Source organism: Lissotriton vulgaris, chromosome 11 (assembly GCF_964263255.1).
Source record: "Lissotriton vulgaris chromosome 11, aLisVul1.2, whole genome shotgun sequence".
NCBI classification, from domain to species: Eukaryota; Metazoa; Chordata; class Amphibia; order Caudata; family Salamandridae; genus Lissotriton; species Lissotriton vulgaris.
Genome location: NC_141699.1, coordinates 538,043,773 through 538,332,130, shown reverse-complemented (window position 1 = coordinate 538,332,130; position 288,358 = coordinate 538,043,773). Strand labels below are relative to the sequence as shown.

The window sequence follows — 288,358 nt, the reverse complement described above, 5'->3', positions numbered from 1 at the left end:
CGGTGTTTTCGGCCGGGGCGACCGGAGGCGGTGGCGCCGGCCATTCGGGTTCTTCTGGCTGGTGGTTGGCACGGGCGGCCATGGAACGGGTGGTGACGCACGCCCAGTCTGGGACGCCCAACATCCCCAGGTGCTCCTTTCGCTCCACGGCGGCCCATGGAGAGCTTTCCAGGTCATTGCCCAGGAGGCAGTCTACGGGGGCATCGTCTCGGACCGTCACTTTCAACATGCCGGAGACCCCCCCCCATTCGAAGGGGACGCAGGCCATCCGACACAGGCTCTCCGAGTTATCGGCTGATCGTACAGGGCAGAGAATGTTCGGTAGATACTGTTCTGGGGCCACCAGGTGACAGCGGACGGCTGTTACACTGGCCCCGGTGTCACGAAGGGCTTCGGCCTGGTGTCCATTGATGCTCACCCATTGGCTGTACTTCTGGGTGTTAGCGGGTAGGGGGACCCGCGGGACCATGTCTTTCCCCCCTAAGCAGGCTAGAGTCATGGCGGCTGGCTCCCACTCTTGATGCTCTTGTTCGTACTCTTCCTGTTCCTCGGAGATCTGTTCTTCCCCTAGGGCTGCAGTGGCCACTTGGCGGGGTCTTGGGCTCTGGTACTGCGGGCAGTTTGGGTCGTTCGCATAGTGGCCGACTCGTTGACATCGGTGACACGTGACATTGGCTCTGTACCCCGGTCGCGCTGGGGTGCTGCCCCGGTTGGCCGGGGGGGTGGTGTTGGTAGCGGGGGCGACCGGGGCGTTGTCTCTTGCTCGCCCTTGGCCCCCTCCTCCTCCTCTGGGTCGGTGCTGACCATTGTTGTTCCGGTTCTGTTCGTAGGACCCATTCCGGCCCACTCTGGTGATCTCCCACCGGTCAGCTTCGGCTGCGAGCTGCCGGGGATCCGTTAACTTGCTGTCGAGGAGGTGTTGGCGGAGTTCAATGAAGCAATTGTTCGACAGATGCTCCCATACCATCAGGTTAAATAGTTGCTCGTAGGTCGTGACGTTGCTTCCTCGGATCCAGCCCTCGAAGGCTCGGCTAAAGTATGTTACATAGTCCACCCAAGTTGTACCCGGGATGCGGGTGCAGTCTCGGAACCTCTGACGGTACATCTCGGGTGTGAGACCATAGCGGGTGAGGAGGGCCGCTTTCATATGGTCGTAGGAGGTCATCTGGTGGTCCGGGAGCTGTAGTAGGGTGTCGCGGCCCTCATTGAGGAATCTTCCCCAGAGACCGGCTCCCCAGTCGCTTCTATCGATCCGGTGTGCAGTCATAGCGATTTCATAGGCTTTAAACCATTGCTGGATGTCGTCCTCTCTGAAGTATTCTCGGACAACATCCTTGGGGATGTGTACCTTTTTGTCTGTGGCCCCTGGGGTGGGGGGTCGCTCGGGCACCCCTGCTTCTTTATTCTGCTTGCGTAGGTTGATCTCGGCTAGGTTTCGTTCGTGTTCGTACGCTAGTTTCTTTTCCTCGAGCTCCCTTTGTCTCTGTTTCTCCTCTCTTTCTTCTCGGAGACGCAGGTGCTCTAAGTTGATTTTTTGTTCGGCCAACTTAAGTTCAACGTCCATTTTAAGTCGGGCCATTTCTAGTTCGTGTAGTCGGGTCCTTTCTCTTTCCTGGATCTCGCCTTGCGAGAGACCCGTTCTTTGCCCTTCCGGGGCCGTGGTCGTTTTTTCTACGGTGCTTTGATCAGGGGTTCCGGCAGCCCCGGTTTCTGCCCAAGATTCTAGGGCATGCTTAAAATCGTCCTTGGTACTCAGTCCGGTGGTAGCGATACCCAGTTCGATGCAGAATTGTTTAAGTTCACGATGGTTGTACTCCTCCAATTTTTCCATTTGGAATTTCTCGGTTGATCCGCTCTCTTTCGTGGTCATTGTGACTTCGTCGTGGGGTGAGCTACTCTCTGTACGTTTATGCGGTGATTCGGATCGCGCCGCTGGCCACCAATGTTAGACGGACCGGGAGGGTCGGCCGAGGTTACGGGGAGAGGTCTCCAGGGAGAGCCGTCCCCAACGACTGTACAGATAAGTAACTTCCCCCCCACAGACGGACACCACACAAGGTTGAAGGTTAACGAGACTTTATATGCAATTCTTAGGTTACGATGATGGATACAAGGAGGTCTGGACTCAGGGGTCCCCTCGGTTCTAGTCTCTGGTTTAGGAAAGGGGTAGCGGGACAGTCTTAGTTACCAATGAGTACAAAATAGCTCTCAATCCTCGAGCTCGGCGTTCTAGATGATCGGGCCGTGGAGGAGCCAAGCAGGTCCCGAGATGGATGAAGGAAGGACGACGGTCCGCGGCGGAGCCTGCAGGTCCCGGTGGAAGATGACGGTTACAACGGTCCGCGGCCACGCCAGCAGATCCCGACGACGATGAAGGATGAAGGTTACGACGACTGTGGCAGCGCCAACAGGCAGGACGATGGTGCACAGGACAGAGCTTATGGCAGCGCCAGTAGTCCGTCCAGGATGAGTTCCTCTTTACGTCTCTCGACTCCAAGATACAACTGCCTTCCTGCTCTGGAGCTGCCCCAGTTATAGGGCTGGCGTGCTTTGATGTCCGGACCCTCGCACTTGGAGGTCGGGAGGTCCGGGATGGGGGAGTCCAGACACCCAGCAGGGGGGTGGAGCCAGCGCCCGGGGAGGCGATGGGCGAGCGGCACTTGGTGGGGGAGAGCCATCGGCACCTCTTTCTCCCATTGACTTGCCAAGTAGCCCGCTCACCTCCTGGGTGGAGGGTGGTGCCGGAATGTCTGAGGCCGGGCCAGGCCCAGGGTTGAGGTCGATCGGGGGCCAGGCGGCCTCGTGGTGGAGTGTCCAAGATGGCGCCCCAGGCTGGGCGCGTGGGCCGGCAGTGGATCGGACCCACGAGGTCGGCAGGCTCGAGGGCAGGGGTCCCTGAGGGGACGGAGGACGTGCAATGGTGGTGTGTGGTACTTGCGGGACTGGGCTCAGGCCTGGTTGGGCCGGGGGAGAGCGGCCCTTCATGTGGCCTGTCCAACAACGCATAAAAACACATTCAGCGGTGCAAGGAACAAGGCACATGATGCATCTACAACACATTCAGAGGTGCAGCAAAGAACACTTCGCATAAATCACATTAGCACATCAATCATAAATGCGCCAGAATCACATTAGCCAGAACTTACATCAAAGTCCAGGGTGCGCCACTGCGCCAAAACCTAAACGTGGCAGCTGCCCACAAAGTGCTGGGCAACTGGGCATCGTGGGAGCCTCGCAGGCTCTGAGGAATAAATATGCAAAGGGAGAGCCTCTCAGGGCTCTCAAAACAAAGGTCTGGCACTTGAGCCTCTCTGGGCTCGTAAGACAGGAAATGCCCCCTGAGCCTCTCGGGCTCTCCATGAACTGCAGCCAACGTTGGAGCCTCTCAGGGCTCGAGGACAAGGCGGGGGCAAGCGGAGTCCCCCCTCTGGGGACTCGACATGGCCAAACTGGGCAACGAGCCTCTCATGGGCTTTGAAGCAATGTGGGGCCCAGGGGAGCCTCTCAGGGCTCGAGGAGTTAAGATACGGGTGGAGCCTCTCAGGCTCGAAGTACACATGCCCAATGAGCCTCGTGGGCTCTAAATAAATAGTGCCGGGGTGACGGGCCACTGGGAACAGGTATGGCCACATCGTTGGAGCGGCCCGCTATCATGTGGGGCCGCTCGAAGAACAACCAGGGACAGTCCCGAGGCCCCCCTCCTTACCGGGCTCCGGGCGTCCCTTCTCTCTGTGTCCCCTCTCCGGGGACAGCGCAGGACTCCGCCTCCGGGGCTCCCCTCACTTCTGGGAGCCCCGTCACGCAACATCCGGCATCTTCACCCGGTCCCCCATCTCGGGACCGGGACTTGGCAGGTGGAGCCCTCAAGGCTCCGGGCTCCTCTTCTCCGGCCGGGCGCCACGGCCAATCAGAGGACGGCAGCGGGCGGGACTTCCTTTAGCAAACCGGAAGTCCCGCCTACAGTCAGGCGCGACGCCGCCTGACTTCCTGTTTTGCCCGCGGCTGCGGCGGTGAACACGGGGCAATGCCGGGTGGGCACCGGCTTTAATTAAATTGTACAGCGAGGTGGGCACTCGCTAGAGGTCCATTAAAGGGCAAATAAGCGGGGTGGCACCCGCTCCGAAAATCGGCAAAATGAGCCGTGGGCAGCCATAAGCAGGGTGGCACCTGCAAAGCAAAATAAAGCGCCTTCAGCGCTAAGGGCTAGATAGAGCGCTCCCAAGCGCTAGAGTAAAGAAAAAGCGCTTCCAGGCACTTTGTGAAGGAATCCAGGGCCCCCAGGCGCTAGGAAGGCACAGAGAGCAACAAAAAGTCCTTCAGGGGTCCAAGGGCTGCAGTAGTCCAGGGGCTGGGCAGGGCCCAGGGGGGGCAAGCCTTCCCCTGGGCCCAAGCAGCAGCATGCCCCTGGCAGGATTCAAGTGTCAGAACAAGAACATCTTCATGGGGTCACAGCCCCTCTTTTATACACCTTTTTCTTTTGTCTGTAGGTGCAGGGTGGGGGCAGAACCAGTCGCAGCTGGTCTGTGAGCACTGTTGATGGCTCAACCACCCCTTTTCATTCATCAGGCAGGCTAGGGTCATCAGTCGCACCACAGGGGGCAGAGCCAGCATTGTATGGGGAAAACCCAGCCCCATTCAGGACACAGGCGCAGCCCCTCCCTCACATCAGCATGCTAATCTCTCCATTCACCACTGGGGCAGACCCACACAGACTTCCTGGAGCCTGGCATCCCAGCCAGCTCCAGCCAATCACACGCCAGCACCTTCACAGTACATACACAGTCATGTCTAGAAGTAGCACTTCCGCACAAGACACAACCATGTCACATACATCGTTGCGAAGCATTCACTCTCACGAGTTTGCACATACCAAGCTTGACCATGCACGCCTCACGCATCAGGAACTACCAGGGACACAGACATTCCCCATGCATTCCTATGGGAGAGCAGGCCAATCTCACACACGCACTCAGTGAGAGGACGCACTTTACACTGCGCCACAGTGTCAAAGTGCACAAAGACCAGAAGTCACTAGGCAAAAAGTTCAGGGGTGAACCTGCCAGAAGGGCCAAGTCCAACACTACTCTGCACTCTGCACTCACTACTCTGCACTCACTACTCTGCACACTGCACTCACTACTCTGCACACTGCACTCACTACTCTGCACACTGCACTCACTGCTCTGCACTCTCTGCTCTGCACACTGCACTCACTACTCTGCACTGCACTCACTACTCTGCACTGCACTCACTACTCTGCACTGCACTCACTACTCTGCACTGCACACTACTCTGCGCACTGCACTCACTACTCTGCACTGCACTCACCACTCTGCACTCACTGCTCTGCACTCACCACTCTGCACTCACTGCTCTGCACTCACTGCTCTGCACTCACTGCTCTGCACTCACTGCTCTGCACACTGCACTGCACTCACTACTCTGCACTGCACTCACTACTCTGCACTCACTACTCTGCACTGCACTCACTACTCTGCACTCACTACTCTGCACTCACTACTCTGCACTCACTACTCTGCACTCTGCACTCACTACTCTGCACTCTGCACTCACTACTCTGCACTCTGCACTCACTACTCTGCACTCACTACTCTGCACTGCACTCACTACTCTGCACTGCACTCACTACTCTGCACTGCACTCACTACTCTGCACACTGCACTCACTGCTCTGCACTGCACTCTCTGCTCTGCACTGCACTCACTACTCTGCACTGCACTCACTACTCTGCACTGCACTCACTACTCTGCACACTGCACTCACTACTCTGCACACTGCACTCACTACTCTGCACACTGCACTCACTACTCTGCACTCTGCACTCACTGCTCTGCACTCACTGCTCTGCACTCACTGCTCTGCACTCACTGCTCTGCACTCACTGCTCTGCACACTGCACTCACCACTGCACTGCACTCACTACTCTGCACTGCACTCACTACTCTGCACTCACTACTCTGCACTGCACTCACTACTCTGCACTCACTACTCTGCACTCACTACTCTGCACTCTGCACTCACTACTCTGCACTCTGCACTCACTACTCTGCACTCTGCACTCACTACTCTGCACTCTGCACTCACTACTCTGCACTCTGCACTCACTACTCTGCACTCACTACTCTGCACTGCACTCACTACTCTGCACTGCACTCACTACTCTGCACACTGCACTCACTACTCTGCACACTGCACTCACTACTCTGCACTGCACTCACTACTCTGCACTGCACTCACTACTCTGCACTCACTGCTCTGCACTCACTGCACTGCACACTGCACTCACTGCTCTGCACTCACTGCACTGCACTCTGCACTCACTGCTCTGCACTGCACTCTGCACTCACTACTCTGCACTCTGCACTCACTACTCTGCACTCACTACTCTGCACACTGCACTCACTACTCTGCACTGCACTCACTACTCTGCACTGCACTCACTACTCTGCACACTGCACTCACTACTCTGCACACTGCACTCACTACTCTGCACACTGCACTCACTACTCTGCACACTGCACTCACTACTCTGCACTGCACTCACTACTCTGCACTGCACTCACTACTCTGCACTGCACTCACTACTCTGCACTGCACTACTCTGCACTCACTGCACTGCACTCTGCGCTCACTACTCTGCACTCACTGCACTGCACTCTGCGCTCACTGCTCTGCACTCACTACTCTGCACTCACTACTCTGCACTCACTACTCTGCACTCTGCACTCACTACTCTGCACTCTGCACTCACTACTCTGCACTCTGCACTCACTACTCTGCACTCTGCACTCACTACTCTGCACTGCACTCACTACTCTGCACTGCACTCACTACTCTGCACACTGCACTCACTACTCTGCACACTGCACTCACTACTCTGCACACTGCACTCACTACTCTGCACAATGCACTCACTACTCTGCACTCACTACTCTGCGCTCTGCACTCACTACTCTGCGCTCTGCACTCACTACTCTGCACTCTGCACTCACTACTCTGCACTCACTACTCTGCACTCACTACTCTGCACTCACTACTCTGCACTCTGCACTCACTACTCTGCACTCACTACTCTGCACTCACTACTCTGCACACTGCACTCACTACTCTGCACTGCACTCACTACTCTGCACTGCACTCACTACTCTGCACACTGCACTCACTACTCTGCACACTGCACTCACTACTCTGCACACTGCACTCACTACTCTGCACACTGCACTCACTACTCTGCACACTGCACTCACTACTCAGCACACTGCACTCACTACTCTGCACTGCACTCACTACTCTGCACTGCACTCACTACTCTGCACTGCACTCACTACTCTGCACTGCACTCACTACTCTGCACTGCACTCACTACTCTGCACTCTGCACTCACTACTCTGCACTCTGCACTCACTACTCTGCACTCTGCACTCACTACTCTGCACTGCACTCACTACTCTGCACACTGCACTCACGACTCTGCACACTGCACTCACTGCTCTGCACTCTGCACTCACTACTCTGCACTGCACTCACTACTCTGCAATGCACTCACTACTCTGCACTGCACTCACTGCTCTGCACTCTGCACTCACTACTCTGCACTGCACTCACTACTCTGCACTGCACTCACTACTCTGCACTGCACTCACTACTCTGCACTGCACTCACTACTCTGCACTGCACTCACTACTCTGCACTGCACTCACTACTCTGCACTCACTACTCTGCACTCACTACTCTGCACTCACTACTCTGCACTCACTACTCTGCACTCACTACTCTGCACTCACTACTCTGCACTCTGCACTCACTACTCTGCACTCTGCACTCACTACTCTGCACTCTGCACTCACTACTCTGCACTGCACTCACTACTCTGCACTGCACTCACTACTCTGCACTCACTACTCTGCACTCACTACTCTGCACTCACTACTCTGCACTCACTACTCTGCACTCACTACTCTGCACTCACTACTCTGCACTCTGCACTCACTACTCTGCACTCTGCACTCACTACTCTGCACTCTGCACTCACTACTCTGCACTCTGCACTCACTACTCTGCACTCTGCACTCACTACTCTGCACTCTGCACTCACTACTCTGCACTGCACTCACTACTCTGCACTGCACTCACTACTCTGCACTGCACTCACTACTCTGCACTGCACTCACTACTCTGCACACTGCACTCACTACTCTGCACTGCACTCACTACTCTGCACACTGCACTCACTACTCTGCACACTGCACTCACTACTCTGCACACTGCACTCACTACTCTGCACACTGCACTCACTACTCTGCACTGCACTCACTACTCTGCACTGCACTCACTACTCTGCACTGCACTCACTACTCTGCACTCACTACTCTGCACTCACTGCACTGCACTCACTGCACTGCACTCACTGCACTCTGCGCTCACTGCTCTGCACTCACTGCACTGCACTCTGCACTCACTACTCTGCACTCTGCACTCACTACTCTGCACTCTGCACTCACTACTCTGCACTCTGCACTCACTACTCTGCACTGCACTCACTACTCTGCACTCACTACTCTGCACACTGCACTCACTACTCTGCACAATGCACTCACTACTCTGCACTGCACTCACTACTCTGCACTGCACTCACTACTCTGCACTGCACTCACTACTCTGCACACTGCACTCACTACTCTGCACTCACTACTCTGCACTCACTACTCTGCACTCACTACTCTGCACTCACTACTCTGCACTCACTACTCTGCACTCACTACTCTGCACTCTGCACTCACTACTCTGCACTCTGCACTCACTACTCTGCACACTGCACTCACTACTCTGCACACTGCACTCACTGCTCTGCACTCACTGCACTGCACTCACTACTCTGCACTCACTGCACTCTGCACTCACTACTCTGCACTCACTACTCTGCACACTGCACTCACTACTCTGCACTCTGCACTCACTACTCTGCACTCTGCACTCACTACTCTGCACTGCACTCACTACTCTGCACTGCACTCACTACTCTGCACTGCACTCACTACTCTGCACACTGCACTCACTACTCTGCACACTGCACTCACTACTCTGCACACTGCACTCACTACTCTGCACACTGCACTCACTACTCTGCACTGCACTCACTACTCTGCACTCACTGCACTCACTACTCTGCACTCACTGCACTGCACTCTGCACTCTGCGCTCACTGCTCTGCACTGCACTCTGCACTCACTACTCTGCACTCTGCACTCACTACTCGGCACACTGCACTCACTACTCTGCACACTGCACTCACTACTCTGCACACTGCACTCACTACTCTGCACACTGCACTCACTACTCTGCACTCACTACTCTGCACTCTGCACTCACTACTCTGCACTGCACTCACCACTGCACTGCACTCACTACTCTGCACTCTGCACTCACTACTCTGCACTGCACTCACCACTGCACTGCACTCACTACTCTGCACACTGCACTCACCACTGCACTGCACTCACTACTCTGCACTGCACTCACTACTCTGCACTGCACTCACTACTCTGCACTGCACTCACTACTCTGCACACTGCACTCACTACTCTGCACTGCACTCACTACTCTGCACTGCACTCACTACTCTGCACTGCACTCACTACTCTGCACTCACTACTCTGCACTGCACTCACTACTCTGCACTGCACTCACTACTCTGCACTGCACTCACTACTCTGCACTCACTGCACTGCACTCTGCACTCACTGCACTGCACTCTGCACTCACTGCACTGCACTCTGCACTCTGCACTCACTACTCTGCACTCTGCACTCACTACTCTGCACTCTGCACTCACTACTCTGCACACTGCACTCACTACTCTGCACTGCACTCACTACTCTGCACTGCACTCACTACTCTGCACACTGCACTCACTACTCTGCACACTGCACTCACTACTCTGCACTGCACTCACTACTCTGCACTGCACTCACTACTCTGCACTGCACTACTCTGCACTCACTGCACTGCACTCTGCGCTCACTACTCTGCACTCACTGCACTGCACTCTGCGCTCACTGCTCTGCACTCACTGCACTGCACTCTGCACTCACTACTCTGCACTCACTACTCTGCACTCTGCACTCACTACTCTGCACTCTGCACTCACTACTCTGCACTCTGCACTCACTACTCTGCACTGCACTCACTACTCTGCACTGCACTCACTACTCTGCACACTGCACTCACTACTCTGCACTCTGCACTCACTACTCTGCACTCACTACTCTGCACTCACTACTCTGCACTCACTACTCTGCACTCACTACTCTGCACTCACTACTCTGCACTCACTACTCTGCACTCACTACTCTGCACTCTGCACTCACTACTCTGCACTCACTACTCTGCACTCTGCACTCACTACTCTGCACTGCACTCACTACTCTGCACTCTGCACTCACTACTCTGCACTGCACTCACTACTCTGCACACTGCACTCACTACTCTGCACTGCACTCACTACTCTGCACTCTGCACTCACTACTCTGCACTCTGCACTCACTACTCTGCACTCTGCACTCACTACTCTGCACACTGCACTCACTGCTCTGCACTCTCTGCTCTGCACACTGCACTCACTACTCTGCACTGCACTCACTACTCTGCACTGCACTCACTACTCTGCACTGCACTCACTACTCTGCACTGCACACTACTCTGCGCACTGCACTCACTACTCTGCACTGCACTCACTACTCTGCACTCTGCACTCACTGCTCTGCACTCACTGCTCTGCACTCACTGCTCTGCACTCACTGCTCTGCACACTGCACTCACCACTGCACTGCACTCACTACTCTGCACTGCACTCACTACTCTGCACTCACTACTCTGCACTGCACTCACTACTCTGCACTCACTACTCTGCAATCACTACTCTGCACTCTGCACTCACTACTCTGCACTCTGCACTCACTACTCTGCACTCTGCACTCACTACTCTGCACTCACTACTCTGCACTGCACTCACTACTCTGCACTGCACTCACTACTCTGCACTGCACTCACTACTCTGCACACTGCACTCACTGCTCTGCACTGCACTCTCTGCTCTGCACACTGCACTCACTACTCTGCACTGCACTCACTACTCTGCACTGCACTCACTACTCTGCACTGCACTCACTACTCTGCACTGCACTCACTACTCTGCACTGCACTCACTACTCTGCACACTGCACTCACTACTCTGCACACTGCACTCACTACTCTGCACTCTGCACTCACTGCTCTGCACTCACTGCTCTGCACTCACTGCTCTGCACTCACTGCTCTGCACACTGCACTCACCACTGCACTGCACTCACTACTCTGCACTGCACTCACTACTCTGCACTCACTACTCTGCACTGCACTCACTACTCTGCACTCACTACTCTGCACTCACTACTCTGCACTCTGCACTCACTACTCTGCACTCTGCACTCACTACTCTGCACTCTGCACTCACTACTCTGCACTCTGCACTCACTACTCTGCACTCACTACTCTGCACTGCACTCACTACTCTGCACTGCACTCACTACTCTGCACTGCACTCACTACTCTGCACACTGCACTCACTACTCTGCACACTGCACTCACTACTCTGCACTGCACTCACTACTCTGCACTCACTACTCTGCACTCACTGCACTGCACTCTGCACTCACTGCTCTGCACTCACTGCACTGCACTCTGCACTCACTGCTCTGCACTGCACTCTGCACTCACTACTCTGCACTCTGCACTCACTACTCTGCACTCACTACTCTGCACACTGCACTCACTACTCTGCACTGCACTCACTACTCTGCACACTGCACTCACTACTCTGCACTGCACTCACTACTCTGCACTGCACTCACTACTCTGCACACTGCACTCACTACTCTGCACACTGCACTCACTACTCTGCACACTGCACTCACTACTCTGCACACTGCACTCACTACTCTGCACTGCACTCACTACTCTGCACTGCACTCACTACTCTGCACTGCACTCACTACTCTGCACTGCACTACTCTGCACTCACTGCACTGCACTCTGCGCTCACTACTCTGCACTCACTGCACTGCACTCTGCGCTCACTGCTCTGCACTCACTGCACTGCACTCTGCACTCACTACTCTGCACTCACTACTCTGCACTCTGCACTCACTACTCTGCACTCTGCACTCACTACTCTGCACTCTGCACTCACTACTCTGCACTCTGCACTCACTACTCTGCACTCTGCACTCACTACTCTGCACTCTGCACTCACTACTCTGCACTCTGCACTCACTACTCTGCACTCTGCACTCACTACTCTGCACTGCACTCACTACTCTGCACACTGCACTCACTACTCTGCACACTGCACTCACTACTCTGCACACTGCACTCACTACTCTGCACTCACTACTCTGCACAATGCACTCACTACTCTGCACTCACTACTCTGCACTCTGCACTCACTACTCAGCACTCACTACTCTGCACTCTGCACTCACTACTCTGCACTGCACTCACTACTCTGCACTGCACTCACTACTCTGCACTCTGCACTCACTACTCTGCACTCTGCACTCACTACTCTGCACTCTGCACTCACTACTCTGCACTCTGCACTCACTACTCTGCACTCTGCACTCACTACTCTGCACTCTGCACTCACTACTCTGCACTGCACTCACTACTCTGCACACTGCACTCACTACTCTGCACACTGCACTCACTACTCTGCACACTGCACTCACTACTCTGCACTCACTACTCTGCACAATGCACTCACTACTCTGCACTCACTACTCTGCACTCTGCACTCACTACTCAGCACTCACTACTCTGCACTCTGCACTCACTACTCTGCACTGCACTCACTACTCTGCACTGCACTCACTACTCTGCACACTGCACTCACTACTCTGCACACTGCACTCACTACTCTGCACTCTGCACTCACTACTCTGCACTGCACTCACTACTCTGCACTGCACTCACTACTCTGCACTATGCACTCACTACTCTGCACTGCACTCACTACTCTGCACTGCACTCACTACTCTGCACACTGCACTCACTACTCTGCACACTGCACTCACTGCTCTGCACTCTGCACTCACTACTCTGCACTGCACTCACTACTCTGCACTGCACTCACTACTCTGCACTGCACTCACTACTCTGCACTCACTACTCTGCACTCTGCACTCACTACTCTGCACTCTGCACTCACTACTCTGCACTCTGCACTCACTACTCTGCACTCACTACTCTGCACTCTGCACTCACTACTCTGCACTCTGCACTCACTACTCTGCACTCTGCACTCACTACTCTGCACTCTGCACTCACTACTCTGCACTCTGCACTCACTACTCTGCACTCACTACTCTGCACTGCACTCACTACTCTGCACTGCACTCACTACTCTGCACACTGCACTCACTGCTCTGCACTGCACTCTCTGCTCTGCACACTGCACTCACTACTCTGCACTGCACTCACTACTCTGCACTGCACTCACTACTCTGCACTGCACTCACTACTCTGCACTGCACTCACTACTCTGCACTGCACTCACTACTCTGCACTGCACTCACTACTCTGCACACTGCACTCACTACTCTGCACACTGCACTCACTACTCTGCACTCTGCACTCACTGCTCTGCACTCACTGCTCTGCACTCACTGCTCTGCACTCACTGCTCTGCACTCACTGCTCTGCACACTGCACTCACCACTGCACTCACCACTGCACTGCACTCACTACTCTGCACTCACTACTCTGCACTGCACTCACTACTCTGCACTCACTACTCTGCACTGCACTCACTACTCTGCACTGCACTCACTACTCTGCACACTGCACTCACTGCTCTGCACTGCACTCTCTGCTCTGCACACTGCACTCACTACTCTGCACTGCACTCACTACTCTGCACTGCACTCACTACTCTGCACTGCACTCACTACTCTGCACTGCACTCACTACTCTGCACTGCACTCACTACTCTGCACTGCACTCACTACTCTGCACACTGCACTCACTACTCTGCACACTGCACTCACTACTCTGCACTCTGCACTCACTGCTCTGCACTCACTGCTCTGCACTCACTGCTCTGCACTCACTGCTCTGCACTCACTGCTCTGCACACTGCACTCACCACTGCACTCACCACTGCACTGCACTCACTACTCTGCACTGCACTCACTACTCTGCACTCACTACTCTGCACTGCACTCACTACTCTGCACTCACTACTCTGCACTCACTACTCTGCACTCTGCACTCACTACTCTGCACTCTGCACTCACTACTCTGCACTCTGCACTCACTACTCTGCACTCTGCACTCACTACTCTGCACTCACTACTCTGCACTGCACTCACTACTCTGCACTGCACTCACTACTCTGCACTGCACTCACTACTCTGCACACTGCACTCACTACTCTGCACACTGCACTCACTACTCTGCACTGCACTCACTACTCTGCACTCACTACTCTGCACTCACTGCACTGCACTCTGCACTCACTGCTCTGCACTCACTGCACTGCACTCTGCACTCACTGCTCTGCACTGCACTCTGCACTCACTACTCTGCACTCTGCACTCACTACTCTGCACTCACTACTCTGCACACTGCACTCACTACTCTGCACTGCACTCACTACTCTGCACACTGCACTCACTACTCTGCACTGCACTCACTACTCTGCACTGCACTCACTACTCTGCACACTGCACTCACTACTCTGCACACTGCACTCACTACTCTGCACACTGCACTCACTACTCTGCACACTGCACTCACTACTCTGCACACTGCACTCACTACTCTGCACACTGCACTCACTACTCTGCACTGCACTCACTACTCTGCACTGCACTCACTACTCTGCACTGCACTACTCTGCACTCACTGCACTGCACTCTGCGCTCACTACTCTGCACTCACTGCACTGCACTCTGCGCTCACTGCTCTGCACTCACTGCACTGCACTCTGCACTCACTACTCTGCACTCACTACTCTGCACTCTGCACTCACTACTCTGCACTCTGCACTCACTACTCTGCACTCTGCACTCACTACTCTGCACTCTGCACTCACTACTCTGCACTCTGCACTCACTACTCTGCACTCTGCACTCACTACTCTGCACTCTGCACTCACTACTCTGCACTGCACTCACTACTCTGCACACTGCACTCACTACTCTGCACACTGCACTCACTACTCTGCACACTGCACTCACTACTCTGCACTCACTACTCTGCACAATGCACTCACTACTCTGCACTCACTACTCTGCACTCACTACTCTGCACTCACTACTCTGCACTCACTACTCTGCGCTCTGCACTCACTACTCTGCACTCTGCACTCACTACTCAGCACTCACTACTCTGCACTCTGCACTCACTACTCTGCACTGCACTCACTACTCTGCACTGCACTCACTACTCTGCACTGCACTCACTACTCTGCACACTGCACTCACTACTCTGCACTGCACTCACTACTCTGCACTCTGCACTCACTACTCTGCACTCTGCACTCACTACTCTGCACTCTGCACTCACTACTCTGCACTCTGCACTCACTACTCTGCACTGCACTCACTACTCTGCACTGCACTCACTACTCTGCACACTGCACTCACTACTCTGCACACTGCACTCACTACTCTGCACTCTGCACTCACTACTCTGCACTGCACTCACTACTCTGCACTGCACTCACTACTCTGCACTATGCACTCACTACTCTGCACTGCACTCACTACTCTGCACTGCACTCACTACTCTGCACACTGCACTCACTACTCTGCACACTGCACTCACTGCTCTGCACTCTGCACTCACTACTCTGCACTGCACTCACTACTCTGCACTGCACTCACTACTCTGCACTCACTACTCTGCACTCACTACTCTGCACTCACTACTCTGCACTCTGCACTCACTACTCTGCACTCTGCACTCACTACTCTGCACTCTGCACTCACTACTCTGCACTCACTACTCTGCACTCTGCACTCACTACTCTGCACTCTGCACTCACTACTCTGCACTCTGCACTCACTACTCTGCACTCTGCACTCACTACTCTGCACTCTGCACTCTGCACTCACTACTCTGCACTGCACTCACTACTCTGCACTCACTACTCTGCACTGCACTCACTACTCTGCACACTGCACTCACTACTCTGCACTGCACTCACTACTCTGCACACTGCACTCACTACTCTGCACACTGCACTCACTACTCTGCACTGCACTCACTACTCTGCACTGCACTCACTACTCTGCACTGCACTCACTACTCTGCACTCACTGCACTGCACTCACTGCACTGCACTCACTGCACTGCACTCACTGCACTCTGCGCTCACTGCTCTGCACTCACTGCACTGCACTCTGCACTCACTACTCTGCACTCTGCACTCACTACTCTGCACTCTGCACTCACTACTCTGCACTCTGCACTCACTACTCTGCACACTGCACTCACTACTCTGCACACTGCACTCACTACTCTGCACACTGCACTCACTACTCTGCACAATGCACTCACTACTCTGCACTGCACTCACTACTCTGCACTCTGCACTCACTACTCTGCACTCACTACTCTGCACTCACTACTCTGCACTCACTACTCTGCACTCACTACTCTGCACTCACTACTCTGCACTCTGCACTCACTACTCTGCACTCTGCACTCACTACTCTGCACTCTGCACTCACTACTCTGCACACTGCACTCACTACTCTGCACACTGCACTCACTGCTCTGCACTCACTGCACTGCACTCACTACTCTGCACTCACTACTCTGCACTGCACTCACTACTCTGCACACTGCACTCACTACTCTGCACTGCACTCACTACTCTGCACACTGCACTCACTACTCTGCACACTGCACTCACTACTCTGCACTGCACTCACTACTCTGCACTGCACTCACTACTCTGCACTGCACTCACTACTCTGCACTCACTGCACTGCACTCACTGCACTGCACTCACTGCACTGCACTCACTGCACTCTGCGCTCACTGCTCTGCACTCACTGCACTGCACTCTGCACTCACTACTCTGCACTCTGCACTCACTACTCTGCACTCTGCACTCACTACTCTGCACTCTGCACTCACTACTCTGCACACTGCACTCACTACTCTGCACACTGCACTCACTACTCTGCACACTGCACTCACTACTCTGCACAATGCACTCACTACTCTGCACTGCACTCACTACTCTGCACTCTGCACTCACTACTCTGCACTCACTACTCTGCACTCACTACTCTGCACTCACTACTCTGCACTCACTACTCTGCACTCACTACTCTGCACTCTGCACTCACTACTCTGCACTCTGCACTCACTACTCTGCACTCTGCACTCACTACTCTGCACACTGCACTCACTACTCTGCACACTGCACTCACTGCTCTGCACTCACTGCACTGCACTCACTACTCTGCACTCACTGCACTCTGCACTCACTACTCTGCACTCACTACTCTGCACACTGCACTCACTACTCTGCACTCACTACTCTGCACTCTGCACTCACTACTCTGCACTGCACTCACTACTCTGCACTGCACTCACTACTCTGCACTGCACTCACTACTCTGCACACTGCACTCACTACTCTGCACACTGCACTCACTACTCTGCACACTGCACTCACTACTCTGCACACTGCACTCACTACTCTGCACTGCACTCACTACTCTGCACACTGCACTCACTACTCTGCACTCACTGCACTGCACTCTGCACTCTGCACTCACTACTCGGCACACTGCACTCACTACTCTGCACACTGCACTCACTACTCTGCACTCACTACTCTGCACTCACTACTCTGCACTCACTACTCTGCACTCACTACTCTGCACTCACTACTCTGCACTCACTACTCTGCACTCACTACTCTGCACTCTGCACTCACTACTCTGCACTCTGCACTCACTACTCTGCACTGCACTCACCACTGCACTGCACTCACTACTCTGCACACTGCACTCACTGCTCTGCACTGCACTCACCACTGCACTGTACTCACTACTCTGCACTGCACTCACTACTCTGCTCTTCACTCACTACTCTGCACTCACTACTCTGCACTCACTACTCTGCACTCACTACTCTGCACTCACTACTCTGCACTCACTACTCTGCACTCACTACTCTGCACTCTGCACTCACTACTCTGCACTCTGCACTGCACTCACTACTCTGCACTGCACTCACTACTCTGCACACTGCACTCACTACTCTGCACACTGCACTCACTACTCTGCACAATGCACTCACTACTCTGCACTCACTACTCTGCACTCACTACTCTGCACTCACTACTCTGCACTCACTACTCTGCACTCTGCACTCACTACTCTGCACTCTGCACTCACTGCTCTGCACTCTCTGCTCTGCACACTGCACTCACTACTCTGCACTGCACTCACTACTCTGCACACTGCACTCACTACTCTGCACTGCACTCACTACTCTGCACTGCACTCACTACTCTGCACTGCACTCACTACTCTGCACACTGCACTCACTACTCTGCACTGCACTCACTACTCTGCACTGCACTCACTACTCTGCACTCTGCACTCACTGCTCTGCACTCACTGCTCTGCACTCACTGCTCTGCACTCACTGCTCTGCACACTGCACTCACCACTGCACTGCACTCACTACTCTGCACTGCACTCACTACTCTGCACTCACCACTCTGCACTCACTACTCTGCACTCTGCACTCACTACTCTGCACTCTGCACTCACTACTCTGCACTCACTACTCTGCACTGCACTCACTACTCTGCACTGCACTCACTACTCTGCACACTGCACTCACTACTCTGCACTGCACTCACTACTCTGCACACTGCACTCACTACTCTGCACAATGCACTCACTACTCTGCACTCACTACTCTGCACTCACTACTCTGCACTCACTACTCTGCACTCACTACTCTGCACTCACTACTCTGCACTCACTACTCTGCACTCACTACTCTGCACTCTGCACTCACTACTCTGCACTCACTACTCTGCACTCTGCACTCACTACTCTGCACTGCACTCACTACTCTGCACTCTGCACTCACTACTCTGCACTGCACTCACTACTCTGCACACTGCACTCACTACTCTGCACTGCACTCACTACTCTGCACTCTGCACTCACTACTCTGCACTCACTACTCTGCACTCACTACTCTGCACTCACTACTCTGCACTCTGCACTCACTACTCTGCACTCACTACTCTGCACTGCACTCACTACTCTGCACTGCACTCACTACTCTGCACTGCACTCACTACTCTGCACTCTGCACTCACTGCTCTGCACTCACTGCTCTGCACTCACTGGTCTGCACTCACTGCTCTGCACACTGCACTCACCACTGCACTGCACTCACTACTCTGCACTCACTACTCTGCACACTGCACTCACTACTCTGCACACTGCACTCACTACTCTGCACAATGCACTCACTACTCTGCACTCACTACTCTGCACTCACTACTCTGCACTCACTACTCTGCACTCACTACTCTGCACTCACTACTCTGCACTCTGCACTCACTACTCTGCACTCTGCACTCACTGCTCTGCACTCTCTGCTCTGCACACTGCACTCACTACTCTGCACTGCACTCACTACTCTGCACACTGCACTCACTACTCTGCACTGCACTCACTACTCTGCACTGCACTCACTACTCTGCACTGCACTCACTACTCTGCACACTGCACTCACTACTCTGCACTGCACTCACTACTCTGCACTCTGCACTCACTGCTCTGCACTCACTGCTCTGCACTCACTGCTCTGCACTCACTGCTCTGCACACTGCACTCACCACTGCACTGCACTCACTACTCTGCACTGCACTCACTACTCTGCACTCACCACTCTGCACTCACTACTCTGCACTCTGCACTCACTACTCTGCACTCACTACTCTGCACTGCACTCACTACTCTGCACACTGCACTCACTACTCTGCACTGCACTCACTACTCTGCACACTGCACTCACTACTCTGCACACTGCACTCACTACTCTGCACACTGCACTCACTACTCTGCACAATGCACTCACTACTCTGCACTCACTACTCTGCACTCACTACTCTGCACTCACTACTCTGCACTCTGCACTCACTACTCTGCACTCACTACTCTGCACTCTGCACTCACTACTCTGCACTCTGCACTCACTACTCTGCACTGCACTCACTACTCTGCACACTGCACTCACTACTCTGCACTGCACTCACTACTCTGCACTCTGCACTCACTACTCTGCACTCTGCACTCACTACTCTGCACTCTGCACTCACTACTCTGCACACTGCACTCACTGCTCTGCACACTGCACTCACTACTCTGCACTGCACTCACTACTCTGCACTGCACTCACTACTCTGCACTGCACTCACTACTCTGCACTGCACACTACTCTGCGCACTGCACTCACTACTCTGCACTGCACTCACTACTCTGCACTGCACTCACTACTCTGCACTCTGCACTCACTGCTCTGCACTCACTGCTCTGCACTCACTGCTCTGCACTCACTGCTCTGCACACTGCACTCACCACTGCACTGCACTCACTACTCTGCACTGCACTCACTACTCTGCACTCACTACTCTGCACTGCACTCACTACTCTGCACTCACTACTCTGCACTCACTACTCTGCACTCACTACTCTGCACTCTGCACTCACTACTCTGCACTCTGCACTCACTACTCTGCACTCTGCACTCACTACTCTGCACTGCACTCACTACTCTGCACTGCACTCACTACTCTGCACTGCACTCACTACTCTGCACACTGCACTCACTGCTCTGCACTGCACTCTCTGCTCTGCACACTGCACTCACTACTCTGCACTGCACTCACTACTCTGCACTGCACTCACTACTCTGCACTGCACTCACTACTCTGCACTGCACTCACTACTCTGCACTGCACTCACTACTCTGCACTGCACTCACTACTCTGCACACTGCACTCACTACTCTGCACTCTGCACTCACTGCTCTGCACTCACTGCTCTGCACTCACTGCTCTGCACTCACTGCTCTGCACTCACTGCTCTGCACTCACTGCTCTGCACACTGCACTCACCACTGCACTGCACTCACTACTCTGCACTGCACTCACTACTCTGCACTCACTACTCTGCACTGCACTCACTACTCTGCACTCACTACTCTGCACTCACTACTCTGCACTCTGCACTCACTACTCTGCACTCTGCACTCACTACTCTGCACTCTGCACTCACTACTCTGCACTGCACTCACTACTCTGCACTGCACTCACTACTCTGCACTGCACTCACTACTCTCTGCACTGCACTCTCTGCTCTGCACACTGCACTCACTACTCTGCACTGCACTCACTACTCTGCACTGCACTCACTACTCTGCACTGCACTCACTACTCTGCACTCTGCACTCACTACTCTGCACTCTGCACTCACTACTCTGCACTCTGCACTCACTACTCTGCACTCTGCACTCACTACTCTGCACTCTGCACTCACTACTCTGCACTCTGCACTCACTACTCTGCACTCTGCACTCACTACTCTGCACTCTGCACTCACTACTCTGCACTCTGCACTCACTACTCTGCACTCTGCACTCACTACTCTGCACTCTGCACTCACTACTCTGCACTCTGCACTCACTACTCTGCACACTGCACTCACGACTCTGCACACTGCACTCACGACTCTGCACACTGCACTCACGACTCTGCACACTGCACTCACTGCTCTGCACTGCACTCACTACTCTGCACTGCACTCACTACTCTGCACTCTGCACTCACTACTCTGCACTGCACTCACTACTCTGCACTGCACTCACTACTCTGCACTGCACTCACTACTCTGCACTGCACTCACTACTCTGCACTGCACTCACTGCTCTGCACTGCACTCACTGCTCTGTACACTGCACTCACTACTCTGCACTGCACTCACTACTCTGCTCTGCACTCACTACTCTGCACTCACTACTCTGCACTCACTACTCTGCACTCACTACTCTGCACTCACTACTCTGCACTCACTACTCTGCACTCACTACTCTGCACTCACTACTCTGCACTCTGCACTCACTACTCTGCACTCTGCACTCACTACTCTGCACTCTGCACTCACTACTCTGCACTCTGCACTCACTACTCTGCACTCTGCACTCACTACTCTGCACTCTGCACTCACTACTCTGCACTCTGCACTCACTACTCTGCACTGCACTCACTACTCTGCACACTGCACTCACTACTCTGCACTGCACTCACTACTCTGCACACTGCACTCACTACTCTGTGCACTGCACTCACTACTCTGCACTGCACTCACTACTCTGCACTGCACTCACTACTCTGCACTGCACTCACTACTCTGCACTCACTACTCTGCACTCACTGCACTGCACTCACTGCACTGCACTCACTGCACTCTGCGCTCACTGCTCTGCACTCACTGCACTGCACTCTGCACTCACTACTCTGCACTCTGCACTCACTACTCTGCACTCTGCACTCACTACTCTGCACTCTGCACTCACTACTCTGCACTGCACTCACTACTCTGCACACTGCACTCACTACTCTGCACACTGCACTCACTACTCTGCACAATGCACTCACTACTCTGCACTGCACTCACTACTCTGCACTGCACTCACTACTCTGCACACTGCACTCACTACTCTGCACTCACTACTCTGCACTCACTATTCTGCACTCACTACTCTGCACTCACTACTCTGCACTCACTACTCTGCACTCACTACTCTGCACTCACTACTCTGCACTCACTACTCTGCACTCACTACTCTGCACTCACTACTCTGCACTCTGCACTCACTACTCTGCACACTGCACTCACTACTCTGCACACTGCACTCACTACTCTGCACACTGCACTCACTGCTCTGCACTCACTGCACTGCACTCACTACTCTGCACTCACTGCACTCTGCACTCACTACTCTGCACTCTGCACTCACTACTCTGCACTGCACTCACTACTCTGCACTGCACTCACTACTCTGCACTGCACTCACTACTCTGCACACTGCACTCACTACTCTGCACACTGCACTCACTACTCTGCACACTGCACTCACTACTCTGCACACTGCACTCACTACTCTGCACTGCACTCACTACTCTGCACACTGCACTCACTACTCTGCACTCACTGCACTGCACTCTGCACTCTGCGCTCACTGCTCTGCACTGCACTCTGCACTCACTACTCTGCACTCTGCACTCACTACTCGGCACACTGCACTCACTACTCTGCACACTGCACTCACTACTCTGCACACTGCACTCACTACTCTGCACTCACTACTCTGCACTCACTACTCTGCACTCACTACTCTGCACTCTGCACTCACTACTCTGCACTCTGCACTCACTACTCTGCACTGCACTCACCACTGCACTGCACTCACTACTCTGCACACTGCACTCACTGCTCTGCACTGCACTCACCACTGCACTGTACTCACTACTCTGCACTGCACTCACTACTCTGCTCTGCACTCACTACTCTGCACTCACTACTCTGCACTCACTACTCTGCACTCACTACTCTGCACTCACTACTCTGCACTCACTACTCTGCACTCACTACTCTGCACTCACTACTCTGCACTCTGCACTCACTACTCTGCACTGCACTCACTACTCTGCACTGCACTCACTACTCTGCACTGCACTCACTACTCTGCACTGCACTCACTACTCTGCACTGCACTCACTACTCTGCACTGCACTCACTACTCTGCACTGCACTCACTACTCTGCACTGCACTCACTACTCTGCACTGCACTTACTACTCTGCACTGCACTCACTACTCTGCACTCTGCACTCACTGCTCTGCACTCACTGCTCTGCACTCACTGGTCTGCACTCACTGCTCTGCACACTGCACTCACCACTGCACTGCACTCACTACTCTGCACTCACTACTCTGCACTCTGCACTCACTACTCTGCACTCTGCACTCACTACTCTGCACTCTGCACTCACTACTCTGCACTCACTACTCTGCACTGCACTCACTACTCTGCACTGCACTCACTACTCTGCACTGCACTCACTACTCTGCACACTGCACTCACTACTCTGCACACTGCACTCACTACTCTGCACTGCACTCACTACTCTGCACTCACTACTCTGCACTCACTGCACTGCACTCTGCACTCACTGCTCTGCACTCACTGCACTGCACTCTGCACTCACTGCTCTGCACTGCACTCTGCACTCACTACTCTGCACTCTGCACTCACTACTCTGCACTCACTACTCTGCACACTGCACTCACTACTCTGCACTGCACTCACTACTCTGCACACTGCACTCACTACTCTGCACTGCACTCACTACTCTGCACTGCACTCACTACTCTGCACACTGCACTCACTACTCTGCACACTGCACTCACTACTCTGCACACTGCACTCACTACTCTGCACACTGCACTCACTACTCTGCACTGCACTCACTACTCTGCACTGCACTCACTACTCTGCACTGCACTCACTACTCTGCACTGCACTACTCTGCACTCACTGCACTGCACTCTGCGCTCACTACTCTGCACTCACTGCACTGCACTCTGCGCTCACTGCTCTGCACTCACTGCACTGCACTCTGCACTCACTACTCTGCACTCACTACTCTGCACTCTGCACTCACTACTCTGCACTCTGCACTCACTACTCTGCACTCTGCACTCACTACTCTGCACTCTGCACTCACTACTCTGCACTCTGCACTCACTACTCTGCACTCTGCACTCACTACTCTGCACTCTGCACTCACTACTCTGCACTGCACTCACTACTCTGCACACTGCACTCACTACTCTGCACACTGCACTCACTACTCTGCACACTGCACTCACTACTCTGCACTCACTACTCTGCACAATGCACTCACTACTCTGCACTCACTACTCTGCACTCTGCACTCACTACTCAGCACTCACTACTCTGCACTCTGCACTCACTACTCTGCACTGCACTCACTACTCTGCACTGCACTCACTACTCTGCACTGCACTCACTACTCTGCACACTGCACTCACTACTCTGCACTGCACTCACTACTCTGCACTCTGCACTCACTACTCTGCACTCTGCACTCACTACTCTGCACTCTGCACTCACTACTCTGCACTCTGCACTCACTACTCTGCACTCTGCACTCACTACTCTGCACTGCACTCACTACTCTGCACTGCACTCACTACTCTGCACACTGCACTCACTACTCTGCACACTGCACTCACTACTCTGCACTCTGCACTCACTACTCTGCACTGCACTCACTACTCTGCACTGCACTCACTACTCTGCACTATGCACTCACTACTCTGCACTGCACTCACTACTCTGCACTGCACTCACTACTCTGCACACTGCACTCACTACTCTGCACACTGCACTCACTGCTCTGCACTCTGCACTCACTACTCTGCACTGCACTCACTACTCTGCACTGCACTCACTACTCTGCACTGCACTCACTACTCTGCACTCACTACTCTGCACTCTGCACTCACTACTCTGCACTCTGCACTCACTACTCTGCACTCTGCACTCACTACTCTGCACTCACTACTCTGCACTCTGCACTCACTACTCTGCACTCTGCACTCACTACTCTGCACTCTGCACTCACTACTCTGCACTCTGCACTCACTACTCTGCACTCTGCACTCACTACTCTGCACTCACTACTCTGCACTGCACTCACTACTCTGCACTGCACTCACTACTCTGCACACTGCACTCACTGCTCTGCACTGCACTCTCTGCTCTGCACACTGCACTCACTACTCTGCACTGCACTCACTACTCTGCACTGCACTCACTACTCTGCACTGCACTCACTACTCTGCACTGCACTCACTACTCTGCACTGCACTCACTACTCTGCACTGCACTCACTACTCTGCACACTGCACTCACTACTCTGCACACTGCACTCACTACTCTGCACTCTGCACTCACTGCTCTGCACTCACTGCTCTGCACTCACTGCTCTGCACTCACTGCTCTGCACTCACTGCTCTGCACACTGCACTCACCACTGCACTCACCACTGCACTGCACTCACTACTCTGCACTGCACTCACTACTCTGCACTCACTACTCTGCACTGCACTCACTACTCTGCACTCACTACTCTGCACTCACTACTCTGCACTCTGCACTCACTACTCTGCACTCTGCACTCACTACTCTGCACTCTGCACTCACTACTCTGCACTCTGCACTCACTACTCTGCACTCACTACTCTGCACTGCACTCACTACTCTGCACTGCACTCACTACTCTGCACTGCACTCACTACTCTGCACACTGCACTCACTACTCTGCACACTGCACTCACTACTCTGCACTGCACTCACTACTCTGCACTCACTACTCTGCACTCACTGCACTGCACTCTGCACTCACTGCTCTGCACTCACTGCACTGCACTCTGCACTCACTGCTCTGCACTGCACTCTGCACTCACTACTCTGCACTCTGCACTCACTACTCTGCACTCACTACTCTGCACACTGCACTCACTACTCTGCACTGCACTCACTACTCTGCACACTGCACTCACTACTCTGCACTGCACTCACTACTCTGCACTGCACTCACTACTCTGCACACTGCACTCACTACTCTGCACACTGCACTCACTACTCTGCACACTGCACTCACTACTCTGCACACTGCACTCACTACTCTGCACACTGCACTCACTACTCTGCACACTGCACTCACTACTCTGCACTGCACTCACTACTCTGCACTGCACTCACTACTCTGCACTGCACTACTCTGCACTCACTGCACTGCACTCTGCGCTCACTACTCTGCACTCACTGCACTGCACTCTGCGCTCACTGCTCTGCACTCACTGCACTGCACTCTGCACTCACTACTCTGCACTCACTACTCTGCACTCTGCACTCACTACTCTGCACTCTGCACTCACTACTCTGCACTCTGCACTCACTACTCTGCACTCTGCACTCACTACTCTGCACTCTGCACTCACTACTCTGCACTCTGCACTCACTACTCTGCACTCTGCACTCACTACTCTGCACTGCACTCACTACTCTGCACACTGCACTCACTACTCTGCACACTGCACTCACTACTCTGCACACTGCACTCACTACTCTGCACTCACTACTCTGCACAATGCACTCACTACTCTGCACTCACTACTCTGCACTCACTACTCTGCGCTCTGCACTCACTACTCTGCACTCTGCACTCACTACTCAGCACTCACTACTCTGCACTCTGCACTCACTACTCTGCACTGCACTCACTACTCTGCACTGCACTCACTACTCTGCACTGCACTCACTACTCTGCACACTGCACTCACTACTCTGCACTGCACTCACTACTCTGCACTCTGCACTCACTACTCTGCACTCTGCACTCACTACTCTGCACTCTGCACTCACTACTCTGCACTCTGCACTCACTACTCTGCACTCTGCACTCACTACTCTGCACTGCACTCACTACTCTGCACTGCACTCACTACTCTGCACACTGCACTCACTACTCTGCACACTGCACTCACTACTCTGCACTCTGCACTCACTACTCTGCACTGCACTCACTACTCTGCACTGCACTCACTACTCTGCACTATGCACTCACTACTCTGCACTGCACTCACTACTCTGCACTGCACTCACTACTCTGCACACTGCACTCACTGCTCTGCACACTGCACTCACTGCTCTGCACTCTGCACTCACTACTCTGCACTGCACTCACTACTCTGCACTGCACTCACTACTCTGCACTGCACTCACTACTCTGCACTCACTACTCTGCACTCTGCACTCACTACTCTGCACTCTGCACTCACTACTCTGCACTCTGCACTCACTACTCTGCACTCACTACTCTGCACTCTGCACTCACTACTCTGCACTCTGCACTCACTACTCTGCACTCTGCACTCACTACTCTGCACTCTGCACTCACTACTCTGCACTCTGCACTCTGCACTCACTACTCTGCACTGCACTCACTACTCTGCACTCACTACTCTGCACTGCACTCACTACTCTGCACACTGCACTCACTACTCTGCACTGCACTCACTACTCTGCACACTGCACTCACTACTCTGCACACTGCACTCACTACTCTGCACTGCACTCACTACTCTGCACTGCACTCACTACTCTGCACTGCACTCACTACTCTGCACTCACTGCACTGCACTCACTGCACTGCACTCACTGCACTGCACTCACTGCACTCTGCGCTCACTGCTCTGCACTCACTGCACTGCACTCTGCACTCACTACTCTGCACTCTGCACTCACTACTCTGCACTCTGCACTCACTACTCTGCACTCTGCACTCACTACTCTGCACACTGCACTCACTACTCTGCACACTGCACTCACTACTCTGCACACTGCACTCACTACTCTGCACAATGCACTCACTACTCTGCACTGCACTCACTACTCTGCACTCTGCACTCACTACTCTGCACTCACTACTCTGCACTCACTACTCTGCACTCACTACTCTGCACTCACTACTCTGCACTCACTACTCTGCACTCTGCACTCACTACTCTGCACTCTGCACTCACTACTCTGCACTCTGCACTCACTACTCTGCACACTGCACTCACTACTCTGCACACTGCACTCACTGCTCTGCACTCACTGCACTGCACTCACTACTCTGCACTCACTGCACTCTGCACTCACTACTCTGCACTCACTACTCTGCACACTGCACTCACTACTCTGCACTCACTACTCTGCACTCTGCACTCACTACTCTGCACTGCACTCACTACTCTGCACTGCACTCACTACTCTGCACTGCACTCACTACTCTGCACACTGCACTCACTACTCTGCACACTGCACTCACTACTCTGCACACTGCACTCACTACTCTGCACACTGCACTCACTACTCTGCACTGCACTCACTACTCTGCACACTGCACTCACTACTCTGCACTCACTGCACTGCACTCTGCACTCTGCACTCACTACTCGGCACACTGCACTCACTACTCTGCACACTGCACTCACTACTCTGCACTCACTACTCTGCACTCACTACTCTGCACTCACTACTCTGCACTCACTACTCTGCACTCACTACTCTGCACTCTGCACTCACTACTCTGCACTCTGCACTCACTACTCTGCACTGCACTCACCACTGCACTGCACTCACTACTCTGCACACTGCACTCACTGCTCTGCACTGCACTCACCACTGCACTGTACTCACTACTCTGCACTGCACTCACTACTCTGCTCTTCACTCACTACTCTGCACTCACTACTCTGCACTCACTACTCTGCACTCACTACTCTGCACTCACTACTCTGCACTCACTACTCTGCACTCACTACTCTGCACTCACTACTCTGCACTCTGCACTCACTACTCTGCACTCTGCACTGCACTCACTACTCTGCACTGCACTCACTACTCTGCACACTGCACTCACTACTCTGCACACTGCACTCACTACTCTGCACAATGCACTCACTACTCTGCACTCACTACTCTGCACTCACTACTCTGCACTCACTACTCTGCACTCACTACTCTGCACTCACTACTCTGCACTCTGCACTCACTACTCTGCACTCTGCACTCACTGCTCTGCACTCTGCACTCACTGCTCTGCACTCTCTGCTCTGCACACTGCACTCACTACTCTGCACTGCACTCACTACTCTGCACACTGCACTCACTACTCTGCACTGCACTCACTACTCTGCACTGCACTCACTACTCTGCACTGCACTCACTACTCTGCACACTGCACTCACTACTCTGCACTGCACTCACTACTCTGCACTGCACTCACTACTCTGCACTCTGCACTCACTGCTCTGCACTCACTGCTCTGCACTCACTGCTCTGCACTCACTGCTCTGCACACTGCACTCACCACTGCACTGCACTCACTACTCTGCACTGCACTCACTACTCTGCACTCACCACTCTGCACTCACTACTCTGCACTCTGCACTCACTACTCTGCACTGCACTCACTACTCTGCACTGCACTCACTACTCTGCACACTGCACTCACTACTCTGCACTGCACTCACTACTCTGCACACTGCACTCACTACTCTGCACACTGCACTCACTACTCTGCACACTGCACTCACTACTCTGCACACTGCACTCACTACTCTGCACAATGCACTCACTACTCTGCACTCACTACTCTGCACTCACTACTCTGCACTCACTACTCTGCACTCACTACTCTGCACTCACTACTCTGCACTCACTACTCTGCACTCTGCACTCACTACTCTGCACTCACTACTCTGCACTCTGCACTCACTACTCTGCACTGCACTCACTACTCTGCACTCTGCACTCACTACTCTGCACTGCACTCACTACTCTGCACACTGCACTCACTACTCTGCACTGCACTCACTACTCTGCACTCTGCACTCACTACTCTGCACTCACTACTCTGCACTCACTACTCTGCACTCACTACTCTGCACTCTGCACTCACTACTCTGCACTCACTACTCTGCACTGCACTCACTACTCTGCACTGCACTCACTACTCTGCACTCTGCACTCACTGCTCTGCACTCACTGCTCTGCACTCACTGGTCTGCACTCACTGCTCTGCACACTGCACTCACCACTGCACTGCACTCACTACTCTGCACTCACTACTCTGCACACTGCACTCACTACTCTGCACACTGCACTCACTACTCTGCACAATGCACTCACTACTCTGCACTCACTACTCTGCACTCACTACTCTGCACTCACTACTCTGCACTCACTACTCTGCACTCACTACTCTGCACTCACTACTCTGCACTCTGCACTCACTACTCTGCACTCTGCACTCACTGCTCTGCACTCTCTGCTCTGCACACTGCACTCACTACTCTGCACTGCACTCACTACTCTGCACACTGCACTCACTACTCTGCACTGCACTCACTACTCTGCACTGCACTCACTACTCTGCACTGCACTCACTACTCTGCACACTGCACTCACTACTCTGCACTGCACTCACTACTCTGCACTCTGCACTCACTGCTCTGCACTCACTGCTCTGCACTCACTGCTCTGCACTCACTGCTCTGCACACTGCACTCACCACTGCACTGCACTCACTACTCTGCACTGCACTCACTACTCTGCACTCACCACTCTGCACTCACTACTCTGCACTCTGCACTCACTACTCTGCACTCACTACTCTGCACTGCACTCACTACTCTGCACTGCACTCACTACTCTGCACACTGCACTCACTACTCTGCACTGCACTCACTACTCTGCACACTGCACTCACTACTCTGCACACTGCACTCACTACTCTGCACACTGCACTCACTACTCTGCACAATGCACTCACTACTCTGCACTCACTACTCTGCACTCACTACTCTGCACTCACTACTCTGCACTCTGCACTCACTACTCTGCACTCACTACTCTGCACTCTGCACTCACTACTCTGCACTCTGCACTCACTACTCTGCACTGCACTCACTACTCTGCACACTGCACTCACTACTCTGCACTGCACTCACTACTCTGCACTCTGCACTCACTACTCTGCACTCTGCACTCACTACTCTGCACTCTGCACTCACTACTCTGCACACTGCACTCACTGCTCTGCACTCTCTGCTCTGCACACTGCACTCACTACTCTGCACTGCACTCACTACTCTGCACTGCACTCACTACTCTGCACTGCACTCACTACTCTGCACTGCACTCACTACTCTGCGCACTGCACTCACTACTCTGCACTGCACTCACTACTCTGCACTCTGCACTCACTGCTCTGCACTCACTGCTCTGCACTCACTGCTCTGCACTCACTGCTCTGCACACTGCACTCACCACTGCACTGCACTCACTACTCTGCACTGCACTCACTACTCTGCACTCACTACTCTGCACTGCACTCACTACTCTGCACTCACTACTCTGCACTCACTACTCTGCACTCACTACTCTGCACTCTGCACTCACTACTCTGCACTCTGCACTCACTACTCTGCACTCTGCACTCACTACTCTGCACTGCACTCACTACTCTGCACTGCACTCACTACTCTGCACTCACTACTCTGCACACTGCACTCACTGCTCTGCACTGCACTCTCTGCTCTGCACACTGCACTCACTACTCTGCACTGCACTCACTACTCTGCACTGCACTCACTACTCTGCACTGCACTCACTACTCTGCACTGCACTCACTACTCTGCACTGCACTCACTACTCTGCACTGCACTCACTACTCTGCACACTGCACTCACTACTCTGCACTCTGCACTCACTGCTCTGCACTCACTGCTCTGCACTCACTGCTCTGCACTCACTGCTCTGCACTCACTGCTCTGCACACTGCACTCACCACTGCACTGCACTCACTACTCTGCACTGCACTCACTACTCTGCACTCACTACTCTGCACTGCACTCACTACTCTGCACTCACTACTCTGCACTCACTACTCTGCACTCTGCACTCACTACTCTGCACTCTGCACTCACTACTCTGCACTCTGCACTCACTACTCTGCACTGCACTCACTACTCTGCACTGCACTCACTACTCTGCACTGCACTCACTACTCTGCACACTGCACTCACTGCTCTGCACTGCACTCTCTGCTCTGCACACTGCACTCACTACTCTGCACTGCACTCACTACTCTGCACTGCACTCACTACTCTGCACTGCACTCACTACTCTGCACTCTGCACTCACTACTCTGCACTCTGCACTCACTACTCTGCACTCTGCACTCACTACTCTGCACTCTGCACTCACTACTCTGCACTCTGCACTCACTACTCTGCACTCTGCACTCACTACTCTGCACTCTGCACTCACTACTCTGCACTCTGCACTCACTACTCTGCACACTGCACTCACGACTCTGCACACTGCACTCACGACTCTGCACACTGCACTCACGACTCTGCACACTGCACTCACGACTCTGCACACTGCACTCACTGCTCTGCACTGCACTCACTACTCTGCACTGCACTCACTACTCTGCACTCTGCACTCACTACTCTGCACTGCACTCACTACTCTGCACTGCACTCACTACTCTGCACTGCACTCACTACTCTGCACTGCACTCACTACTCTGCACTGCACTCACTACTCTGCACTGCACTCACTGCTCTGCACACTGCACTCACTGCTCTGCACTGCACTCACTACTCTGCACTGCACTCACTACTCTGCTCTGCACTCACTACTCTGCACTCACTACTCTGCACTCACTACTCTGCACTCACTACTCTGCACTCACTACTCTGCACTCACTACTCTGCACTCACTACTCTGCACTCTGCACTCACTACTCTGCACTCTGCACTCACTACTCTGCACTCTGCACTCACTACTCTGCACTCTGCACTCACTACTCTGCACTCTGCACTCACTACTCTGCACTCTGCACTCACTACTCTGCACTCTGCACTCACTACTCTGCACTGCACTCACTACTCTGCACACTGCACTCACTACTCTGCACTGCACTCACTACTCTGCACACTGCACTCACTACTCTGTGCACTGCACTCACTACTCTGCACTGCACTCACTACTCTGCACTGCACTCACTACTCTGCACTGCACTCACTACTCTGCACTCACTACTCTGCACTCACTGCACTGCACTCACTGCACTGCACTCACTGCACTCTGCGCTCACTGCTCTGCACTCACTGCACTGCACTCTGCACTCACTACTCTGCACTCTGCACTCACTACTCTGCACTCTGCACTCACTACTCTGCACTCTGCACTCACTACTCTGCACTGCACTCACTACTCTGCACACTGCACTCACTACTCTGCACACTGCACTCACTACTCTGCACAATGCACTCACTACTCTGCACTGCACTCACTACTCTGCACTGCACTCACTACTCTGCACACTGCACTCACTACTCTGCACTCACTACTCTGCACTCACTATTCTGCACTCACTACTCTGCACTCACTACTCTGCACTCACTACTCTGCACTCACTACTCTGCACTCACTACTCTGCACTCACTACTCTGCACTCACTACTCTGCACTCACTACTCTGCACTCTGCACTCACTACTCTGCACACTGCACTCACTACTCTGCACACTGCACTCACTACTCTGCACACTGCACTCACTGCTCTGCACTCACTGCACTGCACTCACTACTCTGCACTCACTGCACTCTGCACTCACTACTCTGCACTCTGCACTCACTACTCTGCACTGCACTCACTACTCTGCACTGCACTCACTACTCTGCACTGCACTCACTACTCTGCACACTGCACTCACTACTCTGCACACTGCACTCACTACTCTGCACACTGCACTCACTACTCTGCACACTGCACTCACTACTCTGCACTGCACTCACTACTCTGCACACTGCACTCACTACTCTGCACTCACTGCACTGCACTCTGCACTCTGCGCTCACTGCTCTGCACTGCACTCTGCACTCACTACTCTGCACTCTGCACTCACTACTCGGCACACTGCACTCACTACTCTGCACACTGCACTCACTACTCTGCACACTGCACTCACTACTCTGCACTCACTACTCTGCACTCACTACTCTGCACTCACTACTCTGCACTCACTACTCTGCACTCACTACTCTGCACTCTGCACTCACTACTCTGCACTCTGCACTCACTACTCTGCACTGCACTCACCACTGCACTGCACTCACTACTCTGCACACTGCACTCACTGCTCTGCACTGCACTCACCACTGCACTGTACTCACTACTCTGCACTGCACTCACTACTCTGCTCTGCACTCACTACTCTGCACTCACTACTCTGCACTCACTACTCTGCACTCACTACTCTGCACTCACTACTCTGCACTCACTACTCTGCACTCACTACTCTGCACTCTGCACTCACTACTCTGCACTGCACTCACTACTCTGCACTGCACTCACTACTCTGCACTGCACTCACTACTCTGCACTGCACTCACTACTCTGCACTGCACTCACTACTCTGCACTGCACTCACTACTCTGCACTGCACTCACTACTCTGCACTGCACTCACTACTCTGCACTGCACTCACTACTCTGCACTCTGCACTCACTGCTCTGCACTCACTGCTCTGCACTCACTGGTCTGCACTCACTGCTCTGCACACTGCACTCACCACTGCACTGCACTCACTACTCTGCACTCACTACTCTGCACACTGCACTCACTACTCTGCACACTGCACTCACTACTCTGCACTCACTACTCTGCACTCACTACTCTGCACTCACTACTCTGCACTCACTACTCTGCACTCACTACTCTGCACTCACTACTCTGCACTCTGCACTCACTACTCTGCACTCTGCACTCACTGCTCTGCACTCTCTGCTCTGCACACTGCACTCACTACTCTGCACTGCACTCACTACTCTGCACACTGCACTCACTACTCTGCACTGCACTCACTACTCTGCACTGCACTCACTACTCTGCACTGCACTCACTACTCTGCACTCTGCACTCACTGCTCTGCACTCACTGCTCTGCACTCACTGCTCTGCACACTGCACTCACCACTGCACTGCACTCACTACTCTGCACTGCACTCACTACTCTGCACTCGCCACTCTGCACTCACTACTCTGCACTCTGCACTCACTACTCTGCACTCTGCACTCACTACTCTGCACTCTGCACTCACTACTCTGCACTCACTACTCTGCACTGCACTCACTACTCTGCACTGCACTCACTACTCTGCACACTGCACTCACTACTCTGCACTGCACTCACTACTCTGCACACTGCACTCACTACTCTGCACTGCACTCACTACTCTTCACTGCACTCACTACTCTGCACTGCACTCACTACTCTGCACTGCACTCACTACTCTGCACTGCACTCACTACTCTGCACTGCACTCACTACTCTGCACTGCACTCACTACTCTGCACTCACTACTCTGCACTCACTGCACTGCACTCTGCACTCACTGCTCTGCACTCACTGCACTGCACTCTGCGCTCACTGCTCTGCACTGCACTCTGCACTCACTACTCTGCACTCTGCACTCACTACTCTGCACTCACTACTCTGCACTCACTACTCTGCACTCTGCACTCACTACTCTGCACTGCACTCACTACTCTGCACTGCACTCACTACTCTGCACTGCACTCACTACTCTGCACTCACTACTCTGCACTGCACTCACTACTCTGCACACTGCACTCACTACTCTGCACACTGCACTCACTACTCTGCACACTGCACTCATGTTGGACAGGCCACATGAAGGGCCGCTCCCCCCCTCGGCCCGACCAGGCCCGAGCCCGGACACACAAGGGCCACACACCGCCACTGCTTGTCTTCCGTCCCCTCCGGGACCCCGGCCCCTGAACATATTGACCTCGTGGGCCCGACCCACTACTGGCCCGCGCGCCAAGCCTGGGCGCCATCTTGGACACTCCACCACGAGGCCGCCTGGCCCCCGGCCGACCTCAACCCTGGGCCCAGCCAGGCCTCAGACATCCCGGCACCACCATCCACCCAGGAGGTGAGCGGACTACTTGGCAAGTCAATGGGAGAAAGAGGCGTCGATGGCTCTCCCCCGCCAAGTGCCGCTCGCCCATCGCCTCCCCGGGCGCTGGCTCCACCCCCCTGCTGGGTGTCTGGACTCCCTCATCCCGGACCTCCCGACCTCCAAGTGCGAGGGTCCGGACATCAAAGGGGACCAGCCCTATAACTGGGGCAGCTCCAGAGCAGGAAGGCAGTTGTATCCTGGAGTCGAGAGACGCAGAGAAGAACTCATCCTTGACGGACTACTGGCGCTGCCGTAGCTCTGCCTTGCGCATCATCGTCCTGCCTGCTGGCGCTGCCGCAACCTTCGTAACCTTCGTAAACCTTCATCGTCGTCGGGACCTGCTGGCGTGGCCGCGGACCGTTTGTAACTACCATCTTCATCGGGACCTGCTGGCTCCGCCGCGGACCGTCGCTTCCTTCGTCCATCTCGGGACCTGCTGGCTCCGCCGCGGCCCGATCATCTAGAACGCCGAGCTCGAGGATTGAGAGCTATACCCATCTTTTGGTAACAAGACTGTCCCGCTACCCTTCTCCCAAACCAGAGACCAGAATCGAGGGGACCCCTGAGTCCAGACCTCCTTGTACCATTCATCGTACTTAAAGAATTGCCTATAAAGTATCGTTGAACTTTACCCTTGTGTGGTGTCCGTCTGTGGGGGGGAAGTTACTTGTCTGTACGATCGTCGGAGACGGCTCTCCCCGGAGACCTCTCCCCTTATCCTCGGCCGACCCTCCCGGTCCGTCTAACATTGGTGGCCAGCGGCGCGATCCGAATCACCGCATTATCGTACAGAGAGTAGCTCACCCCACGACGAAATCACGATGTCAAACAAAGAAAGCGGATCCACCGAGAAATTTCAGATGGAGAAATTGGACGAGTACAGCCATCGTGAATTAAAACAATTCTGCATCGAACTAGGTATCGCTACCACCGGTCTAAGTACCAAGGACGATTTCAAGCATGCCCTAGAGTCTTGGGCAGAAACCGGGGCTGCCGGAACCCCCGATCAAAACATCGCAGCAATAGAAAAAAACACCACAGCCCCTGAGGAGCGAAGAACGGGTCTCTCGCAAGACGAGATCCAGGAACGAGAAAAAACCCGACTACACGAGCTGGAAATGGCCCGGCTCAAAATGGATGTTGAACTTAAGTTGGCCGAACAAAAAATAAACTTAGAGCACCTGCGTCTCCGAGAAGAAAGAGAGGAAAAACAGAGACAAAGGGAGCTCGAGGAGAAGAAATTGGCATATGAACACGAGCGAAAATTAGCTGAGATCGACCTACGCAAGCAGAATAAAGAAGTAGGGGTGCCCGAGCAACCTCACACCCCAGGGGCAACAGAGAAAAAGGTACACATCCCCAAGGATGTCGTTCGAGAATACTTCCGAGAGGACGACATCCAGCAATGGTTTAAGGCCTACGAAATCGCTATGTAATTGTAATTGTAATTGTAAAATAGTTTTTATAGAGCGCATGCTATCGCTCCACGGAGCATCTTGGCGCTATGACCGCCCACCGGATCGATAGAAGCGACTGGGGAGCCGGTCTATGGGGGAGATTCTTCAATGAGGGCCGTGACGCCCTGCTACAGCTCCCGGACCACCAGATGACCTCCTATGACCATATGAAAGCTGCACTCCTCACCCGCTATGGCCTCACACCCGAGATGTACCGTCAGAGGTTCCGAGACTGCACCCGCATCCCGGGTACAACTTGGGTGGACTATGTAAACTATTTTAGCCGAGCCTTCGAGGGCTGGATCAAAGGAAGCAAGGTCACAACTTACGAACAACTCTTCAATCTCATGGTATGGGAGCATCTATCGAACAATTGCTTCATTGAGCTCCGCCAGCACCTCCTCGACAGCAAATTGACCGATCCCCGGCAGCTCGCAGCCGAAGCTGACCGGTGGGAAATCACCAGAGTGGGCCGAAATGGGTCCTATGAACAGAACCGGAACAACAACGGTCAGCACCGTCCCCGAGGAGGAGGAGGAGGCCAAGGACGCGGAAGAGACAACGCTCCGGTCGCCCCCGCTACCAGCACCACCCCCCCGGCCAACCGGGGCAGCACCCCGGCGCGACCGGGATATCGAGCCAATGTTACGTGCCATCGATGCCAACGAGTCGGCCACTATGCAAACGACCCAAACTGCCCCCAGTATCAGAGCCCAAGACCCCGCCAAGTAGCCGCTGCTGCTCTGGGGGAGGAACAGATCTCAGAGGAACAAGAAGAATATGAGCAAGAGCATCAAAAATGGGAGCCAGCCGCCATGGCTCTGGCATGCTTAGGGGGGAAAGACATGGTCCCGCGGGTCCCCCTACCCGCTAACACCCAGAAGTACAGCCAATGGGTGAGCATCAATGGACGCCGGGCCGAAGCCCTCCGTGACACCGGGGCCAGTGTAACAGCCGTCCGCTGTCACCTGGTGACCCCAGAACAGTTCCTACCAAACATTCTCTGCCCTGTCCGTTCAGCCGATAACTCGGAGAGTCTGTGTCGGATGGCCTGCGTCCCTTTCGAATGGGGAGGGGTCTCCGGCATGTTGAAAGTAACGGTCCGAGACGATGCCCCCGTAGACTGCCTCCTGGGGAATGACCTTGAAAGCTCTCCGTGGGCAGCCGTAGAACGACGAGAACACCTGGGGATGTTAGGCATCCCGGACTGGGCATGCGTCACCACCCGGTCCATGGCCGCCCGTGCCAAACCCCGACCCGAGGAACCCGAATGGCCGGCGCCTCCGCCTCCGGTCGCCCCAGCCGAAACCACCGACCGTGACGTCCCCCCAGAACCAGCTCAACCTCCAGACCTCGCTAACCTCGACCAGTGGCCTCAAGAGGGGGGGCCCACGCAAGAACAGTTTCGCCAAGAACAGAAGACCTGTCCCTCCCTCGAGGGACTCCGCCAACAAGCCCTCGCCCAAAGCGCAGGGGATACCTCCGGAACTCATTGGATCTACTGGGACAATGATTTGCTATACAGTGAACAAAGAATCGCGGAGTTGGGGGCCAGCCGAGTGCTAGTGGTACCCCTCCGTTTCAGAGAATTTCTGCTAAACCTGGCCCACGATGTCCCCCTGGCTGGACACCTGGGTCAAGATAAAACTTACAGCCGCCTGGTGACCCACTTCTTCTGGCCCAAAATGAGGGACGATGTACACCAGCATTGCCGATCTTGCCCCACGTGCCAAGCCAGTGGAAAGAGCGGCCGCAAACTAAAAGCCCCCCTGCAACCTTTTCCCGTGGTCACCACCCCGTTCGAGAGGGTCGGGATAGACATTGTGGGGCCCCTGGACCCGCGTACAAAACAAGGCCATCGGTTCATCCTGGTGCTAGTGGACCACGCCACCCGCTACCCCGAGGCTGTTCCCCTGCGGACTGTGACAGCCCCGGTAGTCGGCCGGGCTCTGATGGGAATCTTCTCCCGTGTGGGCTTCCCCCGAGAAGTCGTCAGCGACAGAGGCACGAACTTTATTTCCAAATATATGAAGTCCCTCTGGCAACAGTGTGGGGTTACCTACCGATTCACGACCCCCTATCACCCTCAAGGAAACGGACTCGTTGAGCGGTTCAACCGCACGCTCAAAGGGATGATTGGGGGGTTGGAAGAGCCCCTCCGTCGCCAGTGGGATGTGCTGCTGCCGTGCCTCCTCTTCGCACATCGGGAGGTCCCCCAGAAGTCCCTCGGCTTCAGCCCGTTTGAACTGCTGTATGGGCATCCAGTACGGGGGCCGCTCAGCCTAGTCAAGGAAGGCTGGGAGATGCCCCCTCTAAAGAACCCCCCAGATGTCTTCCGGTACCTCCTAACCCTCCGCAACCAGACCCGGCGGTTCAGAGAGCTGGCAAAAGCCAACCTAGAGGCCAGCCAAGAGGACATGAAAAAGTGGTATGACCGGAATGCCTCCTCCATCGAATTTGAACCTGGGCAACAGGTATGGGTGATGTCCCCCACCGAACCCTGCGCCCTGCAAGACAAGTGGACGGGGCCCTTCAAAGTAGTCGAGCGCAAGGGCCCTGCTACCTATCTCATCGACATGGAATCTGCCCGGAACCCCCTCCGGGTCCTCCACGCTAATAGACTGAAACCCCACTTTGTGCGTTCAGAACTCAGCCTCCTGATGGCCACAGACAATGGGGCCGAAGAAGACTCCGAGCCCCTCCCTGACCTCCTACGGACTCGGGAGAAAGACGGCTCCGTGGATGGGGTCCGACTCTCGGAGGCCCTCACCCGGGAACAACGCCAGGAGTGTCGAGACCTTCTGTTGCAGTTCGCCAGCCTGTTTTCCCTCACCCCAGGTGTCACTTCCTGGTGTGTGCACGACGTGGACACGGGGGACAACCCCCCTATCCGCCACCGGGCCTACCGCGTGCCAGATCGGGTACGGGCCTGCATCCAGGAAGAAGTAACCAAAATGCTCACGCTCGGGGTCATCGAGCCCTCAGACAGCCCCTGGGCCAGCCCTGTAGTACTGGTCCCCAAAGCAGCCGCTCCCGGCACCACACCAGAACTCCGGTTCTGCGTCGACTACCGGGGCTTGAATGCGGTCACCCGAACAGACGCACATCCTATCCCCCGGGCAGACGAACTAATCGACCGCATGGGGGCTGCCCGCTACCTCAGTATTTTCGACCTGACGGCGGGCTACTGGCAGATCGGTCTCACACCACGGGCCCAAGAACGTTCTGCCTTCTCCACCCCTGATGGCCATTACCATTTCAAGGTCATGCCCTTTGGCATGAAGAATGCTCCAGCAACATTTCAGCGGCTCGTCAACCAGGTCCTGGCAGGGCTCGAAGGATTCAGCGCCGCCTACCTAGACGACATCGCTGTATACAGCCACCATTGGCCCGAGCACCTCCACCACCTCCGAGCGGTGCTACAGGCCCTCCAGCGGGCTGGCCTCACGATTAAGGCCAGCAAATGCCAAATTGGTCAGGGGTCCGTAACCTACCTCGGACACCAGGTGGGAAGCGGCCTGGTGGCCCCTCTGCAGCTCAAGATTGCCGCCATCCAGTCCTGGCAGCCCCCCATCACCCAGACCGAGGTACGCGCCTTCCTGGGCCTCACGGGCTATTACCGAAGGTTCGTGAAAGACTATGGTACCATAGTGGGGCCCCTCACAGAACTCACGTTGTTGGACAGGCCACATGAAGGGCCGCTCTCCCCCGGCCCAACCAGGCCTGAGCCCAGTCCCGCAAGTACCACACACCACCATTGCACGTCCTCCGTCCCCTCAGGGACCCCTGCCCTCGAGCCTGCCGACCTCGTGGGTCCGATCCACTGCCGGCCCACGCGCCCAGCCTGGGGCGCCATCTTGGACACTCCACCACGAGGCCGCCTGGCCCCCGATCGACCTCAACCCTGGGCCTGGCCCGGCCTCAGACATTCCGGCACCACCCTCCACCCAGGAGGTGAGCGGGCTACTTGGCAAGTCAATGGGAGAAAGAGGTGCCGATGGCTCTCCCCCACCAAGTGCCGCTCGCCCATCGCCTCCCCGGGCGCTGGCTCCACCCCCCTGCTGGGTGTCTGGACTCCCCCATCCCGGACCTCCCGACCTCCAAGTGCGAGGGTCCGGACATCAAAGCGCGCCAGCCCTATAACTGGGGCAGCTCCAGAGCAGGAAGGCAGTTGTATCTTGGAGTCGAGAGACGTAAAGAGGAACTCATCCTGGACGGACTACTGGCGCTGCCATAGCTCTGTCCTGTGCACCATCGTCCTGCCTGTTGGCGCTGCCACAGCCGTCGTAACCTTCATCCTTCATCGTCGTCGGGATCTGCTGGCGTGGCCGCGGACCGTTGTAACCGTCATCTTCCACCGGGACCTGCAGGCTCCGCCGCGGACCGTCGTCCTTCCTTCATCCATCTCGGGACCTGCTTGGCTCCTCCACGGCCCGATCATCTAGAACGCCGAGCTCGAGGATTGAGAGCTATTTTGTACTCATTGGTAACTAAGACTGTCCCGCTACCCCTTTCCTAAACCAGAGACTAGAACCGAGGGGACCCCTGAGTCCAGACCTCCTTGTATCCATCAGCGTAACCTAAGAATTGCATATAAAGTCTCGTTAACCTTCAACCTTGTGTGGTGTCCGTCTGTGGGGGGGAAGTTACTTATCTGTACAGTCGTTGGAGACGGCTCTCCCTGGAGACCTCTCCCCGTAACCTCGGCCGACCCTCCCGGTCCGTCTAACATTGGTGGCCAGCGACGCGATCCGAATCACCGCATAAACGTACAGAGAGTAGCTCACCCCACGACGAAGTCACAATGACCACGAAAGAGAGCGGATCAACCGAGAAATTCCAAATGGAAAAATTGGAGGAGTACAACCATCGTGAACTTAAACAATTCTGCATCGAACTGGGTATCGCTACCACCGGACTGAGTACCAAGGACGATTTTAAGCATGCCCTAGAATCTTGGGCAGAAACCGGGGCTGCCGGAACCCCTGATCAAAGCACCGTAGAAAAAACGACCACGGCCCCGGAAGGGCAAAGAACGGGTCTCTCGCAAGGCGAGATCCAGGAAAGAGAAAGGACCCGACTACACGAACTAGAAATGGCCCGACTTAAAATGGACGTTGAACTTAAGTTGGCCGAACAAAAAATCAACTTAGAGCACCTGCGTCTCCGAGAAGAAAGAGAGGAGAAACAGAGACAAAGGGAGCTCGAGGAAAAAAAACTAGCGTACGAACACGAACGAAACCTAGCCGAGCTCAACCTACCGACCTCGCTAACCTCGACCAGTGGCCTCAAGAAGGGGGGCCCACGCAAGAACAATTTCGCAAAGAACAGAAGACCTGTCCCTCCCTCGAGGGACTCCGCCAGCAAGCGCTCGCCCAAAGCGCAGGGGATACCCCCGGAACTCATTGGGTCTACTGGGACAATGATCTGCTGTACAGCGAGCAAAGAATCGCCGAGCTGGGGAGCAACCGAGTACTAGTGGTACCCCTCCGTTTCAGAGACTTCCTGTTAAACCTGGCCCACGATGTCCCCCTGGCAGGACATCTGGGACAAGATAAAACCTACAGTCGCCTAGTGACCCACTTCTTCTGGCCCAAAATGAGAAACGATGTGCACCAGCATTGCCGATCTTGCCCCACGTGCCAAGCCAGTGGGAAGAGCGGCCGCAAACTAAAGGCTCCCCTGCAACCTTTTCCCGTGGTCACTACCCCGTTTGAGAGAGTCGGAATAGACATTGTGGGGCCCTTGGACCCACGCACAAAACAAGGCCATCGATTCATCCTGGTGCTAGTGGACCACGCCACCCGCTACCCTGAGGCTGTTCCTCTGCGAACTGTGACAGCCCCGGTGGTCGGCCGGGCCCTGATGGGGATCTTCTCCCGTGTGGGCTTCCCCCGAGAAGTCGTCAGCGACAGAGGCACGAACTTTATTTCCAAATACATGAAGTCCCTCTGGCAACAGTGCGGGGTCACCTACAGATTCACAACCCCCTATCACCCTCAAGGGAACGGACTCGTTGAGCGGTTCAACCGCACGCTAAAGGGAATGATCGGGGGGTTGGAAGAGCCCCTCCGTCGCCAGTGGGATGTGCTGCTGCCGTGCCTCCTCTTCGCGTATCGAGAAGTCCCCCAGAAATCCCTGGGCTTCAGCCCATTTGAACTGCTATATGGACACCCAGTGCGAGGGCCGCTCAGTCTCGTCAAAGAAGGCTGGGAGATGCCTCCGCTAAAGAACCCTCCAGATGTCTTCCGGTACCTCCTCACCCTCCGCAACCAGACCCGGCGGTTCAGAGAACTAGCGAAGGCCAACCTAGAGGCCAGTCAAGAGGACATGAAAAAATGGTATGACCAGAACGCCTCATCCATTGAATTCGAACCTGGCCAACAGGTATGGGTGATGTCCCCCACTGAGCCATGCGCCCTGCAAGACAAATGGACGGGGCCCTTCAAAGTAATAGAGCGCAAGGGTCCTGCCACTTATCTCATCGACATGGAATCCTCCCGGAACCCTCTCCGGGTCCTCCACGCTAACAGACTAAAGCCCCACTTTGTGCGAACAGAGCTCAGCCTCCTGATGGCCACAGACACTGGGGTTGAAGAAGACTCCGAGCCTCTCCCTGACCTCCTACGGACTCAAGAGCAAGACGGCTCCGTGGATGGGGTCCGGCTCTCAGAGGCCCTCACCAGAGAACAACGCCAGGAGTGTCAAGCCCTCCTATCACAGTTCGCCAGCCTGTTCTCCCTCACCCCGGGTGTCACTTCCTGGTGTGTGCACGATGTGGATACCGGGGACAGCCCCCCTATCCGCCACCGGGCCTACCGCGTGCCAGACCGGGTACGGGCCTGCATCCAGGAAGAAATAGCCAAGATGCTCACGATCGGGGTCATCGAGCCCTCAGACAGTCCCTGGGCCAGCCCTGTCGTACTGGTCCCCAAAGCAGCTGCCCCCGGCACCACACCAGAACTCCGGTTCTGCGTCGACTACCGGGGCTTGAATGCGGTCACCAGAACAGACGCGCACCCCATCCCCCGGGCAGATGAACTAGTCGACCGAATGGGAGCTGCCCGCTACCTCAGCATCTTCGACCTGACAGCAGGCTATTGGCAGATCGGCCTCACACCCCGGGCGCAAGAACGTTCTGCCTTCTCAACCCCGATGGCCATTACCATTTCACGGTCATGCCCTTCGGCATGAAGAATGCCCCAGCAACATTCCAACGGCTCGTCAATCAGGTCCTAGCGGGGCTCGAAGGATTCAGCGCCGCCTACCTAGACGACATCGCTGTATACAGCCACCATTGGACCGAGCACCTCCACCACCTCCGAGCAGTGCTGCAAGCCCTTCAGCGAGCTGGCCTCACGATCAAGGCCAGCAAGTGTCAAATTGGGCAAGGGTCTGTAACCTACCTCGGACACCAGGTGGGAAGCGGCCTAGTGGCCCCGCTACAGCTGAAAATTGCCGCCATCCAGGCCTGGCAGCCCCCCATCACCCAAACCGAGGTACGAGCCTTCCTGGGCCTCACGGGCTACTACCGAAGGTTCGTAAAAGACTATGGTACCATAGTGGGGCCCCTCACAGAACTCACGTCAAAGAACCAACCCAAGAAAGTCACCTGGACCCCAGAGTGTCAAACTGCATTTGAACAATTAAAGGCCGCCATGTGTTCCGCCCCTGTGCTCCAGGCCCCAGACTACAGCCGGGAGTTCGTCGTCCAGACGGACGCCTCCGACCAGGGCATTGGGGCAGTCCTGTCTCAAGTGAACACCGAAGGCCTTGATCAACCGGTGGCCTTCATCAGCCGGAGACTCCTACCACGGGAGCAACGCTGGAGCACCATAGAGAGGGAAGCCTTCGCTGTGGTATGGGCCCTCAAGAAACTCCGGCCCTACCTTTTCGGCACCCACTTTCGGGTGCAGACCGACCACCGACCCCTGCAATGGCTGATGCATATGCGGGGGGAGAACCCAAAGTTGCTACGCTGGTCCATCTCCTTGCAAGGTATGGACTTCACAGTCGAACACCGGCCTGGGCCAGATCACGCCAACGCGGATGGCCTGTCCCGGTTTTTCCGCCTCGACGAGGAGAGTCCCCAAGAGGATGGGTAACTCTCCCCGCCTTCAGCTGGGGGGGACGCATGTTGGACAGGCCACATGAAGGGCCGCTCTCCCCCGGCCCAACCAGGCCTGAGCCCAGTCCCGCAAGTACCACACACCACCATTGCACGTCCTCCGTCCCCTCAGGGACCCCTGCCCTCGAGCCTGCCGACCTCGTGGGTCCGATCCACTGCCGGCCCACGCGCCCAGCCTGGGGCGCCATCTTGGACACTCCACCACGAGGCCGCCTGGCCCCCGATCGACCTCAACCCTGGGCCTGGCCCGGCCTCAGACATTCCGGCACCACCCTCCACCCAGGAGGTGAGCGGGCTACTTGGCAAGTCAATGGGAGAAAGAGGTGCCGATGGCTCTCCCCCACCAAGTGCCGCTCGCCCATCGCCTCCCCGGGCGCTGGCTCCACCCCCCTGCTGGGTGTCTGGACTCCCCCATCCCGGACCTCCCGACCTCCAAGTGCGAGGGTCCGGACATCAAAGCGCGCCAGCCCTATAACTGGGGCAGCTCCAGAGCAGGAAGGCAGTTGTATCTTGGAGTCGAGAGACGTAAAGAGGAACTCATCCTGGACGGACTACTGGCGCTGCCATAGCTCTGTCCTGTGCACCATCGTCCTGCCTGTTGGCGCTGCCACAGCCGTCGTAACCTTCATCCTTCATCGTCGTCGGGATCTGCTGGCGTGGCCGCGGACCGTTGTAACCGTCATCTTCCACCGGGACCTGCAGGCTCCGCCGCGGACCGTCGTCCTTCCTTCATCCATCTCGGGACCTGCTTGGCTCCTCCACGGCCCGATCATCTAGAACGCCGAGCTCGAGGATTGAGAGCTATTTTGTACTCATTGGTAACTAAGACTGTCCCGCTACCCCTTTCCTAAACCAGAGACTAGAACCGAGGGGACCCCTGAGTCCAGACCTCCTTGTATCCATCAGCGTAACCTAAGAATTGCATATAAAGTCTCGTTAACCTTCAACCTTGTGTGGTGTCCGTCTGTGGGGGGGAAGTTACTTATCTGTACAGTCGTTGGAGACGGCTCTCCCTGGAGACCTCTCCCCGTAACCTCGGCCGACCCTCCCGGTCCGTCTAACACACGTCCAAAAATCAACCCAAGAAAGTCAACTGGACCCCGGATTGTCAAACAGCCTTCGAACAATTGAAGGCCGCCATGTGCTCCGCCCCTGTGCTCCAGGCCCCCGACTACAGCCGGGAGTTCGTCGTCCAGACGGATGCCTCCGACCACGGCATTGGGGCAGTCCTGTCTCAAGTGAACACCGAAGGCCTTGATCAGCCAGTGGCCTTCATCAGCAGGCGACTCCTACCCCGAGAACAACGCTGGAGCACCATAGAGAGGGAGGCCTTCGCTGTGGTATGGGCCCTCAAAAAGCTCCGGCCCTACCTCTTTGGCACACACTTCCGGGTGCAGACCGACCATCGACCCCTGCAGTGGCGGATGCAGATGCGGGGGGAAAACCCGAAACTACTACGTTGGTCCATCTCCCTACAAGGGATGGACTTCACTGTTGAGCACCGGCCTGGGCCAGATCACGCCAACGCGGATGGCCTGTCCCGGTTTTTCCGCCTCGACGAGGAGAGTCCCCAAGAGGATGGGTGACTCTCCCCGCCTTCAGCTGGGGGGGACGCATGTTGGACAGGCCACATGAAGGGCCGCTCCCCCCCTCGGCCCGACCAGGCCCGAGCCCGGACACACAAGGGCCACACACCGCCACTGCTCGTCTTCCGTCCCCTCCGGGACCCCGGCCCCTGAACATATTGACCTCGTGGGCCCGACCCACTACTGGCCCGCGCGCCAAGCCTGGGCGCCATCTTGGACACTCCACCACGAGGCCGCCTGGCCCCCGGCCGACCTCAACCCTGGGCCCAGCCAGGCCTCAGACATCCCGGCACCACCATCCACCCAGGAGGTGAGTGGACTACTTGGCAAGTCAATGGGAGAAAGAGGCGTCGATGGCTCTCCCCCGCCAAGTGCCGCTCGCCCATCGCCTCCCCGGGCGCTGGCTCCACCCCCCTGCTGGGTGTCTGGACTCCCTCATCCGGGACCTCCCGACCTCCAAGTGCGAGGGTCCGGACATCAAAGGGGACCAGCCCTATAACTGGGGCAGCTCCAGAGCAGGAAGGCAGTTGTATCCTGGAGTCGAGAGACGCAGAGAAGAACTCATCCTTGACGGACTACTGGCGCTGCCGTAGCTCTGCCTTGCGCATCATCGTCCTGCCTGCTGGCGCTGCCGCAACCTTCGTAACCTTCGTAAACCTTCATCGTCGTCAGGACCTGCTGGCGTGGCCGCGGACCGTTTGTAACTACCATCTTCATCGGGACCTGCTGGCTCCGCCGCGGACCGTCGCTTCCTTCGTCCATCTCGGGACCTGCTGGCTCCGCCGCGGCCCGATCATCTAGAACGCCGAGCTCGAGGATTGAGAGCTATACCCATCTTTTGGTAACAAGACTGTCCCGCTACCCTTCTCCCAAACCAGAGACCAGAATTGAGGGGACCCCTGAGTCCAGACCTCCTTGTACCATTCATCGTACTTAAAGAATTGCCTATAAAGTATCGTTGAACTTTACCCTTGTGTGGTGTCCGTCTGTGGGGGGGAAGTTACTTGTCTGTACGATCGTCGGAGACGGCTCTCCCCGGAGACCTCTCCCCTTATCCTCGGCCGACCCTCCCGGTCCGTCTAACAACTCACTACTCTGCACACTGCACTCACTACTCTGCACTGCACTCACTACTCTGCACACTGCACTCACTACTCTGCACAATGCACTCACTACTCTGCACAATGCACTCACTACTCTGCACTCACTACTCTGCACTCACTACTCTGCACTCACTACTCTGCACTATGCACTCACTACTCTGCACTATGCACTCACTACTCTGCACTCTGCACTCACTACTCTGCACACTGCACTCACTGCTCTGCACTCACTACTCTGCACTGCACTCACTGCACTCACTGCACTGCACTCACTACTCTGCACTCACTGCACTGCACTCACTGCACTGCACTCACTGCACTGCACTCACTGCACTGCACTCACTGCACTCTGCACTCACTACTCTGCACTCACTACTCTGCACACTGCACTCACTACTCTGCACTCACTGCTCTGCACTCACTGCTCTGCACTCACTGCTCTGCACTCACTGCTCTGCACTCACTGCTCTGCACACTGCACTCACTACTCTGCACTGCACTCACTACTCTGCACTGCACTCACTACTCTGCACTCACCACTCTGCACTGCACTCACTACTCTGCACTGCACTCACTACTCTGCACTGCACTCACCACTCTGCACTCACTACTCTGCACTGCACTCACTACTCTGCACTGCACTCACTACTCTGCACACTGCACTCACTACTCTGCACACTGCACTCACTACTCTGCACACTGCACTCACTACTCTGCACACTGCACTCACTACTCTGCACACTGCACTCACTACTCTGCACTGCACTCACTACTCTGCACTCTGCACTCACTACTCTGCACTCTGCACTCACTACTCTGCACTCTGCACTCACTACTCTGCACTCTGCACTCACTACTCTGCACTCACTGCTCTGCACTCACTGCTCTGCACTCACTGCTCTGCACTCACTGCACTCACTGCTCTGCACACTGCACTCACTACTCTGCACTGCACTCACTACTCTGCACTGCACTCACTACTCTGCACTCTGCACTCACTACTCTGCACTGCACTCACCACTCTGCACTGCACTGCACTCACCACTCTGCACTGCACTGCACTCACTACTCTGCACTGCACTCACCACTCTGCACTGCACTCACTACTCTGCACTGCACTCACTACTCTGCACTGCACTCACTACTCTGCACTCACTACTCTGCACTGCACTCACTACTCTGCACACTGCACTCACTACTCTGCACACTGCACTCACTACTCTGCACACTGCACTCACTACTCTGCACACTGCACTCACTACTCTGCACACTGCACTCACTACTCTGCACACTGCACTGCACTCACTACTCTGCACTCACTACTCTGCACTCACTACTCTGCACTCACTACTCTGCACTCACTACTCTGCACTCACTACTCTGCACTCACTACTCTGCACTCACTACTCTGCACTCACTACTCTGCACTCACTACTCTGCACTGCACTCACTACTCTGCACTGCACTCACTACACTGCACTGACTACACTGCACTGCACTGCACTCACTACTCTGCACTGCACTGCACTCACTACTCTGCACTGCACTCACTACTCTGCACTGCACTCACTACTCTGCACTGCACTGCACTCACTACTCTGCACTCACTACTCTGCACTGCACTCACTACTCTGCACTGCACTCACTACTCTGCACTGCACTCACTACTCTGCACTGCACTCACTACTCTGCACTCACTACTCTGCACACTGCACTCACTACTCTGCACTGCACTCACTGCTCTGCACTCACTGCTCTGCACTCACTGCTCTGCACTCACTGCTCTGCACTCACTGCTCTGCACTCACTGCTCTGCACTCACTGCTCTGCACTCACTGCTCTGCACTCACACTCCGCCAAGAAGCGACGTGGCCGCCCCCCCACGTGGGATGCAGAGGCCATGGCAGCCTCCTCTAGCGTTGGTAGGACTATCAAGGCACCCCACGGGACAGGTATTTCACAGCCCAAGACGGGAGGTCGGCAGCTCTTTGCACACACACCTGGGAAATGGAGTTTCCTCGGTCAATAGGCAGAGATACAGAACTCCACGGGGTGAAACATGTTAAATAAGTCTGAAAGTGCTCGCTCATACACACAAGAAACAGGAGTTAAGTACCACATAATCTCCGAGGAATCGGTGCAAGAACTTACTGGATGCCGTTCAAAACCCTCTAAATGATGTCGGCGTCCATTCCCCCCTCCCTCCCTCCCTCCCCATTTTCAATAAAGCCACAGATAGGGTCAAGAAAAAACACCCTCTGAGATGGAGACGTACACAAACACCAGCCGGATAACAAATTCAATTTTATAATGCTATAGTAAAGTTCCCGCCGGCACGGCTAATTCAGTGGCGGAGCTCCGAGAACTTAACACTGGGGAAATCCATTTTTGCGAAAATAATGGCACGTTAGAAACTGCCCCACAACAATAGGAAGATAAACACGGATGAACAAAAATGCAACCTAATAATCAAGCGTATACTCATGCGCCCTCCATCCCTCCTCCCTAAATATACATCCCTTTAAGCGCGTGGAAAAATAACGTCGGGCACATAAACAGTAACATCCTGGACATAACTGCCGGTATGCTCTTCTCACGGCGCTGTTCTGCTCTGCTCAGCCCACGATGGTCTCAGGTGCGAGCTTTGAGCAGGGGCTCGTGGGTGAAGTCTTGCGCTTTGGAATGCGAAGGATTTCTCTCCCTTCGGATATTCTGCTCCTCCCTGGTGTTGCCTCTGTCTCTGCCTCCACTCAGGAGGAGGGGGGGGGGGGCGTCTCGGCGCCTCGCAGGGGGGAACTCTCTGTGTGCCGGGAAGAAGCAGAAAACCAAAGCACAACGTTGGTGAGGACTGCGTCCTGACTCTCACTGCTCCTGGGTGCGTGGGGCGCAGATGGGCAGCGGTGGACGTCCCCTTCGATTTGCGGTGGGCAGCAGAAAACGAGAGGCGCGATGTGTACTCTTGGGCACACAGAGACTGCCAGGTGGAGGCGGCTGCGACTTCTTGGGGCGGCTGTTGTTGTGAAATGGCCTAAAGAAAAGCGCCGCCATTTTCAGATTGGGGGCGTGTTTTTTGCGCCCTGAGTGACAGACGACGTCACAGGGCTAAAGAATGCAAAAAATCACGCCCCCGAATCCGAAAAAGATGGAGCTTCTTTGGAGGGATGGCTTTCTCCTCCAATGGCTGGCCTCTATTTAGGAAGCCAGCCAATGGTGGAGAGACAGGGCAGGGAGGCAGGTTCTGAAGCCCCACTAGATGACATTAATTCTCCGGACCGGAAGCTGCTTCGCAGCTTAACGGTCCCTCGACCTAAAAAAGTGATTGCCAGGGATAGTTGACTAGTTTCTTGTTAATCTTCAGGACCACTAAATATTAAGGAAACCTGCACCCTGGAGAGCCAAGATGCCCAGGACCGCCTAACCGCCACTGGAGGTTGAAGTGCCTGCTGGGCAAACAAACACCAGCACACAAGAGGCCATCAAGTCCATCCGGCCTGTGACTGAAGTCAGAGTGGACTCTGATTCCCCAAAAAGAAAGAACTACCTACCTGCAAGGAACTTCTGAGACCGCTGTAACCGGTAGACCAGTTGACCAGTGGCGACTGGACTTGAACTGGTCTACCCTGGTGCATCGTGGGAGATCCAGCCCTGCAGCCAGAGGTGACCCCTGATGCTCATGAGCACCAGGGTGGCCCCAAGAATGCTCACTGCATCTCTTCCAACATCGTGAACCCCCAGGTTCATGGCCACTTCTAGGGTGAACTATGGTAAAGGACAAAAAATACAGAGAGTACCCTGAGACTGCTGGACCTGACAGGTAACTATCTCCCTGGATCCCAGTTGTCTGTTTGTGGCTCCCAACTTATTGGGATCTATCCAAGTGAAGACTAGTGGCTGTTCTAGCCAGTTGGCTCAGGTACCGCTAAGCCTATTCCATAAATGTATTGCATTCCTTTTGAAGAGAACTAAAGTGGTTTGCTTACCTTTGAAAAATCCTATTTCCGGTTTCCATTGGTAGATTTTTGTCGTTTTGGTTTCTATTTTAAGATATAAACACAACCCATTTTCATAAATTGCTGTTGGATTTTTATTGTAATGTTTCTTACTTATTGATTTTTTTGGTACTTCTAAATACTGTTCCGATAGAGAACATATTAGACCATCTAAAATGGGAAGATTCATTCCCCCTGGCCATGCACCAAGTCTAATATTTTAAAAATTGCTGAGGAGTGTATAAGTACCTATTCTTGATTATCAAAGGAAACAAACATTGGCAAAGCCGATAGTGTGAAATTGTGCATTTGTAATTTATTTTGCAAAGGTATGTAATATGCAAAACATTGGCAAACATATTTAAAACATATAAACATAAATTAATGACCCAATACCCCAGGTACACAAAACTTGACACTGAAGTGCACCCCTCTTCAGGCGCTTGTGAAAGTGACCTAAAAAGTATTGCTAGTCACTGTGCATGGGATGACCATCGTCCCAATGGTCATTGGAACCAAAGGTAGGGTGTTAAAATATCGATTACAAAAATATAGCTAACATAAATATAGTTGTAAAAATATCGTTTACAAAAATATCGACTCCCTATACTTAAACAGGTAAGTACATAAATATCGACTCCAAAATATCGTTGTAATTAATATAGATGTAAAAAATATTGACTGTTTAAAATAATTAAAATTACATTAAGTAATAAATAAATATAAGTACTATTAACAAAATACATTACATTACTTTTATTTTTTAACTATTTAAAACAAATTTACTACACTTTTTAATTATAAACTTAATAAATGTGGACATATACATATATTTAACAGATTACTTTATATAACAAAAATAATACACATACATATAATTAAAATATACAATATATTACTAATTAAAACATTTGATAGCGTAGGAGTAAAAATTACTATTCCCACTCCAGAGGGTGCAACAGTAGGGAAAGCGTTGGATAGCATAGGGGTGAAAATTACTATTCCCACTCCAGGGGGTGCAACAGTAGGGAAAGCGTTGGATAGCGTAGGGGTAAAAATTACTATTCCCACTCCAGGGGGTGCAACAGTAGGGAAAGCGTTGGATAGCGTAGGGGTAAAAATTACTATTCCCACTCCAGGGGGTGCAACAGTAGGGAAAGCGTTGGATAGCGTAGGGGTAAAAATTACTATTCCCACTCCAGGGGGTGCAACAGTAGGGAAAGCGTTGGATAGCGTAGGGGTAAAAATTACTATTCCCACTCCAGAGGGTGCAACAGTAGGGAAAGCGTTGGATAGCGTAGGGGTAAAAATTACTATTCCCACTCCAGGGGGTGCAACAGTAGGGAAAGCGTTGGATAGCGTAGGGGTAAAAATTACTATTCCCACTCCAGGGGGTGCAACAGTAGGGAAAGCGTTGGATAGCGTAGGGGTAAAAGTTACTATTCCCACTCCAGGGGGTGCAACAGTAGGGAAAGCGTTGGATAGCGTAGGGGTAAAAATTACTATTCCCACTCCAGGGGGTGCAACAGTAGGGAAAGCGTTGGATAGCGTAGAAGTAAAAATTACTATTCCCACTCCAGAGGGTGCAATAGTAGGGAAGGCGTTGGATAGCGTAGGGGTAAAAAATTACTATTCCCACTCCAGGGGGTGCAACAGTAGGGAAAGCGTTGGATAGCATAGGGGTAAAAACTTACTATTCCCACTCCAGGGGGTGCAACAGTAGGGAAAGCGTTGGATAGCGTAGAAGTAAAAATTACTATTCCCACTCCAGAGGGTGCAACAGTAGGGAAAGCGTTGGATAGCGTAGGGGTAAAAATTACTATTCCCACTCCAGGGGGTGCAACAGTAGGGAAAGCGTTGGATAGCGTAGAAGTAAAAATTACTATTCCCACTCCAGAGGGTGCAACAGTAGGGAAAGCGTTGGATAGCGTAGGGGTAAAAATTACCATTCCCACTCCAGGGGGTGCAACAGTAGGGAAAGCGTTGGATAGCGTAGGGGTAAAAATTACTAAATGTATTTAATCATGTATAAAACAACAATTATTATTATGTTTTTTTTAATCATTAATTAAATAATTAATCAATTAAATTGTAATTAATTTACTACTTTCACTCCAGGGGGTGCAACAGTAGGGAAAGCGTTGGATAGCGTAGGGGTAAAAACTTACTATTCCCACTCCAGGGGGTGCAACAGTAGGGAAAGCGTTGGATAGCGTAGAAGTAAAAATTACTATTCCCACTCCAGAGGGTGCAACAGTAGGGAAAGCGTTGGATAGCGTAGGGGTAAAAATTACTATTCCCACTCCAGGGGGTGCAACAGTAGGGAAAGCGTTGGATAGCGTAGAAGTAAAAATTACTATTCCCACTCCAGAGGGTGCAACAGTAGGGAAAGCGTTGGATAGCGTAGGGGTAAAAATTACTATTCCCACTCCAGGGGGTGCAACAGTAGGGAAAGCGTTGGATAGCGTAGGGGTAAAAGTTACTATTCCCACTCCAGGGGGTGCAACAGTAGGGAAAGCGTTGGATAGCGTAGGGGTAAAAATTACTATTCCCACTCCAGGGGGTGCAACAGTAGGGAAAGCGTTGGATAGCGTAGAAGTAAAAATTACTATTCCCACTCCAGAGGGTGCAACAGTAGGGAAAGCGTTGGATAGCGTAGGGGTAAAAATTACTATTCCCACTCCAGGGGGTGCAACAGTAGGGAAAGCGTTGGATAGCGTAGGGGTAAAAATTACTAAATGTATTTAATCATGTATAAAACAACAATTATTATTATGTTTTTTTTAATCATTAATTAAATAATTAATCAATTAAATTGTAATTAATTTACTACTTTCACTAAAAAATTCCTGTACACACATCTAAAATTAATAAAAAAAATTACATAATTAATTACATAATTATTAATCAATTAACTAATTGAAATTAAATAACTATTATTTATTACACTATTTATATTCATTTAAAACATTAATCTATTATTTCATTATATTTAAATTACTTCCCACCCTACTCCCCTATAAACCCACAACCCGCTACGGAACTATTAATACTAAATTCAACATAAAATACATTATTAACTAATAAAATACTACTAAAAATACTACTTTATCTACCAATACTCATTAAAAACACTACATTACTTATAATTATTTAAAAAACGATATTATTGTAAACTATGTTTTTGTAAACGATATTTATTACAACTATATTAATGTTAACGATATTACTTACCTGTCTGTCGATATTCTGGTCAGACTATATTTTTGTCATCGATATTTCTTCCTGTAGATATTTTTGCAGCGATATTTAGGTAAGTCGATATTTTTGCGACGATATTCCCGTTCTGTACCCGGAACCAAATATGAATGATGCACAAAATAAAATGGATAAAAAAACGCTGACCAAATGTCACAAAATAATATAAATATGTATTTTTTTAAAACTCCATAGACACTATTGACATAAACTCCGTAACGAGTGCTCACGGACGGATGCTATGAAGGAGGAGGTCACATCATGCTGCCAGTCATAGGTGCATCAGCAGTGTGCTGCTGGGTGGCCCGTCATACTCTCACTAAATCAGTATGGGAACCTCTCCTACCCGTGTGGGGAGGGGGGTAGCTGAGGGTAGATATGATGGTCCAGCAACTGACATGACATCAGTTGCAGGTTTGCAAAATACACAAAATTGATGGACGGAATGCAGAACAAATCAAAACATTCACTCCCAGTCAAGAGATCCGAGTTAAATCCATCATTCTTTTGCCCACCATGCCACCCCAGTTTGGCTTGGTAGTTTGGGCTGGACAGTTCCCATGGGGCACAGGGTCAAGACTGATTTGCAAATGGCTAGGTTCAAACTGGAATGGCATGGTGAGCAAAAAAAAAATGTATGGTTTTAGGCCCAGATCTCTGTACTGGTGTGAATGTATGACCTTGTTCTGTATTCTGTCCATCAAATGTTGTTTTTGCATCAGTTGCAGGTTTGGCACCCAGGAAATGGCTTCCTAGTTTACCTCCGAGCACTGAGGGGCCTGAAGACAGCACCTTTCTCCGTACAGGCAGGGAACTGTACCAAAAGGGCGGTATTACTGGAAAGCTAAGAGACTCTGCTTCCCAGCAACACCACACCTGGCATGCAAAGGCACCTGGGTATCCTGGCGCTGGCGTTTACGGCAGGGTTTAATTTAATATGTGGTGGGGGGGGGGGGGGGGAGAGTAGAAAAGATGAGAAATAACCTTGACTGGACCAATTTAAAAAAATGGAAATGAAGAAAAAAACACCTTTCTTTAAAACATTTGAAGAATGCATTGCATTCTTGGAGTTTTGGGAAGAGAGGTTGGTGTCATTTTGCTGAATGCCCTTAATGGCCTTGCTAGTGATTGCTTTTTATTAATGGGGAGTTTCATACCACATATGACCTCTGCATTATGTATGTAAAATGAGGTAGGAAAACTATTTAATAGAACTCGGCTTACTCCTGAAAGTTGGGAAGATGGTGATTCTATCATAGTAAACCCTTCATTGATGCCAATTTCAGAAGAACAAAATAAATGATGTTTCTTGCGCAGTACCAGGGGAATCTTAAAAGGACACACATTTGCAATGAATAAGGTTTATGCTTAAACTACCCCAATCATCCAAAAAGGGCCTTGCACCGGTCAGGGGTGGGGCGAAGACTTAGCAGCCAAGTAGTTACGCATAAAGCTATAGTGAGCTCTAGGCTAGATCTAAAATGAGGGTTCATTGAACCTGAAGCCAAATCTACGATGTTACATTTGGAAATACAGAATATATGCAAATATATCAGACACCTTCCAAAGATTCTGAAACCAGAACATGACAGTTGTTAAGAATAATGTTTTTCTGTACTCGAGGATACTTTCTGTACAATTGCCCTGAATTTGCAAATTGAACATATACCATGCAAATGAGCTCGGAAAGATCCTAAGGCGCTTGCTCTACTCCAGCAAAGATCCTTCAAATTCCAGACCACCATGATAGCTTATCAATCCCAGAGGCAATTGGCAGAATATTGGGAGGACTTTAATTATAAGTTAATATGTCACACACAATCAATGTTGACCTTTAGGGGTCTAAAGTGCATAGGATACAAGTCTTTGCTGAACTTGAGGACTAAGATATCAAAGGGACCAGGAATGAGTGTGCTTCTACCCAAATCCTTCTGACTTCACGCTATGATAACTCAAGGGGCCCCTCAGAGGTTTCCCAATATTTTACATAGCCCTCGACCTAGAGACAGCACATTGGCATTGACAGATGCTCAGGTTGTCGATACGTGACCTCTAAAGAGGCCAATTTTTTAGACTCATGAGTACAGGAAGAGCATCTACCTACAAGGTCGTAATATGAAAACATGTCACGCAGACTGCAATGGCAGTCTGTATAGAATATGTATGTGGGTCGATCAGAGTGGCACAAGATATGCTCAATCAATCAATCAGGGGTTTATATAGCATGCTACTCACCCATGCGGGTCTCAAGGCGCAGGGGGAGCGGCTCCGGATCAGTCGAAAATCCACGTCTTGAGGTCCTTCCTGAACGAGTGTAGGGCCGGGGGAGCGTCTGATGTTTCTGTTTCTGTTTCTGCGGATGCGGGGGACTTCTGCCAGGGCGAGGTCGGCGGAGGGGAGGTTCCTCTTGGGTACGTGGAAGGATAATCTCTCGTTGAGGTATTTGGGTCCGATGTTGTGGAGGGATTTGTAGGCGTGAGTGAGGAGTTAGAAGGTGGACCTCATCTTGAGGGGGAGCCAGTGGAGGGCTCGTCGGTGTCTGGTCATGTGCTTGTGATGTGGTGTCCCGTGAGTGATGGGATGAGCTGTGTGTCGTTGGCGTGGGATACAATGCGGAGTCCATGCTGTATGACGATGGCGACGAGGGGGGCCAAGTAGATATTGAAGAGCGTGGGGCTGAGTGATGAGCCCTGGGGCACTTTGCAGTTGATTTCCATGGGTTTAAAGAGGAAGGGAGGGAGTCGGATCCTCTGTTTTTTTCCAGAGAGGAAGGAAGGGATCCAGTCGAGGGAGGCTCCTTTTATCCCAGCTTCATGAAGTCTGGCTGGAGCGTGCGATGGGAGACTGTGTTGAAGGATGCGGAGAGGTCTAGAATAATGAGGGCCGCAGTGTGTCCCAGGTCGAGTAGCATGCGCATGTCGTCAGTGGCGGTGAGGAGGGCGGTCTCGGTGCTGTGGTTGCTGCGGAATCCAGACTGGGAGGCGTCTAGGATGGAGTTCTCGTCGATGTAGGTGGTCAGGTGGGCATTTACAAGTCTCTCTGTGACCTTGGCTGCAAAGGGGAGGAGAGAGATGGGCCGGTAGTTTTTCAGGTCCGCAAGGTCGGCCGTAGGATTCTTGAGGAGGGGTTTCTCCTCCACCCGATTCCAGTCATCTGGGCAGATGCCGGATCTGAGGGAGGTGTTGATGGTCCATCCTAGTTCGGGTGCAATGGCAGCGGCCCTGTGGAATATGTGCAGGGGGAAGGGGTCAGTTGGGGCTCCTGAGTGGGTTTTCTTCATGGTCGCGGTGATGAGTTTTTTGGGAGCGGGATCCCAGGTAGTGAATGGTCGGCTTATTGGCGGTGGTGGGTGCGGTGGTGGGTAGGGGGGTGGTGTCTGGCGCTGGTTCGATGAAGTTGTCATAGAGGACCTTGATCTTCAGGTGGAAGTAGGAGCCGAGTGTGTCGCAGAGTTCCTGGGAGGGTGTGACGTCCGTAGCATCGCTGGTGGGTTTTGCGAACTGCTGGATGACGCTGAATAGTTCCGTGGTGTTGGACGCATTGATCTGGACTTTGCCACTTATGAAGGCCAGTTTGGTGTCTCTTATGCGCTGGTAGTATTCCTTCAGGGCACTCGTGTGGTTGTTCCATGCCTCTGAGGTTTTCTGGTTTCGCCAGGTCTTCTCTAGGTGTCTGCAGGAGCGTCTGGCTTCTTGAAGTTCAGTGGTGAACCAGGCGGCCTTCCGAGGGCGTGGTCTGGCAGGGTGGCGCGAGCTTGTCGGCACAGCAGGAGATCAAGCGGTGAAATTCTGTGGCTGCGGAGTTGGTGCCGGTCGTGGCGCTGGGGTGGGTCTTGAAGGAGGATAGAGTTGAGGACCTCCTCCATGACCTTGCTCCAGTTTCGCTGTCCCGTGCGTAGGGGAAGGCTTGGGTGCGGTGGTGGTGTTGAAGGTGAAGTAGACGCAGTGGTGGTCCGTCCAGAGTGGCTGGGTGGTGTGGCTGATGCGGATGTTTGTTCCTCCCACTAAGATGGGGTCGATGGTGTGTCCACCTGTGTGTGGGCTTGTTGACCAGCTGCTTCAACCAGAGTTTGTCGAGGAGAGAGGTGGATTCTGGGTCGTTGCAGTTGTTGAGGTGGAAGTTCAGGTTCCCGAGTAGGATGTAGTCTGTGGAAGTGATGGCGTGGGGTGTGGTGAGCTCGGCGATGGTGTTGGCTGGCTGGGTGCGAGGTTCTGGCGGTCTGTAGATGAGGGTGCCACGTAGCGTCGTCCTGGGGCAGGTCTGGAAGTGGAGGTGTTCTGTGTTGGAGTGGGGGTCAGTCGTGCTGGATGTGGAGAGTCGGAGGGGGGCCTTGTGTTCAATGACGAGAACTCCTCCCGGTCGGTGTGGGCGGTCCTTTCTCTGCATCTTGTATCCGTCGGGGATGGCGGTGGCAATGTTGGGGCGGAGGTGGCCTGGTCTAGGTTTTCATGAAGAAGGCGACATCGGGCGAGAGGGTGTCAATCAGGTCCCAGATCTCTTCGGCGTGTCGATGCAGGGAGGTACTTTGAGGAGGATGCTGCAGCACTTAGGGACGCTCTTTAGTACCCTGTTCTTTGTACGGGAGCACCATTTACTAGGAACTTATTGGGATGCTAAAGGCCTTTGCCAATTGTAGAACAATTAGACAACACCTTGTTTTAGGGAAGACGCACTGGCATGGAGATCTGGTTATTAGGCCTCAGTGCACTGTAAGAGTCGAAGATCAGCGTTTAGTAGCTAAAGAGGGAGCAAAATGGGGGCGGGGAGGTAACTGCAACAAAAGCTTAGTTCCCTACAGCGGGAGTACTATTGGAGATGTAACTTTGGTTCTTGGTTGTTATTGATGGGTCTGGTGGGTTAGTTAGGTAGGATTCTTTGCAATGGAGTTGTCAGCGTATTTGTGAGCACAGAAGTTAGGTAGTCGGAGTTGGGACCATGGGCAACTCGTTCAACATCCTGGGAGGCCTGGGGAGAAGGGAGACGGGGAGGGGATAGTTCAAGTTCAAGTTCGGGCATTTATATAGCGCACTACTCACCCAGAGGGTCTCAAGGCGCTTGGGAAGGGGTTCATTATTTGTCGAATAGCCAGGTTTTAAGTTCTTTTCTGAAGGAGATGTGGTTTTGAGTAAGGCGGAGGTGAGTGAGGAGTGAGTTCCAGATCTTGGCAGCCAGGAAGGAGAAGGATCTGCCACCCATGGTGGATTTTCGGATGCACAGGACTACGGCGAGGGCTTGATTGGACGATCTTAGTTGGCGGGTGGGTTTGTAGAAGGACAGTCAAGTATTGAGGCATTCGGGTCCTAGATTGTAGAGGGCTTGTGTGCGTGGGTGAGAAGACGGAATGTAATTCTTTTGTTGACGGGAAGCCAGTGGAGGTCTTTTAGGTGTCCGGTGATGTGATCTTGGCGAGGGATGTCCAATATGAGTCTCGCTGATGCGTTTTGGATGCGTTGGAGTTTTTTCTGTAATTTTGCTTTGAGGTTCATATGGGGGGGGGGTAGGCAGCCAGACGAGTTGGTGGGTGGGATTAGTGGTGATTTTCTGAACTGAGCTGGTATTCTGAGATGGTCTAGTAATTGCGTCGGTGGGTGAGTAGACCATTATTTGCGAGCAAAGAGTAGTGGTGTGGACCAGTGGACTACGGAGTACAGCGGGTTCAGCACCGGATTGGGAGAGGGGCAAGGTGAGTTGAAGGAGGGAGTAGAGTTTGTGGTATGACATGTATGTGTTTCGTTTTGTGTGGTATCCTGTCCGGGAAAGTGGCTTGGTAGGTCTGAGATAAAACGTTTTTTAGTGTATGGAATATGGATTCATAGGTGCGTAGGTTGGCATCATTGGCTTGTTTCATTATAGGTTTTTTTCCGGAGATGGTTGTGGTAGCATTACCTTTCAACTTGGGTGAGTTAGAGATTGTTAGTTTGCGTCCAAACAGGATGTTGGGGGTTTTAGTTATGAGAAGGTATTTTGTTTGGATAATGTTCTATTTTGCAGGACGGGTAGTGTACACAATGAGATCCATTCTCTTTAGGCTTTTTGAGGCATTGTAGTAGATATCAGAGATGAGCAATTCACTTGTGTTTAAGATATTTTACAGCTGTTGTAGATAAGGGGGGGGTGATGGAGGAGTTTGGACAATGAGGATTCAAGAAAGAGGGTAGCGCCAGGTTGGAGGGTGCTGTGGAAGCCTGCATCTTATAACCTTTACGGTGGGAGCGCTTAGCTTGACTTGGAGTACAGATAAGAAGATTTCATAGCTTCTCTTTGCAGGCTCTAAGATTTATTGTGATTAGTGTTACTTTGACTGCAATTGACTTGTTGTGAAGGCTGCTCTTGGAAAAGGGGCTCTCTGCTAATGTAGTGTTTAGCGTACAGGCGTGCAGCTCCTAGCAGTATGTCTGAGTTGGGTTGTAATGGGGCCAGCCTGGTATTGTATGACCACCATGGTATCTTATTATTATTATTGTAATATGGATTGTGTGAGTAGAACCTAGGATCAGATGGTCCCCTTTCTGTTGTTATGGTATGAAGGGGGAGCCAAGGCAGTCAAGGAGGGACTTCATCCTCTTTCTATGTTGATTGGGTGGTTAATGGGAGAAGCACCCATCACTTGTAATTTCAAAAACGTCTTCTCCTAAGATCTGAGACCAATGCTGGAATCAGTCTAAACAGTAAAACATAATTTCTATAGAAAAGAAAGCCATCTCCCTGACCTACCGTAAAATTATCAACAATCAACAAGATCCCACAAAATGCCTCCGCGAAAAATGGCAGGGGGAGGTGGGAGACTTAGATGAGACTGATTGGGAGGAGGCGCTAGCGTACCCTCAGGAAGTAGCAATGTCCTCCAAATTGAGGTTAGTACAATTAAAAATACTTCATTGTATCTATTACACTAGAGTAACTGTGCATAAGATAGGGAAGACTGACAGTAGACTCTGTTTGAGACAATGCGGGAGTAAAGGTACCTTCTATCACACACTGTGGGTATGCTCTGCAATAGTATCCTACTTGGAGACCATTATGGATGTAATTACACAAGTTGAAGGAGTGATGATCACCCCAGAGCCAAAAAGATGTATGCTCAATATATGGGAACCGACAGATCTCAACCATGCAGATCAAGACTGGGCGACATTAGGTATGATGTTTGCAAAACGTAACATAGCTAAGCAAAGGGGGGCTCAATCCGCACTGACGTATTGAGAAGGGCGTGGAGACATGGATGGGGCTATGGTGGCTGAGAGGGCAGCGTATATTCATCAAGGGTGCCCCAAGAAATGGGAACGAACATGGGGCAAGTAAAACGATTACAGGGGAAACATTTGTACTCCTCCCAAACGGGTCATCTGAGGACTCAAGTTGATTCTAACGGGTGTGGAACCGTATCAATCCATCTATTATAAAGCAAAATATAGCAATTGTATAAATATAACAGATGAGGAAAATGTACTGGGAAGCATAACTGGCATAACCATGTTTGTTCCGCAACCGTAAAAATGTAAGTTTATTTGTAATTAATAAAAAGAATTAAAAAAACAACATAATTTCTGCTCCTCTTCTGTCCTCTGTCCCCTTCTGTCCCCTGCCAATTGCCAGGACCCTTCAAAGGAGAGCAGCGGTAAAGGGCAGTAGTAGTTCTCTTCCATGGGTATCCTCATCAAAGTCCAGGATGAAGATGATCCTAATAGCACCGGACTGGCTTCGCCAATGGTGGTATCCAGATCTGTTTCAGCTGTCAATTCGCCCGCATCGGAGGCTTCCATGCAGGCCGGACCTTCTTACCAAGATGAGGGGAAGAACTTTCATCCCAGCCTTCCCTCGCTCAGCTTGACAGCATGGCTCCTGAAGTCCTGCTGTATGGACATCCAAACCTTCCCTCGGACTGCATGGACATTCTACAGGAGTCAAAGAGGCCTTTCACAAGAACCTCATACTCTATGAAGTGGAAGAGATTTTACTTGTGGTGTGTACAGAACGGTTGGAGTCCAGTTAACGGGCAGCAGGAGGTCATCTTGCCATACTTGCTCTATTTGACCAAGTCTGGATTGAAATATTCCTCCATAAAGGTACATTTGGCAGCCATTACAGCTTATCGTAAATCTCCTAACTAACCTTCCTTTTTCCAACTACAGGTGGTTAAGGACTTCCTACAGGGGTTAAAGAAAGTTTACCCTCCTGTTAGACCTCCTTCTCCTCCTTGGGAGTTGAACCTGGTATTGTCCAAGTTGATGGGCCCTCCTTTTGAGCCCATTCATAAGGCCACATTCCGACACCGTTCGTGGAAGGTGGTTTTTCTGGTAGCAATCACTTCTGCAAGCAGAGTAAGTGAAATTCAGGCGTTATCTTCCAAAGAGCCCTATAAAGTCTTCCACCATAATAGGGTGGTTATGCGAACCCACCCTTCCTTCCTACCAAAGGTTGTGTCGGAGTTCCATGTAAATCAGACGATTTCTTTGCCCTCTTTCTTTCCAAATCCTACGACACCAGCGGAAAGGTCTCTGCATTTGCTGGATCTAAAGAGGGTTCTCAAGTTTTACTATGAGAAAGCCTGACCAACTGTTTGTGAACTATGGTTCTGTTAGAACAGGTTTTGCTGCTTCAAAACGAATCATTTCAAGATGGATAGTCTCTTATATAAAGTGGTCTTACCAGCTGAAAAATAAACCTTTGTTCGCTTCCCATAAGGCTCACTCAACTAGGGGCAAAGCGGCGACAGTAGCTTTCCTACACAATGTACCGATAGCCGAGATTTGCAAAGCGGTAACTTGAAAAGCGGTTCACACATTTACCAGGCATTACTGCCTAGATTCAGACTCCAGATCAGACACCCAACTGGGCCAGGCTTCCTTGAGGAATCTGTTCCAGTGTTGATTTTTTCGGAGTCTGTGTTCGCCTAATGGCGGTTTCGTTTGTCTGAATAGTTCTCTGTTTACTTACCCGCAGGATGAGGGGATGGACTTACTATTCTATTCATGTGCTTATGACTATTGATGAGGATCCCCTGGAAGAGAAGGATTAGTTACTTACCTGTAATCCTAGTTCTCTTCCAGGGGTATCCTCATCAAAGTCATAAGCAACCCACCCACCTCCCCAGGCAAGTGAGCATGAGACATACATCTGTTTTTTCCTGCAGGATTACATTTTCTGCTGTATAATAAAGCAGTTTTCAAAGGCTTTCTTTCTCCCTGCTTTATTGGAATGTATTTATGTGCAAAGACTTCTCTTGCAGCATTGTTCAGCATGTCAAGGGAAGGCTGCATTGTATGTTTTTATATATGTATATATACACATATATGCAGAGCTACATATATGATTTTCACATATATGATATGTGTTTCCGGGGTCCCGCACATGGGCGGGAAGATTCATGTGCTTATGACTATTGATGAGGATCCCCTGGAAGAGAATTGTGGTCATCAGTGACAGAATCAAAATGTTTGGTCATCGCAGAAACATCCCAGTGAAAACATACATTTTTTAGTTTCTATCAGTTTACACTGTCCATTGACTCAAGTGGCTCCTTGTACTAAGGAGAGAAAAGTAATAAGGACCTGTAAGGGTATGGCAAATCATGAAGTCATATAGACCTCTATGAGAATGGAAGCCAAAGTCCATCTTGATAAAACCCAACAATCACCTCCAGAATCAGTCAAATAGTTGATTATGCTCCTAAGATTGTGCTCTAGAACGCCCTGTTTTTTTTTGGCTTGCTGGCCATTCAGCAGCCTTCAATACCAATCACAAAACATTAATTCAAGCACACATGGCCATCATAAGCAGTGTCATGAGTTGGTTCTGTTCCTAATTATCTGATAAGATCTCCTCTCCCTGTCAAAAGAGAAGTACCCCAAGGATCTACATTCACCCCAATTTCCTTCAACTAGTACTTGGAAGGAAATCCATCCTTAGCAGTTGTGATGAATCTAGACATCTGATGAAAACCTGGCTTAAAATCAATCGAGAAGACATATGCCTCCATATGTTGCTTGGTACAAAAGCCCTCAGATTTTTCAAAATCTCTGGTCTAAGCCCTATTCACGTAAAATAAATGCCAGGACAGCAAGGTTCCAACTTAAATTGCTTTGTTAAGAGACACTTATCTTTAAACATTCTTCTCCATAACGTAGAACCATGTCCTCTCAAACATTGAAAAGGAAAAAGCTATGTGATGAGTGGTCTCCCCGAGGCTACTCACATCTGCTCCACCTCAAGACTGTATTCCATGCAGCCGCCAGATTGATTTCAAGCCCAAAGAAGAGCATATTCTACCAATCTAGATAAAGCTACTCTACCTTCCTTTCCCTTTCTGGATTTTATTCAGCACCTATCAACTCACAAACCCTTCTATACACTCAAGCTGATATATGCTGTTGGCAAACTGCATACATGGGCGAGTATAAGCAAAACACAGCTTAACGCTCAAGACTTGAGATCCCCAATGCACCTAAAAACAGGTACTTTCCATCTATGCTCAGAGCTCCTACCCTCATGCAATGCCATTCTAACTCCTTTCTTTACTCAAACCCTAATAAACACTCCAGGTATATCTAGCCAGCAATTACAAATTCTACTAGTGTAGGTGTTCCTTAATCTTAACAGTTGCCTTACACCTGTACATGTCTACAAATGCCATATGATTGACTCGTACTCTCTTGCATCCCACTTCTATTTTGATTGTTCACAGCTAAATAATCCTTGCACCTGCCTCTACCCATGGCTGTTTATTGTTGTGTTAGCTACTGTTTGTGTAATTTTCAAACTATACCTTTGTAACCTACTCAACTTTTAATTTCTTGTTACTAAGTACATTTCATTACACTTCGGGATTATGCTCATGTTCTGTAAATGCCCCCAATTAGAAAAAACAACAACTGCAACAAAGAAGTATAAACACAAGATAAATATTTTTATTAAAAAAGGCAAAATAATAGCCGTTGTTTACAATATTTAGCATTTATGTTACTTTTAATGCACACAATTCACAATCAGCTATCACATGCACAATCAGACTTTCTACAAAAAGGAAGCAATAAAAAGAATTCAGACCACACCCTTCACGGCCTAACATTCCCACATCCCAGTCTCCAGAACCAGACAAACTAAGTCTTCTCATCGCTCACTCGCTTCGGTCTTTTGGTTCTCGATATCGCCACTGGATATACTCAAAGATATCTTCTTCGCTGTCCACAGGAAGCGGTTCGCCAGCAATTCCTGCAACAACAATTACCTAATATTTACACCAAGGTAAAGCCTCATTTACGACAACATTTTAGAACAGGCATGTGAAACAATTGTGTTCAAAGTGGTCCAAAGTCAATCAATTTCTGATGCAAGAACAGTACAGGAGCAAGCATGGAACACTTTTGGGTAACCATGATTTTTATAAGATAATATTTGTGACAGAAACAAACATTCCTGCAGTGCGTTTCTTGGAAATATGATGAACAATAGAGGGTTCATTTAGCATTACCTCTCACGTTACCTCTATTTAGTTGTGATGGAATGAAAAGGACTCTCAGCCCATTTCTGTACAGGAAAGTCTAGGGAGAAGGAAAGGTAATGAGGTAAAGGCACTCTCCATATCCACATTAAAAGTTGAAGGATAAATATTGATTGCCATCAGAGAAGACAGCACCCAAATAGATTAAAAATACTAGGGGCCCTGATATTTCAGAGGGGTTTTACCCATTGTTTGCATATGGGTAAATTAATTTAACATTAGGACCTTTACGTATAGCAGTAAATCCTATGCATGAAAGTCTGCAGAATTAGAATGAATATGTTGGTATGGTTTCTCTACGATCACACGGTTGGTTTACAAAGCAACAAAGGAGTACAACCTACACAGTGTCCAAAAGTAAATAATGCAACATTATTTTTGAATGTATCTAAATCAGAAACACATGTGCCACAGAGACCCATGGAAAACACACATTACCCTTTACCACTGACAAGCTAGGGCACCAATTAGATTGAAGGGAAATTTAATATTTTTTGAGGAGGTGGAGGGGCCTTATGTGCAAAGAGTCTTCACCCACTTCCTAAACCTTTTAATATAATTTTAATAAAGCTGCAATTGGTGAAAAATGAACTCTTAGAGAGATGTACGTTTGCAATCTACTAGGCGAGTAAGGTAATTCACAATCCGCTTAATGTCATACACAGGTTTTTCTTTCTATGGCATAAGAATAGGTTTCCAGGTTTGGGGATTACACTTTCTAATGGAAGGCATACATTCTTTTTAAATGATTGTAAGTTTTTTTAAAGTTGCAATTGACTGAATTTCACTATCTCAGGTACCACACCATCAGTTGCATCTCCTCTGGGTTTGGGTGAAATACCCACCCTCTCTAATTTGTGTGTGTCCTTGTGTATTGATATCATGACACACGTCCCATGATACTTGCATGCAGTGAAAGAACAACGTTTGACAAGGTAACCTTGGAGCTATCAGAATCAATGTCATGTTAGATTCCCTGAACATCTTTAGGACTAGTAGAATCAGTGGTACAGGGGGTAAAGTATAAGCAAAGGTCCTGTACCAGCTTATCGACAGGACATTTCTTAGTGAGTGAGGATGGTAGAGTCTGGTTGCCAATGACTGATCAGTTTGCAACAGAGTGACATCAAACGCAAAAGGTCCCATTGAAAGTCATTCATCTAGCGACAATGAAATGAGACTCCCCTCCCTTTGGACTTCTGCTGTACTCAACAGACCCTAAAGTCTTCTTCGGAGTTGAAGTCCTTGACGACCTCAGCACCCATAGCAGAATTGATCCAATACTTTCATTGAGGTTATTGGGTAGACACAATTTATAGACTTGGCTCTGGTTCAACTGTGAAACCTTACTGTTGCCAGAGGGATAAAACTTAAACGGATATTCTCCATACTCTTCCCCCAAAAGTCATTCTCATCCAACCTGGTCCCAGTCTCTTCCAAAGACTTGTGCCCAAGTTGGTCACTGTTACCCTATTCCAGTTTTAGGATATATTGTATTCCAGGTTTTCCATCACGTCAAAGTAATTTTCAAATGTTCCGCTGTAAAGGAGACGTTGAAGATGCATTTGAGATGGACAGTTAAACAAAAAAAAAAAAACACAACTGAGATGGAGTTTGTGTTCTGGTGCATTATGGTTTCAGGAGAGATGTCACAAGTCACTTTGAAAACCGAAACAACTTCATCAAAGAGAAATTGATTGGAATGCTCCAAGCCCACCACTAGATCGCATGAGTGTGCAAAGCATGTGATTTACAGCTAGCCATGCTACAAACACATTTTTGGATCTTGCCTTGACACTGGATGCACAATCTTTTTTTACTTTTTTAAAAATAATAGTAGGCTTAGAGAACATCCATTGCTTACCAATGGCTGGCTTCTGTTGCAGGGAATCTGCTCATGCACAGAACTATGTGCAGGAAACTAGGACCTCGGTGTATTGTGGTGTAACAAAAAACCCACCTCAGGGCCCAGAACCCAGATCCGACTAGCATTAGCGTCTCATTCGTTCTTCATGCAACAGCAAAGCTACCAATGATTAGACAACCTAGAACATGCAAATTAGTAAACTCTCAGGAATAGTGGGAATAAAGAACACTCTTTCGTTCTAGCCCTCATACCAGTTCACAATGTGAGTAATCAGAGACACGGATTAGTTTAAAATGTTTATTTTAACTAACGTGCTCTAAGATGCAGTACTTTTGCCAATACTGACAAACAGATGCATAAGAATAATATGATCAGCACTGTTACAATTCCATAAAACACCAAAGGGGAAATCATATTATAAATGACAGTGGAAAACAATTATAGTGTTGTTACCAACCTCCCCTTGTTAGGAGCTAGTTATAATTAATAATAGCAGAAGACCTCTAGGCTTTGACAGGGATCCCATATCTCTAAGATCAGTTGGAATGAAGCACATCCCACGACAAGAACAGCTCCTCGAATTTGGAAAGATTGTCTCCAAGTGCCTTCTCATGCATGCAATGCAATATTAAAAGCACCCGAGTTTGGGTTTGAGCAGCTGCGCTTTCTGTAATGCCTATGTGTGTTGGACTGATCAACATGAATTAACAGCATAGATTGTTATTCTATCTTGGACGCCATGTGCAGACTGAGGGTACAGAGCGTGCCTAGGATTGTAAAAAACAGACAGTTCTCATGTGAAAGAGCACAAGGTTATTTACAAGAGCCATATAGTGTTGTGTGCAAAAGCAGCAAACGAATATGCTACTTACCAGTATGCATCTGTTCTTGGCATGTAGGGCTGCTGACATTCATATCTGTGCATAGATCGCCGCCTAGTGTTGGGTCCGGATGATTGCACATTGTTGTCCTGGAAGAGTCTTCGAAGTATCAAGACCACTGCCCCTTCCGGCCTGGTCACCCCCACGCTCCTCCTGCCTGTGCCTGCTCCCGCAGCCACAGCCACCCGAGGGCCTCCGAGCCCACACCAGCCTCCCGCCGCCCCAGCCTCCCGAGGGCTGCCGAGCCCACACCAGCCTCCCGCCGCCCCAGCCTCCCGAGGGCCGCCGAGCCCACACCAGCCTCCCGCCGCCCCAGCCTCCCGAGGGCCGCCAAGCCCACACAAGCCTCCCGCCGCCCCAGCCACCCGAGGGCCGCCGAGCCCGCTCCAGCTTTCCCGCGGCCCCAGCCCGCGGCCCGCCCCCCCGCCAGCCGATTGGCTTTCGCTCCCGCCTCCCCGCAGACCCTCCCGACTGGCTCCCTTCTTATGACGTCCCCAGAGTGACCGCGCAGCGGTTGCGGGCAACGGGAGCACCGATTGAGCGCAGAAGGTGCGCCAAAGGTAAGCCCGTCTACGCCCGTCCGCGCCTGGACCGCGCCAGGACCCCTGGCCCCCGCAGACCCCAGCCCACCCGCCGGACGTACGACGCCGCCACCCTCAACGCACTCAACGCCGGCCAAATCCCAGGATGCTACCGAGCAACCCCGAGACGCACCCACGGACCCTTCTGCTGCAACGCCTGCAAGTTCACCTGCATCCGGACCAGCACTACTCCAGCACCAACCAAGACCAAGACGAGCAACAGCAGCAGCCACCTGAAATGCATCCTGCTCAACACCCGCTCCGTCCACAGACAAGCCATCGAGCTCTGGAACCTGCTCGACACAACCCCACCAGACGTCGCCTTCCTCACGGAAACCTGGATGAACGCCTCCTCAGCGCCCGACATCGCCATCGCCATCCCAGACGGCTACAAGATCATCCGAAGGGACCGCATCAACCAGACCGGAGGAGGCATCGCCATCATCCACAGGAACACCATCCGCATCACGACCAACACCGACGACACCCACCGAGCACCTGCACTTCCAGGTCCACATTAACCCCAAGACCACCCTCAGAGGCACCCTCATCTACAGACCCCCGGGACCACGCACACAATTCAGCGAAGACATCGCCGACTTCATCAGCCCGCACGCCCTCCTCTCCGCTGACTACATCCTCCTCGGGGACCTCAACTTCCACCTGGAGAACAACAACGACTGCAACACCACCACCCTGCTGGACAACCTCGCAAACCTGGGACTCAAGCAGCTGGTCACCACCCCCACCCACTACGCCGGACACACACTCGACCCAGTCTTCTCATCCAGCAAGGACATCGCCTTCAGCCACGCCACCGGACTCCACTGGACGGACCACAGCTGCGTCCACTTCAGCTTCAGAAGGACCACGATCCACCACCACCAGCAACAGGTTGCACGCAGAAGCTGGAACAAGATCACAGCCGACCAGCTCGCGACCTCCCTGAGCATGAACCCTCCCACCAGCGCAACAAACCCAAGCCAGGCGGCCACCAACCTCGCGAAGTGGATCAGCAACTGCGCAGACGACCTCGCCCCTCTGAAGACCCCGCCTAGCAGACTCAGTAGCAAGAAAGCCCCATGGTTCACCGACGAACTCAAGAGCTCCAAGAAGAACTGCAGAGCCCTCGAGAGAACATGGAGCAGAGACCCAACACTGGACAACATGACTGCCCTCAAGCTCGCCACCCGAAAACACCACCAACTCATCCACACCACCAAGAAAACCGTATTCAAGGAACGACTGGACAACAACGCACACAACAGCAAGGAACTCTTCAACATCGTTAAAGAGCTCTCCAACCCCAACGCCGGAAACAACGACATCACCCCTTCGCAAGACCTCTGCAACTCCCTCGCCTCCTACTTCCACAACAAGATCGCGGACATACACAACAGCTTCAGCACTCAACCGACGCACGCCTCAACCGAACCACCGCCCCCCACCACCACCACCCTCCGCGCCTGGACCCCGATCAGCACCGAAGACACCGTCCGCACGATGAATTCCATCCACTCCGGATCTCCTACCGACCCCTGCCCTCACCACGTCTTCAACAAGGCTGACGCTGTCATCGCACCCCACCTGCGGAACATCATCAACACCTCCTTCGACACCGCTACCTTCCCGGAGAGCTGGAAGCACGCCGAACTCAGCGCTCTACTAAAGAAGCCATCAGCCGACCCCACCGACCTCAAGAACTACCGCCCCATCTCGCTGCTCCCGTTTCCTGCAAAAGTAATCGAGAAGACCGTCAACAAGCAGCTGGCCGCCTTCCTCGAGACAAACGGATCCCTCGACCTCTCGCCGTCTGGCTTCCGGGCCAACCACAGCACCGAGACCGCCCTGATCGCAGCCACCGATGACATCCGAGCACTGCTTGACAACGGAGAAACAGCAGCCCTCATCCTCTTAGACCTCTCCGCGGCCTTCGACACTGTCTGCCACCGTACACTAGTGCAGCGACTCAACAACGTCGGAATCCAGGAGAAGGCACTGGAGTGGATCATCTCCTTCCTCGCCGGAAGTACACAGAGAGTCCGCCTCCCCCCGTTCAGATCTGAAGCCACCGAAGTCATCTGCGGCGTTCCTCAAGGCTCCTCGCTCAGTCCAACCCTCTTCAACGTCTACATGAGCCCCCTCGCAGACATCGCAAGCCAGCACAACCTCAACATCATCTCCTACGCCGACGACATCCAGCTGATTCTCTCCCTCACCAACGACCCCGCCACCGCCAGAGCCAACCTTCACGAAGGGATGAAAGAGGTAGCCGAATGGATGAAGAACAGCCGCCTGAAACTGAACTCGGACAAGACGGAAGTCCTCATCCTGGGATCCTCATCCTCCGCCTGGGACGACTCCTGGTGGCCCCCCGCCCTAGGCAGCGCACCCAAACCAACAGACCACGCACGCAACCTGGGCTTCATCCTGGACTCCTCCCTCTCCATGACCAGACAAATCAACGCCGTCTCCTCGTCGTGCTTCAACATCCTGCGAATGCTACGTAAGATCTTCCGGTGGATCCCCACCGAGACCAGGAAGACGGTCAACCAGGCCCTCGTCACCAGCCGTCTGGACTACGGCAACTCCCTCTACGCCGGAACCACCGCCAAACTCCAGAAGAGACTCCAGCGGATCCAGAACGCCTCAGCAAGACTCATCCTGGACATCCCCCGTCGCAGCCACATCTCCGGACACCTGAGAGACCTGCACTGGCTCCCGGTCAACAAGAGAATCACCTTCCGACTCCTCACCCACGCACACAAAGCCCTACACAATCAAGGCCCAGGATACCTCAACAGCCGCCTCAACTTCTACGCTCCCAAACGCCAGCTTCGATCGACCAGCCACGCCCTCGCCGCCGTCCCCCGCATCCGAAGAGCCACCACAGGGGGTCGGTCCTTCTCCCACCTCGCCGCCAAGACATGGAACTCCCTCCCGACCCACCTCCGCCTGACCCAGGACCACCTCGCCTTCAGGAAGCAACTCAAGACCTGACTGTTCGAGCAGTAGCGGACCCCCCTTCCCCAGCGCCTTGAGACCCTCTGGGTGAGTAGTGCGCTATATAAATGCTTTGATTGATTGATTGATTGATTGATTAGGTGGCTCCTCCCCTGGACTACAGTGCGCATGGGCATCCTCTTCATCCTCAGATTGTTTTTCGCCATTGTGGCAGAGATGGAGTGTAATACAGTGAGTGATGTCCATGCTAGACAATAATTCTGAATGCTACAGCTGCTACAGGCGCCGGGGAGGAGGGTGGGCGATATGAATGTCAGCAGCCCTACATGCCAAGAACAGATGCATACTGGTAAGTAGCATATTCGGTTCGAGGCATGTGGGCTGCTGAATTCATATCTGTGCATAGATTACATAGCAGTCCCTCTTGTTAGCGGCGGCTGCACGTGCCAGCTGCAGCAGTCTGAAAAAGAGTTTTGAGAACAGCCTGTCCTACAGCTGCCTGCTGTTTAGAATGCACATCTACGCAGTAGTGTTTCGTAAATGTATGTGTGGTGGACCAAGTGGCTGCCTTACATATCTCTTCTAAAGGAATATTCCCCAGGAAAGCCATGGACGCTCCTAACTTACGTGTGGAGTGTGCTCGTGGTGGAATGGTTAGTGTGTGTTTAGCCTTAGCATAGCAAATCTGTATACATTTAACGATCCACCGGGCTATCCCTGCTTTGGAAATGGGGTTGCCTTTGTGTTGTGGAGAAAAGGCAACGAAAAGCTGTTTTGTTTTTCTGAAATCCTTTGTTCTGTCTATATAGTACATGAGAGCCCTTTTGACATCTAACGTGTGTAGGGATCTCTCAGTGACATTTTCCGGATTGGGAAAGAAAACTGGCAGTTCTATGGTCTGGTTCAAGTGAAACTGCGAAATCACTTTAGGCATGAAGGTAGGGTTGGTGCGTAATACCACCCTATTTGCGTGGACCTGGATGAATGGCTCTTGTATGGTTAGTGCCTGGAGTTCACTAACTCTCCTCAGTGAGGTAATGGCCACTAGGAAAGCAACTTTCCAAGTCAGAAATTGAATCTCACAAGAGTGTAGGGGTTCAAAAGGTGGTCCCATTAATCTGGTGAGGACCACATTCAGGTTCCAGACTGGTGACGGTGGGTGTCTGGGAGGGATCACTCTAAGTCCCTCCAGAAAAGCTTTAATGGCAGGCACTCTGAATAAGGAGAGGTGCTGCCTGTTCTGAAGATAGGCTGCTATGGCGGATAATTGTATGCGAATGGAACTGTACGCTAGATTACATCTGTACAAATGCAACAAATAACAGATGATGTTTTGAATAGATGCATCCAGTGGGTTAATGTCATTGTTGGTACAATATATGACAAACCTTTTCCATTTAGCCGCATAGCATGCTCTGGTTGTGGGCCGTCTTGCCTCCTTGATGATATTCATACATTCCGGCGGCAAGTTGAGGTAGCCAAATTCTAGGACTTCAGGAGCCAGATCGCCAGGTTGAGCTGTTGCGGATCTGGATGCTGAATGTCTCCATGGCTCTGCGTCAAAAGCCTGGGTGTGAGGCGTAGCCGTTGATGCGGTACCACGGATAGTTCCAGAAAGGTGGTGTACCATGGTTGGTGTGCCCACATTGGAGCAACCAGGATGAGGGTCATCGAGTGTTGCCGTAGTTTGCGTGCCACCAGCGGTATCAAAGGTGCTGGGGGAAAAACGTACACAAATTTGCCTGACCAGTTCATCCATATCGCATTGCCCTGCGACTGTGGGTGTGGGAACCTGCTTGCGAAGCTTTGGCCTTTTGCGTTTTCCCTTGTGGCGAACAGGTCTATCTGTGGATGACCCCACTGCTGGAAGTACGGTTGGAGCACTGATGGATGTATCTCCCACTCGTGCATCTGGTGGCTGTGTCTGCTGAGCAGATCCGCCATCTGGTTGTCCTTGCCCGGGAGGTGTTCCGCCATGAGGAAGATGTTCCTTTGAATGGCCCACTTCCACATGCTCTGAGCCAGATGAGACAACTGTGGAGAGTGTGTTCCTCCCTGCTTTTGTATGTAGTACATGGCAGTCAGTCATGTTGTCCGTCCGGATCAACACGACTTTGTTGCACAAGTGTACTTTGAAAGCCTTCATTGCCATGAAGATTGCCATCAATTCCAGAAGGTTGATGTGCATCCTCTTTTGCTGTGCTGTCCATAGTCCCTGTACTGTGTAGTGGAGTACATGAGCTCCCCATCCCTGGAGAGACGCGTCCGCCGTCAGTACAATTTGTGGAACAGGCTCTTGGAACGGTCGGCCCTTGCAAAGGTTTAGTTGGTTCCACCAATGCACAGAGTTGAATGCCCGACCGCTCACCAACACTAGGTCCTTTATAACTGTCCTTGAGCCTGATTGCATTGACGTGCTAAGCACTCCTGAAGCGGACGCATATGTAGTCTCACGTGCGGGACTATGAAAATGCAGGAGGCCATCATGCCTATCAACTGCATGAACACTTTCGCTGGAAGCGAGCGTTGAGGTCTGAATTTCTGTATCAGCAATTGCATGCTGTTTATTCTCACTGAATTTGGCTGTGCTTTGGCTGCCAGAGTGTCTATCGTCGCACCCAGGTACTGTCGCACGTGGGCGGGCTGAAGGTGTGACTTCGGGTAATTCAGTGAGAATCCCAGACTGTGAAGAAGATGAATGGTGTGGGACATGTGGCTGGCACACTGCTGGGCCGACTTTGCTTGAATAAGCCAGTCGTCCAGATAAGGGTAGACATGTATGTGCTGTCTCCTGAGGTGTGCTGCTACTGTTGCCAGGCACTTTGTGAACACCCTGGGTGCCGTCATTACTCCGAAAGGGAGGACTTTGAACTGATAATGTTGATGTTGAATAGTGAACCTGAGTTACTGTCTGTGTGATGGGTGTATGGGTATATGGAAATACGCATCCTTTAGATTCAGTGTTGAGACTGAGTAACGGCAGAACCTGTTGCAAGGTGAGCATATGAAAATGCTCTGACTGAATGTAACTGTTTAGAGGCCCGAGGTCCAGTATAGGTCTGAGCGACCCGTCCTTTTTGGGTATTAGAAAGTAGAGAGAGTACACCCCTGACCCTTGTTCTTCTACAGGCACAAGCTTTATGGCCCCTTTTTGCAGCATGCTGACGACCTCCTGCTGCAATAAGTGTAAGTGCTCTGCGGACATAGGACGGTGTCTTGGTGGGATGTTGGGTGGAGTGGACGTTAATTCCAGACAATACCCGTACTGTACAATGTCTCCCACCCACCTGTCTGTGGTGATGGATTTCCAGACCGGCAGGAACTGTTGTGGTCTCCCCCCAGACAGGTGTTATGTGGTCGGGGGCAGTGACAGGGCGTCACTGTTTGATATTGGCAGAGGATCTGGAACTGTTGTTTCCTCTGCCTCTGCCCTTGATGTTGTTTCCCCGATATCCACCACGGTTGTTCTTATTGTAGGTGGATTGTGTACCTCCCTTATTGTATTGTGTTTGTTGCGTTGACTGGCCTCTTGAGGGGCCTCTAGTACTGGAGCGACGAAAGGAGCCACCCCGAAACTGCTGTGACTGCAGAGCCCCCATAGACTTTGCAGTCTCTGTGTCCTTTTTAACCCTTTCGATGCTCATGACGAGCTCAGCTCGTCATGATGCACAGTTGAGCTGTGCTGATGACGAGCTGAGCTCGTCATGAATAGAGCCTAAGTGCAATTTCCAGCACAGGGGGGGAAAACACCTAGCAGCCAAGGTGTTAAGTTTCTCAAGGATGGTGTCATCCTCAGGTCCGAATAAGAAGTCTGGGTTAACCGGCTGATTGAGGATAGAAGTTTGAATTTCAGGTTTGAATCCTGAAATCCTCAACCAGGCGTGTCGTCTTAGCATAACACTAGTGTTGATGGCACTGGCTGCAGTGTCAGCTGCGTCCAGAGCACACTTGATGGAAGCATTGGTTAGGAGTTTCCCCTCCTGTATGAGTATCTCTGCCCCCTCCTTGTACTGATCAGGTAGGTGTTGTAATAGTGTCTCAAGGGTATCATAATGTGCCCTGTCATATCTGGCCAAGAGAGCCTGAGTGTTAGCAATGCGCCAGATGTTAGCCGCCTGCGCAGCTACTCTTTTCCCTGAAGTTTCCATAACCTTCGACTCTTTGTCCGGAGGGGGAGCATCACCTGTAGTCTGGGAGTTCGCTCTCTTACGTGCATTAGAAACAACCAATGAATCCAATGGCAACTGTCCCTTTATATAAGGAGGGTCCACGGGGGCCGGACGATATTTCTTCTCAATCGTTGGGGTTAACACCCTGGCCCTAGTGGTATCTTTAAAAATGTCAGCAGCATGCTTGAGGACTCCTTTGAGCATAGGTAGGGTTTTGACTGCCCTTTCTGAAGTTGAAAAAGTGTCGACCAGAAAGTCTTCGTCCACAGGGTCAGCATGCAGCTCGACGTCATGATTACTGGCTGCCCTCTCAATAAGGGCGTTAAAAGCAGTTGTGTCCTCCGTAGGAGACGTTTTCACACTGTACACATGAGTGTCCGGGCCAGTTTGCGGATCCCTTGAGTCAGCAGGGTCCGTCCATTGTTGGTCTTTGATCATCAGGATCAGTGTCCACATGATAGAGGTCATCCTCATTGTAATTATCCCCTGTCTCAACATCTGAGTATGTTGGGGAAACATTTTGAGGTTCCTGTTCATAGTGATGGAGGAGTTCCACAAGAGCTGGAGAAGTTGTAGAAAGTCTCTTTTTCTTCAAGGGAATCTTATATGATTCCATGGGAGTCTCTGGCATTAACTTTCGTTTGTATATGGACAGTCTCCCAGTGTCTGAGTCGATGAATTGTCTCGGCTCCTGGTCTTCAGGCGCTTCCGTAGCCTCCAGTTCCGTCGACACGTGTGTAGCGGCGCCAATAGATTTTTTCGGCTCGAACGTCTTCGGACGCACCGAGGGTGGTAACCCAAACTTGATAGGCGTCGACGCGGTCTGAACTTGTCCGACCAGCTTTGGCATCGGGGCCTTCTTCGGTCCGACCGATGTGCCCTTCTCCTTGATGCGTTGGAGCGACTCAGACACTTCTTTGGCTATGAACGGACTGGGTTTTGTCGACGCGATAGGGTCCTTGGAGCCAGTCTTCGACTTGTCCGTAGGCCTCGACCGAGGATCGATCCAGTCTTTCTGTGCGGGCCGTTTGTGGGAATCGACACCCTTCGGCGTCGGCTTTGATGGCTCGACGGCCTTGACCTTGGTCTTCGGCGCCCCAACCATTGGCTCCACGACCTTCTTGAGTTTTCCGGCATCGACTGCCATTATAGTTTTCTTCGGCTCCGAGGGGTTTGAGGCCTTGGAGCAGACGAGAGGCACAAGCACTTTCGGTTTCGGTTTCTGCAAAGACGCTGTCGGTTTGGATTTCTTTGTATCGACCGATGGCGGTTTCAAAACCGCAGGCTCTTTAGAAATGTTCAAAGCCGGGCCTTTATGCGGGGCTGTAGAACGAGATTGTGGATCTTGGGTAAGGCCTAGTGGCGATCCCTCGACCTGAGCCTTACTGAGTGCGTCATCTTCGGCCTCTGTGCGGCCGGGTTGGCCTAGCTCTTTGCCTGAGCTATCTTCTTCGGCCCCAAGGGCCTCCACGTCGTCTCCTACCTTATCGACGATGTTCTCATCTTCGTCTTGTACCTCGTCGTCGTCATACTCGGAGTCATGGCCCGAAGCCGGATCGGAGCAGTGTTCCTGATCCTCCAGATCAACGACCTCCTCGTCTTCGGTCCCGAAGATGTTCACGGGAACAGGCGCTGACTTTTTTGACTCCAGTCGAGTCGCGCGTCGAATCTGGAGGGTTTTCTTCGACCTGAACCGGGCACAGGCCATACAGTTGTCTTCGTTATGGTCTGGGGACAGGCAGTGGCGTAACGAAACTTGAGGGGGCCCCCCTGCAAATCACATGGAAGGCCCCCCCCCCGCGGCGCGGCCCACCATGCCTCCCCCCGGTGGCGCGGCCCACCATGTACCACTTTGCCCCACCACGCAGAAATCTAGCATGTAAGGCACACAAGCCCCTTACCCTGGGTCCTACTCCTTTGTACTGTGGCTCAGTAAAATGGGCCTAGTACATCTCCTCCAGCACTTGAGGCTTATCTGCTGCTTACGACCTGCAATTCCTTGTGACTTACAGGCAAGTGACATGACCGATAAAATAAAAATAGGCCACGGGTGCAAAAGGGTTTTCCCAGCATGGCGGAAATCTGACTAGACAAACAAGTCAGACTAGCCATCAAAAACTCGAGAGGTCCCGCCCCTCCCCCTCCTTAAAATTATGAAAAAGAATACTTTACATTTCGCTGACTTTTGTACTTCGCATTAATGTGCATGCATTAATTTGACTGACTGATGGACTGACACACGTGCTTAATTTGAGCTGGTGGTTTCCGGTGCTCGGCGCCGGATTGCCAGCTCCAGGGCTTATGACAGTCTGGCTAATTTAGATTTGAGCACAACAGCCCTTTATTAGTTGAATTTACATTTTAATGACTTCTAATACTGGCCTCCCAAACAATTCTTATAGCGTGGGGGGCCTGGAATGGTATGAACTGAGAACTGTCACACTTGCAAGAGTGTGATGTTTAGTAGTTGTGTTTGTAGTGGTGACATATGGCAGCTGGCAGGGGCAATGTTTGGTGCAAGCTGCAGTGGCCACCAGAGGACAGCCCCGGCACTTAATTTTTTACAAATTAAGCACTGGGTACAAGAACGGAAATTAGGAATGGAGTGAAGAAACTTGCCGCCTGCACCGCAGGAGGCTTTCTGTAACAAAACAACAAAAGACTTCTAAGCGGTTCTGAACTCCACCACCACCGGACATCATGGTATGGTATGGCTCAAGCAGCCACACAACAGGAAACTCCAGTTAGCCCACGAAGGAGGATGGCAGGAGGGCCGGCTTTCAAGTACAAATTAACTCGCTCGGAGTACCCAGAAAGGCAGAAACTTTACTTCAGACTTATGCATGCCGGTCGGGGACGGTGTGCCTAAAAGCTTTATTACATACTCGCCTCCCCTCTCACTCACAGCATTCTGGGAGAGGTAGTCCCACAGGAGGCAGGGTGCACTTCATATAGGCGCTAACAAGTACGAATCCCAACATAGAGTTAAGGAATAACCATTAACTAAGAACCATGCGTTTTTAAGGAGTGAGTGATAGTTGATGACAACCTAGAGATATCACTTGCGCAAGGTAAATAGCGGTGAATAATAAACCAGCAGAGAACCTGGACGGAACACTGAGCCCCCATCAAGGGCAAATCCCCAGGAATCGCTTTAAAAGACAGCACATTTTCCAGCACTTTAGAAAAGGCATATTTTTTAAAGCAAAAACAACGCGTGATTCAAGCTGGCCACGTGAAGCCTGCCATTGAAATTCCAGTCACATAAATCCCACAATCAAAGCAATAATGCGGCGCATGTATTCATTAGGGGGAACGCTGAGCCTCGCGCTCTTTCCCGCGCTCCCAGCCATCGCTTCACAATCATGTTTTAAAATTATTGACTCTTACCACTTGAGGCGGGGAGGCAGGCGGGCGTCATCTCAAAAGTGAGAAATTAAGTATTCGAAGGAATACATGTTTATTGAAAACATTTAACCGGAAATCAATCGACTGCTATTTTTCGCAGTGCTGTTTTATTGTAAAAGCAGCCAGAACTTAGGGCAGGGAAAGAGGCGCTTTGTTTAGTATTTTTCTCAGCCTTATCGAAAGTTATAAGAGTCATAGCTGCCAAGGTTTCAGATTGCTGTGAGTGACATTTTCATAATTTATTTCAGTGTAATTATAAGTGACATTTTAACGACTATGAGTAACACTTTCTCGCGAGTAAAATCAAGCCACGAAGACGAGGGAAGCATATAAATACCTGAAATTGCATCCATTTGAGCAACAAGAAACTCTAAGAAGAACTTAAAACCGCAGAAAAGCACCAGAAATGGAAGGGCACTGCCTGGAGACAGCCTGCGGTTATAAGTTGAGTGAGTGGCAGTTAAGATACTACCAGAAACGGTGATGAGGGTTAGCAGCAACTGCAACATATTATAATTACCGGTGGGTATTGGCCTACGGTGACAAGAATTGCTGGAGTGAAGTGATCAGATCAGGTACTCTTGTGAGTGGCGGTGAAAACGTTTGAGGATCATCACAATAAGCTTGATTATAATAGCAACGGAAGCAACTGGTTATGGGGGGAGGGATCTAATACTCGGGGTGCGTAGAGGTGAATTGATTAACGGTAACCACGACTATAGCTAGCTTGCCTATGATTCTAAACGTGACCTCAAGGAGGGCAATCAGGACAAAGCAATTAGCCAGTCACTTCCCTTCTGGAACTCGCTCCCGCTATCTCCGACAGGCCAGTTTGCAAATGTTAGTACTTCCCTACTAACTATTATTTTGCGGCCCGGGCCCTCCCCATCATACTCCCCAGAAGTTTTTTTCTAAACCTCCACAGGTTGCTACTAGAATTGATATGGAGACCGGGCCACTGTCACCCTGGGCTTGAATTCCGACAAATGACGGTGGCCCGCTACTGCTGGTGTAGAGGTTTCTACATCCCAAGTGCCCGCTCCTTCCGTACTACCCCTCGATCCCTGGTTGGGACTTGTTACAACACCGAGGCACTGTGACCCGGATCGACGTTGCAATCACACAGGCAGGCGGGTGATCTTTATAATGAAGAAAAGCAGCTTATTTAATTCCAAGAGCTGGAAGGTTTGCTGGACTGAACATTGCTCAATTCTTAACATATTGTAACTATCGCCCAGTGCGTGGCCCACGAGACATGGGGCACCGGTGAGGCTGCGCCACCTACGTCACAGGCTTTGGACATATTTTTGACATCTAACACCACACATCCTGCAGCATGCTATTATATTTTTGTACTCTGCCCTCTATACCTCGAGCAATATAATTATAAATTATAAAGGCCGGAGGCCCTGCAGTGCAGGAGACGGGACGCCGGACCAGGTGTGCGCCGGACGGACTTACTTCAGTCTTCAAGTTCAGACAGTCCTGTCTGAGCGTGGGCGGACCTGGCTTTGTCTTCTCTGTTCTCTCTCTTCTTCTTGACAATGGCTTGGCTATGCGCGCGCCCCCTGATGCCACACGTGACGTCACGCTCACGCCACTCGCCACACCTTGCATTTGCGCGCATGTGCTGCTGCAGTGCTGTGCCAAATGTAATCAGACCATTGGTCACTCACCAGCCAGCCCTGCCCCCGGCCACGTCGCCCGCCCCCCACGCGCATACGCGGCGGAAATTGACTTAGAAAGTGAAAGTCAAGCAAGTGGAGGAGTAAACAAGTGTGTGCGCGCCGCGCCCGCCGCCATTTCATCGATGATCAGAAGCAGATTGATCGACTGAAAAAAAAAGATAAACTGAGTGTGTATTGTGCGTTGTATACAATTTATAATCACTCGGTCAGATTAAGATTCATCAGTGCCACCAGCCTCACTCAGTCTCACACGGGACCGGGTCACACACAGCAAGCAGCATGCCCCGCCGGGGCCCCCCCCCCACCATGTCGGAGTCGGTCTTATCTCTCGGGGCCCCCGCCCAGGCCGCACCATTTAGAAGACTCTACTAGGCCCGCACCATTACCATTTATTTTTGGAATCAACTGAGACTTACGTGACGACTCCCAGGGGGCCCCGGCTGGGGCGCCGCAGTGTGCACCATTTCAAACTCGCAGGGGCCGGGCCTGCCATTTTGTCACAGCCTGGTGTGCAGTCTCTACTGTGCGGCAGATCTTCTAACGTGAGGGGCCCGGCCGGGGCCCCCCGGAGCGCGGGGCCCCCCCGCACTGCGGGGGCTTGTGTTACGCCAGTGGGGACAGGCACTTGTTGCACACCGGGTGGACATCGATGTGCGGGTATTTTGCATTGCAAAGGGGGCACCGTTTGAATGGACTTCTTTCCATTTCCGATCTAAGATCGGGTAGAGTGTGGAAAGAAAAAACCTGTTGAGTCCTCGATGTCCACTAAGCAAAGGCACCAATACCGAACGAAACGATACCGACGCTATCGAAAGCCTTTTGGCTTTATAGAAAGTTTTCCTAACTTGAGCTAAGATAGTAACATCCGAACCCAATGGCGGAAAAAAACAATCTGAGGATGGAGAGGATGCCCATGCGCACTGTAGTCTAGGGGAGGAGCCACCTATCTCGTGATACTTCGAAGACTCTTCCAGGACAACAATGTGCAATCATCCGGACCCAACACTAGGCGGCGATCTATGCACAGATATGAATTCAGCAGCCCACATGCCTCGAACATGGTGTTTAAGCATATACCTCACTTATGCTAACATAGCAATGTCTGCAGTGATCCCTTATCCTCACTACACTTCATTGTCATTCATTCGCTTGCTTCATTTTCATCAGCTGCCGTTGGCTTACTTCCCCCTTTGTGTTTGTCTGTCGCTCCCCCTTGAGCATGGATTAGCTGTGTCCTCCTATTGCTCATTTTTGTAGGTGCTACTTTTTTTGTGTTTAACTACTCGCCCAAAGTGCATCTTTATCAGCTAGCTCCCTCGTGCACTTCTCCACCTCCACTGTAGGTCTCCTTTCCCCCATCCACTTTTCATTGTCCATGTTGCTTGCCCATACGTCCCCCTCCTTATTCTGCTCGTCAGTGTTACCCACCTTCCCTTTTGCAAGTGTTGCTTGCCCCCACCTGCTTCCTTTCAATTTTTGCCCATGTTCCTTGTCCCCACACACACTCTCTCCCTCCTTTAACTGTTGCCTGTGTTACCACCCTACCATCCCCCTTCTTCCTTCCGTTATTGTCTATGTAGCTTGCCCCTCCCAACCGTCCGCTCTCCCTCTATTATTCATGTTGCACTCTCCCCTCCTGCCAGAACAAACACAAAAAGCGCTATGATGTGAACATATCTGGCTGGGTCATATCCCATACTACCCCCAACCAACACCAGAACCTCCGCCAGTGTTTTTTTCTGCCCCACACTCTCTGCTGCCAGCAATTCTTAAAAAGCTATGATGTGACAAGAATTGCCAGTGTTATGGTGCTTTCTTTTTACTTTCCCCTGTGCTGTACAGCAGCCATGCTGCTCTACAACATGGCTAAAACATTCACAAGCCAGTACCATGTGTAGGTGAGACCTATTTGCTTTGCCAAAGCGTGTTTAAAACATGTGTAAAGAAGAGAAGTGGCTACACCATTTGTTCCTAAGTTTATGCCTAGAGAAATATTTCCAAGCAGATTGGTTTTCCATTAGTGAGTCTTGCAGAGGGACAAAGTACTTACAGGCCACCAGTTACTGCAAATCAAATAGATAATTGAGTGGAAGAGGAACAGAAGTTCCAAACACCCTGTTGAGAAAGCAGGTCCTACCTTTAAGAGTAAAATGTCACTTTGTCAAGGTCAGAAAATACTCTATTCTTTTGGACCAACATATCAATTTCACAACAAAATCCCTTGGCTACACAGATTCTTTATTTTCAATCTAAACATCTGATATGGAGATAAAATGGCTGCTGACAGTCTACTTCTAAAAGGAGCACAAATTAATATATTGGATCAAGTAATCGCGACAAATAGCCAAATGAGTGAAGTGTTAAGGATATGAAATGTTATGGTATCACACTAGCTCAGTTAAAGTGGCCAAAGAGCATACAAACAGGTAATTTAACCAGACTGCTGCCAAGTATAATGTAGACCAGAAAACGATAGGACAGTAATCAAAGAAGAAAGATTAGTAAATGAAAAAAATCAACAAAAAAACAAAAAAGTTGCAGGGCATTCATTAATGGGTTGATGCTGTAGACAATTCAGAGGACTATATGGAGTCTCAAGTGGGAAGCTCAACTACCTGTACTCACCAGTGACTCCTACTGGGCGGATGGTGTACTCGTTCAGGGTAAACCCCTTCTCCAGGGCATGAGTTCTCATGTTCTTATTAAAAATATCGCTGCCAGTGAAGTAAAGAACTCCGCAGTAGTACTGATCCTTAGGAATTAACCTATGGGATTTAAAAAGCATTAACACTGTATCAAATAATATTAAAGTGCATTAACACCTTTCAGACATCGAATAACATTGGAGGGGGGATCAACAAATTGCAGAAAGGACTCTTAACCATCCCCAGCCAAACTCCAACCATGCTACTGCCTGCCCTTGTCCTCACCCTGAGAATGAATCATTACAATAAACAGGACTCTTATTCCTTTTCATGTAGAGTGCACTTGTAGTACTGGAGTCTCCACTTCCACTTACAATCCCCGCTATCATTGTGATTTATTTTTAAAAGCTAATATCAATACTAGATATCAGAATAATGTACAACTAAATCAGAGTACAAAGTTTTGTTTTTGACAACATAGTAGAAACGGCACTGGATCCAGTCCCTGATGCATAAGGGATTCTCTTTTGCCCAGAACAACAGTGTTAAAATAGCCAGTAACTCAATGTAGTACTAATGCAGTAATTATTATACACCAAGTTGTTCATAAGAGTAAGAAGTCCAAACCTCAGCAACTAACATGGCTGTAGCAAGGGGGATAGTAGTTTAAGCCTGTTTACAGTCTCTGCCTTGACTGTCTCACCAAGCAAGACCTAAGTAAGGAAAGAAAAATACTCCCTTCACATAGATGCCCGGACAGAATGTTACCTCCAGGAAGACCTCTTGTGGAAGAGCTTCCATCTGTGGTGACATACAATCCTATTGAAAATGAACATAAACGTGTCCTACAACAGGCCCTACAGCTTAATCTCAATTTGTATTCACTTGCTGTGCTAGGAAATAAGGTAGCACCCAGAAGTGAAGATGGGGAGCAGGATTTATGAAGGAGAATAAGAATGTGAGTTGCCTCCACTACATTCATATCCCTAGAATCTCAATCAAGCATTCCATGCCTGTATGCATGAAAATCAGAAGTGTTTCTGAGTTGACGAAGTTGGGCTTGTTCATTAGAGTGGACAATACACAAAGAAGTGTTATTTTTTAGTTTTCGCCTGCACAGTGCTTGCGCTGTGCTTGTGTAATCTATTGTATCTTAATATAAATCTTAAAAAGGGGTTACAGCCCACCCTTGCTTTTCATTGGTTCCTATGCATGCCACTTACTTTCTTCAGTTTCTATTGGCAGTAGCGTACTATTTCCTGTTGTTCCTTTGTGTGTTTCTCCTATCAGTCTTTTGCTGCACAGCTCTTGCACTCGTGTGACGCCTTCGCCCAGGATGTGCTTTGTTTCTGGGCACAGAGCAGAGGTTTTCGACCCAGGAGTCCAGAAAAATGTCTGGTGGTGGCAAGATGCCTAAAGCCAGTTTGAGACCACACCAGGGTTGGTACATTTTAAGGGGGCACCTCTGAGGTCACCTCGGAGGACATGGTTTAATGAATCCCACACTGGCATCAGTGTGGGTTTATTACGAACAGTTGCCTGGTATCAAACACTCCTGGGTTCAGTGAAGACATCTTGGTGCTGGGTAACTCGAGTTGTTGAGTTTCCAGAACATGTAGTCTCTATGGCTTCCCTGGCACTTACAATATCAAGGAACAGACTTAAATATTGTAGGGGCATTTCCGCTCATGCATTTATGCCCACACCGGAGATATAGTGTACCCTGCCTTAGGGGTTGTAAGGTCTGCTAGAGGGGTGACCTACCTATACCTTAGGCAATGTTGGTTGAAATGGCACACAAGCAGTGTGTCATGTCAACTTTGTTGTTTTTGACTGCAACAGGGCATGCAGCCTGCAGTGGCATGGCTTTGGTGAAGGGTCCCTGGGGGACCCTCTTCGGGTTCCCATGCCCTAGGTACCAAGGGTAACACTTGTAAGGGACTTATAGGGGAGTGAATTTGCCATTTGTGGAACAGTTTTAGGGAAGAAGCACTGGCACAGGAACCGGGTTTGCAGGGACCCTGCGCACTACAATCCAACCCACATAATTTCCCGCAAAAATTGTGGGGGGGGGGGGGGCGGGCGGGGGGAACCATGTCAAAAGAGGCACTTTCTCACAGGTCAGTTGTCATCTATGGCACCCAAGGCAGAGATGAGGACAAGTTGCAAAGGGCGCCAAGAAGGACCCGGAGCCTGGTGCCCAAAGCAAGCAGTAGGACTATATTGCATCAGTTGTTGGAGGCAAGGTACAGCCATAAGTGCATGTTGAGCTTCATGCAGCCACATCTAAGTCAGAAAGGTGGTTTTTACCACACCGTCTAAGTATCCTATCCTGGGGTACTTGTACTCATAGGTGCAGTAATTATTGCACCCAGCTGCCATCCCCCAACAGCTTTTGGCAGGTCAAAACTGCCAAAATATATTGGGAGGGGGAAAGCACCCGGGGGACTGGTGAGTGCATGCAGAGAGAAAATTCTGATGCACCGAAGGGAACTACCCTTAAATACAATTAAAATCCTTATGGATGGGGCCAAAGAACAACTGAACATCTAGTAACAGGACAAGCTTGTATCTTACTCAAGCACAGGCAATACCTCCGATAACCGTTCAGTCCCCGGACAGCTGGAAATTCTCATGCTGATTGAAACCAAGTTAAACAAGGCCCTTTGCATGGGAGTACCGGGGGCAGGGCTTAGGGCTAAAAGCGAAGCTTGGAGATCACTGCGTTTCAAAGCCTTGTATACAAATATGTTATAAACATAGACAAATTCGAGAAGGTGCTAATGAATTTATAACCGACTCATATAAGGGTGTACAATCACCCGGGCCAAGTACATCCAGGTAAAGTGGTGCACAGCAATTTGGAATGAATGCTAGGGAAGCTGCATACTGACAACATGCAGAACATTTCCAGATTTAAAGGGTGTATTAAATGAAAACAACAGGCTTAGTGTTCTACCTTTCAGAAAAAAGTTCAATACACCAAAGGGAACTACCCTTAAATAGTATTTAAAATCCTTACGATGGGGCCAAAGATCCATCGTACACCTAGTAACAGGTCAAACCTGTACCGTACATCAATATTGAGAGATGTGGTGTAAGGACGGGCAAAACGTCTGATAACCGTCCCGTTTCCCTGGGCAGCTGGAAAACATCGTGCTGATTGAAGCAAAGTTAAACAAGGACTTTTGTGTGGGAGTACCAGGACGAGGCATAGGGCTGAAGAAATGCGTTACTTACCTGTAACAGCAGTTATCCAGTATTGGTGTCTTTCATAGATTCACATGCCTGAATCATTCCCCGTCGTCGAGACGGGAGCCTCCGGTAAATAAAAAAGTAATGTCCATAGACATACATAGAGAGAAAAGGGTCCAAGGGTCTCCCCTTAGTAGCCTTTCCTTGTCCTTATGTAAAAAGGACCAAACTGACATAGTCAGCCAATCAGCTCCGACCTCCCTCTAGAACCTTCCTGGGAGGAGCCTCAGTCCCTCAGATTTTCGTACGCACCCAGCTAGGTTTGGCGTAGTATAGTTCCGAGAGGGAAGTGAGTCCTTCCAGGGGAGGCGGGAGGGTTGCATGTGAATCTATGAAAGACACCAATACTGGATAACTGCTGTTACAGGTAAGTAACGCATTTCTTATCCAGTATTAGGGGTGTCTTTCATAGATTCACATGCCTGAATCAGAGTAGCTAGCAATCACAGTAGCACATTTGTAAAACAGAGTTGCTCTGCCGTCATAGTAGATAATGCATATAATATCATACAATAAAGAGACAGCTTAGATATAATATCATCAGAGCAATAATGTGCATACCTGGAAGGCGGGATGTAGGAAGGCTCACCTTACTGAAAGAGATGGCGAAGCACCGCCTGGCCCACTGCCGCATCTTTCTGGAGTTCGATATCCAGGCAGTAGTGTCTGGAGAAAGTATGCGGTGACTTCCAGGTCGCCGCCCTGCAGATGTCCAGGATTGGCACTCCTGCAAACAGCGCCGCTGACGTGGACATCGCCCTGGTGGAATGAGCGGTAACATGATCATTCAGAGGCCGGCCGGCCTGTTCGTGGCAGAAGGAAATCGCCGAGGAGATCCATCTGGATATGCTTTGCTTCGTGAGTGGTAGGCCCATTCTTGGCCTGCTGTATGCCACGAACAGCTGTGAGGATTTCCTTAGATCCTTAGTCTTCTCCAGGTAGAACTTCAGGCACCTCATAAGGTCCAAAGAATGCAGTGACCTTTCCGCTGCTGTGGAAGGGTTGGCGAAGAAAGACCTAAGGACCAAAGGTTCGTTGAGATGGAAGTCCGACGGTACCTTTGGAATGAACTTAGGGTTTGGTCGCAGTATCACCCTATCATGTCTGAATTGTAGATAAGGTTCTTGAATGGACAAGGCCTGCAGCCCGCTGACCCTTCTGGCCGAAGTTAGAGCGAGCAAGAGTGCAGTTTTCCATGAAAGGTGTTGAAGCGATGCCCTGTGAATGGGTTCAAACGGGTGTCGCATGAGCTGGTTGAGTACCAGGTTAAGCTGCCAGGTGGGGGGTACCTTCCGAGGCCTCGGGAAGGATCTGTACAGTCCTTTGAGGAATTGTTTAACTAGCCGACTAGACCACAGGGATGGTCCTGTGATCGTTCTGGTGAACCTCGAGATTGCTGCCAGGTGGACTTTGATGGACGCATGCGCCAGTCCCGACTGGGCCAAATGCAGGAGGTATGGTAGCATTTGTTCTGGTGTGATGGTGAGTGGCTGTAAGCCCTGTTCCGAGCACCATATGCAGAACCTCTTCCATTTGAGACAGTAGGTCTTGTTCGTACTGTCCGCTCTTGCTTTGGCTAGCACATCCCTGCAGTCTTGTGGGATATTCAGGCCCCCGAATTCTCTGTGCTCAGGAGCCAGGCTGATAATTTGAGCGATTGGAGGTTCGGGTGTTGCACTTGTCCGTTGGACATCGTCAGTAGGGCTGGGTGTTGGTGCAGTCGGATCGGTGATTTGATGGATAGTCGAAGCAGATCCGAGAACCAGTGTTGCCTCGGCCAGGACGGGGCGATCAAGATCAGGGTGCATGGTTCCGCTTTCATTTTCCTCAGGAGCCGTGGAATCATCGGGAATGGAGGAAAGGCGTATGCAAAGACGCTGTACCATCCGATGGAGAACGCATTTCCTAGTGATCCTGGTTGGGGATGCCAACTTGCGTAGCACGGGCATTTTGCGTTCCTCCTGGTGGCAAAGAGGTCGATGTTTGGGACTCCCCAAAGAGAGAAGATGTGAGTGAGGGCGCTGTCCGATAGTTCCCACTCGTGGGAGAGGGATTTTTGCCTGCTCAGGGCGTCCGCGATGGTATTGTCCCTTCCCGGCACGTATTCCGCTTTGAGTTGGATGTCGTGTAGGACCAGCCAGTTCCAGATCGTCTGTGATTCGCGTGAGAGCGAGAGTGAACGCGTTCCCCCTTGTTTGTTCAAGTAGTGCATCGTCGTGGTGTTGTCCGTCCTGACGAGCACTGGGGATTTCTGGATGCGGGGTAGGAAGGCTTGTAGAGCCAGAAACACTGCTCTCAGCTCCAAGAGGTTGATATGGAGCAATTGCTCTTGAGAGTCCCATTTGCCGCTGATCTGTAGGTCCTGGAGCACCGCGCCCCAACCCTCTAGGGAGGCGTCTGTCGTTATCACCAGCGGTGATGCTGGGAGGAGAAACGGTAAGCCCACCATCAGGTTGTGACGACTTGCCCACCATTGTAGAGCTTTTGAAATCTTCGGTGTGATCCGAAGGATGTCTTCGAATGAGCCAGTGCTTTGTGTCCATTGGCTCGCGAGTGCCTCCTGTAAGGGCCGCATTCTGAGCCTGCAGTGTGGTATGAGGAGTATGCAGGAAGACATCATCCCGAGGAGGGAGGAGTAAGTCCGAACTTTCAGGTGCTTTCTCTTTGCCACAGCCGTGGCCAGAGATAAGATCCTGTCTGCTCTTTCTTTTGAGGGGAAGGCCTTCGTGCAGCTTGTGTCTAACATTGCCCCTAGGAAGGTAATTTTTGTTGCGGGCACCATGCATGATTTCTTGATATTGAGCGTCAATCCCAGATTTTGAAAGAGATTGGTGCAGGCGTTGGAGGACGTGACCGCGTCCCCAGGTGAGGGTGCTTTCACCAGCCAGTCGTCTAGGTAGGGGAAGACTTGGTGGCCCAGTTGGCGCAGGAATGCCGCCACAGGCGCAAGGCATTTCGTGAATATGCGCGGCGCGGACTTGAGGCCGAACGGCAGTACTTTGAACTGATAGTGACGGCCCGCCACCTCGAATCTTAGGAACTTTCGGTGAGTTTTGAGGATAGGGATGTGGTAGTATGCATCCTGGAGATCCAGTGACACCATAAAATCTCCTTTCTCTAGAATGCCCAGGATTTCCTGAATTGTCACCATCCTGAATGATTGGCTTCGTAGGAAGGTGTTGAGCCCCCGGAGATCCAGGATGGGTCTCCACTTGTTTTCTTTTTGTTGAACAAGAAAGAAGTGGGAGTAAAATCCTTTCCCCTTCGAGGATGCCGGAACCCTTTCGATTGCTCCTTTTTGTAGCATTGTCGAAAGTTCCTTTAGAAGCAGGCGTGGATGTTTGTGTGTCCGTCTGCGTGGAGGGGTATTGGGAGGGATGGAGGTGAACTCGAGAGAGTGGCCAAATCGAATAATTTGAAGAACCCACCGGTCCGTGGTGATGTTCTGCCAATTGTGAAGGAAATGGGTCAGCTTTCCTCCAATCTGAAAGGACGGAGATGGTGTTCGGACTGGCTGGAGGAGGTGGTCACTGGCGGCCGCCAGCGCCCCTCTTGGTGTTTTTACCTCTGTAGGACGATCTTCCGAATGAAGACTGTCTGCCCTGTTGTTGCTTGTTTTGGTACTGGCCTTTTTGATTGTACGAGAATGAGGACGAGGACCTGTTTTGATATGAGCCTCGATAGGAGGATTGACCCCTGGGCTTGTTGCCACGAAAGGACTGGTTTCTGAACTGTAGAGATCCCAGGGCCCTTGCCGTGTCTGTGTCCTTTTTAATGGCCTGTAGGGCCTCGTCGACCTGTACTCCAAACAGGTGCTGGCCGTCGAAGGGCATGTCTAGAACCTTTGCCTGAACTTCTTGGCGGAATGAAGTGGCTTTGAGCCATCCCTGTCGTCTCAGCACAGCCGCTCCCGCAAGTTGACGGAAGCCTGTCATGGCTGCGTCGATAGCACAGTCTATGAGCTCCGCTGCAGAAGATTGACCCTCCACGAGGAGCGCTTTCACCTCACCCTGGACGTCATCAGGTAGTTCCTTTAGGTAAGGGGCAATGTCCTCCCATAATTGTCGATTGTAGCGTCCTAGCAAGGCAATGGAGTTGGCCACCTTGATGGACATGGCCGATGTGGAAGTGAAGCGCTTGCCTATTGTGTCCAGTTTCCTGCCCTCTTTATCCGGGGGAGCTGACAGTGGTGATGAAGGGTTGCGGGAGTTCTTCTGGGCCGCCTGCGTCACTACCGAGTCCGGTTTGGGGTGACCATTTAGGCAAGCCGCTGCAGTGAGTGGTGCCCTGTATTTTTTATCAAGGCGTGGGACCACCGCTGGCACAGAAGCAGGAGTGAGCATTAGCTTCTTTCCCTGTTCCCACAAAAAGTCTATGATTGGAACAGCTTTTGCAGATTTTTGAGGCTGTTCCTTGAAGTCATGGAGGAAACAGTCCGTTTCCGTGGATTCCACCACCATGTGGAATCTCTTCGCCGCTCTCTCCACCAGCTTGTGGAAACCCGCAATGTCCACCGGTGGGGAGTCCGCTTGGCGTGGTTGTGGTGAAGCTGGGGATGATGTAATATATTCGTCCTCATCAGCCTGGTCCGAGTGGTCTGAGTGAACCTCCTGGACCTCTCCTTCCTCCAGTTCTTCCTCTTCCTCTTCTTCGTCCGAAGAGACCACCACTTGAGGATGAACTTCCTGGTGGGGTTGATGGCGAGGATGAGGGCGTTCCGGTGCGGACACCTGAACATGCACTGGAGGTGTCTGATCTTCTTTGTCCCCTGGTGCGGGACTTTCAGGTGCTTGACCTCCTTTGCTAGGTTCCGGAAAGCGCCGCTTGTAGTCTTGCACAAGAAGTTTCAAGTCATCCACCAGTGTCGCCGGCAGGCATATCATGGGGGTGACTTCGGTGTGGACAGTGGCTTGGACCGAGTGCTCCTGATACGTGAATTCGTCCTGTTCCTCATCAGTGCTTTGGCATTTTATGTGGAGGTCTGTGAGAGAAGTAGCGGGATTCAGATGGTCATCCTCCTCGGATTCCTCGCTTTGGAAAATTTCTTGAGGTGGTTGTTTTTCCACCTTGCTAGGAGACGTCGTTTCCGGGGTAATTATTGACTTTTCCTGTTTGGTATACTGAATGGTAGAGCTCGTAGTCGTCGAGGGGTCCGTCGACGGTGGTAGCATCATGTACGGCGTCTCCACCAGCTTTGATTTCTTCCATGTTTCGTTCGTCGTCGAATCGCTCGTCGACGGTGTCGTCGTCGAGCCCGTCGTCGACGGTGTCTTCGTCGACGGTGTCTTCGTCGACGGTGTCTTCGTCGACGGTGTCCTCGTCGACGGTGTCTTCGTCGACGGTGTCCTCGTCGACGGTGTCTTCGTCGACGGTGTCTTCGTCGACGGGCTCGTCGCCGACGAGCCGGGCGTCGACGAGGTCTTCGTCGACGGAGGGGTTGACGAAGGGATCTTGGTCGTCGACGACTGCGCAGCCGTCGTCGTCATCGACGGTGCCTTCGTAGACGATTGTCTCGTCGACGAGTCTCTCGTCGACACTCTCGTCAACGACGGTTTGGACGACGATGTGCTCGTCGCTGTTGATGGCGTCGTCGACGGTGTAGTCTTCGTCGACATTGTCAGGGGAATAATTGAAGAAACAGGCCTACCTGTAGATGAAGAGGAAGTAGTCATCGTCGTCGAAGCTGAGGGCGACGATGCCGATGTGGTAGACACCGTGGTTTTTACTGAGGTAGTCCTCTGGCTTTGTCTGGAGGACGGAGCAGGCATTTTGAAGGTTTTATCTTCCTTCGCCGACACTGAGGATGACGCCGATCTCGCCTCAGAAGACTTTTTGTGAGTCTTCGCAGGAGGAGTGTCTGAGTGGCCCGGGGAAGCGTCCCTTGGCCTCTTGCTCGAGACAGCAGAAGTTCTGGAAACGCTGCTCACAGAGGACTCTGGATTGTCCCTGTTCTTAAGCCTGTCCAGCCAGATCAGAAGGCGACCTTCTCTGTCTCTCACGGTCTTTTTAGGAAAAGACCGACAGATTGCGCATTTTTCCGAATTATGATCCGGGTAAAGGCAATACAGGCACAGGTCGTGTTTGTCATCCACATGAATCCTTTTCTTACTGCAGGAAGAGCAGGCCCTGAACAGGGCTTTCTTCCCCAAGTCAGACATGAAAAAGGCAGTATAAACACACACTTACTTCAGGGGTAGTGTGTTGAGGAAGTCCTTGAAGAGTTTTTAGTTTCAGAGAAACTTCCCAGAGAGTTTGATGATTTTTAGTAATAATCCTGAGGAGAGCTCAGGCTGGAGACTCCCTAGCACAACGTGCGGTAGAAAATCTGAGGGACTGAGGCTCCTCCCAGGAAGGTTCTAGAGGGAGGTCGGAGCTGATTGGCTGACTATGTCAGTTTGGTCCTTTTTACATAAGGACAAGGAAAGGCTACTAAGGGGAGACCCTTGGACCCTTTTCTCTCTATGTATGTCTATGGACATTACTTTTTTATTTACCGGAGGCTCCCGTCTCGACGACGGGGAATGATTCAGGCATGTGAATCTATGAAAGACACCCCTAATACTGGATAAAGCGAGGCTAGGAGACCGATGTGTTCCAAGCCTTGTGGACCAAATTAAAGTTACAGTGCAGAGTGAAACAGAAACAAGAAAAATTAAAAACACCTAATTGGAAGGTAAAAAAAAAAGTTTGATCAACCAATTAAGCCTTCAAATAGGAATGTCAGCACTTGAAAAACAAGCACAGTGCAAGAGCTGTGCAGGCAAAAGACTGATAAGAGAAACACACAGAGGAACAGGAAATAGTATGCTACAGCCAATAGAAACTGAGGAAAAGTAAGTGGCAAGCATAAGAACCAATGAAAAGCAAGGGTGAGATGTAAGCCCCTTTTAAGATTTATATTAAGATACAATAGATTACACAAGCACAGCGCAAGCACTGTGGAGGCGAAAACTATAGGAAAATGCTACTTACCAGTATTCATCTGTTCTTGGCATGTAGAGCTGCAGATTTCTACACTTTGCATTAGATCGCCACCTGGTGTTGGGCTCGGATGATTGCATGTTGTTGTCGTCTTGGAAGAAGTCTTTGTAGTCACGAGATAGGTGACTCCACCCTTGGACGGTAGTGCGCATGGGGATCGGCTCAATCCTTAGTCTGTTTTTCGCCATGATGGGAAATGATGGAGTTAGTAGAAAGAAAGAAGGGATGTCCATGCGTGTATATCTAATTAAGATAAAACTGGAACAGATACAGGTCCCGAGAGGCAGGAGGGCGTATAGAAATCTGCAGCTCTACATGCCAAGAACAGATGCATACTGGTAAGTAGCATTTTCCGTTCAAGGCATATGAGCTGCAGATTCTACACTTTGCATCGATTGTGCAGCAGTGTCTCCCCTAGCGGTGGTCACCTGTATCCGTTGCAGTAGTTTGAAAGAGAGTTTTGAGGACAGCTTGGCCTACTGTAGCTTGCTGCTTGGCTTGCACATCAACACAACAGTGTATAGTGAAGGTGTGTGTTGTAGACCATGTTGCTGCCTTGCAGATGTCTTCTAGGGGAATGTTCCCTAAGAAAGCCATGGAGGCTCCTAGTTTGCGTGTGGAGTGCACTCTAGGAGGAACTGTTAATGTGTGTTTTGCTTTGTGATAGGATATTTGTGTACATTTAACAATCCACCTTGCAATTCCTAATTTAGAAATGGGGTTGCCTTTATGTGGTGGAGAGAATAATTGCTTTGTTTTGCGAAAGGATTTGGTCCTATCGATGTAATAGAGAAGAGCTCTTTTGACATTTAGTGTGTGTAGAGCTCTCTCTGCTACAGAATCATGGTTTTGAAAAAATACTGGTAACTATAGATTGGTTTAGATGAAAAGGAGTAACTACTTTAGGAAGGAATTTAGGATTAGTTCTTAGAACCACTTTGCTACGGTGTAATTGTAAGAATGGTTCTTGTATATTGAATGCTTGAATCGCACTAATTCTTCTAAGAGAGGTAATAGCAATGAGGAAAGCTGTTTTCCATGTGGGAAATTGCAGTTCACATTTGTGTAAAGGGTCAAAAGGAGGTCCCATGAGCCTGGTAAGAACAATGTTTAGGTTCCACACCGGAGAGGGTGGTAACCTAATCCTTCCATAAAAGCTTTTATTGCTGGTACTCTAAACAACAACATATGTTGTCTGTTTTGTAGGTATGCCGCAATGGCTGCAAGATGTAAGCGTAGAGATGAACATGCCAGATTACATCTTTGTAAATGGAGAAGGTAACAGATAATATTTTGGATGGAAGCATCTAAAGGATCAATTTGATTATTATTGCAGTAAATGGCAAATCTTTTCCATTTAGCAGTATAGCAAGCTCTAGTAGTAGGTCTTCTGGCTTCTTTAATGATATCCATGCAGTCTGGTGGCAGGTTAAGGTAACCAAACTCTAAGCTAGATCCCTAAATTCAGTTGACTTGGATCTGGAGGCTTGAGGTCTCCATGGTTCTGCTTTTGCATGGATGGTGTCAGAGACAGTTTTTGGTGTGGAACTAGAGAAAGTTCTAGCAGTGTGGTGAACCACGGCAGGCATGCCCATGTGGGAGCTACCAGGATCAGTTTGAGAGACTGTTCTCTGAGCTTGCGTACCACTAGTGGTATTAGTGGAATTGGCGGAAAAGCGTACGCAAAGCTGCCTGACCAGTTCATCCATTTCGCATTGCCTTTGGACAAAGGGTGTTGAAACCTGGTGGCGAAGGATGGCCATTTTGCGTTTTCGTGTGTGGCAAACAGGTCCAAGTCCCACTTGTGAAAGAATGGTTGAAGAACTTGCAGATGTAGTTCCCATTCGTGAATCTGTTGTGTCTGTCAACTTACAGATCTGCTATCTGATTGTGAACTCCTGGAAGGTGTTCTGCAAGTAGATATATCTTTTGTAGAATGGCCCATCTCCAAATGTTTTGTGCAAGCTGGGACAGCTGCAGGGAATGTGTGCCTCCTTGTTTTTGTATTTAGCACATGGCTGTCATGTTGTCCGTCCGGATTAAGACAGCTTTGTTCCTTATGTGCACTTGGAAGAACTTTAGTGCTAGGAAAATTGCCAACAACTCTAGTGATTGATGTGTAGCACCTTTTGTTGAGCGGTGATCTTCCCCGAGTTGTGTGGTGGAGCAGACGTGCTCCCCATCCTGTCAGGGATGCGTCCGTTGTCAGTACTATCTGTGGAACTGGCTCGAGGAATGGCCGCCCTTTGGACAAGTTTTTGGTGTTCCACCACTGCAGAGAGCAATGTGTGCTTCTGTCCACCAACACCAGGTATGTTAGTTGTCCTTGTTCCTGATTCTACTGATGTGCTAGACATTCCTGCAATGGGCGCATTTGCAGTCTTGCATATGGTACAATAAAGATGCAAGATGCCATCATACCTATTAATTGCATGAACACTCTGGCTGGGAGAGAGTTTTGGTTTTGAAACCTTGTAACTAAGGCTTGAATGCTCTGTATCCTGGCTGGACTGGGATAAGCTAGAGCTGTATTGGGTTTATGGTAGCCCCTAGGTATTGATGTACATGAGAGGGCTGGAGATGTGACTTGGTGTAGTTGATTGTAAACCCCAAGTTGTGCAGTGTCTGAATTGTTTGAAATGTGTGTTGGACACACTGATTGAATGATTTGGCTTTTATGAGCCAATCGTCTAAGTATGGGAAGACGTGGATATGTTGTCTTCTGAGATGTGCTGCTGCTACTGCTAGGTTCTTTGTAAACACTCGTGGTGCAGTTGTGACCCCGAATGGAAGGACTTTAAACTGATAGTGTTGTCCTTCTAGTACAAATCTGAGATACTTCCTGTGAGAAGGATGTATGGGAATGTGGAAGTAGGCGTCCTTGAGGTCTAGTGTGGTTAGGAAATCACCTTGTTGCAACAATGGGAGCACTTGTTGTAAAGTGATCATGTGAAAATGATCTCAGTGTATATACAGATTGAGAGGCCGTAGGTCTAGAATTGGTGTTAGTGTTCCGTCCTTTTTGGGTATTAGGAAATAGAGTGAGTAAACCCCTGTTCCTTGATGTTTTAACAGAACTAGCTCTATTGCATCTTTTTGCAGCAATGAGAGAACCTATTGTTGGAGCAGCGTTAGATGTTCTGTGGACATTGGACGCTGTCTGGGTGGTATATCTGGAAGGGTAGCTATAAGCTCTAGGCAGTAACCATACTGGATAATTTGTCTTCCCCACTTGTCTGTTGTGATGGAATTCCAGACAGGTAGGAACTGTGTTAATCTACTCCCTACAGGAGTGGAATGCTTTTGGGGGAGCAGAATGAAGTCACTGTTTTGTGTTGGGAGAGGTTCGATTATTGTTATTTTCTCGACCTCTTCCCTTGTTGTTGTTGCCTCTGTAGCCTCCTATAAAATATCCTTTATTAGAGGATGTTTGTGTATTTCGGTTAAAGGAGGCTGAATTGTCTGCTCCAGTTTGTTTGGAACCTCCTCTGTAAAAGGAGCGACAAACGGAGCCTCTTGCTTGGGTGGACTGCAGAGCTTACATAGACTTGGCTGTGTCAGTGTCTTTTTTTCATTTTATCAAGTGCTGTGTCTACCTCTGGACCAAACAATTGTTGTTGGTTGAATGGATGATTTAAGATAGTAGTATGCACCTCTTTCTTAAATCCTGAAATGCGTAGCCACGCGTGATGTCTAAGGAGGACGCTGGTGCTGATTGCTCTGGATGCAGTGTCTGCTACATCTGATGCACATTTAATGGAGGCATTTGATATAAGCTTACCCTCTTGTATGAGGTCACCTACTTGTGCCTTATATTGGTCAGGTAGATGTTGTAAGAGCTTCTCTAGCTGATCATAGTGAGCCCTGTCGTACCGAACGAGGAGGGCTTGTTGTTAGCGATTCACCATGTATTGCTAGCTTGGGCGTCTATTCTTTTCCCTGAAGCATCTATGATCTTTGATTCTTTATCATGTTTGGGAATTTGCTCTGTTCCTAGCGTTTGGACCTACTAGGGAGTCTAAGGGTAGCTGTCCTTTAGGCAGGATCCCCAGGAGCTGCTCTGTACTTTTTCTCTATCCTTGGGTTTATAATTCTAGCTCTTACAGGATCTTTAAAAACTTCTGGTGCGTGCTTAATGACTGCTTTAATCATTGGCAGTATTTGCACAGATTTTTGGGATTGTTCCAAAGTGTCTAGTAAAAAATCTTCCTCTGCCTCACCTGAATGCATGGTGACATTGTGATAGATGGCAGCCTTATTAATGGAGTGTCCAAACCCAATATTGTCTTCTGGAGGAGAAGGTTTAGTTGGATATATATGTGGGTCAGGAATATCTGGTACATCCTGTGGGTTTGGATACACCCAGTCTGGTGAACCTGTTGGGTAGGGAAAAGGGTCATCTGGGTCTCTCCCTCCCCCCATGCTATACTCATCATCATCAACATCCTGAGGAGGTGTATGTTGTGGAGAATGAGGAGGAGAATTTTGAGGTGAAATGCTTAAAGGAAGAGCAGGAGAAGGAGATACAGGAGAGTAGGGTGCATAAGAGCTGTGGCAGAGTCCTTCTTCACAGGCACTGGAGGTGTAGGTGCTCCATCTGACTTCCTCTTCCAGTGTGGTGTCGTGGAAACATGTCCTGTTTCTGGATCAATGTAGATTATTTTTTTGTAAAGGATCTGGTTGGAAAAGCTCCTTTTCTTGAGGCACAGCCTTCGGCGACGATCTTTTCGGTTCCGAACCGGTTTGTTGCTTGTCTTTAGCCTTAGGAGCCGATGTTGAGTCCTTTGGCGTAGATTTCGGCACCGGAGATATTGTCTTTGGAGCCGAAGCCTGTTTCGTGGACTTGGAAGAATCGGAAGCAGGCTGGGTTTGTTTCGGCCTCGAGGGTATCAGCTTCGGAGTGGAAGCGGTTTTCGGGGCATCGGAAACAGGCTTCGTTGTTTTCGGAGCCAGTTTGTCTCTTGAAGGCAACGGTTTCAGAGTGTCTTTCGGAACCGGGACTTCTTTTCGTTTGGGTGCCGAGGAAGCAGGTGGTATCGGCACATGTGGTTTGCTTGGTATGGAGCTACCGGAAAGCTTTATTATTTTCTTCGGAGCCGGGCTTGATGGCGGGGCTTACGAAGTGTTTTTTCGGTCTCGACTGGGCCCCACAGGCGGAGTGTTGACCTTAGCCTTCGATTTTGGTGTTTGGGCTGGGGTAGGGGCAGTCGTACTCACGCGTTGACCCGAAGGTATGGAGTCATCGGAGTCATCTGCCTCGGATACGATCTGGAGATCATTGGAATCTTTCTCTGGGACACATGGACCTTTGTCAAAGATATCCACTGGTTTCGGCGCTGATCTCTGCATGTCGTGTTGACGGGGGCCACCGATCCAGAATGGTCTTTTTCGATCGACAGGATGCACAGGATGTGCAGCTGGATTTGTCGTGTTCTGGCGCTAAGCACAGGTTACAGACCTCGTGATGGTCACGGTTTGGAAATTTTGCTCCACACTTGGGGCATCTTTTGAATGGCGTCCTTTCCATGAGGTGTAGGCCTCACGGCGTGGATAGGCCCAACAGCCCGCGTCCACGACCGGAATCGAGTTAATGAAGTCGAGTCAATGTTTATTGGTATCGAAAGTTGTTTGGTGAAGTTTGAAGAAAATGTTGACGTGTCGAAGTACTTGACACGGAACCTTCATTGATTTTATCCTAGTCGACAGAAACCTTTTGACACTCCTATTAGGTTTTCAAACAGCCCCTAGTACTTACAGTGATCACAACCCAGTTTGTGTCTTGTTAGGAGGGAACCTCATGAAAAAAACTAAAAAGGATAACACAATAAGAGATAACGCGCTGTAACCCATTAACGGCAGGCGACGCATAAAATGGAACAAGGTGATACGGACCGAATTCCATTAAAAATTTAAAAAGGATTGTGAAAAGGACTTTTTAACCTGTCTTAGCTCTAACCCTGAGAGCGAAGGAGTCCTCACAGCCTTTGAGAACATTGCCCGAAATGTAGGAAAGATGTTGGAGGTACGGGGGGTAAAACCATCTCTGTTGGACCCAAGTGGTTCTGCAACAATTGTTTCAAAGTAGCAAGAGATCTGAAAGAGGCCCTCAAAATACTTCCCCTTGATATAGCCTTCATCAGCTCACTCCGACTAACTTATAAAAAGGCACTGACAAAAAGGAAGACCGAGCTGAAGAATGCGTTATGGGAGGAACTCTTACATCCCTTGACCCTATCTAACAGCTCTAGATTCTGGTGCACAATCAATCAATCACCTCTAGTATCGTCCGGGGCTACTGAAGTGGCGTCAAACATCACGGAGGATGAATGGGTGAACCATTTTGCTACCATCTTCAAGGATAAAAATGTACAGCCAGCACTCTCACACAAGAGGTTAGGGCAGGACGCGATGGTATTCTCAGTAGGCAAATTAATGGAGGGAATAAGTAACCTTTCCAGCAAAAAGGCCCCAGGCCCAGACGGCATCCCTCCTGACCTTTATAAATCAGACCCAACATTTTGAGCCCCAATCCTCACAGCCGTGGGAAACCCCGCAGCAGAAAAGGCTTGTCCAGCTTCATTGGGTCTCTCAACAATAGTCCCCGTATTTAAAAAGGGAGACCGAAATTGCACACTAAATTATAGGCCTATCTCCCTGATAGACTCCATCGTAAAAGTCCTAGGGGGCGTTATCCTGAAGAGGCTGTCCACTTGGGCAGAGGAGAATCAGATCATCTCCGATATACAATATGGGTTCCGTGAAGGTCATTCTACCATGGCCCAATGCCTCAATCTCTACCTAATCCTGGGTAAATATACCATTTCACGACCAGGAACCGTCTACATGGCCTTCATGGACCATTCCTCAGCTTTTGACTGTGTCAACCGGGGAAAGTTGTGGAAGTTGTGGCAGTCCATGGAGGCCATGGGGGTAGAGCAACATCTGGTGAATTTCCTAATGGACCTACATAGTGACACAAAGGCTAACGTCAGATATAATAGGGACCTCAAGGTCACACGAAGTTTTAGTACCAGACGGAGGGTCAGGCAAGGGTGTATCCTGGTCCCCTTTCTTTTTAACTTATATATTAATGACCTAGAAGATCATTTGGTTAAGACGGGGGCGGACTACCCGTACGTGGGACGTCGAGGCCTGCCAGTCCTACTGTATGCCAACAACGCTGTCCTCCTAGCCCGTACCCCCAAAGGGCTACAAACACTAGTGGACACCTTTTATGGATTTATGTTAACACAAGATTTACATCTAAACAACACTAAATCCTACGTGCTGCAGGTGGGGAAGGCAGCCAGAAAACAGCAACCATTCAGGGTAAATGGAATTAGGGTGCCTACATACACTTCCTTTTCTTACTTGAGGGTACTTTTAGAACAACAGTTGAACTGGGTAGCACTTATGAACAGGAAAAGGGGAGAAGTAGCCAGGGCCAACGCTGCGCTCTTTGATTTTGCAGCCAGAATGGGCAACAGACCGGTGGCGGCCATGCTAAAGGTCTATCGCTCTAAGAGTCTCGCGATAGCTACCTATGGGAGCGAACTCTGGGGATACAGCAATCACGAGTGTTTACAAGTTGTTGAAAACAAATTTTTAAAACAACTCTTCTGTGTCCCACAGGGAACCCCGAACACATCAGTGCACAAAGAAACTGGCCTACCTTTCATCAGTGATACTCTGTTATTGCATCCCCTTATGTTCTGGTTGCAATGTTGGCTCAACAAACACCCTGGGCTAACACACAGCTTGCTAAAAGAAACCCCTTAGCCTAGAACACGTGTCTAAAATACCTTGGCTGAGATATCTTAGAGATAGTTTCTGCAAAGAGGGGCGGCCAGATTTATTTTTAAACCCGGCAGGAATATCGAGAAAAGATCTTACATTCATAAAACAGTCATTTATTACTCGCAAGAAATTGGACAGAGAGGAAAGGGATTTGTTGAAGCCTAATGAGTGCCTCCATTTAATGTTAATAACTTCACCCACCGAGGAGCAATATTTACTCTGGCCATTACCAGCATATGAGCGTTTTCTCTTAATCAGGTTTAGGTTTAACCTGATTGATCTTTTATTGGCAGTCCCTAGAGGGTGTCACAAGGGGACGGCGTTAGCACCCTGTGGCTGCGAAAACCTATTTTAAAGAGAATGAATTTTGTACAAGCTCGCCCTGCGTTATTTTATTTACAAATGCTGTACCCAGAAAGTATACCTCATGTGGCTGTTTTTTTAAAATGCACTATGAAGTATAGGAAATGTTTGGATATGTAAGACCGCTAAGAGTAAAACCTTGTGTCTTCTGTTCCCCTTTGACTGTGCAATAGTTTAACATCTCATGTTACGAACAGCCGGACTTTTTAAACTGTATTTTGCTTTGTATACTTTTATTGGATAGCTTGGAATGCTATTTTTAATGTTATATGAACTTTTATGGCTTTGTACTAAAAAAAAAAAAAGAATAAAGTCCTTTTGAATTTGAATTTACTTGAAAAGTAGATTTCGAACCGGAGCGGAAAAGTTTCATCCGAACCCAGTGGCAGAAAAAAAAAATCTAAGGATGGAGCCGATGACCATGCGCACTATCGTCCAAGGGAGGAGTCACCTATCTCGTGACTACAAAGACTTCTTCCAAGACGACAACAACATGCAATCATCCGAGCCCAACATCAGGTGGCGATCTAATGCAAAGTCTAGAATCTGCAGCTCATATGCCTTGAACATAACACTTCTTTATATATATTTTTTAAAACCAAGAACTTTGATCAAAGGAAATTACTGTTTTTATTATCAATTTTACAGGTAGGTCAATATTTCAAAGTTGTGCGCCTTTATGCACAATGCAATCCTATGGAAGGAAAAATCATACAAGCATAACAAGGTAGGTACAGTCAGTTCAGGGGGACACAGGATTAAAAAAAACTATCAGCAGTTCTTCAGGATCTGCCCAATTTCTGCTGGGAGCAGGGTGCTGGTGAGGTTGGTAGCTAGTGCAACCTAGAAGGGGGCCACCTAAAATTAGGCTGCAAACTCCAAACTGGGGCTTAGGTCACAAGCACCTTTGGAATAAGGGGGCACTGCCGGTTTTTCTGTACCTAGGCCCGGCGGCTCAGGTACAGAGGGGTTAAGTCAGCTGGGCTAGGTTCACCATGGTGCTTCACACGGTTAGGGACAAACCAATAGAAGGGGCAGAATCAGGAAAGCTGGGCCAAACCCGAAGTTGGTCTCAGTGATGCTGATGTCCCTCGATGGCTGCTTGGTCGTGGTGCAGTGAGAATCCGGACTGGACTTTCACAATTGGTGTTGGTTGCAGGGCGTCCGGCACTCCGGATAATGGTGCTGCATGGTTCCGGTTGGTCCTTGTGTCTTCAAAGAGCACAAGTACTTCTTCCTGGTCATCTGGGGTGTCAGTCAGGCCGGGGTGCTGCAAGAAGGTGGACTGGACTCTGCTTGTCGGTGCCAGTGGACTGCAGGGGAGTAGTTCCTCTACTCCAAGGTAGACTGTAGGCGATTTGCCAAGTGCTGACAGGTTACCCATGGCTGTGGTAGACCTCCAGCTTGCAGGACGAGTCACTGTTGCGAGGTGCGAGCAGGCAGGGTTTCGCGCAAAAAAGGCCATAGCTTTTCTGCTGTACCTCTCTTGATATATCAAATCTGAGTTCTTGGGTTCAGGGTTGCCACATAAATACTAAATTTAGGGACATTAAGGGGAGTGACAGGTAGTAGCGAATGGGATACTTACCTTTAAGGTGTCCACACCCTTTTATATGACTACTTCCTGTAGGAAGAGGGCATAATTCTGATCTTGTAAAGTGAATGCTGACCAAAGAACATGGAGGAATCTGAAAAGTAGGGTCCACATCAGCTAGTCCTAATCTTGCTAATTTTCCCATGGGTCTTGAAGCCAATGAAAGTTGGAGCAGAACAAGGGGGTGAGCATCATCACAATCTGGTGAGGCCTGGGTCACAGAACAAAGGTGTCAGGGCCTTTGAAGCTTCCCGCCCTGGGGGGTACCTCCTGCGTGGAGGCAGTGTAAACACCTCTGCATACAGAAGGTTTTTTTTCTGGCCTCAGAGCATATTCTCTCACTGCAGGAGGTCAGAAACCTGTCTACAGTGGCTTTCTGGTCGAGACTAGTCACTCTACAGACCAGTAGTTGATAGGTTTTCAGGGGGCACCTGTAAGGTGCCCTCTGGGTGCATTTCTCAATAAATCAAACACTGGCATAAGTGTGGGTTTACTAAGACAAGATGTTTGGTAGCAAACATCTAACGTTCTGCGAAGCTGTTGTATAACTAGGAACATGCATTGATGAATGTCATGCCCATGTACTCTATATGACTTCTCTGTGCACTTGTGCTATAAGGGTGAGCTTAGATATCACAAGGACACCTCCATTCACGCATATATGCCCACACATGGGTAAAGTGCACCCTCCCTTAGGGCTGTGAGACCTGCTGTGGAGGTGACTGACCTATAAATACCACATGCAGTGTTTTGCAGGCATGGGATGCATGTATGCGTGCTACGTAGACTCTTTGTTTTTCTCTGAACCAAGACACGCACGCTGCAATGGCAGTTTGCGTGAGCTTGGCGAGCGGTCCCTTAGGGTGGCACAATTTGCGGTGCAGCCCGTAGGGGCTCTATTTAGTTCAAAGGACCTAGGTACCAGAGGTACTACTTACTAGGGACTTACAGGGAACATAAAGGGGGCCAATTGTGGAACAACGGTACAGTTTAGGGAACGAACACTGGTACTGGGGACCTCGCTAACAGGAACCAAGTGCACTCTAAAACAAAGTTGCATCAATTACCAGGCAAAAGGAGTGTTTGGGAGCTACTTCAGGATGAAAAGTTCACTTAAGGATGTAGTGGAATAAGAAACTTAAGAGTTTTCAGTTAAAGGTCAACTCATGCTTAACACCTTCCAACCTGATCTGAAGTTCACACACCAATTCAGTAATGAACAAATAGATTGCTTGGATGTTAGAGTTAAAACCAGACCCTCCAGGATTTCGCGGTTTGCCAGCGAAATCGGCACTTTTGTAAAAATACCGCGATTTTTACAAATGTGCCCGTGAAATAGGCACTTTTGAAGCTGGGATACAAACCAAACCCTGATGCCCTTTACCAGAGACACTCTCCCCCATGGCCACATCATTGCCTGTACCAGACGAGACGAGTAACTCTTGCTCCTGTAGTCTGAGACCACAGCCATGCGTCTCTGTATCTTCAGCCCAATTAGAGGAGTGCAATAGAGAGACTCCTTCCGACACAGCTGTTCCGGTTATGCCCCCACGAAAATCCATGCCCCCAGATGAAGGCTCTTTCCTGGTAATTGACACCAGCTCTTTCAGTGGCCGAGTATCCTCTGTTGCTGGGACTAACAAATCTGCAATTGAGGGCTGTGGCTGGGCTGTTAACATCCGCTGCCCCCACTGGTGTTCTCCCTGATTAAGTACCTTCTTCGATGCTGCAGCTTGAGAACGAAATTCTTGTGGGCATTTGCCTCTGTTTTCCTCACTCCTGTGCTGCTGCAATCCATTTTCGGGCATCCTTCTCCGGCTGCACGCTGTGGAGGCGCCACAACTTCTGTTAGTTCTAGGGCGCCATGCTCCACCCTGAGAGACTCCGTGCCAAAATGCAGCCGAGAGCGCTGACTGCCCAACGTGCATTCCGTGAGACGATTGTGACTAAGATGAGCAGGACATGAACCTTCATCTCCTGTGTGCTCTGTAGGGTAACTTGCGGTTTTAGACAGGTGCGAGGTGTCCACCTGGAGTAGCATCGCATTCCTAGCTGCCTTTCTGACTACCTCTCGTATGTCATGGCTGGAGAACAGCTAGAGCTAGGAGGGAGCGAAATGCAAAGCGTGTTACTCGATCACCATCCTGCTTCCAAGCAGTAGATTCTCAAAGGAATGTAATTTTATAAACTGCTTGTTTTCTTACATTGCCATTGTGACTTCGTAGAAGTAGACAGTATGGTGTGCTGTGCTATCCAGGTATGGCATCCTGGTTACTGGATGGTACGGTAGGTTGTACTGTTCCATTATACCGTATTATTGTGTCATAATGCTGATATGTTTTTTACATTTACATGAGAATACAAAAGTGAAACATGAAAAGAATTGGCATGCAGAGAATGCTGGTACAATATTGTGTACTTGCACTTGGATGGTTACAGATTTATGTATGCACGTCAGAATGTATGTGACATTTGTGCATACTTTGGAATATATGTACACCGATGCTGCTTACTATATTGGTGTATGTGCATTCTACGTAATGTGTAACATAGGTGGTGCTCAATGTATTAGAGTGTCCGTGCACACTTTGAAATGTGTGTGCACAGCAGGTAATCACTGTACTGGCATCTAAGCATACTTAAGAATGTGTGCACTGTGGGTGTTGAATGTACTTGGATATATATGTATACTTCGAAATGTGTGTGCACAGATGGTGCTTACCATACTGGAATATATGCATAGCTTCATGTTGTTAATTAACTCAAAAAACAAAGATATCTGTGTTAGTTGTAGGAAAAATGGCCAAATAAAATGCCGCAAAATTGCCGCTAAATTTACATGTTTGTGCCGCTAAATTTGCACTTTTGTGCCGCTAAATTTGCTAATCCATGCCGCTATATCCAGGGGGGGTCTGTAAAACCCTAGAATTATATACCACACTGTATCGTAAGCCAACAGAATGCAACACCCTGCTTCATTACACCAGTTCACATCCCAGAGCCATACGGGATGGCCTCCCCTATGGCCAGTTCTTGAGGGTCCACTGCAATTGTAAATTCAAGGAGGATTTCTTTGGAGAATCGGAAGTACTCTCCAAAAAACTCAAAGGCTATCCCGGACGCCTCATAAAACGCTCCCTCAAGTGTGCTTTGCAATCCCATAGGGAGTACCAAGCATGCTGCAACATCAGTTGTTATATACAATCAAGTATCCAGGTTCTCTCTACATACGTAGGATAGCCCTAGTTTGACATAAGAAATTTCGGGATTACAGGAATAGACCTGAGCATGGGCCTCCTTTGTTGTTATAGCACATACACCACTCCCATCTAATAGGAAGATTGGATAGCATAGGCATAGAAGGACTGTGATAGAGAACAAATGAGCACTTGTTATATTATATATTCTACATACAGACTGAGAGACCGCCTACTGCTAGAAAGCCGAACAGTGTTGTGGAGCTAATTCCTAAGATGCTAGCTAACAGCAAACAGTAGGAAGCCAGTCCCTGCTCAGTTATCTGTTCCTACCCAACACAGGTAATTTGCACCAGTCTCTGCTAGGCCAGTTACTTACAAATCACATATACTAGCAGTGTAAGAGAAAGTCTCTGCTACACCAGTGGTTCACTATCTCATAGTCTGCGGCTTGACCTCTCCCCGGCTCCAAGACTAAAAAGGCATTACTCAATTCTTTTAGTGATTATTGTAACAAGAAAGGCTTAGAAATCAACGGAAAAAAACTAAATGCATGGCCCTAAATCCAGTTAAACCAGATAAAGGTTGTCTAACTTTAAATGGCCTAAAATTGGAAATGGTTCAAAAATGTTCTTACTTGGGGGTTACGCTCGATTCCAATTTTACATGGAGCTCTCAAATTGAAAAAAACAAGCTAACATATATACAGAATGCAAAACCTATCCTTAAGCTCAAGCACTAGTAAAGCTGTATCACCTGTAGTGGAGCTATTCAAATTTAAAGTTAAACCAGCAGCCCTTTATGGTGCTGAGATCTGGGGTCCTATGTCAAAGGATGTATTTAACATTATGGATAATAAATGTATGAGAAGTTTGGTAAGGGTCCCAAGAGGTACTCCATTGGTACAGCTTCAGTTGGACTTAAATGTCAAAAGAACTGATCACTATACTATTGTCCGGCCACTAATGTTTTGAGTGAGACTATGGCAGACACCCGAACTGCTTGACTATAGGAATGGGCTAAAAGAAACTGTGTTTGGACATATCGAATACCAATCTATGGCTAAAACATGTTAGATTATGGTTTACTAAAATAGGATTAATGCAATTTTGGGAAAACTCGGAAGGGTTACTGCCAAATTCAAAACAGATTGTGAAAAGGGCTTTTTGTGGTTTTATCCATAACCAAATAACTAACGGGAATAATGGGGGGACCCTAGTAAATACATTTTTAAGTTTCAAGGACGAGTCTCTTTTTGAGACCTTCTTTGACGAAATTGAGCCCCCACTTGCAAAAACCCTTTATATGAAACTAAGATACGGTAACCTCATGACCAAATCGACCCTGGCACGCTGGGCAAGAAAAAGGGCTGATGGGGTAACAACGACAAATGGAATCTGCACTATGTGCGAGGTCAATTCCAAGGAGGATGATCTCCATATCCTTTCCTTCTGCACAGCCTATGTGTTGGCCAGAAGGAAATGGATTAAACCCATATATAACCTTTTGGGACTAAGGTCATGCGACATGGCATTAAGAATATTTAAGACAGACACAACTCAAACTATAGTATTTAGCATCAGCAGATTCTGCTCTCTATTTACTTTGTGCGTGGAAAAAAGGTCCTAAAGCTGTAATGACAGAGGGTTAATTGGTGCATTTTAAGATGAGCTTTACGATTAATGATAAATAGGTTAATGTGATGATGTTTCATTTAAACATGTTTTTAACTGTATCAATTTTATTAGATTATAACAGTGACAGTTGTGCGTAGAAAAAAGGGCCTAAATCGGTAATGATAAAGGGTTAATTGGTGCATTTTAAGATGAGCTTTACAATTAATTATAAATAGGTTAATGTGATGATGTTTCATTTAAACATGTTTTTAACTGTATCAATTTTATCAGATTATAACAGTGATAGTTGTTTTTTATGCAATGATAATTGTGACTCTATTGTGCTTTTTATATGAAATTGTTTTGTGATTCTTTTATGGCAACTCAAGCCGAAATAAAGAAATGAATGAAATGAAATGAAAGATACATAAACGTTTGTATCCTTGGAATTTTTATTAGCAAAGAAGTATATAGCCAATGAATGGCTGGTGGACGATGGACCGCTGCTGCAAGAATGGTTGAGGAATATTTAGGAATGGCCGCTGGCTGTGTAAAGACGAGTGAAGGTAGTGTGTACAGATGAACAGATGAGAAACCATTGTCGGATGAGGGCTGAACTTTTAGGATACTTGTTAACCCCCTACACAGGTGGAATCATTCCTCGAGGAAGAGATGGAATCTCAGAACTCCACTAGAGGGCTTAACGCGTTGACAGAAACTCAAGACGATACCCAGTAAAGGATGAAAAAGCTTACCCCCAAGCACGTTTGAGTGACTACTGGGGCCTAGATTTGCTCTTATTACTCAGGAATGGTAGAGAACTCTTGGTTGTCGTCATGCACTTTCAACCTGAGAAATGCATTTGATCGTTGTATCCCTACAGACACTGCACATGTTTTTAAAATTCAATGTAATGCACATTCTACTCCGCCATGTTTTATTTTTCTGTTGAGGCATGTTATACGCTTCCCTATCATTAGAATTGCTACTGGAAAGCATAGAAATAAATTTAAAAATAAAAAATAAAAAAAAAGATTTAAAAAACAGGACATAACAATGAGGATCTATAGGGCCTGCACATACATCACAAGCACAGACCGCACAACAGACCTTCACTAATCACAACAGACCTTCACTAAACAGACTGCACAGGCACACCTCCTCTTACGCTGAAGTCAAAAAGAAAGAAATTCCTTTACCTGATGTCCAACCTGCGATATGGATTCTTCACTCCATTTTCTGCTTCTAGCTGGCACACTCCCTAGCATGGAAGAGACAGAGTTACGTTTTTATATCAATAACATGAAAGCATGGCACAGGGTCTGGGGTTTGTGAGGAAGACCCAAAAGGGGCAGGCAGATCTTGGTCATCGATTCTTAGCACTGGACATTTGCAAGCACTATTAGCTCAGGGGCATGAGATCCAAGGACCACAAGGTGCAGAAGAAAAGGTTACTTGCTTTTAACAGTATTTCTGCTATTTCTTAGTCCATTAAAGATACACATGATTTGCATCCCACTGCCAGCAAGGGGTTAAGAGCCTGAGCAGGTTAACCACTTTTGGAAGGGGGCATGGCAAAATACCCCTTCTGAACATATCCTGAGGGAACATTGTTCTTGCTCACATCTCACCCACGTTCCCCTCTTGGAATACAGGATAGCTCTATATGTATGTCAAGAGCTAGGCCACTAACTTGGTCAGTGTGACTGCTCCCCCCGCGCAGCTCCACCACTAAGTGCTGCCCTCAGAGCCCCCTGAGCTCACCATTTACTGTGTGTTTGAGGCCCTCCTCCACCTGCAGACTTCTGCCTGTACCTCATCCCTGGTGGTCCAGTGGGAGAGCACTCTGCTCTTCTGCTGTTCCACCTCTCTTAGCTTTTTTCTCTGTCTTAATTTATCTTTTCCCTCTTTGCTGTCTCTGCTCTTTTCTCCCTTTTTTTCTATCTCGCCCTTTCTCCCTGCTGCCCCCGCAGCCCTTATCCCTCTGGTGTGTCCTTACTGCATCTCAGCTGACCGCCCTCCCCCTCCCCCTAATTAATAGAGGCTGCTGTGCGGCAACTTTAAAGGCAAGCACATCTACGCCCATCCGACACCCGAGTGCGACCAGCTCCAGGGACCCTGGTCCTTCGAACCGTCTCCGCTACGACTCCAGCACCCTCCACGCTCTCAATACTGGATGCACAATAACTACCAGCTTTCGATGCCAAGCAACACCCAAGGCCCAATTTCCTGTAAACACTACTGCTACACCTTCACCCACCTCTGGACCCCAGCAGCAGCCCCCAGACTACTGAACATCACTGCTCACAAAGCTCCTCAACGTGCACTTCCTACACAAGCAAGCCATAGGAATCTAAGACCTCCTTAACACCCACGCGCCAACATCACCTTCCTCACAGAAACCTGGACCACTGCCAACTCCGCACCAGACATCGCCACTGCCATTACCGATGGATACAAGATCCTGTGGAAATACCTCCCCACCCGCCCAGGAGGAGCATTCACCATCGTTCACAAACGCACCCTTATGGAAATTCCCTACTTCCAGATCCAGACCAACCCTAAAACGACTCTCCATGGAACCCTCATCTACAGACTGCCTGCCCCGCGAACCTTTCACCTACACCATCGCCGACCTCATCGTAACCCACAACATCACTGACCTCATCGTAACCTACACCATCGCCGACCTCCTCGTAACCCACGCACTCGCCTCTACTGACTACATCCTACTTGGAGACCTAAACTTCGACGTGGACAACCTGGAAGACTTCGAAAAGACATGGAGGAACAACAGAACCCCAGAAACATGCACCACCTACAGAGCAGCCACCACAGCACACAACCAACTCATCAAATCCACAAAGAAGAAATTCCTCCAAGAAAGAATCGTCACCAACACCCACAGTACCAAAGAACTCTTCATCATCAAGGAATTTGCCAAACCCTGCAGCGAAACAACAGACGTCCCACCTTCCCAAAGACCTCGGTAACAGACTCAGCACCTTTTTTGCACCTCAAGATTAAGATGATCTACCACAACTTCGACAATCAAGACCTCTGCACCGCTCCAGCTCCTACCCCCAGTGACACCACCCAACAGACCCTGCTCACTTGGACCCCGGTCTCGACAGAAGACACCCTAAAGAGAATGAAGAGAATCCACTCCAGAGCACCCTCAGACCCCTGCCCGCCCCACATCTTCCACAGAGCTGCCACACCCATGGCACCTGAACTACGCCGGACAATCAACTGCTCCCTCGAAACTGCCACATTTCCAGATGACTGGAAACACACTGAAGTCAACCCCCTCCTGAAGTGACCCTCCACAGACCCGACGGACCTCAAGTATTTCAGGCCCATCTCCCTGCTTCCATTGGCAGCCAAGGTCATCGAAAAGGCCGTCAACACCCAGCTAGCAAACATCACCGAAGCCAAAAACATCTTATACATCTCCCAATCCAGATTTCACAGCAACCACAGCCTGAGACCGCCCTACTTGCCCCCACACACTTCCGCTTCCTCCTAGACCAAGGCCAAATGGCAGCGCTCATCCTCCTGGACCTTTCAGCTGCCTTTGACACGGTCTCCCACCGCACACTAGCCACCAGACTCCACGACGTTGTCATCCACGGAAAGGCTCTTCACTGGATATGATCATTTCTCACAGGCAGAACCCAGAGAGTCAGGCTACCGCTCTACCTCTCGGAAACAACAGAGACCAGATATGGAGTGCCCCAGGGATCCTCCCTCAGCCCCACCCTCCTTAAAATTCACATGGCCCCCTTCACAACCATTGTCAAAAGCCACGGGCTCAACATAGTCTCCTATGCCGATGCCTCCCAACTCATCCTCTCCCAAGTTCACAAGGCATAACTGCCAAGAAGGGATGAAAGCCCTTGCCCCCTGGATGAAGAATAGCTGCTTGAAACTCAACAAAACAGGACTACAAAGCCCTCATCCATGGCTCCACCGCCTCCGCTTGGGACAGTACCTGGTGGCCCCCTGCCCTTGGAAGGACTTCCGCTCTCGGAACCCCCTCACCCTGACAGACCACGCACAAAACCTTGGCATCATACTTGACTCATCACTCACTATGAACCACCAGATAAACAAAGTATCCTCAGTCTGCTTAAACACCCTCTGTATACATCAAAAAACATTCAGATGGATCCCATCAGAATCCAGAAAACGTTCATGCACACCATCATCAGTAGCAGATTGGACTACGTCAATGCCCTCTACACCGGAGACAACAAGAAACTACTTTGCAAACTTCAGACTGTCCAGAACACCGCAGCCATACTGATCCTAGACGTCCCCCAACACCTCCGCAACCTCCACTGGCTCCCCATCGAAAGAAGAATCTTCACCCTCCTCACTCACGCATACAAGGCCCTCCACAACATCGGACCTGCATTCCTAAACAATCGCCTCTCCTTCCATGCACGCAAGAGACACCTTTGATCAGCTGACCTCTCTCTAGCTCAATCCCATGCATCTACAAGACCAGAACAGGAGGAAAGCCCTTCTCATACCTTGCAGCCAAGGCCTGGAACGACCTACCCTTCCACCTCTGGTAAGTCCCTACTTTGCTCCACTTCAGGAAGGATCACAAGACCCGGCTCTTCAGATGACCACAGCACTCAACTGAGCCACACCCCCTCCCCCTAGCACCTTGAGACCCTCACAGGCAAGTAGCTGCGCTTCACCAACCCTGATTGATTGAAGACTTTAAACTTCAAAGGAACATTTTTGCTGTCTTTGATGTTTGATTTTAGAAATGTTAAAACTAACTATTTCTTTTAGGATTCCTATGGACACATTCTCCCCCATTCATTTCTGATGTCCACCCATATCGCAACATCATTGTGTATGCCAAAATTCCTAACAAATGTTATTAAATCATATCGACTAAACAGTTTAACTGTGGAGGATAACACCAAAAGTTGAGATCAGAATACAAGACATACCTTTTACAGATTTCAAGAAATAAGGTAAAGAACAGCCTCTAAAAACTTTACCCAAGTTTTTGTTTTTGTTCTAGACCTCCTACATCTTTAAGAGGTTGTATGACAGAGGCATGGCTAAACCAATCGTGCCTCTACTGGGCTGACTGAACGAATGCGTGTGAACAACATATTCCTTTACTACACATGCCTTTACTACGCTATTTTGTGGTAAAGGTATGACTGGTAAGGGGATGTGTGGTAAAGCTCACACCCAAGACCACCCACCCTTAGCGTTAAACACTACCCTGAACCTCCTTTGAGCCTTAAAACCTACCCTGAGCCCACGCCCCGAAAAACTTCCCTGACCCCCTTGAACCCTAAAAACTACCCGACTCCCCCATAGCCATCAACACTACCCAGAGCCTAAAAAATACCCTGACTCCCTGAGCTTTAAAAGCAACCGGACACCCCCAACCCTGAGCCCTAAACCTATCCGCCCTCCGCCAATACCTGTGTCAGAACTTAAGAATTTGGGTGTCTGGCTGGATTCCAAACTCACTTTTTCGTGCCACACCAAAAAGACGGCATCTACGTGCTTTGGCATTTTACGCGGCTTGAGGCCCATCCTCAAATTTTTTGACGCCTCCACCCGCCAGTTGGTGGTTCAAGCGAGCGTACTATCCAGACTTGACTATGCCAGTGCATTACTTTTAGGTGCTAATCAGGCAGAAGTCCTGCGATTCCAACGGGTCCAGAATGCGGCAGCTAGAGCCCTCGTGGGCCTCCCGCGTTTCTGCTCAGCCCGTAACACAATTTCCAAACTTCATTGGCTGCCAATCATCAGACGTATCGAATTTAAGGCGCTATGTTTTGCCTTCAAAATTTTGAAATCTGATACCCCTGCCATCCTTCAGCATCTTTTGACTCCCTACACTCCTTCGCGTAGCCTGCGTTCTGCTGGCCAAAATCTGGCACTGGTTCCCCGATTCCATAAATGCAGATTGGGTGGTCGATCGTTCATGGTGATGGCCTCCAAACTATGGAATGCACTTCCTGCCCACATCCGTTCCTTAGATAATCTTTTTGCATTTAGGAAAGCTGTGAAAACGTATCTTTTCACCCTGCCTTATTAGCTTCCTTTTGTGTTCTGCTTTGTTTGTTATGTTCTTTCCAGATATAGCGCCGGGACGCCCCTTTGCTGGGGCAGCTGTGCGCTCAAAAAGTCAATATAACATAACATAACATAACATATCCCAACCTTTAACAAGCATTTGCAATGCAATAGGTCTCGCATTGGGAAAGTTTGAGCTATTGGTATTGTAAATGTCAATTTTTTTATTTATGTGTTGGTTTTGAAAATAGCGAAATTAATAGCTTTGTCATTTACAATGCCAATAGTTTTAACTTTCGCAAATGTGACACCTATAGCATTTGTAATGCAATATCTGTTGTATTTACGTGAATTAGATGTATTGATATTAGAAATAACACTTGCCTTTTATTTTTTTTAAATAATACTTAAAAGTTATTGTAATTTATAATGGCAATAGCTTAAACTTTTGTAAATAACTTTTGTGAAGATTATGTTCAGTATATTTTATTGTGACGAAAATACAAGAACAGAAATGAAATATTAACATCTTTTTGTGACATTTGTAATAAAGCTTGAAACATTGAGAGAACATATTTGAACCAGTTGTTGTTGAATGGTTGTACAGATTGATGCTGTGGTGGCACGGAGTAATGTTGTGGTGGCGACGAGTGATGCTGTGGCGTTCAGTGATGCTGCAGTAGAGCATAGTGATGTTGTGGTGCCCCTGAGTGATGTTGTGGTGCCCCGGAGTGATGCTGTGGTGCCCCTGAGTGATGCTGTGGTGGTGCTGAGTGATGCTGTGGTAGAGCGATAGATAACTAGAGTGAGGGTGATAGATAGCTAGAGAGAGGGCGATAGATAGAGAGAGAGAGGGCGATAGAGAGAGAGAGAGAGGGCGATAGAGAGAGAGAGAGAGGGCGATAGAGAGAGAGAGAGAGGGCGATAGAGAGAGAGAGAGAGGGCGATAGAGAGAGAGAGAGAGGGCGATAGAGAGAGAGAGAGAGAGGGCGATAGAGAGAGAGAGAGGGCGATAGATAGATAGATACACAGAGTGAGGGCGATAGTTAGATAGAGTGAGGGCGATAGTTAGATAGAGTGAGGGCAATAGATAGAGTGAGTGCGGGCGATAGAGTGAGGTCGATAGATAGAGTGAGGTCGATAGATAGAGTGAGGTCGATAGATAGAGTGAGGTCGATAGATAGAGTGAGGTCGATAGATAGAGTGAGGGCGACAGATAGATAGATAGATAGATAGATAGATAGATAGATAGATAGAGTGAGGGCGATAGATAGATAGATAGATAGATAGATAGATAGATAGATAGGATTGAGTGAAGGAGATAGAGTGAGTGAGGGAGATAGATAGAGTGAGAGCGTGCACTGACAACTGGTGGTATGTGTCTGGTGAAAGTGTGTATTGACGGCTCGTGGTGTGTGTACCTTTTGAAAGTGTGCACTGATGGCTGGTGGTTTTTGCCTGGTGAAAGCATGCACTGACATTTGGTGGTGTGTTTGTGGCTGGTAAAATTGTGCACTCACGGCTGGTGGTGTGTGTATGCCTAGTGAAAGCGTGCAGCGACGGCTGGTGTTGTGTGCGTGCCTGGTGAAAGTGTGTACTATGTCTGTTGGTGTGTGCCTGGTGGAAGCGTGCACTGACGGCTGGTGGTGTCTGTGTCCGGTGAAAGCGTGCACTGATGGCTGGTGGTGTTTGTGTGTGGTGAAAGCGTGTACTGATGAGTGATGGTGTCTGTGCGTGGTGAAAGTGTGCACTGACGGTTTGGTTTTCAGTGTAGTTGTGTGTGTGTTTGTTATGTGTGTGTTTGTATGTGTGGTTGTGTGTGTGGTTATATGTGGTTGTGAGTGTGTGTGTGGTTGTGTTTGTGTGTTGTATGTGGGGTTGTGTGCATGGTTGTGTTTGTGTGGTTGTGTGTGTGTGGTGTTGTGTGTGTATGGTGTTGTGTGTGTGGTTGCACTGTAAGGCATTCTCAAGTGTGGCATGGCAGTGCTAGAGTTCACACCTTTTAGTGAGAGGCTTTGGGGTAGAGGTGTGCCAGAAAAAAACTCATAAACGTCAGATTGCAGCATAATATGTACTAAAATAGATCAGCCTAACAAAAGTGTGTAAAAGACAATACATAAAAAAATAGTTGTCTAACAATTAGGCGGGTCGGATGGTGGTGTGTCTGCCTGCTAGAAGCGTGCACTGATGGCTGGTGGTGTGTATGCCTGGTGAAAGTGTGCACTGACAGCTGGAGGAGTGTGCCTGTTAAAACGTGTACCGGCAGCTAGCGGTGTGCGTCTGCCTGGTGAAAGCGTGCACGGACGGCTGGTGGTGTGTGTCTGATGGAAGCGTGCACAGACATCTAGAAGTGTGTGTGCATGATGGAAGCATGCACTGACTGGTGATGATGGCTGGTGGTGTGTGTGTCTAGAGGAACTATGCACTAATGGCTAGTGGTGTGCGTGCCTGGTGGAAACGTGCACTGATGGCTGGTGGTGTGTGTGTGCCTATTGGAATCGTGCACTGATGGCTGGTGGTGTGTATGCCTGGTGGAAGCATGCACTGACGGTTGGTGGTGTGTGCCTGGTGAAAGTGTGCACTGATGGCTGGTGGTGTGTGTGAATGTTGGAAGTGTGCACTTATGGCTGTTGGTGGGTGTGAATGTTGGAAGTGTGCACTGATGGCTGTTGGTGGGTATGCCTGCGGTGAAAGCGTGCACTAACAGTGCACACTTTCACCAGGCACACACCACCAACCAACGGCCGGTGGTGTGTGCCTGGTGAAAGTGTGCACTGACTGGCGGTATGTGTACCTGGTGGAAGCGTGCACTGATGGCTGGTGGTGTGTGTTTGGTGAAAGTGTGCACTGATGGCTGGTGGTGTGTGTGTGCCTATTGGAATCGTGCACTGATGGCTGGTGGTGTGTATGCCTGGTGGAAGCATGCACTGACGGTTGGTGGTGTGTGCCTGGTGAAAGTGTGCACTGATGGCTGGTGATGTGTGTGAATGTTGGAAGTGTGCACTGATGGCTGTTGGTGGGCGTGAATGTTGGAAGTGTGCACTGATGGCTGTTGGTGGGTATGCCTGCGGTGAAGGTGTGCACTAACAGTGTACACTTTCACCAGGCACACACCACCAACCAACGGCCGGTGGTGTGTGCCTGGTGAAAGTGTGCACTGACTGGCTGGTGGTATGTGTACCTGGTGCAAGCGTGCACTGATGGCTGGTGGTGTGTGTTTGGTGAAAGTGTGCACTGATGGCTGGTAATGTGTGTGCCAAAGAGAAAGTTTGAAAGTGTGCAACGAAAAAAATAAAAGTGATTAATGATAGGGAAACTCTGGATGAGAATGCTATATTTCATCGAGGATCTATTAAAGAAGGCAGGATTGGGGTGAAGGAACCATGCCCCGAAAATATACTGCACATTCTGCTTCACGTTGTGCAAAAAGACCAAAACATTACATTTTCCGTAAAGAATAAAAAAAAAAAAAATCTACGCCCACTTTTACTTTTTATAACACAAAGAGTTTCTTTCCATTCGTTTGTAATGTGTGATGTTTGTACGAAACGTCTGGTTTAAATACATGTCTCACCATGCGCAAGAGTGTGAGCTGGGTGCAAAAAGAAACCGAATACAAATAAAACAAGTCCAGTTCACGAGTCCAGTCATTAATTATCGGAAGACTAACAATTCTAAAAAAAGATCCCATTCTAAATCTTGTTAGTAAAACCCAATCTTAGCCCCCAGGAACAGCTGTCAGATATGCCTGAATAAAAAATGTGGTTAATGATTGATCATTAACTAACAGTCTGAATGTTTCTTGACATCTGGTTATTTCCTGTTATCATTAAACAGGTCGCTGGTGCCCAGAATAAGGATGAAAAGCTGAGTTGGCCCTGCAGCAGTTCCATACTGCGTGGGTGCTCAGTCCAGCCCTTACCATCTCTCTGGGCATCGTTTACCGCTGGCTGACACTAGCAGCTGGTGACCCCCTCTTTAGGCGGAAAGCCCGGGAAGGCTCCACAGGGTCACCCCGCTTCTGTTCCCAGGGTGCATTGCGGATGGCCATTGTTGCTCTTCCCCTCTCTGTGTTTTTAACAATGGGGTGCCCGCTCTGCTCGCGCACGCGGCGGCGCCCATTGTTCTGGAAGAGTCCATTGTTTCTGCCAGGGAAGAGGGACAGCCGGGCCAATTCAAGGGCACGATAGCGCTTTGGGATAATGTGCCTGTTGCAACGATCTATGAACAAAATCTCGGACACACATTTAAGGTAGATGAGGACGTCCGTGCACCTGCAGCAGAAATCTATCTAGCTGCCGTCTGCAAACCACAGGGTCAAGTGTTGGTAAAATAGCTCAGTGGATTGATGTTCCCGCTGCAAAAATCTAGGTGCAGCCGAGGTCACATATACTCTCAAATCTCATTAATATAGTTTGATAAATTACAGTTCCTGGCTCTTAACCTGCCGATAGTGGTTTTTAATCCCAGTAATATAGTTAAGTGGGGCCATGCACCTGCTGCTGTTCGTTCAAAGTTCCACTGCCTTGGTGTTGACTTGGCTCACTATCTTTCAAAGGTGGATAAAGTGAGAGCCATTGACTCTGGTTACATCACCGGCTATTTTCAGTGATAAGCAAAAGGGATGTGGTAATAAGTGCTACAGTAAAAAAAAAAAAAGTGTTTGTGTTTTTTAAACTACTGGATGGCAAATTTAGCCCAGCGCCATTGTTTGGCCCAGTTGAGACACGCTTCTAAATTTGGTGATACGGAAGTTGAGTCGTGTGCTTTAAATAATCTTAATGTACACGTTCCGCGTGGTAGCAGGATGGACGGAAACGCCAACCTGGATGTTATGATTGACAGCCGCCAGCATACTGTGGCGCGAGCACTGCCCTTGCAGGCAGCATCACTCCCTCTTACCGCCCCCCTCCACCCCACATTCTGGACGAGAATTGGTGCCACAAGCAGCGGTGTAACACACGATGATGCCCCCTCCACCCCCTCAGAATATGACGGGGCTCCCTGAGCCTCTCACACCTGCTCCCAGGTCTGGATGGGTGGCGTGGTGGGGGGTGAGGGGGTGTCTGGGGTGCTGGGCCCATGTAAGAGTGCTCCCGGGGAGACACAAGGCAAGGCCTCCTTGTGATCTGGTTGGCCTCCTCGTGATCGTGATCTGGTTGGCCTCCTCGTGATCGTGATCTGGTTGGCCTCCTCGTGATCTGGTTGCCGGAGCTCGTCCACCCACCAGCCTTGCTGGGCGAAGATGGAAGTGCACAGTGAGGATGACACAGCATTATTTCACCGGCCCTAATATACGTCATTGGCGGTAACGTCTTTTATCCCGGTAGTACGAGAGCACATTTGTGGGGGTGTGACCAGAGTGTATGTGCATATTTGTTGTGTTTAGGGATCGTCTATGTTGTTTTTGGCCTCTGCCCAGACCTGTGACAGACAGGCGCAGGTGCATTGCTCTTAAAGTAGCAGGTCCATTGCTCATTTAATGTCCTAAATTAGCAGGTTCATTGCTCACTTTATGTGAATTCCGCCCAGACTTAAATAGCACGTCACTCACTTTGTGGTACGGTCCCGGTCTTAAATCACCATGCTCAGTGCTCGCTTTGTGATGTGCCCCTGGAGTCAGAGGGGCTGGGTGGAGGAGGTGCACAATACATGAGACCGGGGAAGGCGGGAAGCTGCAGACTCAGCGGGATCCCGATCTGCTGGAGATTGTTTTTTCTGTATTTTTAAGGGAGTGGTGAGAGCAGGACCATGTTTGGACTGGAAGAGGCAAGGTGGAACTACCACACGAGCCAGAATCAGCCGAGCGGCCGGCACCCTGCAGCCGATGAGGAGTGGGAGGGCGGGGGCTGCCTGCGCATGCGCGCCACTCTCCAGTTTCGTTTCGTTTGGCGCTCGTAGAAGAGAAGTGCCGCATGAAGTCCCGGGTCCCAGGAGGGGGCCCGGGTGAAGACCAGCAGGGAGACTGCGAGGCCCCCATGCCTATGGGGAGAGCTCTGCTTCTTCGTAGAGTGGGAGAGGAGCTCGAGTGCTCTGCGGGGCTCCCTTGGCAGATGGTGCGAGCCCTACTCCGGTGAGGTAAGAGGGGAGGGGGCGGGGGGCTGTGTGCCTGCATGTGTGTGCCTGCGTGTGCGTGTGTGTGTGTGTGTGTGCTTGCTGCGCGCGTGTGCCTGTGCGTGCAGGGGATGGGGCCTGCCTGTGTGCGCACTTTGTTTGCATGCAAGCCCCGCGGTCTGCACACGCGCGCTCGCTCCCACGGTGAAATCCGACACTGGGAAAGCGCGTGGCACTCGGCTGTCCACTTTCCCAAATACGGATAGCATTAGTTGTCTTGCTGACAGCATTCATGCTTTCGCATGAATGCTACGTCAGCTCGACCTAAAAACTACCCCCAAAATAGCCTGAGCCCTAAAAAATACCCAGACCCCCCAGCCCTAAAAATACCTTCCCCCAGAGCCCTAAAAGGAACCCCAAACCTCCAATTCTGAGCCATGAAAACTATGCGAACCCTTATTCACTCTCAAAACCAATCCCCAGCCCCACATACCAGTCTGTGTCCTGTCCCGATCCTTCCTCTTCGTGAGGCAGCACATCTCCACATCTTGACTGTGCACTGCATAAACCATACATATGCGAGGTTAAGGCATATGCATAGTTACAGCAAGCGTGGTTCCGTTTGCGGGGAAACACACTTGTTGCTCAGCCTGTGACGTAAAGGCTGTTTCCCTCATTAAGAGGTTGGTCTTCAGGTAAAAATATGTGGTTAGGTTTGGGTCAACATGCTTGCTATATTACTCAGATCCCACGGACACTTTATTTGTTAATAAGAACAATCACATGGAAAATCAACATTTTTCAAGGTGCATTCCACTTCCAGATTCCACTATATAACTCTGCCAATGGAAATAAGCTTTCCTTGTTGCCGGCAGACTTACCATGAACTTAGTGTCTCCTTTAGACAGAGTGTCTGTGATGAAGCCACACTTCTCCAGCTGGTCAACAACTCCGTGTAGAAGTTGTGGCTGCAAAACATCAGGCCCATTAAATTAAAAAGTACAGACAGCACAATATATAACAAAAACATACATGGCTATTTTTACTTTGTGCAGTTGTAGAGGAATCATGTAATAGCATGTAGTACACTAGAAGGGCCATCACCAAAAAATCCAAGGCAAATTATGGCTGAAGACAATGAGGCTGCTTAAACTACATCAAGGAAGGGTGTAAATTCTGGCTCCTGATGGTTCAAGATACTGCTGGGAAGGCAAACTGTGCTCGGCTCAAAGAGGAATACATCTATACAAAGTGGTTTATTTATCTGAGAAACAAGCACTGTTAATGGGTCCTTTCCTAATCTACAATGGCAGATGCTTTAGAAGGTGGTTGAAAAAGACCATCAGAAATATCAACACACTTCCAGACCATCCTCGACGTCTCTTAACCAGTCCCTTCTACCAGAGAGCAGTGCTTGTGACAGGAAATGTTACACTCTTATTTACACTTCAAAGCCCTAAGCTCTCACAGGGAAAATAGGGGCCGTAAAAGAACAACCCTCTGTTTTTCTTTGAGTTAAGTTCCTCTCAGCCCTTTCATAAGGAAGCTACTAATTGATGGCAGCGATATGTTGATTGTTGGGGGTTCAGCGTGGCAATACTTCAAAGGACAAGTTTACTGATACACCCCTTGTAAATCCCAGCTAGCTTGCCATAACTGCGATTCTCTTTCCTCTTAATCTGAAGGTATACGGGGAAAGACCTAATGATCGATGTGGGCCTTGCAGTCCAACAAAAATAGCCATTATTTTTGGAAAATGTTATGAAGCTATGCCTGACCTACATTGGCTTGTTGGTGAACTAAAACATCCACACAATAGTGCTTGGTAAATGTGTCTAGCTAAGTCCATGTAGCAGCCTTACAAATGTCACCTTTGGGAACATTCCCTATAAAGGCCATAGTAGCTCCTTTTTTATGAGTAGAGTGTGCTCGTGGGTAACTGTCAAAGTTCTTTTGGCCTTTATGTAGCAAGTCTGAATACATTTGACTATCCATTGGGGTATGCCGGATTTTGATATAGGGTTGCCTTTATGAAGTGGAGAAAAGCCTACAAAGAGTTACTTTGTGTTTCTGAAACTGTTAGTGCTATCTAAATAGAACATGTGCACACCTTTTACGTCTAGACTATTAAGAGCTCTTTACGCTACTGAAACAGGGTTAGGAAAAAAAGGGAACTCAGTTGATTGATTGATTGATATGAAATTGAGAGACTACTTCAGGTACGAAGTTAGGATTAGTTCGAAGAACTAGTTTGTCTCTATGTATTTGGAAGAATAGTTCTTCTAAGGTTAAAGCCTTGAGCTCACTGACAATTCCAAGTGAAGTAATGGCAACTATGACTTCCACTTTCCATGAAAGAAAATGAAGGGGGCATGAATGAAGAGGTTGAAAAGGTAGACCAAGGAGTCTGGTTAAAACAATGTTAAGGTTTCAAAAGGGTGCTGGAGGAACGTGAGGAATGACTCTTTTCAGACCTTCCAAAATAGCTTTAATGAATAGGCTTTTAAACAGGGAGAGATTCTGTCTGTTTGGTACATAGGCAGCCATTGTGGCCAGATGTAATCTAATGGAAGTATAGGGAAAATTAGGCATTTGTAAATTAAGTAAGTAGCAAATAATGTCCTACACAGTGGCTTTCATTGGATCAATTTGTTTAGTTTGGCAGTAGTAAACAAAACGTTTCCACTTTGCATGAAAACATGCTCTAGTTGTGGGTTTACATGCTTGTTTGAAGAATGTTCTGCACTTTATGGTGCCGAGATATGGGGGTATGACAATCTGGCGGCCCTAACCCTCGCTGAGAGTAAATTTCTCCGCAATCTTACCCATCTACACAAAAGTACACCAATGAAACCCCTACGATATGATCTAGGTAGAAAAGTTGTAGTAGACATGGCTAGATTGCGCCCCATACTATATTGGCGCCGGTTGTGGGTAACACCTGATCTGGCCCACTACGCCCAGGGTTTTCTGGATGTAATTAAGAATGACCACTTCCACAAGATCGTATGGCTAAAAAACCTCTCTAAAAACCTAATGGAAATAGGAATGAAAGGGTTGTGGGAGAACCCCGATATAGTCCCATTCCCAACGAAGGTTGCTTTAAAAAAAAAATATTGGGAAATGATTGAATATCGTAACTGGAACATTGCCGACCCTTCCTCTATGGAGGGTCGTTTTTTAGCTTGTAAAGTTTCCCCCAAGTTAGAGACATACTGGGATGGGATTACAAACCCTGTGGATAGAAAGCTTTATTTCCAATTACGAGCAGGATCACTCCCAATAAGATCATTAACTGGAAGGTGGACCCCTGGCAGCTCGTTTCTCTGTCCGGCCTGTATGATGGACAAAGAGACCATTGCCCATTTTCTCTTCGTGTGCACAGCTTCTAGCACCCCGAGACGGGTGTGGCTAAAAGCTGTCTGTAGACTGCTTGGCACGAGAGATAGTGCAGTGGCCCTAAGATTACTCTGCACAAGCACTTTGCCTGTTATTTAATATGCAGTGGCAAAATATCTTGGATGGGCTTGGGTTATCAGGAAAAAATGTCTGCCATGATTGAGTTGATTCCTCGTTGTCTTTTAGCGACCCTTTTTTAAAACGATTTGTTTTTATTCATCATGTATTTGATGTAGCTTATATACTATTTTAAATGAAAAGATTCTTGAGTAGGTTTTAAACTACTATAGTGTTAGATCTGTTTTAAGTGATTCTTTTAAGTGCATGTCTTAATTAGTATTTGCTAACTGAAGTGGTTTTGTATTACCAAATGTAAATACTGATAATCATGCTTTATGAGCTTTTTACCTGGAATAAAGCTACTTTGAATTGAATTGAATGTTCATATATTCTTCAGGTAAATTAAGATAACTTTATGACCTCAAGAGCCAAAATACTAAATTGAGAGATTTGTGATCTGGGTGTCTGATTTGTCCATGATTCGGAGTAAGAAGGTCTAGTCTGTTGGGGAGCATCTCTTAAAGAACCACTTGGAGATCCAGCAGTGTTGCGATCCAGGGATGACACGCCCAAGTGGGAGCTATTGAAATCATAGTGAGATGTGTGCCTGAGTCTATGAACCAGACAGGAAATGAGAGGGAGAGGTGGAAAAGAGTAGGCAAATATTACTGACCAGCTCATCCATAGTGCATTGCCCTTGGAGAGTGGGTGTGGGTACTTGGAGGCGAAGTTTGGGCATTTTGCGTTTTCAGCTATAGCAAAAAGGTCTATTTGAGGAAAAGCCCCACTTCTGAAAGTAGAGAAAGAAGATTTGTGGGTGGAGTGCCCACTCATGAGTCGGTTGCTGCATCCTGCTGAGGAAGTCTGCAAAATTGTCTGCTTCTGGCAGATATTCCGCTAAGAGACGAATGTGGTGGTGAAGAGCCATTTTCGATATGGTCTGAGACAGCAATGACACCCCCGCCACCCCCTCCACCGTGACTCCCCCAATCTACCACTCCCTCCCCTTCCCCCATTTTTTGAAAATAATACATGACTGTCATATTGTCTGTCCGGACTAGCACAACCTTGTGAGACAGTTGGAATATCCCTTGAAGCTCCAGGTTGGTGATATGTAGGGATTGGGGTTTGGCATCCCTAGATGAGCACCCCATCCAGTCTCCGATGTGTCTGTTGTCAGAGTGAGGTGGGGAATAGGGTCCAGAAAATCTGCCCTTATTTGTTGTTGGTGTTTCACCATTGCAGAGAACAGTGAGCATGATGGTTTATCAATACTAGATCCTCGAGGTGACCCTGTGATTGAGACCACTGGCGAGCTAGACATTGCTGCAGAGGGCGCAAGTGAAAACTCGCGCTGGGCACTATGGCAATACAAGAGGCCTCCATCATCCCTAGTAGACACGTCTCTGTCTGAACTGGGAGTTTTGTTTGACTGGAACTGAGAGAGAGCAATCTGAAAGTTCTGAACTAGAGCAGGATTGGGATAAGCTTGTCCTAATTGTGTATTAAGGATGGCCCCTAGGTAAGGTTGAATTTGTAGAAGTTGTAAATTAGACTTGGGAACGTTTATTGCGAATCCTAATCTATGAAGCAGATTCATGTCAACTGAGGAAACTGATGACACTGAAGGTGGGTACTGGCTTTGATGAGCCAATCATCCATGTATGGCAATATATGAATGTTTTGTCTGCGCAGATGTGCTGTAACTACTGTCAAACATTTTATGGGAAACCCCAGGTGCTGTAGTCACCCGAATGGTGGAGTTTTGAATTGTAAATGTATTCTTGGCATGAAAAATTTGAGGTATTCACGGTGTGCGGGATGTATTGGTATATGATAGTAGGCATCCTTTAGATCTAGTATAGCCATAAAATCTACCTGTTTGAGGAGTTGAATGTAGAGTAACCATATGGAAATGTTCTGAGAGGATGTACTGGTTAAAGGGCTCCATCATCTGAGATCTAAGATCGGTCTTAGTCACTCGTCTGTTTTTTGGGAATGAGAAATACAGAGAGCATACTCCTAGTCCCTGCTGTTGAAGTGGGAGAGGCTCTATAGCTCCTTTGAGAAGAACAGCTTTGACATCCTGTTTGAAAAGTGTTAGATGATCTTGTGACAACCTGTTGAAGCTAGGAGGAATACCGGGTGGTGTGGAAATGAGAACCAGACAATAACCATGCTGGATAATGTCCAGTATCTATTGGTCTGCAGTGATGGATTCGCAAACCGGGTGGAAAAATTGTTGTATGCCCCTGACTGGTGTGGAGTTGTCAGGGGAAGGTTTAGGTAGTCACTGCTCAGCAGTGTGTGTTGCTCCATGTGTGGAGGCACCCCTTCCCTTGTTGTTTCTGCCTTTAAAGGAACCTCTAAAGGAGACCTGCCTTATTTTTACTGGGAAGTGGATGCGTCTGAAGTGGTGGACTTGTACGCACCCCGTAGCCTGAGCGACAAAAAGACCCTATGGAAGCTGTGGTCCGTAATGCTCCCATGGCTTTTGCTGCATCAGTGTCCTTTTACATTTTATCTAGTGTAATGTCTACTAGTGGCCCAAAAAGGTGCTGTTTGTCGAAAGGCATATATTGAGTACTGCCTTCTGGCACCTCTGGTTTAAAACCAGATCACCTAAGCCATGCATGTAGTCTAAGAAGCACGCTGATATTGACACCCCTAGTAGCTGTATCCGCAGCATCTAGTGCACATCGGAAGGAGTTGTTGGGGATGGCCTGACCTTCAGTGATAATTTTTTCTCCTTTTTCAGTGTTCTTCAAGGAGGTACTGTAGCAGTTCCTCAATTTCATCCCAATGGGCCCTGTCATAACAGGCCAGTAGGGCTTGAGAAATGGCAATACAGAAATAGCTACATGTGCTGCAACTCTTTTCCTGCTGCATCTATCCACATACTTTTTTCCCCCAGGTGGTGGAAGGTCTCCAGTAGCCTGACTATAAGCTCGCTCCTTTACGAGCTGAGGAACCACAAAGGTCTGCCTTGTATTTTTGTTTACCCTTGGGGTGATAACTCTGGCATGGTCTGGCTCTTTAAAAATGTTGTATGCTCACTTCATCATGCCAGGAAGTATGGGTAAATATTCTGTATCCTATGTGTGGAAGATAGGGTGTCAAACAAAATATCCTGTTCCAAGGAATCTTTGTAAAGCTTAACACAGTAAAATCCAGCTGGCAATGATTTGTTGGTGAGAAGTGCAGACAAGCAGATCCTAGGAGGAGCCAATGGCCCCCGTGAGCCCACTTCCATTCCATGCACCACCAAGAACCCCTTTTAAAGAAGGAAGCATCCTACCACTGCCAACATTATGTATGGCTAGTCAGCTGTTCTTGAGCGTGGGTGTTGAATGAGTGACAACAAGACACTTGGGTCCTGCATCCCCACAAGGAAGTTTTTAGAGGATTCATAGTTTGGGCAACTGCTCAGTTTAGTGATTTAGTTCAGGTGTTAGTGGTACCACATTGCCAGTTTGTAACTGATCCTTTTCTGAATTGTATCTTTTCTAGTTAGGATCTGCTGGGATGAAAACTCTTTGTATGGGATTGGAGAAACTGTGCTGCCTCACCATTGTTTGTTTCTGGAGAGCTCTCCGTTATATTGCCCCACCCCACCCTCCAATGACATGAAAATCATGCAAACAAACTAGAAGTTTTCCTGTGTTTAATGACAAAGTTGAGCTCTGATGTAAAGAGACACTCAAAAGTGCACCACCTCTTGAAGAATGTGGTGACATAGTGTGGGGGCATTGCAATTATAGTGAGAATCACACTGCATTTTACCACCACCACTGTGGGGAAGCTACTTACCTGCTCTCTCCAATAAAAGGCCCTTTAAGTCCTCACAATTTGGGTCCTTTGATACCATCATATCTGGAACATATATGAACGGATGCCTAGCGAATGTGTATGCTTAGGATAGTTAAGAGATGAGCTTCAATAACCTAAAATGTGTGAGCTAACAAAACTGGAATTTGTTTTTTGCTGGACTGGTGATACCTATCCAGGATGCAACTCAGAGCTCTGTGTGCAAATGTTGTGAACCCAAACAGCTCTGAACAGCAAGGCACTGTATACAGAGCATACAGACCTTTTGATTTCAGTGTGCATCACACAGAGCTCTCCATGCCAGGGTACCGACAGCTTGAAATGAGTGTGAGAGAGATGCAGACTATGCCAAGGCTCGGGTGTAAAGGCGCTGAGAGCTCATAGAAGGGTACGACTAGCCTTTCTTTTTTCATCGCACGAGTCCTTAATACTAGGCTAGATGACACTGACCAATACCAAAGGGGATGATGGACGGAGCGCTTGAGCAAATCGAACTCTCACCCCCAGTCAACTGATCTGGGTTTAACCCATCATCATTCTTTAGCTCATTCCACCACCCCAGTTCAGACATGGCCATATGCAAATCAGTCTGACCCTGTGCCTCATGGGAACAGTCCAGCCGAACTGCCAAGCCATGTCTTCCTTAGATGATACAAACTCCTTAAGAAATATTAGCAAGGACCAGGAACTCTTAATGAGACATTGTGATGTACGAAAGTACAAAACCAGGGAGTACAGAGGTAGAGGGAGTGATCAATGAGAGGGAGCTTGATACAGGCAGCTTTTTATGACAGAAAGTGAAGTTCAGATAACACTCAATAAAACTGTGTGAGGTAAACAGATTGTTAGACAGTAGCTTTCAATGAGGGAAGGAGTCAGAAACAGAACTTTCAACAGACTACTGCAAGGAAGAAGGCTCACCTGTTTAATGGTTTCAGAAGTGAAGTCCGGATGGGTAAGAAGAACGTCTATATCCCCACTCGACTCTGCACCTGGTTCAGGAGGGAGTAAAAGAGCAGGCAGCTCTTAGTTATAAATAACAATAGAGATAAAAGGGGTCCAAGAGAATTGTAAAGGTCAAAAGGGTAATAGGGAATGAAGCAAATGCCAGATGACTAATGGTGAAGGCACGGGAGTACAAAATAAAAGCATGAAGCAATCGGTTCACAGGGAAGATATAATGGGCAGAGAGCTCAGACACACTGGGTGCTCAAAGAGTTGGAATAAGTCCGAGATACCACTGCGTAACTATAAGCCTAATATACCCCAAATCCTGGCTTGATGGTTATAATACAGGACACATTCTAGGCATTTATGGTTTGTTTGTTCGCACATTCTAAGCATTTGTTGGATGGAGTAGCTCGCATATTGATGGACATTCTTGCTAGGTCTTGTCATCTGCCGCATGATGGTATGAACTTTTGATTACGAGCTTGAAGGACAGCTTCTGGAAGAGTGGTAGTATTGTTGGCATGCGGCTGGCCCTAAAAAAGTATTAATAATTCTTGGCATCTTTGATGATACCGACTCTTGGCGAAATTCTGGCCCTTGCATAATAATATTTATTGGCATACTGTGGGCATTCTTGGTGTGATACTGCTCCCCAGTATAATGATGCCTTCAACCCAAACCCTGGAACGACCTCTCCCACCCCTGCGATCTGCACCTAGTTCAGAAAGAGACCGAAGACCTGGCTGTGCAAAAAATAGCTCGGGAGCAGTGAGCAAAGATATCTCCCCCCCCCCCCCCCCCACCCCACGGAGACCCTAACGGGTGATAAAAGATAGAAATCCCGATTGACTGATTGGCTGAATGATGGCACATGCACTATGGTATAGATGAAGATATATTATCGGCATCTATGGAATGGTGGTGCCAGCTCCTGGTGTAATAATGTACCTGGACTAATAGTTGTAATTCTTTGCTTATTGTGGGCATACCTGGCATGGTGGTAGGCCCCTGGCATACTGGTGTAAGTTATAGCATGCAATGGGCCCTCCTGTAATAATGGTAATAATTCTTGGCTTATTAGTTGCATTCTTAACGTGATATTACCCACTCTCAGTGTAATGCTGGCCTATGAATAATGCTGGTTATTCTTGTCATATTTAAGCATTCTTGGTTTGATGTTGCCCACCTGTGTAATAATACTGGCCCGAGCAGAATGGTGGGAATTTGTAGTATACCGTGGCATGTTGATGTCGGTCTGGTATAATGGTGGAATTCCTGTCATAAGACGGCCATCTCTTCCAAGAGATGGTTATACAAAGGCATGCAAGGCAGAATATATCCATACATGTCAGTGGTTAACATGCAACCATAATGATAAAAGTATTTGTTGGATCACCAAACATGTTTATTTACTAAACTGGAAAGCTGATATTTTAGGACAAAAATGTGGTTTTGTTTCATCATAAAAAGCTTTTATTATGGTGCTGATCACATGCAGAGGACAGAATACAGAGAACAACTACAGCCCATGTTTCGCAAAACAAGGATGCAATTTTAAAAACCAAAGCAGGATAGACACATTTTGACTAAGAAATAGATGTATACAGGTGTCTGCGGCTGCACATATATTACAGGTACAAATCAATCTGTCGACATATGCTACGCTCTGACTTCGTTGCTATGTATCAGGTTACAGAGGTTGTAGAGGCTCAGGCTTCAAACAGAAGCGTTCCTCTCACGGTACTTAGATATGCAACACTTAGGACAACAAACCTATAATGTTAGGTAATTGATCTTTCCATCTAAACACTTAGACAGAGGGTAATGGCCAATGCGATAGTATCTAAAAATAGACCAGAGAGGGGCACCAATGACATTGGTGTACCCAACTCAACCACATTGCTTGGTCTACACACAATCTTCAGAGATTTAGATAGCTTACTAATTTCCCTGGTATGGGCTGGCAAACAACTGGGTTTGTCTAAATAAAATATACTAAAAATAGTAAGGAAGAGAGTGGCATCGACCTACCCAGCTTGGAACAATAAAATATAGCAGCACAGCTGCAGCATGCTGTGAAATGGTGTGTGGAAGAAAATTGGAAAAAAGGTTACTGCATGAAATGTATGGGGAAGAACGTCTGGTGCTACTGATGGGATGGGGATGAATATACCTATACAATATCCTCAAACGGTAAGCCAGACATCTATGTGGGTTATACCCAAAAAGGAGTCCTGGGTCACCTCCCTTCGCCAAGTGCATGAGCATCTGGTGGCTACAACCAATTCAGTCTTCAAGCTACGTTTTGCTGATAGCCAGTTGGAGGGCGGGAGGATGCCAGACCCGTAGGGATTTGTATTCAGGTAAGGAATTCCTTTCCCTCACTGAGGGTGAGGAGGCATTTGTGGTGTGACCGAAGCAGTGCCTTCCATATGAAAAGCTGGATAGAACTGCGAGTGAAGTGTGAAAGGGAGTACCCAATACCCCAACTATCTCGGCAGTGCTGAAAATAAGCCAGGTTCACAAGCTAGAGTCTTATCTATAAGGTGCTGAAAAAAGGCAGAAGGAAATGGTGCTAAGATCACAACAAGTGTGGGAAGACAACAGAGGTGCCACTACCTGATGTAGACTGGGGAGAGCATGTGCACAAGTCCAGGAGCTATCTAGTACTATGATTTTCATATTAATTGACTTCAATTTCCCACACTGCACACATTTGAGCCCCTTTAAAATAAGAATATATCCAGAGAGATCCTCTAAATGTCAGAGGTGTGAAGAGATTGAAGCCATTTTTATACATTTAACATGGACTTGTGGGGCACTAACAGACTACTAAATACAGGTAATAACTAGACGAAGTTAAAAAAAACATATACTAACGAACATCGAGATAACAACCAGGCATTGCCTACTGGGCATCATCCCTCTGCCATAGGGCGTAAATGGCTGAGAGAAGGATACACTATAGTGGGCTTTGTGGGAGGAAATGAGGATGAGGGAGGTTAGGACAGACACAAACGTCAATGAAGTTCTAGCCATATGAGTATACATGATTAATACCTTATGAGCATTACATATTAATGGATTACAATAACATTACTTGAAAGTATAAAATGCATTTTCAGTCAAAATATACAAAAGCATAAAATAGCAAACTGTACAAGTATCATGTAGATGCTGATAAAAACAAAAAGAAAAGCACAACGTGCTGGTTAGCCTAAGGAAATCAAGATGAGAAGGGTAAAAAAACGAAATGATAAAGACTCATTACTGGGATATGTCAACTTAAATTATGTAAAAACAACAAGTGATGGACTGAATGTGGATCAATGTCACACACTCCCCCAGTCAAAAGATCTGGGCCCAAATCCATCGTTTTTTTGCACTCCACACCACCCTGGGTTAGACAATGGCGATATGCAAATCAGCTCTGACCCTGTTGCCCCATGGGAACAGTCCAGTCCGAACTACAAAAGCCATGTCCTTCCCAGAACGGAATCAAGCATCCGAGGACCGGACCGGTTTCGAGGTAACACCTCTCATCAGCCCGGCTAGCTTGACTCCAAGTGGTGTGGAGTGCCTGGGACCCACGTCTGGGCATCCCCAGCGCACTTAGGGCGGCAATTGCAAAAACAACAAGTGATGGACTGAATGTGGATCAATGTCACACACTCCCCCAGTCAAAAGATCTGGGCCCAAATCCATCGTTTTTTTGCACTCCACACCACCCTGGGTTAGACAATGGCGATATGCAAATCAGCTCTGACCCTGTTGCCCCATGGGAACAGTCCAGTCCGAACTACAAAAGCCATGTCCTTCCCAGAACGGAATCAAGCATCCGAGGACCGGACCGGTTTCGAGGTAACACCTCTCATCAGCCCGGCTAGCTTGACTCCAAGTGGTGTGGAGTGCCTGGGACCCACGTCTGGGCATCCCCAGCGCACTTAGGGCGGCAATTGCAAAAACAACAAGTGATGGACTGAATGTGGATCAATGTCACACACTCCCCCAGTCAAAAGATCTGGGCCCAAATCCATCGTTTTTTTGCACTCCACACCACCCTGGGTTAGACAATGGCGATATGCAAATCAGCTCTGACCCTGTTGCCCCATGGGAACAGTCCAGTCCGAACTACAAAAGCCATGTCCTTCCCAGAACGGAATCAAGCATCCGAGGACCGGACCGGTTTCGAGGTAACACTGGGTTGAATGTGTGACATTGATCCACATTCGGTCCATCACCTGTTGTTTTTGCAATTCCGCTATAAGTGTACTGGGGATGCCCAGACGTGGGTCCCAGGCACTCCACACCACTGGAGTCAAGCTAGCCGGGCTGATGAGAGGTGTTACCTCGAAACCGGTCCGGTCCTCGGATGCTTGATTCCGTTCTGGGAAGGACATGGCTTTTGTAGTTTGGACTGGACTGTTCCCATGGGGCACAGGGTCAGAGCTGATTTGCATATCGCCATTGTCTAACCCAGGGTGGTGTGGAGTGCAAAAAAACGATGGATTAGGACCCAGATCTTTTGACTGGGTTGAATGTGTGACATTGATCCACATTCGGTCCATCACCTGTTGTTTTTGCAATTCCGCTATAAGTGTACTGGGGATGCCCAGACGTGGGTCCCAGGCACTCCACACCACTGGAGTCAAGCTAGCCGGGCTGATGAGAGGTGTTACCTCGAAACCGGTCCGGTCCTCGGATGCTTGATTCCGTTCTGGGAAGGACATGGCTTTTGTAGTTTGGACTGGACTGTTCCCATGGGGCACAGGGTCAGAGCTGATTTGCATATCGCCATTGTCTAACCCAGGGTGGTGTGGAGTGCAAAAAAACGATGGATTAGGACCCAGATCTTTTGACTGGGTTGAATGTGTGACATTGATCCACATTCGGTCCATCACCTGTTGTTTTTGCAATTCCGCTATAAGTGTACTGGGGATGCCCAGACGTGGGTCCCAGGCACTCCACACCACTGGAGTCAAGCTAGCCGGGCTGATGAGAGGTGTTACCTCGAAACCGGTCCGGTCCTCGGATGCTTGATTCCGTTCTGGGAAGGACATGGCTTTTGTAGTTTGGACTGGACTGTTCCCATGGGGCACAGGGTCAGAGCTGATTTGCATATCGCCATTGTCTAACCCAGGGTGGTGTGGAGTGCAAAAAAACGATGGATTAGGACCCAGATCTTTTGACTGGGTTGAATGTGTGACATTGATCCACATTCGGTCCATCACCTGTTGTTTTTGCAATTCCGCTATAAGTGTACTGGGGATGCCCAGACGTGGGTCCCAGGCACTCCACACCACTGGAGTCAAGCTAGCCGGGCTGATGAGAGGTGTTACCTCGAAACCGGTCCGGTCCTCGGATGCTTGATTCCGTTCTGGGAAGGACATGGCTTTTGTAGTTTGGACTGGACTGTTCCCATGGGGCACAGGGTCAGAGCTGATTTGCATATCGCCATTGTCTAACCCAGGGTGGTGTGGAGTGCAAAAAAACGATGGATTAGGACCCAGATCTTTTGACTGGGTTGAATGTGTGACATTGATCCACATTCGGTCCATCACCTGTTGTTTTTGCAATTCCGCTATAAGTGTACTGGGGATGCCCAGACGTGGGTCCCAGGCACTCCACACCACTGGAGTCAAGCTAGCCGGGCTGATGAGAGGTGTTACCTCGAAACCGGTCCGGTCCTCGGATGCTTGATTCCGTTCTGGGAAGGACATGGCTTTTGTAGTTTGGACTGGACTGTTCCCATGGGGCACAGGGTCAGAGCTGATTTGCATATCGCCATTGTCTAACCCAGGGTGGTGTGGAGTGCAAAAAAACGATGGATTAGGACCCAGATCTTTTGACTGGGTTGAATGTGTGACATTGATCCACATTCGGTCCATCACCTGTTGTTTTTGCAATTCCGCTATAAGTGTACTGGGGATGCCCAGACGTGGGTCCCAGGCACTCCACACCACTGGAGTCAAGCTAGCCGGGCTGATGAGAGGTGTTACCTCGAAACCGGTCCGGTCCTCGGATGCTTGATTCCGTTCTGGGAAGGACATGGCTTTTGTAGTTTGGACTGGACTGTTCCCATGGGGCACAGGGTCAGAGCTGATTTGCATATCGCCATTGTCTAACCCAGGGTGGTGTGGAGTGCAAAAAAACGATGGATTAGGACCCAGATCTTTTGACTGGGTTGAATGTGTGACATTGATCCACATTCGGTCCATCACCTGTTGTTTTTGCAATTCCGCTATAAGTGTACTGGGGATGCCCAGACGTGGGTCCCAGGCACTCCACACCACTGGAGTCAAGCTAGCCGGGCTGATGAGAGGTGTTACCTCGAAACCGGTCCGGTCCTCGGATGCTTGATTCCGTTCTGGGAAGGACATGGCTTTTGTAGTTTGGACTGGACTGTTCCCATGGGGCACAGGGTCAGAGCTGATTTGCATATCGCCATTGTCTAACCCAGGGTGGTGTGGAGTGCAAAAAAACGATGGATTAGGACCCAGATCTTTTGACTGGGTTGAATGTGTGACATTGATCCACATTCGGTCCATCACCTGTTGTTTTTGCAATTCCGCTATAAGTGTACTGGGGATGCCCAGACGTGGGTCCCAGGCACTCCACACCACTGGAGTCAAGCTAGCCGGGCTGATGAGAGGTGTTACCTCGAAACCGGTCCGGTCCTCGGATGCTTGATTCCGTTCTGGGAAGGACATGGCTTTTGTAGTTTGGACTGGACTGTTCCCATGGGGCACAGGGTCAGAGCTGATTTGCATATCGCCATTGTCTAACCCAGGGTGGTGTGGAGTGCAAAAAAACGATGGATTAGGACCCAGATCTTTTGACTGGGTTGAATGTGTGACATTGATCCACATTCGGTCCATCACCTGTTGTTTTTGCAATTCCGCTATAAGTGTACTGGGGATGCCCAGACGTGGGTCCCAGGCACTCCACACCACTGGAGTCAAGCTAGCCGGGCTGATGAGAGGTGTTACCTCGAAACCGGTCCGGTCCTCGGATGCTTGATTCCGTTCTGGGAAGGACATGGCTTTTGTAGTTTGGACTGGACTGTTCCCATGGGGCACAGGGTCAGAGCTGATTTGCATATCGCCATTGTCTAACCCAGGGTGGTGTGGAGTGCAAAAAAACGATGGATTAGGACCCAGATCTTTTGACTGGGTTGAATGTGTGACATTGATCCACATTCGGTCCATCACCTGTTGTTTTTGCAATTCCGCTATAAGTGTACTGGGGATGCCCAGACGTGGGTCCCAGGCACTCCACACCACTGGAGTCAAGCTAGCCGGGCTGATGAGAGGTGTTACCTCGAAACCGGTCCGGTCCTCGGATGCTTGATTCCGTTCTGGGAAGGACATGGCTTTTGTAGTTTGGACTGGACTGTTCCCATGGGGCACAGGGTCAGAGCTGATTTGCATATCGCCATTGTCTAACCCAGGGTGGCGTGGAGTGCAAAAAAACGATGGATTAGGACCCAGATCTTTTGACTGGGTTGAATGTGTGACATTGATCCACATTCGGTCCATCACCTGTTGTTTTTGCAATTCAACTTAAATTATGTGGCACTTGTCTGCCTCTTTACTGTACAGTAAGAAGTTGATAATTTAAGAGTACAGGATCTCTCTCCACGCTTGTATTACCATTGCTCTTGAGATGCCATAGTGCAGTTATTAAATATTTTTAAAAGGATGATCAGCTAACAGGTTATGCGATGAGTAATCCGGAGGGGGCTCTCAAGTCTAATTTTAAAAAGTGATAAATCAGAAACCGCTTAGGCAAATTTAACATGAGCAGATATTCGTCAAGGATGGGTTGCTAGGGACTGCAATAATCAGCCACTCCCCGTTATGCTCAGATAACTACTTTGTTTTTTCTGGTATTTTAATGATGTGAAGTTTTGCACACTTGCACTTTTACAGTGGGCCTCATAGCCCATCTGGCACTGCATTCATACCGGCTTTAGTCATGCTCATACGCAACAATTACCTATATTATTCTACTTACGTGAACTTTAGCCGCCTATATGGCAATCTTGTACTTTATACACTAGGGAAAAGACCACCCCCTGATTAGCCACTTTTATCCAATGTGTTTTTGTATTTGGCATCTCGACTAAAATACCTAAGAAGGAAAGTTAAAGCAAAGGGCTTGCGGCGCGATGCTCAGTAGCCGTATTAGCTGTATGATAAACCTCCTTTTTTAATTCATTTTTGTATGTATTTTTAAACCCTATGTACTGTGGGATTTTGTTTATGGTTTTAATTGACTAATAAACTAATATTATTATTATTATTCTTATGTGATGAAAAAGATAAAACAAAGGCTCATACAGAAAACTTACCACTCAAGCTACATATATTGTAAAGGCTAGGGACAACCGAACTCTCTCTCTACAGATCTCTTAGCGATTTAGTAAAAAAACAGCAACATTATCCTCAGGGTATATAGCGCTAATATTTAATCCCTTTCACAACAGAGCTATGTTCTAGGTTAGAGAAATATTACACACATCTAAGGACCAAGTTATTCCCCCATTTATAAAAATGACACAGGTTCATGCATATGGCAGGGGTAGTTTTAAGGGCAGGGCGGGTCAGTTTTAGGGTTCAGAGTGCACAGGGGGTCGAGTCGAGTGAGCAGGGATTGCGGCACCAGCTGGATCCGGAGCCCTTGGAGTCGGTTTCTTCTGGAAAGGTCGTCTGCCCACGGGGGATTGGAGTCTTTTTCAAAGGCAGCAGTCCTCCTAGTGTTTCAGAGGTCGCTGGCTGTAAGACAAGCCACAGGTTTGCAGAAGCTGAAGACAGGCCGGTAGGGCTGGGGCTAAGGCAGTCATCTGCTCCAGTCTTCTTTGCGGGGATGTCCTCTTTCCTCTTAGGTCATAGCAGATCTAGTTTCTAGGTCTGGGGGAGCCACCTAAATACTAGATTTAGGGGCATTTTAGAGAAGTAGGAAGTAAGGTTAATGGGCACCTTACCTGGGAAACTACACCTTCTATTATGCCACCCTCCTGTGAGAGGGGGCATAGACCCAGTCCTGATTGGAGGGGTCCCCTATCTTCAAAATGGCGTGGACTGAAAGATGTGCTTCACCTCACCTCCCCCACCATAGCGGTGGAGTTGGCAGAGGTGGGCACACCTATTCTCCTGAGTTTTCCCGCTGTTATTCCTGCCCAAAGTGAAGGTGTAAACCAAGGGCCGGAGGTCACGTTACAAAGGTGTCATACCTCTGCTCAGTATGTGCATTGTTTTTGGTCCCAGAGGACAGAGACTCTCTACTAAGGGGTCCAGAAACATGCCTGGTTGTGGCTGGATGTCTACAGCCAGTCAAAGACCATGCCAGGGTTGGTTGGTTTTCAGGGTGCACCTCTGAGGTGCTCTATCGGTACAAGGTACAGAAATTCACACATTGTCATCAGTGCGGACTAATGGAGAGGAGTAGTTTGGTACCAAACACTCCTGTGTTCAGTGAAGCCATCATGATGCTGTGCAACTTGAGTTGTCGAGTTTCCAGCCCATGTACTCTCTATGGCTTCACTGGCACTTACAATATTAAGGAATGTACCTCAATATTGTAGGTGCATATCTGCTCATGCAGATATGCACTCACCTGTGATATAGTGCACCCTGCCTTAGTGCAGTGTACCTGCTAGAGGGGTGATTTACCTATACTTCCAGGCAGTGCAGGCTGGCATGGCACCCAGGCAGGGTGCCATGTCAACTTTGTAGTTTTCTCGCACACAAAGGCATTCAAGCTGCAAGGGCAGTGGCATAGTCTTAGTGAGGGAGTCCCAGGAGAATATCTTCAGCTTCCAGGCCCTAGGTACCAGGGTACCACTCAGTAGAGACTTACAGGGGGTAGAAGTACCAATTGGGATATGTTTTTAGGAAAGGAGCACTGGCACAGGGGACCTGGAAGGCAGGGGCTTTGTGCACTACAATTGAAACCACATCAATGCCAGGCAAAATGTGGGAGAATAACCATGCAAAAAGAGGCACTTTCTCACTCTACAAAAGGGATTTAACATTTAAGGCTTACTGTTGGGCTGTCATTCCTTAATTAAACAAGAAAGCAGAAGGTGCACATCTCATTTAGAATATTTGGTTCTTAGCTGCAACAGTTTCCACATTGACCTAAATAGGTTAGAGCTTAACAAGAAATACTGTGCAAGTGCTTTATCACAGATCATCTGGTATAATCCATATCTTTCATTGTGCGGCCTTCACCTTTGATTTTCAAAATATTTGATACCCGAAAGAAGACTTAGCAGAAAACAATCAGTGCCCTTTTCTGCTCTCAATGGTTGCTTACACATAGTAGCCGTCTAATCTCAATTAAAGATCACTGATGCTTTCTGATAGCAGGTGCAGTATGCTTGCTCCAAATTTGGTCTCTACAAAGCTGTTAAAAATAAAATATCTTTCAAGTGTCATGTTTATAATGATTCTTTCTCCACTACAGTCTCTACTCTTTAGTGTGAGAGACGGGAATGGTGCAGCAGTGAAATTGTTAACAGTCCTAGAAAAGTTGTCTCCAAACTGTATAATGCCATCCCCTACCCCGTGTAAGGGAAATTTATCAGCCCCTGTGAAGATAGGATTTTAGGGTTGGAACCTGGAGAGATTGAGAGAGACTACGTGTTAAAAGAAAATGCTGGAGGGGGGAAATGAGCATCTTTTAATATTTTCTGTGATCAAGACAGAAATAAATGAGATCAAATGTTTGGGTTGTCCAAATACAGCATTGAGTGCAAACCCCTGTTAGTGTCCCAGAAAAAGGATTACAATCTAGGAGCAAACCAAGAACAACATGTACTTTTGCCCACGTAATTTTCCTCAAATTTATCCTGGCACAAAGGTTTTGGGTAAACAATGCACATGTGCTATTTGTGACCATGAAATGGGCAGTTTCAATATGTGACTAGGAGAAATTTCAGTGCAATCTGTATTTAGATAGTGTGCACCATTAGTGCCCTATATAAAATAGTAATTGCTCTCGTTTTGTGATAAGGACCTCTGCATTGAAGCATCCATTAAGAGGCAAAAAGGAGAACCTCCAAAAAGGCTGCAGTGCTAAATATGGAAGAACACCCAGTAAAAGCCATTGAAGTTAAACAGTACGTTACATTTTCAGGGAAGAAAGAAAACAGCTGGGAGGCACCATTTGCTTAGACAAGTGCACTGCATCTTTCCTTACCTCTTCTGAAGCTGCCGCACACAGTCGCTACGTACTCAGGATCCAATTTTCTCACTTGTTCCAACACAATCTCCTGCAACCGAAAATTAGACATTATTATAACTGCTTCTGAGGAAAATGTTCTCCCTGGTAAATGCCAGAGATCAACAAACAAGCTCAATGCCTACTCAGCACTAGGGTGTGTGTCCACTCACAAGCGAACTGCCCCACTTTGACATCCCCTTCTATAGTGGAGCTATTCACTCCAGCAGAGCTAGAGTTCCATGCACCACATAGTACAACTCACCTGCATCTGTAACATCTCAGTCCTTGGAATCCGCTTCTCAAAGTCTTCAAAATATCTGCAGAGAAGGAAAATAATCACATGATCGAAACAGTCAGGAGGATGGAAGGATGTCAAAAGACCAGAAGAGCTGCTAGTCCTGTGCCCACACACAATCGCCCAGTCAGATATCCCTGCTCTCCTATTTGAGGGCTTCAGAGTTTTTCATTGAGGCCCATGCTTTTCCTCATTAAATCTCTGAACTCATGACTGCCAATGCACCCATGAGACAGGAAAAAAAAGAGTATACAACTCTTACATCGAGAAAAGGAGATGCGTGACTAAGCGGGAGGCGAGGGAAGGACAAACTACAGAAGTGAATATGATTAACTTACTTACGCCAACATCCTAATCTCATAAGTCAATTGGATGATTCTGTGCAACTCAACTCAACCAAAGGGTAAGACATCAAAATTGTACAATACGATAAGTACACTCAGTATCCTACTTTTTACCCCTTTTTACTCCATCTTTATCAAGACAAAAAATCTTTAGCTCTGCCATATTGTTTTGTCTTGATAAAGATGGAGTGAACAGTATTATCCATCGAAACGCCTCGACGCACTTCTGTACAACTCAAAGAATCCAGTACTTTAATATTAGCACAGATCTAGTAGTGTGTTATATAAGGGGTAAAAAGTAGGATACTGAGTGTACTTATTGTATTGTACAATTTTGATGTCTTACTGTAACGGGGTGTACAGTCGGGGCCAGCAGGATACCGGTGCTAGTCTACCCATCGACCCGGGAACGAACCAGGGGAGGTCCGACTTAACTTTTGTTCCCTCCCCTCCCCTCTCTCTGTCTCAATCACAGGACCCAGCGACAACATGGACTGAGTCGAACGCTATGGACTGGCCCTTTAACTACGAGGACAACACCGAGTGGGAGGAGTCAGCATTCCAGCCCTGCCCCTCAAAAGGAGAACCCGACGCATCTCAGGTGTGCTTGTTCACCTGGAGGACGGAAGGCGAAAGAGGAAGGAGGACGAGGATTCGGGAGGAGGAAGGATTAGAACAGAGGAAGATCGACGAACAGAAGGAGATAGCGAGAGACGACTCGGAAGACCTTAATAGTCGAGGAGCAGGAGAAGAGGTGGAGAGTCCGACGACTGGAGAGGAAAAGCGAGCAGAGTCGGCGCCTGCCCCGGACGGAGGAAAGCCAGGAGGCCACCGTTTCCACGAGCCGCCCAGCCACTCACCCAGGGGAGGTGCGTGGCTTCTCCAGGTACGTGACCGTTTCAGGGGCTGGGTAGGAGGTCAGCGTACGTTAGGTACAACCCCGATGGACGTATAGTTTAACGGGAGTCTTCAATCACCCTTCACTGCCGTTCACTCGTTAAACTGAGCACTGGGAGTCCCCTCACTTCGCCTACCCTGCACCGTGTGTGAAGTTGTACAGCCCCCTGACACTTACTTTTTCTCTTTCCTTTCCTCTGGCTGGGTGATCGCTGGAGAGCCACTCCGACAGTCGGGACGGACTCGGAGGAGGAAGAGTCACCTGTCCGAAGACCGGAAGGAACACGGAAGAAGGAAAAGACCGTCCACAGACGTCGGAGTCGAAGCCGGTCACCGAGGAAATATCCTGCCCGTAAAAGCTGTACTGATCAACTGTTTGCCGCAATAAAACCTAAGTTACCAAGAGCACGCCTATTACCTATCTCTCCTGCGCCGCAACCTGCTCCTATTGTAACACTTACCCTTTTTTTCTGTCCTCTCAAGTGATTATGCGGGCCATAATCTTTGGTATACATGATTAATTTGTGATTGAACTGTATGCTTTTCTGTATTTATTTTAATGTATTGTTTATCAATTTTTATTATTACATTGTGTTTTTAACCTGATAAGCAAAAAATATTTTTTAACTGTAATTTGAATAAAACGGAGGTTTTTTCTAATTTAGTTGTCATTCCATGATTGACAGATTCATGTGCCATTAAGGGTGTTGCTTGTTCAAGGGGACCTATTTTGTTTAGGCTTTGAAACCTCATTTCCCTTGCCAGTATTAAGGGGTACCTCATTTTTTGATATAGTCTTCTACAAGTTTGCCACAACATGCCTCAGGCATTCATGCACAACTTCAAAACCCTTTCCACAAAGGTGGCATTATAAACACACCCTCTAACATTCAAGCTCAATAAAGTAATATTTTGACCAATGACCATGAGGTGGCATGTGCAAGCAAATTATGCAACTATTTCTCACTCTGGGCATACCAGTACCTACAAGTTAGTTGCAAAACAATCAGAGCATGCCTTCTTCAGCAAGTGTGCATGAAATCAAAACTCTTCGAACAGAGCACCAACTCACACTCCACTAGTAAAGATCTAGGAATCGAGTAGTCTAGTTGTCACTGCCCCAACAAAATCCCAAAGCACATCTGGGTTGAAGAGGCACTATACAAATTCTAGTATAATACAATACTACAACGCAACAATGCCCCTTACTTGGCCCAGGTACCATATCGACCTCCGAGTATAGGATACCAGAATTAAGCAGACAATGAGTTAGGGTTAGTCAATTGTCAAGAATCTTTTGTATGTATGCATGCATAAAGAACAGTGTTATAAGCTTGGAGCTAGTCCATGCAATCTCAAGAGGGAGGCTACAGGACTGCAAACTGATAGTAAGGTATTGCAACTTGTCTTCCTCTTGCAGAAAAGCAAGGATCTGCAATCACTCCACTATTAGAAACTGGATAAAGCATTGTACGTCAGGATGGTGCGAGCCCCCGCTGCATTTCCATACTGTGAAAAGCCTTCAAGAGAACTTTAAGAAATTAGGGTTCTGTTGGAGTAATCCCTAAACTGTTTTGCCTGGCTTTTGATGCAACTTTGACTGGATAGTGCTGTATCCTTGCTGTTCAGGTTCCCAGTACCAGTGTTCTTTCCCTTATACGGATCCACCATTGGCCATACTAGCCCTAAGGCAGGGTGAACTATACCACAGGTTTAGGCATATCTGCATCAGCAGATAGGCCCCTACAGTATCGAAGTCCATGCTTAGATAATGTAAGTGCCAGAGAAGCCATAGAGAGTGCGTGGGCTACAAGCCTGACAACTCTAGTTCCCCACCACCACGATCATTTTTCTGATACTAGGAGTGTTTGGTACAAAATTAGTCCGCTCAATACCATCACAATGATGCTAGTGTGGTATTTATTGTACATGAACTCAAATGGTACTTCAGATGTGCCCTCAGAAAAACTATGAATCCTGGTGTGGTCACAGACTTTAGGCAGCCTGCCACCACCAGAAATGTTTCTGGACCTATGGGTCGAGAGCCTCTGCTCTCTGGGACCAGAGATAAAGCACATTCTGGGAAAAAGAGTCACACCTCCCCCCTCAGGATGGGCACAGTGCTCGATAGGGAAGCTTCAAAGGCCTGCAACATTTGTAATGCGGCACCCAGCCTCTTCTGCTCGCAGCAGATGGCAGCCCCTGGTTTACACACCCTCTTTGGGTGTGAAAACCTTCTGGAAAAATGAAGGAGGTGTGCCTACCTCTGCCAACTCCACCTACAAGGTGGGGGAGGCGAAGGTGAAGAGCATCTTTCAGTCCGCGCCTTCTTGAAGATGGGGAGAACCCTTCATTTAGGACTAGGAATATGCGCCCTCCCACAGGAGGGTAGCATAACTGAGGATGTAGTAACTCCAGATAAAATGCCTATTGGCCCTACCGGACACTCCCTTAAAACGTCCCTAAATTTAGTATTTAGGTTGGTCCCCCAGACTGGGAAACTAGTTTCTGCCGACCTAAGAAGGAGGACGAAGAAGACGCTGTGCAGCAAAGCCTGAATACATCTACTGACTTAGACCCAGCTCTATCAGCCTGCCTCCAGCTTCAAATACCCTGCAAAAGAAGACGACACCGGTCATGTAGCCAGTGACTTTCAGAACCTGACAAGGTTCTGGTCTTTGATAAAGACCAGAACTCCTGAGGACAACGGATTTGTCCCCACCGATCCAGAACAGGTTCCTCAGCGATCATGACCTCATGTCGAGTGTTGGTTGACCCCTTCTGGACCTCATGACGATGCCTGCAGACTAAAGCCAGAGGCTGCGACTGGCTCCGGTGAGAAAAACCCAATGTCCAAGGACACCCCTGCACCAGAAGCCCCTGGGCCTTGGTGAGCTGAACCGACGGTGTCCTTACAACTTACACCATCTCAACGTACCTCTGCGGATGCTGGTTTCCTCCGTGCAGCCCCCGGTCCAACGCCTGCAGTATGTTTGTCCAGCTGAGTTTCTCCATTCAGAAGCATTGGGAGCCCAACACTGTATTTGCACCCTGCACCAGGCCAACCCTGTGCTGCTGATGATATATGTTTGGTGTTACCTTTTGGCCCACCCCCTGTGCTTGCTCTAACACCCAAAGCTTGGCCACTGCAACCGTTCTACTTTACTTACCTGCGAAGCAGGGTGGCTTTAAGCACCCCCAGTCTCCACTGAAACGCATCAGGCCTATCTTCAAATTTGACCTCTGCCCCCGGCCACCCCTATGCCACTGGTGGTACAGACTTTGAGCTTACCTGCACCTTAACCCCTGAAGACTGGAACTGTAAGATAGGTACTTACCAGTGAAACCACATTGCTGTTTTCCTCCACAGGTTAACACTGAACTGTTTGAAAATTGCATTAAGTGTCGACTTTTGAAAGACTAAAGTATTTTTCCTAAAAAACGTACTTACCTTTTAGGGAAGATTTTGGTCTTAAAACAAGACTCAAACAAAGCTTATTTTTATAAAAGTGGAGTGGATCTCCTTTTTGAGTTGTCTCTCAGTTATTGGTCAATGTGTGCACAATAAATGTCTAACACTCCTGTTGTACCCCTAAGGCTGCTCACCCACACTACCACTAATAGAGCACTTTGGTTTACATTGAGTCCCGTACAACTCTGCGGCAATCTCTGGGCTCTGTGCACAGCATAGCCACCTAGTGCTAAACCATATACAGAGCCAGCTTCCTACAAGAACACCAAAGTGCTCTCTGAAGAGTAGAACCACACTAGACACAAAGGCACATTATATTCTCCCACAGCCAGCTGGCGTAGGGACTGCAAATTTTACCAGAGACAATGTTTTGTTTGTGTGGTCGTGGTGAGATGTGCATGTTGTGGGGAGAGTACTTTAATTCCTGCCCTGACACTCAAAGACCATTGGATGCTTGATGCTTTAACCCCTTCGATGCTCATGACGAGCTCAGCTCGTCATGAGGCACAGTTGAGCTGTGCTGATGACGAGCTGAGCTCGTCATGAACAATGATAAATCTGAGAATCCAGCGCTGGAGAAAAATATCCCTAGCAGCCAAGGTGTTAAAAACCCTGTGGAGCAAGGGGTCTTCTCCCACAAGCCTCAGGGGCTTACTAAGGGATCAGGTGCCATTGACAAATACATGTTTAAATTCAAATGTATTAGATATGCTTAGTTAATAAAAAACATTGTATATAAACAGAGCACAATCAACAGGTGTCTTACAATTACGATTAATAAGGTATCTTGGTAGCTCATCGAGAATTATTATATTAATACAGTGCTATCAATAATTTTACACACATGGGAGGTAAAGTTCATTTGAAAAGACTTCTTAGAAACTGGTCAACAGAAATATTAAGTACTGGTGCTGGCAGAAAAGTACACGATGGACAAACAAACTTTGGCAAGCCTAAAAGGTCTGGCTTACAAAGTACATCTTCCTTTATTGGTGAGTTTGTGTGTATGGTACAGTGAATTGGCAAATGCAAGAGTGAGTCAATGGGTGGAAGGAGGAGTACAAGGATGAGCTGCCTAGTGTACTGAGGACTGACTCCACAGCTATAAGTCAAGCCTGATTGGATCCACAGTATTCCTGCTGTCCTCCTCCTCCTATCAGTGTCCAGACAGGAGGGCACCGGGTACACTGCCACTGTTATAGCCCAAGTGTTCTGAGCATCCAATTCCTTTGCAGCCTCCCTCCTCCCCATGAAAGTGGCAAACCTGGCCTTGGCTTGGACATGTAAACAGACATCATTATTATTATTTTTAGTATGAGAGCTCTTTGGTAAATACCAGTTTCTGAATGGCTCATCCTGTCCTGGGATTTCCTTCAGTTTTCTGTGCCCTATAAAAGGCAGGATTACAACTACCAGAATCAAATAAAAATATGCAAGTCAGTGGAACTGTTCACACTTGTTATGGGATAGCAAAGAAAACGGATGTAGTGCTTATTGGCATTTGCTCAGGTTCAAACACTGTACCTAGCATATGTTTTAGTTTCCCCATAGCTTGAAATGCAGAAGGCTCACTGTTCTAGACTTTTGGAGAGATTTGAACTTGTATAGTGAGCAGATTAATCCACTGACCTACCACATGACGTTTTATTGTGTAGGGTTCTGGGCAAAGAAAGACTGCTGCCAACGAACAGTTTAAAGAGTATACAGACATAGATATTCTACCTGGGACACTGACAGACCACTGTTTTAAGGTTAACCTTGCTTTCCATGTACTTGGAGAGGGGTTGCTTCACGCAGGGAGCTATTAAGGGAACGCACCTTACAGGAGAACACAGCCCTGGAAGAGTCAAACACCTTGGGTCATGGTAATATCTAGAACTGGGTCAGTAAGAGCTCAACCCTAGGAGTACAACATCACTTCTCATGGAGTTACACAAAAACCTAAAAATAGTGTGGCTACAGCCCTGGGATAAGAGGAAGACTGAGCTCCTAACGTCCTCCCTCCTCTCAACAAACAGCAAGTGGATCATCCATTAAGTGAGTTAAATAAACTGAAGCAGGGAATATGGTTTGCGTGGTTATGAGGAAGAAATTAAGGAGGAACCTGATCTACCAGTCTTTGCACTAATCTTAAACTGTATTGGAATATTATGAACAACTCGTAATCATGACCAAATCTGAATGTAGAAATATTCACAGTAACTTTTTCCAGCGGCTCCCAGACAACAATGCCTCAGATACATCAGTCTGGCTTCCGCTGCTGAACTTTACCTTCCCAGACATTTTTCTTTAAAAATGATTTCAAATTTGAAGGTAAAGAGAGACTGGGCCTTACCCGAACCGCCGTCCACCATAACTGTGCCCCTGGTCTCTCGCAACTAGATGTTAGTGAGTTTGATTTAGAATTTTTTTTTTTTGCTCATATCTCTGGCTCTATTGATTGGATTTTGGTGTCAAAATAATTTGTTTAAAATGTACTCTATTTTTCTGAATTGAGGTGGGATTTTTTTCTCGAGTTGGTTTTTCACTTTATTACTGTTTAAGTACTGCATACATATTTACACATTGCCTTTTAAGTTGAGCTTGACTGCTTTTGTGCCAATCTACAAGGTGGTTAAGCACAGGTTAATTTAGTGACTTTTTGTGGTTTACCCGGACAAGGATTATGTCTGTTGGTTGAGAAGAGCTTACAACTCCTTAAACCAACAGCCCGAGTTCTCAAACTAAAACACTCAGAAAATAATGAAACCTAATACTGGAAAACGATTTGCAACAATGCACATTTGCATGAACAAAAATAGGCCATTAAATTATACTATGGTATTTACAAACAAAGCGCACACATATAAACACAATTTGCTGAGGAAGATGTAAAGAAGATTGGTGATGAGAATATGAACATCAAATACCAGTCCAAGTTGCTAATTCAATACCTACTGATATTCAGGTTAACACAAATGGAAGGCGTACAAGTATTTCTTTTAAAAACTATTTGGCTTAGTCGCCATAACAGGAAAAACCCAATACTGGGGGGTGTATTGTTAGTAAAAAATAAAAAAAATCATCAGACCTGGTTTCTGAGGTATTGCAGAGCTTTAGTGAGGTTCAAGGGTGTGTTCCCTCAGATGATACTAGGATTGATATTCAGGGCATTGCCTTTATCTAACAACCTATCACATTGGTGGATTCCTGACTGCAGATCTGCAAAATGCCAGACAATAAGAACAGGAAAAACAGCAGAATTTAACTAGCAGGCAGCTTAGAACACATCTATGCTGTATTCAACAACGTCTCAAACAGATAGAGGGAGACATACTTTAGACCAATCCGCTGGTGATGGTTCAGCTTGTGCTCGTTCTGTTTCAAATCTGGAAAAAAATAGGACACAAAAATTAGCAGCATAATAGGTTATGTGATGTCCTAATATCAGCATTTATAGGGCCTGATCGTTTGGGGATAATGGACAATACTTCTAATTATGCAGGAAATGCTACATTTTTGGGCTAATTAACCAATAAGTTTATTCATCCATGATGACTGTAATGTTGAAAACTTCCAACAGTGGATTGAACATTTAATCTAGAATTTGAAGCCTTTTTCTTGTCCACCAAGCTGAATGAGACCACAGCCCAAGGCCCTCTTACTTCCCAACAAATATGATAATCCTCCCAATGATAGACAATGCCAATGTTTGAGAAAAGGCCCTGCACATCAGAAATGTGTCAGTTTCTGGAGGGCATAATATATATTTGGGATTTTCCGAAAAATACTATGTGAAATTAAATGAAAAATTATATTTATATAGCGCGTAACTACCCGGAGGCCTCGCAGCGCTTTAACTGATTACCAAGGCGAGGTACTGGGTAGGTTAACACGCTTTTCCAAACAAGTGAGTTTTTAAAGCTTTCCTGAATGCCATCCGGTTGTTGCTCTCTCTGAGATCCAGAGGAAGGGAATTCCAAATTCTCGCAGCAGTGTGCGAAAATGAGTGGCCGCCCCATCGGGCTTTGTTGATTTTGGTTGTGGTGGCTAAATGCAGTGCACTGGAGCGAAGGGCTCTGGAGGGAAGGTAGGGAACAATTAGGGGGAACATGATGGCAGGGCCTGTTCGATGAAGGGATTTATGCACAATGCACATGGCCTTGAATTGTACCCTTGCAGCCACAGGGAGCCAGTGTAGTTCTTTTAAGGCCTTCTTGGCCGACTGCCAACGAGGAATGTTAAATAGTAGTCGAGCCGCGCAGTTTTGAGTGACCTGGAGTCTATTGATCACTGCTGCCGGGGCTCCTAGATATAAGGCATTTCCGTAATCCAGGCGGGAGAGTATCAGGGCCTGAACCATGATTCTCCTCGCCTGGAACAGAAGCAGAGGGAGCACCTTCCAGAGCATTCTCATTAGCCCGACACACGTGGATGCCGTTCTAGTGGCCTGGACAGAGAAGTCTAGCGCTTTATCGAGCCAGACTCCAAGGCTCTTTATCTGAGGTTTTGGGGGGGTAGGGGGGGGGGGGGAGAACCTAGACATGTGGGCCAGATGGAAGCCAGAGTGGTCGGTGCAAGGTTGCCCAGTAGCATAATCTCCGGCTTCTCCCCCTTTAGTCTGAGACAGGAGGATTTCATCCACTTGGCTACTGCCTCTAGACAGGGGCCCAGTGTATTGGACGACCCCTCAGTGTGGTCTAAAGAGACCACCAATTGGGTGTCGTCCGCGTAGGTGACAATACGCACACCGAAGGGATGGACTATCTCTGCCAGAGGTCTCATAGACATTAAAAAGTGTGGGGCTCAGGGCAGAGCCCTGGGGAACCCCACAAATGAGTGGTTGCTTAGAGGAGACTACCTCACCCTCAAACACCTGGAAGAAGCGCTCATCCAGGAAGGAAGTCAGCCATGCCAGGGCCGCGCCCGACACGCCCATGCCCTTTAGACGATGTAATAGAGTGGCATGGTTAACCGTGCCGAACGCAGCGCTGAGATCTAACAATATGATGGCTGCTTTCCCTCCCCGGTCCAGCACAGATCTTGTTTCTTCCGTCACTGCCAGCAGAGCGGTTTCAGTTCCGTGTTGAGGGCGGTATACCGTCTGAGAGGCACATAGCAGATTGTTAGGTTCTAAATAATCTACTAAGATATTATTAATGTGCCTTTCAAGCAACTTGCTCATCCAGGGAAGTAGGGAAATTGGACGAAAGTTGGCCAGGTTGTTTTGATCTAAGGTAGTTTTTTTCAAAAGGGCTTTAACCATTGCACATTTCAACGGGACTGGAACAGTGCTTGAGGTGATAGAGGAGTTAAGGACATCTAGGATGACCGGGCGAATGGCATCAATGACCTTGGTAAGAACCTGCGGGGGTGCTGGATCATTGGGAGATCCCGAGGTGACTTTAGGGATCATTCTATCTAACGAGATGGAGTCTAGGAGAGTGAATTCATCCAGCAAACAGGGGACTGAAAGGTCAGGACTTGTACCGGCAGCAGTCTCCGAGTCACTTCTACCTGTGGCGAAGGAGGAGTAAATGGTCTGGATCTTCTGGGAGAAAAAGAAGGCTAGATTGTTACATCGGGCTAGCGCGCCGTCCGATGACAAATGCTCGGGGGAAGGGGGAAATCACTGACTTGGCAATTTTAAAAATCTCTTAGGGGGAGTTTGCAGCTGAGTTGATTTTAGATTCATAAAATTGGGCTTGTGCTGACTTCAATTCATTTTTATATAGCTTAATTGCAGCTCTATACTCTGCTTTCTTAGGCTGTGAGTGATCCTGCCTCCAGGCTCTCTCCAGTTTACAACAGGATTGTTTCATAGTTCTCAAGGCGGGGAGTACAAGGGGGCTACTTTAGATCTTTTTATCGAATGCAGAGATTCCTTCGGGAGAACTAGATCAAGGGATTTATGAATCCAACTGTCAAAATTGTCAGTAGCTGTGTTGGGGTTTGTAACCTTCGGAGGTTTAAGTTCGGCAAGAGCCAATTCCCACTTGGGAGAGGGGAGCGAGACCCATTTCCTCCCCCAATGTTTCTTATGGTCTTGTGTAATGGGGGGAGTGCTCGTGGACCATATAAAGGGTATTAAGTAGTGGTCGGTCCAAGGCAGTGGTATAGGTGACTCAACACTTAGGCTATCAAGATTACTGTAGATATGATCTAGGAGATGCCCCTTTATATGTGTCGAGAGAAATCCATTTTGGAGCAGATCAATGGCTTGGAGATTCAGTCGAAGACTGTTGGCTGCAGAATCAAGCGGATCGTCCAGATGCAAATTTAGGTCACCTAACATAGTAAAATTTGCCTAGGTGAGCACTAGGTTAGCAGCTACATCCGTCATATTCGTGACGAATTGACCAGGGGTACCAGGCGGTCGATAGACTAAGATGCCTGAAAAGGTGGTAGTGGGGGTAAATTCGAGAGTAAAGTGTAAGCTCTCACAGACTGGCGTAGTAGAGGGAGTAACAGGGAACACATGTGAAGACAGACAAGAGGAGAATGGGAATTGGGGCAAAATTAACATTGCAGGAAAATGATGACAGACTTTGTAAGAAAGGCACACCGTGAAATATAGCCAAGGGGGATGCTGGGATACCCAAACTGAAGGAAACACAGTGAGATCAGAATGCAGGGAAAGACAGACACTTCATCCCCACCAACGTCTGAATGGATAACACTAGTAAAGCACACGGTTGGTCCATCAAAGGGTCTCCCTGTGCCTCAAAAGACAAAACAGTGAGATACAGGAGAGAGAGAGAGTGACAAACATGTTTTCAGGTTTCCTATAAAAAAAGCAAACAAGAGAGTAGATTAAGGAGCAGCACACAATGAATTCAAAATTGGCAATCCACCAAAAACAATATTTTTTTATAAGATCTTTTAACAAACAGAACGATTACCAATCCAGCTCCGCTTAATATGAGAATTAGGCTGATTCCAAACTGCAAGAAATTACACAATCCAGCAGGAAAACACACTCATGAAAATCCACCAAACAGGGGACGTGGATGGAGGGGGCAAGGCAGTGGACGCCCCGGCATGGAGATCCATTGCACCAGCCAGTTTTCCATCATGCATCCGCACCATCGTAGTATGCAGCAATCTCTGATGCAACACAGTGCCAGCAAAACCACCTGGGGCAGGCTGCTGTGTTTTTTTAATGTCATGGTGCCTTAGTTGGGGAGCGGATCAGTTTCGACCCGATCAGATTTCCTCCCAGGCCCTACTGCCCTAAACTCCTCTGGCAGACCTCCCTTATGGGACCAGGAGCATGCTAGTCCGTGTCCCGGAGGAGCAGTGGGATGTGAAGGAGGGATTTAGGGCTCCTGTTTTTGCAGCCCTGCCAGGTGGCTAGATGGACACTGCCCCAACCTACCATCAGCTGGCCCCACCCCTTCCCTGTGAGGAGACCTTCACTAGCGACAAACCAAGCCAGATAATACAAGTTACACTCACTCTACTGGACAGCCCCAGGCAAACTTGCCTATGGGCCAACAGGATGGCCCCTCCAAAGGTGGACGACTGGTGGGAGGTTCCCCTGTCAGATTCCCCTGCCAGAGAATGTTTTGAGCGCCCCCTCCTCCCCTATGCAGGCGTTGACAGCTGCGGAGTGGGTGGGCCAATGCTGGACCTGTAGTTATCTCTTCTCCATTAACAAGCCCACAGGATCTGGACTATCGCTCTCCCCTGGCTTCTGCGTGAGACCTCTCCTAGGCATTTACCTTGACCATGATCTGATTCTACAAGACGCTCGACAGGCAAGCCTGCCTCAGACCGACAACCATCAAGTCATGCTGATTCCCAGTTACACTGATGCGGTTCAGCACCAACACACCTCATTTGATGGAGTAAAGCAAAAATTACTCAAGCTGGGAATTGAAAATGCACTGTCTGGCTAAACTCTGTATGACAGCACAAGGCACATTCCTTGTTTTTGAGGAATCGATGGTGACCTTGGATTGGACAGAACGTTTTTCTTCATTCAATGCTGTACTGGTGAAGGATTGGAAGCAGCCTCCTTGGGGATGCAGACAGAGGAGGGTCAGCTGGAACGGCGAGACATGATCCCTTCGGAGAGCCAGGAAAAGGCAAGCCAGCAGTTGGCGCTAGCAGCAGCCACGACACACGCTGCACCCCTGAGACACTGATCCGCCAGACTCACCTAGCGATGCTGGAGCTTACTCCTGCTCTTTTGCCCAGCATCCCCATGACTTGGTTACTCCATCATCCTTTGCCACATCTCAACAATCCAGTTTCTCAGCTGCCACCAGCCCCGTTCCAGCTCCTGGGCACCCTGTGCTGAGGCATAGAAACCGTTTCTTGTTATGCCTCAGGCTGCTGCTATAACCCTTAATGCACTCTTCCAGAAATAAGGGGCTTGTGAAAAAAGGAAGTAAAATGGCAGAGAGGAATTTGTGAAGAAAAAAAGAACACAAGGGGGAAGGAAGGTAGCAAAGATGTTCTCTGGAGCGAGGCCTACAAATTCACTTATGAAAGGTTCCACTGCCAAGTACTTAATCAAACTTCTTACTATGTAGTACGTGTGTGTCGGTTGTATGCATATACTGGGTGCAAGTGCCTGTGGATGGTACAATACATGGTGTATTTTGGGTTTCATTTTGAGAGACCCGGGCCAACTGATAGTGGAGGAATTACCACTGACAGATTTGGGGATTGCTGCATTCCTATGAGCTGGATGAGAAACACACTGGAGAAAGGAGGGTCAGACTCTCCAGCACACTTCAGAGTGCTTTTCGATCTAGAGAGGGGTCACTGGAAAGGGGCTTAGGCACATCTCAGGAAGGAGATGGGTCTGATAACAGAATCATAAAGAGTAGAGCGAGGCCCTAGAGAAACTATTTGATACATGTATCACTGAGGCAGACATCCAGGTGTGAATCCCTAGTGGCTTCCAAAGCCTGTCTGATATGCGATCACATTTGGAGTCACTCCTGCTGCTGACCGATCGCTTTCTGAAGGAATGGCAGGGCAGAGGGGTGCACACTTCAAAAGAAAGCAGAACCCCATCACAAACTTCAAAGACTCAGACACTAAATGACATTCGGTGTCTGGACATGAACCAGAAGAATGGGAGAGTGAGGCTCCTCAAAGTGTCAACTGTCAAGTAGGCAGCCAGGCTGTGTGAGGAAAGAACCTCTGCAAGATGTCTGCCCGTGACCAGGGCTGAAGGCATAGCAGTCTCCCAGTTGGGTGAGGGATCACCACCCAGAGATATTCTGTCCCTTGAGCCCCAGTGTTTGCCTGATTCCTAAAACCAGTGAGCTCTGTGAGGAAGAGGAGAGCAATGGATGGAGCGAGGCATCCTGACAAGTGGAACACTCCACTGAGTAGTGAGGAGACAGCTGCTGCACAAATCGGGTCAATGTCAATGTACAGGTTCAAGTTGGCGATCCTGTATTCCAAAGAGGGCTGCCGTGAAGTTTGCTGTGCTGATCAGGCAGTCGCTCTTGTGCATGGGTGGTCGGTGACACTGTATGCCAAAAGGAGTCGCCATGGAATTTGCCATACCGATCGGGCCGTGAAGAGGAACCTACTGTTTTGCCGATCAGGTGGTCGCTTGAATGCAGGGTAGGTTTGGTGACCCTATTTGCCACTAGGGACAACCGAAGGAAGAAAAGGATCATAGCTTGGTGGATGCCATCTTTGTGAGAGGAGGCCACATTGGTGGCCCATGCAGGCCAAAGCCCCAACTGAGGATCAGAAGGCATCGGAAACTACCCCCCACCGCTTACGGGGAATCCCAAAGAAAACTTGCCCCATAGCAGGTCCTATTTCACAAAACACTGAAGCAGGCCTGCATTGCCAGGACAGTTTCAATACCCTGCCTTAGTGACCTTTTGGCTTTGCCAATGCTTTTTACCGATACTGCGTAACAATCCCAAAATAAAAAGAGGAGCTTGATGAAGCGGATGCTGCTGTCAGTCATGTCCTTCTGCTGGCATGCACAAATGTAATGAAGTATGCATGCACCTTCATCATCAAAAGCAGGATGACCCAGGTGAAATTTGCTTTGCTTTATTTTAACCTATCCAAGGTGGTAGTTTCACTTGGATCTGTAAATATTAAAATAATATGATTTTTTTGTTTTTTAAAAGCGAAAGCACTTCTGTACTGCAGAGCGGTCAGGGAGCAAATGGAAGCTTCCAGCTATCTAAAACAATAAATAAGAAAAAAAAATAAGAAAGGAGAGGGTATAATAAAAACACAGCTGGGTGGGGGAGAGAAGGGAAAAATCAGCAAATGGGAGAGAACACCACAAACAACAGGTCGAAGAAAAACATTAGAATTAGATGAACACAGAAGGAAGAGGTAGCAAAACAGAAGGCACAGGAGCAGGTGTTGGGGGGAGGGGGGGGGAGACAAAAGAGAAAGCTGGAAAACACACACAGTTTTATTAAGTGCTAAAAGAAAAAGTAGCTCCTAAATGTGAGGAGTGGGAGTATTCAAGGTATCCCATCAAAATGCTGGTAAAAAGGCTATGCTCCAGTGGAGGGGACTAATACAAGATGGACAAGGAAGGCCGTTGAATAAAAAGCAAGCAAATCGGAGTGGCAACAAAGGCAACCAATGGGCTGTGCCAGATCCCACTTCGTTTTTGATTTAATCAAAAACAGGCTTTTGCCTACCAGCTTCCATTTCTGTAAGAGAGAAGGGCCTATTTGGTTGACTTTAAAACACACAATGTAATGAAACCTGAAATTAGATCTGTGATGCACTGTTCTGTCGAGAAAAGTGTCTCCCCAGAGCACTCGTTCAATAATTTGTTCAATAAAGTTCAAAAAAAGTTCAAAAAAACATGTGATTCAATTTCAAAGCTTTTCTTTACTGGTTATTCATTTCATGATTCCTCTCATGGTGTATGAATTATTCAACTAATTGGCCCAATGCATTTCGGGCTATGCCCTTCATCGGGGGCCCTGTGCAATTCTGTAACAAATAAAGTACAGTTTCAACGAACACATGAATAAACAAATTAATTTCTCCACATTTGTTCATGTTGATTTATGTTAAGTCAAACATAGTGCAATTTTTCTACACATGCAGGGGAGGAAGGAAATGGGTGTCGATGGTATAGACTGTGTAAAAAAAGGGAAGTCGCTAGTGGTGTGAAAAAATGGGGTGCTCTATATACAATAATGCTCGTGGGTGTGGGTACATTGGGAGTGCCTGGGGAATATTAATGGTGATATGAAAGTGCTCAGGAACTCGCAAATTCAAACCTGGTTAGGCGTTTGTAGTGCCACACAGGCGTCAGATAATGTCTGGAACGAAAGAAGAAAGGGGAAATAAAATTGTGAGCTGTTGTCCGTCAGCGCGTTAAACTGGAAACTCAAGACGGAATTCGTCTGTCAAGGCTCGTCTCTGTTGGTAAAGCGAACTTACCGGGTAAAGTGTTCTCGCTGAATACTGTATGGGATTCTAGTTGAGCAGTGTGCGTTCGGAATATCCTCCGCGTTCTGTTGTTTGAACACGGTCTGTGTGCTCCTATATTGTCAAAGGGAAGCTGATTCGCCGGGTGTGTGCGTTGTGCCGAACGACGCCATTGGCTACCCGTAAGTCACGTGTGAAAACAGACCGTGACGCGTTGTTTGCGATTCGAGTGGTTTGAAAACCGTGTGTAGCGATAATAACGTGGATATGTGGGAATTTATGTGTGGTGCGAGATATTCACGCGATGGGGTTGAAAACTGTTAAGGAAGGAGAGGGAGTGAAGAACGGAGTGGAAAATAAAGGGGAAATGAAGTGCATAGTGTGTGAATTCTGAATCATATCGTAAAACTCATATCATAAAACTTTCACACCAGTAGCATTCGCCTTAAATCCAGTAAATCCACCGTGGCAGTACATTTCAATGAACATCATCATAATCCTAGCCAACTGAAGTTTTGTATCTTAGAAATAGCACCATTACTTCCAGGAAGAGACAATGACCAATACTTGTTAAGACGCGAACTATATTGGATCAATAGACTGTCATCTACAGCCCCAAGAGGTCTCAATGAACGTTTGGAATTCAGTTGTTATCTTTAGTTAAATGTATTATTACGTTTTGCTGAAAAACAAATTTCCCTGTCATTGAACAAATGCTACTGGTGTGAAAGTTTTATGATATGAGTTTTACGATATGATTCAGAATTCACACACTATGCACTTCATTTCCCCTTTATTTTCCACTCCGTTCTTCACTCCCTCTCCTTCCTTAACAGTTTTCAACCCCATCGCGTGAATATCTCGCACCACACATAAATTCCCACATATCCACGTTATTATCGCTACACACGGTTTTCAAACCACTCGAATCGCAAACAACGCGTCACGGTCTGTTTTGACACGTGACTTACGGGTAGCCAATGGCGTCGTTCGGAACAACGCACACACCCGGCGAATCAGCTTCCCTTTGACAATATAGGAGCACACAGACCGTGTTCAAACAACAGAACGCGGAGGATATTCCGAACCCACACTGCTCAACTAGAATCCCATACAGGATTCAGCAAGAACACTTTACCCGGTAAGTTCGCTTTACCAACAGAGACGAGCCTTGACAGACGAATTCCGTCTTGAGTTTCCAGTTTAACGCGCTGACCGACAACAGCTCACAATTTTATTTCCCCTTTCTTCTTTCGTTCCAGACATTATCTGACGCCTGTGTGGCACTACAAACGCCTAACCAGGTTTGAATTTGCGAGTTCCTGAGCACTTTCATATCACCATTAATATTCCCCAGGCACTCCCAATTTTCCCACACCCACGAGCATTATTGTATATAGAGCACCCCATTTTTTCACACCACTAGCGACTTCCCTTTTTTTACACAGTCTATACCATCGACACCCATTTCCTTCCTCCCCTGCATGTGTAGAAAAATTGCACTATGTTTGACTTAACATAAATCAACATGAACAAATGTGGAGAAATTAATTTGTTTATTCATGTGTTCGTTGAAACTGTACTTTATTTGTTACAGAATTGCACAGGGCCCCCGATGAAGGGCATAGCCCGAAATGCATTGGGCCAATGAGTTGAATAATTCATACACCATGAGAGGAATCATGAAATGAATAACCAGTAAAGAAAAGCTTTGAAATTGAATCACATGTTTTTTTGAACTTTTTTTGAACTTTATTGAACAAATTATTGAACGAGTGCTCTGGGGAGACACTTTTCTCGACAGAACAGTGCATCACAGATTTGTATTTGACCCTAGTACAGAGGGTTTAACCTCAGAGGCACCACCCACCTTAAATGAATTAACCAAAACACATTAAACCACAGGAGTGCGCATCCCAACTTCCAATTCTGGATTTGAAACCTGAAATTAACCATGCCTCAAAGACACTGGATCACTGAGCTAGGAATCCAGGCCATAACAACGCTTCTTCGCAGCTAGAACAAGAAAAAATCAATTAAAATACTTCTGATTTTAAAAAAAGTACAGAACGTCTTGCTAGGCCCTCATGGAAAAATGAATGGAGGTTGCACAAGCTGGTCTGTCCATGGATGCTCCCAGTGCGATGCTCTTGATGCGACTATTCACATAGCCACCAGAAAACTGACATAAAACAATTCTGTGAGGCATCCCAACTTTTGCCAAAGAAGTCAGAGCAAATCTCTAAGGGAAGAACATGATGGAAATCAGCAATTCTATCCAAGATGTTACATTTGCTGCTGCCCAAAAAATTTACATAGCCTTGTCAGACTGCAAAGTGGAACAACTGGGTAAACCTTTGTACTAATGTCCGGTACAAAAGTCAAGTTTCTGATCAAGAGCTTCTGCATAAGCAGTGGAGGTACATCCCCCATATGTATTCATGTGGAATGAAAGCACTGCAGTCAATTCACATGAGCAAGCTGTTAACAAGTAGATACGGAAATCTAGGATGCCTAGCTTTCCACAGGTGAACCTGTTGATTTTTGTGAATCCTAACAATTTCAGTAATCCATGCAAATCATAGGCGTAAGATTTTTAAGTTTCCCAAATCTTTTTGCGAACCAGGCCTTTATGAAGTATTATAGCTAGGTCTCCCAATTAAATTGTATTTATTTCTGAACATTTATGTACGTACTTATCCAGATTTATTTTGCCTACTTTCGAGGTATTTATCCACATGTATTTTGTGCGTTCACAGAGACTTCATAAGTACATTTTCAAGTTTACCCAATTTATAAATAAGGACTTGTACTTGGAAGCCTGTCCAGGTTAAGCCACCTAAACATCCAAATAAAATCTAGCATTATACTCAAGTGAAAATATTAGTATTCTAGTACCAGGCTGTACATTTTGTACAGGTAGTGTCCTGGAGGTCGTGAATGACACCTGAAGGACTCATAGAAAATGAGACGAATTTCTATTTATTTTCAAAAATCGAAAATATATAAGATAGCAAAAACATCGTTTTGTCTGTATTTATCTCAAGAATAAGAAAATAGAAAAGTGAGAGGCTTAATAATAACCGGTTACTTTAGCAACAGTAACCAACCTCTTTCGCTATACATTCACATGGAAATAGTGTGGGATGTAATCACAGGATTAAGGAGTCACATTGCTAAAGAAAACTCGAGAGATTTCACAACAGTCTGGTGCATGAGAAAGTCAGATGGGTCTTGGTACATAGAGTTAAATCGTAGATCAGGTTCTGCTCAACATGCAACTGTTTGCGACCCTTCCTGAGCACTAACTGGAAGTAAGTTTGACTCTTAAAATATTTGTATTCAAAGTTTAACACAGTTACTTCAACGAGTTTCTTTTTAGGTTTCGCCTGGCCGAAGGCTGCGCACTTGTGCGCAGCTTTTCGGCGCAGGTGAAATCTTTTGTTTACAATATGGACGTCGGGAGCGTCCCCCGGCTCCCATTGGCTAGCTCCATAAATGGAGGCTAGCCATTGGGAGCCGGATCTGTCTGTCAAGGCCGGACCAGATTCGGGGGCGTTCCCGCGATTTTTTCCCTCTCCACCCACTTCTGTTCGTCATCGTGGTGGTGGGTGGGTGGGTGGGTGGGTGGGTGTTATTTTTTTTTTTTAGAGTCGGCCTGTTTTCTTCCTTTTACAAGTGGCTGTTGTTGGAGTTGGCTGCAAGATTCGAGTTCCCACGAAGCGATCAGGTAAGGAGCATTTTGTTTATAAATGTGTTTTCCCGCCCCCCTCCCACTGTCCTGTGCCCGTTCCCGCCCCCCCCCCCCTCCCGGCTGTCCTGTGCCCGTTCCCGCCCCCCCCTCCCGGCTGTCCTGTGCCCGTTATCGCCCCCCTCCCCGTTCCCGCCCCCCCCTCCCCTTTCACTCTCTGTTGCTTGACACCAGAATGCAACACATTTTGTTACAGTTACACCACACAATACATATGGGTAGCACGCTAAAACGTTGTACGTTTGTGAGACCATGACCCATCTTCGGTAACACCCCACCGTGCTGACTATATCAGTCTGTCTCTTTAAGGACTTCAGAGCCGGATGCGTTTGGTTGTCTTTGTACTCTGTAGCCCTGCCTACATGTGCGTTACGTTGTATTATGCTGTATGGCACTAGATATATGCGGTACATTAAACTTTACTACAGGAAGTGTGCAATTCTAGTTTGAACCTGCATTTGCTACTCTGCAATACGTTGTGCTCTGCATTACTCCATTCAACGCTGAATAGATTGCTTGTAAACTGAATAGTGCTGAATATGTAATTCTCTCGGCGAAGAGTATAATGTTGGGTACATGGGGTTCCTGAGATTCTTACTACACAGTGCAGTGCTACCAGTAGTATCTTGAACATGATGAATTATATAAAGTTTAATCTAAAATTAACTTTACTGCGCTGAATAAACGGCTCCCTTTGCAGTGCGCAGTACAGCGCCGTGTACCTGTGTGTTGCAAACACTAAGGAACTAGAGGTGGTTTATCTTCTGGGTGTCAGACCTCATACTTGAGCTACTACAGCGTGTTCGAATCCAACTTTCACGAGATGGGCGCATGTGAGTCGTAACATTTCAAGATCGGCACGTGCTGTCACACAACTTATGATACATTGTGTTTTTAATATCTTCTTTATGACTCTCAGTGCGTCGTGTATCCAGGAATGCCTTAAGCCGTGGCTGTCCATAATTATATGTGGTAGTAGCTTGGTTCTAGGGTGACAGACTGCGTTGTCATCATCTCCAAGTTGCCGTGACTCTATTGAAATGTGTGTGTTCTCTTTTTTTTTTCTTGTGTTTTTTTCTTGTTTCTTTCTCTGGTATTGAATGTCGAAACCATGGAAGTTGTAAATACGGTTGAGATTAACCTTCAGGGGAATTCCATACAGCCATTAGAGGGGTAATTAAAGTAGTTGGAGTGTGAATATAATTTTATGGCAACCGTTGCTTCAGAAATACGAAGGGAGTTCTTGGTAGCAGCTTTTACCAACCAGACTTTTTCATGCTGTAAGCAGGAGCTCACAAGTATTTACAATGCAATAGGTCTCCGTTCTGCCCCCCTCCCCGTGTGCCCGTTCCCGCCCCCCCTCCCCTTTCACTCTCCGTTGCTTGTTAGTTTATCCACGGAAGAGCCCCACAGGACTGCCCACCATCCAAAATCTATTCTTGACGCCACTTTGTTGAAACCTTTAACGCTCACATTTATCAAGTGGGTTTATTTTCCATAGACAGAAAACGGGACACAGCCCTGGACGAAAGCTATTCATTCTCATCATCTCACACCACACACGTTATCCTTATTTGAAACCTTTGTACATTTTTAGATTTGTTAATGTTGTAAATGTGGCTCTGTAGTTTCTGAATCTTATTCACAGCGGGACGATAGTGCCAAGTGATTCCAGTAATAACAGTTTGGCATGACACCAGAATGCAACACATTTTGTTTTACAGTTTTTGTACTTTTTATAAACTCTGTTGAGTCGGATAGTGAAGACGGCTATCTATTAAACAGCCCTCAGCTTCATTATGCACTTTTCTCTTACTTTCTTTTTTCTCATTCTCAAGTTGTGGGTATCCATCATCCATGAAGTAATACATCATACGATACGCTGTCAAATGGTGTTGATTGATACCTTATTCTGTCGTCCTCTTCTTATGTGGGTGGGGCAGAGGCCATCCGTACAATTTTCAATATTGGATTTTTCGTTTTTCCTCCGTCCATAGTCTTCCTTCAGCTCGAGTAGCTTATGTGACACCAGTCTGTTTTTTTACCCTTGCATATTGTTCCATCAACCATTTGCAGTAGATGACCAACATAATCTCTACTTCTCATGTGAATGGTCACCCCGGGCAAGCCTTCACTTTAACCACATGCGTGCTAGTGGAATTCTGCACCTATGCTGAGATTTTAAAAAACCCATGTTACATGACGAGCTGGGCTCGTCATCAGCGTGCGAGGAGGCTACACCATGACGAGCCCAGCTCGTCATGAGCCTGGAAGGGGTTAAGTGAAACTTTTAATAACAGGTTCCTCCAGGACGATCTGGTTTGCGTGAAGGATAATGGTGCCCCGAATCACCAGGAGACATTGGTTTTCATCATTAAGAATAATAGGAGATGTTTAGAGGGCCTCGGTCTGTCTGTGGCTCCCGGGATGCTTCTTTGTGGAGGCAACCGTCACCCACCCAATCCAAGCAGGTCAAGTAACCATGGCAAAATGGAAGGGTCACACAACCCCCTTTCCTCGATGACCTGACACCGAGTTTGAGTCACTCCAGTTAAGGTCAAGAAATTCGAGGTGTGCATCCAGGAAATGAGAGCCTTTTAAGGGCAAAAACGATTTTGCTCTTTAAACTACATGGCACAGTCAGTTTAAGCATCGATGCCCCTCTGGAGTTAAAGTTCCAAGTTGCTCATACAGGCTCTCCTTCTGGCAGTCATGCTGCAGGCTTTTTGCGCCAAGAGGTTGAGAAAGTGTGCCTCATTGGACGTGGGCCTGGGGAAGAAGCCTCAGTTTGCTGCAGTGACTCTGGATGCTGGACTTGCACCAAGAGTAAACTTAGTAAGGTCTAACTCCTAACCAATCCCCATTCATGTATTTGAGTGCAGCTCTAGCACTGTGCAGGTGACAGTTGAGACGGAGGTGATGACCCGGTCAGTCAATGCAGACCTTCACCACAAGTAGTAGTGCAGGAAAACAGAGACTTCCAGTGTTTGACCTAATCACTTGTTTCTCCCAGTGGCCCTGTGTATCAGCCATTGCTACACTTTGCATGGGACTGAATATCCATCCATTATCTAAGCACACTCAAACAGGGCCAAGGAGGCGTTTATTGCATTTCCCGGGCGTGTACCTGTAAGAGATGCATGCTGGGTGGCTTTGCAGGTTATCCTATGTGCATTCTTTTGATACTTGGCTCTGTCCTACTTTCGTTCTTCTGATACTTGGCTCTTAAGACTTGCTCACTGCATCATTCTAAGCTTGGCCCAATTTCGCTAAGTCGTGTACTACCAAATAATTCTAGCTCCTCCTCCCTTTTTCATTCTTAGTTGCTGTGAACTCTACAAATAAAGTCATCAGTTGGAAAGATCCCAGACGTAAGAAGAGTATAAATTTTTCTTTGGAATAACATCATTACTTTTTGTTCATAAGTTTCTTGTCATAATGAATATTGTCCTGCTGTCACTGAGCCTTCAGCTAAAACTCATGCAAGCTTGCTCCTTCAAGAAGGAAGTTGGCAAAGGCATTCATATGAGCAGGTATGGGGACAGGGTGTGTATGATGCATGTTTGCCATTTTGATACTAGTTGCTAAGTTCTCATGATTTTAAAACTTTTGTAGCTGTTTACAGTCTTGTCCACTGTATAGCACATAGCGGATGATGGGAAAGAGCTTACAGAAAATTGCTGGAAGTTTCCATAAAGTAAACTTTATCTTTTTCAATATTACCACCCCACTCAAATGTGTGGTCAAAGACCTCCTCATATATTAATTACAGATAACCACACAGCTTGTCAGGGGTGGCTGGTTAATTGTGGCATAAACGCTGTATGAAAATTAAAGTTGTGCTGTTCCTGAATGATCTAGAATTTAGCAATATACAAAGGACAGTAAGCTATAGAGTCAAAGAGATGGGAATCCATTTCTTTGAAATGTAATGCCCTCACACACCCAGTTGGGTGTCATGCTTCATCATCGAGCTGCTCGTCATCTGGCTGGCGGTGCAATGCTTGACGGCTCCCGATGAGGTGCACTTTGGCGGAGATCTTTTTCCAAATAGCCGTTTGATGCAGTGGGGGTGAGAGATTTAGTGAGTGTAGATGAATAAGTGGTGTGTGATGTTTATGTGAGTTAAAACAGGGTTGGGAGTACCAGCAAAAATAACTTTAATTGTGGGGTCTCCTACACTAATTAAAATAAAGAGGAAAGGCGCAATGGTAAGTTAATGCCTTAGGTGTGACGCTCCTCCTTGTGGTTGGTCAACATGTTTCTTTTCAATTTTACAAGTCTAGAGGCCATTCGTCAGGAGCTAAAGTTAAAAAACTATCTACACTAAGGTGGACTAGAGAACTATAATGAATTAATTTTGGGGATTTAAGCCACCATGACTTACTCTATCTGATGGCTGATAGTACTGGTTCTACCCTAATTGGGATATACTACTGCTTCATCAATCCCCGGCCTTGCCACACCATTGTGATCCACCACTCACTTGGGAGGGCTAGGGAGTGCAGAGTGACTACGGAGTGCTATGGAGTGCTAGTGACTGCAGAGATTAAGCTAATGGCAATGTAAATGACAATGCCATTTATTTATCTGTTTTCAAAACCAACACATTAATACAAATTTTGTCATTTACAATGCCAACAGCTTTAACTTTTCCAAAGGCGAAACCATTGCATTGTAAATGCTTGTTTATATATGGATTCACAGCATGAGAGCACAATATACCGCGATTTGACATAACATGCTAGTTGCACCCTAAAATCCCTACAATGTGTGCACTTTTCTTTGTAATTGAAGATTTAAAGTGTTTCTTCAAAGAATTTTTCATAACTCCCACTCCACTAAAATAAGCTATAAACTAAAACATTATAATTGATTAACCATATGTTATTCCTCTTTCTCTGCCAGTTAACAAGTAGAGGTTCTGAGAAAAACACCATAAGCCACTTTCCAGACCATCTTGAGTATGGGCAAAGAACAAAACACTGCATGCCGACTACCTTGAATGCATGAATTCTGGCTATGTAGACCCTACTTTCCTTTAAAGGTCTACCCCCCATTGCTATTTGGGTACCCTGCATTCACCTAGATCTGATTTAGGTATTAAAGTGCATGTTAGAAGTCATGAAAGGAGAATGTTACTTACCCAGTAAGCATATGTTTGTGGCATGTAGTGCTGTAGATTCACATGCTGTTCGTACTCCTGTCATCTAGTGTTTTTGCTCAGATGTGTGCAAGTTGTTTTTCATTGAAGAAGACTTTTGAGTCACGAGGGAATGAGACTCCCCCTCTAGCCCTTTTATGGGTGGCAGTGACCACTAGAGTCAGGGGGAAGCTGGCCATGGATACACAGATGGTCAGAATGGCAAGCTTAGTATTTTGTGTCCAATCTAGGAGTAATGATTGGCGTGGACAAGGGCGTGAAAGATCTCCAGGGTGTGGGAGCATGCCTTTATTCATTCATTCAATCTTTATTCGGTTTAAAAAACCTTGTAAGATACAATACATTTGATCATAATACATCATATCACAATAGAAAAAGAAAATTTGTTTGAATACATAAAAAATAGCGGGTGGATAAAAATATCAACACACTTCCTTTGCATATAATACATAGAATTCAATTCATTTCCCAGATTGTCCACTTGGGGGTAACTTGGTCCTAGTCGGCCCCTCTAATGTACAAGAACACTGAATAAATATACAGAATAAAACAATAAATTAAACATCTGTTTTTGTTAAAAGTGTACACCAGAACAGTAAAGCAAGCAGCACTTTAGCAGCCAACAGTTGACACAGTAACATGGTAAACTAGCCTATTTCCTTAAGTTTTTTGGTCTTTCATCTTCCTAATCAAGGCTACGCATAAGAGGAAACGGCTCAGGCTGAACACAATCGGTTGGGCAGTGTCTCCCTTAAAAATTCTGAGCCCAACCTTAATTTGTCGGAGGCCTAGCTTTTTACAGATTGGCTTTAGCCATTTTTTCCTGGCTTTAAGGTATGCTGGGCATATAAATAAAACATGGGACACATCCTCTTTCAGCCCCATCTCGCAAAACTCACATATATCGGAGCCAGCGGCCCCGGCCAACCCCTTATTGCAGTTCCAGCTAGTTGTCCTTTCTTTTAATTGCAAAATACCATACCGGAACTTTGAGTATAGGCTTTTGGCCAATGGAGGGTAAATTTCGTCCATAAGGGGCTCTAATTGCATGGTCACTTTTAATTCAAAAAATTTCGAGGTCAGAGTCCCTGTTCTGGGGTTTGATAGCACTGAGTCTCTAATATAGTCCCAGTACCTTTGTTTCAAGATCCTTTTTGAGCTATTTGAAAGAGAATCAGGGTCAAACCAAAAATCACTTAACCCTAGTTTTTCAAACCATTTTTGACGTACTCTAACCATGGCAAATGCGTGATATTCCTTATAGCCAGTATCTCTTTCAATGCTTCTCTGTAATCAGTCAGCTCCTCAGTGGACCATAAGCGGACCCAATAGAGCAGCGGACGAAGAGAAGCATAGTCATCTGTACGTCGAAAGTTGAGGTCCCATAATACGGGTGTCAGTGGTGTTGACCCAGGTATCCCTAGGAGTTGCCTAATAAAGGAATTTTCCCTCACTCGGAAAGTATCCTTTAAAGCATAAGCCCAGAGATCCGCGCCATAAAGTGAGGATGATTGCACTTTGTACTTGAATAGTTCAATGGCTGGTGAGACTGCTTTAAAATGGCTATTCTTATGCCTCTTTAAAATCGGACACTGATTTTGAGTCAGCCTTAATTTTGAGTTCTCCAATTGTGTTTTCCATGTAACGTTACTGTCTAAAATGATACCCAGGTATTTAAAATTGGGGACTTCTTCAATGGGTTCGTTATTTATCTTAAAAACTTTACTAAAACCTTTATGAGGGTTGATTGTCATAACTTTTGTTTTTGAGGAACTGATTTCTAGTTCCTTGTCATGGCAATACAAGCTAAATTTATTTAAAAGGTTTTGAAGCCCCCTGGGTGTCTGAGAGATTAAAATGGTGTCGTCTGCAAACAACAATGCCGGAACGGCTTGCCCACTCAATTTGGGAGAGTCATGCTCGCAGCCCAAAAGAGTGTCGGGGATGTCATTGACGTATAAGGAGAATAAGGTAGATGCCATTACGCACCCTTGCCTTACCCCTTTCGCTATTTTTATCTTCTCACTGACTTCTCCGTTTGGTCCCCATCTAACTCGTGCATAGTTATTCTCGTGAAGTCTAATTAAAATTTGAAGGATGTTCCCGGGGACGCCCATCTTGTTTAATGTCTTCCATAGGGCTACCCTTGGAACCATATCGAAAGCTGCCTTCAAATCAACAAAAGCCACGTATATATGGGAACTTCTTATAATCGTATATTTCCAGACTAAACATAAAAATCTAAAAACCTGGTCTACAGTGCTTATCTTTGATCTAAAACCTGCCTGGTATTTTGTATAGATAGAGTGTTCTTCAATCCAAGTGGAAAGCCGGCTAAGGACTTGACGGGCAAAAGTTTTTTGCAACACGTCAATTAAGCTGATAGGCCGATAATTCGAGGGATTTGACCTATCACCCTTCTTGAACAGTGTTGCAATCTCCGCCCCCTTCCAGGTTTCTGGGACAGGAGCTCCTCTAGCAATATCATTAGATAGTAGATTGATATAAGGAGCCCAAATATAGTTCTCATGCTTCCAAAGATCACCTGGTATTCTGTCAGGGCCTGGCGCTTTCCCTGGCTTAACTGCCTTGATTGCTAGAATTGTTTCTGTCAAGGAGAAGACAAGAGGTGTGTCATGCGCAGCCAAAAGAGGCTGCAAGCTGTCCCAACCTTCAATCTCGCCAGAACTTTCACAAGCATATAACAAGGTGAAATGCTTGACCCAAATTTCCTCCTCTAAGAATTTATCTTTGCATTCAGTCGCCCCCCTGGTGCCTCTAGCGATGAGGCTCCAAAAGGAGGTCTGGTCTTTACACTTACATGCGTCCAACAAATCTGACCAAACCCTTTCGTCCCACTCTTTTTTGGCCATTAATAGGGTTCTTTTGTACTGAGCTCTCTTAATTCTCACAATGTCCGCTGAATCCCCCCTGACCGCTGTAATTAGGTCTGCTTTAGCTCTCCGGCATTCCTAGTTGTACCAGGTGATCCCTGTTTGTTTACTCTTTTGGGCGTTATGTGATCTTTTTACCGCCCTGGTTAGGATCTCGCCAAGCTGGTCAATTAAATGATCATGAGATTCTATCAGACAAGGATTTTGGGTGACAGTACTATTTCCTAAGAGAGGGGACATGTGCCTCACAAATACATTATAGATTTGACTAATGATTGTTGTGTTACCTAAAACCACTGGCCACTTCAGGGATCTACGGTTGTTTGCCACTAAAGGGTCCTGTGGTAAGGAAACAGTACTTTTAGCACTTTTATCAAGGGTTTTAAAGATCTGAGTCTGGACAGATAAAATCAATAGATAGTGGTCACTTTCCGTGCGGCCATCCACCATTAGGTCGATGATCATGGGCCATGAATTCAGAAAAACTATAAAATAATCTAAATGGCTGGGATTCGCCCCTCTGGTAAATGTTGGTTTACTGGGGCAGTCTGAGGGCAACCGCCCATTGCAGGCACGTAGGCCTAGCTCGAGAGTCAAACTCAATAGTTGTAGGGCACTCACTGTACAAGGTGCTTTATAATTTGTGTCAACCAAGGGGATATTGTTGACCCTGTCCTCGTCCTTTTGAATGTCTTCTAGGTCTATTATAGGTTCGAAACCTCTATTGAAGTCACCACCTATAATCATTATTGCATTTTGATCAAACCCCGCCACAATATTACTCAAATGGGTTACAACTGGTGATTCTTTACACGATCGGTGTGGTCTGCTGTAAATATTGATCACGTAAATGCTACAACCCTTAGTGTTTTTTAACTCAAGTAATAGAAGGTCGGGATTATTTGTATCAATTTGCTTAAAGGACAGGCCGCCTGTGATTTTCACCCATATTGTTAGGCCGCCAGAAGGTCTTCCCCCATTTGTGTTAACTGCGGGGATAAAAAAAGATCTATAGTCAACCTTGAAATAATTCTCGAGCCCCCAGGTTTCCTGGAACATGATTAAATCCCCACTAGCCAGATAGTCATGCCAGGCCGGATCCGAGAGGTTTTTTTTCAAACCTGCAATATTCCAACAGATTATTTTTGCTATTTCTAAAACACCTGGTTTCCCTGTTACCTGCTGTTGTATAATAGACCCATTTACATCTAAGTGTGGTGTTTGTGCCATTGTGTCAACATAGTGCAGTGGCTGTTGAGAATTTTTAACAAGTGCGATCTGCTTTGGTGCAACTTCAGGATGCAAACTAGGATGTGTATATTCTATACCACATGACATTGCCAAAGCCCCTCCATCAAGTCAATCGCAATCAGCTAGACCAGCTAGGGCCCCAAACCTATTTGGAGGTGCTAACTCCCCAATTATAAGATGGGGCCCCAAGACCCGAACCATTTGCTGGTACATTCCATCTAGGTGCAGAGGTAATAGGATATGCTGGATTCTGGTGAGCACCTAGCCATCCTCCGTTATGGTTGCCATTGCCTATGGGTGCAGGGGTAATGGGATATAATAAATTCTGCTGCACACCTGGCCATCCTCCGTTGTAGTTGCCATTACCTAAGGCCCCACAATTGTTAGCAGATGTGCCCGGCCCTCTTCTGCCCATGAAATTCCAATTTTGCCCTGGAGTGGTGAAACAAGGAATGTTATGTTGATTAACTTGCCATGGGCCAGCCCTATTTTTAGAAGCATAGTTCGTGTCAAACATTGTAGGTCCCCCACCCCATCCATTATTTCTCGCTAACCAAGCTGGCTTCAGGGACTTATGATTGTTGGCTTTTTGCGACTCATTGTAAAAGAATTCTAATGTAAGGGGGATTATAGAACTACTTCTTCTTTGTGGTGGAAGAATATTGGATAGAATATCGGGAAGAGCAGCTGGATTTGAAAGATTTAGTACCACACAGTCGCCCTTCCATTTTTTTTGCTTATTTCCTATCCATCTAAACCTCCTTGCCATTTTGATTTAGTCAGCCAGCCGCTGTTCACCCCCCCTGTGCTATCCGCATATTATTTGACAGCCAGTATAGTGCCTTACTTATTAGTGACGGTGTTGACTCGGTTTGACCCGGTGGTAGGGTTGGTGTATTAGCTAGAACTAACACCAATGGCAATGCTTCAACTACAAATTGTGTTGAGTCTTCTTCAGAACTAGGGGGCACTGTAACATGTGGTGGATCAGTTAGTTGAGCAATTGGGGCTTCTAGTGGCAAATCATTGATATTGGGGCCAGTTTGCGGGCATTCCGGAAGAGTTGGCCCTGGTGGGATAACATCTGATGTTGACCCAGATTCGTTATCTTCCTTTGGACAATCGTGGCCCTTGTTAACATTACTTAAGACATTTCCAATCACATCTACTAATACATTTTGTGTACCTCCCAATTTCTTTATGTCCGCAGAAAGTTTATCAATCTTGCTGATAAGTGGCTTGATAAGTGTCTGAATTTTTATTTCTAACAGCTCTGCTATTCTTGACATTAGGTCCTCATCCGATATCTCCCTCGAATTGTCCTCCTCATGGTTCTGGCAAGTGCTTTTTGTCTTTGGTGGTGACGTAACCTTATTTTTTCCAGAGCGTGCCCCCCCACGTTTGTTTTGTAATCTACGACAGGCTCTAACTGCCCTCGTGGCCCGCTTTACAGGTGGTTCGTCCTCCACTTCTTCTTTTTCTTCAACCACAATGACAGCATGTGCATCTAAATCCTTGTCCACATGTGGCTCAGTATCCGCCACATTTGCTGCACTGGTATCGATACTGACATTTACTGGGGAGTTTGTTTCATGAGCATCATTATTAGAGTCTAATAGCAGAGACTCATTTGTTTGTGAGGAAGTGGGTGGGCTCATGGGAGGGAAAATAGGTGACTGACTCAGTCCCAACGACTGTCTGCGCTCACTGTTTATCTTGTTGACCAGTTGAACAAGGTAGTTATCCATGGTGTTATTTGGTGTTTCAGATGCCATGTGATTATTTCTTTTAGGCATAATTATACAAAAGGGTGTGATAGTCTTGTACCCACAACTCAATAAAATGACAAAGTGTAACTCTCAAGGTTTAAAAGCAAATGTCTTACTTCAGCGCCTTATACAGGTATCCAGCGAACTCATTTCCTGCTTCGTAGTGGTGTTGTATCTGCTATAAACTTCTCATCGAAGGCCCCCTCCTCTTTCCAAGCTCCTGGGCGATTCGGTGGCAGCTATACAGACCACTTGCCGACCTCCGTCTGGTAACTAGGACTTGGGAGGCGGTCAACCAAAAGCAATAACACTTCCACTGTCAGTGAGCTGGCTGGAACTGATCCCTGGTGTTCAGTGATGAATTTTTAGGGGGGTGGCCTAGCCTGGCCTACTCGTGCCGTAGAGGGCCCGCCCTTTGCACGGGCTTAGCCCCGGGCGCTCCCGCGACGCGGACCTCAACGCTGTTTTGAAGCACCTCCTGGTGCAGGCGCGGGTCAGCAGTGTCTACCCAGCTGACTCTCGGCGGTGGCGGCTACTGGCGGGTGTCCGTGCCTGTGCGCCTCTGCGCTATACCCTGGACTTTCGGCGGTGTCGGCTTCTGTCCTCTGGTGCCCAGGTAAGTGCTGTGCTGCTCCTCCTGTGCATGCCTTTAAGTATGGGGTAGTACTGGGTGGAGGACAGGGTCTCACAAATGAAGTACTCCTCTAAAGGCTCAATGTGGAGCTCCACATTGTGGAAAGAGGCAGCCCACCAATTAATTCCAGGTAGGAGTTGTAATCGTCAGGAGGGGAGGGGCGGGCCAGGTATAGTTGGGATCTATGTCCTCTAGTGGGTCAGCATTATAAGTGTCCCAGGGATTCCCCTGTAAAGAGTGTAGAATACATCACATTATCTGACACCCCCAGGTTTAAATGAGTTGGTCCCTGAGGTGTAAAGAGAACAGGGTCACCTGGAGAAGTGGGTGGAGAGGTCGAGTGCTGTGGATCTGAATGAGGTGGTGATGGGAGTGACAGGCAAGGGGCTTGTAGCCTTGTCCACCTTCTTGCACTGCTTCTGTGAAAGTCGAATGTCCTAGGCTTCCTCGAAGGGCAGCTACAGTTTAGATGGTTGGGCATCAGGTCTCGGAGGGCGGGTGAGTGTGTGGGGATGTACCACGAGTTATTTCTGCCGGGCAGCAATCTCCTCCTGAAGTATAAGAAGAATCGGCTTAAAGGTCCCTAAGCTGTGTCCGCACTTGCTGGTCAGTGGCGATGGTCTCGGCTTAGACGCCCAAACTGTCAGCTCAGATAGTTGGAAGTAGCCAGTGCTGAAGCAGTCAATCCGGTTGGTTTCTTTGCCACTGAGCTGTGTGTTGCATCTGAAGATGGTAGTGGGTACTGATCATGGTCCGAAGACAGTGGTGGCATGACAGTTTCCATCTGTAGTGCTCTAGAGTAGCTGGCCAAACCTTTGGAGGGGGTTGCTCAGCATGGGATCAGTGTTTATTTGGCTGGGTTGGGGGGAGGGGGGGGGGGTGTAGGTACGTAATCAGCGGCTGCGCTGGTGGAAGATCTTCAATCTCCAGTAAAGAGCCAGAGCGGTCGTCGTGTGTGTGTGTGTGTGGGGGGGGGGGGTTGTGGAGGACTTCATCATCCGCCGGTTGTGGATGTTGTTTGCCCACGATGTCTTCGGGGCGACAAAGATCTAGTGTGTTTTGTCCCCGCTCCTATGTGACACCTCGAGACGTCGAGCCCAGAAGTTGCAGAGTGTTTTCTTCTAACAGAAGGAGCGGCATGCATCGCAAGAAACCTTGTTGTGCTCAGGAGACGGACACAAATTACAAACCAGACGGAGATCAATCCGAGGATATTTTGCATGGCAGTGAGGAGAAAAAGTGAAAAGTGAAAAGGCATCTGTTCCATCAGCAGGAGGACATTCTGTGGGGAGGGGTTTGGTTGTAGATGGAAAGCGGCCCATTAGGACGAAGGCTTTCGTAGGCCAGAGGTTGACGGATAGACACCTGGTTGAAGCAGAAATTGTCGCCTCGAAACAAAACACAATAGAAAACAATACAGGCTGAAGAAAGGAGCCAGTGCCAACTGAAAAAGTGCACCATAACGGTGTCCAACCAGAGCACAGGAGTACAAGTCCAAGCCCGGTGGTGGAAGAAAAACAATCTAACAATGGAGTCAATGGCCATGCACATTATCAGAAAGAGGAGGAGTCACATTGCGTCATGATATGAAAGATATCTTTGAAGAAAACCAACTTGCACACATCTGGGCCAAACACTAGATGGCAGAAGTATGCAAAGCATGTGTATCTACAGATGCCGCAAACATAACATTTATAATTCTTTACCAACCTTCCAAGGTTCGGATTCCCTCATCGAATAGCTTGCGGGCAGCTGCAGGGCTAAAGAAAAGAAAACACATCTAATGAAAATACAAATCATCAGAAACGACATGCAAATAATACGTTTATTGTTTGCAATCTACTGTACTGTCTACCAGTCTAGCACACTGTGTGCCAAGGCAGTTTTTTTCTCTATTGCACAGAACCCTTTGTTCTAGTCGCAGCCTAGAACACATTTCACAGACACTAGGGGTAACCTAAAGCTCCTGGCCCCATGTCTGAAGTCCAGAGCCTATCTTTCAAGGTATACAGCCAAGAACACAACCAACTAGAATAGCAGCAAAGAAGTCAACTCTTAGGCATTCAGCTAGTTAGTGACAAGTTTACAATTTGAAAACTACTGGTACAAGAAAAATCATGCCTACCCGATTCCAGTCACTCGAGTCAAGAAATTGATTGAAGAACTGGTATCATCATTTCGAATCTACAGAAAGGATAATCATTAAATAATTCAGGTCATTATGCAAATTAAAAATAATATACTAACTGATGTTTTGTGCTATGCCATGATTTGCTTGTCAGACTAGGACATTAGAAGCAACATTTTTAAACCCTGCTTTTTAGGGAGAACTGAAATATTTATAGGCCAGAGGCCAGCACATGCCACACGTTCATCTTGAAACAGTTAGTTAGATGAAGCAATGATCGCTAGTGTGACAGAGAAGAGAGGAAGTACATTCGATAAACTAGCCAGCCTGCATGGCCTCAGAATACATCACACTGGCCACACTATTGATTTAAAAAAGTTACACTTGCTTTCCGGAGAGTACATGGTGAAATATTTCATTGTACAGAATATTATATTTCATTGCATCTGGAATGCTCATCAAAACCGCATAAAAATGCAATTACAAGAAATTAAAAAGGGGCGACCGATATTTCAGGGGCCGAGACTGTGACTGCATCATATCACAAGGAAACTGTGTCACAGATCTCATTGGGTGGCATGTAGTGATATAGCTCTGGAAGGCTTCGCTAGGTCATTGGTAGCATTTAATTGATAGCATCAGCTACTCACAGATATGGTTTTGGAAAAATAGATATGCCATCACAGCTCGAGTTCAAAGATGATATCAGGGCTATTTAATAATCTTGGGTGACAAGGACTCATGAAATAAATTGTATCAGAGCTCTAGAATGTTGTTATTACTGCTTTAGGAAAGCCAGAGATGACATCAAGGATGAAGAGAGATCAAAAAAAGTTTCTAAGGATGGCAGCAGGTGACATGGGATAAAAAAAAGTGATTGTGGTGATTAAATGAGGGCAGCAACTGTCACAAGAGACCAGGTGGCATTAGGGCGATGGAGGCTCGTGATTAAGAGTAACGTGGACGTGCAGGTGAAAGAGTTTATATGCCAGGTTTATAAAGGGAAGAAAAAAAAATCACCTTTTCCAGCTTCCGCAATTTTCCGGTCGTTAAATACTCATCAATCTTTTCAGCAATTTTGGCACCAACTCCTTCCTAATTAAAGCACAAAAATTCAAATAGGATAAACACTTTCCTGTGCACGGGTGTATGCTCCAGTAACAAAATAACCTATAACTTAAAAGGCAGTTCTTCTCTGCCATCAGCAAACCAGGCAGCCCAGCCCCAGTAGTATAAACCAAAATAAGCACTACTGAATGACTGTTCAGCAAAAGACATTCCAAATATATTAGAGCCACCTAGGTTAAACGATCATGAGCACAACATAATCGATTGATCCCCCCGATACACAGCTTACCCACAGCAGCCCCAACACCTCTCCATCACACCCCGGGGTTATACATAGGAAACATAAGCGTTGTTTATTAGAGAATAAAACTACTTGCAAAAACATCATCATTAAAACGAAAAAACTGCTAACCAAGTAAAGTGGTCAAGGCTTCATAATGAAGGCCAGTTAAGAGTACGACTGAAGTCACATAAAAACTTTGACACATTTCTAATCGTTATTAGCCCAGGCATAGAAAAAATATAAGAATGCAAATATCAATTCTGAGGTAATTATTCCATGAAAATGAATTAGTTACATATTTTGTTAAAGTGCTCGGAAAACACGTGAATGGGCTGGTAAAATGTTAAAATGGGCAGGATTAACAGAATACTTTGGGGAGTTTCTAAAAAGTGCGCATGGTGAGAACAGCCTGTGTGCGCCTTTGCAATATTCTACTTATTGAGACTCATCATATTGCGGCCAGAGGCGTGACAAAGTCTGAAAAAAGACTTGATACTAACTAGGTTGTTGCATTCTAAAAAGAAAAATACAACAGGAGAGAAACCACTAACAACATGTACAAATCACCAATGCTCTCTATTGGGACACTGACTCAAAAAATGCTAATAACTGTACTAGACCTCTACATGGGTACTGTGCTAAAATATAGAACTGCCGATGCACTAATTATGGCAGCATTTAATCTTTGTGATGTGGTGGGTGGGTGGGTATTGAGACCCGAGTTCTGTTTAAGAAGCTCAAACACAGTACAGAAGATGTCCACAAATATATTCTGGGCAGTTCAACGATATAAATGAAGGAGACAGCTGAAAACAGTAGTATAGCTGAATACTTGTAGAGCAGAACTAATAGCCCATATCAAATAACTCACCAGTTTCTTTGCTTCACTTCCATTTTTAATCTTAGTTGGATATTTGGAAATAACAGATGCTGCTTTCCTGAGAAGAGAATAAATAAAAATAACATTTATCTGAACTGTGTGTTTGTTAGGCTAAAAGTCAGACTGCTCATATTTTCTGTACAAATTCCAAGTCCTGGGTAGGTGTCTGTGAAATGAGTGCGGTGCATCTGGCCTGAAAAGCGCCATTGTACAAGCAGTGAGGCCTTATTAAGTAAATAATAAAACTATGCCATCTCAGCGACCAAATAAGGAATTAAACAGTGGGTCCCTGCTTTTGGCCACAGACAGGCCACTACTTGAAATTTGCTGCCATAGCAGTAAGAAGAATAGGAGAGGATATGAAAAATGCATAACCATTTTATCAAAATGCATAGAGGGACTTTACTTGTCAGTGGAAGCTCACAAAAGCAGACCTACCCCAGCATAGGCTCTTCAAAGCAATTCAAGTATTGGGCAATCCGGTTTTAAGTGCTGCTAAACTTTAGACATAAGCCAATTTTGATTTCGTTTTGGCCTGGAACAGATCCTTATTTCCATTTATATATTTTTATTACAGAGTTTTATATAGAGCGAACTTGACCCCGGGTATCAGAGCGCTTTACATAGCACCAGTTGTGTTACACGAGGACACATTCATTTTTGTTTGGCACCAGGAGATTAAGTGATTTACCCAGAATCACATGATGTTCAGTGTCATTGCCAAGACACGAACCCAGTTCCCCAGATTAGAGGACGACCGCCCTAGCCGTTAGGCCACCGCCTCTCCCATATATGCTTTTACTTCTGCACCTAAATATGTTGCAGTGGGTACTGTAGAGTTCAGCACTTCCCTTTTGGTTTTTTAATCTTTGTCTAAACGCACTGGCTCATCTTCTGCATGTCTTAGGTTTCGACCCTTTCATGAATGCAGATGTTGCCGAATATCAAGTAGGTTGAAGCTCAGAGCATCTCAGCATTGCAGTCATCATTAGCCTTATTCCATTAGTAAATTAATGTAAACTGTTAAATATTTTGAACCCCTATAAATCATTGATTTTCTTGATCATGAACTAAGTCAGTACTTCAATTATTGCACTGGCTGCCAATCATGAAGAGGATTAATTTCAAAGAATCGTGTCAAGCATCCATTTTTCCACCAAGAAGTCCCGTTTTCTGCCTCCTGCAAAGATTGTGAAATTACTTCTCTATTTTTTTTATATCTGGGCTAGAGACAACTTTTGTTGCCTCTCCAGATATCTTGTAATCAATACAAATAATAAAATAGAACATTACCTACATATAAGGGGCCTTCGACAGGCCCTCTTCAGTCATTGGCTACTTGGAATGCATTACCATCATTCATTATCATCTTTATTTCGACATTAAGGTCATAAAAGAGTTCACATTTAATAAGATTTACAATATAAAACATAATCATTAAAAATTAACCAGCTAAAACAGAATATATCATCATGGACATTTCGGTCATTGGTATAAATACATAGTCATTATACATGTACTAAAGGAATAATCCCATAAAATCCTTAGCAGCTAAAACTAGCTCAATCCACCTGGTCTAGGCAACTATATCTGTTCATGTGGGTATAGTCTTGGGCGGCAGTGTGATCATAGAAGGTGTTCCTGTAAATCCTATAGGGATTCCCATGTCCAACCCTTGTCCATCCCTCTTCAAAGTCTGGCTCAGTGTGAGAGTTCGGGGGTGGGTAAAAGAAGGCCAGTGGGAGTGCCTGTATTACAGTGCCGGCAGTTCCACCCACCCAGCTACAGATTTGGGACACAATTCCAGTGTTCCTAAAATTTACCAATATGCAGTCCCCCTTAATTTTTGGGGGAGTGTATCCCATCCATGGAACTCTTCTAACCATTATAATCTCACTTGTGATGTGAGGGGGAAGTGGTCTGTGCGTATTCAGCCAATTTACTGCCTTATTTTTCAAGGAAGAAAAGGTTTCTACTGTCGAATCTTTAAGCTCGGGCACACCTACTAAAACAACTGCATAAGGAGCTGCTTCAGGGGGTAAGTTAACTACCTTACGGGTCTTTGGTCTGTTTCCCTCAGCAGCAGTAGACTGGTGGATTGAGCACATCACTGAACTCGCCCCGGAATTAATAGCCACTGCACCGTTCTCAGAGCTCTGTGCTGGGAGAGGAGGGTTTGTCAAAGCAGGGGTAATCGCTGTAGTAGGCAATTTAGATGGATCAGTACCCCCACCTCTAGTTCCTGGGTTCTTCTGGGTGATATTATTTGCTTTGAACTGCTCTTCCCAACCCCCAGTAACCATTTCTATTTTGTTGAGTCTACGGTCAATACAACCAAGTCTAGTAACTAGGGGGTTAATCAACCTTTTCATAATTTTTTCCAAGGATTGGACAAGATAGTTATCCCTAGTGGTCACAGGAGCCCCAGGTGTAATTGCCTCATTCTGCAATACAGGATGGGATTGGGAAGGTTCGTTTCTAGTTCCCATAGGCAAGGAGATACTCGCCCCGGTTGCCACTGAACCAAAAGGTTCAGGGGCCGCAGCAATCGGGGCATGAATAACTTTTGCCCTTTTACCACCCGTATGCTGGGTCTCTCTTCTCCTCTTGGGGGCAGCGCCCTCCCTAGTTCCACGTGATTGAGGGGTAGCAGCCTCGTGTGCTACTTTGGGTGGACACACAGATCACATTTGGGGGTACGGGGTTAATCTCAGCAATGACTGATAAAGTCTGTTTGTGCCTTTCAGGAGTTGACCTAAGATCCTGAAACACACTGTCTATTGTTTGGTCGATACTGTCTAAAATGGAGGTAGGCAGAGCCCCGTCCTTCGCCGGGGTTTTGGCATTTGATATTGGCCCCAATGATGATCTTCTGAGGTTTTCAATCCCCTGTGAGAGGCGCCCTTCTACAGTCAAAATTTCATTGTTCAAGATGGAGTTAGCTCTGACCAAAAAATTGGCCAAAGTACCTGTAACCATAGCGGTCGATGCTGTAGCATTACTTCTCGTTTCACGCGCTGTCATTGTTCTTAGCGGTACAAAAGAGGGTGGTGATGGATGGAGCATCTGAATCAATCAAACACTCACACCCAGTCAAAAGATCTGGGTTTAATCCATCACCGTTCTTTAGCCCACTCTGCCACCCCAGTTCAGACATGGCTATATGCAAATCAGTCTGACCCTGTGCCTCATGGGAACAGTCCAGCCCGAAAGACAGTGGTATAATTTCTAATCAATGGTATCAAATGTGTTTATGTAAACGGTATTATGCCACCCTCCAGTGGGAGGGGGGCATGTGCCTGTACCTGTTTGGCTGAGTCCCCCATCTTCAAGATGGCGTGGACTGAGAGTTGTGCTTCTCCTCGCCTCCCCCCCTGAGGGGGGGTTTTGTAATGCCATGGGGTGGTATTAACCCAAACCAGTAGGATCTCTGTTGGATTTTGGCAGAGATAGGAGTAGGGCCTTGTGTATCGACGTAGGGAGATTGGATGCCACAGATTTAAAATGGTGCGATTGGCTCATCAAGCTCCCCCAGCTGATCAGGCATGCTGACAGGTAATCTGATTGTGGAGAAGAAAGCATCCAGTGGTCAGTGTCAATTCTCATGGTCGACTAGTAAAGGGGGTGTAGTGGCATGTTAATTGGATTTCATCTTGTGTGTGGAGATGTACTGTAAGGGTGTGCAGCGAAATATTAGGTGTGAGTAAGTGCCCTCTTTCTGAATGGTTGGCCCCACTTTTTGCTGAATTGCTGATGTACTTTGACTCAGTGTTCCATGGGCTCCTGCTAATCAGGTCCCCAGGGCCTATGTTCTTTCCCTAAAACTGTATTGAAGCCTAAACCCAATTGGCATCTCTGGCCACAGGTCAGCCCCTGGTAAATGGTACCCCTGGTACCCAGGGCACTGTGATTAGAGAAGGCCTCTAAGGTCTGCAGCACTTATTGTGCCACCCTTAGAGGTCCGTACCCTGACACTCACACACTCTCTTTACAGGCTGTGTGTCTTGTTGCAGAACAAAGAGAAGAGTTGACAGGGCACACATCCCTGTGTTCCATGCCTACAAACCCATACCCTGGCATATATCAGTCACCCCTCTCGCTGGGTGCACTATACCAATGGTGAGGGTACAGGTGCATAAGCCCTGTACCCCTAAAGTGTCTAAGTCCATTTTTAGACATTGTAAGTGCAGTGCTGCCATTAAGAGTATATGGTGCTGGGAGTTTGTCATTATGAGCTCTACAGCACCATAATGGCTACACTGAAAACTGAGAAGTTTGGTATCAAACTTCTCAGCACATTAAACCCACACGGATGCCAGTGCGGGATTTAATGAAAAATGCACACAGAGGGACTCTTAGAGATGCCCCCTGAAAACTAACCCACCACTAGTGTCCAGGCTGAGTGGCTGCTTTCAGCTGCCACCACCAGACATGTTTCTGGACCCCTGGGTCGAGAGCCTACTGCTCTCTGGGGCCTGAAACAATGCACATCCTGGGACGAGGTACCAAGCATCCTCCACCAGGATGGGCAGGGTTAACGAAGGGGAAGCTTGCGCCTTTGTGAGCTTCCCCAGGCCAATTGCTGCTTTCAGCAACTGGTCCTCACTGGTTCTGACCCCCACTTTGTTTTACCTGCCTTTTACCTACCTGTAACGCTCCTATATCTGGTATTTAGGGGCACCCGGAACCTTGCTTCCTCAGAGCCAGACAAGAAACAAGAAAAGAAAGAAGGACTGAACAGCTGTGCAGCAGCTAACAAGAGGAAGACGCCCACTGACTTGGCCACAGCCCCACCGGCCTGTCTCCATCTCGCACTTGCTCCTGCGAAATCCTGGTGTATCCTGCAGCCAGCAACCTAAAAAACCCCTGAGGACCTGCCTGGCTTCACTTTCAAAGACTGCTATTCCAGTGAATACCGGATTTTTTCAAGTGCAACATCTGGAAGCCGCAGACCGCGAATCCGCCCCACTCTGCACCTGCCGTCCACGGACCGAGCAGGCAAACTCGAGAACCGAGATCCGGTGACCCCTGACCTGCCTCAAGCTGACGCCTGCAGTCTAAATCCAGAAGGCCCACCTAACCGTGCCCAGGAGCTGGTAAGAAGATCCAACCCCAAAAAGCACCCCTGCACCAGACACCCCACGGCCTTGTGTGCCCAAACCAACAGTGTCTAACCAACCCATAGCTTCCCAACTTACCTCTCGAAGTGGTGGTCGCACCAAAAAGTCCTTCGTCTCCCTGCCTGCAGTGCCTTTGCAAACCGGAGGTTCTCCATTGGAAACAACAGGGTATCAGACATTGAAACAGCACCCTGCACCCGGCCGCACTAGGGCCACTGAGGGTGCACCTTTGGTGCTAATTTGTTTCCCCATTTGCCCTGGGCTAAGGTCCAGGAGCTTTGCTCCCACAACCCAGTGGCCTGCTTGCCAGCAGCCACCAACCGGAGGCCTCCTATCTCCTATTGGAGAACATTGGGCCGCAACACTCTGCACCCAGCCGCCCTAGTGCCGCTGAGGGTTAAACAAGAGTGCATCACTTACCCTGGGGGACTCCTGAGTCTACCCCCCAGAACCTCAACTCCCACTACCGAATACATACCTAACAACCGATAACCATATTTTCCTATATAGGATAACATTACCAAGTGAGGAGTTTTGAAACCTAAAGAAATTCTTTAAAATTGCACGATTTAACAAAAGTGCTTTTATTGACCTGTTTACAGGAAATGTCCCAGTGCTGCATCCAGGCATACAGAACGGAGTAAGAAAAGTAATCCAAAAGTAACTTACCTGCTATTTTACTGAAAATCACATACAAGTCTATTTACTGTATTTACTACAAGTGATTGCATTTCTCTCAGAACAATACTGTAAGTCAAACCATAGTACATTTACAATTGCAATTGAACTGTTTTCCAATCAGCATTTACTACCATAAAGTATTTATTACTTACCTGTGCCAGGTTTGATTGTTCTAGAAACAATTGGTCTGAACTTCAGTCTTTGAGTGTGTGAATTCACTTGCTGACTGAGTGTGTACAACAAACGCTTAACACTGTCCTCTGATACTGCCTTACTGCTCGACCACACTACCACAAATAGAGAGTAAGGTTCTATCTCATTTTACCTCTGCCTATCTTTGGGGTTCCACTGGATTCTGTGCACACTATATCTCACGTTGGTATAGTATATACAGAGCCAGCTTCCTACAATAGGGTGCAAGGGCTGCTCCTGGTCGAAGGTTGTGTGGGTATAGGATGAGGTAGAATTGAGGCACCTCAGGTGCTCTAGCAGTGAGTTATGTCCGCAGTGTGCGGCCCTTAATCGACGGGCACACTCTGGAGTTGTTACTGATTGTGTCAAGTTTCAAGAGGGTGTTTTCAATGTGGGGATACTAGCATCTAATTGTTTGCAGGTGTTCCAAGTCAGTCTCAAACTATGCCCCCTTATGGTCACTTTAAAGGTATCCCATTCAATCAACCCATCAGTTGCGGAAGAGTTAAAAAATATTCTGCTGTTGCTGCTCCCAATGATTCCCTCAATGATGGATTCTCCATCGCTGCGGGTTGAAGGCACCACATGGATATGGCTGGTTTGCTGCCTTCCATGTAAGGTGCATGAATTGAGGATTGTGGTCTGATAGCGTGCTAACTAAATAGTTAGACGCTCAATGGGGAAGAGGTTGGCCGATCCAGTATACAGTCAATTCTGATGTGTAGTTTGTGGGATAAGGAGTAAAATGAGAAGCCGCGATTCAGGGCGCACCATATGACTTTCTTAGCCCCAATGTTGTAGGCAGTCGCTTAATGCTTGAGCATCTGATGTTGCTAGGGTGTGTGGTAGTGGGGGAAAGGAGCGATCTAGTGTGGTATGTAGAACAGAGTTAACATTTCACCCCCAATAGGCATGGAACTTTGCTCCAACCAGACATTGTGTTAGATATTTTGTGAAGGTAGCGGTCTGGTATGTGCAGGAGACATATACTGACCCTAGTAATAGCTGGCGACCTTGTATTAAGAAAACATGCCCCTCAGTGTCCAAAGTTACTTCATCCGCCACAAACGGGATCCCTGGCCTTACCCGTATCAGGACTCCCCTTGCATAGGAGGAGTTGTCAGTAGTGAATACCTGGCCTCTCCATCGTCTCTGAAGTCTATTGGCTTCGGTTAGTTTCAGATGTATCTCTTGCAGCAGGGCTATGTGGGTGGACCTACACTTAAAGTAAGAGTATCAGAGTAAGGGGGTGTGCATGCCTTTCACATTCCAGGTGATGATGTTAGTGTACGTTATGAGGAAGATATACTAATACCCTGCAGGCAGGGGAGCCTCGAAAAGCTGGGTCTACCACTACATATGTCGACATGGTCAGGAGAACATGGTCGAGTGGCCACTGTAATATAGTGGTCTGTTGTTTTAACAGAAAAGAAACAATACAAAAGTGAATCGGGCGTTGGCGGATTTGACATTGCCGCTGAAGCAAGCTTCATTGGCACTTCATAAAATGCCCTCTGTGGTTTGTGGAGTAACTTCTGGTAGGGCCAAGGAGTCCATTCTGGACGGCCATGTGCTAGAAGAGCCATTGATACATGAAGATTTTATGGAGTTTGCATCTTGGTCCAAGGTCAGGTCATGGTCTTGCATCATGGAAGCCATTTGTTGGGCTTGTCGTTGCTCTAGAATTACTTGTTCCAAGTATGCCACTGTTCTAGACTGAAAAGGGCGACTTGTCTTTCTGGAGCGCCTGCAGCCCTCACCAAATCTCCCATTCTTCCTGCACCAATGGGTGCAGGGCAAGAGGATATAAGTCCAAAGGTTTCCAGCCAGCCACACGCCTACTCTGAGCAGTCAAAGAAGTGTGTTGTCGCCTTACCACAACGTCTATTACTCTTAACATCTAGTTGCAAATTCGGTGTTTGTATGAGAAATATTGCTATGCTTGATCGAGAAACCTTTGTTGATTAGCATTCTGATGCCATTGAAATGTTTGTCACATCCCTCTTACCTGCTTTGCTCAATTTTATGTTATATTCTTCTTCCTGGCACTTTACCCACTGTTAGTAATCTTCATTGGATGTTTTTCCAACCCTACGGTGTAATCACACATTGGTGACTTGAAAAGCCATATTTATAGACTAGGCTTTTACTCAGTCTGGCGTATTTGATAAGATAACATTGTATCGCTGTCACAGATAGAGGATTACTATTAAAATATAATAAGCACATTTTGAGAAAAAGGTGTAATGGTCTCTTAATCCAAACAGAATCATAAGACTGGGGCAGAATATGTCTGATACTCACAACACCTGTTGTGAAATGCTGGTTTTCGGTGTTAAATCTCCGCCATCTATTACCAAGTAGCCCCACTTGACTCTACGACCAAACTATTCTGAGTGAGCCTAAGAAGGCTTTTTATTTGAACAGATGTTTTCTATGTTTTAACCAGATTTTTACAGTAGGCATAAGTAGCTTAAACAAACTGAAAAGTATTGAAGAGGAGTATTTTTAGGTATAATAAAAAGAAAACAATAACCAAACTCAAAGACATGTGGAAAATGTTGAAAATGAGGTTGAAGAGATGATGGGGATAAAGCTGAGGATCACTCACCCAGGCCTACAATGCTGTAGTTAGACCGACTAACTGGCCCAGAGAGCTGCTACATACCATTCAGTTCACATTTTAATTGGTCCATGACACAAATGCATGTGTAAGAGCCAAAGAACGCACATGAAGATTTACAGAAGAATGGACATGTATCAACAATGTCTAAAGCTTCCAATCCTCTAGTACCTTACCTGTAGGCGTTGTACTTGTGGATTGCTCGATTAACATTCCTCTCGTAGTTGGCAAGTTCTGAAAGGCAGAAAACATGTATAAAGAGAAGGGAGTAGGCATTGCTAAAAATCAACTTCTCTCTTTTTATCATGTCACCTTACACACAAGAATGCTGCTGGAGACACAACACACTGGTACACAAGGACCTATAAATAGCTCTATGCATCACCACACACAATTATTGCTGAGAAAACAATCAACCAGACCCTTCTTGGAACCCAAGCAGCCGAGGGGTGAGGGCGATGAGTAGGGATACGGTCACAGATGCTTACACTGCTTTAGCTGGCCAGGTAGCAGTTTCTGGTAGTAAAGAAACTATATTGCCAAAGTTTTAGTTAGTGTGTAAGAAATGGACCAAGGCAACCGCTCACAAGAGATAGCTGCTGCAGCAACTGCTTGCAGCTCCCTTCGCTCTTGTAAATCCTAGTGGGGAGAAGTAACATTGACAATTCAAGGTAATAACATGTAGGCACCAGAGCAGTGAGACAAAGACAGCACAAGGGAGTGTGTATTGGTTAATCCTCACTGTGCACAGTCATGTCACCATGAGGATGGGTCAGACTGCAAATCGTTAACACTGCAAAATGGAGAGCAGACAGTGTAGGAAGTCGCCTGGCTTGGTTGCAAAATGGAGAGCAGACAGTGTAGGAAGTCGCCTGGCTTGGTTGCAAAATGGAGAGCAGACAGTGTAGGAAGTTGCCTGGCTTGGTTCCAAACATGGAAGTCCATGAGTCGGTGAACTTGTATATGCAAGAGGCAGTGGAAAACCATACGTTTATGTTCTATTATTTGACTAAATTTACAGCATAGTAATAGTGGACTCTTAAATGTTTCATGTTAAATTAAGTAAGTAAGAGGGACAGATTTGTAAATAGGGGAGCGCGCTGTACATATTCATCCCCAGAAAGAATTGAAACTGAAGTGGCCGGAGGGGGCGTGGGTGTATGTCATTTATGTTTAATGATTAAGTACAGTTCTGTTTTACAAGTTCATGTACACAAACAATGTAAAAAGTGGCCCTTTCATGACATTTTACATGTCAGTAGTACGTGTGATAATGACTTGAAAAATAATGTAAATAAATCATGGGCCTAGAAAATTAAATTACTGTACACTTTTATTAAAGTTACTTAACTAACGCTGAAAATATACAGCAAGCTCTTTCTTCCCTTTCTTGCACTAATAACAGAGGCCCACTCTAGCTGGTTAACAAGGGTCCAACCCCGCTTATGCACAAACTTAAAAAAATTGGCATTCTCAAAATTGTAATTTAAAATTAGACTTCTTCATGGGAGAGGATTTTTTATTACAATTCCAAAGGCATCAAATAAACTGGTTACCTGCTCCCACTTGGATATTATTACTTATTAGATGTAATAGGTTAACTCCAATGCTAGCCTATGGAAGAAGCAGGCCTTGAAGTAGTGAAAAATAAATGTAAGAGTTTTTCACTATCAGGACACGTTAACTAAAAAGTACATGGTCAACTTTTTAAATACGATGCTCCTTGCCCTCTGGGCTGCCCAGGGCCTACCTTAAGGGTGACTTACATGCATTGACATAAAACAACACTAAACAACGCACCTAAAACCACCTTTTATGCATCCACCTATCGACTGTGGAACAATCTCAGTTTGGAACACTTAGAAACACAACTAACATCTAGTACAGATCTAGAAAAAATAAATTATGCCCAAAAACTAGACACGAGGCTACAGGAAGCTTTTGATATCCTGATACCACTAAAAACCACACAACAGAACCAAAGAAAACAAGCACCTTGTAGAAATACAGTGATAAAAAAGAAAACAACTAATTAAAAAGCTGCAAAGTGCTTGGTTCAAAACAAACACCAATCAAGACAAACTTCACCTACAGAAAATTAACAGGATTATACAAGACAGCTCTCAAAAAAACTAAGAAAAGATACTATTCAGACAGAATTCAAAAAGCTAAATGTGCAAATAAAGAATTCTATAAAATAATCAATGAATTTCGTAAACCAAATTGCCTAGAAGGAGCTCATCCCATTACTCAAGATTTCACAGAAACTGGCAAATCATTGCATGGCCAAAGCAGACACGATGGACTCGTACTTAAAACAAATGCAAAGCACCAGCACGGACCCATTTACAAAACAATCCAAGAATACTCTAACCCAGCCTCTCCGTTCCTTCCAACACATTTCACACAATGAATTCATGGACTTGGTCAAATCGAGAAGGCCTGCCGGCAGCCCTTCTGACCCTTGTCCACCGCAAATCTTCAAGACAATTCTTCTAACAACCTTTGCTGCCACTCTGGTAAGAGGAATCATCAACAACTCCTTCACTACTGGAATATTTTCAGAAGAACTTAAAATCATAGATATGCCCATTACTGAAGAAAACAAACTTGGACCGGCTGAACCTGACAACTACAATCAGATTACAAATTAACCTTTCCTTGACAAACTGATAGAAAGAGCAGCATTCGCCAAGATGTCACAATTCATTGAAGAGAATGCCATACTTTAGAAAATCCAAACAGGATTCTGTCCAGGAAGAGGCACAGAATCTGCCCTCCTTGCCATCTGGGATGACCTGAAGAATACAGTTGACCGCAACAAGGTTGCTGCGCTACTTCTCTTGAACCTCTCAGCTGCCTTTGATACTTTTGACCATGACACTCTAATACAAACACTCCACAAAGCCGGCATAGAGGTGACTGCTCTGGACGGGATTGCATCCTACCTTTGCAACAGAACTAATTTCATCCATACCCCACCTTTCCCATCCAAGCAGTACTCCATAAAGCAGGGGTTCCTCAAGGCTCTATCATCTCACCCATGCTTTTCAACATCTACATGAAGTCATACCGGCACTGATGAATCAATTTCACCTCACCTGCTATAAAGATGCAGCTTGACACACAAATACTCCTTCAACCAGAATGCCCCAAAGACATTGGAAACTCACCAATTCTCAGTTGTCTCAGAGCTGTGGATCAATGGATGAAGCATGGCTATCTCAAATTGAATCCTTCCAAAACAGAAATACTCACATGTGCGATTGGAAACATTATGACCCGTTCGCCGCCTGGCCTGATGATCTCATTGCCTAATGTATTGAAGGAAGTAAGAAACCTCAGAATGACCATGGACTCCAAGTTATTGACGAATGCCCAAGTTGACAAACTAGCAAGATCAAGCTTTGTTACTATAAAAACTTTGCGACAAATCTTCCCCCATTTGGGATTTCCCCACAAGGTCCAAGCTACCATCTCCCTTGTTCTGTTCAAACTAGATTAGGCCTATTGCCTCTACGAGGGATCACCTTTAACTACTATGAAAGACTACAACGGACTCAGCTGCGAGACTACTCTTACATGAGAAGCCACAAGACCACATCTACCCTACCTTGAATGCCCTTAATTGGTTACCAGTTGCCAGAAGATCCACGTTCAAGCTGCTTTGAATCACCCACAAAGCGATACATGGAATGGGACCGCTCTAAACCAGGAAAAAAAAAATCACCAAACACATTCAAAGAAACCTTCACTCTTGTGTGGCAACTAGCCTCAAAATACCAAGATGCAAGAAAAACAAGCATTGGCATAGCCAATAGGTCTCGCTTTTGGGACCTTATAAGTGTTTAGCCATGCAACAGTTGATATTGTTGCACCAAGGATATTGTGCTGCATAACTATATACTTATAAGGTCCCAAAAGCGAGACCTATATGGCTTGTATATGACAATGTGTTTTACCTATGCATTATGGAGGGTATGTATGTGGTGTTTAGTAGAATTATGTGGGCTGGATTGAAATTGTTAGTTGTGGACTTGTGTGGCGTGGAATAGTGTAGTAAAATTATGTGGTATGGTATGCAGTTGCATTATGTGGCTAGTAGCTATGTGGTATATGGTGTATTGGAATTGGGAGTGGGATTGTGTGCTATGGACTGTAATTATGTGGAATCGTATTTTGTGTTATGGAGTGGTATGCAGTGGAGTTTAGTTATGTGTTGTGCTATTGAATTGTTGGGGCATGATGTGCCATTTTGTGGTGTGTTGTGTAATTGTGCTGTAACATAATAAGATCCACCGATAACCACCTTATCTTCAGAAAACTACGCAAGAATTGGCTCTTCCCCACATAAGCACCATACACAAGCAGAAATATACAGCATATCTCTCTGTATATAAGCATTTATTTGTACTACAGATATGTCTATATATATATATGTGTGTATTGCTTTGTTTAAAAGGGTAGAATAATTATGTTTAAAAAAATACAAATATAGATAATCATTAGTTCTGCGAAAATGTACATATTACTGATAGTTACATTATTCTGTGTTAACATGCATATAAGTGACTGCATAAATAAGTAAATCTTTTATCATAACTTTTTATCTACAATTGCTTCACTATTGAATTGCAATTTTTTTTAAATATATAAACAAATACAATTTTAAGTACACCAACACTTGAAATACTGAATTTATTTAATCCATATATAATCTACATAAACAAGCATCAATATACCTTCCATGTACATACGGATCTATATATTTATTTCTTTTCTTCGAATTCAGCATATCCAATGCACTACCCTATTTCGTATCCTATACCTCTCTCAATATATCCTCTACCCCAACTATACGACTCATCTCATACCTCTTTCTACCACTCTTTCAAAAACATTACCCTATTTCTCACCCTATTCCTCTATCAATATATCGCTCTCTCATTCATCCCAAACCCCATACCACTACGATGATCCCCAAAATAACCCTTGCTAAACTCTACCCTTCCTTGCATCTTCTCATACCGTTTTACAATTCCAAGCCCCAAAAATAAGCCTTTCTAAACCCTTCCCTCTGACTCTTCCTCCTCCACACCCATTTTACTCATCCCAAGCATCCTCTTACTGCTATGGCCTTGAAAAAAAAATGTCTAAAGTCTTCCCTCTTCTATCCCTCCACTATAATTTTCAATGCAAATAATAAATTAACATGTCCACTTCTCAAACTAAGTTCGTATTTCACTATACTAATTCACCACAAATCCTTTATGTGCTGTGGAGTAGCGTGCTATTCGCCAAAAAAGAGCTTTAACACCCCATCAGGGGTAGGAAGTGCGATATAAATGCAAACTTTGTCACCTTTCCCATCCCTCCACTATCCTTCTCAATCCAAATAACTGACTAACATAGCCACCATCCAAATTACTTTCATATTTCACTATACTAATTCCCCACTTACCCTTTATGGGTTCCGGAGTAGTGTGCTACTTGCAGAAAAAGCGCTTCAACACCCCATCAGGGGAAGCAAGCGTTATATAAATGCAATTACAAGTAAGAAGAAACATTTTGGGCCTGGCAAAAGGTTTATTTTGCCAAGTGTAAGTGGTTGTTCAAAACTGCACACACAGACTCTGCACTGGCAGGCATGAGACATGTTTAAAGGGCAACTCAAGTGGGTGGCACAAGCAGTACTGCAGGCCTACTAGCAGAATGTAATTTACAGGCCCCAGTCACAGGTAGTGCCCGTGAACCCGAATTCAGTCACCTGGCTACTTACTACCCGTTCTGCAAAGACTCTTCGAATTATACCAAGCTGAAGCACTCTTATTGGCCAATCACCACCACCCCTGATTTTTCCCCAACTCTAGTTCTTCTTATGAGCAATATTTTCTCATATGACCACTAAAATTAATTTTATTTACCTATACTGTTCACTATTGTTCAATTACCACGCTTTTTAATTTGTATTACTCCTTTGATCTACTCCTTGTATAATTATCCCTTGTAGTACGTTTCAAACCTCATCCGATGTAATTTGTCATGATTGTTAAGGTAGGTGCTCTTTTTCCTTGATATGTGTGATTCACAATATATAAAACTAAATAAATAATTATATGGTTTACAATTGGGTCACATTGTATAGACTAGATAAGTACAGATTACAGATAGGAAAAACACAAAATGAGCAACTTCAACGGAGATTAGCTCACCAGCAACTTAAGGGGAGCTAGCTATACATAGGTGTCAATGGTGAAACATTAGACTAAACTGAGCTAAGCACTTCAGTACAAGAGACTTCAATTTTAGAAGAAGGAAGTACAGAAAGCCCTAAAGGGGAGGTGAAAAAACAGGTTACAATATGGAGAGGTTGAAATAACAAACAAAACATAATCAGCCAGATTCATCAAGCGAAATGCGCTCGCAAAAGGGCCCGATTCTGAGAATCTGACCCTTTGCGAGTGCAATTTTTGAATTTGGGATTCATCATCCCAACTGCAAAATTCGCTAATAAAGAATTTGCAAATTTGCGAGGATTAGCATTTAAGGAATCTCTATTAGAGATTTCTTAAATGCTATTCATGAAACATTTAAAAATAGCAAATTCGCAATTAAGGAGCGCTATTTACCATGAAGTCAAACCTCGTGGTGAATAGCGAAAATTTAGAAAAATGCATTTAAATGCATTTTTCTAAGTTGCATGTTACACACACACACACATGTCCTTTGGACATGTGTGTGCACAACATCAGTGTAAATTCACATTTCAGGGGTCCTTTGGACACCCCTGGCACCCTTGAAATCTCATCCTTATTTGCGATTAGCAAATTGCTAATCGCAAATAAGGAATAACGCCCCATTCATTCCTATGTAGGAATGAATGGGGAGTTATTCCTTATTAGCGATTAGCAATTTGCTAATCGCAAATAAGGAGGCTGTAGGAATCACAATTTATTTTGCGATTTCTACATGAATCCCGATTTGCAAGTCCTTAATAGCGATTCCTTAATAATCGCTAATAAGGACTCGCAAATCGGGACTTTGAATAATCTAGCTGAAAAAGATTGTCTTTAAAGCCGCCAACCTAGAAACACAATCAACAAAAATAAACAAGAAGGGTTTGTCTTTTGTAGCAATTACAAATGTTAATAAATTTGAGACTGAAGTGGCACGTTATAACTGTTGCAGTAAAACTTATTTGAAGACTGACTTTATACAATAAAAATATATAGAATACACATTAACTGATGAATCGTGTTTACAACAAAAAAGTAGCAGAGAATCATCATTCCCTCCCCATCATTCCCTCCCCCTCTCCCTGCGAGTCACTTTTGTATAATGATGGGATACATGTGTACAGTGGATACAATTGTACTAGGTGGTGTCGTAATTCCAGTTGTTTGTTTATTTGGCCTGTGTGTCCTTGTGTGGGGTGGTGCAACCTCATATCTGGCTCGTTTTCACGTTCCTAGTTTACTACCTGGTCGTTATTTAGTCCTCCTGCCCACCTGCTCGAAATTGTCCTGAATTTCTTCGGACATCCCCTTCCCGGATATATAATTTTTTCCTGGTCATAACATATGTTCGTTTCGTGCTCCTACGCCCTCATTTGTGGCACCCGTGTTGTGCCCCACGTATGTACTATTTCACGCTTGGCAAGCAGAAAGCCCAAGATGATAGGGAGCTGCATGTGAAATGTTGCATCCGAGTCCCTCTAGACCCTCAATAGTGCCAGTGGTGCTGGTGTATTGATGTGTATTTCTGTGGCTTCCTCCACTCTCTATGAGACCCCTGCCCAAAACATGCACATTTATGGGGATTCACATAGTGTGTGATAAAAAGTGCCTGTCTGACCACAATATCGTTGACACTTTTCAACGGTTTGCCCCATCCTATAGTTAAAGGTCTGTGTGTAACATACTTTGTTTAAAACCTTTAGTTGGATCAGGCGATATCGTGCTTTTATCTACACCTTCCTGCGGAATTGCACTGCCTACCTCTAATCTTCATACTCTAGCTTTCCCCCATTTGCCTGCCACCTTACGCCACAGTCGCTCGAGCCCCTCATGAGTGTTTCTCGCTAACGTGCTGCATGTGTGTGAGATTGCTTTGCTGGTCAAGTGGCCATCTAGAAGCCTGCTTTCTAGGGCAGAGGATTCTATGGTTTTCCCCTCCAGTGATAATACCCCCAACACTGAGGCGCAGGTGGGGGAATTTGAAGATTCGTGCCATTTTGTATTCCTGTTTAAGGCAATCTACTAGAACTATGATGTTGACATCCCACACATCTGCCAGGGTAGAGGTGCCTATGGCATCCCATTGTTTGAATCTCGACAGTCCCGGGATGGGGCCTAATTACTTGCCAAGCCATAGGGAGAATCTTTGGTGTGAGTCACTTGTGCAAGCCTAATTCTTTGTAAACCTTTTTAAATATTTTAATGTCTTCCCCATGTAGGTCTTATTGCCCATATGGTAGGGTGCATGATATTTAAAATTACAACACATTGGAATTTAATTTCAAATATTTCCTTTTAGTGAAAAAGCCTCTTAAGTTATTTTCAATGTCGCAAGACTGCAGTGCTTAATTTGTAAAATATTACGTGCCAGGGCCACTGCAGCTTGCACCACCCATCGCCATTGTCATCGCTGCCAGAACAACTACTAACCGTCTTTCTCGCATCTGAATGCAACAGTCCTGATTATTCCAGGTCCCCAAAGCTAAATGAATGGCTGGGGAGTCAGATATTAGCACTATTTTAATATATATTGTATTCCTAAACAACCGTTGTTCTGCTCATCTCTAAATTAGATGAGCAGCGCCACCATTGGTAGACTGTTCTAAGTATTGTGTTGACAATTCGGTGACGTGCTGAGGGCGGAAACCAATTAAGTGCCGGTGCTGTGCACCAGAAAGCACAGGCTCAAATTCAGCACTGCAAGACCGGCTGTTCTATAGGAAAACACTAGGTTACATCATTACCTTTAATAATGCTAATCTTGGCTAGGAAACAGCTAGAAAAATAAACAGCTATTTTAAATAGTTATTAAAAATCAAATTCAGTGGTGAAGCCAGATTTTTGATAACTGTTAAGAAAAATTTACTTTTAGAAAGTTACTTTTTCCCTCCCTAAATCCTCTGGAGGCCCATTTGCATTTGCAGTCCCACTTCTGCCATCCAGTCATTAGCATTTGAATATTTGAGAATGGATGTGAAATGCCTCCCAGGAGCAAACACCAAGCTGACTCAAATGGATAGCGATGATCTCACTAAACCTGACAAATTATGCAGGGTTGTGCCTTTGAGCATCCTTTTTAACATGACAACATAAAATTCTGCTTGAATTTCAATTTCTACTTGAAAGGTCTGCTGCGGTTTTACACAACACTTAGGGAGCACTTCAAAGAGTTCTCCCTGTGTCACACAAATATTTACTTTCACTTGGTCAGGGCCCTTCCTTTGTTGGCACCAGCCAGGCATGCTCCTATTGCAGTTAGCCTCTTATTGACATTATAGTGTCAAATCCTGCTTGATATGTCTGTTGGGGTTTTACATACAACACTTGAAGCACACTTTAGAAGACGAAACAGGATGCCCAAACAGTTCGTGTGCATCTACTGTCTGGTTGCTAAAAAAAACCTTCTTTGATCTAACAGATCTTTGTCCCTGGGTTTATTGGGGGTTTTAGAATAGTTCGGTCATCGTCAAAATTCCCAAAGTGGGTAGGGTTTGCCGCTTGACTTTTACCCCATTGGTCAGGGTATGCTCAAGAGTCATTGCCACCAACTGGCTTGTGCCAGGCATAAAAGTGGCATCTCCAGTCACCCACTTGAGAACACTCATGGATTTCTGGAAGATCAGAAGAGCGTTGAACCTGCTGTCTGAGACCTAGGAAGATGCAAGAAGACTGGACCTGCTCTTCCCCTTGTAACCAGGACAAATAGGTGGACTCCAAGGGTCATAAGGCTGAACTCCTGTTAAAGTTTCATGGACATAACAAGCTACTAGAGAAATTTACCTGCAACTGCCTAGGTGACGAGAGGCAACTGGACCTAGACTGGACCCTGCTGTTTGACCTCTGTTTAACACCTTTAGAGACTGTAGGTCTATCCCCTGGGGCTCTGGAAGGCTTTAAAAGTGTACTCCTCCTGGTGGTGGATTGGGACTTAAAACACAAAAGGGGAGGGGGAGATTCAGAGTGGGCCCACGTGCTTAGGGAAGAAGACTGCCAGGCATATTTGAGACAAATGCCGTCCTAAGGAAGCAGGATTGGGCAAAGTCCTCAGGGGCTTTGGAGCAGAGCGGCCATCTTGGTCGCCGGCTTGGCCACGCCCTAATTTTATTACTGTTTTGGGATTGCAGCAATACTTTACACATTGCCCCAAGTTAAGCCTGTCTGCTCTGTGTCACTGCTACCAGGGGTTGAGCTCAGGTTAATTTAGTAAATTTAAGGGATCACCTTAACAAGGGTTGTGAATATTCCTTGAGGTGGGTAGTCCCCCATACATAATTAATCAAATTTGTTATAGGGTTCATTACTCAACTGTATTAAAATGTACTACCATGGTGGCCTTATATAGGAGTTAGGGAGTTCTTTGGAACCGCTGCTTTATATGAAAGAGGTGAGATGGAAGTAGAATTTATATTTGGACCTCTCTGATGAGCAGGAGAGTAAGGGAATGAAAAGATGGGATGGTCAGCATGCTTCCTCCTAAACCATGAGCATATAAACGGTCTAAGGCTTCTGTCAAGATATGGATCCGTATGCTAAACTGTCTATATACACTACTTAGATTTCAGGAGTGTCTAAAATTAGTATTGTTCCAAAGTCATCCTGTGCCCTGGACATCTCCAAAAATTTTGCTGACTGGTACTGATGGTAACTGACTGAATGAGCCTAGGCTCTGCCTAACCTGGCCCATGGCCAGTGCTATGCTGAAAACACTTAGAAAACAGTGAAAATACCTACATACAATAAGGGTTGGGGTGTCCCTGTGATTGGCATGACCTACCCGATAGGGCCCTAGTACATAATAGGGCAAGGGGTTAAAACTATCCATCAGTCCCTAGTATATAATAGGGCATAGCAGTTTAGAGGCCAGCAGACTTTTCTTCACTTGCATGTGTGCACTGCTGAAGCTGGAGGTCAATTTAAAAGTGGCTCTGTGCTACAGGACTGCTTTTAAAAAGTAAATGGTGCGCAAACTCGACTTTTATGTTTGGGGCACTTAAAAATGGTTAACCTACAATGTTTGGGCATATTAGGTTACCCCAGGGTCTCCCCTAGGTGTCCCTGGGGTGGGGTGTCAGGTAGCTATAAGGTGGACCCTTATACAATGAGTTTAATATGCCACGGGGTAAAGTAAAATTGCACATTTCACTCCCCACATTGTGATAAAGTGTTGCCCAAAATCAACTTTGGTGGTAGGAGCACTGTGGAGGGAGGATCTGAACACCTAAAGTCTCCCTTAGGTGTTTCTGGGGTGGGGGTTCTGTAGATATATGTAGAGCACTTATAAAATATGTTTTTATAAGCCCTGGTGCTGGAAAAATGGCCCAAGTTACTTTTCCTATTGTAAATTCCATGCCATAGGTTAACATTGGTAAAGGTTATTAGTTAGTAACTGGATAAAGAAAAGACATACAACTAGGATTAAAGGACTCAGTAGAATGGTAATGATAAATCCAACAATATGGTATTTTTGAATTTATTGTAAAATGTACAAACAAGAAGTTATAAGACTTTTTTGTCTGTAAGCCAAAATGTAACCCTGTACTGCTCTGCTCTGATTGGTCAGAGATAAGTGGGTGAGCGTGCCTGCTTTGAAGAGGTGATAAACGAGAAGCCTCTCGAGGAGAGGTTGCTCTGGGCATACGAATGCCAGGGTGGGAGGGGATGGTGGTGGGGGGGGGGGGGGGGTGGGTGGAGGTCGTTAACCATGGACTTCAAGTGAAAGGGAGGTCCCAAGTGTCATTTACAGCCTTACCCTGTTCACCTCCAGCCAGATGCCAGGATTAAGGAAGAAATTAGCAGATGCAAGGGGGAGAGACTATGTAGAGTAGCCATCCTATGGGTGTGTTTAGCCAGCTCTTCTCTCCCTGCTAAAAATTTTGACATATTGAATTTTGGAAAAATAGTGGTTTCTGGGTTAGCATTTTGCCACACTCTACAGGAAGTGGTCAGACCTTGGGTGGAACCCTGCAGCTCATTGGACAGGAGTGCCCTCCTGCTTGACCCCAGAGAACACTGAATAAGTATCCAAGAGGGGCGGTGCCTCTCAGATCTGCAGCTTGAAACTTAAAAAAGCAAGACAGGCCATGCTGGATGTTTGATGTGCTTTTCCTAATGCCTGCACTCTGAAGATTCCGCCTTTTTGCACCATTTAAACTATAGCCTTGTAGATCAAACCTGCTTCAAAAGGACTAAAAAGTGGACTCCCTGCAAGCTACAGGTTAACAGAGCTCACCTGGATCATCACCACAAAGAATCCCCAGCCTGGAGTACTACCAGTGGATTTGTAAGGGTTTTGTCCAAGTGGATTGTGGTAATTGATGTCTCACACTTTCAAGGACCCTTTTGGAGAATCCAGAACCTTGGATTGTGTGGTGAATACTTTGGTACCCGGAAGAAGAACTTCAGGAAGGAGTTCTAACTGGACCCAGCCTCCTGGATGGGGGTGCACAAGACTGGTGAGAGATCCTCCAGAACAATTGCTAAAAGGTGAATGTGTCCTTGTCAGATGCAACAAAATGACTAAAAGGGGCACTGTTGGTTTCTAAGCACTAGAAAGTGACTAATCTTTAAAAATTCTCATCTTTGGTTCCCTACAGTGGATTTTTTTCGTTTTGGTGTCATTTAAAAGACAAATATTTCCTATTTTTATAAATTGGTGTTGGATTTTTATGATGTGTTGTATCTTAATTATTTACTGAATTGGTGTTTTTAAATGCTTTACATACCTGTCTTTGAAGTTAAGCTTGCCTGCAGTCAAGCTACCAAGGGTTGAGCATAGGAATAATTTTCTAAGACCTATTCTGAGCCCTATACTGTGTTAGTGGCCTTATCGCCAGTGGCAGATATATATTTGCCCCTACTAATACTCCACTTTCCAACAAGTATAAAGTTAAGATATGTTCGAAAAAGTAGCAAAAAATTTACTGTACTTAATTTTGAATATCAAGGGAGGTAATACTCACCACTTCAGGTGGATAACCAGACAAAAGTCGGTTAGAAAGTCACTGTGGAGAAGAGGGGTGAAATAGCCACTGAATAACTTAACTCATGTTACAGCTATTTCTACTATTACACCTATGTAATTCCTCTGTCACACAGAGAGCTCTAGGATAGCACACTCCAGTTTGGTTAAACATTTTATTGCAAAGAACCTGCGCTATCAGTCTGTAAAAATAATTAGACAAATGTCGAAATGTAAATGCACATGCTCCAAAGAAATTAATGTTGGTGGATAGACTACCTTAAAAACCATAATACCAATGGGATAAACAATTAAGATGGTGTTTTTCACACTACATGAAAATATTATGCCTCTAATATTTGATTGAAACTTGAATTAAACATTTTTATGAAACAGATATTCCTTATTTGTGTCCACTTCAGGCTCCAGAAAAAATACCATAACATTATACTCAAAGTTGTACATTGTTACAGCAAACAAATGATAGACGGAATGCTGACAATATAAACATTCTCCCCCAGTCAAAAGATTTGGGTTAAATCCATCGCTCTTTTGCTCACTACACAACCAAAGTTTGGATCCAGCCATATTCAAACCAGTCTTGACCCTGTGCCCCATGGGAACAGTCCAGACTGAACTGCCAGGCCAGGTCCTCCCTGGAATGGAAACAAGCATCCTGGGACCGGTTTCAGGGTATGTCACCCTTCTTCAGCCAGGCTAGTTTGAATCCAGTGGCACAGTGAGCAAGGGACCGCCGTCTGGGCATACCCATCCCACTTAGGGCAAAAAGTGTTACAGCAAACAAATGATGATGCAAACATTCTCCCCCAGTCAAAAAATCTGGGTTCAATCCATCGTTCATGGTACATTGGCACTAGTGAAGAAGAAAATAAGGGCAATAGTGAATGGAAGCTGGGATGAAGAGGGGTTAGGCGCCCCAGTATGAGTTTCTCTATTGCATGTTCCCTCCTAGCTCCGACTTCCCAATCAATGTTTTCTCTGAATATACCTGCTTGTACTAAATAGTGCTGTCACACTAGTCAAGCAAAATTCCTGGATCAAAATAGGGAGGGTAAAGTGCACATTCGATTAAAGGTAGGAGTACAGTTTGAGAAAGCTTCTGCAACCATCACTAAGGGGTCAAAACACACCACTTCTCCTCGCCAAAACATTACGCTACCAACCAGGAACTGTAATGGCACAACAGTGATATTTAGAAAAGCCTAGGACAGAAAAATTGAAAAACAAAACAAAAAACAAAACTCTTCAGAAAATACTTCATTGTAAAGTATTAGGAATCCAAATCAGCAGCATATGTGCTCGACATGGGGTTACTCATGTTCATCAAGTCACATAAATGCTTCAAAAGTATGATATTTTTACCTCCAGCAGGAGGAGGATATTAAGCATAACTATATTTGCACATTATAATGCCTCGCTGGGCATCTGTGTTTTTTTGGCCCCAATGGTATCCCTCTGACCTTTTAAAGGCAAGTTGCTTGCTTATCCTAAATGTATGGATTCCCCCAAGTTGAGGAAACATTTACCTGTTCGTGTCCATTCTAGCTAGCAAGAGTTTGGTCCCTACTTCACAAATCCATTAACATATGCATACTTTTCTATGTCGTTAGGAAGAATGTTGTGAGCCACCGGGCATAAGTTCCTTATTCGTTACTGATGTCAAATTGCCCAATCTGATACTTGCTGTTATTTATCCCTGATCCCATTTCCTTGTCCCTTTGTAAGCAAAATTCTTTGCCATCACTGAAAGCACTCATTCCATTTCCCCGCATCTACAAAATGTTTTTTTGCCAAGTCAATTTTTTTTATGATTTTCTGTGAATCTCATATCAATATTGTGTATACGCATAATTTACTATGGCTTTGCTCCTCATATTTTGTATCCTTCCAGGTTTGCCAAGTAACCGACTTGGCCTAGCCGCAATTAATGGCTTCTCTGGCATGAAGAGATAATGTTAAGACTGAATGTTAATTATCTGGGCAAATTTGTTGAGGGCTGAGTACATGGAATTTGTCCAATCGTCTTAAACTTTTTCTTTCGCAACTTCTTTTCACATTTCATTGCACACCAGCAGCACAGCACGCTTGTGCAAAGTAGATTTACATGCACCAATTTTACAAAATGTCATCACACTAAATGCTACTCAATGCCTTGAACCTTACATATTTGGACTTTTCTATTTATTTACAGTCAAGCAAAAACCAGATTCTTAATGGAATATGATCAAAGCAAACTACGCCAGGACCCTTTGAAGATCTAGAACTGTGATGAGCCCTCAACGCACCAGCACACCAGAATATCGCTGTTGTCCCAGGGCTCTGGTAGTTGAGCCCTCAATCAATTGGTAAACGATTACTCCCCAACTCATTTGTACGGCATAGAGTGCTCGTTGGTGGAGGAAAAAAAAAAGAGGAAAAGAAAAAAGTTTATATGTATTGTGTTAATTTCCTTAGTTTAAAGGACAATAGACCTCATCCACCCTGAGGTAGAATGCTTCATCACTGAGCCACTCCTCACACCAACTCCATGTGTAACAATCAAGGAAAGGGGCTCACTGTGTCATGAAAAATCTGGACAGAGTACTTCGCAGTGGTTGGTGGGGTGCATGGAATGGAAAAGATGTAATAGAGTGCAGAGGGAGCAAAACTGTTAAAACTACCTCCTGGTGGACCCCTAAAATACTTTATAGTTTTCCCCAGTGGGTATAGAGTACACAAATGAGGTATCATTTTACCCAATTCATGAGGTCAGCATGTTTCTGCCTTTATCATACTCTCAAGAACAAAAATGTGGAGGCAATAATAAGAACCAAAATACGCCCTGCTAGTGCAACCAATAAGAAAATAACTATAAAGTTATACAAAAAGTGATGGCTGAATGCCCGCTGGATTCCACGCGTGTCTGAACCCATTCCAGATTAGGTCATGCCTCAACTCTGCTTAGTGGACAAAAGACATCAGCAAACATAGGCTGTACTGATAAGATTATGAGGTTGTGCACTGTGGTTTTCAGCCCTCCATTTTCCACCCGAGTGTATACCCCAACTCACTGCCACATAAGGAACTGACTGAGCCCCTCGAAACCCCACCTCCCTCCCTGTAGCAGCAACTGAAAATCCTATCTGAGGCACAAATCTATCAGCACCCCAAGATTTAGCTCTGGCCTCTACGTACTAGAGCATGAAAGATCTGCTGAGGCCGAAATACACATGAACCATGCTATGATTCTAATGTATCTGTACACCACACACTTCAGAGGTCTAACTGTTTTAGCGCACTAGGAATTCATTAAACTAGTACACCAGCAGACCAACACAACAGCACGCTAATCAAGCACCACAATCGTGTCTTAATCCCAAGGCATGTTACGTCCCAAAACTAAGTTTGCCCACCACACCAAGAATAAACAGAAGACGAAGTCTCCAGGTCAGTGTTTCCCAAACTGTGGGTGACAAGCAGATGTTTGGTGAGTCACTAAAGTTAAACCAATAAATAAATATGCCTTTAAATTCTGTGTTTATCAAAGACAGAGTTCACATCAGGAAAATGTCTTCTACTGCTTATTTTATTTATTTTTTAACATGGAGACTGGTGCTTACAAAACTGCTCTCAGTTTGCAATCAGAGAAGGAAAAGTAGAGTGAATTATGTCACAATCTTGCTCGGTTAAAAGAAGTATGAAAGGAAAGGCTGTAATTTTGTCGTAACTCTAACCAAATTGTAAATACGTGTCGGTGAACTGTACACATTCAGCAGTAAGGAAAGCAAAACTGAAGTACATTTGTTTTTGTAATTCGTAAATGTGATGGAAACAAAGATTTTAATAACATCAGAATATTGTTGTGTTGCTTGGCAACCAGGTTGCCCCTTTGCATGCTTGTGTCATGTACAGAATGTTTCTATTTAATTGTATGTTCTGGTTCCACTGAATGTTGTGGGGCAGAATGTTACTGGGTGGACTTAGCGATGGTAATGTCCGCCAGCGCTCCTCAGGTAATAAAGGACTTATTATAAAATTGAACCTGTACGTTACATTACTTCACTGACTGCGAGGACCTGAGGAGCATTTGAACCTACGTGTGCAGAAAACCTCAGAAGACTTGGAATCTGCGTGTTATATTGTTTTCATCAGTTACGTGCCTTCGTGAGGCATATATTAGTTAATTGCTTGTTCCACGCTGAGCACTACTGGTGAACTTTTGCTGGAATTTCATGTACTGTTCCTGTTTCCGGCATTACATTCATTCCTGTTTGGATCTACTTACGGGGTTTGCTGAGGGATCGTCTACGTCATTCATTTGGATACCGTTGAGGGATCGCCTTGTTTGAAGTTCCCTCAACGCTCCGTACTCCTTCTCGGCTGCCTTCCATTCCGGATCCTCGCGAGCGTCTGATTCCGTGTGACGTCCTTCCGCTCCTTACTACGATTCATGAGTCGACGGAGCGACGTCATTACGCGGGTCATGCTGCGTGACCTTTCAGATGGCCATTTTGGATTTGTCTCTTCTGTGTGCAATCGTTGCTAAGCAACCAGTTTTATCGGAACTGGGTTATCGCTGTGCTTCTCGCTACTGGTAAACTGTACTCTGCGTACTGCATCATCTATTTTTAGGTGCTTCCTGTGTTTATACTTCTTTTGCTGTACTGCACGTCAAGAATTGGATCTTATCCTTTTACTAACCTTATTGTACTGCATGTTGTCACCACGACTACGGAGGGCACAAGCACAACTATGATCAACACTCCTAATTTCAGCATTTCTTGTCCTCAACCATTTTGGTCCACTGGAGTTAAACCTTCTCTTAAGTGGTCTGAGTGGAAAGCTTACTTTGTTAACTACATTGAAGCTGTTGATGAAGCCAAGAAGATGGCTGCTGAACAGAAGAAAAGATTACTATTGCATGCCCTTGGTCCAATAGGTCTCAAAGCCTTCCATCAATTGACCAATACTGTGACTTCTAGAGATTTTTATGTTTTTGAAATTGCTTTATTACAATTGGATAACTACTTTAAACCTAAAGTATGCATTGGTGTCACTAGGTATCAATTTTTTTCAGAGGAAACAGACTAAATCTGAAACCATTGATAACTATGTTTCTGAATTAAAAAGGTTAGCTCTTGATTGTAAATTTGGAGCCTTACATGACGATCTTATCAGAGATCAAGTCGTCATGCATACCTCCAATCCTGCGATTCAAGATAGATTGTGGGTGAATGGCGATGCCCCATTAGATGACATACTAGCTATCGTAAGGAAAGCGGAAATATCCGGTCGATGTGCTGTTGCCTTAAAAAATGATATTCAAGATGTAGCATTAATAGGTAAAATGAATGTGCCTAATGATCACAATAAGGGTCCTTCCAGGTTTAAGGATAGACCCCCCCCCCTTAAAGATTGTGCCAAATGCTATAGATGCGGCAGTCTTGACCATCTTGCTCATAGCAGGACTTGTTCTGCCATTAAGCAAAAGTGTACCAATTGTGGCTTAGTAGCTCGTTTTGCGAAAGTTTGTTAAAGAAAGAACTCTAGCGTTAAGTATGTTGCAAATATGAATAGTTCAATCCATGGTATGGACAACTCTGTTCCTGATTCTAGTGATATTATTTCGAATGATGACTTATCTACGAATTTCAGAAGTAATATGATGCTTAATATTGATGGTGTTGTTTGTACCAACAAACCTATTTGCAACAAGTTGATTGGTGGTGTGAATGTGGATATTATCGCGGATTAAGGATCACCTTACACCATAATTGATGAAAAATTATGGAAAAGTAAATTCATTGGTAAAGTAGGTGAGCATTTAGTGGGCCCAAATATTCACCTGGAGTTTTACAGAGGTGAGAAACTTGATATCATTGGCTAACATGGTTTGTTTTTTAATTCAAGAACAGACGTCGTGGTAAATTGTATGTAGCCAAGAGCGGTCCACCTGTTTTAGGTTGGTTGGACCAGAAGCTGCTGCATAATATTCTGAGAATGATATCCGGTGGACTGTGATTACCGCTATCAAATTGCCCCAAAGAGGTGGCGATATCTCAAGACTTCTTAATAAAGAGGAGCTCAAATGGATTTTAAGGACTGACAGCCTCAATACAGGCTTGAACTTGCTCGAAGATTGGAATGCCTTGATTTAATCCCTCACCCTGTGAATTTTAACAACGCCTCAATTTTTCTTCAATTGTTTCATTCTTCTCTTATGGTTTTTCATTTTTTACCTATGGTTGTTAGATGCCCAACAGTATAAGCCTTTAAACTGAGTAATTCCTGCCTTAGCCACCCGAACTGTGTTCTGGTAAATTGTTGTCACCCTTTATGTCCTAATCAATTGTGATGAATGATAGCCATATCCTTTCTTTTTATAATTTCCTTCGATTAATCAGTGACCAACACTGTAATTTTATGTTCATATTTTCCATGTCACGAGTCCCCTGACTCATCACTCACTGACACCCTCTTAAGATGGCCACCGTATTTCATGAATCTTGATCGATCCAAAATGGCCGCCGTTCTCTGCATACATCGAGCCATGAAGCACCTCCCTGCCTTCACCCCTATCACATGACCGTTCGAGCACCAATCAATGGCCATTAATCTATCCCAATGATGACCTACCTAAAATGGCCGCTACTTCAGGACTACGCTAATTGTTAGTCCTTCCTTGCTTCTCACTTCAGTCACATGGTCGCCCTACCACGTGACCTTCCGAGCACCAATCAATGGCCAGTATTTTATTCCAATGATGACCTACCCAATATGGCCGCTACTCCAGGACTACGCTACACGTTAGTCCTTCCTTGCTTCTCTCTTCAGTCATATGGCCGCCCTTTTCACCATTCACTCACCATATCATGCCCCAGTCCTGCTGAAGAAATCCACTCCAGACATCGCGATTGTGCAGCTGCTCCCCGCCTTCAGCCCGGTAAGTTTGAATCCCTGCGGGCACTGTTTCCCTGTCATCCCACCTACTCAGCCCTGACCGATGTCTCCCTTCCTCCCCTCCAGGCTATCTCGCTGAAGGCTACCCGCTCTGAATCATTCCCGTCTGCATTGCCGGCCCCCTGCCTCCCTTGATTTTATTCTGCAGTCACAGGCCCTCACCCTCAATCCAGCCTAATTCCGTTCTTAATTCACAGGTCATCATCACCCCTTGACACATCGCTCTAGTTGTAGGACTAACCAGACCTCAACTACAGGCCGCCCCCCGGTAAGCATCCGAGCGCTCTTGCACTCGCGCTAATTCGTCACGGTGTACAACCTATTCTCTGGTAGTTCACCTAGTTCACTCGCGCGCTGGAACCGCCTGCTGACACGGCGCCACTACCTTTATTCCCTTATACTCTTCTTTTGACAACTATTGCGCCGAACAAAATAGGATTAAGGCTTATATTGTACAATGTATCGCATGGTCCATCTTAGCATGTTCTGGTAAAAAACTCACTAGCATAATGCGAATCGTTGATCCTAGCTCCTTCATCCTAGTACAAGTCACTTTCACTTAACTTCACAATGTTTCTAAATCACCCTCGGAACCTTGTCTCCCTCATACCTATGCACTGAAATGTGCATGGAAATGAATTTTAGCACTTAGCATGTGATGGTTAAATGTAAATTCCCCTTGCCCATTGTGTTTTTCCTCCTTTAGGCACCTGAGGCCACAATTGTTAGGCATATTAATTATGTCCTGATAATGATCCTTGTATCAAGATAATGGATCGAAACGCCGTCGACTTCTCATAACACCTTATACAAAGTTCAAAATTGCATGTGTATTACTAATGTAATGGTATTGATCATGTTCTGATGTACCATGACATAGTGCAATTACTGGTACCTCAAACCTCTTCCTTTTTGCCTACACGCCCTTGTGTTCCTGTTTTGTCATTGAATGTTTGTTGCACATGTGTTAAGTAGGGTGCAGGCTTGTGCCTCACTTTGTGAATAAGTAAATACTAGACTTCTGTCCGGCTGGACAAGTCCTAACCAATATAGCTACGACTGTGACTACATTCATTCACTGTATATATTTCTCCTTAAGGGACCATATGAATAGCATATTATTTTGGATCCCAACAGCAAAGAACAGGTTTTGATTGTTGATGAAGGTTCATCATTAGGGGAAAGAATGATTAAACAATTTCCTTCTGTATTTAGTGGTAATCTAGGCAATTTACATGGCTTCGAACACTTAATCCGTCTTAAAGAGAATGCCACTCCCAAGGTTCATTGTTGTCATAATGTGCCTATCTTGGTTAAGGATGACGTGGCCAAAGAACTTGAAAAACTGGGATCTGCAAAAGTAATAGAGCCCATAGAGGCTTCGGAGTGGATTTCTCCGGTTGTTATCACCAAGTGGTCCAAATGGGAAAAATTCGACTCCGTGTCGACCTCCGCCATCTTAATAACAATATTGTAATCAACAGGTTTCCTCTACCCAAGATTAATGAGATGGTAAGTTGCCTCAAGGGAGCGAAGTGGTTTTCCACTATTGAGCTCTCATCTGCCTATCAGCAAATTTCCTTGTCTCATGATTCTAAACATCTTACGTCATTCATAACTCCTTTTGGATATTACCAAGTTGGTAATATTGCCTTTGGTCTCACCTCAGCGACGGCTGTATTTCAGCGCTTGATGTTTCACTTGTTTAATTAGGAGGTGGGCGTAACATTCTTTCAAGACGATATTCTGATCTATGGTGGGACTAAGGAGGAACATGATTCTAGACTCATCAAAGTATTGAGCATTTTGGAAAGGAAAGGGCTTACTATTGAATTCTCTAAATGCAAATTTGCATGTGAAAGTGTAACGTATCTAGGCCGTGTCATTGACTCCTACCAGTCAGGACATTGTCAGGTCTTTCTTAGGCATGGCTGACTTTTGTGCCAAATATGTTCCTAATTTTGCAGACAAATGTTTTAACATTCACCAACTACTTAAGAAAAACGTGAATTTTTTATGGTCTACTGAATGTGATAAAAGATTTTAAAGCTATTAAGGCTGCGATTGCAGGTGCCGCTAGTCTCAGTAGTTTTGATCCTGCAGCCGAAAGTATTGTGACTACTGATGCAAGTAATAAGGGCTTGGGTGCAGTTTTATCTCAGTTTGATTGTAAAGGCAAGGAACACATCAGTGCCTTTGCCTCTAGGTCTCTTTCTCCATGTGAGGAAAAATATACAACCATTGAAAAAGAGGCCTTAGCGTGTGCTTGGGGTCTCGATCATTTTAAATCATTCACATGGAGAAAAATGTGCACCTTAAGATGAGACGACAAGCCTTTAGTTAAAATTTTGACTACTGAAGGTTCTTCTAAGTTTCTTCCAGACTTGCCAGAATCTCAATGTGGATGCAAAATTTTACTTACAGAATTGTCTATACTCCTGGCACAGACAATTTTGTTGCTGAATTTCTTTCTAGAATGCCTGTTATGTTGGAAAAGTGTGAAGATGACGAATTGAATGATTTTCAAGTAGCATTAGTTCACGATTAGGGTGGTTCTGCAATTAACAAGACTGAATGGGAGACTGAATTTCATAGTGAGGAAACTCGGACTAAAGTTGTGTATTTTTTTTGTTTAATGGTCAGCCCCGTAAGGACAGTCTACCTGATACGGTCAAACCTTTTTGGGAGGACAGATCTGAACTTTCTTTTTGTGATGGATTTTTGTTAAGAGGAGAGAGAATTGTACCTCCACTGAATCTCCGTTCGTTCATTATTGAATTATGCCATGAAGGTCATTCAGGTATCACCAGAACCAAAACCGTGCTTAAGAAATTATTCTGGTGGCCTGGTTTGGATATTGAAACTGAGAGGGTTGTCAAAAACTGTACAGCGTGTGGCAATTCTGATATGTCTTTAAAGACTCTCAGGCCACCTATGTGTGACACTATTGTTTCAAAAGAACCATGGGATACCGTGGCCATCAACATTTTGGAGCCTATAAGGGACCAATGTGGTGAGTCACAAAGGTATATTATTGTGCTCATGGATCTCTTCTCACATTGGCCAGCGGTTAAGATTGTTGATAAAGCTGATACACTTGCTGTTCTTGAGTTTTTGGATGAAGTTCTCTTCAGAAGGTATTCCTGCATCATTGATTAGTGACAATGGAGTCCAGTTTGTGTTTAATATGGCTAAGAATTATTTTGCAAGACTTGGAATCAATCACGGAACTACTTCTCTTTATAACCCTAGCGAGAACAGTATGTTGAGAGGTTTAACCGAGTATTAAAAGGTATAATTCAAATCGCTATCAGTTGTTCTCAGGATCGGATTACACAGGTTGGTAAAACTGTCTGGGCCTACCGTGTGACTGCCACTGAAGTAACTGGTTTGCCTCCTTTTATTATTATGCTTGGTCGCAAACTCAAATTTAAATTTAGTCCTGGTTGGTTATGTCCTTCAGGCACTGTCAACTGGTCTAAGGATTAGGCGTGGAATAGAATGCGACGCATTCATGAGAAAAATAGAGATTACTTCAATGTTCGGCATTCCACCAAGCCGGTCATCATTGAAGTTGGTGACTGGGTTAGGGTTAAAAAACATGCGCTTGTGTGCAAAGGTGAGAGTGCTTTCTTTCATGCTGAAGTAGTTGTTGAACTTTTACAAAATGCTGTGAGACTTAAAAATGGTGAGGTCTGGAATCTAAAAAGGGTTGCTATTGATCGTCCTTGCCAATCTAAAAGAATCAGAGGTAATCCTTACAATTCTGAATGGTTGGAGGATGATATTAATAGTGCATCCTGTTCCCACTCGTCTGTTTCCCCTGACTTCACATAGGATACTACTATTGAACCTTTTGATGATAGGAGGGGGATGGGGTGGTTTCGGCTGGTCCAACTTCGGGGAAGAGCATTGTGCCTTCTGGTTCTCCTGCCCATAATCAGAAGTTGCCCCATGAAAGAAGAGCCCCTACTTGGCTTAAAGATTTTGTGGTTAATAATATGTAATTTCCGTAATGTTCGCTTCCTCCTCTATTTAGTAAGTTTCCTTTTCTTCTGTTTTTTTATTTTTTAGTTTTTGTGTAAATAGGGGAAGTGTTGTGTTGCTTGGCAACCAGGTTGCCCCTTTGCATGCTAGTGTCATGTACAGAATGTTTCTATTTAATTGTATATTCTGGTTCCACTAAATGTTGTGGGGCAGAATGTTACTGGGTGGGCTTGGCTTGGAGATGGTAATGTCCACCAGGGCTCCTAAGGTAATAAAGGATTTATTAGGAAATTGGACCTGTACGTCCCGGTTACTTCAAATATATAAAAAGACATTTTACGCAGTGATGCAGAAACAATAAATAGTACCTGAAACCTGATTTCCACACAGTATAGTTTGTGTACAATTGTATGTCTGGGCAAATTTAGTGACCATGTCAAGAGGAAATATGGTGTCTGCAAATGACGACGAAATCACACGATGCTTAAACTAAATTAAAAGAATTAAAAATCGCCTACCTGATATCCATGTTGGGTTGCAAAAGTTTGTCGTACTAAAAAGTGAGCTGTGGTTCTAAAAAGTTTGTGTACAATTGTATGTCTGGGCAAATTTAGTGACCACTTCAAATGGAAATGTGCTGTTTGCAAACTACGACGAAATCACACGATGCTTAAACTACATTAAAAAAATAATAATAATCGCCTCCTCATGTCCATGGTGGGCTGCAAAAGTTTGTCACACTAAAAAATGGGCTCTGGCTCTAAAACTGTTCCAGGTAATTTTGGGGCTTTCCACGCTGCATTCATTTACACAAAGCATTCTTTTTTTCTTTCTTTCTGGGGACCGGGACTGCTGCACACTTCCAATTTGCAAACTCACCGTTAATGTCTTATTACTTACCGGTTATCTTCATTACCCCGATTAGGGTCCTCCCCGTCCCAGTCCTAACAACGTGAGGCAGTCCTGCCTCCACCCAGCCAATCACAATGCCAGTATTCAAAAGTTACATAAGCCCCTCCCACCTACCGCCATGCCTGTTATCAACAAGACTCCGACACAAACACAGCGGGAGGGTACAGGACTGGGACGGGGAGGACCCTAATCGGGGTAATGAAGATTACCGGTAAGTAATAAAACATTACCCCCTCATGGGTCCTCCCTGTCCCAGTCCTAACAACGTGAGGAACTCACAAGCAGAGAACCAACAAAAAACTCAGGACACCAGGGATCCATGCAGAGTACAAATCAGTAAAGATCAATGAACAGCAACGTCCAAGACGCCAACAGAAAAACAGCCAGCAGAGGCATGCAAAACAACAAGCCAAGAAGGTAGCACAAATACGAGATGGGACAGCAGGTGGCCGCCCAACAAATTCCCGGATAGAAAACTCCTGCCGCCCCAGCCCAGGAAGCAGGCACAGAACATGTCTAACGACCCAGCACCAGAGACGGAGGAGGCAGACCCAAAGGATCGAAAAGGCAGGCAGACCGCCAAACGCACCCACCGACCAACCTCAGAACCGGAAAACCATATCCCCCAAGCCACACCTCCACAGGAGACAAACAGGGCAGGAGAAAATGGAAAAACACCAGGAAACGAAGGTGGGAAAAACCAGAGAGTCCAGCGAACCACCAAGGAAGGGGGAACAAGGGACCCCCCAGCAGGTAAAACAGGAAGAATCACCTCCAGCTGCCAAAGGAAACGGGAAGAACCCACAGGCAGAAAGACTGGAACAAGCCACAAACCAACCCAATCCGGCAGGAACTCCCAACAGGGAAAAGAAACGAGCAGAGCACCCAAAGCACCCAACCGACGAGCAGAGGTGATGGCCAGCAAAAAAGCCACAGTAGCTGACAACCATAACAAGACAGCTACCAGCAAGAGCTCAAAAGGAGGCAACATTAGACCCCCCAAACAGCAGGCAAAAACCCAAGAAGGCACGAGTACAGGAGAGACCGGCCGACGGAGCAGAAAGCCTAGAAGAAACCGACTATCCAAAGGGGCAAAAGCCACCAAGGAGGCTACAGGACCCCGACAAGCACGAACCGCCGCCCACTGAGAAGACAAAGCGGAAGGGGCAAGGCCCTGTAATAAAAATAGTCCTGAGAAAATCCAACACAGAGGTAGGATCCCCCAGCACAGGAACGGCCCAATGGGAAGAACACAAAGAGAAAAAAGAACGCCAAAGACGACCACAGCACCCAAGGGCCAAAGGCCGAAGTGACAACGGGATGCCATGAGCCACCACAGAGGAACAGCCCAAAGACGCCAACCACAGCCGCACAAGAGCCAGGCCGTCAGAAGCAAGTGACATCAGGGCAAAAACCAGCTGTGGACCAAAAAGCGGAGCCGGAGTCAATGAAGTCCGGCCAAACCCGACCCCCGCCAGCAGCAGCAGGAGCAGAAATCAAAGACAGAGAGGCCAACGATACAGACACCTACACACACCCCCTTACATCCCCAGACTATGCAGGAGGAGAAATAGGAGGGAAGGCACACAGAAAGCCCGAAGGCCAAGGAAATGTGCAGGGGCCATGCAAATCCACACCAAATCGAACCAAACAAAGAAAATGCGCTGCCGAAGCAAGCACAGAGGGCACAAAACAGAGGACAGGAGGAAACGGCCCAAGCAGCGTCTACGAACGAAAACGCAGACAGTCCCGAACACAAACTCAAAGCCCACAGAGGAGACACGGCACAGAGAGAGCTGCGGGAGCCCGAACCACCAGAGGCACAAGACACACCAATGAGCCATAGTGTCGTGGGAACAAAACATGTAAGCCAGCTGGAACAGAGACATGCAACTGGTCCCCCCAAGAAGGCCCAAGCAGCAAATAGCCACGGGAAGGCCAGCACGAATCAAAAAACTCGGCAGCCACCAAGGACCCCAACGTGGCACCCAACCCCAAGGACAGGCGTCCAAGGACAACAAGAGGAGAGAAGGGAGCTGAAAACGCACCCCAAACACCAGGTCGGGAGAGCAAAGCCACCAGGCCAAAGTAGGAACCAGAACAGGGGAGAGAGGAACCAGAGCCATGTAACCTGCACGGAAAAGGACCCAAAGAGCCAATCAGAAGAAACACCAAGGACAGGAGGAACAGGCAAACCCAAGGAACCACAGCCGTGGAGGCAGCCACCACCTCCTGGAACCGCAACCAACCCCAAAGGGCAGAAGGGCGACCCAGCAGGACCCACAAAAGAGCCAACAGGGAAGAGAACCGAGCCGGAGGGTGAAAACAACCCCCTGCAAAGTGACGAACAGGCCCTGAGAAACCGAAGGCCCCGAACAGGAACCAGAAGAAAAATGGCCAGAACCACAACGAACCCCAGTAACCGGAGCAAGGCCACAACGCCACCATCGCCAGAACAGTCACAAGGAGGGTGGAAGCAGAAACCGGACAAAAGCCACATAGGGAAAAGCCAACAGCACCCCCCAGGTGGTCACCCACCCAGGTATGGACCAGACCTGACCCTGCATAACATAGACCAGGTGCAAGCAGAGCGGAACAGCCAACCAGCAAAAAACCTGCACAGCAGGAGCCAGCACCGCGGAAAAAACCTGGGGAACAGGAGAGAGGCCGAAAGGCAACACCCGAAAAAGAGAAAGGAACCCATCCACAGCAAACCGCAGGAACCGCGGACCAGCCAGACGGATGGAACGTGAAAAACAGACAACACCCAAATCCAGGGAAGCCCAAAAAAAAAAAATACATAAAAAACACCCACCAGGAAGAGGGGAAGGACAGACCGCAAGGGGAACAACCGACCAGCGGCACCAAATGGTATAAAGCCCCGGGACACAGAACCGTGCAGAAAGGAACCAAAGGGCGCCAGGACCAAGAACAAAGAGGAAGAGGAACCTTGGCCCGCTCCGCCACCGGAACCAGCACAACAGCGCCCAGAGACAAAAAGAGACCGCGCCCAAAGAAGAAGGTAAATGCAACACAGGTCAAAGGACAATGGAGCAACCGTGAAAACAGCCCAAAAAGGGGGACAGCCCGGAAAGGAATCCGGAAACCAAGAGCGAAGACCGACAGGACCCACCAGTCGGAAAGCAGACCGGACCAACAAGCCAGGAACAACTGATCCGAGCCCCCAAAACCGTAACAAAAACAGCAACGGAGACAGGGAACCCACTGCCAGATGAACACCAGGAGTGGGACACAGACCCAAAGAAAAAGAGACGCAACCGCAACCACCAGGTCACAGAGACCCCACTCCCAGGGCACAACAATACCCAAAGCCCCGGACGACCAACACCCAGGGGCAGCCGTAGGCGCAACAGAGGCCGGGAACCAAACGGAACACAGCCTCCCCCACCCCCGACCACGAAAGGGCCTAGAGGAAGACAGAGCACCACCACACAGACTGTCAGTAGAGGGAGCCAAAAAGCCAAGGAGCCACAGAAAAACAGTGGACCAAGACGCCAGGACCACGTCAGCCGAGGAGAAGACTCAACCCATCAAGCCAAGACAGGAAGGAAGGCCTGCAAACAGCCAAAATCCACACAACCCATGAGAAGGAACAGTGAAGTACAGGCCGAACAAGAGCCAGCACGCACCCCAAAAGAAGAAGCAACACATGGAAATGCAGGAAAGTGAGAGACAAAGTCCGCCAGGCGAACCCACCATCCCAGAAAACAAGGAAAACCCTGCGTATCTGCCGCAAGCCATGCATCAGACAGGATATCAAACAGGACAACATGGTGACGTAAATAATTAATTTACTCTCTTAATTTCTATGCAGGTAAGTACTTAATCAATAATAACTCAATCGGAATGAAAGAAGACAGAGTCCGTGGTGTTAGAGTTTCTAAGGGTTTTATTCCTCATAAAGGAATCAGGATATCATGTTCTGACCACCACAGGGGTGTCAGAAGGGATAGAGCGCTCTCGTTTATTGACAGTACATAGCTTATATACTTGATTTATACCATAAAGAATCAATGTAAGAGGCGTAACAGCTGAGAGAAGACAAGATAACATTATACACGTGGTACTAGTACATCATCAAGAGGCGTAAACTAGGCGTGAACCAGAGGTGTGTGCTAGAAACGTCACTGATAGGTGACGCAAGTGGGTGGCACCAAGGGGTGGTGCTAACAGAATGTTGCAATGTCAGCAGAAATCGGAAGCTTGGATGCGCGCGCAGCTGCATGACGTGTAATTGACGGGGTGCAGGGGACTTGACATTTACACTGACGGAAAGAGACAGAAGTCTGGCATGTCAGATCAACTTGTACTTCTATCATATCTGATATCTGGTGTTTAGGAACTATACTATCTGGGCGGAAAGGTCTCTAGGGCAGAAGCTATTCTATGCTAACTGTGGATGCGTGTATAAGCGCCTAAGTGTCTACATGTGAAGCGTGGGGGCACGGGGCCTTCCATGGAAGCATGGCAACAGAGGCTATGAATTACTTGCATTAAGACAGGTCGGCCTTTTGGCTCTGCAGCTGGAGAGGGTGTTTACAGGATCTAGTAGGCAGGAATGTATTCTCGGGGAGCGGAACAGATAACTCGAAGGTTATAGTCAGTCTTGGCAGAAAGCAGGCTGAGCTGAGCGCGAGGGGCCGCGCTGAAAGTAGGACAGAGTTCACGGGTACAGAGGTAGCCTGGGCAGAGTCAGGAGCCACAAAAAAGGTTCAGATGGCAGGAATTCAGGGCCTACTCTTGCTAGAGCAGGAATACATGAAAAGTGTACTACAAAAAGACGGTGGCATAGCATACTTAGGAACGGACTATATAATCCATTCATGGTGGATCTGAAAGAGGACAAGTTAACGGTGGACGCAAATGTATTTGCGTCTTCATAGCTGGCACAGGAGGGAAGTTACATGCACTTTAAGCTGGTACATGGAGTCGGTGGGGTACGCGCTAGGGAACACAACATGGCCAAAATTTAATTTTCCTCAATGGAAGGAAAAGGTCAACCACCACAGAGTAAACAAACTGTGCGGAAAACCCCACAGCATCCAGGGATCTAGGGTGTTGGACCTAGGGTATCCAGACTACATATGGTAGCCTGGCACAGTAGTGGATACAGCTAAACTCAAGGCGTTGGTTAAGTGCTTACGAAACCCACTCACAGTAACTCAGTGATTAACCACTAAAACAAAAGACACAACACCGATTTTTGGAAAAATACCAGTACCTTTTATAAAAATAATATGACTCTTCTTCTTATGCAAAATGGGTTTACAATTAGTTTAGCAATAATGCACCTGTGTTACACCAACCTCAGTATATTTCCCACTCTAGGAATGCTAATTCATAGGTACATTTCCCTTGTAAGAAACTGTTATCAATCCCACAAAATTACTTTATCAATCAGACATCACAGTCAGAAATATTCACTATACAGGTTACACATTTACATTACAGACCTGGCATGTACATTTCATTACCCTTCTTGTTCTCAGCGCTCTGCTCAAGCACGACAATCTCCTACCCCCAGCAGCGCTGTTCTCAGAGCTCACAGCCAACTAAAAAGCTAAATAGGGGACAAGAGGAGTTAATAAGGCTTCCCCCCTTGTTTACTGAATGGCTACACCTCTCTGTTAAGGGTTCCAACTCCAGGGGTGTAATGATTGAGAACCTGACAGAAAGTTCTAACTTCAATGTATTTCTCTGGCCCAGTCCCTTGACCACTGGCACAAGTACTTGAACCCGACAGTTCGTGCCTGGAGTTAATAAGCAGAAGTCAAGTTCCCCCAAGGTCTACTGGGAAGGCCTCAACACTTCATAACCGTGTTTGCTGTTCAGTCACAGGGGTTATACAATGCCGGCACAGCCGCCTCCCACTCCCTCACTCCCCGGCTTACTTCTGGCTTTGCAGACGATACAGCTGGCGTTGCCCGTGTCACGCGGTGCCGGGGAAGTCTTCCAGCAGTTGTCGTGGCGTGACAGAGAAGCCTACCCCAGTCCGAGGTGCTCCACCGAGGCATCCGATGTGGCGCTTCTGCCTCCTCGATGTTCCCGCTGACTGGAGCTCCGCCTTGACGCACCTCCGATGACGCGACCGGCCCCTCCTGACTCCGCCTTGCGCCCGCCTCTTCAGACGCGCTGGGTCCTTCTTGCCGGTTCCGGCTCAGCGCACCTCTTCTGACGCGACGGCGTCCTTCTCCGCTTCGCCGGCGATCAGCTGGGCTCTGCTTCGCTTCCCGCCTCTTCCGGCGCCTCAACGGAGCTCTTCTAATGACGATACGAGTCAGCTGGGCTCTCCCTCTTCTGTTGCCCTCACGTCAGGAAATGCACTCGGCGGCAGCGTCGCTTCCAGGTAGGGACGACAGCTGGTTTTGCCGCTTTCCCCGTCAAGGGAGGGTGTCGAACTGGAGCGCTGCAGTCGCGAGTATTTCTATTTGTTACCCCCTGAATTTAGGGTCAGTTAGCTTGGGGCTGGGTCCCAGCTCGCCCCCTCTGCACACGACCTTCAGGATGGGACTAACAGGTCCCTGGTAGCCACACTTCAGGGATTACAGTTCTTGACAGACTCGTCACAGAGTCCCTGATAACTTGAAGATGGTTGCTGAAACAGTGGGGTTTGGTCAGCTTAGGTGGGGGCACTTCCCAGTAAAGCGACAGCCGGCCCCGCAGGTCGATCTTGTCACCACTAGTGCACAATCCTCCTCCTCAAGTCGCCTCTCTCCACACTGGTCACCTCAAGTAATGCACCAAATGGCTGCTGGTCACTGGCCTTTTATAGGGTGGCCTGAGACCTGCAGAAGTCACTGGTTGCTTCTAGAAAATTCCTTATGTTAGCCTATGGCCTGTTTTTCAGTAGTGTCCGTTATGGCAGTTGGTGGACACCATTTTAGGTTTCTGGATGTTCCTAGATTTTCAAGGGCTGACTAGGCCTCACAGGTTATGAGGGAAAAATGGCGTCATAGCCAAGGAACACCTAGCCCCCTGACAGCACTGAAAAATCCTGGTGGACATATAGAAAAAAAAAAACAGAAACTCTGGAAGGCTAAGGGAGACAAAAATAAATAATGTTGGTTAGAGTATCCCCAGATGCAGACAGGTCTAACACGCGTCCCCCCCAGCTGAAAGTGGGGAGATCTACCCAATCCCTTGGGAGTTCTCATCACTAAGGCGGAAATACCTGGATAGACCGTCTGCGTTGGCATGGTCCGATCCAGGCCTGTGTTCCACCCTAAAGTCCATTCCCTGTAGGGAGATGGACCACCCTAGCAACTTGGGATTCTCCCCCTTCATTTGCATTAGCCAACGAAGGGGGCGATGGTCAGTCTGAACCAGGAAGTGCGAGCCAAACAAGTATGGCCGCAGCTTCTTCAGAGCCCAAACCACCGCAAAAGCTTCTCTCTCAATTGTACTCCATCTCCTTTCCCTGGGGAGTAGTCTCCTAGACAGGAAGACCACGGGTTGATCCAAGCCCTCATCATTTAGCTGCGATAACACTGCCCCAATGCCATGTTCTGACGCATCTGTTTGGACAATGAATTCTCTAGCAAAATCAGGGGCCTTGAGAATGGGAGCGGAACACAATGCCTGTTTCAAGGTCATGAAGGCTCGCTGGCAAGCCTCCGTCCAGACTACCCGTCGGGGTTGTTTCTTGGAAGTGAGTTCAGTGAGGGGTGCCACAATGGTGCCATACCCCTTCACGAAGCAACAGTAGTATCCAGCGAGGCCCAGGAAGGCTCGGACCTCAGTTTGAGTCTTGGGGGGCTCCCAGGCGATGATAGCCTCAATCTTTGCCTGGATGGGCTGCACCGTCCCTCTGCCCACCAAGTGACCTAGGTACACCACCGACCCCTGTCCGATCTGACACTTGCTGGCCTTGATTGTCAAGCCAGCCTGTTGCAGGGCATGAAGAACAGCTTGCAGGTGCTGCAAATGGTCCTCCCAGCTGCTACTGAAGACAGCAATGTCGTCCAGGTAAGCAGCAGAAAAAGCTTCCATTCCAGAAAGGACCCTGTTCACCAGCCGCTGAAAAGTGGCAGGGGCGTTCTTGAGCCCAAAGGGCATCACACGAAATTGGTAGTGTCCCTGAGGTGTAGAGAAGGCTGACCTTTCCTTCGCCCCCTCGGTAAGGGAAATCTGCCAGTACCCTGAAGTTAGGTCAAAGGTACTTAAGTATTGGGCAGCGCCCAGCCGGTCGATAAGCTCATCCGCCCGTGGGATGGGATGTGCATCAGTCTTGGTTACTGAATTTAAGCCTCGGTAGTCCACACAGAATCTCAATTCAGGTGGGGTGCCTGGTGGGGCAGCTTTTGGTACCAAAACCACCGGGCTAGACCAAGGGCTACCAGAAGGTTCAATCACTCCTAGCTCCAGCATCTTGGCGACTTCACTTTTGATGCTGGCCTTCACCTTGTCCGACAGCCGGTAGATTTTAGACTTCACAGGTGGGCTGTCTCCCGTGTCCACGTCATGGGTACACAGGTGGGTCCTACCCGGGACAAGGGAGAACAGAGAAGAAAATTGCCCCAGGATCTGGCGGCAATCACTCTGCTGTTCAGGAGTCAGGGATGGCGAAAGAATCACTCCCTCCACCGACCCATCCTTTTCTTGGGACGAGAGAAGATCAGGAAGGGGTTCGCTTTCCTCCTCCTCTGCTCCATCGGTCACCATCATTAAGACAACCTCGGGCCTCTCATGATGTGGCTTGAGGCGATTGGCATGCAGCACCCTGTGGGGCTGCCTCGGGGTCTTAAGATCCACCAAGTAGGTGGACTTACCCTTTTTCTCCAAAACCTCAAAGGGGCCTGTCCAACGGTCCTGGAGGGCATTTAGCTCTCCAGGTTCCATTACCCACACTTTCTGTCCAGGCTCCAGTTCCACTGGGTGAGCATTGTGGTCATACCACTCCTTCATAACTGCCTGGCTGGCCTCCAAGTTGTCTGAAGCCTGCTTCCACAACTTAGCCATTTGGCTCCGGAAGGCCAGCATGTAGCTCACCACGTCCTGGGGAAGCTTCCTGGGAGTCTGTTCCCATCCGTCTTTCACCAGGCTGAGAGGTCCCCGTACAGGGTGCCCGTACAAAAGTTCGAAGGGGCTGAAGCCCACTCCCTTCTGTGGCACTTCCCTGTAGGAAAACAAGAGACAGGGTAGGAGGACGTCCCATTTCCTCCGCAGGCTCTCAGGTAGACTCCGTATCATACCTTTCAAGGTTTTGTTAAACCTTTCCACAAGACCATTGGTTTGTGGGTGATAAGGAGTGGTAAACCGATAGGTAACGCCGCACTCCTTCCACATAGCCGGCATGTATGCTGAAAGGAAGTTAGTCCCCCTGTCGGACACAACCTCCTTGGGGAAACCCACTCGGGTGAAGATCCCCATCAGGGCCCTTGCCACTGCAGGTGCAGTAATGGTCCTCAGAGGAATTGCCTCTGGGTACCGTGTGGCATGATCCACCAAAACCAGTATGAACCGGTGACCAGCTGAAGTTGGTGGATCCAATGGCCCTACAATGTCGATGCCCACCCTCTCAAAGGGGGTGCTAACGACAGGTAGTGGTTCCAGGGGAGCTTTTAGCTTCACCCCTGTTTTCCCACTGGCTTGGCAAGACACACACGTCCGACAATATGTATCAGACGCCACTTTCATTCGAGGCCAGTAGAAGTGGGGGACAAGCCGGGCAAAGGTCTTGTCCTGTCCTAGGTGTCCTGCCAATGGTATCTCATGAGCCAGTTCCAAAAGAAAGGCTCTAAAGCATTGAGGGACCACCAAGGCCCTGGATGAACCATGTCCAGGTGCCTTGGGCTCACTGTAGAGGAGTCCATCCTCCCAGTAAATCTGGTAGCTCCCTACAATGTTTCCTGCTGCCTGGGCTTTGGCCTGTTGCCGCAGCCCCTCGAGAGTAGGACACTCCTTCTGAGCTTTGCAGAACTCTTCCCGGGAAGGACCTCCCTCCACATGCCATTCAGTAGGGATGGGTAGGTTCTCCAGGGAAGCAACATTCTCCCCTGTGGACTCCAGATCCACCTCCGCAGGTGGCCCGTCTGTCTCACGAGGTGGAGATGTCGAGGCAGGGTCCTCCGGCCTCCTGTCCTCCTCTCTGGCAGCCGGCTGGGCCATTGTTCCAGGCTCCAGCGTAAGTGAACTCCCACTTCGGGCAGTCGCGGACCTTGTGCTGACACAAGTCCAGTCAGGGGGTCCCAGCATCTCAGAGTGAGTCTGGTACTCCACCCTCCTCCAAGCATTGTGCTCCATATCATTCCCTAACAGGCAGTCAACAGGCACGGCAGGGCTTACGGCAACTCGAAGTGGACCTGCAACCCCTCCCCACTCAAAGGGAACCTCAGCCACAGGGTAGTGGCCCAATCTGCCGAAAGCCATTACGGCGGGATGGAGTACATCTGGGATGACCTGCTCTGGAGACACCAGCTGACTCCTTACCATAGTCATGCTGGCTCCTGTATCTCTCAGAGCCTCCCCTCTACGGCCGTTGATGGTGACCCACTGCTCATACTTAGTAGTATTAGAGGGCAGTTGGGTCTTTGGAACCACCTCCTTATCTCCCAGGGACACTAAAGTGACACCCGCCCGCTCCCCTCCGTTACCCAAAGGCATCTCCTCCCCGAGCACTACACTAGTTATTCCCGGGGCTTTTCCTCCAGTGGGAGGGGGTGGTCTTTTTGGGCATCTCACATCTCCCTTATAGTGTCCCACACCACCACCCTCAAAACAATGAACAACCCTTGGCTGCTGGCTTTGGCCAGGGGTAGGGTTGCGAGGGGGGTTACTCTTAGGGATGAATCCTCTGCCCCTTCCTTGCGAAGTATTTTGTGGCCCTTTTGAGAACTCCCTCTTATTTTCCCCTCCCTCTTTCTTCTGGGGGGCGCCCTGTCCATGCTTCTGGGAATCCCCTCCAGTCCCCTTAGTTGACACCCGGGTACTAACCCAGATGTCCGCCTCCTCAGCAAGCTTCCTGGGGCTGGTCAGCTTGCTGTCCACCAGATGCTGTCGTAGTTCGGGAAGACATTTCTCGAGTAGGTGTTCCTTGAGTATGAGGTCATATAGACCCTCATAGTCCCCTACCTCGCTGCCTCTCACCCAACCCTCCAGGGCCTTCCCGGCGTAATCCAAGAAGTCTACCCAGTTCTGCGTGCCTAGTTTGTGGCTGCCCCGGAACTTTTGCCTATACTTCTCAGGGGTCAACCCAAACTTTCTTAACAGCGCCGACTTCATAGCAGGGTAGTAGGTCTGTTCACTTTGATCTAGGGCCAACAAGGTATCCCTGCCAGTGGGGGTCATGTATTTATATAACCCACCCCCCCAGTGGGCTTCCAAGATCCCATGGGACCTCAGTGAGACCTCGTAGGTGGCTAGCCATTTTGCAATATCATCACTGGGTACATAGCATGCCATAATATCTTTTGGTAGGTAAGGTCTGGGTTCTCTGATGTTGGTCTGGGTATCGCTGCCACCATTCTCAGATTTGGGGGTTCTTAGGTTTAGGGCTTGTAAATCCATCTCTTTGATGGTCCGCTCATGCGCCAACCTCTTGTCCTCCCTTTCCATGTCCATCCTGGCTAATTCTATTCTCATCCTCCTCTCCTCCCTCCTATCCTCTAACTCAGCGTCGGTCAATCCCCTCTCCGAGACACTACTGCCCACTCTGGAAGGTGTCCTAGGACCTGTTAAAAGGTTCCCCCCTCCCGCCTGGTACAGTGTTGCGGTCTCCAGGACAGTGTCCCTGTCACTTCCCTCAGGATCTATTTCCTCCCCGGAATGAGCCTCCACCCATGCCCGGATACTGGTCAGCAGCTCAACTTTCCTGGCGCCTTTCTTAAAAAACACCCCCTGCTGCTGACACCATTCCTTTAGTTGGGTCACGGTATAATTTTCCAGCTCTTCCACATTTACCTCCATTTCTACTTAGAGTATAAACTTTACACAGGAGAAATCCAAAAAGTGACCTGGGGTCAACCTCCACCCACCACCAGTAGTTAATTTAGAAAAAGCAAAATTTAGATTAGGAGGGCCGCAGGGAGAAAACTCCAGGTGGGGTCCCGTGGTAGGCACTGCGTTACTACTAAGTGAGTGTAAGCACAAATCCGTAATCCCACCGCTGAAACACCAATTATGTTGGACCTAGGGTATCCTAGACTACATATGGTAGCCTGGCACAGTAGTGGATACAGCTAAACTCAAGGCGTTGGTTAAGTGCTTACGAAACCCACTCACAGTAACTCAGTGATTAACCACTAAAACAAAAGACAACACCGATTTTTGGAAAAATACCAGTACCTTTTATAAAAATAATATGACTCTTCTTCTTATGCAAAATGGGTTTACAATTAGTTTAGCAATAATGCACCTGTGTTACACCAACCTCAGTATATTTCCCACTCTAGGAATGCTAATTCATAGGTACATTTCCCTTGTAAGAAACTGTTATCAATCACACAAAATTACTTTATCAATCAGACATCACAGTCAGAAATATTCACTATACAGGTTACACATTTACATTACAGACCTGGCATGTACATTTCATTACCCTTCTTGTTCTCAGCGCTCTGCTCAAGCACGACAATCTCCTACCCCCAGCAGCGCTGTTCTCAGAGCTCACAGCCAACTAAAAAGCTAAATAGGAGGCAAGAGGAGTTAATAAGGCTTCCCCCCTTGTTTACTGAATGGCTACACCTCTCTGTTAAGGGTTCCAACTCCAGGGGTGTAATGATTGAGAACCTGACAGAAAGTTCTAACTTCAATGTATTTCTCTGGCCCAGTCCCTTGACCACTGGCACAAGTACTTGAACCTGACAGTTCGTGCCTGGAGTTAATAAGCAGAAGTCAAGTTCCCCCAAGGTCTACTGGGAAGGCCTCAACACTTCATAACCGTGTTTGCTGTTCAGTCACAGGGGTTATACAATGCCGGCACAGCCGCCTCCCACTCCCTCACTCCCCGGCTTACTTCTGGCTTTGCAGACGATACAGCTGGCGTTGCCCGTGTCACGCGGTGCCGGGGAAGTCTTCCAGCAGTTGTCGTGGCGTGACAGAGAAGCCTACCCCAGTCCGAGGTGCTCCACCGAGGCGTCCGATGTGGCGCTTCTGCCTCCTCGATGTTCCCGCTGACTGGAGCTCCGCCTTGACGCACCTCCGATGACGCGACCGGCCCCTCCTGACTCCGCCTTGCGCCCGCCTCTTCAGACACGCTGGGTCCTTCTTGCCGGTTCCGGCTCAGCGCACCTCTTCTGACGCGACGGCGTCCTTCTCCGCTTCGCCGGCGATCAGCTGGGCTCTGCTTCGCTTCCCGCCTCTTCCGGCGCCTCAACGGAGCTCTTCTAATGACGATACGAGTCAGCTGGGCTCTCCCTCTTCTGTTGCCCTCACGTCAGGAAATGCACTCGGCGGCAGCGTCGCTTCCAGGTAGGGACGACAGCTGGTTTTGCCGCTTTCCCCGTCAAGGGAGGGTGTCGAACTGGAGCGCTGCAGTCGCGAGTATTTCTATTTGTTACCCCCTGAATTTAGGGTCAGTTAGCTTGGGGCTGGGTCCCAGCTCGCCCCCTCTGCACACGACCTTTAGGATGGGACTAACAGGTCCCTGGTAGCCACACTTCAGGGATTACAGTTCTTGACAGACTCGTCACAGAGTCCCTGATAACTTGAAGATGGTTGCTGAAACAGTGGGGTTTGGTCAGCCTAGGTGGGGGCACTTCCCAGTAAAGCGACAGCCGGCCCCGCAGGTCGATCTTGTCACCACTAGTGCACAATCCTCCTCCTCAAGTCGCCTCTCTCCACACTGGTCACCTCAAGTAATGCACCAAATGGCTGCTGGTCACTGGCCTTTTATAGGGTGGCCTGAGACCTGCAGAAGTCACTGGTTGCTTCTAGAAAATTCCTTATGTTAGCCTATGGCCTGTTTTCCAGTAGTGTCCGTTATGGCAGTTGGTGGACACCATTTTAGGTTTCTGGATGTTCCTAGATTTTCAAGGGGCTGACTAGGCCTCACAGGTTATGAGGGAAAAATGGCGTCATAGCCAAGGAACACCTAGCCCCCTGACAGCACTGAAAAATCCTGGTGGACATATAGAAAAAATAAAAACAGAAACTCTGGAAGGCTAAGGGAGACAAAAATAAATAATGTTGGTTAGAGTATCCCCAGATGCAGATAGGTCTAACATAGGGCCACAACCCAGCATCACCCTAATAAAAACCTATCCTCAGGACAACGCAAAGTAGGCCCTGGCAGCGCATACTGGGCAGCCAATACCAACAACTGTGGAAAAGCACAGATTGAAACTATATCAACCCAGGTAATTGGACAGCATAGGCAGGAAGATCTTGTGAACACCAGTAGCCCTTCACAGTATTCAGCGCTGCCCCAGAATCTGCAAAAATGTCATCCACCTGCAGAACCTGGAAACTATGCCGCATGGAAACAGCCCAGGCAGGCACAGGTGAAGACGACCCTTCACACATGGTGAGTGAACCCAAGCAACTGAACCAAACAGGAACTCACCACACAACAAAGGAAGTGCCCAGCAACACTGCCCCCAATCACCAAATCACACAACATGAGACCGGCGAAAATTACAAGGGCAGCCCTGTAGTCTCCAACCACAGCCCCAGGTCAAAAGACCATGACCGTGGGGGCCAGACGCTGCACTAGAACCACAGCGCCGGAACGACCCGGGCCAGGACACCACGAAAACTCCACGCCCCAGCCCAGCAAATGAACGGGGAGAGTCCCTGACCCCAGAACAGGAGCGCAGCTGACCGGGTGACCGGAGCAGCCGCGCAGAGAGAAAAACCCACAGGAAACAATGCAGAAGTAAATAACTGCAAATGAAATACTCCTGTGAAATTCACACAGTAAAATAACGCAGAAGCATAAAACTGCAAATGAAACACTCACGGCACCGTCCTGAAGAAAGCCAGAAACAGGAACCGGGAGCACCAGCGTTCCGACCACCGTCGGAGCAGAAAAAAAATAGGCATGGCGGTAGGTGGGAGGGGCTTATGTAACTTTTGAATACTGGCGTTGTGATTGGCTGGGTGGAGGCAGGACTGCCTCACGTTGTTAGGACTAGGACGGGGAGGACCCATGAGGGGGTAATGACGCTGAATGACACTTCTTGCCTGGGCGGTCGCAACATTTACACTAGTTGCCGGGCTGATGATTTCACAGCCCTGAGGCCTGTGAGGTCATCCGCTTGGTAAACACATAGCATTGAGGGCCAGGCTCCACCCCCGAGGATGTTCGAGTAAAATTACCCCCGGGCGTTTTAGACTGAAGCCCTGCAGTGCTAGGGCTTCATGACCCTCATGGAATTGAGAGCACAGTCACCCCCACCCTTTCCCAACTTGTCACAGGGTTGGTTCACCCGGTGACGAGGTGGGAAAGGGCAGGAAAAAGGCAGCAGGTCGGCGGGAAGTCAAAAACTCGAGTCTGCGCAGTTTGTTATTTTTGAAGACACTGCACAGACTCTGATACCACGCTGCATTTTGTAAGGGCCATGATTAGTAGTGGTATAAAACACATTTATGACACTACACAGCTGTACTCTCTGGCTGCTAGGAGGAGATTCGCAACTGCATTAGCAAAGGTGGTGCTGATGAGCAATACAATTGTGTGTGACTCGGGATGGTGTCTGGAGACTCCAGATGGTGCCCTACAGCCCCCAAGCCAGTGGTCCACGAGGTGAGAGGTTTACATTTTACGGCTCCGTCTGCCCCTGAAAACTTTAGATTAGCAATTGTTTGTGTGCTTTCGTTTTTCCTCTTTATGCATTTCACTGTTGTTTTTATAATGCGACTGTTAGAACTCACATCGTAAGCAGGGCTAATGGTCTGTGTACACAACTGACATTCATGCACCCATTTGAAAGTGCTTTGATTGACCGTAATGATTTATGTAATACTGGCCTTCATGGCCACGCACATATTTTAAAGTACTTTCATATCCACGCATGATGATTTTTGTATAGCTGGTTTTCTGAATGCACATATTTGAAAGGGCTTTCATACGTTCGTGATGTTTTTTTGTTTTCTGAAGGTGAAAATGTGCCTAAGATCACTCAGTTTAAGTAAGGAAGCACGGATTTATTCACATTTTCTGGTTTCACCTTACAAATCAGACAGTAAATGAGTGTCTATTAGACTTTATGTTAAGCCTTTGGTTTTTACCTATTTGTGCATTTCTGTGTAGTTTTTATAAAGAGACTGCAGAACTCGACCTGAAGTCAGCCCTAATGGTTTTTGTACAACTGGCATTCTGAACATACATATTTGATTTAGTGTGCTTTAATACCCGAAAATGATGAAAAGAGCTTTGGTGAGATTTTATTTTTTATTTTTATTTATTTTTTTATTTTTATTTAAATGTTTACCTAGGATCACATAATTTAGGTTGTGTAAGCCCTGATTTATCACTTTTTTCTAGTTTTACTTTGTGTAAATCAGCCACTAATGAGCAGATTCTATGGTACAGGTAGTCCCCTTGCTTATGGTGAATGCATTTTAGCTATAAATGTCATGGGGCCTAATGCCACCAAAAACCATTAAACCATGGTATTGTGGGGGCACTAGAAGACAGCCATAACTGTGGTGCATTAGAAAATGCATTATTTTATCAGATTTCCAAAAATTAGACTTGCACAGAAAATGGTGATAGGCCTCCCCGAAAATACCATGCCACACCCCGCTACGAGCCTCCCCGTATGCTCCACTCCCCAAAGGACGAGGCCCGCCTCACCACTCTAAAACTTCACCAGCCGCCACTGTCTTTACTCCGGTTTTGTTGCTATGTATAGCGCTATCTGCTTAAATCTGGAGCTACAATAGTACTTTATAAATACCATCAATAAAAGTATATATTAAAACAATGTACTAATAACTTGCTTCTTTATGTAGTGCTTCATACTGTGTTCTGCCTCGAGGTGGCAACCCTATTTTTAGTTCCACACCCTACTAGGTGTACTGCTTTGGACTGAATAGTTCACCGTAGTGGTTTGCTCCACCGCCCTCCTCCCGTTTGCCACATTGTAATTTAGATAATGTTCTCGCTGGACTTTTCCTATGAGATCTCATGCGACTTCTCTCTCCTTACTTGTCACTTGTTATGCTTCCCAAGCTGCCACGTCTCTGGCTCCTAGTCGCCTATTGTCCTCGTTCTCCCCTCCTTCACACATTAGCCCACCTTGTTGCTTGCAATCCCTTCGCCTCCACCAGTTCATCTTTACTATCGCTTCCCCCCATTTGTTCCCGCAATGGTCCCAAATACCGTGATGTCCTCGCTGAATCATTAGGAGTGGTATAGACGTGTGATGTAGTCTCGCAGTCCCTTCCCACTCCCTTTTTACTTGCTCCAAATCATCTCACCAGTCAGAAAGTCGGTGATGCCCTCGTTGGGACTCTGCTCTGGTGCCTTCCTCTTGCTCATGGATACGTTCTGATGCCGCAAAAACCACAGCTGAGCCGAAATGTGTCTACGGTAGGCTAAACAGGGGGTTAACTGTAAATAGGGTTAAAGCTGCAGTCAGTGTTGGGAGGACGCACAAAGCTTTGACGCGTTACGTGCTTACGTCACCACGCGGAACGTAATGCATAGTATCTGTACTTTAGGTTTCCCGTGAGCCTCAAATCGTCTCTGATAGGACTAGTTAACTGAGCTGCAGCTCAACAGCGCCACTTGCTGGATCCTGACGTGTGCTACATCGCCAATCCACATAAAAGAGATGCACCGTTCACCAGAGAAAAACAAGCACTGGCATAGCTGTTATGTTGTGTAATTATGTCATGTTGCTTTAACCATGCTCGTTCTACATTCTGCTTAGAGTGTTTCTATGTGCTGTATTCCAAGGTAGTCAGTTACTCCTGACTGCTAACCTGTCTGGCTGTGTACCTGCTCTGCTGTATGCATTAAATTTACTTTCCACCTATTTCAAGTGTAGTTCATCAATTCAACAATTGGCGACGATCGGGATGATTTTCTTAAACCTGTGAACCGCTTTCAAGGTAATTCCGACCTCCTTAAGGGTCGAAACCACAAGTGGAGCAGAGACGACGTTACTTCACTACAACAACGCTTGGAGGACAATAATTATTCTTGCGCACTACAAGCCTGGTGAGCGACGCCTTATTTTTTTTGCTAAAACTATATTTCCAATCCTTATTTTGGATATCTTGGATGCGCTGCTATATCGCGCTCGAGCGCTTACCGTTGCTCTTCATTACGCGCTGCTAACGCGCGTGTCTTCAAGCTTGGAGGTCCTCGCTCCTACTCGCGTTGCATCTCTGTAACGTCATACGTTCACTCAGAACGTGACGCATCACACGGTGCGTGGCGGCCATTTTGGATTGGGCAGGCCTACTCGTCAAACGAAAAAAAAAACGGAAGACGTTTTTTTTTGATTCTTTTACCTATTTCGACACCCACTAGTCGGATTTCCATCGCGGTCACAGGTAATCGCTGCTTTAAGCCTCCAACTGAACGTTTTGCCTAATTTGGAGACATTTTCAAGAATTTCTGCAATTTCTTCACTTTATGGTGGTGAAGAGCGGACAGTGTGTAGAAAGATCCTGTTTTCACTGAACAATTCCACCAAACTGTACACCTTACGGATAACTTTCCTTTGCAATCTTCTCTCATATCATTTAACTCATTTTTTATTCTTTGCCTCACTTCACACCAACATGAGTCAACAAACATTTTCTCTGAGTAATCCTCAGGAATTCTGGTGTAAAGGTTCTGAACCAACGCTAAAATGGCTAGAATGGAAGGACTACTTTCTCAATTATATTGACACTGTAGATTCTGATGGGAAAATGTCTGCTGATCAAAAGAAACGTATTCTTTTACACTCATTGGGTCCTAAAGGTCTTAAATGCTATAACCAAATGAACAAGCCTATTGTGGGGGGAGGTGATAGTAATGTATTCACTGTGGCTCTATCCAATTTAGACAAATATTTCTCCCCGAAGGTTTGTATGGGTATCACGCGTTACAAATTTTACCAAAGGAAACAATCTAAAAATGAGTCTGTGGATGACTACGTTGGTGAGTTGAGAAAAATGGGTGATGATTGCGCCTTTGGCGGGTTACTTGAGGACTTAATTCGTGACCAGGTGGTAATGCACGCTAATAATCCTGCAATTCAGGAACGTCTTTGGATGAATGGGGATGCTTGTTTAGAAGATATCCTAGCCTTAGTTCGTAAAGCTGAGTCATCCAGTAGATGTGCAAGTGCTTTAAAATCTGAAAATGTCAGCAAAGATGTTGTGGCTAAAGTGGATGCTAGTTCAAAAAGAACCGGTAATTTTAAACAAAAAAGCGAAACATGGGCAAAGCCTAAGCACAGTATTGAATCTCCCAAATGTTATAGGTGTGGGAGTTTCGAACATTTGGCATTTGCAAAGTCTTGTCCTGCAAAAAAGAGTAAATGCGGTGCGTGTGGACTGTATGGTCACTACACCAAAGCATGTAGAAGGAAGACAAAGACTGTCAAATGTATTCAAGAAGACTTAGTTTCGGATGAGAACACTTCTAGTGACGATGACCAAGCATCTGACTGCGCTGTAGTTTTAAAGAAAAAATTACTCCTCAATATTAGGGATGGTTGTTTACTGGTCGATAACAAACCTGAATGTTGGATACATATTGGGGGTGTGCGCATTAAGGTCTATGCTGACTCTGGTTCGCCTTATACTATCATAAACGAAAATGTATGGCGCAACACTTTCATTGACAAAGTTGGTTCAAAACTGTCTCCTTCGGATATTGACCCTGAAGGTTATGACGGTGGCAAAATTGACATTGTTGGTTTTCGCTGGCTGAAATTTGAGTTCAAGAACCGTAAATCTTATGGCAAGTTATATGTATCAAAAAAGGGTCCATCTGTTTTAGGGTGGAAGGACCAAGGGGATTTACACATTATTCTTGACCCCAACTCTGTGGAGAAAGTTTTGGTTATGGATGAGGGCACCAAAACCGGTGAGGAACTGTTAAAAAGATTCCCTGCAGTTTTTTCAAAGACTATTGGCAAGTTGAAAGACTTCGAACACAAGATAATTTTGAAGGACTCTGCCACTCCTAAGATCCATAAGGTTAGAAGTGTGCCAATAGCTCTAAGAAAAGACGTGGCTACAGAACTTGAGAGATTGGTTTCATCCAACATAATTGAACCGATCGAAGCATCTGCTTGGGTTTCCCCTTTGGTGGTCGTGAAACGATCCAACGGTAAATTAAGACTATGTGTGGATCTTCGCCACTTAAATGATAATATAGTGGTTGACCAATTTCCCCTGCCAAAGATCAATGAGATGTTAGCTTTGCTGGATGGGGCTAAATGGTTCACTACAGTCGACTTATCGTCTGCGTACCATCAGATCCCTTTGTGTAGAGACAGCAGGAAATACACTGCTTTCATAACCCCACAGGGTTGTTACCAATTTAAGAGGATGCCTTTTGGGTTGGCTTCGGCCGCAGCTGTTTTTCAGCGTTTAATGCACAGACTGTTTTCCACTGTAAAAAACACCAAGTTTTTTCAGGATGACATCCTCATCTTTGGTAAGGAAAGGGCTGATCATGACAATACCTTAAGTGAGGTTTTGAGCATTCTCAATGACAAAGGGTTAACTGTTGAATACACCAAATGCACCTTTGCCAGTGATCATGTAACTTACTTGGGGCATGTCATTGACTGTAATGGTATTAAACCTAAACCCAATTTAGTTGATGCTATCAGGTGTGCTCCTTCCCCCAAGGGAAAAGATGATGTCAGATCCTTTATTGGCTTAGCTGAATTTTGCTCGAAATACATTCCCAACTTTGCTACCAGAACATATAACATTAGACAGTTGCTAAAGAACAAGACAAAGTTTACTTGGTCAGTAGAATGTGAACAAGATTTTGATGACATCAAAAGCTGCATTGCCAATATTGCTTCCTTAAAGAGTTTCAACCCTGATGCTCATTCTATTATCACCACCGATGCCAGCATTAAAGGTTTGGGTTCTGTTTTGTCCCAAGTTGGTGTGAGTGGTAAGGAGCAAATTGTTGCTTACGCTTCAAGGTCACTTTCTCCCACAGAAGAAAAATACTCAACCATTGAAAAAGAAACTTTAGCATGTGTATGGGCTGTCAATCACTTTAGAGCTTTTGTATGGGGTACCAAGTTTACTTTGCGCTGTGATCACAAGCCACTACTCAGAGTTCTGACCACTGAAGGTACTGTTAACACTTCTGCGAGAGTTGCCAGACTTGCTATCAAACTGCAAGATTTTTGTTACAATGTGGAATTTGTTCCTGGTAAAGAGAATTGTATAGCCGACTTTCTTTCCAGAATGCCTAAGCAACTAGATGAATGTGAGGATGAACTGTGGAACTCCTTTCAGGTAGCCTATGTACAAGACATGGATGGTGCAGGCATTTCGAAGCATAGGTGGGTTGATGAATATGCGAAAGATGAAGAACTGTCTTTAGTTAAATCCCATCTAGCTGGGTCTTGGCCTAGGAAAGTGGACTGTAAGCATCCTTTGAAGCCGTTTTGGGATGTTAGATTAGATTTAAGTGTTCAAGATGGCAGCATCTGGTTTGGCGAAAGAGTCATACCTCCCAAGATTTTGCGGCCCTCCATCATGGCTTTATGCCATGAGGGGCATTTTGGTATTGTCCGTTCTAAACGTACAGTTAAAGCCTCCTTTTGGTGGCCAGGTATGGATGCTGAAATCGATCAATTTGTTAGGAACTGTAAGTTATGTCAAACTGCTGACAAATCTCTGGTTGTCTGTAAGCCTCCTATGGGCAGCATGACTGCACCTAGTTCTCCTTGGGAACATTTAGCCATTGATATCATGGGTCCAGTTGGCTGTGAGCAAAAATACATTTTGGTCTTGATTGACTTATTTTCCAGGTGGCCTTGTGTAAAGGTTGTGAGCAAAGCTGATACCACTTCTGTTTTAAAGTTTTTAGATACTTCTTTCACGTTGGAGGGTATCCCCTCAGTTTTACTCAGTGATAATGGTGTCCAATTTACCTCTAATAAAGCTAAAGAGTACTTTGACACACTTGGTATCAAGCACAAGACTACTGCTCTCTACAATCCAAACAGTAATGGCATGGTTGAGCGGTTTAACCGCGTCATCAAAAGTACTATTCAGATGTCTGGTGGGAGTAAGGACTGGGAAACTCAAGTTTTAAAAATGGTCTGGTCCTACAGAACTTCTATTTGCGAGGCTACTGGTTTTCCTCCTTTTGTACTTATGCGTGGCAGGAATCCGCGTACCAAGTTTACTCCTGGTTGGTTGTTTAAGTCCTGTGTGGTAGATTGGTCTGAAGATGTCGTTAAGGAAAGAAGCCAAGCTTCTCATCTTAAAAGTAAAATGTTGTACGACTCAAAGCACAAGGTGAAAGATGTTAGCTTGGTTGTTGGTCAATGGGTAAGGGTCAAGAAACCTGGCAAGCCTTCCAAGGAGGAGAGTAGTTTTTCTGAACCTTTGCGAATTGTTGGAGTCTTGCACAATGCTGTTCGCCTTTCTGATGGGCGTGTTTGGAACCTCAAAAGGATTGCCAAATGTCCTCCTCCTCAGGTTGTCCCTCCGTGTCTAGCTTCCCCTCAAGAGTCTTCTGATTTGTTTGACCTAGAGGACTTGTTTTGTCCTAAAGCTTCCAGTGCTTCTCAGACGTCCAACGCTTCCAGCTGTCCTGTCTCTGACACTTCTGGCCAGGTTTCACCTGATTTGGGTGCTTCTACTTCTTCTAATTCTGCTGGTGAAGTTCAGGTTCATGCTTTCAGAAACCCTAGGCGTGAGAAAAAGCCTCCCGTGTGGTTAGCAGATTACATTTCTGAGAATTTTCCATTGTAATGTTTTTTTTTTTTTCTCCCTCTGTTTGATGGGGGGTGGTGTTGGGCACAAGTTATACTCCTTTTTCTTTATTGTTCAAAGGGGGATGTGTTATGTTGTGTAATTATGTCATGTTGCTTTAACCATGCTCGTTCTACATTCTGCTTAGAGTGTTTCTATGTGCTGTATTCCAAGGTAGTCAGTTACTCCTGACTGCTAACCTGTCTGGCTGTGTACCTGCTCTGCTGTATGCATTAAATTTACTTTCCACCTATTTCAAGTGTAGTTCATCAATTCAACAATAGCCAATAGTTCTCGCATTTAGTTATCAGTCTGGTCATTCTGGTGCCATGCATAACTGCCAAGGTGTCAAATTGCTATGTGTGACATTTTCATAACTTCAATGTAATTATGAGTGACATTTCAACATCTATGAGTGACACTTTCACGCAAGCAAAATCAAGCACGAGGGAAACACATAAATACCAAAAATTGCATGCATTTGAGCAACGGAAAGTCAAGGTCTTAAAACTGCTACAAAACACCAGAAATGGAAGAGCACTAACTGAAACAGAGTGCATAATTGCAGTTCTCAGCAACAAAGTGCACACTCTGCAGTTATCATAATGCATAGATCGATAGGAGAATGCTGATAGTAATATACAAAGCGCTGCTGATAGTAATACACAAAGTGCTTAGAAGCTACATGCCAGAGGCACTAAACAATAATTAAATATGCTATTAGGGATTCTGTGTTACCTATGTGATAAAATATTAAGAACAATGACAAATGTTATTTATTGCATATGAAAGGTGCAAGCCACATACAGTATACTCAATATATCCATTACATTATGGTTTTGCCAGGGGTGGGTTTTGAACTAATTTTCTTGAGTCACTGTTTTGTCCCATGCAGCACATTATCCTGGGTGCTAAATTGCCAGGGATTTAAGAGCTATAAAATGACTACACACAGTTTTTTTTTACAATGTGTGTGTATCATGGCCCGTCAGGAGCACAGAGAAAGAGCTACAGCAGGCAGAGAAGCATGACAAAAATGTTGTACATATATTTGCGTTTCAACAAAACAAGGGAACCCTTAAGGTATAGCATAGGGACCTTGGGCATTAATTATTATACAGAACAGTGGTCCCTATAATAAATATATTGTAAGCAATGATCATACACTTGATAAATTGTATGTCTTCTGTCCATCCGGACAGGTATTTATTTTTTAATCAACAAATTATTTTTTGGTTATTAAAAATGTCAAGCGGGCACAGCCGTGACCTTCAACATATATAAAGGACAACAACAAAAAAGGAAAAATGGAGAAAGCTCAAAATATGTCTGTACACTTGTGTTTCAGTAGGACAGACGTTGAATGTAAAAACACGCCATTGCAATTATCAATGTTACATACACAGTTTGCATATGGGGTTATGTGTCGACGTTTCGATGCCTATTTTAGAATGTGGGCATCATCATCAGGACATTGGATGACATTATTGTTGTCTTAGTTATTGTAAACGCAATTAGTGGCATGGTTTACATGGCGGGTGAAACCTGGAATCTAGGAAATAATCAGGTCGTGTTCGCAGGGAATTCTGCACCCTCGCGGTATATTTAAAAATCCGGCGCGAGTTAATCACAGCGTTCGGTTTATACAGGAATACGTCGAAAAGCACAATGGCTATTTCGGGTTAGGTAGGAGGCTGCCACGAGTCTGGCGATATGGTGCACATATATTTGCGGAAGCAGGTTACTGGCAGTGCATATTCTGAGTCACACAAGACCACTTGTAACAACAAGAGAGGAAGGGAACGGAACCAATGCTCCTACTCCCCTCGAGAGAAATCGAAAAAACAAGTAAGGAGCGTCATGCCAATGAAGATTAGAAAAAGAGCAAGCATGTATTGACACTCACAGTCCAGGATCAACTGTGAGAGAACCCTCATTAGGTTGTTCAGAAAGCCCTCACTCAACAACCTAGTTGGTGACATGCTTTATCATCGGGCCCCACCAGGAGTGGCCGAATGCCACCCTAGTGTGCTGCAACGCCAGGTTACTGCAGAGCTCGTTTTTTTTGTTGATGCATGAAGTGTCGATATAGTGATTTAAAAATGACCCAATCGTGTCAAAAAAGAAATGTATTAGTTATGCCAAGTGGACATATATAAAAACAGAGGTGTAGGATAAAGGACCACAATTAAAAGTCCGGTGTTATCCCTAGTGTGAGGTCAACATGTTTCTGCCTATGTGAAGGTAGTTATACAGGCATTCGTCAGGACCAGTGAAATGAAGTGACCACCCCCAGCCATCTGAAGCTGCTGAGAAGCCGGGTTTTGGCATGCAGGAATCAGGAGGCGGAAGACGAGTCCTGAAATTGGTAGTCTCTTGCCTGAATCAGGAGGGTTGGCATGTATGCTGACCGCACTATGAATAATGCATTGTTTACAGTCTGTGTCCGGCTGCACTTAAGATAGAAATAGAGAGGATAACGAAGGTAAGTACTGTCATAGTTATTCAACATTGTGACAGCTTTAGTCTAACTAATGACACTGCGCAATAACGTCCTTCTAACAAGATGCATTTCTGTTAAGGGTATCTCAATGGAGAAACCTGCTCTCTCTTTCCCAGCATGTTCCCAATTAAAACTTTCGGTTGGTGGCAGAAAAGACTGACACACTTTAACTACAGATAGCTTGAGGACATGCCTCAGCCAAAAGTGCAATGAGTTGGAATAACATCAGCAGAACCATCCCTTCCTTCGAAGATGAACAATGCCGTCCTCATGGCAAACGTTCTGTGCAGTGGTTCTCTGAAGGAACTCCAGCCTCAAAGCTAGATAAATTGCATGACTTCACAGAATTTAAATTAAAAAAAGGATCCACACTATTAGGAAATGATCCATGTTGAGGGGTAGTTAAGAATTCTTTTAGTGGTCAGTTAACTTAAAAAAATTAATACAGAGACACCTAACAATTTGCATGTATTTAAGAAAAGTCACTCTTCTTCAACAAATGGAACTCAGTAATACAACTGCCTAAAGGCTGAAGCTATACTCTGTAATGTTAGGACATAACCACTAATCTAAAAAATCAGCAGATCAAAAGGTTATTCACATTGCCAGAACAGTGCACAGAAATTGTGAAAATTGCAAACAATGAGCGATACGACTTCAGCACTACTAGTAAGCATGGGCTATGCCTCAGCAATTAGAAACAATTGCTGAAAGAAATGTGTGGAGTGCACATGTTACATTATATCAAACTTCTAGCTCCCTTCTCCAAGGCAAAGCTTTGCAGCTTTGCTGTTATCCATGAACTGGAGTCTCTCAATCAGACTTCAAATTCATTACCATCGCCCGGACATTCATTTTGTTGTGCAGCCACCTTTTCCCTGCACTGTCTAAAGAAATGTATCAAGATAAAAATATTATTTACAGCGCTGTTTACAACAGTGCTCGGAACAAGTATGCATGTATTTAATAAATGTCACTCTCTTTCAACAAATGGAGCCCGTATTATACAACTGCCTAGAGGCTGATGCTATACTCTGTATTGTTAGGGTAGGAAGCTGGGTATTTTTATAGTATACCAAAAAGAGGTATACTGTGCAAAGAGTGCAGGTACTTATAAGTGGACAGGAGCTTGCTCTAGCAATCCCAAGGTAGTGTAGTCGAGCAGCCTTAGGCTTATCAGATAGGAGTGTTAGACATCTGCAAATACACAGATTAGTCAATAAATGGTACACAGAACTCTATATCCACACTAATTTATAAAAATAACAGGTATATTGAAATATATTTAGATGCTAGAATTAATACAATAAGGCAAGTACGTTTTGCAAGAGATATACCTTTAGGTTTTAAAAGTCGACACTTAGTGCAACTTTAATAGACAGCAATGTTATCCTATGGAGGAAAATGAAATACTGCATACAAGTTCTTTATAGCGACTTATGAGACAAACCCTCAGGACTTAAGGTGAGTACAGGGTCAAAGGCAGCACCAGCCCAATGTTAGCCTATGGTGATTGGTCCGGTCGAAAAGAGACTTTAGGTTTGGACTGGGAGACTAATCAGGCTGAACCAACAGGTGTGCTTGGGTCTTGCGATTATCAGGGATGTAGGGACACCTCTGATCTTCGTCTCCACAGGCCAGGGGTGACGGGTGCTGAGGTACTTTGAGGCATCGGGTTTTCGTCTCCAGAGACACTCACTGTGGAGAGTCTCTGCACACAGAGGCTGCAGGCAGGCCCGGACTGGCCGTTGCGGGCACCGGGCAATCCCCCGGTCGGCCACATGGGTGGGGGCTGGTTTTGGACCCCAGGGGGCCGTTTTTGCTACAGGGCCGTTTTTTGCAGCATAGCTGAAAAAACGGCCCTGTAACAAAAACGGCCGAAATCCGGCCCTGGCAAAGAGCTCGGTCGCACCCCAATGCCCCCCCTGAGGGGGGAGTGGGGGGGGGGGGGGAAGCCGGCCGAGCACTTTGCCAGGGCCGGTTTCGGTTCCCAGTCCGGCCCTGGCTGCAGGGGACGTCGAGAAAGTTCACAGCTGGGCAAACCAAGGTGGGCTTCATCTCTGGAGAGCTGAGGGCCACGCTGGCACCATTGGCCCTCATCAACTCGAGTTTGTAGTGACGGGTTCAGTGGTGCAGGCCGGTGTCGAGTTTTCACTGTCTGGAGTCCTCACATTTCTTTCTTGGGTGCCTGCAGGATGCAGGGGAACAGCTCCAATGCTCCACTGCAGTTCCTAAGTATTTGCTGGCACTCCTCCCAGGCTTTGGAGGCATAGCATCTTGCATTGTGAGATATGTTTGGTGCAATTGGCGGTAATAGGTGAACAGGCCAGCAGGATTGTCGCCAAGCCAGTTGCTTTGTCTTCAGTTCTTGCACTTCACGGTTGTTCAGTCATTCTTCATCTGATTTCCTGGTGTTAGGGGCTCCCCTAAATACTAGATTTAGGGGTTTTAGGGGGCTATAGGTTAGTAGCCAATGGTCTACTATTCCTGGGGCCACTATGCCCCTTATATGATAACTTCCAGTGGGAAGTGGGCATAACTCTGTCCCAGAGTTTCCAAATCTGCCATCACAAAGGTGGTTAGACTCTGAAATTTTGCATTCACTTCAGGTAGCTTATCTTAGGGGTGGAACTAGCCTGAAGGTGAACACACCTCTCTGATTACTAATTTTCCCACCTGTCCAGGTGCCAAATGGGACCTGGACCTGGACTGGGGGGGGGGGGGGTTATGGCATCCTCTCCTGTCCTGTGAGGGAAGTCAGATTTGCATACCAAAGGTGTTGGGCTCTTTGAAGCCTCCTTGCCTTGGAATGCTAATTCACAATCCATCATGTGGGAGGGGGTGCAAATACCTTCTACCCGAGCAGGCTTTGTTTCTGACCTCCTGAGAGCAAATGCCCCATCTCTAGGTATCAGAAATGTGTCTGTTGTGGCAGGCTGGATAGCACCAGTCAGCCATCAGACTTGTAGTTGGTAGGTTTTCAGGGGGCACCTCTAAGGTGCTCTCTGGGTACATATATTAATAGATCCATCACTGGAATCACTGTTAGCCTAATAATATGAAGTGATTGTTACCAAACACCTTTGGTTTCAGTGAAGTTATCATATAGTTGTGGAACTTGTTTTTGACCGGTGCCCAGCACATGGATTTAATGTGACTTCCCTGGTCACTTGTACTGGCAGTAATTGATCTGACCAGTACAGGGACATATCTGCTCATGCATATAAGTCCACACATGAGAATATAGTGCACCCTGCCTTAGAACTGTAGTACATGCTGTAGGGGTGACTTACCTATACCGCATGCAGTGTCTGCCATGTTGTGTTTTCCCTTTTGTCTGCCCCTAGACACGCAGCCTGCTATAGCAATTTGCATGAGTTTGGTGAGGGGTCCCTTAGGGTGGCAAAATCCGTGCTTCAGCCCTTAGGGAGCTTCTTTAGCCTCCTTGACTTAAGTGTAAGGGGTAACAATTACTAGGGACTTACAGGGAGTGATAAAGATGTTGCCAATTGGTAAAACTATTGTACATTTTTGGGAAAGAGATTTGACACTGGGGACATGGTTAGCAGCAAACAAGTGCACCTCAATTATCAGGCAAATAGTCAGGGTGGCCATGGCAAAAAGTGGTATTTTCCTACCCCTACCCCCCCCAAACAAAGGAAGAATGAGACTTACATTTCCCAATGGAGTCTTCATCATTGTAAGTTGAAAAACCTGGAAAGGCCATCTGCATTGGCATGGTCAGTCCCAGGAATGTGCTCTGTTGTAAATTCCATACCTTGAATGGAGCTGGACCACCTCAACAGTTTGAGGTTTTCACTTTTCATTTGCATCAGCCATATGAGGGGCTTATGGTCAGTTTTAACAAGGAAGTGAGTCCTAAAGAAATATGGTCTCAGCTTCTTCAGGGACCAAACCACAGCAAAGGCTTTCCAACTCTGCTCTCTGGGGAGTAACCTCCTGCTAATTAAAGGAACAGGTGTCATGGCCATCATCAACGGTTTGGGGTAGGGCCACTCCTACCTCATGCCCAGAGGCATCTGGCTGCATTATGAACTGCTTAGAATAATGTGGATCTTTTAGAATGGTTGCTGAGCACAATGCTTCCTTCAGAGTGTCAAACGCCTTTTGACCTGAGGAGGAGGAGCTTCACGCCAAACGCTGCTGCTGCCGCTGGTGACCGGCTGTTGTTTGAGCCATTAGAGTCGCTGTTGGAGCTGTTGGAAGCTGCCGAGACCGCGGCCACGGGAAACTGCTGAAGGTGCGCCGCGGGGGTCGGAGCACTCGAATCACTCGGATCTCTCTGATCACCTTGTGCGGCACTGGGCGCCCTAACGCCTCGACACGATCTGCAGGCTGCGAGCGCTGGAGTGCTGGAAGCCGCTCGAAAGGCGGGAATCACGGAGGGCGCAGCTGAGAAACCAGGTGCAGCTGTGAGCCACTGAGAGCTGCCAGGAGCCGGGAGCCGGGAACCACGGGGCGCAGCAGTGAGAGCTGTGAGAGCTCTGCATGTGCCTGAGTTCTCTGGCTTCTGATACCTGAACTCATGAGCGCTTGAACTTTGCAACCTGGGCTGGGTTGGGTTGAGTTGAGCAAAAGAGATAAAACAATCAAAACAGTCAAAGCAAGGCAAGGCACAAAGCAAGGCATGCAAAAGACCTTTTATTGTGCACCAAGCACTGGACATCAGGCACCAGGCTCCAGGCACTCATCAACACTGGGCTGAGCCTGTTGTGCCACCTCACCTGTATACCCCATCTTTACCCTTACTGGATATTGCCAACTGCTGGCTGCTGGTTGCTGGCTGCTGGCTGAGGGTCAACTGCCCACGGTTGATGACTGACGGCTGGCCCTGTCGGAGGATCAAGGCGGGAGGCCGGAGGTGGCCCTTCTGCGACTCCTATGCGACTCCTATGTGGCTGCTGACAGTCTGGAGGTAAGCACAGCACTTTTGCAGAGGGGGCTGCAAAGCGTGGATTCGGCAGGGGGGAAGGAACACCAAGGAGTCCTAAAGACTCCCCCAGCTACGCATGTCCCAAAGATTCCCCCAGCTACGCATGTCTCTGAGTACTTGCCTGTATCACTAGCCTGCCTGTCATCAACTTCGGACAAACTAAGCTGAGCAAGGAGCCCAGGCTGTGTCTCAGCGGTGTAGTTGGAAGCTCCACCGACTGGACCATCAGGGCCGTCTACTGCCCCACTACTGCCCCACTGCCCCTGCCTACTGACCTTCTGGTGCAGTCTGTTGCATACTGGACGCTACTGGTCGCTATTTTTGTCTGCCAGATCGTCCGAGCAGCATGAGATCAGGGCACGTTCGTGGATGCCCTATGAGCAAAGGAGGCACAAACAAATGCAAACGAACGTCGAAAGCGTTCGATGGGACTAGAGGGGAACCACCAGCCAAAACCAGGCAGACAACACAGAGCGAATGCTCATTAATCGATATAACAATTGACAAATCTGACTCTAACAGCCAAAGAAGCGAGCAAACAACAAAAGCTGAAAAGAGCAGTAAATCAAAAACCAGCCACGCTGTGTTCCAACCAAAAATCTATACAAAGTTTTGCTTCTTGAAAAACGCGGGGGACACTTTACTCTCAAATATCAACGAATCCTCAGGCCTACAGCAACCTATTGAACCATCTCAGCTCCCCCAGCCTGCACAGTAAATTGGCACACTGACAGACAAAAACAGTAAGGAAAGCCCTAGCCCTACAGCCAGAGGCTCACCACAAGTGACATCAACCCCTCAGCGCGACAAAAGCTGGATTACTCAGGACTTTACAACCAATGGGATAAAGCCTGGAATGAAAATTGTCTTAGAAGCAAACCTTATTCAAGTGCACAGGGCAAACAACGCAAAAAACCTGTCTGCAGACAAACTTTACAAGAGCTTCACAGATCTTGGCGATACTGCTAATGATAAACCTTGAGAGGAAAATACATTCAGCACGTGCAGCAAAACTAACGCACCAACGAACTGCAAACCGAAAGCCAAGAAGCAACAAAGCACCTCAGCGACCACAAGGAGGCAAACGTAAGCACCGAAAAGGAGCATGGAAAGAGAATGACCCAACTCTGGGAGGCTTAGCTTCAACTCAAATTGCACAAGAGATTGACTACAACAGAACATCGAGGCCTGGGAGGGATATAGCCAACACAGACAGGCCACCAACTTTCCTGTCAGAGGTGATAGAAATATCCTCATATCTGGGAAAGGAAGAGCGGGAAGATCTACTAGCTGCATACTCCCAAGATAAAAGCAGAAGTGAGACAAGCGTTAATACACCAATTACGATAAGTGATGGCTCACACGAACAACTGGTGACAAGTGCAGAGGCGTCAGAGAGGGGTCAAAAAAGATCCATAACTTCAGAAAATCATGCAGAAACCCCAAAACACACAAAGCACGAAAGCGCTTAGCCTAGTCTGCTCAAAATAATACAACTCCTTGTAGAAGCCCTCAACTATCAATTGGATAAAATGAACACCCAATTAACGCTACTGGACACACTAGCAGTATTTGTGGTCGCCATTGACGGGAAGCTGGGCACGCTAAACACGCTTCTTCAAAACAAGTTGGATCAGCCGCAACACGCAACCAGGAACAACAGAGGTGGATGTGGATGTGGATGCAACCCAATCATCGACAAATTGTCGACACTTCCAACAATATTGAGCGACCTGTGCACACAGATCAAAAGGTCTGCCCAGTGCCCACAAACTAACCCCTGCAACAGTATCTTTGAAGAAGAGATAGATAACTCAAGGAACAAGGAAGTGCCTGGAATTAACGAACAAGGAAACTCCAAAACAAGAGCCCCTTCACCCAATAAACCCAAAAGCATAGGGGCCAGCAAAATTGGAACATCAGACCCTCCATTCTTTGAAAATTTGGAGGAAGGAAAAGCACACACAAAAATGAATGCTAAACAAAGAAGAGCTAAAAAACGCAAAGGTAGGAAACACAAAATACACTCTAATCGCAAAGGCTTTAAGCACTTCTTTGGGAATACTCCAGCCATAGAACAAAGCACAGTTCAATCTGAGGGTGGCACTTGCATTTCAGAGACTGAGGGAGGCACTAGCACACGTGAGACTCCCGCCAAGGCAACAGCCCCAACCCAACCAACCGATGGGAAGGGGCAAAAAATTAAGAACTTGGAAATTCTTGGATATACCACACAAGAAGACTCCGAAGCCGGATTACAAGACTCATGCCTCCAACTCTGTGGGGCCAGAAAAGTAACTCTTGAACCCAATTCGAAATGGGCGCCAAAAAGTAGCAGGATGTCTTGCACTAATCTTCCTCAACTTACAGAGCAAGAACATACTTCGGGCAAAAAGTCTGGGTACAATCCGGGACCAAAATATGTAGGGAAGGGCAAAGGATCGTCAGATAGTCAACTATCCACAATTACTCAAGCGATCCCGTCCGCACAGATCGAAGAAGAACCAGCTACCTCACGCGCCACCCCCCTTGGCCTGGTGAGAACTACCAACCGGCGAAGCCGCCTGCACCAAATCAGCATATATCTGGCCGAGAGTTAAGAGTCACTGCAGCTAATATTAACCAGGATAAACCAACCGCAACATGACTAGTAGAGCATATGTCATCAAACCAACTTAAAATAGACAGTGGGTTCACAAATGAACAAAGAAACGTTACAGGCGCCACATGGTTTAACCCGGACTACATTTCGCAAGGAAGACATGACACACTCAACAGAGGCAACATCCTACGGCTGCTATCCCATATTCCCTCTACGGAAGAAGTAAAAAGCTCTGACCTGGTATCCATCGAATTTATACTTATAGACGATGATGGCACAGGCAGAGAAAAAACGATAGCAACTTGGACAACTTGGGTAATTTCTCAGAAAATACAAGCCGAAGCAGAGACCTTTAAAAACTGGGGGATGACCATAAAACCATACTCAAAGCCAAGATATCCAGAAATACTAATCTTGGTGGAAAAGGCGGCAGATCAAGCTATCGTAAAAAGCCCCAGAATTTCTGTTCTGAGAGGAGTGGCAGGGCCAGTTGGAATAAACAACGACCAACATACCGGCACCACCGGACGGATCGGAGAGGAAAAAACATGAACAGCTGGATTGTATGACTTAAGATGGATAGCCAGACTTTAAACAACAACAAATGACAAACCGGCCCTAAGACAGTGAGGGCATTCATAACCTACTAAGAATATGTTCGTGGACCATCAACGGCTTAGCCTCTAAAATAACTGACTCAGAGTTCATGAACTACATTAGAACCTTCGACGTCGTGGCATTACAAGAGACATGGCTTGCAGATCCCCCGCACCTTCAGGTATACCTGCGCTTTTACACCGGCGCAAAAAGGATAGCTAAATACGGGCACCTTCAAGGTGGCCTAGCAACTTATGTATTAGCTACAAGCATCCTGATGGTAAAAGAAGTTGGACCATCCTCTACAGCTTCGCTGTCAGTAAACTTTCCCTTGGTGCAATTAAAAACAGGTATCGTTGATACCGACTTCACTTTAATCAACGTCTATGTTCATCTGAGAAAGAAAAGAAAAGCAGTCAAAGACCTATGCAACTACATGGAGGAATGCATAAGGGAAAGACCTACAACTAACATCATGCTCACTGGGGACTTCAATCTCAACCTCATGGGCATCACGCAAGAAGATGAGCTCCTAACCCAAAACTCAATTTGGGACATCCCACCTCAAGGGAAGTAACACATATCCAAACAAACAAAACTAGGCAACAAGACTCTAGAAGAACTGGAACATTTCAACATCAGGGCCCTAAATGGAAGGACTTCCGGAGACAACCCTCCGGCCTCAACATTTCACTCAACAAGAAATAGCAGCATTCTAGATTATGCTTTCATCTCATTACCATTATTCCAACACATAAGTTCTTATCGGATAGGCAGAAGTGGAGATAGCGAGCATTGTCCCCAAGAAACCACTCTTGAAACTGTGAAGCCGAACTTTGAGCTGTCCAAGGAATCAAAAGAGTCAGTCCACACCGTTAACTTTAAAAAATCAAATACTCAGTAGCAACAGATGAGACTCTAGTTGAAAGGGCAAAACAGCATTTTGGGGCCCGCACTGGATCAAGCGAAACTGCCACTTGGGAACAATTTACAAACACTATGTCTAATTACGCTACAAGATCCAAGCCACACTCAAAATCAGGCTACGACAGATCGAGCAAATTCACTCAAGAGCATAAAGAAAAAATCAGAGGCACAAAAACATCAATTTACCCCACAATGAGAGAACCCCAACAATAACCCGTGGATACAGTAAAGCATGACCATCTACGGAAATTAAAATCAACATTGAAAAAACTAAAATAGGAAGCAAATAAATCCTTTGAGGATAATCTATGGGCAAGACTTCACTCTGATATCAAACGAAACGATGGGGCAAGGTTCTGGAAATCGATAAACTCGTTCATAAGACCTACGCTCCATGGAGTCTCATCCAACATCACAGAGGAGACATGGGCAAACTATTTCGGAACCCACTTTAACCAGGCAACGGGAAATAACCAGGTGTCAACATCGGACCGCGAGAGGGAAACTTGTAAAAAACTCTCACCTAACAGTGACAACAGCCTCAAAGAATGCCATAACTCGACTCTAAATGATGATCTGCCGAATTTACAGAATATTATCTAGCGCCAAATTAAGAAAGGAAGAAGCGAGGGAGCTCCATGACCAAATGGAATCCCGCCAATTCTTTATAAACAAGACGTGAAAGGCTGGGCAGCAGCTCTCGAACCCCTTTTTCTGGAGATAAGACATTACAACATCCTGCCAAGCTCCTGGAAGGGTTCCATCATTTCTCCAATTTATAAGGCAGGAGACAAGGCTTACCCTAAAAAAAATTGATTGGTGGCCTTAATCGATAATGAGGCAAAATATTTTGCAGGCATTCTCCTAGAAGAGTTGTTGGCAAGGGCCGCAGAGAGACCCTTAATACCGGTCAACCAGACAGGCTTTGCCAAATCAGTAGGTACAACGACCAATATTCTGACCATGGGAATGCTCATAGACAAGGCAGAATCAAACAAAATGTCCATCCATTTCTACTTTATAGACTATAAGGCTGCCTTTAATCACATAAACCAAAACATTTTATGGTCTAAACTGAACGGTTGGGGGGTATCAAGACCTCTGTTGGATCTGCTGATCAACCTCCATACAGATGCCTGGGTACAGATAAAGGTGGGGGATGGATCAGTTTCGTCCAGGCGCATACTGACCAACAAGGGCCTGAAACAGGGCTGTGTCCTGGCACCCACTTTATTGAACCTGTTTTTAGGCGACCTTGTTCCGATTCTAAACAGCTGCAACTCCCACGCTCCTAAGCTAGGAGGACTCTAATTACCTTGTCTACTATATGCAGACGATATTGTCTTAATAAGCCACACAAAGGTAGGGCTCCAACATCTCCTGAACGCAACACACAGCTATTCAAATGAAAATGAGCTGACAATAAAGCTGGAGAAAACCCAAACGATGACCATCAGTAAGAATAAAAGAAAATTAACATCATGGTTCTGGAACAAGACAAGAATTGGAGACACCCCAATATATAAATATTTAGGAGTGAAGATCGATAACAGCGGGCAGTACTCCACTTAGAGAACAAGTATACGAGGAAAAGGGCTATCTTTGGCAATTTCACTGAAAACACTAAACAGCAAACTTTCTGGTCCCTCTCTTCCGCCTCTGGCGCAAGTAATCTGCGCTAAACTCCTCCCAACAATCACCTACGGGAGCAAGGCACTCAGAGGAAGGGACGCCAAGATAACACATTTACAGCTGCTTACAGAATTATTTTCAGCCTGCCCAAGCGAACCTCACCAGCACAAATCAAGCTAGAATTTGGCATTGAACAACAGCTCCTGGCAAGACAGGGAGCCTATATTTCAGCCTGGGACAAAGTGAGGAAATCCAAACAAGGAACATTAAACGAGCATCTATGGACGGAACTAACGCAACATCCGTCCTCACCAGCAGCCAAGTTCCTCACGGGCAGCCTGGTAAACACAGGATTGAAGCAGCTCTGGGACACCCCGGTAAACCATACAACACTTAAAAAACTGGTCAAGAAATCGATCAAACAACTATCGTGGTCCAAGATAAGGCAGCCCTTTCAAAAAGAACGCACGGCTGGATGACCCTGAACTCTTACTCAACGAAAGCACCACAGAGGTACTTTGGTGTGGGTTACGCCAAATCAGTCAAAATGTGCTTCTTAAAGTATAGGTTAGGCTTGCTACCCTGCATTCAAAACTTGCCACGCTGGATAAAAACCAAAGCTGTCTCCCTTTGTCGGTTATGCGGCTCAGCGCAAGAGGACATGCTGCACTTGATTTGCTCCTGCGAGAAACTGCTGGACGAACGGAAATACTTGTTGAAACACCACTTTAATCAACAAGAGATACGTACATGAAGGAATGCAGTTCTCGCCTGCTTTTCATCCCATGATCCTCAGATGAACTGCAGTTTTGTAAAATTTATGAAGGCAGTGGAAAAGAAGATGCTAAAAAACGAATCTCTAAGGGTTTCGATATAGCTGACTAAACATTACATCATTCACTGTCATTACTGACTTCATGAGAACATGAGGATACCGGGAAAGCAAAAAAATTTATAACACAAAACTGAATTAAAGTTTAAAAAATTAATCGCTCAGGAAGTTATCCTGTGTATAATTGAACCGAGGAAATGTGACTGTGATATACCGATTTAATCAAACATGTAGTTTTAACAATTTTCTTCTTTTAATCTGTTTTGTACTGCAATGGTTTTAAGTCACTATGCTAAATAAAATTACTTACTTACTTACTTGCATACGCCTTTTGACATCTCACTGTCCAAATTACCTTCTTTGGCATTTTCTTGGAGGTCAATTCTGTGAAGGGTGCCACAATGGTAAAAAACCCTTCACAAACCTCCTGCAGTACCCAGTCAAGTCAAAGAATGCCCTGGCTTGAATCTGGGTGGTTGGAGCTACCCAGTCCACAATTGTCTTGACCTTGGGTTCTAAGGGTTGAACATGGCCTCCACTTCCAAGGTGGCCCAAGTACACAACAGAGCCAGGCCCTACCTGGCACTAGCTTGCCTTGCTAGTGAGAGCCGCACTCTGTAGACAATCAATGACCTTCCCAAGGTGGATCAGGTGATCCTGCCAAGTGGAGCTATAGATAGCGATATCATCAAGATATGCTGCACTAAAGGACTCCAACCCATCAAGGACTTTGTTCACCAACCTTTAGAAGGTGGCATTGGCATTCTTTAGTCCAAAGGTCATTGGCATTCTTTAGTCCAAAGGTCATAACAGTGAACTGGTAATGCCCATATGGGGTTGAGAATGCTGATTTTTCTTTTTTTCCGGAGGTCAGACCAATCCGCCAGTACCCATATGTTAAAGTACAATTACTGAGAAATAGGGCTGCCCCTAATCTGCCAATAAGTTCATCTGCCCTTGGGATAGGGTGTGCATCTGTCTTAGTAACAGCATTGAGAACTCTTTAGTCCACACACAGCCTCAGCTCTGTTTTACCACCCTTGTGTGAGGGTTGGGGTCTAAGACCACTGGACTGGCCCAGGACCTCTCATAGGGCTCAATCATCCCTAACTCCAGCATTTTGCTGACTTCTTCTCTGATGCTTTCCTTCACTTGGTCAGACTATCTGTACTGTTTACTTTTGACAAGCATAATGTCACCAAAGTCCACATCATGGACACACCAGTTAGTCTGACATGGGGTGAGGGAAAAGATCTCAGCATACTGCTCCAGGACTCGCCTGCAGCCAGTTTGCTGTTGGACAGAAAGGGTGTTTGAAAAGACCACTCCATCAACTGACATATCTTTTGGATTCTGGGAGAGGAGGTCAGATAGAGTGTCACTCCCTTCTTCCTGATCCTCACCAGTGACCATCAGCATGGCACCATCAGCCCTGTCATTGTAGGGGTTAAGGAAGTTCACATAGATAACCCTATTGGGGCTCATGGAGGTGCCAAGGTCCACCAGATAGGTGACTTACACTTTTCGTTCAAGGATAGGGTCATGTCCACTCCATTTGTCCTGAAGTACCCTGGGAGCCACAGGCTTTAATACCCACACATTCTGCCCTGGTTGGGACTCCACCAGGGCAGCTTTTTGGTCATACCAGAACATCTGAGGTTCTTGGCTGGCCTCAAGGTTTTTGGATGCCTTTTCCATGTACACAGTCATCCTTGAATGTAGGCCAAGCACATAGTCCACTATGTCCTGCTCAGACTCTGTAAGAGGTCTCTCCGAGCTTTCTTCCATGACCACACACAAGTTAAAAGGGGGCTTAAAATCCCACTTACTTCTGTGGTACTTCTCTGCAGGTGAACAGCAAGCATGGCAAGATGACATCCCATCTCCTTCTGAGTTTTTCATGGAGTCACATGATCATCCCTTTCATGGTTTAGTTGAACCGTCAACTAAACCATCTGTGGGTGATATGGGATTGTAAACTTTTACGTCACCTTACACTCAGCCCACATGGCTTATAGGTAGCTAGACATGAAATTACTACCTCTGTCCAACACCATCTCTTTAGAAAAGACCAATTTTGCATAGATACTCAAGAGGGCTCTGGCAACTGCAGGAGTAGAGACAGTTTTAAGGGGAATAGCTTCAGTGTATCTGGTGGCATGACCCACTACCACCAGTATGAATCTGTTCCCTGAGGCTGTTGGAAAATCCAGAGGGCCAACAACGTCAATCCCTACCTTTTCACAGGGAACCCCAACCACCGAAGTGGAATTAAGGGCGCCTATGGCTGGTGACATGTCTTTCCACTAGCTTGACAGGCAGCACATGAGTTACGCAACTCCTTCACCTTCTGGGACCTACCTGGCCAGTAGAACTGGGTGACTAACCTATTCCAAGTTTTGTTCTGGCCAAGATGCCCAGCTAAGGTGAATAAGAGCTCTCTATACTTCTGAGGCACTATCACTCTTCTCGTGGTACCAGGTTTGGGGTCCCTCTTCCCAATAAGTTCTGTGGGAGCCAGTAACACCTCCCTTTTCCTAGTCTAGTCTAGTCTGGATACTTGTATTGCGCACATATCACATCCCAAGGGAGTCTCATGGCGCATGCGGACAATCCTGAGGTGGGTGAATGAGCCAGAAGATGGAACTAGCAGAAGAGCCAGGTTTTCAATTTTTTGCAGGAGCTCATAAGTTCAGTGGTTGTACGTAGGCGTAGAGGAAGTTTGTTCCAAAGGGATGGTGCCATGAAAGAAAAGGCACGACCGCCATTTCTGGCAGTTTGAACTCTGAGCAGCGTGAGCTGTGACTTAGTGCTTGATCTCAGCTGTCGACCAGGCAGGTACCATGTCAATTTCTGAGTCCAGTATTTTGGTCCTTGACCGTACATGTGTTTGTGAACCAGACACAGGGTCTTGAAAATAGTTCTTTTTTTACAGGGAGCCAATGTAGGATTCTCAAGCATGGCAATGAGGGGGATCGTCTGGGTAGGCCTAGAATCAGACGAGCAGCCATATTTTGTACAACCTGCAGTTTCCTGATATGGCACTCGTTTATGGCAAGGAGGAGTGAATTGCCATAATCTAGCCTATTTACGATGAGGCCCTGAACCAGAATTCTGCGTGCTTCGGTTGGTATCCATTTAAAGACCTTGCGTAGACTCCGCATGATTCCGAAACAGGTGTCCACCGTATGATTTACTTGGTCCTTCATGGATAACTTGTTGTCCATGGGGAACCCTAAGTTGCGGACTGATTATTTTGGGATGGGACACTCCCCTAGTTCCGAAGGCCACCAATCTTGGGTCCAGTGCTCACTTGCTTGCCCAAATGGCATGACTTCAGATTTGGTGCCATTCAGCTGGAGATGGTTTTGTCCCATCCAGTTTTTTACCTCTACCATACACATTCTAAAACGCCTTTTGGTGTCGTTTGCGTCAGGGCCAAGTGTGACCAATATTTGCGTATCATCCGCGTATGATAACACGTCAACCCCACATGCCCTGATCACTTTGGCCAGGGGGGCCATATAAACATTAAACATTAAAGCATCAGCTTGCTGTCTCAGGCTCTCAAGAGGGGAACAAGTCCTCTGTTCCAGGCACAGTTCTTCCCTAGAGTGTCCCCCTGAGCCCAGGAGCTCTGTCATGTAAGCCCACGTTCCTGGGGCTCAGTTCCGCCTGGGGCTGACAGGTATTCTCCCTGAAGAGAGGAGACCTAAGCTTGTGTCTGATGTGAAACTGTTTCCCCAGACTTCTTGCCTTTTCTTTTGGAGTGTTGGGCCATTATTATAGGCTCCAACTCCTCTTTTTCACCCTGGGCTTTGCATTGAGCTCTAGGTTTTACACACACAACTTCAGGTATAGCCAGCATAGATGTGTGAGTGTTTATTTTGACCACAGCCCATGCTAAGGACTCAAGATAATTTCCTAGTAGACAGGCTACATGAATTGCAGAGGGTACCACTACCTTCTTTCGGCCAGTTGCCCCTCCACATTCTAAGGACACCATTGGATGGACCTTAGTCTTCAGTCACCATGGTGACACTTGCACTTGTATTCCTCACAGCTACTACTTTGATCCCATTTATATGAGGCTGTTGTCTGTATTTCTCCAGGTTACTGGGCAAGACAGCTAGGACAGCCATATCCACCCGACCCTCAGAGACTAAAGTTGCTTCAGTGAGCTCTCTGACAGTGTCAAGGCTCACCTGGGATCCCATTTGGAAACTTACCACTGCAGGTACTATAGGTGCACTATTGAGATTATTTTTCGGGACAGATAGGGTTTCAGTTCGATGCCCATTTACCTTGCTGTCTCTCCATTTTGCCCTTTTGAACTTGGTTACTGTTAGCAAATTTTTGTCCGAGGACTGTAGCTGTCTGGTGGGAACATATCAATGGAAAATTTCATTGATCCCATCAGGGTCTGAGCCATAATAGGCATCATGAGTCAGGCACAGTGATTTGAAAAGGATCCTCCGGTCCACGGCGAGCCAGTGCAGAGTCCTAATGGAGGTTGTGACAGAGTGATACTTCGGTAAGTTCATCACCAGCCTGGCTGCAGCATTCTGTACCAGCTGCATTACAATAGTCCAGTCTGGATGTTACCAAAGCAATAACAGCCTGCTTGCGGGACTCCTAGGGGAGGGAATGGGAGATTTTTCTAAGGATCCTGATAATCCCGAAGCAAGTTGACACCGTCCTATTAACCTTCAGGCTAAAGGAGAGTGAATTGTCCACTATGACCCCAAGGTTTTTCCCATAGGATACCGGGCATGGACAGAGGCCAAGCGTTTACGGACACCAATCACTAGACCAGATCTCAAGATTGCTGCCAAAAATCAGGACCTCAGTCTTCTCCCCATTCCATTTCATACAGTTTTCCACCATCCAGGAGGAGACTGCCTGCATACAATTCTTGAAATTAAGGGCAGAGTCCCTGATACAGTGAGAGATGGACACCATTATTTGGGTGTCGTCAGCATAGGACAACACCTCTACCCCAAAGGATCTCACAACCTTGGCCAGTGGGGCAACATTGATATTAAACAGTGTCGGGTTCAGGGAAGAGCACTGAAGGACACCACACAACAGTGATTTACCAGCTGAACAGAATTGGCCAACTTTAACTGTTTTAGCCTGATCACTGAGGAAGGAGGCAAGAAGCCCCAAGGCCGATCCCCCGATCCCTATCTCTCTGAGGCGTTCAAGTAGCCTCAGCAGAGACAGGGTATCAACGGCGGCAATGAGGTCAAGTAGAACAAGCAGGGTGGTGTGCCCTGCATCCAATTGAATATAGAGGTTGCTAAAGACAGCAGTCAATGCTATTTCTGTACTATGGTGGCTTCTAAACCCATGTTGTGAGCCATCAAGTAATTGATGGTCCTTCAGGTAGACAGTAAAATGGGATTTTAAGTAAGATTCCAAGATCTTAGCAGGGACAGAAAGTAAAGAAATTGGCTAAATATTTTTCAGTTCTACCGGATCCAGAGAAGGCTTCTTCAAAAGTGGCTTAACCACTGCTGTCTTCCATAAAGTTGAATACTGCCTCTCTGAAATGGCAACATTAAGGGCTGCAGTAAGGTAAGGAATAATAATTTCACAGCCAGTTTTTAGCACCTTGAGGGGACAGGGATCCAAAGGTGACCCTGATTTGACTCGTTTCAGGAGCCGATCGGTCACCTCTGGCAACATCAGGGAGAAGGTAGATAGCCTAGGAGTCTCCCCAATAAATAGATCCTCACTCAGAAGAGGAATAGGCTGAGCAAACAACCCCGCATTAGAGTTGGAAGCTTTCAGCTCGGTGTAAATATCTGCGATTTTCGTTTGCAAGAAGTCAGAAGTATCATATTTTATCACAGAAATTACAGGGAGTGCTGAAGAAGTTTCCAATAGGGAAACAATTGTATATTTCGGGGAAAGTGATCTGGCACTGAGGACCTGGTTAGCAAGAACCCGGTTCACTTCAATCAAAATTGCATCAATTACCAGGCAAAAAAAGTGGGGAGTAACTGTTGGACCTGGTCCTTTTTACAGGGCTATCCCCAAACTTTTTGCCTTCTTACTCCAATGTTTCTGACTTTCTTTTGTTGTCTTTAGGATTCTGGGCATTTTACCCCTGCAAATCAGTGCTTAAGTGCATATGTCTTTGTCTGTTGGTGTGATTGATTTCTCCATGATTGGCATTTTTGATTTAGTAGTAAGTGACTAATACAGTGTGAAGTAATCAGGGTTCCCAAGGCCTACATGCTCCGTAGATAACCCACTTACATTCAAGAACTGTTGGCACGGAAACTGTAAAATTCAAAGAACAAGTTTATTAAGACCCCATGGGGTGGTGGTACACTCATACAGCACCCTTCGGTAATGCAAGAGGTATCACACCGAACATCGGTGTGACTCGGTCTTTTATACAGTTTACAGGTAATAAAAAGATAGGCGGCACAAAGTTACAAGACATTATGTACATATATGGTCATGTTTTGGAACACAGCCAGCTCATTGGAGGGGGTACAACTCCGCTGGTCAGTTTGGCGGTACATTCCTGAGGGGTGACTGGTCAGTGGGGACTGCGCATGTACAGGCTTGACCAGTACTAAAAATAGCCTGTTGCTGGGCAAGCTCTAGTGGTCAGTGGTACGGACAACGGACTAAAGGGCATGCTTGCCACGAGGCCGCTTATGATCTAAGATGGCCGCCGTAACATTCAAAATGGCGTTTTTCGTGTATAGCCAAGGTAAGCAGGAAAACGTGTAGTTTCAGCTAATCGCTAACGCGGCCATGTCAAATTACGACAGACGACCCTTTTAGCGTTTAGCTGAAGCTACCTCATAGTGAACATAATCAGGATGTTCGTCCTCAATATCTATTAGCATTATTTGAGTTACTTCTTTATGAAGCATTATTTTGTCATGGGCAAGAGCTCGTCTTGATGGTACACAAGCTGATAAGCACATAGAACATAAAGCTGGGCCACATTGAATACATAAGCACACAAAGAACAGTACCCCTACAATGATACATAGAATCGTTAGCAGTTTCCAGCCCCAAGCAGTAAGTATTGACCAGAACCATCCTGAAAGTGTCCAAGTTCCATTGTCCGGGTGTATTTCAGCTGCTATTTTATGCAGCTTTGATATGGCGTCATAAACAGATGGTGAATTGTCAGGTATATACACACAGCAGCTACTTCCGATAATTCTGCATGCCCCCCCACGGTCAGCTAAAACTACATCTAACACCATCCTATTTTGGAGCGTAACGATCCTAGAAATCTGGAGTTCTTCAGTAATATTCCCAAGTGCAATGGCAGTGTCATTTGCTACAGCCTCAACAACACGTGTCAATCGTCTTATTTTCCGACTGTTCAACGCAGCCCCCACAAAGGAAAACAGTCCCAAATTGAAGTCCACATATTGCTGCAAGGCAGTATCAGTCTGGTCGATGTCATCCAGAACAACAGTCCGCTTAACTCTATTCAGGACAAAATCGTGGTACAAGACATAGTCATTATGATACATTGGCGGGGCAATGAATACAGGGGGTAGTACAAACGGTACATAACACATGCCTAACCATCCCAACGGAAGTTGATGATAACCTTTCGTTCCACAAATGAAATACGTATTGCGAGATGCTACAAACGAGATGCCATTCGGGCTATCAAAAGTAAGTGTGGTGTTGCATTCACTTTTCCCTACCGGAATCGAACCTTTATTTCTTATACACAAATCGGCTTTAGTAGCAATAACATTAATGACATGTGAGCTGGATACATTGATATTTTGTTGATTGCTGTACACACGCGGGGCAGATATGTTATCGGGCCGGTACTCCTCCCATTCAAATCGGGTACCTTCAGCCCGTGGAAACCCATCCTTGTCATGGAAACATATTTTATTCAAACGAAAAAGCACCCCCCCTTTCGTTGGCCATCTCAGAGTAAAGAGGAGGGTGTACCAGGCATTGCAGGATCCATTATGTGAAAACGGGAGTGGAATGAGTGGGGTGCCCCCTTTCTTCTGGTGCCCCGGCAACATCCCACACACCCAGCAATTGGACGTATTAGTCATATTATGCGTGTGATGGAGAATCTGGATAAAGCTATTGTTCAGATAAGTTTGTCGATGCCGTTCTTCATGGTAGGGTAAGGTAAAGTGAAAATGTTCAGATGGAGCCGGGGTAGTCGGCAGCAAATGTTCACGTGCAGGTACCACAAGTTCAACTACCCAGGCTATTACAGCTATTACCACAATAGTCAAGACAAAAAGAATGGCACCTAATATTTGTTTGTCTCGTGATGCAGAAGACGCCATAGTTCAGAAAAAGTTCTTACAAAGTCTCAAATAGTTCGAATTGTTCACAAAGTCTCAAATACACATGTGTGTATACCTAAAAAAAGAAAAATACGGTGCTGAGCTCCGAGGTAGCCGTTGTTTTCTTCTCCGGGCCAAGACGGGTGCCGCTACACTTGGCAGAACTGATCCCCCCCCCTTGGAATTCCCGGTTTCCGTTTCACAAACCCCAGAGCGGTAACCAACCAGTCTTGAAAAAACCCAAAAAATCTTCTTATCGTGGCCGCAGATTGTAACGCTCTCGTCCAGCAACAGCGTGGTCCGGGAAGGCTCCCTCAACTTCGGCCGACGTCACAGCTGGGCTCTTTTCTTTCTCCAAAATCTCTTTGTAGTCGGTCAACACAGCAGGATTCACCAGATTAGGAGAGACACGACGGCAGTGTGTCGAGTGCACCCACCGCTTCCTGTTGGTCACTCGTACAGCTGTCCGGGTTGCCAGGAGGACCTGCTCGGGGCCACGCCACCTCGGTTCCAAGCTGTTCGCCCTCTCAAACGACCAAATCATGACATGGTCGCCGGGGCGAAGATCATGGCCCTCTCCAGTAGAGTTGTCAGGGAGCGCTTCTCGAACCTGTTGATGAATAGAAAGCAAATCATTTGTTAATCGTGCCAAATAATCGTTCATCATTATACAAGGCACATCATGTATTAACCGCGGCTTGGGCACCCCCCAGATATTCATAGGGCGACCAAACACCACCTCATATGGTGTGAGGCCAGTTCGCGAGTGGGGTACTGATCTGAGAGAGAGTAATGCTAGCGGCAAAGCATCAGGCCACTTCAACGACGTGGATGCCACGATCTTGGCCAATTTGAGTTTTAACGTAGCATTGTACCGCTCAACCAGACCTGCCGACTGAGGGTGGAACACAGCGTGAAACTTCTGCTGAATCCCTAACCCCTTCAGTACATACTCCACAATCTTCCCAACAAAATGAGGCCCATTATCGCTCCACAAAAATTTGCAAACTCCAAAGCGAGGAAAGAATTCCTTAAGCAACACCTTAGCCGTTGTTAGGGCTGTATTGTCTTTCGTGGGGAAGGCCTCAACCCATTTGCTAAAGGCACATACCACCACTAAGACGTACTTCAGGTTGTTGTAACGTTCAAGTTGGATATAATCCATTTGGAGTACCTCAAATGGTGCAGAGGGTGGAACGAACCCTCCTTTCGGAGTATGGGTCCCCTTTCCAGGATTGTGTTGTAAACATACCAGGCAGGTCTGCACTACTCTCTTGGCAGTATTAGCAATCTCGGGATGTTCCCAGACTCGTGTTAACAGTCGAGTGATTGCAAGAGCTCCCACATGCGCCAATCCATGTGTCATCTGGACCATCGCCTGCAAGTAAGCTGCAGGCAATTTCCATTTTTCCATGTCCTTGCTTCTCCAACAACCTTCATCATCTAGTACCCCATCTGCTGCCCATGCCGCAAGTTCTGATTCAGTAGCTGATTTCTGAATATCCAAGATTTCTGCTCTAGCATCGCTCCATCGCTCAGCCTGTGATTGTGTCACATACATGGGGGAGTCAGTCCGAGACATAGCCGTTTGTCTCGCTATGCTGTCTGCGAAGGCATTTCCTTGACCCACTTTATCGGTAATCTTTTTATGGGCACTACACTTTATTATCGCTACTTTTTTTGGACAAAGCAACGCATTTAAGAGATCACGCACTAGTTCTCCGTGCATGATGTGTACTCCGTGAGAAGTCAAAAACCCACGCTCTCTCCAGAGTAGCCCGAAGTCATGTGCTACTCCGAAGGCGTACCGGCTGTCTGTGCATATGTTCACACATAGGCCAGCACTCAATTCGCAGGCTCTTGTTAAGGCTATCAGCTCTGCTGCCTGAGCCGATTTCTGTGGTATTCGTGCTGTTTCTACCACCGTCTTAAGTGTCGTGATCGCATAGGCTGCGGAAGTCGTACCATCTGGCAGCCTCAAACACGATCCATCAACCCACAGTTCCCCATCCACATCTGGAAGTGGCATATCCTGTAAGTCGACACGACCCTTTGTCTGTTCCTCGGTCAGGAAAACACAGTCATGATGTTTTTCTTCCTGACCCTCCTCGACCGGATAGGGCAATAAAGTGGCAGGGTTCAGGGTAGCGCATCTTTTCAATGTGATATGTGGCGCCAAAAGTGTAAGCTCATATCCTGTTAGCCGTGCACTCGTAAGGTATTGGGTCTTTGTTTGATTTAACAGGGCATCTACTGCGTGGGGAACTAACACCAACAGTTTGTGTGATAACACTATTCCCTCACTCTGCCGTATAGCTACTGCTGTTGCTGCCACTGCTCGGAAACACCCAGGCAAACCTCGTGCTACAGGATCAAGAATGGCAGAAAAATACGCACATGGTCTCTGCTTATCCCCGTGTGCTTGCACTAACACTGATAACGCGCACCCATCGTTCTCGTGCACGTACAATGTAAAAATCTTTGTGTAGTCTGGTGTACCTAACACGGGTGCAGAACAAAGGGCCTGTCTCAAGTGTTCAAAAGCATTCTGACATTCATCTGTCCATTCAAGGGGCATTGGTGTAGCTTTGGACAGTAATGCTAGCAAAGGTTTTATAATGTGTGAAAACCCCATGATCCACTGTCTGCAAAAAGACGTTAACCCTATGAAGGCACGTACATCTCTCGTGTGCGGGGGACTGGTGTATAAAATTGCTTGAATTCGATCTGATGTTAATGCACGCCCCTCCTTAGACAAAAGATGACCGAGGTAGGTCACCTTGGGTCTACAGTATTGGAGCTTTTTCTTCGAAACCTTATGATTGTTCTGTGCCAGAAAAGAAAGCAACACAATTGTACTCTCCTCACATTGTGCATAAGAGTCTGCAGCAAGCAGAAGGTCATCCACATACTGAATAAGGACAACGCCAGACTGTAACTCAAAGGAATCAAGCTGTCTTTTCAAAGCCTGGCTGTAGCTACTCGGGCTCTCAGTGTAACCTTGGGGAACACGACAAAATCTATACGATTTATTATTTAACGTGAAGCCAAACAAATATCTGCTATCAGGATGGACAGGGATGGAAAAGAACGCGTTTTTCAAATCAATTACACTAAAGGTCGTTGCCGTTGGTGGCACCAGTGTGAGCAAGGTCGTAATGTCGGACACCACCGGGTATTGGGGAATGACAATTTTGTTAATTTCTCTCAAATCAATAATAAATCGATAGACTTTGTCGTCAGTGTCTCTCTTAAGAATCGGGAGAATAGGGCTGTTACAAACATTATAAGGAACCTCCTCCACCACCCCTGCAGTTATCAAATCCTGAACAATGTGTGTCAAGGCATTTTCACCTTCTCTCGAAATCTTATACTGTGGCACTCGTGGTAGAGAGGCCCCCTCCTTAACAGTAATGTGAATAGGTGGAATACGCATCTCTCCCACATCCGTATCTGAGGTCGCCCATAACGTGTGCGGTAGAGAGGCCAAAGCTGGAATGTCTAATATAGTGCAAAACCTATCTGAGTCAGGATAATTGTCATTCAGGATAACCCGCACTCCCTCAGGAGCGCACCGTATCGTTGCTCGAAAATATTTAAGCAAATCAATGCCCAGGATATTATCTGGTGTATGGGGCGATAACAAAAATTGACCAAAACTGAAAAATTTGTCAAGACATAGTGCAAGGGGTTTTGACAATGGGCTAGGGGAGGGTATGCCATCGAACCCTACACATGTTATCATTTCGCCAGACAGGGGAGCCCTCGGAACCAAGTTTTTCGACAAAGCGCTACGAGTAGCCCCTGTGTCGACTAGAAATTGATCAGTAGAACCCAGAATACCCGCTGTTACATATGGACCCTTCTGATCTACCGTAGGCATGGGCGGAAAATCCGTTCCGCTCGCGGATTTTGCGGATTTTCGGGAAATCCGCAATCCGCGAGATTTGCGAATTTCCTGAAAAATCCGCAAATCCGCGAGCAGCGGATTTTGCTCGCACTGCTCGCACTGTTCGCGTGAGTTCGCGCCCCGCGAATAAGTGCGAAATTGCAGAAATACGATTTTAGCAAAACTGAAAGTAACTACTTACCAGGTTCAAAAGTTCAGGCTCATCATTAGTAGCCATTTCCTGTAGTGCTTCCTGAGGGGCCCCTCCAGAGTTCAGTTGCCAGTTGCAACTATTATGTGACCCTGCTCTGAACCTCAGAATAGTTACACATATGCCACAAAGGTCCTGAATTACAGCTAAGGGAGACAAGCAGGAGCCAGGCTGGAAGTTAAAATCCATTAATCAGCCCCTAATTCATTATTGTCAGTTGGGGCAGGGCAGGTGTTGTAACTAATTTTGCAACAATGAAAGCACTTAGCAAGTGCAAAAGATCACTAATCAGGGCGCACTAAGGAAGCAGGTGCCAGCTAAAAAAATATTCTGTGACACATTAATCAGCCCCAAATTAATTCAGGTCACTTGAGGCAGGGAAGGTGTGCTTTGCTTTGCCAAAAATAATGTACACTGGACAACCAGAGGGTGTGGTGATGAAACAGAGGGTGGCATGGGTGGGCCAGAGGGTGGCATGAGTAGTCAGAGAGTGGCAGTGGTGACAGAGAGTGGCAGTGATGAAGAAGAGTGTCCCAAACAGGTTGGACACGTAGAAACAACAAGTTCGCAAAACTTGCAACCCGACAGGTAAGTTCGCAAATTGCGAAATTGTAAAAACCCTCGCGAACTGGCAGAAACACGGGCGAACACAAAAAAAAAAAAAATCCGCAAATTCGCGGGAATTCGCGGATTTTGCGGATTGCGAGTTTGCAAATCCGCAAATTCGCGGATTGCCAATCCGCAAAATCCGCTCATGCCTAATCTACCGGCACTTCGATTGATTCCGTACCCCATCCTACGCAGTCCTATGCATGCACATAATCCTGGTGCTCCACATTCTCACCCTCCGATATTTGATATTGATTTCGTCTATCAAAAGTGTTTCGTTCGTCCTGGCCACGGCCCCTTTCCTCAACCCTTCCACGATCACCTCCACCACCTCTCGCCCCCGTATAACTGCCTCTCGACCTACCGCCTCCTCGACCACGCTGGCTACGCTGCTCACGAAGTACCGGACAATCGTCAGCCCAATGCCCAAACTCTTTACAATAGGCACATTGATCCTCCGCTATATCCGTACGACCATACAACGTATTTCCTCCACCACGTCTACCTCTATCATACCCTCTACCCTGTGTTCCCCGAACCTGCGCCAACATCACCTGCGTTTTCAATTCTTTCGCCTTTTTATCAACACTTTCTTTAGCCTCCAACTCCTGCCGCTCGTAATACTGAGCCATAGTTAACAAAGATGCAGGGGTCGCCGTGGCCCAGGAACTTTCACTCGATTTCAATCGCTTTGCAATCTCCGGTAGGAGATTAGCCACATACTTATCTACGAACAAATGCCGACCCGTATCGTCTGTTAAAGATTGACCACTGTAATCATGAAACGCCTCTTCGAAGCGTGTAATGAAATCTGAAACCGTTTCATCAGGCTTTTGTTTGCACGAAGCTAACATGGTCCAATCGATCTTTTTAGAAGGCACAAGTGTTTTCAACTTATTTAAAATAGCTGCCGGGAGGTCTAAAATCAACTGGCAAGGCTTACATGCCGGTTCCCTCTCTAAATCGGCAGCATTTATTTCTTTCCATGTCCCCCCAAGTATTGTTTCATCGTTATTTTTATGTATTTGTCTCCACATATCAGGTGGAAGAATTAACCCAAAAAACAGATCTATATCAACAAGAGTCATCACACAGGACGAAATGGCCCCTTCCACCCCTTCATAAAATGCCGCCGGATTTTTCCGAAGGTCAGGTAAAGAATTTTTCAATGCCATAACATCTGCTCTATTCCAAGGAGTATACACCCAGTTATATATAAAATATCCCTTTGCATCCTTTGACAATTTATCATCATCTGTACCTTGCCCTTTAGGAGGGACATACAAAGGTGCGGCTTCACGCATAGGCATAACATGCAGTGCAGAACTCTTATCTGAACCCCGGAGAGAACACTCCTTAGACTGCTCGTTAGACTCCAGCTCGGACTCCTTTTGTTTCTTTTTCCGCTCCTCCCGCAATCTGGTGGTCTCATCTCGCAGCTGGACCAGTTGCTTGTAAAAGTCATCAACATCTGCAAGATCAAATAAACCTTTATCCAGATTCTCACGATGAACTGACACAGCTTTAGATTCTAACGTATCTGAAAGTTGACGATATGCGGCAACAACTTCATCTGCCAAAGTAGACAGAAAATACAGTAATTCATGATCCGTCCAACTACCCCTTTCCGTAACAACCTCAGACTTAGAAACACAGTTCTTATTCACTTTACGAGCCCAACTACGTAAATGTGCGGACCTCTCCGCAGAAAACCTGAGAGCGGATACACCCTTCTTTTCCGGCTTATCCTGTCCATCATCTTCCGAATCTGCAGCTGGAGCCGTAGGCGAAACGTACGGAGGCGGTGACCGATCTAGCAATGAAAAATCATCAATTTCATTATTAAGGACAGGATAAAGCGGTCGGCGAATAGGAAATTGACCAGTCGTTTGCAATTTACGTTCCTGTTCCTCCCTCTCTTTCTTCTCCTGAGCCTCTTTTTCCTCAAGCTGTAAAGCCTTATCCTGAGCAGCCTTGCGCTGCTCTTTGTCCCCCAAGGCAACTTCACGTTTCATTCGCTCACGCACCGCTTTCTCCCACATTCGCACACAATCAAACATGTTTTGTCTAGACCTGCGTTGAAACAAACATTGTTCCACAAACTGTACTTTTCGTAAATCGAACGACCCATGTAGAGGCCATTGCAATTCGGGGTCAGACTTGGTATACTTATGCCATAATTTGCTGTACATTATAGGGGGAAGGCCAAATTTTATATACATATCACGGTTTGGTGTTCTTTCTGGGGGAGCTGGCTGTGCTTCTGCTAACCTAATTGTGGTACCATTTCCAAGACAGCACATCCCTCGGAGTGTGCTTAAAACAGGCATGTTCGAAAAGTATCACGAAAGCGTAATACCGTATAAAATGGCACTTACAGTACTTCACACAAATGTGCCGCTCAGAGGAAAAAACAAAGTTAGAGAAACATCTCTACATGCCTGCCTATGTGAAGTGCACTACACATATAAATTCAAAAGTCACAAATTCACAACGTTAGCTAACTCAAGTCAAAATCATAGGTCATAGAACTCCGGCAAGCGTCCGAAGACTACCTTACCGATCACAAATCATAGGACTTCAGTAAGCGTCCGAAGACTACCTTACCGAACACAAATCATAGAACTTCAGTAAGCGTCCGAAGACTACCTTACCGAACACAAATCATAGAACTTCAGTAAGCGTCCGAAGACTACCTTACCGAACACAAATCTTACCCAAAATCTCAAATGTCCAGATTCCAACTGCCAAGGTCTTGTGATCGAATCAGCCAAACGGCACTTTCCCAGCAACGCAGACGATCGAAAACTCAGTCGGAGACCGGCGCCACCTGGAAGGTCAGATCGGAAGGAAAGGAAGAAACACCGCGGGTGCCAAGACTCGGGTCACTCGGTGGCAGCGTACGCGTCCATGACGAGTTTCCAAACCTTCGTCACGACCTCTCCTTCGGGCATCCGAGTCGCCGATGAGTCCCTTCGTGGTCGCCAATTTGAAGTAATCAGGGTTCCCAAGGCCTACATGCTCCGTAGATAACCCACTTACATTCAAGAACTGTTGGCACGGAAACTGTAAAATTCAAAGATCAAGTTTATTAAGACCCCATGGGGTGGTGGTACACTCATACAGCACCCTTCGGTAATGCAAGAGGTATCACACCGAACATCGGTGTGACTCGGTCTTTTATACAGTTTACAGGTAATAAAAAGATAGGCGGCACAAAGTTACAAGACATTATGTACATATATGGTCATGTTTTGGAACACAGCCAGCTCATTGGAGGGGGTACAACTCTGCTGGTCAGTTTGGCGGTACATTCCTGAGGGGTGACTGGTCAGTGGGGACTGCGCATGTACAGGCTTGACCAGTACTAAAAATAGCCTGTTGCTGGGCAAGCTCTAGTGGTCAGTGGTACGGACAACAGACTAAAGGGCACGCTTGCCACGAGGCCGCTTATGATCTAAGATGGCCGCCGTAACATTCAAAATGGCGTTTTTCGTGTATAGCCAAGTTAAGCAGGAAAACGTGTAGTTTCAGCTAATCGCTAACGCGGCCATGTCAAATTACGACAAGTGCACTACATGTGCCCAGGGCAAGTCAATCAAATGTTACGCAGATTGTGCCACCCACATGAGTAGCCCTAAAAACATGTCTGAGGCCTGCCACTGTAGAGCTTGTGTGTGCAGTTTTAAACTGCTCTGGTGTACTGGAAAGTACACTTGCCATATTCAACCCTTTCCTTTTATTACATGTAAGGCCACCTTAAGGTAGTCCCTATGTAGCCCCATGGGCAGGGTGCAGTGTAATTAAAAGGTAGGACACATACTTTGGAGTTTTACATGTCCTGGTAGTAAAAAGAACCTGTTAAATTCGATTTGCCCTTTAGCAATGCCTAGCATTGGAGCTACCTTGTAAAACTTTACAACTGTATTTTCCAATTGGAAGCAGATAGAAAATTAAAGATTTGTGTCTTTGAACTCACAATTAAAAAACATATCTTTTAGTGAAGTTGGGTTTTAAATTTCAGGTCTGAAAATGCCACTTTTAGAAAGTTAAAGTTAAAGACACACAGTTGATGGACGGAATGCAGACCAAATCAAAACATTCACCCAAAGTTAAGAGAACTAGGTAAATCCATCATTCTTCTTTTTTTTTTAACCATTTTTATTTATTGCAAGAGAAAAAATATTTACAATATTGAATTCACATTAATTATACATACATACATAAATAACTATACATATAATAGTCATTGTGTATATAAAAGAAAAGAAAAGAAAAGAGGAGAAGAGTAAAAGGAAATAGTAGATTAGAGAGAGTACAAACAACAACAAAAAAAAGAGAACAAGCGTGCCGATGTCGCAATAAGATCATACATTTAGTTAATAAATATTTTTTCCCTTCGTTCTAGTGCTTTTGGGCCTCTTAGTTTAGCCAATGAAAGCTCCATGGTGTAGATTTCATGAATTAAATACCACTAGTCCATAACAGTTCGCGCAATGGCCAGTCTCGCACAAGCAAAAATGATTGTTATTAAATCTTTAAAGTTACTAATGGTATCTTGTATATCGAGCAAAACTAGATGGGAGGATAGGACCGGGAAAGTTATTTGTTTTTTATTAAGAACGTCAGTTATTCCTGCCCAAAAAGTTGAGAGTTTCGGGCACTGGTAAAGCATATGTTCAATGGCAGCGGCTTCTTGATTGTATTTTGAACATTTAGTACGTTCATTGGGAGTATTCCCAAAAGTCCAGCCAGAAATTCTTTGTGGTGTTAATAGTATAGTTGGGTGATTGCCCTATAGAATTCTAGCCTTAAATTTGAGGAGTGGACCACTCGGTTTATTTGCTTGAGTGAACTCCTAATCTGGTTGGAGTTAATATTAATTCCCAGCCTGTTAGTCCATTTGTCCGCCATTTTCCCACAATCACCAACGTGGCCTTTATTCAGAAGCATGTAGCTTTTACTAATAAGAGATTTATTAAGATTCGAGTAAATACGATGTAAGATGTCTGATTGCTGAACAATCTCGATTTTGTTTTTATTAATCAAAAAATCCTGTATCTGCATATATTTAAAATACATAGTATCTTTAATTTTATATAATATTTTTAATGTATTAAAGCTTAGAAGACCTTCTGGGCCATAAAGATCTCCTAAAGAGTTAATACCATAATCTGGCCATTGAGCACAAGCACCTTCGGAAAAGATGTTTGGCAACCCCGGATCCCCCATATTGGTAGTTCAGCGTTGAAAAAGGATATTTTATCAGTATCTATAATTTGATCCCAGATTCTTTTGATGGCTCTGGCAGTCTTAAATTTGACTCTCTTGTAGTAATTTGGGTCATGTACCCGAAATAAAAACTGGCTGCTTTGTGGCCCTAGCATGAATTGATGATAAAATAGGGGGGTTTCTTTAGACAAGAGGCTACGTATACGTGAAATAAAAGAAGCAAAAAAGTACATTTTTAACTCTGGGAAATGTAATCCTCCTTTTTCAATGGATAGTTTCAGTGCCATCATTGACCTGCGGGCTTTTTTATATCCCCATATATAGTTGCTACAGATGCTTTCTATCCTCTTAATATAGGATTTGTTCAGTTGTAACGGGATAGATCTAAACAAGTAGATTATTTTCGGTACTATTTTCATTTTAATTGTATTGATGCGTCCGATCAAGCTGAGTGGTATTTTATGCCAGTTTTTAAGAGTGGATGTAATATCTTTAAGTAGGGGCTCATAGTTTAATGAAATAATTTTATCGATGTTGGAGGTGAGTTTCACCCCTAGATAGGTGGTGTCGGGGCGTAAGCCTATTATCGGTTGTAATGGTTGATAATTCGCTATCACTTGAGTTTTGTTGACGTTTAACCGATAGCCCGAGATATCGCCAAAGTCCCTAGCTTCCTTGATTATGTTAGGTATAGCTTGTACCAAATCGGTGGTAAAAATGGCAGCGAAAGCGGTGATTTTTAAGCTCTTGCCTTCATGTTCTATTGGGATAATGAGGTCTTGAGTTGTAAGAGCATTTAAAAATGGTTCTAAGGCTAAGGCAAATAGCAGGGGTGAAAGAGGACACCCCTGTCTAGTACCCCTTTTTATTAAGAAACTATCTGAGTTGTTTCCCAAATAGCTTGCTATAGCTGTTGGTGTTTTGTATAGGGATTGAATCCATCTCAAATATTGTCCCTGTATACCGAATGATCTTAATGTTGCCCAGAGATTCTCCCACCCCACTCGGTCAAATGCTTTCTCCGCGTCTAGTATGACCATTCCGAGTGGGGTAAGAGTAGCCGCTGCAACGTCGAAAGCAGTAACTGCGGTATTAACATGAGCAGTGGTGTCTCTCCCCACCACGAATCCATGTTGCTGGCAATTTACCAGTTCGGGCGTTATAGGGGCTAACCGATTGGAAAGTATTTTGGCGAAGATTTTTGCGTCAGTGTTAATTAGTGAAATTGGTCGATATGATTCTGTCGTAATTTGACAATGGCCGGGTTAGCGCTTAGCTTTGCTACACGTTATTCTCCTTAACTTGGCCATGTTAGAAAACGCCATTTTGTATGTTACGGCGGCCATTTTAGGGAATGAGCGGCCTCGTGGTCAGCATGCCCTTTAGTCCTTTGTCCGTGCCGCTGACCATCCGAGTTTGCCCAGCAACAGGCTATTTTTAGTAACGGTCAAGCCTGTACATGCGCTAATCCAACTGACCAGTCACCCCTCAGGAATGTTCCGCCAAACTGACCAGTGGAGTTGTAACCCCTCCCATGAGTTGGCTGTGTTCCAAAAATGACCATATATGTACATAAAGCTCTGTAACCTCGTACCGCCTACCTTTTATTACCTGTAAAAATGTATAAAAGAAGGATTCGCACCAACGTTCGGTGTGATACTTCTTGCATTGCTGAAGGGTGCTGTAGGAATGTACCACCACCCCATGGGGTCTTAATAAACTTGTCTTTTGCACTTTTCAGTTTCCGTGCCAACAGTTCTTTGGTGTAAGTGGGTATTTCTGCGGAGCATGTAGGCCTTGGGAACCCAATACCACAAATTGGCGACCACGAAGGGACTCATCGGCGACTCGGATGCCCGAAGGAGAGGTCGTGACGAAGGATTGGAAACTCGCCATGGACGCGTACGCTGCCACCGAGTGACCCGAGTCTTGGCACCCACGGTGTTTTTCTTCCTTTCCTTCTGATCTGACCTTCCAGGTGGCGCCGGTCTCCGACTGAGTTCTTGATCGTCTGCGTTGCTGGATAGTGCCGTTTGGCTGATTCGATTAAAGACCTTGGCAGTTGGAATCTGGATTTTTGAGATTTGGGTAAGATTTGTGATCGGTAAGGTAGTCTACAGACGCTTACTGAAGTTCTATGATTGTGTCTATGATTTGAGTTAGCTAACAATTTTGACTTTGTGAACTTTGAACCTATATGTGTAGTGCACTTCACATAGGCAGGCATGTAGAGATGTTTCTCTAATTTCGTTTGTATTCTGAGCGGCACATTTGTGTGAAGTACTGTAAGTGCCATTTTTATGGTATCACGCTTTCGTGGTACTTTTTGAACATGCCTGTTTTAAGCACGCTCCGAGGGATGTGCTATCTTGGAAATGGTACCACAATTAGGTTAGCGGAATCACAGCCGGCTCCCCCAGAAGGAACTCCAAACCGTGAGATGTATGTGAAATTCGGCCTTCCCCCTATACAGTACAGCAAATTATGGCATAAATACACCAGAACCAATCCCGAGTATCAATGGCCACTACATGGGTCGTTTGATTTACGAAAGGTTCAGTTTGTGGAGCAATGTTTGTTTCAGCGCAGGTCTAGACAGAATATGTTTGATTGTGTACGAATGTGGGAGAAAGCGGTGCGTGAACGTATGAAGCGTGAAGTTGCCTTGGCGGACAAAGAGCAGTGCAAGGCTGCTCGAGATAAAGCTTTACAGCTTGAGGAAAAGGAGGCGCAGGAAAAGAAAGAGAGGGAGGAACGGGAACGTAATTTGCAAACGACCGGTCAATTTCCTATTCGTCGATCACTTTATCCTGTCCTTACTAATGAAATTGATGATTTTTCGTTATTAGATCGATCACCGCCTCCGTACGTTCTTCCTGCGGCTCCGACTGCAGATTCTGATGATGAAGGACAGGATAAGTCGGAAAAAGGAGATAAGTCCAGTGTCAGGTTATCTGCGGAGAAAGCCGCGGACTTACGTAGTTGGGCTCGTAAATTGAATTTAAATTATGTAACTGTGTCTGACGTTGTTGTCGAGAGGGGTAAATGGACAGAACGAGAACTGATGTGTTTTTTGACTACTCTTGCTGATGAAGTTGTTACTACATTCCGTAAATATTCAGAGACTTTAGAACCTAAGGCTGTGTCGGTTCATCGTGAGAATCTGGATAAAGGTCTATTTGTTCTTGCAGATGTCGATGCATTTTTCAAACTACTGATCGCGCTACGGGATGAGACGTCCAGGTTGCGGGAAGAAAAGAAAAAGGAGTCTGTGCCGGGGCCAACAGAGCAGCTTAAGGAGTGTTCTCTCCGGGGTTCAGATAAGAATTCTAAAGTGCATGTTATGCCTATGCGTGAAGCTGCACCTTTGTATGTTCCACCAAAAGGGGACGGTACAGATGAGGATAAAACATCGAAGGATGCGAAGGGGTATTTTATATATAATTGGGTGTATACGCCCTGGAATAGAGCAGATGTTATGGCGTTAAAAAATTCCTTACCCGATCTTCGTAAAAATTCAGCCGCATTCTATGAAGGGGTGGAGGGGGCTATTTCCTCCTGTGTTATGACTCTTGTTGATATAGATCTCTTTTTTGGGTTAATTCTTCCGCCTTATATGTGGAGATTGATTCATAAAAATAATGATGAAACAATGCTTGGGGGTACGTGGAAAGAAATAAACCAGGCTGATTTAGACAGGGCACCTGCATGTAAACCATGTGATTTGATTCTAGACCTCCCCGCGGCTATCTTAACTAAACTAAAAACGCTTGTTCCTTCTAAAAAGATTGATTGGACCATGCTAGCTTCGTGCAAACAAAAGTTAGATGAAACGGTATCAGATTTCTTTACACGCTTCGAAGAGGCGTTTCATGATTACAGTGGTCAATCGTTAACCGATGATACGGGTAGGCATTTGTTTGTAGATAAGTATGTGGCTAATCTCCTACCGGAGATTGCAAAACGATTAAAGACGAGTGAAAGTTCCTGGGCCACGGCGACCCCTGCGTCTTTGTTAACCATGGCTCAGTATTATGAGCGGCAGGAATTGGAGGCTAAAGAAAGTGTTGATAAGAAAGCGAAGGAATTGAAAACGAAGGTGATGTTGGCACAGGTTCGTGGAACGCAATCTAGAGGGAATGATAGAGGTAGACGAGGAGGGAGTAATGCGTCGTATGGTCGTACGGATATAGCGGAGGACCAATGTGCCTATTGTAAGGAGTTTGGGCATTGGGCTGAAGATTGTCCGGTACTTCGTGAGCAACGTAGTCAGCGTGGTCGAGGAGGTGGAAGGTCGAGGAACAGTTATTCGGGGGTGAGAGGTGGCGGAGGTGATCGTGGTAGGGTTGAAGAGAGGGGCCGTGGCCAGGATGAACGTAATACCTTTGATAGACGGAACCAGTATCAGATATCGGAGGGGGAGAATGTGGAGCATCAGGATTATGTGCATGCATAGGACTGCGTAGGATGGGGTACGGAATCAGTTGAAGTGCCAGTAGATCAGAGAGGTCCATATGTAACAGCGGGCATTTTGGGTTCTACTGATCAGTTTTTAGTCGACACAGGAGCTACTCATATCGCTTTGTCCAAAAACTTGGTTCCGAGGGCTCCCCTGTCTGGCGAAACGATAACATGTATAGGGTTTGATGGCACACCCTCTCCTAGCCCATTATCACAACCTTTTGCACTTTGTATTGATACATTTTTTAGTTTTGGTCCATTCTTGTTGTCACCTCACACCCCAGATAACATCCTGGGCATTGATTTGCTCAAATATTTTCGAGCAACGATATGTTGCGCTCCGGAGGGAGTGCGAGTTATTCTGAACGACAATTATCCAGATTCAGACAGATTTTGTACTATACAAGAAATTGAAGCATTAGCCTCTCTCCCACACACGTTATGGGCGACCTCAGACACGGATGTGGGACAGATGCTTATTCCACCTATTCGAATCACTGTAAAGGAGGGAGTACTTTTGCCACTTGTGCCACAATATAAGATTTCCAGGGAAGGTGAAATTGCCCTGACGCACATTGTTCAAGATTTGATCATTGCAGGAGTTGTGGAGGAGGTTCCTTACAATGTTTGCAACAGCCCTATTCTTCCGATTCTTAAGAAAGATACTGACGACAAGGTCTATCGATTTATTATTGATTTGAGAGAAATTAACAAAATTGTCATTCCCCAATATCCGGTGGTGTCCGACATCACGACATTGCTCACATTGGTTCCCCCAACAGCGACGACATTTAGTGTCATTGACCTCAAAAATGTGTTCTTTTCTATCCCTATCCATCCTGATAGTAGATATTTATTTGGCTTTACGTTAAATAATAAATCGTATAGATTTTGTCGTGTTCCTCAAGGTTACACTGAGAGTCCTAGCATCTACAGCCAGGCTTTAAAAAGACAGCTTGATTCTTTTGAATTGCTATCTGGAGTAGCCCTTATACAGTATGTTGACGACCTCTTGTTAGCTGCAGACACCTATGTACAATGTGAGGAGAGTACTCTCGCTTTGCTTTCCTTCTTGGCTCAGAATAACCACAAAGTTTCTAAGAAAAAGCTTCAATACTGTAGACCCAAGGTGACCTACCTCGGTCATCTTTTGTCTAAGGAGGGGCGTGCATTAACATCAGATCGAATTCAGGCAATTTTAGACACGCCAGTTCCCCGCACTCAGAGAGATGTACGTGCCTTCATAGGATTAACGTCCTTTTGTAGACAGTGGATCATGGGGTTTTCGCACATTATAAAACCTTTGTTAGCATTACTGTCCAAAACGACACCAATGCCCCTTGAATGGACAGATGAATGTCAGAATGCTTTTGAACAATTGAGACAGGCCCTTTGTTCTGCACCCGTGTTAGGTACACCCGATTACACAAAGATTTTTACATTGTACGTGCACGAGAAAGATGGGTGCGCGTTATCAGTGTTAGTGCAGGCACACGGGGACAAGCAGAGGCCATGTGCATACTTCTCAGCGGTTCTTGACCCTGTAGCACGAGGGTTACCTGGGTGTTTTCGAGCAGTTGCAGCAACAGCGGTAGCTATACGACAGAGTGAGGGAATAGTTTTATCGCACAAATTGTTGGTGTTAGTTCCTCACGCAGTAGATGCCCTGTTGAATCAAACGAAAACACAGTATCTCACGAGCGCACGTTTGACAGGATATGAGCTCACACTTCTGGCGCCACACATCACATTGAAAAGATGCGCTACCCTGAACCCTGCCACTTTATTGCCCTATCCGGTTGAGGAAGGCCAGGAAGAAAAACAACATGATTGTGTTTTCCTGACCGAGGAACAAACAAAGGGTCGTGTCGACTTACAGGATATGCCACTTCCAGATGTGGATGGGAACTGTGGGTTGATGGATCGTGTTTGAGGCTGCCAGATGGCACGACCTCTGCAGCATATGCGATCACGACACTTAAAACAGTGGTAGAAACAGCACGAATACCGCAGAAATCGGCTCAGGCAGCAGAGCTGATAGCTTTAACGAGAGCCTGCGAATTGAGTGCTGGCCTATGTGTGAACATCTACACAGACAGCCGGTACGCTTTCGGAGTAGCACATGATTTTGGCTTACTCTGGAAAGAGCGTGGGTTTTTGACTTCTCATGGAGTACATATTATGCACGGAGAATTGGTGCGTGATCTCCTAAACGCGTTGCTTTGTCCAAGGAAAGTAGCGATAATTAAATGCAGTGTACATAAAAAGATCACTGATAAAGTGGGTCAAGGCAATGCTTTTGCAGACAGCATAGCAAGACAAACAGCTATGTCTCGAACTGACTCCCCCATGTATGTAACAAAATCACAGGCCGAGCGATGGTATGATGCTAGAGCGGAGATACTAGACATCCAAAAATCAGCGACTGAATCAGAACTTGCAGCATGGGCAACAGAAGGGGTACTAGATGATGAGGGTTGTTAGAGAAGCAAGGACATGGAGAGATGGAAATTGCCTGCAGCTTACTTGCAGGCGATGGTTCAGATGACACACGGATTAGCGCATGTGGGAGCTCTTGCAATCACTCGATTGTTAACACGAGTTTGGGAGCATCCCGAGATTGCCAATACTGCCAAGAGAGTAGTGCAGACCTGTTTGATATGTTTACAGCACAATCCTGCAAAAGGGACTCATACTCCGAAAGAAGGGTTCGTTCCACCTTCTGCACAATTCGAGGTACTCCAAATAGATTACATCCAGCTTGAGCGTTGCAATAACCTTAAGTATGTCTTAGTGGTGGTGTGTGCTTTTAGCAAATGGGTTGAGGCCTTCCCCACGAAAGATAATACAGCTTTGACAACAGCTAAGGTGTTGCTCAAGGAGTACTTCCCTCGATTTGGAGTTTGCAAATTTTTGTGGAGCGATAATGGGCCTCATTTTGTTGGGAAAATAGTGGAATATGTGCTAAAGGGACTGGGGATTCAGCAGAAGTTTCATGCTGTGTTCCATCCTCAGTCAGCAGGTCTTGTTGAGCGGTACAATGCCACGTTGAAGCTGAAACTGGCTAAGATTGTGGCGTCCACGTCATTGAAGTGGCCGGATGCCTTACCGCTAGCATTGCTCTCTCTTAGATCAGTGCCCCACTCTCGAACTGGCCTCACACCGTATGAAGTGGTGTTTGGAAGGCCTATGAATATATGGGGAGTTCCTAAGCCGCGATTGTTACATGATGTGCCTTGTATAATGATGAACGATTATTTGGCACGATTAACAAATGATTTGCTTTCCATTCATCAACAGGTTCGAGAAGCGCTCCCTGACAACTCTATTGGAGAGGCACATAGTCTCCGTCCTGGAGACTATGTGATGATCAAGTCATTTGAGAGGACGAACAGCTTGGAACCGAGGTGGCGTGGCCCCGAGCAAGTCCTCCTGGCAACTCGAACGGCTGTACGAGTGACCAACAGAAAGCGGTGGGTGCATTCAACTCACTGCCGCCGCGTCTCTCCGGATTTGGTGAATCCTACTGTGCTGTCCGACTACAAGGAGATTTTGGACAACAAAAAGAGCCCAGCTGTGACGTCGGCCAAATCTGAGGGAGCCTTCCCGGACCACACTGTTTTTGGATGACAGCGCTACGACTTGCGGCCAAGATAAGAGGAAGATTTTCTTTTTTTTTTGTTCGAGACTGGTTGGTTACCGCTCTGGGGTTTGTGAAACGGAAACCGGGAATCTCAAGGGGGGGGGATCAGTTCTGCCAAGAGTAGCGACACTCGTCTTGACCCCGGAGAAGAAAACAGTGGCTACCTCGGAGCTCAGCACCATTGTTTTTAATTTTTGTAGTTGAACATTTGGGACATTGTGAACTCTTGAACTATGGCGTTTTCTGCATCACAAGATAAAAGAATTCTTGGTGCCATTTTGTTCATACTGACAATCGTGGTGATAGCAGTAATAGCCTGGGTAGTAGAACTTGTGGTGCCTGTACGAGAACACTTGCTGCCGACTACCCCGGCTCCATCTGAACATTTTCACTTCACCTTGCCCTACCATGAAGAACGGCACCGACAGACTTACCTGAACAATAGCTTTATTCAGATTTTGCATCATACTCATAACATGACGAACACTTCTAATTGCTGGGTGTGTGGGATGTTGCCTGGTCATCAGAAGAAAGGGGGCACCCCGCTCATCCCACTCCCATTTTCCCATAATGGGTCCTGTAATGCTTGGTATACTCTCCTATTCACTTTACGATGGCCAACGAAAGGGGGGGGGGTGCTTTTCCGTCTGAATAAAATATGCTACCATGACAAGGATGGTTATCCACGAGCTGAGGGTACACAATTTTAATGGGAAGAGTATCGCCCCGATAATATGTCTGCACCCCGAATTTACAGCAATCAAAGGAATATTAATATGTCTAGCTCACATGTTATAAATGGTATAAATACTAAGGCTGATCTGTGCATACGTAATAAAGGTACAATCCCGGTTGGAAAAAGTGAATGTAACACCACACTTACATTTGACAGTCCGAATGGCATCTCGTTTGTGGCATCCCGTAATACCTACTTTATTTGCGGAACTAAAGGTTATCATCAGCTCCCTTTAGGATGGTTAGGCACATGCTATGTATCCTTTGTATTGCCCCCTGTATTCATTGCCCCACCAATGTATCACAATGACTACGTGCTTTATCACGATTTTGTGTTAAATAGAGTTAAACGAACTGTGGTTCTGGATGGCATTGACCAGACTGATACTGCGTTACAACAATATGTAGACTTTAATTTGGGACTGTTTTCCTTTGTGGGGGCTGCCTTGAATAGTCGGAAAATACGACGACTGACTCGTGTTGTCGAGGCTGTAGCCAATGACACTGCTATTGCATTGGGGAACATAACGGAAGAACTCCAGATTTCTAGAATTGTTACGCTCCAGAATCGCATGGTTCTAGATGTGGTTTTAGCTGACCGTGGGGGGGCATGTAGAATCATCGGAAGTAGCTGCTGCGTGTACGTGCCTGATAATTCGCCTTCTGTTTATGATGCCATCTCAAAGCTCCACAAAATAGCTGCTGAAATACATCCGGATAATGGTACTTGGACTCTTTCGGGGTGGTTCTGGTCGATGCTTACCACTTGGGGTTGGAAACTGCTGACGATTTTATGTATCATTGTTGGGATACTGTTCTTTGTATGTTTATGTATACAATGTGGCCCTGCCTTATGTTCTATGTGCTTATCAGCTTGCATTCCATCCAGACGAGCTCTTGCTCAAAATGAAATGATGCTTCATAAAGAACTTGCTCAAATAATGTTAATTGATATCGAAGATGAGTATCCCGACTATGTCCACTATGAGGTAGCTTCAGCTAAACGCTAAAAGGGTCGTCTGTCGTAATTTGACAATGGCCGGGTTAGCGCTTAGCTTTGCTACACGTTATTCTCCTTAACTTGGCCATGTTAGAAAGCGCCATTTTGTATGTTACGGCGGCCATTTTAGGGAATGAGCGGCCTCGTGGTCAGCACGCCCTTTAGTCCTTTGTCCGTGCCGCTGACCATCTGAGTTTGCCCAGCAACAGGCTATTTTTAGTAACGGTCAAGCCTGTACATGCGCTAATCCAACTGACCAGTCACCCCTCAGGAATGTTCCCCCAAACTGACCAGTGGAGTTGTAACCCCTCCCATGAGTTGGCTGTGTTCCAAAAATGACCATATATGTACATAAAGCTCTGTAACCTCGTACCGCCTACCTTTTATTACCTGTAAAAATGTATAAAAGAAGGATTCGCACCAACGTTCGGTGTGATACTTCTTGCATTGCCGAAGGGTGCTGTAGGAATGTACCACCACCCCATGGGGTCTTAATAAACTTGTCTTTTGTACTTTTCAGTTTCCGTGCCAACAGTTCTTTGGTGTAAGTGGGTATTTCTGCGGAGCATGTAGGCCTTGGGAACCCAATACCACAATTCCTGTTCTTCCGGTGGTTTGTTCTTTTTCAAGAAAAAAATAATTTTTGCAGTGCGCCATTAGATAGGGGGGCTGCCTGTTTCACCTATAGAGTCTATCACCTGATGGAATAAAGGGAGTAGTTCTTGTTCACATATCTTGTAAATCTCCATAGGCAGACTGTCTTCACCTGCGGCCTTGCCTAAGGGAAGTGAATGTATAGCCTTGTTTATTTCTTCCGTTGTAATTTTAGTGTCAAGTAGTCTATTTTTTTCCGAGTCCATTCTTTCAGGTCTGTGTGTTTCTAAATAGGATTCTATTGTTTCTAATGTAGGTACATTCTCTGGAGTGTATAGGTGACAATAGTATTTGGCGAATTGATCCAAGATCTGTTCTGGTTTTTTATAGCTTTTAGAATCTAATCCTTTTATTGTTTTTATGGTGGTTTTAGCCTTTTTATCAGCTATTTTATAAGCCAGAATTTTCCGCATCCTGTCTCCCCCTTCATATTGTGTCAGCTTATATTTATGAATTTTGGAGCTATATTTTTCTCTAAGAGTTTTCTTTAGGGTCGCTCTTAATGAAATTAGTATTAGTTTTAGCTCTTCAATGTTAGTGTTACCTTGTGTAATAGCATCTGCGAGTTGTTGTTCGGCTGCTAAGATATTGGAAGTGGCTATTTTTTCAACTCTTCTCTTTTCTGCGTTGTCCCGAAATATTTATTGTTGTGCGTAACCTCTAATACTACATTTACATGAGTCCCATACATAATTAACAGCAGTGGAATTAATGTTTATTGATATATATTCCAATATGTGATTCTTCAAACCCAGGGTGAATTTAGAGTCCGTGAGTAAATATCTAGGAAATATAAATTGACGGGTAGTCTGTTTAGTATCCAAAGTTTTAAATTCGAACAATATCGGGTTATGGTCTGAGGTAACTTTAGGACAAATTTCTATTTCGCAGTTTGTTAAAATATTGTCTGTTGTCCATACCAGATCAATCCTAGAGAGAGTTTGATGTGGGGCAGAAAAATATGTAAAGCTGGGAATGGTAGGATGTTTAGTGCGCCAGACATCTTTCAGATTATGTATCCTAACTAGTTCCTCTATAGCAGATCTCACTTTCCTCATCCTATTTCTAGTACCTTTGCTTGTAGAATCTATAGTATAATTCATGACACAGTTAAAATCCCCCATTAACAACAATTCCCCATCCCAATCGAGTAGTTCAATAGTCAAATGTTCATACAGTTTGGGTATATCAACATTTGGGCCGTAAATGGTACAGAATACATAGCGTTTTTGATTGAATTGTAATTGAGCTATTGCCCACCTGCCTTTAGTATCACCAATAGTTTTGATAACATTTAATTTTAACCATTTCTTTCTTTTTTTTTTTTTAATTTTTGAAAACCTTTATTGTGCACAAAATCAGTACAAATACGGGCCTACAACCGTCCGGCCGGCCACGAACTCTCATGAAGCACTAGTGCATGCAATACGGTGACAAGGTAATGCAGCTGAGCAGCAGGTGCAATGCGAAATACAGATCAGGAAACGCCGCAGTACCTAGGCGCAGGAGCAATGCAGGTTAATTTTAAACATTTTTACGCGACTATTGGGATCAGGTCATAGTACTCCATACATAAGCTATTAAAAGATAAAGAACGAGGTCCATGTAGGTGGGACTTGACGAGTAACAACAGTATCAAACAATTCGAATCACAACATGCAAGTCCCGACCAGAGGAGGGTCATAATTTAGTCATACCACCAGAAAACTGTCCCAACAACCCCTAAACATTTGCGCCGCCACCCATCCCCCAATATGCCTAAATCATAAAAGAACAAAGAAAGGCACCATAGAAAAAAACCTCAAACCAAAAGGTAACCCCCCACCCTACACACATGCAGAGGCTATGGCCTGCCCCCCCCCCCCAGCAGAGTGTCTGTCGCCCCATAAACCCGAAATATAGCAAGAGAAGAGAAAGGAGGAAGAAGAGAAAGCAAAGGGGAAAGTGAAAGTAAAAATAATCCTGTGATATAGGGAGTAGGAACAGTAATCCATCCCTGGACTCCCACAAGAGTGAAACCGGGAGGAGGACCAATCATATATGCATGCGGACTCCGCCGGCCTAATAAGCATTTCCCGCCCCAACAACAATATCAAGCAAAGCAACAACAGTAGATCAATCAGGGAGAGTCAATGAACAGTCCGTAAAAATCAGGCCTAAGTCAAGGTCCACCTTGCCTCCACCCATCCGCCCGGCTATTAAACCAAAGAAAGTCTCCTAGCCCTGGCCCGTTCTGGGACTCGGCCTCTCACCCCTCCTACGTGGTAGTCCAGTGCGGTCCAGGAAGACGAGAGGAAATGGCCGCCCTAAGGAGGGGGGCGGTGCGTAGACAAAGAAGGAATGGCGTCCGCTCCTAGGAAAGGGTTTTCCCTCGGTATCAGTCCTCTCTGGCGTGTTCAAGCCACAAAAGTCACAAAGCAGAGCAATCCAAGTTCGTGACAAGAATGCAGATAAAAAAACAGGAGGGCAATCCGCCGGTAACCAATTCTTCCGCGTCTCAGACAGTTGCACACAGTTGAGCTCGGAGCGAGGGGGAAACTCTGTAGCGACGACTGAGCTATGAAGTGGCAACAATCCGCTACCCTCCACAGCTGTGGCTACTGTAGCATCCACTGTATCCCTTCGAGGAAATGTTGTGGCAGTAGGCTGTAACAGCTCCCGTCCGGAGCTTTGTGGGAGACAATTCCCCTGCTCCTGGCTGAAAGCTTGGGCGCAAGCATCGAGCCGTACCCCCAACGCGGTATAGGTGCTCTTCATCACTGATTTCAACTCACCCAGGGCTGCCAGCACATCTTCAAGGGTGAAGTCAGGCTGTAGTGTCCCCGTTCTCGCACGCCCATGGGGGGAGCGTGCTCCGGCCCCCTCAGAATCGATGTGCTCGCTGTGTCGTGGGGAGGCTGCATAGATTTCCACACCATGGCGAGCCACCGGCATCGCCATCTTGTCTTCTCCCCAACGAGATGCTGTGGGGTGGGGAACGGGGTATTCGCGGGGCGCGATATTGCAGCAGGAGCAGTCCCCGGGCTTGCGACAGTCCGCCCGATCTGGGGTAGAGCCTGTGGGTCAGTAGCCAAGTGGTGAGGCAAGCAGTGCCCGGCGGGGGTAGCAGTCAGCGGCCAGAGGGACGAGGAGAGCGGAGCAAAAACATGGCGGCCGGGAACAAAGGACTCGCCGGGCAGACACCTCTTCCCCCCGTCACCACACTGCCCGGAGCGTGCATAGCGTTCACAAGTGGCAGGTAGCGCTAAGGCCGCGCTCCTGCAAGGAAGCGCCGTCCAGTCGCGCCACCCCCGCAGCGGATCGGCTGTGCAGTGGACGTGGGGTCTGGGCGCACTGCGGAGCAAGCTGGTTCCCGGGCCGGGGCAAATCGGTCCGTAGCTTTCGAATCCGGGCGAATGGAGAGGTCGGCGGAACACCGGTGACAGCAGCTCCGTTACCCGCACCTTTTAGGACAGAAACTGGTGAGCGGAGCAATCAGGATTGTGGTGCGGGATTCCGGGGCTGGCGGAGCCGAAGGCTGCGCGTCCGATCAGGTCGCCATCTTGGCTCCTCCCCCAATTTTAACCATTTCTGTTTCAAAATAGCAACTCCTTGGTTAGTTGTCTCTATAGTTGAGCAGACAAGGAGATCGTAGCCCATTTGTGATAATAAATTGCGGTCACTGTATCTAATATGAGTTTCTGAAAGGAATATCATATGTGGTTTGTACATATTAATTTCTTCTTGTATCAGTTTTCTTTTACATTTATTATTAAGACCGGCAACATTCCAAACCAAACATCTAAGATAAGACATAAATTATATTGGTCTCCCTCAATCTTCTCCATAAAATAAACTCGATAATCTTGTTATAGTTTTTTATACATTTTCCCCTCTTGCAATATATTTTTTCCTCCTTTTTTCCCCCCATATCCACCCAGAAAGTTCAGTCCCACCCGGCCACCCCCACATCTTGAAGACCCCCGAGGGGGAGCACCCCTTTACCAGACCCTCCAGGATTTCGCGATTTCGCAATTTGCAAAAAAATCGCGAAATCGGCAGTTTTGTAAAAATGCCGCGATTTTTACAAAACTGCCCGCGAAATTTGGAAGGGTCAGAGGATGTTTAAATGGAACAATGATGGGCTGGGAAGGTGCAGGGTTTGCAGTGAGGTGAGAGTGGTATGAACGGCTAAGAGGCAGCGCAGCGAGCAAGAGTTGCTGCAGGCAGACATTCACGGAGGAACAAAAACTGCTAAGAGGAAGGTGGACCGTGTAAAACTTCCGAGGATAGGTACCAGGTCTGAATAGAAGGGGTCGCCGCGGCTGCAATGAGGAAAAGCCGCCGGGCAGAGGTGCCTGCCTGTGACCCTGTGTGCAGGCATCCCTGCCTGCCAGGATGCGGGCACCCGCCGGGCCTCGGAGCTAACAGGTTGTACGAGAGAGTGCGCCATTTCCTGGGGCAGGGAGAGTGAAAAATGAAGCAAGAACTTCGGAAAATATAGGCATCTTAAGTGGCTGTAAGGCCAGCAAAACCGGCTCTTGATACTTGTACTTTGGGAGCTACACGTTTCTTACACGTTTCTGTCTCAGAGCACAAGTGTAAGACTTCTTAGAATTCATTTGAGAGGCCTCCTGCACGGTGTTACTGGCCAGTATTCCCTAAAGGGCAACAAGTCCCACAATGCATTGCGCGGGATGCGTTGTGACACCCTGAAAGATGCGTCATGAGGCCCGGCAATATATATCCACCTGGCCTGTTTCTAAATATTACTGATGCTCTGTGTAACCCCGCTCGCCTCATCTACCTGGGAACGAATGAAATCTAACATCAGTTTTACATCCCCGTTTGTGTTCAGATTTTCCATATTTCATTAACTTTGCTGCAAAAAACGGATTACAAAATCTCGAAAAAGTGACGCGGTGGTAAAGGCTTGTTACGCCCCCCCCCCTCCTCCTCCCCCCAGCCTTGTGTTGTCTCAAAAATCAGTAGCAAATCTTTTTGGCATTTCGTGCTTTCACGTGAACCCTTGCCCACGCGCTCAGCTGGCGCCTACTATTTATTTCGTTTACCTTCAAGGTTTCAGTAAGACACGCACACAGACATACAAACTCGAGAACACAAAGAAACATACATTCAGATATGGAGAGGGAGAAATACACAAAGTCACACATTTAAACGGACACACACAGAAACATTAAGATATAGAGGGCGAGGAAGGCACACAGTCACATGTGTAAACTAACAAACGCACACATATTAACATACAGAAAGAGAAAATGAAACAGTCACACACGTAAACAGAAACATTCAGATACGGGAGAAACACACACAGTCACATATGTAAACAGACACCGACATAAACATTAAGAGGAAGGCACACAGTCACATGTGTAAACTAACAAATACAAACATTTGCATACAGAAAGAGAAAAACAAACACAGTCACACATGTAAACAGAAACATTCAGATATCGAGAGGGAGAAATACACAGTCACATGTAAACAGACACACAGAAACATTAAGATAGAGAGGTAGAGGAAGGCACACAGTCACATGTGTAAACTAACAAACACACAAACATTCACATACAGAAAGAGAAACACACAGGCACACATGCAAACAGAAACAATCAGATACAGGGTTGAGAAATGCACACCGTCACACGTGTAAACACACATACACAAACATTCAAACACAGATAGAGAAAAATAAACAGTCACACGTGTAAATAACAAACATTCAGATACAGAGAGAGAAAAATGAATGCAGTCACGCATGTAAACGAAAAAACACACAAAAATTCAGATACAGAGAGAGAAAAATGCACACAGGCACTCATGCGAACACATTCAGAGAGAGAGACGCAGTCACACATGTAAACAAAGCACATGCATACATGGGCACTAGAACATCCCAGGGAGATAGACAGCTACCTCCCACAAGGTTAGGACTGGAGCTGTGCTTCCGTAGAGCTGCAGACACTTTAAACAGGCCTATTTCAAAGTGGAATACTCTGCTAAAATACTTTCCATTGATTTCAGGCTGAAAATAAATGATTATTTGTAAAATAAAGTGCCGCAAAAATGCCGCTAAATTTCCATATTTGTGCCGCTAAATTTCCATTTTTGTGCCGTTAAATTTGCTAATCCATGCCGCTATATCCTGGGGGGTCTGCTTTATCTCTTGCTACCGCTGGTAGGGTAGCACAGTGTAGTCGCAAGCCGGGAGTCCGCTCCATATAGCTATCGCTCAAGGTATACAGTTAGTGCAAATCAGAGTATATATCAATAAGCAAAGGACACTAATTGGAGAGCAACCAAACTAGCTAGAGAAAAAAATAGAAAAGAAAACAAAGGAAGCGATAGAAGCAAAAAAGAAGTAAAAAGAAAGAGACAGAGCAATAATAAACTAAGAAGAAGGTAATTTAGTTACTAGTGTCCAATTTTATATCTTATTAGTTCTTATTAATTCTTATTGATTATTTAAAAAGTTTTAAAGATTTCTTAGAGTTTCTTAGGGTTTCTCGCTCGTGAGTTTCTCCAAATGCTTAGTCGCCTCCTCGGGATCAGAAAAAAATAATGATTGGCCATTCCTAATGACTTTGAGGCGAGCGGGTTCCTGTAAGTACACTGTACAACCGATTGCTTTGAAAGAGTCAATAAGTTTGCGAAGTTCCCAGCACCGATCCATTGTAGCCTTGCTCAATTCAGAGCGTAAAAAGAAAGTAATATTATCCATAGTGACTGGGTTATTAACTTTGGCTTTGAGAGCTACCGCTTGTTTCAGTAAGAAATTCCCAAAGTATATCAATAGGGGTCTGGGAAATGTATTATTTTGATTCCTTGGAGCAGGAGGTAGTCTATGAACCTGTTGAAGTTGGGAGTCCCAGTCCCAATCGGAGCGATCGCAGAAGGCTTTTTGAAAGAGTCTCACTACGAAAGAACGGGGGGTCAGCCCCTTCAGGAACCCCGAATAGTCGTAGATTGTGTCTTCGTGCCCGATTCTCCATTTCTTCAACTTTAGCCTCTAGTTGAGTGATACGGGCTGATTGAGTTCTCGTGGTTGATTCTGTGCGAGAAGTGCTCACTTCGACTCCCGCAACTCGTGTTTTCAAATATTCTATCTCTTGTGTAACTCCCCCCAATTTTTGACCTACTTTGCTCATAAAGGCCTGGGGCCTCATTTATAAGGCCTTGCGTCAGTTTTGCGCTGCTGATGCGTCACTTTTTGTGACGCATCGGCGGTGTAAAACATGCGCCTTGTTGCGCCATATTTAAAAAGTGACGCATCTAGGTAGATGTGTCACTTTTTAAACCCCTGCGCCACATTATACCTGCGTCAGGTATAATGTATGCAGAGGGGGCGTTCTCCCGCAAAAAGCCTCGTAATAGTGACGCAGTGAAATCTATGAGATTTCACTGCGTCACTTTTAGGACGCTGTTGCGTCAAAATCTTGCGCCTGCCTCACAGCAGGCGCAAGACTGACGCAAGCCCTTTCACATGGGGCTTTCCCCATGTGAAAGGACACATTGCTGGAGTTGCATCACTTTTGTGACACACTCCAGCAATGCGTCACTTTTGCGCTTACAGATACGTCAGAAATACTGACGTATCTGTAAGTCCTTGCGACATGATGCGTCATACATTAAATATGACGCATCATTGGTGTCGCAAGGAGTGCACACTGAAAAGTGACGCATCGCTGTTTTCACGCAGCGATGCGTCACTTTTCATAAATGAGGGCCCTGTAGCTTAGTATTGTCCTCTCTTAGTTGTAGATGCTATTGATGACTTTCCTGCCTTTGTGCCATAAGAGTTTGCATAATTAATCCCATAGAGATATTATCTGAATGATTGTGAATTTCATCCCCTGGTTTGGATGTTGAAGTTTGTGGCTGCGGTTGATTTATGATTTGACTGGACTCCAGTAATGAAGTTACGGTATTGACAGCCGGGGAGGTCTGGTTAGAATTTAAAGACACAATTTCATTGGAATCATCATTTGAAGTTTCTGATATATAAGTGACTGGTTCACTGTAGCATTTGGTGAGCTGATTATTTCTCTAATATCTAAGTCCTTAGTCGAGCTGCCAGAAATAGGAGTTGTTGGAGCAGTTGAGGGATCCGGCTGTGCAGAAGTGATGGCGTCATTATCAACCGGTTTGTTTTCAGTTGGTGGGGGTAATGGGATTGTTGCATCCGGTTTAGATTTTGTTTTATCCGCGGTATCCGTGTTATCCACATTATCTGTCCCCAGAGTAGTAATATCCCTTCTATGTAAGCCGTCGTCAAAGCTTGCTCCTGATAGCCTTAGGGCCATGCCCTTCACTCCTCCCTTTGCTTCGATCCACTTCCTCAATGGGCTATCCTCGATTAGAGCCTTGCGTCCCTTTTTATTCGTAAAAGGATCTTTACTCAGTGATTTGCGAGTCGTAGGTTTTTGTTTTTGTTTGATCTTGGCTTTAAATTTTGTTCTCTTTGTATTGTTAGCTTGTCCGGCATTATCTCTGGTAGGAGTTACCTCCATATCTGGCTCACTCTCTCCCGAGATCTCTTCATAGTCTTGATTGGAGTCTTCTATTGCCCTCTCAGTTTCAATATTTAGTGAGTGGTCATTTTTATCGGTTAAGTTGTCTACCGGTAGCTCCTTTGTAGTTATCGCAGTCTCTAATATGGGCGTAGAATTCTTAGTTAGATCGCACATTTCAACCTCGTACCTCATAGTTAAGTCCGGTGCTGAAGGTATACGTGTCAAATCAGTGTTTTCAGTATCATGTGTGGCACCATCAGTAGTAACTATATCCACATGTATGGCATCAGTCGCTTCATCTCTTGCCTTATCAATTATAGTGTCAGGTTCTGGCTGGATGTTTTTATCAACGTTTGTATTTATGTTTTTGTGCTTATCTTTATCTCTGTCCTCCCCAGCGAGACTTGCTTGACTAATATCTACATTATCTACATTATTGGAAGGTGTACCGAGATGCAAATAACGTCCGTTTTTTGTTGTTGTACCTAGCACAGTATCTGACACAGTATCTCCGTTAGTGCTGCTAGTTAGTTTCATTTTATGGGGTTGTTGCTGCTCTAACACAGCCCCAGTCGAGCATTTCCCGCTTACTAGAGCTGGAGAGCAGGCTCCCGCTAAAAGTCCTGTGAAAGTCTTAGTTTGTTTTGCTTTCCCCGCCATTATCGTACCTGTTTCGTCTTGCCTCAATGCTGTCGTCTTTCCAGCTCTGCCAGTCCTGGTGGAGCGAGTTGCCTGGCGTGAAGTCATCAGCACGGTAACAGCGGAGGTGCTCGGGTCTGCTGTTTCCACAGGATACGCAGACTGATCCTCGGTAGGTGCACACAGCTGTTCGAGGGTCAGCCCAAGGCCAGGGCCCGCCCTGTAGCACGTCCGCTCGAGCGCTCGGAGGAGACCGGTGTTTCGAAGCCTCCAAACCAGCACCACCCCTCTGCTCAGTCGATAGGCAAGACGCAGCATCCGAGTCGAACAGCAGTTAGATTGCAGGTAAAACGCTGGAAGGTTTGTTCTATTTCTCCCCCTTTTGTTATCGGAAGATGTGCTTTTGGTTCCGCAACTCTTCGGCTGATTCCGGCACTTGGCTCGCGCTCATGAAGAAAATGTGATTTGACTATTTTTCTGTTGCAAGGTTGCGCGGTCATTTAGCGGCTCTCCAAGCTTTCTCCATGATAATTTCCAGAAGCGATACGGAGCGGCTCCATGCAAGCTCCTTCACTTGGCGGCGTCAGCCTGCCATTTTGACTCCGCCTCCGGACCAGAAAGAGCACCGGGTTAGGTAAATCCATCATTCTTCTGCTCACCAGGCCACCCCAGTTTAGAACTGGCCATATGCAAATCAGTCTTGACCCTGTGCCTCATCGTACCAGTGCAGCCCAAACTGACAAGCCATGTTCTCCCTGGACCAGAAAAAAGCATCCTAGGACCGGTTTCAGGCTTTCACCCCTCATCAGCCAGGATAGACTGATTCCAGTGGCACAGCGAGCCCGGGACCCACTTCTGGGCATACTCGACGCACATAGCGCAAAAAATCAAACAAAACACAATTGATTTCCGGAATTCAGAACAAATCAAAACATTCACCCCTAGTCAAGAGATCTGGGTTAAATCCATCATTCATTTGCTCACCATGCCACCCCAGTTTAGACCTGGCCATATGCAAATTAGTCTTGACCCTGTGCCTCATGGGAACAGTCCAGCCCAAACTGCCAAGCCATGTCCTCCCTGGACCAGAAAAAAGCACCCTAGGACCGGTTTCAGGCTTTCACCCCTCATCAGCCAGATAGCTTGATTCCAGTGGCACAGTGAGCCAGAGACCTACGTCTGGGCACACTCAGCGCATTTAGGGCAAGAAAGCAAAAGACACACAATTGATGGACGGAATGCAGAACAA

The 288,358-nt window shown here is 47.3% G+C and overlaps 1 protein-coding gene across 1 annotated transcript; it reads right to left on the bottom strand.

The window, feature by feature from the left end:
* Positions 1-67,221: 67,221 nt before the first annotated feature.
* POLB (DNA polymerase beta) lies at positions 67,222-229,895 on the bottom strand. The gene is made up of 14 exons (XM_086943578.1): positions 229,681-229,895; positions 187,422-187,479; positions 178,621-178,687; positions 177,419-177,493; positions 176,396-176,454; positions 175,981-176,030; positions 150,751-150,802; positions 142,689-142,743; positions 142,403-142,475; positions 131,168-131,238; positions 123,841-123,927; positions 112,042-112,103; positions 86,020-86,159; positions 67,222-67,547 (listed from the first exon to the last, which is right to left on the bottom strand). The coding sequence occupies exons 1-14, from the start codon at positions 229,739-229,741 to the stop codon at positions 67,453-67,455; spliced, it is 1,005 nt and encodes a 334-aa protein (XP_086799704.1). The 5' UTR covers positions 229,742-229,895; the 3' UTR covers positions 67,222-67,452.
* Positions 229,896-288,358: the final 58,463 nt, after the last annotated feature.

What these genes read in the sequence shown, in the direction of transcription:
- POLB (XM_086943578.1), bottom strand. Translation starts at nt 229,741, where the DNA reads ATGAGCAAGAGGAAGGCACCAGAGCAGAGTCCCAACGAGGGCATCACC. An exon ending in AATTGCGGAAGCTGGAAAAG is followed by an intron (nt 176,455 to 177,418) that starts GTGATTTTTTTT and finishes TCCTTTCTGTAG; the next exon opens with ATTCGAAATGATGATACCAG. An exon ending in CTGAGATGTTACAGATGCAG is followed by an intron (nt 142,476 to 142,688) that starts GTGAGTTGTACT and finishes TTTCGGTTGCAG; the next exon opens with GAGATTGTGTTGGAACAAGT.